This window comes from Cimex lectularius, unplaced genomic scaffold, assembly GCF_000648675.2.
Source record: "Cimex lectularius strain Harlan isolate CLEC.00 unplaced genomic scaffold, Clec_2.1 scaffold53, whole genome shotgun sequence".
In the NCBI taxonomy this organism is placed as follows: domain Eukaryota; kingdom Metazoa; phylum Arthropoda; class Insecta; order Hemiptera; family Cimicidae; genus Cimex; species Cimex lectularius.
Genome location: NW_019392659.1, coordinates 1,831,082 through 2,119,439, shown reverse-complemented (window position 1 = coordinate 2,119,439; position 288,358 = coordinate 1,831,082). Strand labels below are relative to the sequence as shown.

Here is a 288,358-nt window from a genome sequence, read left to right as displayed (position 1 = left end):
TAACATTGGCCCTTGCCTGTTAGATCGAGTAATGTTAACTAGCCGATTCTTACAATTTTACATTATCCTTTTCCTCGATCTAACAGGACCTAACAGATTTAACAGGGTTAACACAAAGATCGTGAATACCTCTACTAGCCACTAACGATCAAATTGTTGAAAATAGCGTCGGTGGCCAATAATTTTTTTGTGTAAGATCCTTACAAAATTTCTGTAATTTTTACTTATGCTCGTTTCACATTAGTATTGGTATCATTCCTGCAGAACTGTTCAACTATTCTTTTAATTTATTTAAACTATATCTCAATTCGTTAATACTTCAGTTAAATTTGTGTTTCGCAATATAGTAAGTGCTGTACAAGGTTAATTGGAATTGGCAAAGCCGTACATTTACACAATTTGGCGTGTAATCACATGTGTAAGGCATATCCCCTACCCAAATCAAACATATGTACACGTTGTAAAAAAGAAATTTCCTTGTAAAGTAGAATTTATACCACAGGCCCAAATCCGTCCGGGATAGACTTGTACCTGAGGGTAATTCGGATTTATGTGAGAGTTGAGAAATTGTTGAGATTTATGAGGGTTCCATGCACGTGGAACTGTTCTTTTTTCCGCCTCCCTGTTCATGTCGTCTCGTTACAGAAGCGAAAACATACTTGTATTTGCTTCGCAATTATCTCCAATCAATTAGACAATAAAGTATGCAAACCTTTTAAGAAATAGAAAAAAATATTTTGCCAAATAAAGTATTACATGTTACTGTCCATTTTGTCATTATTTTCACTTAACCTATCTCACATGAACCAAATTCTTTGCATATACAACTACTAACATACATAATTGAAACATATCTATTTTGGAAAATTAATTTATATACTTGTACTTAAACTTGCCAATAAGTTATGTTCTATCATTTTTCTTTTACCCTTTAGCAGGTCAGTTCTCATCAACACGTAAATTTTTGGGGTTTTAAAAAATTTATGCGAACTATTTCATTCGTATCTATTAATATTATTTTTTGTAAATTGATTTGTTTATTTACACCTGCGTCAATTACTTCGCGTTTAAGTAAAATTTATTAAAACACAATACAAAACAAAATGAACATGAAAATAGATATAAAACATACATAAATAAGCAACAAGAGTAACTACTCATTAGCAGTCACTCCTATGGTCGCGAGGGTAGTGATGCTTGGCGTCTGGGAGGATTACTTGGATGGGTGTGTGAATGTATAATTGTTTTGCACCACTTCAAAGACATTAAGGTTACTGTGAATTGTAAGATTGGATACATAGGAAGGAGCATTGACGATGGTTCATACGATTTTGGATTTTAGGCATGGGAAGCGTTGAAGGTTGGAACCTATAGCTGAACCCCAAAGTCGTAAAATGGTACTATAAATGAGTTGTTTGTTTTTTTGACTCAGTTCGAATCGTTGGTACAAAAAATCTTTTAAGAAGTATGAAAAGTCTGTGAAGTATGAATTATTGACTGAGACATGAGTGTGAGTTCAATGTAAGTAGTTTTTTGGTAGGAGGAGGATACTTCAAAGGTTTTACACGTTTATTGTCCACCACTGTTCAATGGATGAAACGTGGGTTTGCAGCTTTCTGGCTGAGATGAGAGGATCTTTTTGAAAACCAAAGATGGCCGGGTCATCTGCGTAGGTTAAGGGAATATCTTCGGTGTATACCGTATACAGAATGGGTCCCAAGATATTTCCTTGTTGTACCCCTGCATCTATGCGTTATCAGGTCGATAACATGAAAGTATCTGTTAGGTAGGATTCTGAGATCAGGTAGTAGATAAAAGGGAGGATTCTCTTAAGCTTCTAGAGCAGCCCAGAGTGCCCTACCAAACCAATGCCCCTAATGTTGATCTTTTTTTGGTGAGGTAGAATTCCCACGCGTAAAAATCAATCAGCATTTGGAGCACTACTGGTTAAACATTAATTTCTATTGCTTGGGACATGCAATTGCGGATTTTTATTTAAGAACTAATTGAGAAAGTTCCTTAGTTGACCTTTCGAGAAACTTAGACCATTCATCATGACTTTGAAACTACAATTGATAATTTTAACCTGAACGAACGTCTACATCCAATATTGAAGCATGTAGCTTCAGGCACAATGAAATTAAGAATTGAATTTTCAGTGAGCGAAAACAAAAACCAGTCCATTCTCTATTTCAATTATAACCTCCATTATTTTAAATACAATAAATACCAATAATCCCAGGACTTCTTCCTCAGATTTGTTTTAATCTCCCTAACCCTAATCTCTGATTTTATGAGCTGTTTTATGTTCCAACTTGCAGAATAAATGTGTCGCCGCCTAATGCGCCGTCAGGATAGCCGGTCTATTAAATAAATTTAAAAATTGTGATCCATTTAGCAATAGTCTTCAAGTTTTCAAAAGGAAAATTTATAAATATTTGAAAAGCTAAGGGAGAATGAGTTATTTTAATTTTTTTTCTTTTTAATTTTACAGTTTGATCTGCAATTTCTTATTACTTATTTTGTATTTTATTGTCTTCTTTATATGTATTTAGCTTTATTTTTTGATAATTGTAATTTAAAATCCATTTATGTTTTACTGGTCAATTGACCAAGTTACGTTTTTCAATTAATTATTCTTTTTATGTAAGGTCTTGGTTGAGATAAAAAATTCAGTGTCACGGGCGGAATTCGAACCCACGATCTTCGGCTAAATACGCCGCTGCTCTACCAGCTTAGCACTTATCGCTCACGTTTTAGCCGAAGGTCGTGGGTTCGAATCCCGCTCGTGACAGTGACTTTTTTATCTCATCCAAGAGCTCAAATGAAAAGTGTAATTTAAAATTTTAGGTAACAAAGCATTTTTTGGTAATTTTCTTAAGTGAATATGAATTATGTAATTGAGCCTCCTAGCCTCGAGTTTTGTCCCTGTTTGGCCTAATTCGATGGATAAATAAATAAAAGTAAATAAAATTATGATAAATTATTATTTCTAATGTTATAATAAAAATAAGATTAGAAATTTTCTAGATAAATTCTTCTACGTAACTTTTCGTTAATTGGATTTAAATCCACTACTTTGATGTGGAACATGATAAAATGAATATAACGTTGTTGTTTTTGTTTGAGTAGATAATCCTAGGTTTCGTTACAGTGGAAACCACATTGAGGAACAGAACCAACATTTGCCCGAATGCAGACGTCCGACTCCATTTTTTCCTTTCTTATCCAGGTGTACCGGATAGTTGATGCCCTTTTCCAAACCGTTTGACATTTACAGAAGCGCCTCGATTCCGGGAATGTCGGCGGCCATCTATTACACGGGGACTTCCTTTGTGCCACCGCCCCCGACTCGGACGGCAACTTGTTGTTAACTAGTTTCACTTTGATCAACGGCCGGTCCCTCTTCTCTCTTAATTAACGGTTAGCCGTGGTCAGTTGTTTGTAGCCCGATTTGTGTCAGTAATGGGCCTCTGATGTAAATATCTGTATGTACCTTCCTAATTCGCTGTCATCAATAAAAGACAATTTTAAGTACTGTAAGTCCATTATCATCTGTGTTCGGTTCATTACAGAACGACTGAATCGTTTTACATCACATAATCCACGTTATTCCAGCTATTAAGTTGTGGTTAATATAGAAGACTTAATGTCCTGTGTTGCACTTATTATATAAGATTAATATTTATATTGTAGGAAAAGAAAAACATTCCAATTTATTTTTTCTTGTGAAGTTTCATTTTCTACTCTTTCCTAGTGTTGACTATTTTTGATGAATACACTATTGTTTTTTTCTTATATATTCTTCTAAAATTTTTATTGAAACCTAAATTATAAAAGCTGTAAAATGATATGTTCATATAGTTAATTTGAGCAAGTAGAACGGCGAAATAAAAATATTAAAAAATTGATAATTTCTACCTTCAAAATTTTTTTTGGAGAAAACAGGGCTTACTCACAAGAAGTGGCGGATATTTTGACAGCGTAGAATTGCCAGAAAATGTTTGGTCGTTCCCTTCTTACATTCGATGGATAGTTTGTGTGATTTCAATATAAGTTAGATCCTCAACTGAGTCAAATTTATAACTTATTTCAATTAATTAATCTGTATGGAAGGTCAATACCTATTGACACAATCAATAGGTATTGGTCGAAATGAAAAAGTTTGAAGAGAGATCTTCACAAAAGCTCTCCGTGGCCCTTTCATTTGTCGCTGAGAATTGAATCCTGATACCACATTAGAAAAATGGCAAAAAGGAGGAAAAATTCGAAAGGTAGGTTGAAATAGGAAGTTGGTGTCCGAGTGGATCGAAGACACGATAGCTCAGGTGGTAGAGCAGCGGCGTATTTAGCGAAGGTCGTGGGTTCGAATCCCGCTCGTGAGACTGTCTTTTTTATATCAGCGAATACCTTACATAAAGACTAATTAATTGAAAGAAATTATTTGGTCATCGGACCACAAAATATAATGGATTTATAACTTATATTTATTTCTAGTTAACGTTGATAGATCTACGTAGTATCCAATACAACATCAGTTTATATTTATTTATTCCTGAGCATACAACACAGTTGAGTTGAGAAAAGTTGACCCTATCAATTCTCGCTGTCCATCGGCAATTCCAGTATTTGTGGTTTATAATAAATTACCGGCAAGCCTCGAGAATCACCCACCTTCAAGTGTTGCCGGACAGTCCGGGGTTATATTGCATGTACAGTTTTTATTTGCAGACGTGTGAGTTGTATAAATTGCCAGGCCAATTTATTTCCAATATTAGGGGTATTAACGATCTTTGTGTTAACCTCCTAAGTCTTAATTCTAGAAAAACGATGACGTATATTTGTAAGAATCGGCCAGTTAACATTGTTCGATCTAACATGCCCGAGCCAATGTTAGCTGTCAAGTCAAGTAGTCCCATTGCTATCCGTTAGGGCGTAGGTAACCAACATGGCAGCCATCAATTTAACAGCTGTTTTTAGTTTACACGTTTTTTATTCTTCGTTTTATTATTCTTAAATACGCATTAATTAAATCAGACCAATACATTTCCTTTGTTAATTTCTGACCTGTCCTAATACTCTCATTCATTTCGGCACGAATTGAAGCGTGTTATTTGTTAATACTTTCGAGTGAATAGATATTTTGAATGAAAGAGTTGATTAATGTTCCTTTTTTATTAACTTCTGTCTTCTTACAATTTAACATAAAAAAGCGCAAGAAAACCGTAAGCAAAACAAACAACAACAAGCCTTCAAGGACAGTTATAGCTTTATTTTGGTTCTACTAGTCGCCACGCGAAGCATTGCGGAAAAATAAACGTTTAACATGCTAAGAAAAGAAGGGGGCATTCACGATCTTACTGGACATTTCTCTATTCGAGTTAACACGAGTTAACATGAGTTAACATCTTACAAACATCGTGACCGTATTGTATAAGTTGTAGTAAAATCAAAACCAGTAGAGTAACTTTGAAGCTGTACACAAGGTCTGATTTTAAATGTCTACCGAAGTGTTTTTTTCCCGAGCATGTTCACGTGATTTTCATTCTAAAGAATCACGAAAGAACGTCGACTTTCATTCTTCAAGAAAACAAATAGCCAGGATTGCTAAGAATTTTCTTATTACAACCAGCCGAGTAATTGAATTAATATTCAAAACGGCCCGTGTTGTTCGTAACGCTGTTTTACAAAGCCTGCGACCCCTCGGAGGATTCCTGATATTGCCTGCGAGTAAAGGGGCTCTATTGCATTCCGACAAAGCGAGAAATGACAGCGTCTCATAACCTGTATTTAGGCTCAAGAGCATGATTAATAATATCTCCATTGGGCCTTAATAACACGGACGACCATGAGAAGGATGAGCATAGTAAGCATACATCATAAAGCCCTTTGCCCTTTGGTCCTTATTTGTCCTACTCAATAATAACAATGTTTAACATTTAGGAAACAGCGTGCGAACCCAAGTATGTTTGTAGATAAATTGCAACGGATATGTTGTCAAAAAAAACGTCACCTATTAAAATTAATTTGAAAATAGTATCATAATTTCAATTCATGGCAACTTATAAAAATTTACAATGTATTTTATTTAGTAATTCAGATATCGTGAGATGCGGTCGACTAATCTCTACACGTATTTTATTTATTTTTTTAATTTTATAAAATGTTCAAATCGTTTATTCGGAGATCGCGAGATTCGGTCTGGTGTGACGTAGGTTTTAGAAAAACATTTTCTTTATCGTGCTAACGTTTCGATCTTTATTGAGATCATCTTCAGGGCCTGGGATTTATGAACATTGTTTAAATATTACAATTACATGTAGAATGTGAAATAAAGAATATATACAATGATAAAAGATTTTAGATTAAAAAAATAATGAATTTATACAATGCTAGACAAATATATAGATAAAAAAAATAAATTTATACAATGCTAGAAAAAAATTTGAGTTTAAAAAAGTGAATTTATACAATGATAAAAATTTTTAGTTTTAAAAGAATGGATTTATGCAGTGCTAGAAAAAAATTTAGATTAAAAAAAGTGAATTTATACAATGATAGAAAATTTTTAGATTTAAAAGAATGGATTTATACAATGATAACAAATTTTACTTTTAAAATAATGGATTTATGCAATGATAGAAAATTTTGTAGATTAAAAAAAGTTAATTTAGGCTGAAAATAATGGATTTACACAATGCTAGAAAATTTAAGATTCAATGAAAGTATTTATACTCACACAAAGTGTTGTGAGTACAAATACTTTGGCTGGATCTAACATTTTCTATCATTGTATAAATTCACTTTTTTATTCTAAAAAAATTCTCTAGCATTGTATAAATTAATTCTTTTCTATCATTGCATAAATCCATTCTTTTAAAACTAAATTTTTTTATCATTGTATAAATTCACTTTTTTAATCTACAATTTTTTTCTAGCATTGTATAAAATTATTTTTTTTAATCTAAATATTTGTCTAGCATTGTATAAATTCATTCTTTTTTTAATCTACAATGTGTTATCATTGTATAGATTCTTTTTTTCATATTCTTTTCATTTTCATTTTTTTCGCACATCCTACTAATTGTAAAATTTAAACAATGTTTATATATATATCTCAGGCCCTGAAGATGATCTCAATAAAGTTCGAAACGTTGGCACGATAAAATTTTTTTTTTCTAAAACCTACGTCACACGAGATCGCAACTCACGATTTCTGAATAATCAGTGCCTAACTGTCACTAACCACCATCATTGCATAAATCCATTATTTTAAAAGCAAAATTTGTTATCATTGTATAAATCCATTCTTTTAAATCTAAAAGTTTTCTATCATTGTATAAATTCACTTTTTTAATCTAAATTTTTTTCTAGCATTGCATAAATCCATTCTTTTAAAACTAAATTTTTTTAAAATTGTATAAATTCACTTTTTTGATCTACAATTTTTTTCTAGCATTGTATAAAATCATTTTTTTAAATCTAAATATTTGTCTAGCATTGTATAAATTCATTCTTTTTTTAATCTACAATTTTTTATCATTGTATATATTCTTTTTTTCACATTCTATTCATTTTCATTTTTTTCGCACATCCTACTAATTGTAAAATTTAAACAATGTTTATATATATCTCAGGCCCTGAAGATGATCTCAATAAAGGTCGAAACGTTGGCACGATAAAAAAAATTTTTCTAAAACCTACGTCACACGAGATCGCAACTCACGATTTCCGAATAATCAGTGACTAACTGTCACTAACCACCACACAGTTCACATCATTTTTATAGCTTAGAGAAATTAACATTAGCAAGGCAAAATCACATATGGTCGTCAAATAGACTCGGATAAAACACATTCATGTTTCGAAATGTTTTCATGGAATAAATATTTATTTTACTGGCTCGCTTAATCAGTTTTATCTATTAAGCGCCCTAACTCAATAGTAGAAGTGGACTTTACATAGCGATCGGTAACAAACCGAAAACAACTCTAAAGAGAATAATGTCGCCGCAGCGAAAACCCCAAACCGCTAACACGCTGGAAACAGGGGTACAAATTAAATTAAGAGGAAACGAGTAAAATATGATTTAATTCCTTTGAGAGTCCCCTGTGCAAATAAGGTCGGGGGTTTGTTGGATCGTTATGTAATGTCAACATCGGCCCCGGGTAAATGAAGTAATTGTGGTCGGGGGTCTCCCGGTCACTGAATAATACAAGAGATCCGCGCACCCCTACGTGAGCTAAGTTTATTCCTAAATCATAATTAATAAGGTCATGGAGAAATTCATAGGATGGGGGATCCCAGAGGCAAGGGGGCTGATCATTGTGCCGTTTTCAAAATAAAAGCTGCCTTCAAGGAATAAAATTAAACTGAAAACAAAGCATCGAACAATAAATGCAATTAACATAAGAACGTAGGAGTAATAGGACGTATAAATGTAATGTGTTAAAGCAAACAGTGCTAATAATATTAATTACAGAAATGACAATCAAGCCAGAAGGTTGCAGTGCTTGACCACCTGCATACTATCCTCCTCCTCTTCCTCATCATTTCATCATCACAAAAAAGAAAAATTATTAGCTATATGGCAAAGGTGTTCAAAGTATGATCTGTGGATTTGCCCAATGTCAACTCAACAAAAAAATAAACAAACAAACTATCGACATGTGTAATTTTTAGTGACCATTATGTACCAACATGTAAAACATATTTTTCTAAACATACATTAGACCAGACGCATCTCACGATCTCTAAATTAGCAAAACTGTTGACCCTTGGTGCCTGGGCATCGCCATATCACATACCAGGTAAAAAAATGGGATTTGTGCTGAAAGTACCTGCTGTAAAGAAGTTGCGAAAGTCAACTCAACAAAACAATTAGCATAAACAAATTGTTCATAAATGTTGGCTAGAGAATATGTGGACACTGCCATATCACATAACCGGTTTAAAAAAATGGGATTCGGTGAATGTGTCTGCTGTCACAAATTTGCCAAAATTAGTATTATCAAACTAGATAAATTGAATTGGTGGATTAGATAAATGGAAAACGTCATGTCACACACCAGGTAAAAAAATGGTAGTTGAAAGAAAGTACCTGCTGTTAAGAACTTGCAAATGTGAACTCAACAAAAAAATTAATATAAACAAAGTGTTGATTATATTGTTGGCTAGAGAATATCTGGAAATTGCCTTATCACATGCCAGGATAAGAAAAATGGGATTTTGCTGAATTTTCCTCCTGCCAAAAATTTGCCAAAATCAACTCGACAAAAAAATTAGCATTAACTAACATTAACAAATTATTGACATTTTTTCGCTGGAGGATGACTGAACATTGCCTTACCACATACCAGGTTAAGAAAAATGGGATTTGTTCAGAAAGTACCAGCAGTCAAGAATTTTCGAAAGTCAATCCTAGAAAAAATTAATATAAACAAACGGTTAATATTGTTGGCTCGAGAATATCTGGAAATTGTCTTATCACATGCCGGCATAAGAAACATGGGATTCTGCTGAATTTTCCTCCTGCCAAAAATTTGCCAAAATCAACTCAACAAAAAAATTTACATAAACAAATGGTGGCTGGAGGATTACTGGACATAGCCGTATCACATACCAGTTGAAGAAAAATGGGATTTGTACAGACAGTTCCAGCAGTCAAGAATTTGCGAATGTTAAGTCGAACAAAAATCAACTCAACAAAAAAGTTACATAAACAAATGGTGGCTGGAAGATGACTGGACATTACCATATCACTTACCAGGTTAAGAAAGATGGGATTTGTATAGAAAGTACAACCAGTCAAGAATTTGGGAAAGTCTAGTCCACAAAAAATTAACCAAAACAAATTGTTGACATTTTGGTGGCTGGAGGTTGACTGAACATTGCCATATGACATACCAGATGAAGAAAAATGGCATTTGTGCAGAAAATATCAGCAGCCAAGAATTTGCGAAAGTCAAGTCGACAAAAAATTAATATAAACAACCTGTTGACATTAGGTGGTTAGAGCTTGACTGAACATTGCCATATCACACACACCAGGTTAAGAAAAATGGGGTTTATAGAGAAAGTACCAGCAGTCAGTAATTTGCGAAAGTCAAGTCGACAAAAAATTCACATAAACAAACTGTTGACATTTTGTGGCTGGAGAATGACTGGGCACTACCATATCACATACCAGGTTAAGAAAGATGGGATTTATACAGAAAGTACCAGCAGTCAAGAATTTGCAAGTCAAGTCGACAAAAAATTAACATAAAGACATGGTTGACAATTTGGTGGCTGGAGGATGACTGAAAATTACCTTATCACATACTAGGTGAAGAAATGGCATTTGCATTGAAAGAACTGCTATCCAAAATTTTCAAAAATCGACTCAACAATTGCGCTGGTTTTGTGCAGAAACGGATAATGAAGGAAAAAGTATTATATTAATGATAATTGCTGTCATCAATGTTTGCCTAGGACGTTATTCGCTTGATGAAGTGTTTGCCAGTTCGGGTAGATAGAAGATATCAGAGGTACATAATACAAGATCGGTTGTTTCGAAACGCATTCCTTGTAAATAAGGTGAAAGAGGATGCTAAGTCGATGTTTAGTTAAGATATTAAGAAGTCAATATAAATCGTTTGAGACAAGACGGCCCAATGGAAATTAAAGGGCTGAAACTGTCTGACCGGAGGCGGATTTTCGGATTGTTGGCCATGTTTTAGTAGTAAGATAAGGAGGATTAACGATTGGGCTCGTTCGACGGCCAATATTGGACAGTTTTCTACGTGCGAGAGAGCGTCGTAATCTGAAGCCACTATCTCAGACTACTGTGCTTTATCCAGCGAGGATCTTTAGACGTAAAATATTCACCAGGACAATATCCGGCGAAATCCGCTGAATTTAAACAAGTATACAAGGCGGTTTTCTAGGCACAGGAAATTAAGGGTGTGCCCAAAGGGTTTAGCCGCTTTGCCATTAGCCTAATGCCACATCTGACATTTATGAACGTGGATTAGTGGCACCGGCTTCCCAGAATTTAAAACTGCTCTCTTATTATTCCTATGGGAAGGGAAAAATAAAAACATGTTTAATAAAAATCTGTAAAGGTAGAGATCTAAGCATATTGAGAAATTCCGTGAAAGGAAAATAAAATGGAGAGCGAGGGTATGATATATATTGTACTTTTAGAACAGAATATGTGATTTGCGACAATTTCCGGATTTTATACCTTCATAAAATCTTCTGCGAGAACCGATTGGAAAAATTGTAGATTTTGAGGGTCTTTTGGAGATAGCAGATGTCGAAGCAAGAAAATGCTGACTTTTAAATATAAAATCTTTCAGTTTCTTGAGGGGGAGCGTAAAATAAGAACCGTTTTTCGAACTGATCTTATCTTCATAATTGATTCAGTTCTAAAGAGCGCCCCCTCGATTCTTTACAAAAGGAATTAATTGAAACGGATAAGTTTTGAGCCGCCGCCAGCTTCGAATATAAATTGAGTTAAGTTTGTTCTTTTTGTTTCTTCCGGTCTGGTACTAAAACATGAATGAAAACGGTAAAGGTTTGAGGAAAAATACTTAACCTGTAATGTTCTTCTGTTTGTACAATTCTCTGATATCCAAATGTATTCTGTACCTTTTTTCATATTTAGAATAATTCATGAGCTTTTCGCTTGAGGTCTGGGTGTGCTGATTTTTTTATCGTTAAGGATTTTTGGTCTTCATATCCTCGCTGCTATAAGATAGATAGAAAGATATAGAGAAACAGATAGAGGGATAGACAGACAGAAAGATAAGGAGAGAGTAAGGGTGAATGGAAAAATAGAGAGATACGGGAGAGAAAAAAGAGAGAGACAGTGAGTGAATGAGAGGGTGATGAGAAGGAGGGATAGATGTACAGGGTGTTACAGGGTTAAATATCAATACTTTGGATTCTTTAAATAAAACGTAGTTCAGTGCTCTCTTTTCTTCTCTGTGAATTCAGTCTAAAATATTTAGTTAATTAAGGTCAGATTTTTTATTTTAAATTCACTAAAGTTGAAAAATTACGATTTTATATTAAAAAAACTTTTGGTTTTACTTTAAAATCACAAATAGGTTAATATCTTAGGCAAGGGTCTAAATAGAAACATCGCTCTGGTGGCACTGATCTACGTTTTATTTTGTGAATGGCTCGCACCATGGCAATAATCACATTTAACGCTGTAACACTCTGTATAGATAAACAGAGTGAGAAGGAAGGAGGTAGTGGGAGAGTGATAGGTGGGGAGAGAGACAGCCAGACAAAGGGAAGCGGAGAGGGGGAGGAAGAAAGAGAGAGATATGGGATGGAGGAATAGATAGATACTGGGAGTGAAAAAGAAAGAAAAAAGAGAGAGAGAGAGGGAGATAGGGGGAGAGGGAGAGAGGGGATAGATACAGAGAGAGAGAGGGAGGAAGGGAGATGGGGGAGAGAGAGGGGGAGAGCGATGAGAGAGAGAGAGAGAGAAGAGAGAGAGAGAGAGAGAGAGAGAGAGAGAGAGAAAGGGAGGGAGGGAGTGAGAATGATAGGTAGGGAAAGAGAGACAACCAAACAAAGGGAAGCAGAGAGGGAGAGAAAGAAAGCGAGAGATATAGTATGGAGGAATATATGGATACCGAAAGAGAAAAAGAAAGGAAGCAAGAAAGAAAGAAAGAAAAAGAAAGAAAGAAAAAAGAAGGAAAGAAAGAGAGGGAGAAAGAGAGTGAGAGAGAGAGAGAAAAAGAGAGGGATGGAGGGACTGAGAGTGTGGGGGGAGAGAGAGAATGCGAGTGAAATTCATAAGATTTCCGCCTGAGGTCTGCGATGTGCTGATTTTATTTATTTTTGTTTTCGTTACCGATCATTTTTCGTCGGCATATCTTCCCTGGGTTGGTATGTGAGATGAGTTTCGGCATTTCGCCATCTTCAGTATGACTGAGTAGTTTCATTGAAACCAAGTCTTTTTAAAATCGTGAGGGTTGAGATTCGTGTTATCTTTGATTGTCGCTAGTAAGGAATTGAAGGAACTGCCTCCAGCCGACTCTGCATTCGCGCTCTGTATAAACCGAATGTTTTTAGTCCACTCGACTTCTTGGATTTCTTCAGCATCCAGCCTCGGACGGATGTCATTCGTTCAGCGAATCTCACCAGTTTCAGAAACTGTAATTTTTCTTGTATGTGTCTGAGATGATGACTGAAGAAGGCGAGTGGACAAAAAACACTAGGCTTATTATATAAGGCGCTAATGCGCAGTCAGCATAGAGGCAGTTCCTTCAAGGAATCGTTGTGAGACTAGTTTAAGAAATACTTAAAGAGACAGACTTAAAAAGATTGAGTGTTTAAGAATGTTAATATATAAAACTAATTTATCTATTTATAATATACTCACGTCCCCGCATTTATACGTCAACCGACAGATATTTGGTTCCGTATGAATTTATTGTTATGAAAGTAATACAACTAGTGACTTACCGAAGACGGTTAGAAGAGCTGGATCACTGATGCGCCTAGCGGCGAGGTTTTCCGCAACGCAGGTGTAGTTCGCCGTGTCCTGGAGGCGTGCCTGGCTGACGAGCAAGTGTCCTTCCGACGAGACGATAATGTTTGTGTCCGGCTCGAGGGGTGCACCGTTTTTTAACCAGTAGACACGTGGCGGCGGCACCCCCAGCGGGGGGTGGCATCTGATCTCTATCTGCCGATCCAGTTCCACCGACTGCGAGTACGGCGGCGATTCGAAAGATTTTTTCAGATCTGCGAACAAATAAAAAATTTCGTTATTCTTTATAAATCAAAACATATATTCACACTAATTACTGGACATTAATGGTAAATGGTACAAATATTGTAAAACCAAATGAAAAATTGAGCCGAACTACCCTAATACAATAGAAAATACAAACCAAAAAAAAATTGTTAATCCTCATTTTTAATAATGGTTTTACTTAGGGATAGTAAACAAGAAGATTCTCTACTCTTTTTGTAATCAAACACCTTTTTTCCATTTAAATCCAGCTGTATTCTTCTTGACTGTAGAAAGACCTCATCTTAAACCAGAAGTTCGAAATATTATCGTGAGAATGAGTGATCGAGGTTACCGGCAAATGCATATCGCGGAGGCAGTTTCTACCATCGTCGTCTCCCGGGCTTTACCTAGATTCGTAGGAAATGGAAGACCAATAGGAGGCTTGGTAATGCTGTTAGCGGTGCCATGTTATATTTACCGATGAATCGCAATTTTTTCTGTATAGTGATAATAAAAGAAACTGGAAGTATTCCAACTAGTGTTTTTTTTTTTTTGCTAGACGTTCGCTGCACCATATTCTTGTGAGTTTCTGGTGGCGGGCTGTTCCAGCAGGTCGTCTCAAAAGGGCGAGCGAGGCCAACTGCCCACAGACGATTTCAAATCGTTTGTGCTGATTTGCGGCAATGACAAAATTTCTGTCCTTCCTTAGCGCCGTAATGCACAGATATCCACTACCAGATCCCCTATTGGCACTTCCTGTCTCTCGGAATCAGGCTAAAGCCTGGGAGACGGTGCTTTGCGAAACGCCAACTCTGCGATAACCACTTCCCGGTGACATCGATGACTCATTCTCACAATAATATTGCGAACTTCTAGTTGAAGATGATAGGGGTATTCACGATGTTTATAAGATGTTAACTCGAGTTAACTCCAATAGGGAAATATCCAGCAAGATCGTGAACGCCCCTTTCTTTTCTTAGCATGTTAAACATTAATTTTTCCGGAATGCTGCGCGTGGCGGCTGGTAGAACAAAAAATAAAGCTATAGCAGTGATTGAAGGTGGTTGTTGTTTGTTTTTGTTATAAATTGCCAGAAATTAATAAAAAAGGAAAATTAAACAACCCTTTCATTCAAAATGCTAGCTACGCACTCGAAAAGTACTAACAAATGACACGCTTCAATTCGTGCCGACATATCTAACTTGTATCCTAAGGTCTAACAGCCTACAACTTTATAGGACAAGGGATGTATTTTTTATGAATGAGAGTTTAAGGACAGGTCAGAAATTAACAAAGGAAATGTACTGGTGTGATTTAATTAATGCGTATTTAAGAATAAAAATCCGTGTAAACAAAAAACAGCTGTTAAATTCATGGCTGCCATGTTGGTTAACTACGCCCTAACGGATAGCAATGTGACTACATTTTCAACCTAACATCTAACATTGGCTCTGGCCTGTTAGATCGAGAAATGATAACTAGCCGATTCTTACTACGTCATTTTTCTCGATCTTACAGGACCTAACAGTATTAACAGGGTTAACACGAAGATCGTGAATACCCCTAAGACTAACAAAAAGTGTTAACAATGAACACAGTGAAAACAAAAATAGAAGGGCCTTTTGCCCAAATTGTTCGTAATCGAAATCTAAAAATTATACAGTATCGTTGCACAAATTATTAAAAACGATTTTTGGTAATCGACCTTAAGTCAATTTATTTGCCGAAACAATGTCAATGGGCCAGTCAGAGTCCAACAATACCTATTCTGTGTAAGTGAAGCAGCAAAATCAATGGGAACACCCATGAACAGTGTGAGCAAACCGCTAAAAAATAGTGAGGACTTAGTAAGAAATTCCTGGAATGGATGAATAGGGTGGTTTCGAAGGACTTGACGTGAAATTTGATTCTCGGTAGGCTACAAAAGGCCCAGATGCCCCATTGAGGGCGGTTCAGGGTTGGAAAAAAGCAAAGGATCTGAAAAGGTTTTAAACGGCACTCGACATTGTTCGCATCATTAAGTACAAGCACTCGAGCAAGCTTTGTGTAAACCACTCGTCTTCGTCACGTAATAGAGTTCCAGCCCCGATGAAAGGGTAATCACTTTAGAATCCCTTTATTGTTGCGTGCGGTTCGATACAGGGATAATTAGAAACATTATTGTAAACACGGGGCAAAGCTTTCCATACCCTCACGCACTGGGATCAATCACGATTTGTGCCTATTGCTCAGGCGGTTCGACAGTAGCCATGGATACCAGATCCAAATGCAATTTTACTTCGTATTTCTTCATTTAACGCGTCCAGATAAGAAATCTAAGCTATTAATTGTTCACTAACAGATTAGAAAAACTAAAGGCCCGAGTAATGATTTCTGAACACCTATCGATCGATTTTAAATTACAAAAAACCTTTTTATTGTCATCCCCGAAACCTGGAAGTTTAAATAAAATAAAATTCCTCTCTACAGCCTGACTATGTCGTCATTCCCCTTTTTAAACCTTGCATTAGGGACACGATCTGAACAAATAGAAGGTTTTTGTGATCAGAAGGTACAAGGTATATTTGTCCTGTGCCAAGGATTAACAGATTCAAATAGAATAAAACCTCGTTCAGGTTACTCATACACAAGTTTAACACGGGCTCTAAATTCAGATAAGTCGTAATATTCTATTGACTGCTTTCTGCTTTCATGCAAGTTATGGTACCGTCTTCCAGAATCCACAGCATCTGAGTCAGCAAACTTCACTTCCATATAAATAGGGCTCAGGCGCTAGGGCCGACAGTCTTCCGTTAGTCTTCTATTAAGTCTTACTCTTAGTCTTATGCTAGACGCAGTGTTATGCTAGTTGTTGGCCGGTATACTTGTTGTATAAAATTGTATTCGTTATTATAAATAAAGTTTTTTTTTTTACTTTTATTATAACGGATTACATAACTTGCATATAACTTAACATGAACTAACTTAACATTTCTTTTCAAAAGAATAGAACTTAGACAGAGTATAAACTACCCAAAATCCTAATTGACAGCAGATGAAAACAACCAAAGAAACGCTTCATTCACTACAAAAAACAATCTTGACTGCAGAAATAAAATGTGCGGTTCAATCAAGCATTCTAGTTTCGTAAAAATCCACTGACTCCAATCTTTGCCATGCTCACAGAATTCACGTAAGAAGTGACATCCACAGACGCATCCATTAAACCCTAGAACTCATCCCAATCCTCTTGGGACATATTTCTTTCAGGTTCCTCCCTGGCAATCTTCTAAGACGCTCGCGATTTCGTCTCATTTGGGTAGAACAAAGTGTTGGTTTTGAACAGTAATTAAAGGATTTCGTTATCACTCTTATAACATAAAATTCAAAAAATACATACAAAAAAGTTGTGAGTAGTAGCAGTGCAATTGTAACGTAATACGTAACAACCAAATATGAATATTTATATTTATATAGGAATAATGTATTAAATTGTAAATACTAGGAAATAGCACATTGCAATTATTTTTTTACGGTTTTGAGGATATTATGCGTATTCACGATCTTTGTGTTAATCCTGTTAACTCTGTTAGGTCCTGTTAAATCGAAAAAAATGACGTAGTAAGAATCGGCTAGTTAACATTTCTCGATCTAACAGGCTAGAGCCAATGTTAGATGTTAGGTCGAAAATGTAGTTATATTGCTATCCGTAAGGCCATAGGTAACCAATATGGTAGCCATGAATTTAACAGGTGTTTTTTGTTTACACGGATTTTTATTCTTAAATACGCGTTAATTAAACCAGACCAATACATTTCCTTTGTTAATTTCTGACTTTCCTTAAACTCTCATTCATAAAAGACACATCCCCTGTCCTATAAAGTTGTAGGTAGTTAGACGTTGGGATACAAGTTAGTTATGTCGGCACGAATTGAAGCCGGTCATTTATTAGTAATTTTCGAGTACATAGATAGGCATTTTGAATGAAAGAGTTGTTTAATTTTCCTTTTTTATTAACTTCTGACAATTTATAACAAAAGAAAACAAAAACAAACACCAACAACCTTCAAAGACTGATATAACTTTATTTTTGGTTCTACCAATCGCCACGCGCAGCATTGCGGAAAAATTAACGTTTAACGTGATAAGAAAAGAAGGGGGCTCTGACGGTCTTATTGGTCATTTCTCTATTCCAGTTAACACGAGTTAACATCTTACAAACATCGTGAATACCCCAAATGCATAATGAAATAGCATAAATAACAAATAAGATTCACATTGGAGTAAATATCATCTTTAAATTCTCAATATACTTATTTGCTGTGAGCAATATACTGACAATCCGAACGTAAAACACCCCTATCTGAAGAAGAGACGAAAATAGTAAGTAATTTGTCAATATAAATTGTGAGATATGGTAACATTTGCGGAGGAAGATTGTGAATTGTCGGATTGGATTATTGATAGAGGCAGTTAGGGAGAAGGGGGGAAGATGGAAGATATCGATTCAGCCGTCATAAAATATGAAAGGAGAAGAATAGTGGTATGAGCTATTAATAACAACCGCTATCACAGGATAAAAGGTGTGGTGATCAATCGTGCGTAACCGACACAAGTCTGTCCCAACACACTTCGCACCTTGGTGCGCCCCGGGCGGCATAACCGAAGCGCCATGACTGAAACGAGGTACTTCGCCTTGGTTTAATATTTGCCCTCGACCTACTAGGAATTTCAAGTTCCCGGGTTTAATTGCAGTAAGAGGAGGCCTGGAGGGGTCTTCGGCAATTAGGATGTAACTCCCGATCAATCTGGACGGGGTTAATTAGATTAAAAGGCTGCGGGAAATAGGATTAAAAAGTTCAACGGTTCTCAACGCCCAGGGAAGAGGAAACATCGACTTCACCTGAGTAACTATTCTTGTTACTCAAGCACTTAGAAATTCTGTGCCGTTTAAAGAAGTGCCCACCACCACGACCAAATTTGTTTGATTGTGTAATAATTGGATTATATGCATTGAAAAGTAGATTTTGATGAAAATTTGTTTAGAAAAAAGTAAAGCAATTTGGCCATTTCTTACGTCGAGTCATAAAAAACAAAAAAAGAGGCTACCCAAGTTATGTAAATTATCAAAACTAATATTAAATGTATACTCGAAACATGAAAAGAAAAAGGAGGGAAGAAAGAGCTCGGTATACAGATAGATAGACAGATAGATAGGTAGAAAGAGAGTTAGTGAGTGAGNGAGAGAGAGAGAGAGAGAGAGAGAGAGAGAGAGAGAGAGAGAGAGAAAGAGAAAGAGAAAGGGAGAGAGAGAGAATGAGAGAGAGAGGGAGTGAGAGAGAGAGAGGGAGAGCGAAGGAGTTTGAACGAGAGTAGAAGGGAGGGTGTAAAAGAGAAAAGATGTATTAAAAAATATACTCTGCAGAAAATTTTCAAACGTTGCAATTTACGTGCTTTTATGTCCATTTAATAATTAGAAGAGACCAAGAGAGTGCTGAAATTTACAATTTATGAAAGGAAATTAGTAGCAAAACAGATAAGAGAAATAAATAAAACTATAAATATATAAATAGTGAAAGAAAGAAGAGACCCCGTTTTTTCACACCAATGAGAAATCACACAAAAATAGTTTACCAGCAGTACATAAAAATAATAATTTAGTAGGTCTACTTTTCATTTTCTGGATTAAAACTTGGTGACACTCGTGTGGGTTTTTACCTTTATCTTTATTATCCTCATAAATATAGGGAAAAAAATAATGTGCGCTCCATGAAACATCCAGTATGTAGTTCATTAGCTATAAATAATTGTCCAGTTTTAAAAACGTCACTCGTTGATGTACACGGTTTCTTATTGCCTATCAATTGTACGATGCTCGTATTGAATATAAATTATTACTTTATGTGGGGACTTGCTGCAAGGACGTAAAAGACGGGCAAGTTTAGTTCATTAACTCGTGCATTAATAATCCGACCCGTAAGGGACGACAACGCGGCCGATGTGAAAATTGATGCGCATAAAACTTGCCCCAGAACGGCATGAAAAGCGCGGAATTACTGTGACGCCCTCTCCAAAACGAGGTGGGCTCGTTAAAACAGATGGACCAGCCGTCCATCGGTTCTCACGGAAACGGCGCCTGATCGTAATAGAGCATAATTGATTTAACCATCCTCAATCCGAATCGTCACGGATTAGCTTACGCAGCTGTCAACTTAACATTGGCTCGTTTATCATAACAAGGCCTACATCGATTGAAATTGAATGTATTTTTTTAAAACTAACGCATAATGTCATACCATATTGTCTGCTTCGTGACCAACTCTTTCAACAATGCCTCTTTCATCCACTACTTACATTCAGGAGGTAAATGATTTATGGACTTGTGGTAATAGTCTCGAATTTCCTGATATAGAATATTTTAAATAATAAAGAAATGGCTGTAAGAGCTTTTAGGCCGAAGGTCGCATACATATCCATCTGGCATGTCGAGGCGTTGCTCGATGAATCGTATAAAAAACGTCAATCCTTGGCATCATATAGAGAGCGTGTAAGAATGAGTTTGAGCAGAGCAGAAATTATTTGAAGTACTTTTCCGATTTTTGTCGGAAACTAGGTCCCTCTTCTGTATATAGTCCGATCCCTTATCTCTTAAATCTGTTGTGACATTGAGCGTATTTATTAGCGTGAATTTGAAGGTGAGAAGGTCAATTACAGAATCCATACGGACAGACACCGATGTTGGAATACTTCAAACGACTTTTTTCCTGAATGGTATATATGACAAAAAGATTCAGAAAGCGAGCGTCTCAATGTTTATAGAAACAACAGATACGTTGTTGACCTGGCTTGCTGTCGATAACCCCGGAAACTTAACTTCGGTGGTCAGGACGACCGAGATCGGACTGCTAACGCCTGAGTAGATGATTTTCACAGTTCGCCGATTTCAGTAATAATATAATGATGTTATGCTACTTCTAACAAGGTTGTTTACGATTCTTGTTGTCAAGGGCATCTATGAGAGTTACTTTTCGTTTATTGCCATCGTCATCGATTGGCGTGTAGATTGATTTTCCTTTTTAAGGACAGCCTCTTCAATTTAAGGATTTAAACACCTCTCTAATAACGAAGGTTGTCCAACTTGGCGGTCAACAAATCGTAAATTAAAGATTTCATCGACGCAATAAAAGGAAATTGATACATCGCAAAGATGTGTCGAACCTCCTGTTGTTTGACAGAAATCTTTGTGTTATTGAAAAACATTTAGGGAAACTTATTTGCAAATGAATTACTTGTTGTGTCTACAAACATCTGGTGGGCTGTTTTATGAATGTATGGTATTTAGTGACCGTTAATTAATGATTACTTGGAGATAGTGAGATGCGGTCTGGTGTGCCGTAAGTTTGAAGAAACATGTTCTGTATCGTGCCAACGTTTCGAACTTTATTGAGATCTTCAGGGCCTGGGATTTACAAACATTGTTTAAATTATACAAATACATGTAAGAAGTGAAAAAATGAATTTTGTACAATGATAGAAATTTTAGCCGCAATCAAAGTATTTGTGCTCACTCAAAGTGGTTGTTTTTGTGTAGATGTGTCATTAATCACCTCTTCAAAATCCAACGAATATAAACATAAAACATCAGTAACTGGTACTCTCAACACGATACACTGTAATGACACATCTACACAGAAAACAAACAGTTTGAGCCCTGAAGATGATCTCCGTAAAGTTCGAAACGTCGCAGGATAAAGGAAATGTTTTTTAAAGCTACGTCACACCAGACCGCATCTCACGATCTCCAAATAATTAGTACGACTTGGTGTGTTGATTATTCAGAAAACGTGAGATGCGGTCTGGTGTGATTTAGGTTTCAGAAAAACATTTTCTTTATCGTGCCAACGTTTCGATTTTTATTGAGATCTTCAGGGCCTGGGATTTATAAACATTGTTTACATTTAACAAATACTTTTAGGATGTGGAAAAGTGAATTTATACAATTCGACACAATTCGTGGGTTCGATTCCCACCGTCGCCTCTGGCCCTTTTTTCCCGATAACCCCAAATTTGAACACACAAGAATTCGTACCATGGCTAATATGCAAGATCATAAGGAAAAAAACAAAAAACAATCAAAGTATTTCTACTCACTCAAAGTGTTTGTCTTCTGTGTAATTGTGCCATACTTGCGTGTCGTGTTACAAAAACTTATACAAAAATGTCTTTGTTCTATACCGACTTCCTTCCCCACCCCTTCAAAATCCAACGTATATAAACATAAAACAGCAAAATCTCACTGGCACTCTCAACACGACACGCAAGAATTGCACAATTACACAGAAGACAAAATGGCAAAAAAGAGGGAAAATTCAAAAGGTGCGGTTGAGATGGGAAGTTGGTGTCCGAGTGGATCGAGTTCACGATAGCTCAGGTGGTAGAGCAGCGGCGTATCTAGCCGAAGGTCGTGGGTTCGAATCCCTCTCGTGCCATTAACTTTTTTTCATCTCAACTAAAAACCTTATTTAATTGCAATGATTTAATTGGTCAAGCGGACAACGAAATTAGTGAATTTGTCAATTAACTTCAGTGTATAGCATTAGTTACATGAAAAGGATCATACGCATAAGTACGACAAAAATTTATTTTTGTATAAATATATTTATATACTTACGCCAAAATATGTTCTCTGTCTAGAATCAAATGGGACACCATGAGTTTTCACGATTTTTGTGTTAACCCTCTTAGGACTATTAGGTCCTGTTAGATCGAGAAAAATGATGACATAGACTTGCAAGAATCGGCTAGTTAGATTGCTCGAACCAACTGGTCTGGTCCAATGTTAGAAATGTCGAAAATTTAGGTCGCATTACTATCCGCTAGGGCTAAGGTAACCAACATGGCACCCATGAATTTAACAGCTGTTTTTTGTTTACATGTATTTTTATTCTCAAATACGCATTAATTAAAACAGACCGATACATTTCTTTTGTTAATTTCTGATCTGTTCTTATACTCTCATTCATAATGTATACATCCCATATCCTATAAAGTTAGGTATGTTGTACAAGGTACGAATCGAAGCTTGTCATTTGTTAGTACTTTTCGTGTGCATAGACAGAATATTGAATGAAAGAGTTGAGTTTTTCTTTTGTATTAACTTCTGGCATCTTAAAATTTAACAGAAAAGAAAAACAAACTACAACAAGCCTACAAGGACTGTTATAACTTTATTTTTGGTTCTACCATCACCACGCACAGCGGTTTGCGTAAAAATTAACGTTTGACATGCTTAGGGGCTTTCACGATATTACTGGACATTTCTCTATTCGAGTTAACTCGAGTTAAAATCTTACAAACATCGTGAATACCCCTAGTGAAAACGGCAAAATGCCGAAATGTGTCAGGAAGACCAAAATTATCCATAACAGGTCCATAACCTCATAGGCCGCACAGTGAAATCTTTAAATTTTTCATAATATTGAAATCATATATATTGACATTTGCCGTCTAGGTTTAGAATCAAACTTAGAAAAGAATTCACGATTGCCACACTAAACTAAGTTCGAACTAAACATTTTCAGTTTTGCTTTCAATAGCTTAGTTAGTTTGATAATTTTGTAAATGAGCACTCTACTTTCGCGAATTTATTAAGTTCTATTAGTCATCATTTGTTGAATGATACAGGGATCTGAATCGATGCTGGGATCCCTACCGGGCAGGGGAGTGAGCGATGGCCAAAGTTCGCTCTTCATGATTCCTCCTTCTTTTTTAATGACTATGCAAATCCTTTCGACGGCTTTGTTTTGCACGACACAGCCACCCCTTTATATTGTATTTAATTAATTTGGAGGAAACCGGGCAGAATTATAGTTTTATCAGGAAACGGCATTGTGATGCAGATCCGGCCCTCTACACCGTTATGAATACAGGTAACCGAATCCGGGAATGTTTTATGACCGGCTCTTTTAATTTTAACCAGAGTTCACCCTCCTGGGGTGTGGCCCTCCCGCAACATAATAAATACACCGTCTAAAGAAAAACGGCCTACAATACGGCTGCGTCATAAACAAACCCTCTTAAGGAAAAGCGGTTCATCTTAATTTCTAGCCTCATTATAAATGCAATGGATATGGACGGAAAAAAAAGAACTTTAAATTTCCTGGATCGAGCCAGCTAATAAAGATAAAAACGGCCAGGTGCAAACTGTTTCTGTACTACTGAAGATTTATATTATTTTTGCACGAAGAATTTTCATTATGGTAGAATTTTTCCCAAGTAAGCATTTTGACCAGTGAAATTTTAGAAAGAGACCATTTGAATGGATTAATGTGGTATTTATAAAAATAATGGTTATCCCTTCTATTATTTTTTTAATACTACTTGTATTTTATTTTTTATCTCATCGTTAGCTTTTATTACACCACATAATTAATTACAATATAAATTTGAGTACATAAAGTTGAAGTGTATTCCTCAGCGATAATAGATGTATTATTCAGTGGATTACTTTATAATCCTTTAAAAAAAATCGATGACTATAGAATAAGCCTAAAGCCCTTGACGCTAAAAATGCAATAAAAAGCATTATTAAAATAAAATGTCTTTATGCCGGATAAGCATAGAAATTTTCAAGTGTCAAAAGCACTATTGATAGGTGGCCCACGGAGGACCTGATTCGATGAAGACGGTTTATCCTCGATTAGGAATAGGCCATACGAGTTTTACACGCAGACGCTTACTTTTGGGCTTATGTGTCTGAGCGCGTAAGAATACTACCCGATATGAGATTTGTGCTTGAGCAGGGTTGCGAATATCAGGGTCCCCTCATCCGATCCTTGGAGAAAACAGGTTATTTTATTGTATATAGTAATGATAGTTTTGTGTTCCTAGTGTGGGTTAAGGGTAAATGTATTTATTGTCGTGAATGTGTAGTGAGATGGGGCTCATGGCGGAATTTTAGTACCCCATCTACGATCAATTAGTTTGTATATAATAAATGCGCCTGATCCACCAACCCAGCTAAGGTAATAATAAATATCAATAATAAATAATAAAATATTACAATTAATTGGTCAAGCGGACCACGAAATTAGTGAATTTAATTATTTAAAATGAAGTATACTTCACTAATGCTCTCCGTGGCCATTTCATTTGTCGCCGAGAATCCAATCCGATTACACGACATTTGAAAAATGGCAAAAAGGAGGGAAAATTCAAAAAGGTAAGGTTGAGGTGGAAAGTTGGTATCCGAGTGGATCAAGGTCGTAGAGCAGCGGCGTATCAAGACGAAGATCGTGGGTTCGAATCCCTCTCGTGCCATTGACTTTTTTATCTCAACTAAAAACCTTAATTAATTGTAATATATTAATTAGTCAAGCGGACCACGAAATTAGTGAATTTAATAATATGATAATAATAATAATATCTAATACGTTGATCATCGACAACGATCAAATTACTTGAATTTAAACTTTACTTCAAATTTAGGTCCTTCAAAATTGTACAATTAATCCGAGCTTCCTTCCAAGAATCTTCAGAATACTCGATAAAGACGTGAATACAGTAGTCTGTTAATGACCCCTTTAAGTTCTGATGTAAAGTAAGAGTAGGCCAGGCCCCATCGCAGAACCTTGCGGTACACCCAAATGTATTTAATGCATTCCATAATACTCATATCAATACATTTCCTTGTATGTATCGCATATTCTTATAAGAAAAAATCTATTTCACTGGTCACCCCCTAATTCCTGAGTCCATTAGTTAGTTTCGTTTTTTTATCAGGATTTTGTTGATCTAGTACATCAAAAACCATCATTGTTGGAACAAAAATCTTGTTATAACAAGAAATAAGCCTGGTAAGTATTTTTTATTATTTAAATCAGTCTATTTTCTTGTGATGAAGTTCATTGTGCGTTTTTGAAGCATGAAAACAAAAATGATACGATTTTTTGACTTGATTCTTTGAGAAATAGTCTACATGTCTCGTTTTAATTGGCTTGTTGCACATTTGGACTAGAGAACTATCCGTCTCAATTCTCTAGGCAAATGCAAATTCACCATTGCCGATTGGTCTGTAAATCATATTTTATAAGAGAAATACCATCATGCTCATTTATGGTGCTCCCTTTAGGGAAAACAGTTTTATAGTCTTGTTAAGTCAGAACACAAAAGCGTCATAGGCTCTTAATAACCTCTTTCTCACCGTCCTCTTTTATCTCTTTTGACGCGGTTTTTTCCATAGAAGATTTCCATTTAGTAGGAGGATGTTGTTCGTTAAGTCTGTTTTTAGTAAAAAGATGACGGACAGGAAAATGTTAATTTACCGCCCTACGATGGAAAAAACCCTATTTAAACATTCGAGCGAAAAAAGTTTTATTTACACAAAGTTTTGTTCGTAAAAAAACTTTTGATATGCATACTTTTTTCATGAAATTCATATCAGTCAGGTTGATGTATCATGGGGGCTTTCCTTTTCGTGACGTTTCCCTTTGTTTTCTTGAACCGTTATTTATGTACGTTGTTGTGATATGTTTATTGTTGACCGAATTCTAGAAGGTTTAGAAATTTGCACAATGCCCTCAGTGAAGCTTATCCTCCTCTTTTTGTAACAGTAATTTGATAAATATACATGGATGTTGGCGATTGCTTATAGGATTCGATAATGATTTTGTTGGATATTATAGAGGAAAATCAGCAATATAAACGACAGGCTGGTATAAATTCCTGATTTGTAACGATCTTTGTTTTGTGAGATGTTTCGACCGGCAATAAAAAAACAACAGACATTTACAGTTAATTTTACCTTCTGTACTTGAGAAATTTGTATACAAAAATTGTCATTAATCGCATTACGTTAAAAATGCTTCCTTTTTTGAATAGAGGACGTTTGTATGTAAACCTGATGTTAGTACATAAAACTGACGTTAGTAGTCGAGGCCATCTTCGTTTAAGGTTAGATTGGACTTGGTTGATATGGAGTGTGGTGGTTCTGGAGTGGGGTTAGTAACATAGCTTGGTTGATATGGAGTGTGGTGGTTCTGGAGTGGGGTTAGTAACATAGTAAAGAGTTTTCACAATTTTTCTGAAAACTTGATTGGAAGCATTTGACGAGCTGTATACTGGACATCGCGAAACAACATTCATTCCGTATGTTCAAAGTGATCACTGTGATGTCCTGTATAGTGATATTTGAGGTTTGATAAAAAACTAAAAATGTTCGAATTTGTACATGTATTCTGTTTTTGTCTTTTAAGTCTTATTTGTGAATTCCATTATGGTCTGCTTCCTACTTATATCCCTAAGTATTTGACTTGAGTGGAAGATAGTTCGTAGTTGTTTATATGTAGTAGAAGACTCTTTTATGAATACTGAATAACCTTTCTCCTCATAACGAATAATATAATTTTTTTTCTTTATGGTCCATCGGTTCTGATTAAGGAGCGAGTATGCCTCGAGATCATCATCAGTTATGGCAACATATCGCTGTATCGGGATGAGAAAGCGTCGGGAAGTGTTGGGCAATAGGGTTAGATATAATGGCCGTTTTGAATAGTGTGTTTATCGCAGTGGTAACTAGCTTTCGAAAATTTATCTGAGAATTTTGAAAGGATTGAATTTGCTGGGTATTGGAACAGCACAGTTCATTAAGTTGATGGTCAAAACAGAGTCCAGTCATAAAAGTCAAGTTGCCACCTCTTTTGTTTTGTATGGTATCTCCTGTCTAGGTGTAATCCTAAGTAGTTGATTTAAGAGGAAATCTTTTATTTTGTGCAGTGGAGCACAAAACTGTTCAATGTAAACGTGTATATTTTTCCTCAGGTTTTTCCTTATCTTTCTGCACCAGTCTTTAATAAGTGTACTTGGATGTTGGAGATTGCTTACTTAGAATTCGGTAATGATTATGTTGGAATATACAGCAATCAACGGTACAAAACGGCAGGCTGTTATAAATTTCTAACGCTAAGCTTTCTGAGAATGAAATTTTTTTTAGGTTAATAGAGGTATTCACGATCTTTGTGTTAACCCTGTTAACTCTGTTAAGTCCTGTTAGATCGAGAAAAAGGATATTGTAAAATTGTAAGAAAAGGCTATTAACATTTCCCGATGTAACAGGTTAGGTCCAATGTTAGATGTTCGGTCGAAAATGTAGTCACATTGCTATCCGTTAGGGCGTAGGTAACCAACATGGCAGCCATGAATTGAACAGCTGTTTTTTGTTTACACGTATTTTTATTCTTAAATACGCATTAATGAAATCTTACCAATACTTTCTCTTGTTAATTTCTGACCTGTCATACTCTCATTCATAATGATACATCCCCTATCCTATAAAGTTGTACGCAGTTAGCATAAAAGTTGAGATGTTGTACAAGGCAGGAATTGAAGCGTGTCATTTGTTAGTACTTTTCAAGTGTATAGATAGCATTTTGAATGAAAGAATTGATTAATTTTCATTTTTATTAACATCTGGCTTCTTACAATTTAACACAAAAGAAAACCAAAACAAACAACAACAAGCCTTCAAAGACTGTTATATATTTATTTTTGGTTCTACCAATCGCCACGCGCAGCATTGCGGAAAAATGAACGTTTAACCTGCTAAGAAAAGAAGGAGGCGTTCACGATCTTATAGGACATTTCTCTATGCGAGTTAACACGAGTTAACATGTTACAAACATCGTGAATAATCCTAATAACACCTTCCTATTAATTGGCAAGTATAGTATTGTAAATCACTATTTTTGGTTGATTTTACACGTTTAGGGCGCGGTCTTTTGCAAAAGTGGCCAATAATACTCATTAAAATTTGTTGTAAATTATGGATTTTAAAAAGAGTTATCTGGATTTAAGATAAGTAGAAATAATATAGCTCTTGGTCTATAACAGGTATTCCGATGTAAAAGCCCACGTGGTTGGGACAGATCTTATCTCCATAACCGGAAGTAGCGTTAATGGAATATATATTGCTACCAGACTCCTAATGAAATTAATGTGTCGGACCGGAATAATCTCGAAATCGAGGAAGGGTTGAGGGTGTAAATCCGTCGTTTCTAGGGTGCGTTATCTTGGCGGTCGAGGAGGGCCTAAGTGAGTTCTTGGTCGGAGGTCACAACTACGTGCCTTGTATACACCCGTCACAATTTACTGCAAATGGAATTCGGCGTAGCCCTTTTTCCGGCTAATACCGGTCGGGCCGGAGGAATCATACTGCTTGTTCTGACAAGGCAAAAGACGAGAAAAATTCTTAAAATATGTCCAGGTGGACAAGAGCAATAAGCAAAATGGCATTACATTACAAGTGGTAACCTACATATTGCAACTTTCTTTGCCAGTTTGATCATTTCCGATCATTTTGGTTTGCCACAAAAGATTTATTTTCTACATTGCTATATGAAGCATTAAACATACTAAAATTATTATAAATATGTGAAATAATTAAGCGGCGATGTAGTACAGTTAATAAATAGCTTAACTCGCTTTCCGCTGACAGGCCAATTCCAAATATGAATGTTTCCATGAGTGGGACGGTGCTTAAACAGTTTAGTGCCTGTGGGCTATTAACCAGGGGATGGATGTGGCCAATATCCAGCGAGCTTACCTTCGCCCCGCTAAAAATAGCCCCGCGGATAAATTGGCGTAGCAGCTGAGGGGGATGCAACCCGCATATGTAACAGCACAACACGTGCCGCACTTAAACAAGGGACCCGCTGTTTATTTTTACTTCCCGCTTCCTCCGCTTTCACCCCGACCGACGGCCACAACTAATTGGTGCATTCTGGATAGTTGAGCCGGAAAATAATTTAGTGAGATACGGACAATTTTATTTTACTCATGAATTCTTCCGATTCTATGCTTCCTGGATAGCCTGTTCTGATAATGATACCGCTTTCAGAAAATTTGTAGTGCATCAAGAGCGAAAGAAAATGTGCATGCGCCGCACGTGCTGTTAATCAATTATTAACTATTTTAATAATTTATTTTAGATAATCGTGAGTATATAAACATCTGATGATTATTGTTAAAAAATTTGACTTTAGTCGTTACCCAGTGATAGGTTGTGTGGCTAACTTGGATGATAATAGTCCTATAAGATGGGTTTCGACATTTAACCATTTTGTGTGTTGGGAGAATGAAAGAGAAGAGAAAGGTCTGATTGATCGATTAAACGTTTTATTGAACCACGCAAAATTAGGTCTAGTGGATCTTTTTTTCACTTAACGTTGGAAAGAGAGGGAGAGAGAGAGAGAGAGAGAGAGAGAGAGAGAGAGAGAGAGAGAGAGAGAGAGAGAGAGAGAGAGAGAGAGAGAGAGAGAGAGAGAGAGAGAGAGAGAGAGAGAGAGAGAGAGAGAGAGAGAGAGAGAGAGAGAGAGAGAGAGAGAGAGAGAGAGAGAGAGAGAGAGAGAGAGAGAGAGAGAGAGAGAGAGAGAGAGAGAGAGAGAGAGAGAGAGAGAGAGAGAGAGAGAGAGAGAGAGAGAGAGAGAGAGAGAGAGAGAGAGAGAGAGAGAGAGAGAGAGAGAGAGAGAGAGAGAGAGAGAGAGAGAGAGAGAGAGAGAGAGAGAGAGAGAGAGAGAGAGAGAGAGAGAGAGAGAGAGAGAGAGAGAGAGAGAGAGAGAGAGAGAGAGAGAGAGAGAGAGAGAGAGAGAGAGAGAGAGAGAGAGAGAGAGAGAGAGAGAGAGAGAGAGAGAGAGAGAGAGAGAGAGAGAGAGAGAGAGAGAGAGAGAGAGAGAGAGAGAGAGAGAGAGAGAGAGAGAGAGAGAGAGAGAGAGAGAGAGAGAGAGAGAGAGAGAGAGAGAGAGAGAGAGAGAGAGAGAGAGAGAGAGAGAGAGAGAGAGAGAGAGAGAGAGAGAGAGAGAGNCCTTCCCCACCCCTTCAAAATCCAACGTATATAAACATAAAACAGCAAAATCTCACTGGCACTCTCAACACGACACGCAAGAATGGCACAATTACACAGAAGACAAAATGGCAAAAAAGAGGGAAAATTCAAAAGGTGCGGTTGAGATGGGAAGTTGGTGTCCGAGTGGATCGAGTTCACGATAGCTCAAGTGGTTGAGCAGCGGCGTATCAAGCCGAAGATCGTGGGTTCGAATCCCGCTCGTGCCATTGACTATTTTATCTCAACTAAAAACCTTAATTAATTAAAAGATCGAAACATTGGCACTATAAAGAAAATGTTTTTTTGAAACCTACATCACACCAGACCGCATCTTACGATTTCTGAATAATTATTTATTTTCCCTTGATTTATACTTAATTAAGGTTAGATCGAAATACAATTAATAATTAATTAAATCCATTATGTTTAGTGGTGTGATTGAAGTCACGATAGCTCAACTGGTTAGAGCAGCGGATTATTTAACCGAAGTTCATGGGTTCGAATCCCGCTCGTGCCACTAACTTTTTTAGTTCAACCATGACCTTTTAAAATCGTTTTGTTTTGTTTCCTTTCCTCTATGATTTTTATTAACATCTAAGCGCTCACGGACTCACGGAATCACATCCATGTCGTACATATTGGTTATGGAAGAATGAGAGGGAAAATTGTAAATAAAGTATTGTCTATCTATCTATCAGTTAGAAGAAAATAAAATTTTATGCCTATCATTTCTTACCGCGTATGAGCCCGCATCTGTGCTGAACATAAAACGATGCAACTTAGTATTTCTACGCGCTAAACGTGGCATGGTGAATACGATAGCATTTGACCCTCGCGACCCATTCGACATAAACAACAGCTGTGATATTTTATTAAAAATTGCCGGTCGTCGTTTCAGCGAGAATCCAAAACCATAGACTACTCACGTTTTTCTCAATATAAAAACTTACTTTTGTAACTTCTCCTCCTTATAGTATCGTACGAAACATATCTATATATTTTTTATACAGCTATTTATTTAAAAAAAAAAATGTTATGGGTTTGTTTTGGGTTTTTTATTTAAAAGGATTTTATAACGGATTTTTTATCTCAATCTTCTTTGCAAAAAAATGAAATATATTAAAAACTGGTTAAGATAACCAGTTTATTAGTTATATGAAAGCTGAAACCCTGGTAAATTGCGCTATTAATCTTTTCTTTCTAGGAGAAAAAATTTAATGTTGAATAAATAACTAAACGCATTTTATGTAAAATATTTTAATTAATGTTGTAAGTAATTTGAAATTGTAATTATTAGATACGTATTATTATAATTTTATTCATCAGAAGTGAACCAAATCATTTAGGATACCGCCATGGTGTACCTAATTAAGCAACAAAGTACAGGTTTTTCCCCCCGCAGACCGCATGAAGAACTTGTAGGTCAGGGCCAACCTGAAAATCTAGATAGTTCGACAGAAACTCAATAACCGTATAACTACATCATTCAGTTCTGCATACATGAACAGTTTTACTAATGGGAAGGCGGGGTATATTGCGCTCAAGATAGGAAGAAGCCCAAAGGAGCTTATTTATAAATTCGTGTTTCTTTATATACTTAAATAAGCCCATTGTGATCGTAGTTAACTTCTTTCTCGGTTCAAAAATGAAATTTTCCAGCATAATATTCCACGGATGAAAGCTGAAACTCCGGTAAATTGCTCTATTAATCTTTTCTTTCTAGGAGAAAAAAAATTAGTGTTGAATTATTGAAACAGGGAATTTTAACGGTGCATTTTTCAGGTAAACCTTAAAGGAGCTAATTGGTAGGGGGTTTAGGAAAATTCTACTTAAAGCGGAAGGGGCGTTTCTAATGCGAAAATACAAAATGCATGAGAAGGCGTCTGGGGGACGGCCGCGGCCTGGAAAACGGAATTTTTGATTAACCCCCAATTAAAGGGGCGCAGGTGAGCCAGCGCCAGGTCCGAGTAGGGGGACATGCGAAATCCGAGTTTTAATTAAATCTGGTGTTAACGGGCTGGCGTTAACCGGATTTGCATAAAAGCTCTCCCCCCCGCCAACCTGAAAGCTTATTGTTGTTAACTATGCACCTAGCGCCGAATAGCTTTGACGTACTTCAAAAGTGTTCGCTGTTGCATTTTCAAATGCTTTTATTTATCATGCCCAGTTTTATGATTCATTAGTGCTTCTTTGCACACGGTCCATTGAAACTTAACTTAAAATATATTTGAATTGGCGGAAGAATGAGACATAATCATCATAATCCGTAATCTTAGGTCACACGTATGAATCTTTAATTCTGAATTTTATAGATTTCTTCTTTAGCTATGGCTTCTACATAAAGTGCATGTTAGAATCGCAGTCAGAATTGGGAGAAATGTGATTTTACTCATTTTCAAAAAGAAAATAAAAAAAAATAAGTTGGTCGTTATCGATCTGGTCTACCTACCCCCCTAGGCGTTACGCTTTTCAGCTTCTTGCCATCTTAAGTGCAAAATTCCCCATCACCCATAAATATAACACAATAGGGGTTTTCACGACTTTTGTGTTAACCCTGTTAACTCTGTTAAGTCCTGCTAGATCGAGAAAAATGATGACGTAGACTTGTAAGAATCGGCTAATTAACCTTGCTCGATCTAACAGTCCAGGGGCAATGTTAGGTGTTAGGTCGAAAATGTAGTAACTTTGCTAGGGGTATTCACGATCTTTGTGTTAACCCGGTTAACTCTGTTATGTGATGACGTAGACTTGTAATAATCGGCTTTTTGTTGTTTGTTCGATCTAACAGGCCAGGGCCAATGTTAGATGTTACGTCGAAAATGTAGTAACTTTGCTATCCGTTAGGGCGTAGGTAATCAACATGGCCATAAATGTAACTTGAAGGACATGAATTTAATTAACTTTTATAAATTTATTAGTCTTAATTAATAAATCATAATGAAGTAAGGGGTGTCCAGCAATTTTCACGTTAAAAAGTCACTTAACATTTTTTGATGAAACTAAGTCTGAATTTTATAGGTTTTCTTCTTTAGCTATGGCTTGGGTGTAAAGTGCGTATGTTAAAATCGCAGTCAGAATTGGCAAAAATGTTATTTTACTCATTTTCCCATCTCAGAATGAAAATAAAAAAAATAATTTGGTCGTTATCGATCTGGACTACCTACCCCTTTGGGTCAGTCCGACAGACGCTTTTGAGCTTCTTGCCGTATTAAGCGCAAAATTCCCCATCACCCATAAATATAACACAATAGGGGTATCACGATCTTTGTGTTAACCCTGTTAAATCTGTTAGGTACTGTTAGATCGAGAAAAATGATGACGTAGACTTGTAAGAATCGGCTAGTTAACATTGCTCAATCTAACAGGCTAAGGCCAATGTTAGATGTTAGGTCGAAAATGTAGTCATATTGCTATCCGTTAGGGCGTAGTTAACCAACATGGCAGCCATGAATTTAACAGCTGTTTTTTCTTTACACGTACTTTTATTCTTAAATATGCATTAATTAAATCAGACCAATACATTTCTTTTGTTAATTTCTGATTTGTCCTTATACTCACATTCATAGTAGATACATCCCATATCCTATAATTTAGTAGTCTGTTCAACGTTAGGATACAAGTTATTCAGATATCGTGAGATGCGGTCGGGTGTGATGTAGGTTTCAGAAAAACATTTTCTTTATCGTGCCAACGTTTCGATCTATTATTGAGATCATCTTCAGGGCTCAAAGTGTTGTCAGTTAAACAGTGTGTCTTCTGTTTAATTGTGCCATCCTTGCGTGTCGTGTTGAGAGTGCCAAAAAAAAAAGTTAGGATACAAGTTTAGGTATGTCGTCATTTGCACAGTTGATTATTTTTTCTTTTTTGTTAACTTCTTGCATCTTACAATTTAACAGAAAAGAAAACCAAAATAAACAACAACAAGCCTTCAAGGACTGTTATAGCTTTATTTTTAGTTCTATCAATCGCCACGCGCAGCATTGCGGCAAAATTAACGTTTAACATGCTAAGATAAGAAGGGGGGGTTCACGTTCTTACTGGACGTTTCTCTATTCAAGTTAACACGAGTTAACATCTTACAAACATTTTGAATACCCCTAATGATGTAGTTAGATGTTTATTGAATATTTGCTGAATTAAACTGATCTTCAATGTTGGGTCATATTCTCCAGTGGTAGGGAAGCTGATGAAGCGGGATCACATTTAACACCCAGATGGCGCAATGCCGGAACTTGTCTGACAAGAAATAAAGCTTGGGGGTTGCGAGCAAAATAAATAAATATATATATATTTTTTTTTTGCTACAAAAGAGATATTTTGTGCGGTTTACTGAAATCGAAAACAATTTGATTTTTCCTACACAGTGACACATAAAAAATAATAGCAGTTAGTTTAATTTTCATAAAAATAATTGGGTTAATCGACATATAAAAATAAATCATTTGGATTTAAAAAAAAATTCGATCATGCTTTCCTATGGGTACTCGCGACGTCTGAATTACATGAACGACTAGTCGGCCTCACCTCGTAGGTGCGGTATAACAATCGCCAACGACCTCCTGTGACTTTCATCTTGGTTAAATTAAAAACAAACCAGCTTACGGTGACATTCACACCCAAAATATTAAATGCAATTTACAACCCGGCTTAATTAAAAAAAATAAAAAAAACACGAAGTAACACGTGTAAATCGAAAATTAGCTTCTTGAGAGCCATAATCCTCTGTTTGGTAATGTAATTTGCCAGGGGATAATCTTGTTCTCGTTTATTTAAAACAGGACTTCTAAAGGTGAGTCTAAAATTCAACCCTACACCTCGGCTTTAATTTTAATTCATCTACTTTGCATTCTGTTTTTATCCTACTTGCAAAGAAATTTCCCTTAGGATAAGTTTAATATTCTCTCAAGATTTTTATTAGATTTATATTTCAGGAAAGTGTCATAACTTAGAAAGATTATTGTAACATAATCGGAGGGGAGTTTCTTTGGCCTCTAGCGAGCACTAGATACTTCCTAGTAAATCCCGTCTCACCTTGACTGGTTAGTCGTCTTGGTACACTACTGTTGTATTTAGCGACGAATTACACCGGGCATAATTTCAAATCCCAACTTAACTTTAGTCATTAATTGAACATAAATCGATTTTGAAAAGACCTGATATCCATTCGTGAGCATTTTGAGAAAACTTCAGTAATTAGTGCGCATAGTGCATGGCAGCTGAATGGTAAACAGGCACCTGCCCGTGGCCCATTTTATTTACAGCGCCTGTTTACATTTTGAATAACACTGGATGACGTTTTGTTGCCGATGATTTATTTGTTGAGAGCATAATGGGGTCGTTGATGACCGGGAGAAATTGATAAGTAGACGTGCTATTAGGTTAGAAATTTATGTGGAAAAAACTTTCCCCTTAGGGTTCTTTCATAAATATTTAACTTACGGAATATCAAAGGTTTTTTTGTATTATTTAAAGTACGCAGGATGTTAGGTTCAACATTACCTTAATTTGATTAAACAACTATGTGACGCCCTCATACATGAGACCGTTTAATTTATCTGACGCATTTTGTCTACTACTCTCAAATACGAAAATTCCAGCACTTTCTCTGATAAAATCGTTAATTGACACAATAATCTAAAGTGTGAAGTGGTCCCCATAGTTAAGTAATTTTATGTTAACTCGGAGATGTTCAGATTTATTAGGAAAGATGGGAGCTTTGAAAATTTGAAAAGGACAGTATTGTGTAAGGAAAGGGAAACAATTAAGGCCTTAAATTTTCAAGCCCTTTCATCAAGATTCTATAATTTATTTGTCAGCCGGTTGAGTTTCTTGTTACAATAATGTTATGGCGTTGAAAGAAAAGATTATTTCCTCAGGAAGGAAATTCGCTTACATTGTTAGCAAGAATTTATATCTCAGCTTGTGGAATGAAAAGGAAATTAACGGAGAAGTGCAAGTAAGGGCAAAAATTAATTACCTATGTCAGGAGCAGTTTGGAGATAAAGATGTCAGGAGGTGCATCGTTAGTGCATCATTAGATAGATGCATCCATCAGGGGGTAGTCAGTATCAAAGGGCAGATAAGCAATAATTAATCAACTTCACATCCATTCAGTCTGTATTTTCGCATTGACTTATAAAGGGTTATTTCCCCTGGATCCTCCCGGCAGTGTGGAAAATTGTATGTTTCTTTGCTGAATTTATCCTTGAGGTGTGTAGGAGTTATGAAATTTGGACATTTCCGATCTTGTCTAGTCTGCAGTGAGATTAGTCAGAAAGATTGATCGCAAACGACTAAACTGTTTCGATATTTATCTCACGAAGAGACCAAAATATCGTTGAGGAATATGAAATAACATACAAATAACTAGATGCACATGGTGGAAATGGTCCATCACATTTTTATGTGGTTTCGTTGATAGCTTTTTCATCCAACCTACGTGAAAAAAAAAAACAATATAAAATAGAAAAACTTGATTTCTAATTCATTATATTCCGATTGACCAAATAACTTCTTTATGTAAGGTATTGGTGGAAAAATGGCAAAAAGGAGGGAAAATTCAAAAGGTAGGTTAAAACCGGGAACACACTTACCCGATGCTACGCCATGCGACGCAACCCGATGTTACCCGACGCCTTACCACGTTTTGGGGTGTGCACATCTATCCGACGCAAGAACACGTCGCGTACAATCCACAGCGTTTATCACAATAATCACTATCACAATCGCAACGCATCTTTTGTTCTTAATGCACTATTGTTTTAAATAAAGTTACTCCTAACCATCATAATAAACAATGTTTATAAAAACTTATGAATTTTTGATCTCGTTTAATTTGGTTTACATTAAAATAACATGTTGTAATTAATAAAACGACAAAATTACATGTACTTAGTTTGAAATAAACTACAAAAAATATGAGTGACCTGTTCTGATGCTACCCGACATTACAAAATGGTTATTTGTAATTTTACGAGCAAAACTATGAAATAAATTGTTAATTAAATTTTATGAGAAAAAAAGTGTAATAAATTGTTCAATTTTAGTATATGTACCGACGAAGCGAGTGCAATAAATTGTTAGTTAAATTCAATATATATCAACAAATGGTATTCCTGTGTTTTGATCAATTTTCCACCAAACCATTTAAAAAACAATTAATAAAAACTAATGAATTTTGATCTCGGTTAATTTGCTTTCTATTAAAATAAGTATGTTGTAATTAATATAACGACAATAATACATGTAGTTTGAATAAAAATATGAGTGTCCGGTTCTTTTGTATTCGACTGGACTCGATGCGACCCGACAAAAATCTGGACAGTGGGGATCGCAGAGCGTCGGGTAGGTTAGCGTGGGTAATGCAACCTTATGGAAAATCGGAGTTTGGATTTGCGTCGGGTAGCATCGGGTAGATGTGCACGGGGGTAATGCAACCTTATGGAAAATCGGAGTTTGGATTTGCGTCGAGTAGCATCGGGTAGCGTCGCATGGCGTAGCATCGGGTAAGTGTGTTTCTGGATTAAGATGGGGAGTTGGTGTCCGAGTTGATCGAAGTCATAATAGCTCAAGTGGTAGAGCAGCGGTGATTTAGCCGAAGATCGCGGGTTCGAATCACGCTCGTGACACTTGCTTTTTCATTTCAACCAATACCTTACATAAAAGATTAATTTATTTCCAATTTTTATTTTCCAGCGTCTAGAACAATCAGGTCAGCGTTTTTTTATTAAAAAAAATTACTTAGGACAATTAATATTACTTTTGTTAAGATCGCTGAATATGGCAGGAGCGATTGATAAAGACATGTTCAGTCGACGCTTTGTTATGTATATGTATGTCATTGGCCCCGATTTTGTTTTCTCAAGATGGAATTGCCCCGGAGATTGATGGCATCAACGGTGATTTTCTTGCAGCTCTTGAATCTTTATAAATTTCTGAAGATTGCTGAACCAACGGCTGGAGATATTCGCGCCAGTGTCTGTTCGGACAAAATACACCGATTAAGGGTAGTTGGTCTCCGGAGCTGAACGGGCGTTTCCTGAAAAGGTGAGTTTGTGAGACTTTAGGGACTGCCGTGCCCGCAGCTTGGCGGGATGGCTGTCTCATGGAGGATCTCAATGAGATGCCGCAGAAGAGAGGCTGATCATTCCCGCCGCAAGCGCATCTCGAAAAATTTTTCGCTTTTTTCTCAATCCAATTTCTGTGACTGTGCATTGAGTGCTCCTAGAAGACTCTAGCAGACCCTTCCCAACTCTTGGTTGCAATGGGGGGGTTTTCAGGAACAAAATAATGGTGCCGCTTTAGGGATGGTTAGGGATACAAATTAGAGATGACTCGCGAGCTGGTGCTCGAACAACCAAGCTGAACTCATTGCTATCCTGAAGACTCTTCAATGGCTCGCACAGCAGAATGTTGGGGAAGTGAACAAAAACGCGATAGTGATAACAGACAGCCGCATATCCATCGATACAATTCAAAATTACAAAGCACGAAGCCTGATGGTATCCGACATCAGAAATAAGATAAAATCGTTGCGTGATAATGGCTGGAATATCAGTATAGAAAAGGTACCAGCGCACACAGGGATCCAAGGAAGCCGACGCAGCAGCAAAGGAAGCTACAGAAAACTCTGAACTAGAAACAACAATCACAGTAGTGCCGAAAAGTTACGTCATCTCCATGGCCTCAAAAATGACATTGGCCCAATGGGAAGAACGTTGGAGACGTACTGCTAAAGGTCTTCAAACTAAAAAGTTCTTCCCAACGGTAGACTCAAGGATGGCAGTAAAACTGAAACACCACTATATGCTTACCCATGGACGAAATCGAGAATATCTGTATGGATTCCACATAACACGGGATTCGGAATGCGACTGTCCAGGGAGACCTCAACAAACATGGGACCATATCTTATTCGACTGCCCCATTCAAAAACCACGCCGAAAATCTCTAATAAGGGACGTTGTGTATAAAGGTGGACAATGGCCACACCTGACTATCACAGTTTGATTAGAGACCATATTGAAACCTTAAATAATTTTGTTAGTAAAATTGTATTAACTTAATTGTAAATAATAATTGTATATTGTTATGAATACCTGAAATCACTATCAGGTACTAAATAAATAAATTTTAAAAAAATGGTGCAGCTTTGAGAACGTGACACACTCTCTTAAGCACAAGCTGGCTTCTGTTTCCTGGCGCGCATGGTCGCTTTAAGCAGTCTCTGCATGCATTTGGGCGATAGAACCAAGGAAGCGTATAGCTTCGCTTGCTCAGCGACGGACATTGGGTTACCAATGCGTTACCCAAATCTTTCTTTCAAAGCTCTCGGCTGAGGCTGCTTTATTCAATTTATACTGTTTTATTCGTGTTCACTATAAAAAAGAAACAAACGAATCGACGCGGAACCATCCTCGACGCCAACCCTCGGGCACATGACGCGAACTCATGGTCGTTTCAGCGAGCTGACCATATAAGCTAATTAATGACACAAATTACATCTCGGGGGCTTATATTTAGAAAGTTATTAAGGTATGTAGAAATCCGGTACAGGATTTCTATAGTGATTTTTCCAAACGTTTCACGTCAAAAACTGTCAAGTAGGGATTATTGCGTTGCGAGTTCATAAATAAACAGTTTGATAATTGCAGTTCACATCGATGCGGATTAACCAGCTCTTATCGCGCTCGTTTGTAAAGCCGCGAATATGAGGAAAGTTGAAGCCAGGGCGAGAAGTTTAACCGCCGGGTCTCATATTCCACGGGAAGTGGGACAAAGGGTAATGAGCTATCTGAGAGGGCCGGAATTATTTGGAAACGGGTTAAAGACGTAGTCGTCATGCTGTTGGGGCATAAGCCAATTAGGGAAGAATCTAATCGGGGAACACATAACGAGATCTCGCCAACCTTTGAACTGCATTGGCAGAACAACAAGATACTGATGATGGGGGCTGTCTTCTGACTCGATTACCTGACGGTTCATTCGAAGGGTCAAACCCTTTTTATGCTCTTCCAGGGGATTATTTGCCTCCCCATCATTTGATTACTGAGAGACCGAGAAGAAAAATTAAACTGAATCATGAAACAACATAGCAATTCTTTGTCTTGTTTGATTAGCAAATTCCTATGTACTTTGGGCATCCAAGATTGGTCGTTAACACCGTTCTTAAAATATTGTCCCATAAATTATAATTTATTTTAAAATATTATCTTCCTTTCAGAAAGAGTAAGTATAGTAAGTTTATATATATATATATATATATATATNTATATATATAGAGAGAGAGAGAGAGAGAGAGAGAGAGAGAGAAAGCTATTGAGAAAATTCGGCATTTTGTGTGTACATTTGTTCCTCGCTACAGGATGCAACAATACCGAAGGCAAGAAGTGGGATTCGGAGAAGTAAGAAAAAACAGGACGCCTATTGGTGTCAATATGGACAATCGTATATGACGGACGCCAGTTATCAACGGGCATGAAAGAAAGGAAGTAATAAAAGATCTCTCTCCCGATCAGCGTTATCAATATAACTAAACAGAAAATCGGTAAAAGAAATAATTTTGAAAATTCTCGTTTCTTCTGGTGGACGCAAATTGGCGAACTCCTGTACGGAGTTCCGGTTGATAGTAAGATATATATATATATATATATATATATGGGTAGAAAATAGGGATTTAGTTTTAGTTTTAAAGAGGCACCACCGCATAAAATGTACCGGTTGTCTTTAAATACGAAGATGAGATCCACGTGGCTTCTTTTAATATTTATGAGACGTAAAATAGGAATGACGTCAGGGCTTGACACCCGCCATATGTCTCCGTACCCATCCACCCTCGCTGTTTACCTAGGGGTTGCACATTTAATTGATTCACACCCTCACCCAGGAAAAGGAAAAAATTTTCCGAGGGAGCGGCGGAGTGTTCGAGAGCTATTTCTATTATTCACGGGAGAGGGAGGGAAATCACGTCAGTCCCTTTTGTTATTATTTTAAAGGAAGAGGAAACGCACAAGAGTCTGTTTGCTGGCAAATAAAACGTTCTCGAGATCTGAGGCATTCTTAACGAGACGTCAGAGAAAAGCTGACAAAGCCAAATGAAGTGCCTTTTGCCCGGATGGCATGACGCAATTACTTAAAACAAGGGATAGCAAGGGCACGTTACAATTTTTGCATAATTTCCCAGGACAAACAACGTGCTTTCCTCCAAGGAAGTCCGTCCCCTCCGCACTCGCAACTGGAAATAATAGGACTTTTTTATCTGATGAAAATACCTTGTTAAAAGTTTGAAGCGCTAAGTCGACTTTGGGAAAGGGCAATGAGTAAGAAAGTAAGTTTTTTGGTTTGTGTTAATAAAAACAGAACAAAAATGAATTCGCCGGTCTGAATTTCATGTCCAGGGGATTAAGCATTTAATGATATTCTCAAACATATTTGACTACCCCAGGCTATGAAATTGACTGATATTTTCAGGTTGTACATATCTCGACCCTTTTCCCCAAAGTATAATCCTTTAGGGACTCGTCGGATTGCACTTCTAGGATATTATTACGGGAGGGAATTGAAAATGTCCAAATCCCGATTTAATCAAGAGGATTGCTAAAGATTTTGCTTTCCTTCCAAACTAATTGAATTTCAGTTGACTTTCAGATTGGATCGATTTGATTCGATATCGGATCAAACTTACAGTGTGAAAATTATTTAGGATATTAAAAATTATTCTTGTTTCATTCCGCAATTGGGTTTGCAACTTTGGCGTGTACAAATTAGAGTAACACGAACTATAATAAACTAGAGGCTTGAGTCCATTAATGGATTAGAAGATGTGGTGTGGGAGCGATCCTGAATATGGTCTCGACCCCTTCGAAAATAAGTTTCTTCGATGGAAATTACCATTTTTGCTATTCAAACAACTAAGCTGTTTCATGATTCCCTTAAATTACCATGTGCCTGATCATTGATTATTAAAGATATCATCCGATAACACCCACCGCCTTCATCATATTGCCAATATTGACATGCACTGAATAATGGCTGAGAGCAGTTGCTTAACAACTCAATAGCTGCCAAGGTAGGGAAAGGCTTCCAGCATATCAAACACCTCGCTCTGCACAAACATTTACACAACCGCTAATTCAGTATTGAATTTTGTCGCACTGTAATGTAGTAACCACCGTCAGTATCCTCAAGATGGGTCACAGTAAAGGGAAGTATGAGGACTATTACAAAATATACTCTGAATTCGGAAGAATTTCTGGTTTAGGCAATTACGATCTGTAAATGTGAAGGTTCCGTAAACTTCATGCTCTCCATAACCAGTGCCAAATTTTTACCCTTCCACCATAAATATAACAAGGAAAAGAGTGATAATAGGTGTAATCAAGATCTTTGTGTTAACCCTGTTAACTTTGTTAAGTCCGGCTAGATCGAGAAAAATGATGACGTAGAATTGTAGGAATCGGCTGGTTAACCTCTCTCGATCTAACAAGCCAGGGCCAATGTTATAGCAGGGCCAATTTTTGGTTCTACTAATCGCCACGCGCAGCATTGCGGAAAAATTAACATTTAACCTGCTAAGAAAAGAAGGTGGCGTTCACGATCTTACTGGACATTTCTCTATTCGAGTTAACACGAGTTAACATCTTACAAACATCGTGAATATCCCTATTATAAACAACAAGTTGAGTACAATTACGATAGAAGAGCATCCAAAAAGATAACAAAATTATGTGATCAGCATTACTTATGTATCTTTGATATATTTGATGCTAGCTTGCCCAATATTTATTTTATTATATATTAAATTTTAAAGTTTTCTTTTTAGGAGTCTTCCACTTTTTAGAATTATAATTCTAAGAGCTTTGATCATCTGCGTTTTACATTTTGATGTAACTTTGACGGTAAATCAAATATTGTGGCTGTCTTATATCTTTTTGGCAAATATTTGAAACACTGTATATTTATAAACTCAAAACGGTTTTAAATTAAGGAGGCAGCTAATAGTTCAATTCTGTTTGACAGGCACCGTCGTGTTTTCATTTCCTCTGTGTAAACGAAAGACTGAAAGTTAACGCTCCACGGGGGAGTACAGAAGGGCAAATAAATCCGAAACTATTTCCAGAAATAAGCTGTCATTGATCTTAATTTAATGGGGGGCCCGTTGTAAACACTCAAGGAAAGAAATAACAGGCCATATTTCCGCGGGAAAGGTATACAGTGTGTTACTCGAACGCACACAAACCACTTATCAGACCCTGGTGTTATAACAGGGTTAAAGGGGACGATCTCATCCATCACCTCGCACTCACCCGGGGAATAGGACGAGGCTCCGTTTCAAAACAAGAGGAAACAAAATTTGATGTGAACAAAGTAATGCTGGGGAAGGGCGCCATAATTTGGTGAAAGTTGTTTGGGCGGACCCTGACTGTCCATAGTTACAGGAAAGGAAACAGTAATCCGACACTGCTGACACTATGTCTACTGATAACTAATCTAAAACCCCTTCCCTTCCTACAAGTTTATTATTGTAATTTTAATCACTCTCTGCTGTAAGCCCCGTCTGAACAGTTGTAGCTCTTACAATAAAATTCTTTTTAAAAAGTAGTTTTTATTTGGAGTCCATTTAATTGGCGCCCGAACAGGGACCGGCGAAAGTTCTTTCGAAAAGACCAATTGTCTTTAACTCGCGTGATTAATCCCGCGGAAAAGCAACTTGAGTTTTTACTCTTAATTCGCCGCGTTCATCAACAGAGGACACCAGAGCAACTCGTGGTCTTTCACCCCAACAACAGACTGGCTAGCCGGAATCGCCTAAGGTTCAAACCTTACAACAGAAGATCTGCAACTTCACCATCATCTTCATCATCATCAGCATCGGAAGAAGACTCCCAGCCTCCAGTAAGTTACTCCTATTTACATAGTAAGAGAACAAATATTACCACCTTAATCATGGCTGATAATGAACTATCAAAACCTTTGCCCACCGAAATCCTTAAATACATCCCAAGTTATGATGGTGCGACGTACAAATTACCCAATTTCATTGGCACAATACAAGAAATCTATTCTGCCTATTGTGCGAATGAAATTATCGAAAAAGATTCAAATCACTGGCTTCTATTCAGAGCTGCAATGTGCCGCTTAGATGGTCCTGCAGAAGCAGTAGTCTTGAATAACAATGTCACCCATATTACGNGAGGAGTTACAGGAAAGGAAACAGTAATCCGACACTGCTGACACTATGTCTACTGATAACTAATCTAAAACCCCTTCCCTTCCTACAAGTTTATTATTGTAATTTTAATCACTCTCTGCTGTAAGCCCCGTCTGAACAGTTGTAGCTCTTACAATAAAATTCTTTTTAAAAAGTAGTTTTTATTTGGAGTCCATTTAATTCATGACAGCTGGGGGCCCTGACAAACTTCTTGTCCTGACATCTTAAGTGAAAGAAAATGTTGCTACAACTTCTAGCCATTACTCCCAAAGGAAAGCATGGTAAATGGAAAGTCTAAATGGAAATTATATATTATACAAGCCTCAAAAAATTATATATTTTGTGGTCAAATTAAAGAACCGCAACAAGTCTATCATAAACATCATAAGTGCGTATTTTTTCCTTTTTCATTAGTTGATATTAAATTCGTAAAAGAACTATATTATATAAAGTAATAGTGATGAACAATTAAATTCAAATTGCCATAAAATATTATTGTGACCAACATTATCGATATGTGAGGTGCAATGTACAGACACTTATCTTTTCAAAAATAGTTCCTTCACACTTTGTTATTTTTAACGATCTGGATTTCGAGAATTAATCGTTCATCATCACATTGAAAGAGTTCAAGCACGTCTCCGACATGTATGACGTTTCAATGAGAAATTGGTTTTCAATGAACTTTGAATTTGAAAAAACGAGAATCACAACACAACTAAATATGATAATAAATATGGTACGAAAATAATCTTTAATTAGTGATTAATTTTTCAAATATTATTTGTCTACATGTTTAGAATAGGAGGTACATCAAAGTATATTATATTATTTATGCATTTATCTCTATGTTTAATTTTACATTTTTTATTTCAAATTTTTAAAACCAATCTTGTGCTGTTCTAGCAATCTAGAATGACCGGAAACTGAACAGTGTTGGATTGGCAATAGCTTGTAGAATCTCATATGCTGTGTCGTATTTGAGTTGCCCAAAAAAAGGGGTATTCACGACGTTTGTAAGATATTAACTCGTGTTAAATCGAATAGAGAAATGTCCAGTTAGATCGTGAACGCCCCCTTCTTTTCTTAGCAAGTTAAACGTCAATTTTCCTGCAATGCTGCGCGTGGTAATTGGTAGAACCAAAAGTAAAGCTATAACAGACCTTAAAGGCTTGTTGTTTGTTTTGGTTTTCTTTTGTGCTAAAGATTCTTACAAGTCCACGTCATCATTTTTCTCGATCAAACAGTACTAACAGATTTAACAGGGTTAACACAAAGATCGTGATACCCCTATTGTGTTATATTTATGGGTGAGGTGGTAAAGGGGTAGGTAGTCCAGATCGATAACGACCAAAAAAAATTTTTTTTTTCATTCTGAGATGGGAAAATGAGTATAATAACATTTCTGCCAATTCTGACTGCGATTTTAACATATGCACATTACACCCAAGCCATAGCTAAAGAAGAAAACCTTTAAAATTCAGACTTAGTTTCATAAAAAAATGTTAAGTGAGTTTTTAACGTGAAAATTGCTGGACACCCCTTACTTCATTACGATTTATTAATTAAGACTAATAAATTTATAAACGTTAATAAAATTCATGTCCTTCAAGTTATATTCATGGCTGCCATGTTGATTACCTACGCCGGATAGCAAAGTGACTACATTTTCGACCTAACATCTAACATTGGCCCTGGCCTGTTAGATCTAGCAATGTTAACTAGCCGATTCTTACAAATCTACGTCTTCATTTTTCTCGATCTAACAGGACTTAACAGACTTAACAGCGTTAACACAAAGATCGTGAATACACGTATTGTCTCATTTGTTCAGACAAATTGTAAGCAAGTACAATTTGTTAAATATTAAGTTATTTATATGTCACATCCTTTTGCAGGCCACCTTACAGTCGCATTGCTCAGTATTGTTCTCGGCAGAAAAAGCAGGCGGCCTGATTGAAAATATCAGAGACACTGCCCCGAATCAATCTCACTGTTATCACTTCCAATTCACCGGTGTGGGTGTGTTTTAGCTCAGAGCTTTCATTTCCGCTGGAAACAATCGCGCCTGTCCGGGCCCGATTCGGTTCCAGTAGCTATTATTTATGGCATTTTATACCGGTCGACTCGGAGAGATTTTGTCAAGCCGGTAATAACGGGATAGGGCCGGATGTGTGAAGAGGATTGATTCGAGTAATTCAATCGGGCGGGGGCAAATAGGGTCGAGTGCAGGGGACACCTGAGTGTGATATATAGTCCATTAGAGGTCTAGGTGAGTGGAGCATCGCTGGATTAGCTCTTCCCATTAGATACCCTCATCATCATCATCACTATTTATCTCTCGTCTTACCCAAGGGCCGTCTCCATTATGCATGATGGGACCCGGATTGCTCTGGCTTCTCATTTACAAACCATGTAAATATTTGTTATTTTTTTAAGGCTCTTTCCGTAATGCAAAGCCTCACCATTGATATAAATGGGGAGTTAAGTTATAGAGGTCAGCAGGGATTTGGCTGTCACTGCTAAAATTTATTGGCCTAATTAACAGATTAACAGTTAAAGCAAACGTGTTTATCATTAGTTAGCATCAAAATATTTTTTTTAATCGAAGCTATGAATGTTCAATGAGAAAACTACTGATCAAAAGTATTTAATTTATTCTTAGATTTGAGTCTGCCGTTTTTAATTTTTTTATTTTAGGGCCGGCAAACTACATTGATCAACGCCAGCCCTCGCTTTCTTTGCTTTTCTTTTTCCGCCTTTCTCATGTTTTAATTTTACTAATTTATTTTCCTGTTTCTTCATTCAAGTAAGTAACAGACTAATTACTAGGCAATAACCGACTCTATCATTTTTTTCACCTATTGCTAGCCTCACAATGTCCCAGAGTCTCGTCAATTGTGGATAAAATGACACAAATAACAATCAGAAACACAGATAAAACATGATATTCTGGTTCACACTAGCCCGGAGTATATTCTTCAGAGTAATTTGGGATAAGCCGCTCCATTAAGCTTATAAATTACATTCACATGCCTCAATTCAATCACACTACACAACACTCGATACTCCTCGGGATAATTTGGGATATGCCCCGCCATTCACGCTAATAAATTACATTCACACATCATGATTCAATCACACTATGCCAGAGCACTCGATACTCCTCGGGGTAATCGTTGATAGCCCCGCCATTCACGCTAATAAATTATACGCACTTTTTTTCTTGTGGTGGACAGTAGGAACAAAAGGAGTTCACGCTGAGCACTGGAGGTCTATATAGCTTATTGTAATCCTTCCTGGCTTTTTTGGGAGTTCGCAACACGTGTGCGAATAAAGCCCCCGGTGTATGCCGTGTTCTTCCATCGAAGAAACTTATTTTAGAAGAGGGTCGGGACCGTATTCAGGGTAGCTGAGAATCGATCCGCACAAGATTTTTTAATGATAGTCAATTTTCATTGCACTCCTCTAACTCGTCAGGAGAAAAATCCAGAAGGGACGGTGGGAATCGAAACCACGACCGCGGGATCTACTAGCCGAAAATCTGACGCCTTAACCCTGGGGCTACCGCGGTTTTCTATGCACACATTCGTTCACACTACCCCACAGTGCTCAACTATGCAATAGTTAGGGAAGGTTTTAACAACAACCTTGGCAACTACGCCCACAGCATAATGAAAAAAGAAAGACTGGTATATATAGAACGTAATGGATATTTCGCCACCGAATCCTGACCAAACTCCCTGAGGACCACCCCGGACACGCTCCATGCGTGACAAAGTTTCGCGAGGGCAGAGATTAAAAAAAAGCCTTTTAATGAAAAGGAATCATCAGTGGGGATGATTGAGGTGAACCCTTCCATTCACGCTAATAAGTACATTCTTTCCCAAAAATTATAAATATTCCATGCGGAACTCTGCATTTACAACCCATATAAGAGATCTTAGATAATAATTATTAAGTTTGTATAGTACATCCTTTATTTTTTTTATTGAATTCAATGTCAGTAGTGTTAGAAAATGGAGCAGATTAGGTCGAAAAGATTTCAGTAAACAAATTAAACTATCATAATTATCATTCCTATCTTAATAATTGTGCCATTGTGTATTTGAGATAGACTTTTTTTACAATCATGCATAAAAATTTATTACAAGTTTAGAGAAGATATCACATGGTGCTGTTCTGTGTACCCCATTTTTAAATCAAATATACAGTGCAGGTTGTATGAAAACTATTCTGCAATTTTCAATAATTTCAAGTTTTTGTGTAAATAGTCAAAATTTAACATACATGCATGAACCTCGCGGCTTTGACTTGTGGAATCATGAAAGTTTAATGGCCGAATGTCCCCGATTTTTCAGTACACCACGATGGAGGGATATCGGTCCGTATGGAAATGTTCGCGTAACAAGACCATCCGACAACGCAAACATGTTGATTTAGTATAATTAGAGTTTTCAAACCGAATATCGACGTTTCCCGAATTAATTTTCCGGAATCTCTCATCAACTCAGGAATATCTGCTGACCCGTATATTGATGGAACACATTGTACAAAGATTGCAGAAAAGACTCCTTTTGGTTGGAGAGATTTCATTTCTGGTGTAATATAAAAACGGAACCTACCAAAGAATAATTAAAGCTATTCTCGGTTTTCCAGCAGTATTCCAGTATGTATTTATAATGTCCTCAACCCCTTAATAATTTATAGTAAGAAAGAATGGTCGATTGTTTCAAGAGATGTAATTTATACAAATATTTAATTAGGCAGTATATTAGCAACGAGTTACATAACTTGGATGGGAAAGGTTGAATTGTGACCGCTCATTGTTCCACGATTGTCTGCTGGGTCCTCTTACCCATAAAACATTAAGCGCCGCCCAGCGGATTAATTAATTTTAAAATATACAAACGCATGTGATTTTCATTTTTTATAATGAAAATTATATTCTAGTTAGCCCATGATCAAGTGAAATGTTACAAACAAATTAATCTTAATAATTGTGCCTTTGTGTATTTGAGATAGACTTTTTTATAATAAGCATAAAAATTTATTACAAGTTTAGAGAAGATATCACATGGTGCTGTTCTGTGTACCCCATTTTTAAATCAAATATACAGTGCAGGTTGTATGAAAACTATTCTGCAATTTTCAATCGTTTCAAGTTGAGATAAAAAGTCAGTGTCACGAGGGGGATTCGAACCCACGACCTTTGGCTAGATACGCCGCTACTCTACCACTTGAGCTATCGTGACCTCGACCTACTCGGACACTAACTTCCCATCTCAGCCCCACCTTTTTGAATTTGCTCTCCTTTTTGCCATTTTTCGAATGTGTAATCTATTTGATTCTCAGCGACAAATGAAATGGCCACAGAGAGCTTTAGAGAAGGTATACTTCATTTTAACTTATTAAAGTCACTAGTTTTCGTGGTCCGCAAAAATGGCAAAGAGGAGGGAAAATTGAAAAGGGTGGGGTTGAGATAGGAAGTTAGTGTCCAAGTGGATCGAGGTCGGCATAGCTCAAGTGGTAGAATATCGGCGTATCTAGCCGAAGGTCGTGGGTTTGAATCCCGCTCGTGACACTGACCTTTTAATCTCAACTAAAAACCTTAATTAATTGAAAGATATTGACCAAGCGGACCACGAAAACTAGTGAATTTAATAAGTTACAAACAAAATTTGATATTTAAGGACTGATTGTTAGAGGAAAAGGAGTTTTAATTTCCATCCCAATCAAGCCGCGCTTTACGATCCTTACATTACATCATCCTTCTAATCAGCAATCGAACCTTACGCGCCCAGTGATATATACGATATATATTTACAGTGATATATACGATATACGATGTAGATAACGAAAAATAAACAGTTTCGTGAGATAGGGAAAGATAGTAGGCATTCAAGCAAATAAAAAAGAACCAAGCCGTATATTTATCTATAGATTTTGTTTAATTTCAAATGGATAACTAGCCACAAAAAAAATTCTCATAATAATTACAGATGTGGGATGTTTAGATTTGGACAGTTTAAACATTTAAAAACATTAATCTTTTTGTAAGGTGTGTCTGGTGTTCAGTGACCGTTAGTTAATGATTATTTGGAGATTGTGATATGCGGTCTGGTATGGCGTAAGTTTTAGAAAAACGTTTTCTTTGTGGTGCCAACGTTTCGATGTTTATTGAGATAATCTTCAGAGCCTGGGATTTATTAAAAAATTCTTTAAATTATGAAAATACATGTAGGATGTGGAAAAAAATGAGTTTATATAATGTTAGAAATTTTAGACTCAATGAAAGTATCTGTGCACACTCAATGTTTGTTTTCTGTGTAGATGTGTCATTATTGTGTGTGGTGTTGTGTGTGCCAGTGAGATATTGATGTTTTGTGTTTATATACTTCGATTTTGTCGGGAAGGGAGTAGGGATAGAAATTTATGTGAGGTATTGTTTGAAATGAAAAAGTAAGTGTCACGAGCGGGATTCGAACCCACGGCCTTCGGCTCAATACGCCGCTGCTCTAACCACTTGAGCTAAAGTAACTTCTATCCATTCGGACACCAACTCTCCATCTCAATCTGCCTTTCGTATTTTCCCTCAATTTTGCCATTTTTCAAATGTCGTGTAATTACGATTCGACTTTCGGCGACAAATGAAATGGCCAAGGAGAGCTTTAGAGAAGATATACTTCATTTTACTTATTAAATCCATTATATTTCGTGATCCGATTGACCAAATAACTTCTTTCAATTAATCTTTATGTAAAGTATTGGTTAAAATGAAAATGTTAGTTGAAAAAGGGCTCTATATGCACACTGGTCAGTGTTTCATCCGTGCAGTGGACTTGAGTGGTCAAAAGGGCATGTTTCTGATGATGCACTTGATCATTGGATGAAGAAGAGGAACCACAAGCGACAAAAGTAAGTGGGAACATCAAGCATAGAACCAGAGAGTGGTGAAAGACGAACACGACAGAATTTACATTTATAGAGAGGTAACGTAACGACAGGCGAATTTCATGTAGGAAAAAATATTCACTAATTATTTCAATTCTGTTGCTAGAATTCTCCCGTATTTATTAAATACCCAACAACCTTAAAACAATTTCTAATCGTAGTCCACAATTTGTTATACCCTGTTGCTATTCATAATGTAAGTACTTCAGAAACATATTCGTTCTTTACTCACCATCTATTGTAATTTCTGCTGCTATTTTCCTCCAGAGAGTATTGAAATTTGAGTCCATGTATTAGCCTTATCAAACAGCACAGGATTATTTCGCACCATCTCAATGAGTTTTTCGCTATTCATGTACAGCCGTGAAAACTGTATGTAAAATATGGTCAACAAGAAATCGACCATCACTGTCCGGTGTCGACGGCAGCACGGCACGACCACGATCGCGCGCCGGGCGAGTGTAAGCAAAGCCATTCGTTTCCAAAGATAATATTTATGTGAGAGGTGTTTGGTGACCGTTACTTTATGATTATTTGGAGGGCGTGAGATGCGGTCGGATGTGACGTAGGTTTTACAAAAACAGTGCCGCACACTCAACACGACAGCCAAGAATGACACACCTACAAGGAAAACAAACACTTTGAGCCCTGAAGATGATCTTAATAATCGAAACGTTGGCACTATAAAAGAAATTTTTTTATAAAACCTACGACAATCAGACCACATCTCACGACCTCCAAATAATCAAAGAGAATATTTTCAAACTCGCCGGTGTAACAAAATTTCGGTCACGACACTGTCACGTCACTGATGAGTATGAATCGACCTTTAATCGTTGTGGCACCGACGCCCTGTGTAAAACTTATTAAAAGTTAACTACATACACCATGCTATTCCTGTGTTAAAACATATAATATTTCATAATGCACATGTAAAAGATAAAGTAATTCTTGTTATACAGAAGGGCTTAACGTCCAACTACTAGTTAGATGTCGCGGACGAGGCTTAAAAACCACTTTTTTAAGAATCTCTCAAATAAATTTCCAAGTGCTTAGAAGAACCTAGAACCACTTGTGTGCCAAATTCGTCCCTAACCACTCGGTCAATGCAAAAGTAATTTATAAAAATTATATGGTGTTAAACGAGGTAGCAATTTATTTATTTTTTGAAACGGGGGTCTTCGATAATTCGCCGTTTGCAAAAAAAAGAAATTAAATCATAATTTTTTCTATTCGTAATATGTTGACGAGGTATTATTAGCATACATCACAGGGAAGTTAATAAACTACTCTTGGCTATTGAAATTTACTTGTTATGACGGAAATGATCAGGGTGGTCCGCGGCTCTTTTGTCCTCGGCTTCGTAAAAGCAATTATGCTTGTCCGCGGGGCATATAGGCATAAATCAAGAGCCCTTGTTTATGGTTTTATCGGCCGTTCGATTGAAACGAACTTACAAAGCGACAGGCCGAATTCGTCCACTGTAAATCACAGAGAACCCCTCTCGTTTTTTTCGGCCGCTTCCTGTTGTAATAATATAATTGAAAGTAGCAAAAGCCGTGTAGAACCTGTACATGTCACAGTTAGTGTTTTTGCAAACACGCCTGGTTGGATAAAAAAATAAATAATAAAAGACAAAAGCAAACATGATGCAGTTATGCGAAACAAATAAATTTCGCTTCGAACCTGTATGACGGTAATTTTTCCTTGCATACCACCCTAATACATAAATCACTAGCATAAAAATAGGCAATGTATTTTAATATTAGTATAGTTTGTAACGAAATAGACTTATGACTGAATCTCGAGAAATAAGAAATAATGTTTTCTGTAAAGATGATCCTTCAGCTTCCGATGTGAAATGTTACTACATACGTTGTTAGTTATACATCGTACATTTTTTATTTATACGTTAGCCACCAGGAGTATCAATCGCTACGTCTCCCATGAGAGGTTCTCGGGATGGGACAGTGTAGAGAGGTTGATGGAACTTTTGGAAGCTAGTTCGGAGCTGGTTTGGGAGATCTTATGTATTATGTGTAGAATTAGTTTTTGTTTCAGCAGAAACTGTTTCTGAACATTTCAACCAAGAAAACAAAAGTATTTAGATTATATAATGGCTACTGCACATTATCTCGTTAAATATACCTCGTTTAATTATCCCCTTAAAAGTTATAAAAATGAGACAGAAACCATAGATCAGCGGAAACTTCGGCATATACTGGCAATCTTGCATGAACCTTGATACTTAACACACATCCGAAAGTATGCTAAAAAAATTAACTGAACGCCTGGGTGGAGAAAGACATGCCTACATACTCCATGAATTTATAAGGTACAAAACAGTCAAAAAGGTTTCTGAGCATCTCAACTATGAAAACAAAAATAATTAATCTATATCGCCACTAATTAATTATCATTTAAAAAATGGGAAAATTGAGAGAGAGATCGGCCGATTTTACTATGTATCAGCAGGGACATCAGAATCTTAAAGTCGGGAACACACTTACCTGATGCAACGCTATTCGACGCAAATCCACAGTCCAATTTTCCATAAGATTTTATTACCCCCGTGTACATCTGCACGATGCCACGCAACGCTACCCTACTCTATGCTAGGGTCCACTAACCAGATTTTCGTCGGGTAGCATCAAGTACAGTCGAAGACAAAAGAACCGTACACTCATATTTTTATTCAAACTACAAGTATTATTGTCGTTATATTAATTACAACATACTTATTTTAATCTAAACCAAATTAACCGAGATCAAAAATTCATTAGTTTTTATTATAAAAAAATTAATTGTAATGGTTTTGTAGAAAATTAATCAAAACACCGGAATACAATTTTTTGATATAATGAATTTACCTAACAATTTATTACACGGTTTCGCTCATAAAATTTAACTAACAATTTATTTCATGATTTTTCTCATAAAATTACACCGTTTTCGTCGAGTAGCGTCAGAACAGGACACTCAAATTTTTTGTAGTTTATTTCAAACTAAGTATGTGTAATTTGGTCGTTATATTAATTATAACATTTCTATTTTAATTAACTAAATTAAACGAAATCAAAATTTCATAAGTCTTTAAAAATTAGTTAATTATGATGGTTATGAAAAAAAATTATTAAAAAAAAACAATTAAGTTTAGCAAACAACTTATTACATGGTTGTGCTCATAAAATTTAATTAACAATTTATTACATGTTTTTGCTCAAAATAAAGCAATAAGAACAAAAGGGGCGTTGTGATTGTGATACTGATTTGTGATACACGCTGTGGGACTGTACGTGGCGTGCGCTTGACGTCGCGTAGATGTGCACACCCTACCAAAACGTAACAAGGCGTCGGGTAGCGTTGCATCCGTTAGGTGTGTTCTCCGCTTTACGACTGCGAAGCGTTAGCCCGAAAACGGTGACGTAACTTCGGAAACATTAGCGCCTAGGGAAATAAGCAAAGAGACAGTCCAGAAAGTGTTCACCTTATGAATATTGCACTTTCTTTCTTATGGAAATATAATAGTCAGTTTCACAATAGATCATTAGGTCGCAGGAAGAAATGAAGACCACAGTCATTATTGTCCTCAGAAGACAACCTTATTGTCCGATAATGAATTGAAAACCGAATTGTTAAATTTTTTTCAGGGGGAGAGAGAGACCAAATTATCAATATTCCTGTCAATGTTGTCATAATGTCGGTTTCAATTGGCGATTCGTGACGGCGGCGATGTATGCGTACGTCGATCCTCTGTCTTGTAACTTTACACATTTTAGACACGGCCTCTTTCAGTACGTGCATATTTTATTATCTATTCCTGTAGGCGATCCTGTATTATGGCCTCTTCGGACGGCTAGGGCCCGTTCTATTATTTACAACGGTCTGTTTTGCACTATTCACACCTTTATTACTCCCGCTTGTGGGGTTGTTCTTCCGAGATAACAATTCCCCTTCCTTTTAAATTGCCCCATAGGAGACGGGGTAGTACACAATCTGGCCATAGCAATCTTTTCTCGGAAATAAAAGTTTTCACTGGGTGAAACACGAGGATAGAATGGATATTTTTCGTATTCTGAGATTAAAGATTTTTATCAAGCCAAAGAGTAAACTAAGTATTAATTATCCCCTGATGTAATTAGGACGACCACAAACCATCAAATGTAACCAACCATATACCACCATCATTTCAACGTAACAATAGAGAAGGATGCAGATCTGTTTATCTAATCTGTGGTTTGATAGAGTTTTGCTAGATTTCAGTACGAGGTTAGCTACGTGAGCAAAATGACTTGTAAATTTATACCATGTATCTAGTAGTTGCTCATCGACTAGTCAATAATTAACATCTAGATATGAGGACCGTTTGGACAGTCTTGAAACCATCGTCCAAACATTTTCTATGTATTTAACATCTCTATTTAGGGTGCACTGTAAACGAAGGAGAACATTACTCTCTATCTACTTATTATCTTTAGCCAAACAGAAAACCTTCGGGGTTAATATGGTTCTGACTCGACAAAGATTGTCTTTTTTAGAAAGAACATAACTAATTGGTACAAAGAGTTTGGGAGACCTGGTGTAGGAATAAAAGAGGTGACCTTCTGCCCATCGACCTGAGTAGATCTATTGTGCTCCTCTAATTTTTATAAATCACTGCCTAGGTTCAGGTTGTTAAGGTTGTTATAGCCTTGCCGGAGGTCCGTTAGTGTAGAATCATGCTTGCGGTTTTTCCTCTCCTAGCTGCAAGAATCTACACGTACTTAAAATCTCACTGAAACGTAAAACTTTAAACCAGTTAGAAACGTAAGGAGAGCCACCACTTTTCTTACTCTCAACTTTATTGTTATCCAGATTAAAAGAGATTTATCATTTATGAATTTTTTTTTTTCAAGATCACCCACGGACACTTCATGTTTTTTTAGCGAGTTCTTCCATTCCTGCTCCTCTCTGGAGTGATTTATGTAAACGGGATTAGTGACGTCCCGTAAACATGATTAAATGTGGTAGTCTTCCACAAGAAGCAACTTTCGGTGGATTCTCGGCCGAAAAAGTGTACAAAAGTGATGTGTATTAAGTGAAGTTCGAGTGAGTGCTAGTTGGACTGGTCTTCGGTATAACAAGCGTCTTCATCATGCCATGCGCAACCTTGCCCAATTTGGTCACTTTGGAATGGAAACAATATTCCGCGACTTGTCTCTCAGCATGGTCACGAGAGACCATCGAAAATCGACCTAATCAGTATATGCACAATCTCTAGAACAGTTCTCAAGACCAAAATACCCTGTATACCAGTGTGTACTAGCCTTTAGGCCGCACTGCCCTGCCAGGATTTTTCGGTTGCGGCGGTTACCCTCCAGTAATACCGTCTTGCAGATGGCCCTTCTATGAATTCCTTTGCGTGACTTATGCCTGGATTGTGTAAAGGTATTAGCTGATAAATTAATTTATAAAAATTAATTATAATTATAAAAAAAGAGGAAAATATTCAAACGATCGTAAAGTCATTGAAAGCATACATCTAAACCCACATGGCACATGTAATAACCCATACGTATACCTACCAGATTGCTGTGTGTTATTGTGAAATAAAAATCTCTTTTTCGAAGACATCTCCCGAAAGTACAAAAACTAGTCACACCAGGACTGTCTCTTAGCAAAAAGAAGACTGTCTCTTTCACTGATGTACTACTTTCCCAAATTAATCGGAAATGCCTTTCGTTCGTCGTACACGTTTTTGTGTACTCTGCATTGTCTCTGGGTTAATTTACCTCTCTAGAGGCAAGTAATTTTGTCTGTTTTTGTTTTATTCATCACTAATCTAAGTGTAAATGTAATTTTGGCAGAACAGAAAGGGCTCTTCGGTTTGTACATATGCGTGGGTCAAATCGTTCATCGTAATTAAATACATGTCTAACAAATAAACACCCGTACAAAAACCTTACTTCGAGACAATATATAGACGCTTTTTACATCCGTTGTATGAAAAATCGAAGGAAAAAACCCCGATCTCCCCTTTCGGTCGGTATAAATCAGATATATCCTGAATAAATCGTTCGTGTTTTTTCCTGTCGCAGGCCGCAATCCGACGGACCGCATCCGCGTTTTTCGCCTAGGTTCTTGGCATGGCCGGATGAAACCGGGGAATTTGTTGCCTTTGGGAATTAGCATGGTACAAGACGGATGCACTGACGGACTTCCTTTTGCCAGAGGACAAAAGCCACCCTTCCCTTTTATTATATCTCGCCCCCTCTTCTCAGTACCCTTGTGAAATCCGATGGAAATACAATGGGTGTCAGTTCCATGCAGAGATATTAAACTACCACAAGCCAAAAAAAAAAAAAAAGACACCGGGTATTCGAAAAGCAATGATCTTAACTGTAATAAGATACTACTACACCATACAAGAACAAAAAATGCAGTTGTAGGGGTTGGTGTTAATTAAACTCAGGAATAAAGCCACGAAAAATGCTTTAATATTTCACAATTAGCATAGAAATGTTGTGCTAAATTTGTTTTGATATCAGTTTCATAGAAAAGTCCTATATTCGCAAACCCCCAATCAGAAAATCCCCCAGATACGATCTCATAACTACCACTGTCCTCACGCAGAAAACCATTGTTTGGCTAATTGTTATTTACAATTGAATCTTATGAACATCTTCCCTACGCTATGGAAATATTCTATAATCATTAACCTTACAACGTACTACCTATAAATTCTTCACGTGCGAAAGACTCCTTTTAAAACGCTTATTACCCATCTTGGATGAAACCTTCCTTCTCTCTGTTCAATTTCACCTCTCATAACTTCGATATTCATCTTCAAGTCAGTAGGCAATATTTTCCCTCTGCTTTAGATAACAGAGAATACTGCTGGTGATAGGACTAAGCTTTTGGCATGATATGGTTTGGTGGGGGGTTATGTCAAACGTAAGCAGTTCAATACTCCAAGGAAAAGTGCGGAAATGAATTCTTAAAGGCATGGCCGATCCAAGCAGGCGTACCACAAGGGTTACTGGTCCAGTCATATATTTCTACCGTATTTCACCCATGTTACCTTCACGTTAAATAAACACTTCTTCAACGTTAGCTGCAAGGACCTACTAATACCTACACATAAGACTATAATTAGCATATAGACATGGCATTTCTCATAAGAGTCCACAGACGGCTTAGACAACTTCTAGGACCGAAATTAGACTAGAGTGTAATGAATAAACTTACACTTTACTTATTCAGAAATCGTGAGATGCGGTCTGGTGTGATGTAGGTTTCAGAAAAACATTTTCTTTATCGTGCCAACGTTTCGATCTTTATTGAGATCATCTTCAGGGCTCAAAGTACCGCACTCTCAACACGTCACGCAAGAATGGTACAATTACACAGAAGACAAACATTTTGAGCTCCGAAGATGATCTCAATAAAGATCGAAACATTGGCACGATAAAGAAAATGTTTTTCTGAAACCTACATTACACCAGACCGCATCTCACGATTTCTGAATAATTATCTATTAACGGTCACTAATCACCACACATTCTTACACTTTACAAAATTCGGAGCTGTGGGGGATCAGCAAGTCATATAATATCCAGCTACCCTAAGCATTCCAGTCAAAAGTCGTCAGAAGAATTCTGCAAGCTCGTTTCGACAACACACATCTCATTACCCATTTTTAACATTCGATCGGTAAATAATCGATCTCCCTTCATCAGGTTTCGCAATTATCTTTGAATCCTACTACTCAAACCCTCTCTACTAACTCCATCATAAATACTCACCACGTCGCCCCAAACTAATGACCTCGAGATCTCGTCACCCTTAATCCGATAACAGATTAAGTGAATCATTGTTGCCGTTGGAGTAAGTTGCAACCTTCGCAGCTAGCTCTACTAATCCGTAAAGACTGTTTTTTTAAACACTTCTTCTGTTCTTTTAATTAAGCGTTTTTATTAGGTTGATTTGCTAATTAACTTTGCACGTTTTCTTTGTTTAAGTAAACGGAGGATGGTCTTCATGGTCTCAATGGTCAGAGTGCAGCGCACGATGTGGACACGGAGTACAGAAAAGGACAAGGACCTGTTCCAACCCGTCACCTTTCAATGGTGGAAGAGCATGTTCCGGAGCTTCGGTCCAAAAAGACGAGTGCACTTCTGGATGTCCAGGTCAGTACATCAAAACTGAATTCTTTTGTCAAAAATCTGTAATCCCTTTGGTAAAAAAAAATTAATAACCGAGCTGACGGTAATCCTAGGTTGATGGATCGCCCGTGTATCCACCAACGTTTCCGGGGCAATAACTCGCTTGGACAATACGTAAGCCACATTATTAACTGGAGCCACAGTCGTACTCAGATTACGACACCTTTCACCAATGACTGATGATCTCGATTTCGATTTACCTACTGGCTTGTCCTAGTGGACTAACTTAATCACTTTTCATTGCTTCCGTGGACGATGCATTTACTTTTGGTCTGGCTTAGACTCCCCATTGTGTCTTCCATATTTCAGGAAATGAGAAGATTTAGAAAAAAAGAAATGTATGAAATTTTTGAAGGTGATTTGCGTTGTTCAGATATTTTAATTAGTTGCCATCTCATTAGCAATTAAAAAACTTCAACCACCTTGTTACAACGGTTAAAGGTTTCTGCCTATATAGCTTGTTTAGGTTTTTTCACTGAAGCTTTTTTGGCGTAACTTACATCTGTGTAGTCTTAGTATGAAAACGTCTTTTCAGTCTCTAATAATCTCTGTTCTTATTTGTCTTTTTTGTGTATTTACACCATATTTTCCTAGTTTTGGTGCAAGATATTTGTGATTTGGTGTCATCTTCAATTGATCTCAAATATTAACTTTTGATAAATATTCTTGACGTGATAGATCTAGCTCAACCCCCCCCCCAACCTTTACGAGTTGGAAAAACATAAATCAAGTTGAACGTTATTATTGAAAACCTTGTGATGTACAGAGCTTAAACTAGTAAGATGGTAATAAAAAATAGACAAAAAAAGGATATTGTGAACCAGTTCAATTTTTACAGCAAAACCAGGTAACATTGTTCAATGTATCTATAGATTGGTGTTTACTCTCGTTCCTTTTACAGTGTTCTCGTTTTGATTGGTAAAATGAATAAAACGCCCAACTTGGCCTTATGAGTTTGGCCAAGGTACATATTAACGGAAGGTTGAATTGCTGCGTTGGAATATGAGGGTGCATACGGGATCGCCGTTGTGTTCTGACCCTTACCAATCAAGCCTATGTTTGATGAAACTCGTTTGAAAGGTTTTACAATTTTTTTGTTGAAGTCTGTCTCGTTATGATGAGTCTCGTAATAATTACAAGGTTAGCAAATATGAACATCTATTTACAAAATTTAGACTAATGATGACAATCAGTTTTTTTTATCAAAAATGCAAACTTTTTGGGCTTTAAGAAACGCAATCCAAAACGGTACGTATAACGTTGGATGCTAATTGAATGGGAAACATTTGAGGTAATTTGCAATTCAATAGTTTTCGTGGTCCGCTTGACCAAATAATATCTTACAATTAATTACGGTTTTCAGTTGAGATAAAAAAGTCAATGGCACGAGCGGGATTCGAACCCACGATCTTCAGCTGGATACGCCGCTGCTCGACCACTTGAGCTATCGTGACCTCGATCCACTCGGACACTAACTTTCTATCTCAACCCCACTTTTTTTAATTTTCCCTCCTTTTTGCCATTTTTCAAATGTCCTGTATTCCATTTGATTCTCGGCGACAAATGAATTGAATCCCTCTCGTGACACTGACTTTTTTATCTCAATTAAAACCTTAATTAATTGAAAGTAATTTGCAATGTTCCAGGAGTTTGTAGTTTTAACAGTTTCGAATCAAACATTTTCAAAAAATTCTAAATTTTAACATTTATAGTTTTTCTGAATTTTTCGTGCAGAATTTTTTCAACAATTTTGCAAGGTAAATCCGTTTTCTTATAGAAAATTTGACATCCTTTCGATAGTATAAACTACATTTTTTTTACAACCTGTAATTCTGAAGTTATAACCAATTTAGTGGATCTAAATCGAAAAAAAACAACCGAAAACCTGAAATTATATCCTTACCGTTGAGATTATGTCAGGGGTTCAAAGGGTATTTTTTGTGAGTAGAATCACCTGACATTTCGACACTTATTGCCGGTCACCCTGCATAATAGAAAATTCAAAAGATAAAAATTAAGATAGGGAACTAATGTGTGTTATTTAGTGCCCGTTTGTTAATGATTATTTGGAGATCGTGAGATGCGGTCTGGTGTGGCCTAGGTTTTAGAAAAACATTTTCTTTATCGTGCCACGTTTCGACCTTCATGGAGATCATCTTCAGGGCTCAACGTATTTTTGTGTAGATGTGTCATTCTTGTTTGTCGGGTTGAGAGTGCCTATACCTAATTGTGGGCACTCCCAACACGGAACACAAAAACAAACTCTTTGAACCCTGAAGATGATCTCAATAAAGATCGAAACGTTGGCACAATAAAGAAAATGTTTTTCTAAAACCGTCGTACCACCCGGCATCTCAAGATCTCAAAATAATCATAGGAACGAAGTTCATATGGTATAAAAATTAATTTTGCAGCTCATAAATTGTTTAGTAATTTTGAGATTTCTCTGTGTGGTCTGCATGGAGATCAACTATAATTTGGTCGTTACGTATCATCTACCTTCCTCGCTGGGTGGTCTGTCACGTGCGACTCGGCTTTTCGCCATCTTCACCGTTGAGTCTAGATAATTTTTGTCAATTCGTTAGAAATTATCGTAGATTTTTTAATCATCTTCAATCATAGCTAATTGTGATGGATTGGAATGCTAGAGCTGAAAGTTCTAGGGCCCCAGAGGAATTTGAGAACCTTACTACATTAAGGACTAAGTGCATATCACAATTCAAAAGACAAAGTTATGTACAGAAACGGCCAGGTTCTCGTAGAGATGTATGAAAGTCTGAATATTATCATTTTATATATTAAAACAATTGTTGAGCAATCAGGGAATATTTTGGAAGTACTCGTAAGACATTAAATAATGTGTATCATATGAACTTATGATCTGGTCAAATAAATTATTAAAATATTCGGAACATAGTCCGAATGTGATAATTCTGAATCTAAATATATACGTAAACCTGAACGGCCATTCTAATTCTATGATGGTTAAAATATTCTAAGCACGACCGTGGTTGATACAATTAATTTAAATTTGGAAAGAAATTTAAGGAATAAAAGAATCAACCTCCCTCAGGAAGACAGGTCATCATACGAGGACACAATTACCCTCTGATTCACGATATAAGACCAAAATTGGATGGCCTGGTCATAATCTTTGCTCCCTTGCACTTATACCAAAAAATTGATCTGGTAATTTTAACATGTATGTATGAAGTGAGCAACACGTGTTTTCAAAAACTACATAAAAAATAAACAGCTAGATTATTATAAACGACAGAGGTAGCAGTTTAGTTAAGGTCTATAAAATATTTGGTTAAAGCCATTTCATGATTTTATGTACTTTTTCGTTTTGGTAAAATTATATAATCATGAAAATGATATCATTTTCAATAGGTTAGATTGTTACCTAAGTACTGTATGTATGTATGATATCAAGGGCTTTTTATTACAACAGGCCGGAATGACTGCTTAAAACGAATTTTCCACCATCGTGATGTCATTGTGGTACCGTTACGCTCGTTAATTTAACCGGTGACAATTCGACCCAGGCGATTGCCCATCATTTAATTTTCAATTGCATTACAACGACTCCAAGCCCATGTTTAGCATAACAAACAAAAACGTACCCACAAAATTGATTGAGTTTAGTAACTTTGCTAGTACTTAGGAAAACTGCTTAAGAGGAAGTAAAATGTGTGTCAATCAAGTTAAATTTTTGAACTTAGCCTATTGATAACCCAAATTATTAGTAAATTAATAAATATATATACACTTACAGGCAAAAAATTCCACACAACTGATTTTTTTTTTTTTAATTTTCTCGATGAATGAAAATTCTGACGTTAATTTGTCTAACTGTTTTTATCAGTAAATATTTGTTTATGCTATGTTTTAAATTGGGAATATCAATTAGACGTAAACCCACTTCATCCTTAATCCAAAACAAGGATAAAGGATTTTTCAATGTTTAATTTTTATGAAATTTAAAATGTTCATTCAGTCTCATTTGAATTCTGAAGCAACAAACTGTTTAGTTGACGAATTTGTATCCTTAATTTCAATTTTAAACTTAAAAGTGCCGCTTAGTGCTGAGGATGTTGCGCATGGTGTGGCACGTATTGATGATGGACGTACCAGCAGGTATGCGGCTATTGCCTTCTGAGTTCCCTACGAAACACCGCAAGATGCCGTTAACCGATTTGGAGAAACTGGATCTTACCATAGATGGCCAGGTTCTGGACGTCCTAGGGTAACAGAACGACAGGACGACCGTTTTTCGACTTTGAGAATTTTGCGAAACCGGCACCTTACTGTTCAAGCGATTTATCAGCTCCAGGAACTTCGAGGTTCCAAATTTCTGAACGCACTGGTCGAAGAAGATTAAATCAGTATAGAATGATGGCTTTTTGCCCCTAAAAGGACCAAAATTGACCAGAGCACACGGAGTTGCACGGCTCGCATCTGCTAGAGAACACAGCCATTCGTATTTTCACGATAGGTCTGCTGTATGTTTTACGGATCAGTGTAGATTTGCGTTACGATCCCCAGATGGGCGTGAAAGAGCGTGGAGAACGCAAAATGAACGGTATGGGGCTTGTAATTTTTCCCAGAGCCAACATTTTCAACGTATTACAATTAATTAAGGTTTTTAGTTGAGATAAAAAAATCAATGGCACGAGCGGGATTCGAACCCACGATCTTCGGCTTGATAGGCCGCTGCTCTGCCACTTGAGCTATCGTGACCTCGACCCACTCGATACTTCATTTTAACTTATTAAATTCACTAGTTTTCGTGGTCCGCAAAAATGGCAAAAACGAGGGAAAATTCAAAAGGTGGGGTTGAGATGGGAAGTTAGTGTCGAGTGGGTCGAGGTCTCGATAGCTCAAGTGGTAGAGCAGCGGCATATCAGGCCGAAGATCGTGGGTTCGAATCCCGCTCGTGCCATTGATTTATCTATCTCAACTAAAAACCTTAATTAATTGTAATATATTAATTGGTCAAGCGGACCCCGAAATTAGTGAATTTAATGACTTTTCAACGTAGTTCAGTGATGGTGTGGGAATATCAATGGAGAGTCGCACAGAGTGGGTTGTTCGGGGAGGGTCTTTGACGGCCAGTCGCTATGTGGATGAAATTTTGAAACATCAAGCCTTGCCTATTTTCGATAAAATCAGCGTCCATCATATTTTAATGCATGATAATGCCCGTCCACATGTCGCTCGCATAATGCAAACGTACCTTCCACAGCATAACATCATGGACTTAGCCTGGGCAGCACGTTCCCCGTTCTCCAGACTTGAACCCAATCGAACTTTTATGCGATAACCTCAAAAGACAAAGCACGTCCATCACTTCCTGATACATGCCATGATCTTGAAAGGACTCTTCGTAAAGAATGGGCTTACCTCCTGCAAAGGGACATTTGCAAACTGGTAGAAAGTATGTCGAGGCGTCTTCGAGATGTAATTAAGGCAAAAGGAGAAAATACACAATATTGAAATGTTAATTAATTTACCATTTTCCTTAGCAATTTACTTTTTTAGACAAAGACTCAATTATTAAACGTTAAAAAAATGAAACTTTGATTAATATAAACGTATGGACAAATCAAGTTATATTACAAGTGCGCGGAATTTTTTGCCTGTCAGTGTGTTTATTAATTTACAGTAGAAGTGTGGAGAAGGTAGAAAATGTAATCTCGATTCGCCCCATGAAGCCCTAAAAGTTATAGGTGGGGATATAGACTTACGTGACGTTGGAGTTGGTTAAAACCCGGTGAGTTAATTTTTTTAGAAAATATTAAGTATGTATTCTAATGTCTACGTTCGGCAGCAACTGTGCCATTTAAAATTTTCACGTAGTTGCGTAAGAAATCTATATTTTTTTAAATTCATAACGTGTAAGTTCATTTAAAATGTTAGGTGAAGGTTGAAGTTATAAATAATTTGTCTTTGGAAACTAATAATAATTTAAAATTGTACATATCTTATTTCCTTTGGTATAAGGATAAGGTGTAGAAACTACGAGGAGCTTTGCCGTCATTAAAGAGGTCTAGGATTGGTTATAGCCGTTACGAAGGGTTTCCTCCAATTACGCGAGCCCTTGACGACGTACGACACCATTTTCAATTATATCCAGGGTTTTAATCAACGCCCAACCTCAGCTCGTTAGAGGATTATAGTTCGAAAGGGGCGGCATCATTTGCGGTTCTCCTTTATGAATTGTACTAATATTGGTGCAGGTTGTAACTACCTTCATGATGGTTAATATCCCTAGCTTTTGGAATTTGCCAACCGAGCTACTTTTCGTCGTTACTACAAATAATTACGGTAAGCCTTCGTGGGTTGTCTGCACTTCGTTATTCAATTACATTCACATGACATGCTCGACAAGTATGCACTATGATGAAATCAAAAAAATAATCATTAACACATATTTTATGAGATTGTTATAGGTATTTTTATTCCTTAGTTTGAGTTAAGTTTCATATTATATTGTATTTCCATATAAAAATTGTTCTATATTGTCTGCAGAGTGTTGAATCTGCAGTTTGTAAGTTATACCCAATACTGAAGATGGTGAAATGACGGTGTCTGACAGTCCATTCTATTTCAAAGTTAAGACGAAAAATTGTTGGCTAGATTAAACGATTTAAAGTCAGTTTTTCTATCTTCGGTGAGGCCTGTAAATCTATCTTTCCTTTGAAACGGAATAATTGAAAATCTTCGAAAGATAAATCATAAAGATGGATGACCTATCAAAGGCATCGACGATTCCGAGTGTAAATAATGCAGGAGTAAAAACTAATTTTCTCCTTGCGCTTCTTTAACTGGCCGTGTTTTGCTTCATCAGTGGTTAGGGGGTGTCAAAGGCAGGCCGCAAATAAATTGTCCTGATTAAACTCACGGGCTGGGGCGCGATCGGCTCTCACTCGGTACCCCTGTCGCATCGGCTGGGGATGAAAAATTCATACGTCCTTTCACATAAATCCGTTAAGCCGGAAATAAAAGGAGACAAAGGGTGTCGTCCCGTCCCGAATTGAGTTTGTTATACAGGCGGACCGATGAGAATGAAGGGGAAAACTAATGAGTCAAAGCTACGATGTCGAGAAAGTACTATTATTTTTGGTCAGGAGGATGTATTTCCTAAAATTTTATACATCAAGGGTATTCACGATGATTGTAAGATGTTAACTCGTGTTAACTCGAATTGAGAAATGTTCAGTAAGATCATGGACGCCCCCTTTTTCTTCTTAGCTTGTTAAATGTTAATTTTTCCGCAATGCTGCGCGTGGCGATTGGTAGAACAAAAATAAAGCTATAACAGTAGGTTTATTGTTTGTTTTGGTTTTCTTTTGTGTAAAATTGTAAGATGCCAGAAGTTATTAAAAAAGGAAAATTAAACAACTCTTTCATTCAAAATGCTATCTATGCACTCGAAAAGTACTAACAAATGACACGCTTCTATTCGTGCCGACATACCTAACCTGTATCTTAAGGTCTAACAGCATACAACTTTATAGGATATGGGATGTATGAGAACGATAAGATGTAATGAGAATATAAGGACAGGTCAGATTTTAACAAAAGAAATGTAGTGGTCTGATTTAACTAATGCGTATTTAAGAATAAAAATACGAGTAAACAAAAAACAGCTGTTAAATTCATGGCTGCCATGTTGGTTACCTACGCCCTAACGGATAGCAATGTGACTACATTTTCGACCTGACATCTAACATTGGCCCTTGCCTGTTAGATCGAGCAATGTTAATTCGCCGATTCTTACAAGTCACGTCATCATTTTTCTCGATCTAACAGGACCTAATAGAGTTAACAGGGTTAACACAAAGATCGTGAAAACTCCTAGTGTGTCCCATTTTATTCTAGACAGAGAATATATTTATAGAAAAATAGATGTTAACTTGTGTTAACTCGAATAGAGAAATGTCCAGTAAGATCCTGGACGCCCCCTTTTTCTTCTTAGCTTGTTAAATGTAAATTTTTCCGCAATACTGCGCGTGGCGATTGGTAGAACCAAAAATAAAGCTATAACAGTCTTTGAAGTTTTATTGTTTTTTTTGGTATTCTTTTGTGTAAAATTGTAAGATGCCAAAAGTTATTAAAAAAAAAAAATTAAACAATTCTTTCATTCCAAATACTATCTGTGCACTCGAAAAGTACTAACAAATGACACGCTTCGATTCGTGCCGACATACCTAACTTTTATCCTAACGTCTAACAGCCTACAGTTTTATAGGATAGGGGATGTACCTATTATGAATGAAAGTATAAGGACAAGTCAGAAATTAACAAAAGGAATGTATTGGTCTGATTTAATTAATGCGTACTTAAGAACAAAAATACATGTAAACAAAAAACAGCTGTTAAATTCATGGCTGACATGTTGGTTACCTACGACCTAACGGATAGCAATGTGACTACATTTTCGACCTAACATCTAACATTGGCCCTGGCCTGTTAGATCGAACAATATTATTAACTAGCCGATTCTTACAAGTCATAATTTTTCTCGATCTAACAAGACCTTATGGTTAACTCAAAGATCGCCAATACCTCTGTCGTTTATTGACATGTCACAAAATTATTCGTACCTATTTTTATCTACATAAACATTTATTTTACATCTGAATAATAATTTGGATAGAAAAGTAGCCGTTAACAAAACAAGTGTGATAAACTTGTGAAAAACAACTAAGGAAAAAATACAATTTCTTCTTCTTTTACATACTCTTTGATTGCCCATTTTTATTTACATTTGCAAAGAAAATATTATCATCTCGTTGCAGAGTGAGATGTGATACATTAAGTCAAGTTCTTTACTTGTAGTGCACCAGAGAACCACACCTAGTCCATCAAGAGATTTGATTAAAAGTCCGGGTTTTTTGGTTGAATTTCTTTTTAACTTATTTTTGAAGTTTTTACAATAAGTTAAAACAATTTCCTTTGATGCTGTTAACTTATCGTCATGTGTCAGCTTAGTCGGGGATCTACGGAAAGACATCATGCCAAATGCCTGCCGTTTCGCCGGATTCACACGAGGAAAACTGACGGATCCGTTGAACATTTAGGGATCTTTTAGAGCATGCATTAGTCTGTTCGATGTTTCATTTCTCTCAGCGTATTTCCTGAATGTCGGATCTTTCTGAAAATAATTTCCTATATAGTATAAATCGGTAATAATGAACTTCAATTGGCCATAAAATTTTGTACCTTATAAGCTGCATTCACTTCAGTATAAAGCTTCTAGTGAACGGTTACATCTGAACATTTCATCCAATTGAAAAGCATGTACGTTTATAGCAGAAAGGTTTTCATTATAATTAATAGTAATTATATAATTTATCCAGGTTTATGAGGAAGAACAAAAAACATACCAGCATGGTAAAGTAATTTATTTACATAAATGTTTTTAAAACATTAATACATATGTGTTACAAATGTGGAAGCAGTTATTGGAATACGGTATCATTGTAATATGTAATCTGTTATCTGTTTTAACTTCAAGGCACTTCATAAATTGTTTGATTTGATCACTTGCGACTTGCCAGACTCTCGGACAATTTCTCGAATCGATCGAACAAATTATTGCAAATTTCCCTTCAACAGAAGTGACTAAGGTCGTGATTTTTTTCTAGTTAGAGGTTTTTAAAGACATTTATAGTTTAAAAAAGGGAGAGTTAAGAATAGAATAGAATAAATTTTTATATGTACATGTGCACAACAATATATACAGTAATTTTAGAATATATGGAAAATAGAATTTTAATGTTTTAGAGCACAAAATAATTGTTTAACTTTTATAAGAAATTTCACAAGTTGTGAATTTTGGGTTTTTGATTTTGGAAATTAAGATGTCAACACTATGACAGGTTTGTCAATTATTTTTTAATAAAGTTGGTATACAACTTGTAACACTCAGTGACAACTTTTATTTTTAGTTTTTTTTGTAATAAAAATATCTTTGATTTTATTTTATTAATAAATAATTGACTTAAGTACAAGCTTAATGAACAAATGTTTAAGGAACTTAAGGTATTTCATTCAAAATAGTTTCATTTCTTTTATTAAAAAATGATTGAAGTATTACAATCATATATGAAAGAATTTGCTGAATATATGGTGGATAAAGATATTGATTTTCTATAAAAAACAATCCAAGGTCTAACAATTAATTATTTCTGAACAATTAAATCACTTTTGAAAGTGACATTTCACTATGGCTTCCTACTATTTACATTATATACAAATAGGTAAGAGAAATTCCATAATTGTTTGTGGAAAAAATTTATGTTAAATAAACCACAAGCAGAGGGATTAAGTCTATATATAGAATTAAATAAATACATTTAAAATGTGTTGATGAGAAGTAAATAAATAATTAAATACATAAATAGGTGCATAAATATTCTTATAACTATGAATTTGATAACTATGACAAATTTATAAGCCAGGTACATTGTGTTTGATCCTCTTACGTTTACAATTTGCATTTGTTGGATGTGCACCTATGGATCTGCAAATGGGATTTGAGGAGACACTCATACGCCTGAAGAATTTGCCAACCTCATCATATATTTCCTCCTCTACCTATTTCATGTTAGTTCGCTCGTGTAGGTCTGTCTATCTGTAATCTCTGGGAGAGGCAGTGAATTACATATAAGTTATTAAGATTTTTTTTACAGATAAAATCCATGCTGGGCATGCATATAGCAACATTGGTTTAATAAATACTTTATAAATTAGTAGTTTATTGTGTTGGCTCATGCCAGACTCCTTTCTGACCAATGTGAAAAGAGGGGAGAATTTCCTATAAGCATTTAGCAGCTGGGGTTACTTTTGCATGCTATCCTCCATAGCCGATAGTTCGTTATAAACAATTCCTATGTTTTTTCCTTATGACATTTTATGGGACCGAAGATTTTGTACGTTATAACCGGTCGTTATAGACAATCTCTGCAGTATATTTTTTAAATAAACAAGGACTGATATAGTAATGTCTGTTTTCCCAAGTCTTGTGATATATTGTGTGTCATATATTTTTCATCCAATTGCATGTCTTCGTAAGGAGTTTTTATATTTATGGCCAGGATTGACGTATAAGCATGTCATATCATGATTTCATCTAAGTACGGCAAGGTAAAACTAAATTTTTACGAAAACAAACTGTGGATGGAAAATTGATTTTCTCGAAAGACTCTAACTCGGATTACTTCGTCTATGAAAATTCCTGTTTTCCCCCTGGAATTCACAGGAGTTAGGTTCTAGTTGCATTAAAAATATTAAATTTGCTAAGGTGGAATGCCGGCAAAGGCGGCGCATGGAATGTAAATTGAGAATAATATGTAAAAAGAATTTTATAGACCGTTGGCCACTTGTCCATTACGCCCTCTTGTAATACACGAATTACATTTTTTTAAATCATATAACTATATTTAAATATATACTCTTCATGAATTTAATAGTTGGATAAAAATAACAACTATAGACAAGAATTCTTCTTTCAAGGGATTCTGCCATTCAAAAATCACTGGTGAGCACCTCATGGCTGGAAAACCACCGTGTATGTGCTCGTTTTGAAAGAATAAAATTTCAGTTGAGCACATTTTCGATTGTTTAGGTCTTGACAAGTACAGTCAATATTTTAATATATCGTCGCCCTGTGCGTAATCTTGGGGCACGGACGGGGGATTAATTAATTGGAATGAATGTAATTTATTAGCGTTGGTGGAGACAAATGACCACTTGAAGATTAATTTGATGTATTATCAGCAGTATCTTCATTAACGTGGAGAAACGATTTTCAGGTGTAATCACCTAATCACATGTGCTTCTCAACCTTATAGTTGAGGTTTCTTCTTTGGTTAAAGATTTCAACTGTGTAAAAATTCTAAGAGATAGATTTACGTCAATGTTCTTTAACCGAAGAAATCTTTCTCAGCTTATAAAAATTTGTACAATTTAAAAATTTAACTACAAATTACAAAAAAAATTAAAACAATATAGTAAGTAGTTAATGACTGAAATTGGTTTGTGTGCGCTGGTCGCAATAAATAAAATAAGATAAAACAAAAATAAAATAAAGTACTAACTTCTCAACATTCGTGAAATTTTTCAATAACCATGGTGGAGAGCAGTTTAATAGCTAAAACCTGTAATAACTTTGGCCAAAGGTGAATTAAAAATTCTTCTTGAAAATAAGAAAAATAAGAAGTAATATAACTGTTGGAGGCTAATTAACTAGTGGACTGTATAGAAGCGATTCGAAAGCGAACAGGACAGGAAGCAGGACTAGACAAAACAAGAAGGATTGGGTTTGATTGTTGTTTTTTGTAAAAACTGTTATTTGTTGTTAATTTGTTTGAAAAATCCTAGGCCTTGTGATGACCTAGGAGCCTAGGTCGAAAGTTTGGCAAATTTGTAATTTTAGGCTCCCCCTTGACCATACTACTGATGATACATCAAATTTATTCGTGTGAAATGACGGATATGCTTGACCCCTCATCAAGGAACATTGATTACTCTGGGGTGAGTGTGTGAGGTCTGGAGAGTGAAGTGAGTTATTCACGAACTTTGTGTTAACCCTGTTAAATCTGTTAGGTCCTGTTAGGTCGAGAAAAATGATAACGTAGACTTGTAAGAATCTGCTACTTAAATTGCTCGATTTATGATAGGGCCAATGTTAGATGTTAGGTCGAAAATGTAGTCACATTGCTATCCGTTAGGGCGAAGGTAACCAACATGGCAGCCATGAATTTAACAGCTGTTTTTTGTTTACATGTATTTTTGTTCTTAAGTACGCATTAATTAAATCAGACCACTACATTCCTTTTGTTAATTTCTGACTTGTCCTTACTTTCATTCATAATAGGTACATCCCCAATCCTATAAAATTGTAGGCTGTTAGACGTTAGGATACAAGTTAGGTATGTCGGCACGAATTGAAGTGTGTCATTTGTTAGTACTTTTCGAGTGCATAGATACCATTTTGAATGAAGGAGTTGATTAATTTTCCCTTTTTATGAACTTCTGGCATCTAACAATTTAACACAAAATTATAATGGACAAATTTGGAATAATACGTGGTAGTGACCGTTAATTAATGATTATAATAGTTAATTGTTTAAAGTTGTTTAATTGTAATGATGTGGAAGAGGTACCGACGAGGTGTATTATTTTTTTGGCGGTAAGTCAGATTACGTGTGCTTTTTAGCATTGTATGTAAAGATTTTTTATTGTTCAACTACTGGAAAATCGGTCGAAGCATTTCTGTAAAACCGATTTATACGATTGACTGGCACTATTTTCTGCAGGCTTGTGTGAATATGTTAGGATCGAATTTTCCTAAAGCTATAACTTTTCCGACATTATATTTATTTCCCTGTCATGACTCTTAACGGAAAAGATAATTTATAGCTTTCGGAATTCATTAGGGAAGAAGAATCCGGCCCTGCTCGGAGTGGTGTTGTGAAAAAGTTCTTTTTTAAGATGTTATAGGTCAACTTTTAAGTGGATCCTCTGGCGTTTGCGAAAGTCATTCGAAAAAAATTAAAGAACCTTCTCAGTACTTAAAGTTCAAAAAGTTCCACTGAGAATTTTTGAAGTAAAAAGCGGCCCGAGATTGATCGAGCTGAGTGCCGGTCGTATTTGAGTGTGCTTAGGAAAGAAATGTAATTAGGGAGGGTGAAAACCCATGTCTTGTTTATCTTTGTGCATTTCCAAGTCCATCGACAAGAAGATATATCACGTCCGGTTTAAAACAGCCGCACGTATTTTAATAGGCGCCTCTGAAAAATGTTTGTATTCGCCTGTTTGTGTATTTCTGTAGGCTTATTCTGGACGGACCGTTCCGGAACCCTTTCACGTTTTGTAGACATTGTTTACAGTCCTTCTGATCTCGGCCAAATATTTTGGCGGATGTCCATGGGGGAAAACCGGATGGAAATTTAGGAAATAAACAATAGTGATGACTCTTCATCTTCAAAATTATTGAGACGTTATGTAACTGTTTTTAATCCCAAACATCTACTGACTTACTCTGTTGAACGGCAAATAAATTACTTGGAAGTAAAAAAAAGTATAAAAATGTTTGATGACAACATAGAAAACATACTGTTTGGGAGATGACTTACCAAGTCCACTGGCTCGCCTTCCTACACGATCTTACTATTATACTACTAAAAGGTCGTGTATTAGTTATGAACTTGGTCGTCATGCATGTGGAACAATAAGCCTGTATGACATGAATTACTTTCTTTAATTCCAAATATCTACCAACTTACTCTGTTGAACCACAAATAAATTACTTGGAAGTAAAAAAAGTATAAATCATATTTGATAACACTTTTTCTTTATGTTTGCTAATTGTTTTCCTCATTTGAGAATTATATGGCTTTTTATTTAATTAGTGTATAATATTTCTTTCTAACTATAAACAGCAACAGAATTGTGGGATTTCTAAGGACTACGAGGTGATGAAGCTGTAATGTTTACATTACAGATCATTTTTGTGTCCCTATGCGATTGGGTTGGTATGTCAGAAGCATTTCAGAATTTCGCCATATTCAATAGTATATGTGATTTCTGTAAAGTCAGATATTTTCTTTAAGACCGTGAAGGGTGAATTTCGATTATCGGTGTTATCCAGTAATGCCAGATCTTTAAACAAACACAACAAAAAATATGTTTATAAACAAGTTGAGTTAAATTGATAATGGCTCGATTACATTGGGCGAGTTACTAGGTGTTAGCCTTAAGTCGGAAACACACTTGCCCGATGCAACGCTATGCGACGCTACCCGATGCTACCCGACGCCTTGTCCCGTTTGGTAGGGTGTGCACTACTACGCTACGTCAAGCGCACGCCACGTACAGTCACACAGCGTGTATCACAATAACCACTATCACCATTGCAACGCCTCTTTTGTTCTTAATGCCTTATTTTGAACAAAACCGTGTAATAAATTGTTAGTTAAATTTAATTGTTTTAAATGTAGTTATTTCGGTGTTTCGATACATTTTCTGCCTAACCATCATAATCAAATAATTTTTATAAAAACTCATGAATTTTTGATCTCGTTTAATTTGGTTTTTATTAATATAAAAATGTCGTAATTAATATAACGACAAAATTACATATACATAGTTTGAAATAAACTACAAAAAATATGAGTGCCCTGTTCTGAAGCTACTCGACGAAAATGGTGTAATTTTATGAGCAAAATCGTGAAATAAATTGTTAGTTAAATTTTATGAGCAAAATCGTGTAATAAATTGTTAGTTAAATTTTATGAGCAAAATTGTGTAATAAATTGTTAGTTACATTCATTATATCAAAAAATGGTATCGACGGTGCTCTTGATACGTTGGAGCGTCACAGGCTGGATCGAAGTGTTTAAAGTTGGAGGTTAATAATTTTTGAAAATATTTATATTTTGTATTAGACTTCAAACAGTTTTAATTTGTTTTTCTCCTAAAATAATTTCTGATAGGAATCATATAAATATTCTAGAAATTAAATCTCAACATTTGGATTTTCCAGCTAGGAGTTGTTTATACCATCATTACCCTTACACAGATTTATATCAGTGGAGCTTGGCAGTAAAATTAAGCGACTTCCGTTCAAATTTCAACAAGCGGACATATTTATTAGTACCGTTATTAACGGCGAATGGGGGGTATTATATTTATACAGCGGGCGCGCCCTTGTGCCGGCCCAGCGCCGGCTGTTAACAGCCTTTGAAATATTTCCGGATAATCTCTGACCCGTTACAAAAATCTATTTTCACTTAGCGATGTATTTATATATTGTTGACATTCAATGAAACAATTTATTAGAATTTTGAACGTGATAACATTCATTAACCAAACAGAAAACGAGAAATGGACGAAAAATTCAAAAGGTGGGGTTGAGATGAGAAGTTAGTGTCCGAGCAGCGGCGTATTTAGCCGAAGATCGTGGGTTCGAATCCCGCTTTTGACACTGATTTTTTTATCTCAACTAAAAACCTTAATTAATTGAAAGATATTAATTGGTCAAGCGGACCACTAGTGAATTGTTTATAGTAACGTATTTCAGAAGAGAATTTATACAATTTGACTTCTGAACGTAGTCTAAATTTTGACGTCTAAAATAGATCTCCGTAATCTATCTGCTAAAGTCCAGGCCAACTCATCAATGATCAGATCTGGCAGAATCGGTAACGACCAATTACTGGTATCCCACTCTGCAGACAGGGACAGTGAAATTTCAAAATTAATATATTAATCGAACCATATATGCATTTAGCAGTCGTAATTGATCATATTAATTTTACTTTTACATTAATGTATACTTTAAAATTACTTGCACCAAGACCTTAAATTAAAAGTACAATTAAAATGTTCAAAATTAAATTCAATTAGGTCTATCTTGAAGCGGTTCGGTATTGGATGAACTTTTTGAACACTCGTTTGCATTAATTATTCAATTTGACTCTTTTAATTTAGAATAGTAACATCATTTTGTTGTTTTAATATTATGTTACTACATCGGTAAATCATTGCAAGCTAGTTCGTTTTCTTTCGCAATTTTATATTTTAACATTCTTAAAGACATAAAAATAAGAAGTAATCTATTCCTATGACTTCACAATTCACAAAGGGCAAATAGCTTTTGGAAAAATTTAGAAAGGTTTCGGGAGGAGGGGTGGTTGAGGGTCTAGGGTTATATAGGCGACAGTAAGGACTTCTTACGGTTTCAATTAGGGTTTGGAAGTCAGTGTGGAGAGTAACATTGGATATTAATTGGGAATCTTTGGCAATGGTTGCTTGAAGGTTTTTGGACTGGAATGACTAGATCATTTGGAAGTTAGGACGATTGGTTTAATCCAACAGTTTAAGTCGGTGTGTGTAGCTGTTTCAATAGTATAATGGTATGAACATAGTCTTTTTTCTTGTAGTGAGATAGTGATCTATTGAAAATTACTCTTTCCAGTAGTTTGTCATATGTTCAGTTCTATTCCTTTGAGCAGAGTGAGAAGTTCCAAGTCTGATTGGAGAAAAGATGACAAGGCAAAGGTTGACGGTTATATTATAAATATATATTTTTTTAAGTTGCAACGGTGCTAGAGTTTGTGTTTTATTAATTTCGTATTATAACATTATAAGATTAGATATGTAAACCATTAATTACACTCCTACCATAACGCTCATAACTTTCCTCACTTGAAATGAAATAGAGTGGTCTTTGGCGATTCAGTCGTCTTAGAAAATTGTCTGAAAGAGTTCAGGCTGTCCCAATAGGGATTGGGTTGAGGTTCTAGGTTTATATGTAGCTATCTGTAAAAACTTCTTGCGGTTTTGTGGGAAAATGGCATTTGAGGGTTTGTGTGGATTGGTTACGAAGAAGGTAGCTTGCGCAAGGGTTCGGAGGTTTTTGAATTGGAGTGAATGGATTTTTTTAGTTGTTGGAACATTGATTGAACCCTGCAGTTCGATTCTTTACGTCAAGATTGTAGTAGGGATACATAAATGAAGATTTGTCCAGCTCTTGTTCCTTACCTTTACATTTTTTTATTATTCTCGAGTATTAATACTACTAATTTCGTTTTCTGTTTCTCCAACTGGGTTTTGATATTTTACGATCAACTCTCTTCTTTCTTTGTCCTACAGCTAGCCTCTTTGTACCTGACGGCCTGGTCAGTTGTGGATAAAATAATACAAATACACAGAAACAAGATAAAAACATGATAGTCTGGTTAGCATTCACACTACTCCAGAGTACTCGATATTCCTCGAGCTAATTGGTTATAAACCCTACCATTCACGCTAAAAAATTACATTCACGCACCACACTATGATCACACTAACCCGAATACTCGATATTCCTAGGGGTAATTGGGAATAAACCCTCCCATTCACGTTAATAAATTACATGTACAGAACACAAATCATTCATCACATCCCGAGAGTACTCGATATTGGGCGTGGTATTTGGGGGATAAACGCCTCCATTCACGCAAATAAATACATTCATGCCAATAATAACATATGGCATAAATGAAGAAGCAATGATCCTATATGCAATTAAAAATATTAATATCCCTGAGATATTGGAACGGCGATCTGTATATGTGCTGCCGTGCCTAAAGCCAGAAACACACTTACCCGATGCTACGCCATGCGACGCTACCCGATGCTACCCGACGCAAATCCAAACTCCGATTTTCCATAAGGTTGGATTCCCCTCGTGCACATCTACCCGATGCCACGCTAAGCTACCCGACGCTCTGCGATCCCCACAGTCCAGATTTTTGTCGGGTCGCATGGAGTACAGTCGAAGACAAAAGAACCGGAAACTCATATTTTTATCCAAACTACATGTATTATTGTCGTTATATTAATTACAACATACTTATTTTAATATAAACCAAATTAACTGTGATTAAAAATTAATTAGTTTTTATTTAAAAAATTAATTTTAATGGTTTGGTAGAAAATTAATCAAAACACCGGAATACGATTTTTTGATATAATGAATTTAACTAACAATTTATTGTACTCGCTTCGGCGGTACATATACTAAAATTGGAACAATTTATTACACGGTTTTGCTCATAAAATTTAATTAACAATTTATTTCATAGTTTTGCTCGTAAAATTACACCATTTTGTAATGTCGGGTAGCATCAGAACAGGACACTCATATTTTTTGTAGTTTATTTCAAACTAAGTACATGTAATTTTGTCGTTATATTAATTACAACATGTTATTTTAATGTAAACCAAATTAAACGAGATCAAAAATGCATAAGTTTTTATAAACATTGTTTAATTATGATGGTTAGGAGTAACTTTATTTAAAACAATTAAGTTTAACAAACAATTTATTAGATGGTTGTGCTCATAAAATTTAACTAACAATTTATTACAAGGTTTTGCTCAAAATAGTGCATTAAGAACAAAAGATGCGTTGCGATTGTGATAGTGATTATTGTGATAAACGCTGTGGACTGTACGCGACGTGTGCTTGCGTCGGATAGATGTGCACACCCCACCAAAACGTGGCAAGGCGTCGGGTAGCATCGGGTAGCGTCGCATGGCGTAGCATCGGGTAAGTGTGTTCCTGGCTTAAAGGCCGCGCATAGGTCATTCGGGATGTCCTATTTCTTTGTTGATTATGTTCTTTGCAATCCGCAATTATGTGCTCTCCTCCCCTTCTCCCAGCGGACACCTACGTGGTCTCACCCACATTACAAGGTGTCCGTGTGTAATCTTAGTTGACCTACGCGCAACCTGGTAAGTATGACCTTTTCCCTTTTGGACCTTTTCTATCTGTTGACAAGCAGTCTTTTGATTTATATCTTCTGTTCAGTTCTATTATTTTGATTCAAGTGTGAGGTTCCGAGTATGTTTTTTGTATATGTAAAGTGCCAAACAGTAGACGACATTGGCTGCTGGGAGATGATTAGAGCTGAAATACATTAATCATGGCAAACGGCAAAGAGTGAAAGTTATTTATTCGGATCTTGTCTCGTTGCATCTGATCCTTCTTGAACCATTCTTCCAATTGGTACGAGTGCTGATCATGTAGCATTTGAAACCACTGCTAGTTCCAAGTTTGCTGATAGTATGGTGGTATTCGGATAATGGGAGTTCCTGTAGTTTAAACGTAATAGATAACATAACCAAATATGATTCTTCAACATGATGAGGTGTGATATAATGTCAATTTAACTAGACATCGACATCAACATCTTTTTTTATGCTTCTTAGTTAAAGATTTGGTATTACTGTAGAATTTATTCATTTTTTCCAACGAATTTTTATTAAGATTGGATTGAAATTCATATTCTTCTTCCTGCAACTTGAACAAGTCTGAGTTTTTCTATTCTCGGCTTGTGAATTTCCGCATAATTATCGTTTCATACTGGCAAGCCTGTGGTTTTAACGACTTAATTTACACCCGAATCATAATAATTCACGAGTTAAGAAAGGGCAGAATAGGACACACCTAGGGCATTGTTCGTGGGTTGTGAACCGTGCCGAGTGCCCTTATATGCGACGGGGCTCTCATCGGCCCCATCAATTTAAATAATAAGCTATTAGCCATGGCCATGGTTCATCAAACTATAGACTTCATTATCCCCATTATAAGCTCTATACAGACCGAGCCTTCAAATTATCTCGTTCATCTAATAATTCGAGCAATTTTCCTCCTTACATTCCACAATGTAAACAGAGGATATTCCGTTTTAATCGTATTAATAACAATAAACGGCCCACCCGGGACTAATCGATAAAGAACCGACGAATTGTATCTAATGATTTAGTTGCCGTAGATTCTGAGTCTTATTTTGGTCCCATTGCTAGAAAATTTAAAATTGTAAAAGTAACTTTCATACTTACATTTTAAGCTCGAATAATAATTCAGAGTAGAATAGATATTATGTATTAAGAAAAAAATTGTAGTCAATCTTAGCAAAGAGTAGTACAATGAAATAACCAAACTAAAAAGTTTATTAGATGAAAAACCTGTACCGCTTTTATTTAAATGAATGTTGGAAAGAATTATTATATTGTGTGGCTGTAAGATAAACTAAACAGCAATAATCGTAACGCTTAATTGGTTCTCCGTCAGAAAGATTAGATAAGTCAAATTATTAGTAGGGGCAATAAATTAACAAGTAGCTTTGACACGCCTAAAAACAACTCCAAACGGCGTGGGCATCGTCGGTGTATACTTCCTGTTGAAGAAAATGTAGAAGGTAGAACTTTCACTTAAAAGAAGTACGCATTTACTCTCGTATTTGAGTCGATGCTTTAGGGGCGTGCTTCTTCACAAGTAACCCCCTTATTGCTCTATGTTTGACGTGGCAGATGATCATACATCATAAGGTGCCAACAATAGCAAACGCAATAACTCGGCGTCCATGACGGCAGAGGTTTTGATTTACCGATAGAAATACCTCAACGATGTCAGAACGCGCATGCAGAGCGGCCGACCTTCATTCATCTCCTGCGTACCTTTCGCATTTCGTGATGGGATGATGAATTAGACCTCATTGCTCCGTTTAGACAAAGCACTGAATGTGTCGCCATAAATTTTAAGGAAGAGTGATAATTACTAACATTTCAAATGGTCTATCTCACGTGCTTTTCAATTAACAGAGTCAACTGCGGACATTAGGGGTATTCACGATTTTTGTGTTAACCCTGTTAACTCTGTTAGGTCCTGTTAAATCGAGATGATTACGTAAACTTGTAAGAATCGGTTAGTTATATTGCTTGATCTTACAGACCAGGGCCAATGTTATGTCGAAAATGTAGTCACATTAAATTCACTAATTACGTGGTCCGCTTGACCAATTAATATCTTACAATTAATTAAGGTTTTCAGTTGAGATAAAAAAGTCAATGGCACGAGCGGGATTCGAACCCACGATCTTCGGCTTGATACGCCGCAGCTCTACCACTTGAGCTATCGTGACCTCGATCGACTCGGACACTAACTTCGTGCCTTGTCCTCTCGTGAATTGACTTTTTTATCTCAACTGAAAACCTTAATTAATTGTAGTCACATTGCTATCCGTTAGGGCGTAGGTAACCAATATGGCAGCCATGGAATTAACAGCTGTTTTTTTTGTTTATATGTATTTTTATTCTTAAATATGCATTAATTAAACCAGACCAATACATTTCTTTTGTTAATTTCTGACCTGATCTTATATTCTCATTCATAGTGGATATATCGCCTATCCTATAAAGTTACAAGCTGTTAGACGTTAGGGTACAAGTTAAGTATGTCGGCACGAATTGAAGGGTGTCTTTATTAGTACTTTTCAAGTGCATAGATAGCATTTTGAATGACAGAGTTGATTACTTTTCCTTTCTTTAAGTTCTGGCATCTTACAATTTAACACAAAAGAAAGCCATAATAAACAACAAGACTGTTATTTTTGGTTCTACCGATCGCCACGCGCAGCATTGCGGGAAAATTAACGTTTAACATGCTAAGAAAAGAAGGGGGCATTCGAGTTAACACGAGTTAAGCCATAAACACACTTACCCGATGCTATGCCATGCGACGCTACCCGATGCTACCCGACGCCTTGCCACGTTTTGGTGGGGTGTGTACATCTATCCGACGCAAGCACACGTCGCGTACAGTCCACAGCGTTTATCAATCTTTTGTTCTTAATGCACTATTTTGAGCAAAACCTTGTAATAAATTGTTAGTTAAATTTTATGAGCACAACCATCTAATAAATTGTTTGTGAAACTTAATTATTTTAAATAAAGTTACTCTTAACCATCATAATTAAACAATGTTTAGAAAAAGTTATGCATTTTTTATCTCGTTTAATTTGGTTTACATTAAAGTAACATGTTGTAATTAATATAACGACAAAATTACTTGTACTTAGTTGGAAATAAACTACAAAAAATATGAGTGTCCTGTTCTGATCCTACCCGACATTACAAAATGGTGTAATTTTACGAGCAAAACTATGAAATAAATTGTTAATTAAATTTTATGAGAAAAAAAGTGTAATAAATTGTTCAATTTTACTATATGTACCGACGAAGCGAGTGCAATAAATTGTTAGTTAAATTCAATATATATCAACAAATGGTATTCCTGTGTTTTGATAAATTTTCCACCAAACCATTTAAAAAACAATTAATAAAAACTAATGAATTTTGATCTCGGTTAATTTGCTAAATAAATTGATAATTAAATTTTATGAGCAAAACCATGTAATAAATTGTTCCAATTTTAGTATATGTACCGCCGAAGCGAGTACAATAAATTGTTAGTTAAATTCATTATATCAAAAAATCGTATTCCAGTGTTTTGATTAATTTTCTACCAAACCATTAAAATTAATTTTTTCAATAAAAACTAATTAATTTTTAATCTCAGTTAATTTGGTTTATATTAAAATAAGTATGTTGTAATTAATGTAACGACAATAATACATGTAGTTTGAATAAAAATATGAGTGTCCGGTTATTTTGTCGTCGACTGTACTCGATGCGACCCGACGAAAATCTGGACAGTGGAGATCGCAGAGCGTAGATGTGCACAGGGGTAATGCAACGTTATGGAAAATCGGAGTTTGGATTTGCGTCGGGTAGCATCGGGTAGCGCCGCATGGCGTAGCATCGGGTAAGGGCGTTTCTGGCTTTAACATCTTACAAAAATCATGAATACCCCTATTATTTCTCTTTTCATTACTCCTCGTAGAGTATGGTCAGATCTGACAAAATCCTGCATTTCTAACTTCTAACTCTGGCTAAATGTAACAAACTTAATTATTATACTGTGTTCTTCGTTAAATTAACTTAAACCTATTTTACAATGTATAACAGGCCTTGCTGCTATATAGCAGGCATAGAAGGTTAATACAACCACTTTACTTTTTTCATATTTTATCCCCTAGATTATGTCTCCATTGAGTTGTTGCTTCTCATTCGTAGAAAACACAGTAGTTATTTCTTCTTCCTCTTCCATAACCTACAAATTGAAGTCATAATTGAACCCCTGTTGTGTAGGTGTTTTGTCAGATACCACTGGTATATAGCTATCGAATTCTCCTGAGATTTTCTTGGTCTAATTGTAACAATGTGTTTGCCAGTTTTGGTAAAGGATAGTTAATTATGAGTTATGAGTTATCCGGGGTTCGTACACTCTGCTTTAGATTTTTCGGATTCAGTTTTAAGAGTCAAGATCCTTGGGCCCCTAAAGAACACAATAGTGAATTGCCGAGTTCAGAGTTTTCGAAGGAAAATAGTAAACTACAATAAAACTGCTGCTTTTATAAACGAGGTGGTATAATTAATGATTGTTGAAACATTATATGTGTACGTTAAACGTAAAACGTTTAAGAAGGAATTACATCCATCAAACTCCTAGACTTCAATGAAGCAATTTGTTTACAAAATTGTCATAGGAACGGTAGTAATAGTTCTAAAGGGGATTGCAATTAAATCTGTGAGAATGGGACAGCCCAATGCAGTAAACGGCGCGTTTCCACGTTGTAAAGCTTCATCGGGGCATAAGCACATAAATTCAAGGGTAATTTCCAAGGGTGTGTACGGAAAGGGGCACAGGGCTATCCATGATTTATCCAAATGGATTTTCGCCTCTACGGGTCACCAATAGTGGATCAAATTTTGACGATGTGGCTTTACAGCTTTCTAACGATCAGATCATCTTCCATCTGATTTCTTTTTATGCGATATGACGGGGGATTCCACCCCTTGGCGACTTGAAAGTTTAGTGCAACAAACAAGGACGGAAACAAAAGAAGCGCCCTTTTGTTAGGGAGTATAAATCCTAAAGGGGCTGGAGCTATTCCCTGTCAAATATCCTTCCTTAGCGCTAATATATTGCATTATTAATACAAAGGTCCAACTAAATTTAAATTAATTAGAAGAGTAGTTTAATATCAAAGCAAAACATCGAAATTTGTTATTTTCTTAATTTAGAAAGAAGAATCCATTTCATAATCATTAAAAACTTTATGAGCAAGATCGAAATCGTTTCTTTAAGCCCTGCTCGTCGTTTAAGACACTCTTCCTTTTATTTTATTACATGCTTGCGAACGGGTATCAGCAATAAATGAGACCCGTTCCTGGTGAAGAAGACCAGGTGGCCCATTACATTTGCCGTCCTCCGTCGAGCAAGACCGGGCAATAATGAGGTTGTAAAACCCTTCCTCACAAGGACTACTCATGGAAGGGCAACCTTGTTAGGGTACCGCCGGTGCTTTAAGAAGGCTTTTCGAGTTGGAAAATAACGTGGACTTCCCTTGTGGGAGGGCTTTCATCGAAATAGGTGTTCCATAACAGGCCAACAGATTTCGTTAGGTAAAACACGTTAGTCCCCTTGCCATAAGGCAGAAGCAATAGTTCTCATAATTGCTTCAATTCAGCATGATTTTAGTTTTACAATGCCGTTAAACCAATAATAAAGAATAGTGGGATGACTTGATGAATAATAAATTTCTTAACAGAATCAATGAGTTCTTTTTTTTTAATTTCGATGAATTTTAATTATATACATGTATATCTATATATCTAACTACCAAAATGTTTGCTAGAGAGAGAGAGATAGATAGATAGATAGAGAGAGAGAGAGAGAGAGAGAGAGAGAGAGAGAGAGAGAGAAAGAGCGAGAGAGAGAATGAGAGTGAGAGAGAAAAGAAGAGAAAGAGTGTGTTCAAGGATATTATATTTTGTATATATATTGTATATTTTTTTTAAAACTTAATTCGTTCGATCTTGTACAATTATAATTAATTTGGAACATCGCACAGTGATTGGATTGTAATTAATTTAGTAGGATTGTGGGCTGGTAAGAGTTTATCAATTGTAAGGATTGAATTTTTTCCATTTTCATTACATGTGGGGTGTTGGTAGACTACAATCTGGAAAAATTATATTTAACGGATTCTAGAAAAATTTAGAATTCGGAGAAAGAGGGATTACCCTCAATTGAATTGGGTCTCTCTTTCATTCACATTTATTGGTCCTCCGGGCCGGATGACCAATAAATGTGCGAGAAAGTGTGACCCAACTCAATTTAGGGCAATCCCTAATAATAATTGCATGTATCTTATACTAATTATTTTTAAACAAAACATGTACAAAATATAATATACTTGAACAGGGTGAGTGATGAACTATTATGGCTTTCTGTAATTAGGTTGTCATTATTCGTTATTGTAATTATTCTTTACCCATTAGGCTTATACGATATAGAATCATTGCTGTGAATGGTTTTTTTTATACTGGAATTAACCTACGGAAAATGTACTGAATTTCTTGGATTGAGAAAGCTACGATAAAAGCTTTTGGTTTCTTCATTTGAGATTATAGAAGTACTTAAACATGACGTAGTGATATCCAATGTTTTTGCTATTATCGGCCTTCTAAATAAATACACCTTGTAAAGAAAAAAAGGTTTTCGTTCACATTGAGCCACCTTATTCTACAAAGTTAGAAACTGGGAAATTTTATTTTTACTGGCAAATAATTAGTGATCAGGAAAGTTTGGTTTGTTACACAACAAGAATCAGTGCACAGGTCGTTGTTTTTCAGCAGGGGTCTTATTGCTTTTTTATTCCCACCAGGCCAAAGTTTCCCTTTATTCGGAGGAAAGTTGTGGTCGGTTTCGGTAATGGATGCGCATATCGAGGACGGGATCGGTAATTCAGGACCGTGGAATCGAATATATTTTCGGTTTGGGACAATGTGGCTCCAGGAAGGGTAAACAAGTACAAGTATTCTGTGAATCGTAGGGTTAATTATGTCGGCATTCATCAATATATATGGCTGAAATCTTCCAGCATCTTAATTGTTGTTCAACTTCGCTACCGTCATTATCAGTGATTAGTGTTCAACGTCCTTATTTTTCATAGACAAAGTTCGACAATTTTCTAAGAATTTACTAAATTACTGATGCATTTCCTTGCTTCATTTCTTCATTTTTGGTTTATCTACTAAATTAACAATTTTAATGACTCCATGGTATTTGGTGGTCTATTGACCAAATAACCTTTTTCAATTAATTAATCTTTTTATGTAAGGTTTTGATTGAAATAAAAAAGTTAGTTTCACGAGCGGGATTCGAACCCACGACCTTAGACTCAATACGCTGCTGCTCTATCGTGACTTCGATCCACTCGGAGTCGAAGGTCGTGCGTTCGAATCCCGCTCGTGATACTAACTTTTTCATTTCAACCAAAATTAACTATTTTTTAATGACCTTATTTCTCAATATTTGCCCAATAGATTAATTGTATTATTAATTACAACGAAAACCTTATATAAAAAGATTAATTAATTTTTAATTACCTTATTTCTCAATATTCGCTCAATAGATTAATAAAATAATTAATAATACAATTAATCTATTGGGCAAATATCTAGAAATAAGGTCATTATAAAATAATTAATCGTTTTCGTTGAAATGAAAAAGTTGGTGTTTCGAGCGGGGTTCGAACCCACGACCTTAGGCTCAATACGCTGCTGCTCTATCGTGACTTCGATCCACTCGGAGTCGAAGGTCTTGGTTTCGAATCCCGCTCATTACACTACCTTTTTCAATTCAACCAAAACCTTACATAAAAAAATTAATTAATTTTTAATGGCCTTATTTCCCAATATTTGTCCAATAGATGAATTATATTACTAATTTTGGAGGAAGGGGTGCATGAAAAAATACCAGGGACTACGGTGGGAATTGATCCCACGACGTCGGTATATACGAGCCGAGAGTCTGACAAGTTTACCAGAATCACCCATATTAAAATTAAAAATCAAGAATAAGACAAATTTAAATGAAAACACTCACATAGGGAGGCTACTAACTAAGGTGCCCCAAATTTTGATGAAACTTTTTGGGTGGCTAGTTCGAAAAATATGGGACACGTGTCCGATCGTTGTTGTCAATGAAGAAGTGAATAAACTAGGAAAATGTGGATTTGTACTAGGGCACAACAGAAAAATATTGATAAACATTTTTTTAATAAATCCGATACCTTAATTTTTTAAATGAGGAATATAAAAAATTAAAGTGCAAATAGTTACAAGAGATTGTTTGGTTCAATTAAGCAGAGGGTTAATTTTTCTCTCGGTTAACCTATCATTTTCTTTTTCTTGTAAGAAGGAATTTTCCTCTTCGAGGATAAGACCAGCTGGAATCTATCAAGAGTGATCAATAGCGGAGTTTCTGGGTCATTACTAATGGTGCTGCCAATATGAGTTACGAGAGCCGTTCCAGCCACTTCATCCATTATTGCCCTTGCCATTACAGGAAAAAAATTACTTTCGTCCTGGGCTCATCTCTGCTGACAATTCGCACCTTTCTGAGAGAAGAGAACACGAACGTATCTATTTCTTCTGACATAACAGGTTTCACTTTTTTGAAAAATACTCATTGACACCTTGTGTACTACTGTACCGATGAGACAACCTAATACATCGAATACACAGATTATAAATAAGCAATACTCTGTTTAAGTTACGAGGTTCAATTATGTTTTTTTAAGTAAAAACAACAGTTTAATTCCGCAAAACTGAAAAATCTATTTGTAAAATAAAATATGCAATTTTGCTAACAGTACAGTTCTTATATATAATAATATTAATTGATTTCCAGGCTTGACACGAACAAAAATAATCCGACTTTTACAATCTAAACCTTTATTACAGATCGAATCCACATTGCACAGGGTTATCCTTTTTCTCTCTTCATATTAGTGTTATTCAATTTCAACTGTTATGTGTTAACATAAAAATAAAATCAAAGTGCGTAAACAGTTTTATTGCAGCAAGGCTGCTCGAATTAAAAAGAATGTGTGGTGATTATTGACCGTTAATCGATATTTATTTAGTGAGATGCGGTCTGGTGTGATGTAGGTTTCAGAAAAACATTTTCTTTATCGTGCCAACGTTTCGATCTTTATTGAGATCATCTTCAGGGCCTAGGATTTACAAACATTGTTTACAAATAACAATTATATTTTGGATGTGGAAAAGTGAATTTATACAATGCAAAATATATTTTTTATGTATTCATTCAAAGTATTTCTACTCACTCAAACTGTTTGTCTTCTATGTAATTGTACCATTCTTGCGTGTCGTGTCGAGAGTGACATTGAGATTTTGCTATTTTGTGTTTATATACGTTGGATATAATCCTGAAAGGATAATCGTTGGCCGAACCATTATCAACACATTTTTTCCCTTCGTCCGCTCTTTTCACCTCAAAGAAGCCGACGTCTTATACAAAAATGTCGTTTCTATACCGACATCCTTCACCACCCCTTCTGTTTTTCTGTTGATGAAGAAAATGTTTTTCTGAAACCTACATCACACCAGACCGCATCTCACGATTTCTAAATAAATATTAAAAAGAATATTGGTAAAACTGGTTTCTTCAACCCTTTTTTTTGGTTTTAGCTTATTCCACGAGAAAAAAGAATGGGTGGTCTTTACAACAAATTTTAGCCCTGGTTTTTAGAAAATTTATATGCATAATATAAAGGTGTAATATAGTCAGCCAAATTGTAGCGAGGAAACAGGAAATAATGGTTATATCATGACAATAAGGAAATAATGATAAAAAGACAAATGTTCAATTTATGCAAATAAATATTATATAAATAAATTTAAATAAAAACAGTTCGTTCTCGTATCACATCATCGGCGCTCTGATAAGGTTCTTAAAGCATCCTTAAACTTAAATATTCTTTCGGGCTGTAAATCATGTAATATAAATAGTGAATTTGGTAACTACTTAAGTAGTAATTTGGTTGTACTAGAAGAAGAAAAGCTCTATTGAAAATATGTGTGTCAAGGGTTTTTTAATAAAATTTAATGCAGTAATTGAATTTGGAAAATTGGATAATAATCGAAAGTTACTCATTAGATAAATAAAAAGAACTTGAGGAAAGAGTACAAACCAGTAAAAATAGAGACACTTTTGTTAAATTAATATCATCTAATTAAGTTCTCGATTGACAGGTGTGATCAATCATGAGCACTGCCATTTTCGTAGAATTCTTAATAAAATGGTTTAACCTGCCCCGTTTATTAGAAAAATAATCTGGTGCTTAACGCGGACTTTCTTGTGGATCGATTTCAATATTTAAGGAATGATCGTTACCGGAAAATTATTGCGGTGTAGAAAACTGTATTATCATGTGATCATAATAGAGGCATTCACGATCTTTGTGTTAACCCTGTTAAGTCTGTTAGATCGTGTTAGATCGAGACAAATGATAACGTAGACTTGTAAGAATTGGCTAGTTAACATTGCTCGATCTAATAGCCAAGGCCAGGGCCAATGTTAGATGTCGAAAATGTAGTCACATTGCTATCCGTTAGGCCGTAGGTAACCAACATGTCAGCCATGAATATAACATTTTTAGTTTACACGTATTTTTATTCTCAAATACGCATTAATTAAATCTGACCAATAATTTCTATTGTTAATTTCTGACCTGTCCTTGTACTCTCATTCATAATTATAATAATAATACATCTCCTATCCTATGAAGTTGTAGGAAGTTAGACGTTAGGATGCAAGTTGGATATCTCGGCAAGAATTGAAGCGCGTCATTTGTTAGTACTTTGAGAATACATAAAATAAAGACTAATAATAGATAAAGAGATAAATTTTGAATAAAATAGTTGATTAATTTATCTTTTTATTAACTTCTGGCATCATACAAATTAACACAAAACAATACCAAAACAAACAACAACAAGCCTTCTAGGAATGTTATAGCATTATTTTTGGTTCTACCAATCTCCACGCGTAGCATTACGGAAAAATTAACGTTTAACATGCTAAGAAAAGAATGGGGCGTTCACGATATTAGTGGACATTACTCTATTCGAGTTAACACTAGTTAAGATCTTACAAAAGTCGTGAATACCCCTAATATTGTTGTTGTTATTTTATTCTGTAGGTTGTTGATAAAATTTATTTTTTATCTTGATCCCCTCTATTCCATAGACGTAGACAACCAAAAAAAAATTCCAGATAAAAAATTGTTTCCGTGTATTTATTGTTGAAAGTACTATAGTTTAAGTGTATCGATTAATTTACCACAGCAAAATCTTGCCTTTAATGTTTTATCACAACCTGTTTGCTTTTGTATGCATAATAGGGCAAAAAGTTAATGAACATGTCATGCATAGTATGTACGTACATTTTTTTAATCATTATTGTTTATTTTTTTAGATTATAGTTTGTTCAAATATGACAAAGATGTCTGTAATGTTACCAAGAACCTGTAGGCATTGTTGGAATATCGTAGAAACTTAACGCTCTCCCTATAACTAATAACCAAACCTCACTCCCTTTTCTGGTGCAGCGGTCTCACCCGTTCAGCAAATTATGCGCATCACTTTGCTTAACGCTTACCAATTAGGACAACACAGTTGCATCTACAACCCTCACCCGTAATTATCATGGTAGAATAACTGTTAATATGCACTTGTGTTGTCCGTGACAGGGGCTTGTTTTCCATAGATACCCCTCACGCCTCGACTCTTTACCCACCGATTCTTTGATTTATACATGTGTGTTTATTATTGCCCACAAGGGCTGACTAATTCATAGAGAGACAATTTATAGCGGCTTATTTGCATACTGGTATTGTTTCATTCTTTGACGTGTGACCTAGGGCAATCACAGCTGCTACAAATCTAGTGAACAACAAATCATTTAACAACTCATGGGAAAGACGAATTGGTCAACATTTTACACGCGGTTATCAAAACGTGTCACATTTACATTTTACCTTAAGGTTAAAAGTCGTTTGCCTCTTTACGACTTGCGCACCGCGACCAGTATTGGTCTATGCTATATTGCATATTTAAACCTATATTTCTTCAGCAACGGCTTCTGTTAAGTTCTGTCAGAAGTTAAAGTTCTGTGAAAGCTTTCCGTGTATTCATCATGCCTTGGCATTTTAGCAAGTATCTCAGACTGCATACGTCTACCAACAATCAACTTGTTGTTCCTTGCGATATATGGACATGTTTGTTTCTAGTTTCTCTTATGTTATCGTTATCCAGCCTTACTACCGTTCCAATCAAAGCGCGTCATTCGCTTAGTAATTGTGCCTTTTGTTTGTGAAATGACAATTAAATCAATATTTTCGCATGCCTCTGTCCTAGAATATCATTGACCTAAGGGCATTTTTAACCCATTGTCTGTTAGGTCTACATTTGTTGAAATGTTGTAGGCCAAGGTCCATTTTGCGGCAAGCCAAATCAGGGTGGTAACACAATGTCTTACACAACATTGGTACAATCCCACATTTACAGTTTGCATAAGCCAGCATAAACCAATGCACCACTAAGGGACTTGGGTCTTCGTTTTGGGAAATTTGTTTTTAAAAAAAAGGGTTCAGGAACATGACTTTCCTGATTGAACATTTCTTGGACAATTTATCGGCCTCCTCGTTGCTCTGGAGTCTTGGGTTCGAAGAAAAGTATGTGTGTGGTGATTAGTTACCTTTAGTCGATGATTATTCAGAAATCGTGAAATGCGATCTCGTGTGATGTAGGATTCATCAAAACATTTTCATCGTGCCAACGTTTCGATTTTTGTTGAAATCATCTTCAGGGCTCAGGGCAATTACACAGAAAACACACTTTGAGCCCTGAAGACGATCTCAATAAAGATCGAAACAATTAATTAAGTTTTTAGTTGAGATGAAAAAAAGTTAATGGCACGAGCGGGATTCGAACCCACGATCTTCGGCTAGATACCTCGCTGCTCTACCACTTGAGCTATCGTGACCCCACTCGGACATCAACTTCCTATCTCAACCCCACCTTATGTGATTTCCCTCCTTTTTGCCATTTTTCAAATGAAATGCCCACGGAGAGCTTTAGTGAAGTGTACTTCATTTTAATTCATTAAATTCACTAATTTTGTGGTCCGCTTGACCAATTAATACATTACAATTAATTAAGGTTTTTAGTTGAGATGAAAAAAAATTAATGGCACGAGGTCACGATAGCTCAGCGGCGTATCTAGCCGAAGGTCGTGGGTTAGAATCCTGCTCGTGCCATTAACTTTTTTTCATCTCAACTACAAACCTTAATTAATTTTAATGTATTAATTGGTCAAGCGGACCACGAAATTAGTGAATTTAAAGATCGAAACGTTGGCACGATAAAGAAAATGTTTTTCTGAAACCTACATCACACCAGACCGCATCTCACGATTTCTGAATAGACAAGTATAAGTTTGTCGTTGTATAAAATGTCTGATTTAATTGGGGAGGGGCATTGATTTAATCCAACACTTACAATTAGCAAAAGGCAGTACTGGACCTTGGCAGCAACAGAGGACTTTTTCCTCTGTTTCTTCTTCTTGCTGACAAAATTTTCTCAGGCTTGTTTTTACTGCATACGATGGACACGCACGGTGGTGATAAGTCTATTATTTTGGACCTAACACTAGTAGCTCTTAAATTTCGTAATTATGCCGTTTTTCTAAGGACTAAGGAATTCTCCGATGGCCCTCTGATGAACTTTTTCTCAAGACACTGTCTAGGGATTCGCACTAAACAAACGGTTTATTTTAAAACCTTGTCTGACGGATCTATATTTTTGACAAGAATGTTGAAACAATGACCGACTATTATTTTTTTGTCAATACCAAACCTTTTAATCTCCCTGGCAGTGTAGAATTTTCAGTCTAACCTGAAAGATGGTGACATATGGCCCAATAATATATGAATTGATTATCTATACAAATTCCAGTTGCTGACCCATTTTCATTCTTCGTGTCATATATGTCCAAATATTATCTTCCAGTCTCTTCTATCAGTTTAAGTTCTATCTGTCCTAGTTGTTATTCCAAATGATTGACAGGCCGTTGATTCAGTCAAGCATTTACAGGTTGCAAAATATACTGCGTTGGGTAGTGACGTTGATCTTTCATGACGTTGTTTCTGACAAACGATAGATTTTCAAACCTACGAGAGATAACCTACCAAAAAGACCATTTTTTTAATGGTGGAAAACAACACTACGGACCCAAAGGAAAGTCTCTCAACTTTCTACTTACTTTTCAATTAATTAATTTTTAATTAAGGTTTTGGTCGAGATAAAAAGTCAGTGTCACGTGAGGATTCGAACCCACGACCTTCGGCTAAATACGCCGCTGCTCTACCACTTGACCACTTGAGCTATCGTGACCTCGATCCTCTCGGACACTAACTTCTCATCTCAACCCCACCTTTTTTTTAATTTTCCCTCCTTTTTGACATTTTTCAAAATTCGTGGCACTGACTTTTTTATCTCAACCAAAACCTTAAATAAAGATGAATTATTTGAAAAGAAATTATTTGGTCAATCAGACCACAAACCTACTAGATTTTTGCTTTCTTTACGTTGATCCACTAGATGATCATCATAGGCAAAGTAAAATATTTGCTTAAATTTCTAGTCAGTAAGATGACGATAATTAAACACCTCAAACATTACACCAACTAAACTTAAGGCAAAATTTCATTCACTCACAAATTCCTAACTACATCATCTGAAAAAAATCTATAATTTGCGAAGGCTGAGAAATTATCAAAAGAAAGGTTATTCATTGCCAAATAATGGAAACCTAATAATCTAAAGTGGTTCTCATTCACTCGTAGATCACTTATAATTAGCAGATAAAAACTTACCAGAGATTAATACCATCAAGAAGAGCAGAGGAGATTAAGGGATATTCAGTCCGATTCGATGAGATATAAATTTATTTACAGCCAGACTAACCATAAAAACATTTCATGCGATTTTAGGTAAAAATATAAAAGAACAAAAAATTTGGATAAGAATAGTGACACTTCAATAAGTTATCTTGTCTGTAGATTATATATTGCCTTGTGGAATGTATCGCGAGAAAAGCACCACCAATAAATAAAAATTTGTTACCTGTTTAAGCTTAAAACAAACATCAATTACCTCATCGACGTCTTTTTGTTGGACGATTTTTGTTTATTGAATCGAAATAAAAGTGTGTGAAACAAGGCGTCTTCCATTCATGAACTTTGCCTCAAGTTAAACTAATTGAGCCGGAACCAGGTTCTATCCTTTGATAAGATATCCCGACTAAATTACTGGAATTAACATTGGAAGAGATAAGGATGATATATATTTTATAGCTTGGCTTTAAACATTGGGATTCTCGTGCTGATTGATGTGGGCAAGTGGAGTGATATCAGTTAATGAACCCATGGTATTTTTCATTTTACCAACCTCTATCTTGTCCTATTCACACTGTATACTCAACACGTTTTATATTGTGTGTATATTATTCGAGAAAAAATTACGGAATTTTAACCCTAATTGGACAGGAATATTGTCTGACAAAAATCGAATCCGGACTTCTTTTAAAATCGGAACGTCATTATTTCTTCAAAAGTGATCATTCATATTCAAAGGATAAAAAATAAGCATTATGTGACCCTTATACCCTGTATAGTCAACATCCTAATTTACCTTTTTCCATCTAATGTCTAATTTGTTTGTTTTTCTTTGTTTGCTTACACAAGACGGAGCTTTTGATGACGTCAGCGGTAAGTATATTGCACAAAATGTCGTTATGTTTTTGACACGCATGACCTGTCATCCATCCAGCAATCTTCCTTCCCCGGTTTGCACACCTTCATCGCGGGCTACGCCCATTTTTTAATGGGACTCTTTTTGTTGAAGGGAGATTTTTTATCTACTGAAAAGACGGATTAGCCTTTTTATCGCTTTTTTCTTATCTTGATCCAATGCCGACCAACTTATCTTTTATTCCGAAAAGTTTCTTTTTACTTCGGGAGAAAACCTTTTCTTTATTGTGTGCCACCATAATAAGAGAACCATATTGAAGATCATCGTTAATATCAGCTTTCAATTCCAGAAACTTTCTTCGCACCCTCAACTTCACACAACATTTATCAAAAGAAAAATGTCCGCATGATATTATTAACTTTTATTGTTAAAAGTGTGAATTTTGTGTAATTATTTTTGTACTACTTTTAAGTGATAATATTCGTGTTTTTTTTTCAACCTACTATAAAGGGGAAACAATAGTTATGCTGCAAAGAAAACGAGAGCATAGGGCGTTATATAAACACTCTACATCATCCAACTGTCAACTGAAAAGCTAACATCATCCCAAACAGTCATTAAAAAATGAGGACACATTAAACAGCCCAAATTGTCCTTCCAGTATTCAAACTGATAAAAGGCAAGACTTGAAATGTTACAATACATTGCGCTAACACTTATCATAGACATTATCAAAAGAACGCATAAACTCTATTACAATAAAGTAAGGGTCACCTCAATTCAAATTAAATTTCACCTCCGAGGTTTTTACTTCTTCATGAGGTTAAACACCGCGACCCAATCTTCTTCTATTGGGCAAACTCTTCCTTAAGTTTAAGGCTTTTTAGCTCTAAGAGAGTAAGTACCTTTAGGTTGGTTCATGCCGATTTAAATCTATCTATACACATGCCTCTGAAGTCTGCAGGGTCATATTAACGGCCTACTATCATCGCAGTTCTAGAACGTCCTAGGCTTACCATCTTAGTGAACCTTTTCACATGCCTATGGAATACTCATTTAACCAAGGACTTTTAACCAATTGTCTTTGGAGCTTCATTTTTGGCAGTTTGATGTCCCCCAAAGGAGTTCTTGAAAAATACTGGTCGAACTTTCCTTGGTCCATTTATCGGCATCCTCGTTACCCTGTATTCCCTGGTAGCCAATCAAGAATCTTGTTGTATATCAGACAGGTCACTGATCAATCTCACATACAAACAGTTGTGCTGACACAACAAAAGCCTTCTACCGCATATGTCCTGGAGTCTGGAGAGTCCAAGAAGTGTACCATCAGTTAACCTCAGTGTTTAGCTGCTCTGCTGTTAATTCCTGCGATAGTCTTTTGATAAACATAACACCTCTGCCTTGTGATTCGACCCCTTCAAGCTAAGGATATGTTTTAATCAATTGTCTGACGGATCTACGGCAATTTGGTATCCCCCTAATGGGTTCAGGTCCTGAAAGCTTTGTTAACAGCCCTTTGTGCCCAGGCACCAAACCTATACGGATTTTGATATTTCTGATATCTGACAGAGCCTTAATGCCAAAGGTCGCACGGCTTGAATACCGAATGATGTAGCAGCCTTTAGCTGTTGAGTTTCACCAAGATGACTGTTCTTTCATTGGGAACTCCAAGCTTTTTGACCTACCAGGCGGTGTTCAATTTACACCTAGCGCCTTAAAATGGTGTACGTCCCAAGGCGTGTATGAATTCTTTGATTTATTTCTTTAGATAACAGTTAAACAGTTACTGACTCATCCTCAGCCTTGGAGTCATCTCTGAAACAGATCTCCCTTTTCCAGTCAATTTTATCGGGTATTTGATGAAATTTCTTAGGTCCATATCTGCCCCATGATCAATCAGAAGTTTTAATTGCTTCTTTTTATGCATGCAGACTATTGCAGTGTATTCATTAGTTAGACATAATAAAAGTTACGTTAAGCGATTCAATGAAACACATCTTTGCAAATAACACAAAACAATGACAAAGCCAGAAGAAAAGGCAGACCAGACTAACAAAATGCTATTAAAACGCTATTAAAAGTATTGATATTTTGAAGATTTACATAAAACTCCTGACAAATGTACGCGCTTATTTTTTTTATTAAATCAATCACTATTTACTGGTATGAGAATTAATGAGTGTATCTGTTTTTATCAACAGTAGATTTGTTTAAACAAATTTAAATTTTTTATGGAATTATGAAACGATTGCAACCCGAACAATGTGAAGATTGCACAAAGGGCGGGCTGCCTAAACGGGCGAAATTAGAATGGAATTTTACAGGAATGTAACATTGTATGGGGGCCGTTATGGATAAATAAAGTGGCATTCCCGGTGCCCAGGGTGTGTATCGGATTTTTCTCATCGGGGGTAACAAAACGCGACAAATCTTACCCCGAGGGCACTAGGAGGGGAGGAGTGCCAGGATTATAACACATTTGCAGTTATGGATACAATGGTAGGTAGGGGTCTTATCCAGGGTTCACGGACGATTACACGTGTGGGGGTGAAACACCCTCCGATACCTCTAATAACTCACCCTCTCCCTTCGTCGTAAGCCCTTTATTTCCCTGCAAAATACCGGCCGGCTCGACCGGACAGCGCGCAATGATAAAAATCTCTTCCCCACGTACTAGAGGCGTGCTTGCCTAATTATTTTACGGCGCGACAGGGGGTCTTGTAAGAGAATCAAATTGATAACTAAGAAAACAACTATAATCAATCGTACATTCGTTTTTTCCTGGCGGACTACCGAATGAACACTCAAGGTAAAAAATATAATGTATTTGGTCATTAAAAATAAATGAAAAACAGCAAATCATCAATGATATAATTGAATCCATGACATTTATATTCCTTCTCACAATAAATCACTTTCCGACAGTCATGAATTGAGTTGATTTATATCATACAAGATAAACAGCTATCTATTGATTTTTTTTTACATTTCGCTATAACATAATCGTTGTAATTGTAACCCTAATTCGTTCACCATAAATATTAATTTCTAGTATATTATTACGTACTAATTTTTCAACTTACTAAGAATATATCAAGAAACATAATTTTAAACAGCTTCACAAGAACGGTACGTCTTGTACATTTCGTTTATTTAACATCTAGCAAATTTGTCAATTAAGTTAATAGGCATTTAGTTACACGATAAGGATCATACGCATAAGTACGACAAAAATTTATTTTTTTATAAATATGTTCTCTGTCTAGAATAAAATGGGACACACTAGGAGTTTTCACGATCTTTGTGTTAACCCTGTTAACTCTATTAGGTCCTGTTAGATCGAGAAAAATGATGAAGTAGACTTGTAAGAATCGGCTAGTTAACATTGCTCGATCTAAAAAGCAACAAGTTAGATGTTAGGTCGAAAATGTAGTCACATTGCTATCCGTTAGGGCGTAGGTAACCAACATGGCAGCCATGATTTTAACAGCTGTTTTTTGTTTACACGTATTTTTATTCTTAAATACGCATTAATCAAATCAGACCAATATATTTATTTTGTTAATTTCTGTTATGTCCTTATACTCTCATTCATAATAGATACATCACCTCTCCTATAAAGTTGTAGGCTGTTAGACGTTAGGATACAAGTTAGGTATGTCGGCACGAATTAAAGCGTGTCATTTGTTAGTATTTTTCGAGTGCATAAATAACGTTTAATCCTTTTTTAAAAAGATAGTTCCTACGCACAGTAAGTTGTTTTGCAACTATCCGGATTTCGAGCCTTTTAGCTCATCATCAGGTTGAAGGACTTCTATAACCACGTCTCTCGACATGAATTGCCAAAGTGAACCCGCTGATACCTCCGCCAACGCGGTGTTCCAATTAGCATGTGATTTTTTTAATGGCGCTCAATTTGAACGTGCGAACCGCGGAAATTGTAGCACAAATAAATATTATACCAGTAAATACTTAATATTATTAAATTACTATAATAATAATAACAATTAAAATAATTAGTTTAATTATTTGGATGTTTGATATTATTTATGTACATATTTAAAATGGAGGTAGATCAAAATCTGTTATATTATTAATGCATTATCACCATGTTCAATTTTACATTTTTTAATTTGAAATTTCTCAAACCAATTTACTCTTTCCGTTTGTTGAAACTATGTAACACACTTGTGTTTAGATTTGAATTGAAATTATGTTTTGTTTCTTTTAGATGGTCGTTAAATTCCGAAAATTTGCTCGATTTAGGCAACTGTTCTTTTACTCTTGTTTTTATTTCTCTACCGCTTTTTCCTATATATTTAAAATCACAATCATTACAATTGAGTAGGTAAACCCCGATTTTTGCCAAGTTGTCTTCTTTGTCTTTAGGTTTTGAGAGGATCTTTTTACGTGAACCCGTACTTATCATTTCTATAAATAACGTTTTGAATGAAAGATTTGATTAATTTTCATTTTTTATTAACTTCTGGCATTTTACACTTTAACACAAAACAAAACCAAAACAAACAACAACAAGCCTTCAAGGACTGTTACAGCTTTATTTTTGTTATTTTTGGTTCTACCAATCGCCACGCGCAGCATTGCAGAAAAATTAACGTTATCATGCCAAGAAAAGAAGGGGGCGTTCACAATCTTCTGGATATTTCTCTATTCCAGTTAATACGAGTTAACATCTTACAAACATCGTGAATACCCCCTGGAATAACATTTACTCCTTTGGGATCCCCAAGAAGATTTGTTTCCAGTTCTTATCATGTTGAACCCCCCCCCCACAATGCCACAAATAGGTTTCTACTCGATTTTTATATAACAAAATATACTAAAATATTTTTATGACCTATGATCGAATCAAGTCGAGTCAATCAAGTCATTATATGATAATTTGGCTAGTCCCTTGCATATTTAAATTCTATATGTCCGGAATATTTCTATAAATTACGATTTTTTATATTTCATTTCTCATCCCTGTGGGAAGTAGTAGATCCATAAACTGTGAGTTTTTAACGTATATCAAAAAGAGTATATACATATAAATGCGTTATGGAATGTTCGGAATTATTTTTCTAGAATGAAGATGCTTGCACACTTTCTGTTTGATGTCGATGACGAAAACCTTCAACCTCGACTCTTTTGTGAAATTTCTCCATGTAGCCTGAGGGGTGATGAACCTGAAATTTGGTCGTTAACGATGATTTCGTTCTGCCTACCCTCCCACCTTTAGACTATCAGACGTATTTCAGTATTTCTCCATCTTCAGTGTTGGATCTAGGCTGATTGGTGATTTTTTTTTTCTGGTGGGTCTTTATGATAGTCAGGCCGTTTAATGCTTTGATTGGTTAAAAAGTTGTTTGTGAACTGTTGATAATCTGAGGGTTTATGTATTTTTAATTATGCTTATGTATTTCTGAATCATCGAGTATGCGATACAATGCAATAAATTTTTTTTAGATTCAATCAAAGTATTCGTATTCACTCAAAGTGTTTGTTTTCCGTGTTAAATGTTTTCTAAAACCTATGTCACACCAGACCGCATCTCACGATATCCCAATAATCGTAGTCATTTGTAAAGGTTTTTAGTTGAGATAAAAAAGCCAATGGCTCGAGCGGGATTCGAACCCACGATCTTCGGCTTGATACACCACTGCTCTACCACTTGAGCTATGATGACCTCGATCCACTCGGACACTAACTTCCCATTTCAACCCCACCTTTTGAATTTTCCCTCCTTTTTGCCATTTTTCAAATATCGTGTAATCGGGTTGGATTCTCGACGACCAAAAAAGGAGGAAAAATTTTGGGGAAAATTGAAAAATTGGAAAAAATGAAAAATGGCAAAAAGGAGGGAAAATTCAAAAGGCGCTGTTGAGATGGTAAGTTGGTGTCCGAGTGGATCGAGGTCACAATAGCTCAAGTGGTAGAGCAGCGGTGTATAAGCCGAAGATCGTGGGTTCGAATCCCGCTCGAGCCATTGACTTTTTTATCTCAACCGAAAATCTTAATTAATTGTAATATATTAATTGGTCAAGCGGACCACGAAATTAGTGAATTTAATTGGAAGTAGTCATTTGTGTTAAATTAATAGTCTCAATTTTTTAGGATCCAAATTTTAAACAAACGGTAACGCCCGATTATTTCTTGGTTCAACATAACGCATATTTTATATTAAAAAAAAAAAAAAACGAAAAAAAGCAAATATCCATAAAGGTAATTTGCTATAGCTTTATTTAATGAACGACACTCACTTTAAAATTTATTGAAATATTATTTATATAAAAGTTAAGTAAAAAAAATATTTATAGTCCAATACTCGGGTTTCTCGGACGAGGCATCAAACCATTTCATAATACTTTTTTATTATGATTTGATGATCAATTAAAATTCCGGGATTGGAACCCTGAACTTCTAGCATTTTAAATATGAGTAGGGCTCCCACCATTCTGCCACCGGGGTCCCCTTTACTCTTTCTGTATGACTGACTTGCATTGATTTTCCATGGCTTTATCGAACGGCAGAATGTGGCAACGAATATCTCTTGATTTAGATCGAGTAAGATAATATGGCGTATATAAGTTTGTTGTATTTGAGAGCTATTTACCCTAAGATGGCCAACGAACTTCTCTTCTTATTGCAAAGATTCTTTAATGAGGCTGGAAAATATGAAAGACTAACATTACCGGAAATTTGTTTATTGGGACAAAACGCTGTGCTATTAGTTTAGCAAATTTAGCCACTAAAGATCCTGAATAAATTCAACTCGGTTTGTCGAACCGGTAGGACCGCGTATTCCGTGCATTTAGGCGCTAAATTGGTGCAATTCTCTAATTGCACTCCTCTTCCCTTCGGGGGTGCCTCTTGGAGTACGACTTGTAATGAAAGGGTGGGCTAATGTTGTTGAATAAGTAATAGAGGTAACTTAGGTGTCCATGAGCCGAAGTGGAAGTGAAACCGACCCCGGGCCCTTCAATATTCCATGGCTTATTTGAATCGAGGAGGAAGGAGAATTTAGAACCTTAATGGAAATGCTCCGTCTATAAGCAATCTAATCAAATGCCATCATGCGGCGATTAAGCTCGAGTGATAATCTCTTTTTAACTTTATTACTTAAAGAAAACGTTTAAGAAATTATTAAGAAAGAAAACAGGTAACCGACTTAACCCAAACTTTTAAAAATCTTTAAGCTATAAACCTTAAAGACTTAAGATGCTCGGTTCACATTGCAATCTTGAATACCCAAAAGAAAACTGGCAGCAATCCAGTTAAGTGGATTAAGTAAGGCATAACAAAATAATGTGAACTTCTAATAAATATAGTCAATATAAGAACATTTCTTGTAAGCATTGTCAATTTATGAAACAACTAAAAGTAATGTAATTATGCCCACATATGCACTTGTGTACACGGATGTGTAGAACCGAGTCCTTGTCTTATTCGTACCAATGTTGAAGTTAAGCTGAAAGGGCTATCGTCAATAAAGTTATATCATATATATACGACGGAAAAGTGTTACCGCCGCAGCATTGGTGTAGTCCCGGCCCCTAAAGGTCAGTAGCCACGCTCTCCGCTTGTCCACTCCGAATGGTCGGGCCCGCATTGTGCGTCGGGTCGTACGCCGCACGCGAGGGGCTAACGGGCCGAAATACATCAGCCCTTCCCCCCCTCGCGTACTCCCTAGATAGAGAAGGCAACTCTATCTCTCTGAGTGTAGAGGCTTCTCCAGCGTAGAAACTTCCGGGAACGCCCCGACAACGGTTTCGGATTATAGTGGGATTGCTACCCACCCCCTAGATGAGCACTGTCTACGGTAAAAGGTCTCTTATCGAGCTCAGCCTACACCTGCTGCACGTAATCGAGGGACGCCATAGGTCTAGCCTAGGTGGTCCGATCCTTCGCTTCTCTGAGGGTACCACGCCGGTCATACGCACAACAATGCAAAGCATACTCGAGTCAAAGACCGCCGATACACTACCCTTTTTACATTGTGCCAATATTTCTATCTTTTTTTTTACTTTTAACTTCATAGAACTTCCTTTATTTTCCTTTCCTTTATTTCATGTAAATTATTCTTAGGGGACAGCAGTCCCAGAATAAAGTTATTTTTCTTCTTCTTCTTAAACAGTTAAAACATATTTTGCGAATTTAGCACATATACAACAATAGGGTTATCGTCAATAAAGAAAAGATCTTTATATACAGAATTACGCAAGTTTCCTCGAGAAATTGGAATAAACCCAAAGTTTCACTGCCACTCTCGCGCACATTTGTTATAACTAGCGGCACTCATTCGGCATTCTTACATTCTCCTTATATGGTGCCAAGGAATGACACCGTTTCATTATGTGGGATACAATGAGCAATCTTTCTCTGCATGCCGGGCACATATCGCCTTAGATTTTGGTCCAAAAGTAACTGTCAACCGCGTATGGCCAATTCTAAGCCTGGTTGGGATGATCGTTCTTCAACGGTTAACTTCTCCGAGGGGACCAATCTTGACGCTCTAATCCTTCTCGGACGGCCCAGTCGACGTTGCCACCATATCTTTACCACATTGCTATATTATTTGTGTGTTATTACGTTTTTGTGAAACAGGGTGATGATTAACGCAAAATTCTATAGTAAATAATAAAAAAGTATTACTATATGTATATTTTCAATATGTATGATAGTCGTGAGATGTTTTATGGCCCACTCTTTTTGAAGCGATCGTTAGGGTATTACAACTCCAATTAGAAAGAAAGTGTTTTGGTTTCCAACATATAAAATTGGGTTTTACGAGTTACACAGGGGGAGTGTAAAGTCTTCAGTTGAGTTGTAAACATGTAATTTCGACTTTTAAGAGGTATCGTCCTTCTATTGTATTATGCCGTGCCAGATTGATTACCAGGGGCGATTTTATGTCTTCGCCCTTTTCGGAATGAACGCTTTAACAGAGGGCGATGTTAAACTCGTCTGTAAAAGTTTTTCGCATTGAATTTTCCCGTTTTTATTTTCGTAAAAGAAAAGCATTAAATTTATTGAGATTCTGTGGAACCCGTAGGATCCAACCTATTATTTGTTAGTGTTATTTGAAGATATATGTTGGATTCGATAGATGGAATGCAGGTAAGAGAAGTGAAAATGTAGTATGGAGTATATACCGGGAAGAGGTTTGTTTGTACGACGGGAGATGTTTGTTGAAGGATATTTGAACAGAGGGATAGAGTTCATGTCTATGCAGCAGGATGGGCCGGGGTCAAGCCTCAAGTCCGTCTCATTTGCCTCTCGGAGACATGTACTAATGCCGTTTCCGAGGAGAAGATGGGCCCTGTTCTATTGACACGGACCCTCAACCGCAAACATCACCGTTAATTAAAACAGATCGCTCTCTCGCCCAGGCGTGCACACGTGTGCTATCAATCGATACTTGACTTAAGGCCGAACTTGCCGTCGTCTACATTTCACTAATATGCCCCGAGGGGGATGAGGCTTGGCTCAGCTTTACGTAGAGTTTACATTACAAACGGAATCCTTCAATCGTGAAATGCGTTCAAATAGTCAGGATTTTACATATTAGAAGCAAACAAAGGGGTTGAAATAGCTTGAAAACTTGTGGAAAAACAATTCATCTTCGCTTTGCGCAAGATATTATGGAAGTAATAATTCTTCATGCAATAAATATCATTACGTTTATTTTTTGGTGTAATAATAATGAAATACAATATGCAGTTTCACTTACCTCACAAATATCAAAATTTCATCCCAGTAAAGAGTTTGAAAAGTTTATTATTTAATCTTAAAATTTTGATTTATTATTTAATATTGTGATTGAAGAAAATTGAATAAGTAAGCAAAAGCACTTACTGTTAGTTTGTTTGCCTCGTTACGGAAAATTCAGGCGCTTGGTTGGAGATCAGATAGGTTTTTGTGCCTCAACGACTCCAGATACTTTATGTTAGATGACACACAATGGCGAAAATAATATACCGAAGGATAGGAAGACTAAAGCGGGGAACACACTTGCCCGATGCAACGCTATGCGACGCCACCCGATGCTACCCGACGCCTTGTCACGTTTTGGTAGGGTGTGCACATCTATGCTACGTCAAGCGAACGCCACGTACAGTCACACAGCGTGTATCACAAATCAGTGTCACAATCGCAACACCTCTTTTGTTCTTAAGAGTTCTTGTTGTTGCTTTATTTTGAGCAAAATCATGTAATAAATTGTTAGTTAAATTTTATGAGCACAACCATGTTATAAATTGTTAGTTAAATTTAATTGTCTTAATTAAAGTTATTCCGGTCTTTCGATAAATTTTCTTCCTAATTATTGAGAAATCGTGAGATGCGGTCTGTTGTGACGTAGGTTTCAGAAAAATATTTTATTCATCGTGCCAACGTTTCTATCTTTATTGAGATCATCTTCAGGGCCGGGGATTTCCAAACATTGTTTACATTTAACAAATACATGTAGGATGTGGAAAAAAAGTGAATTTATACAATGCAAAATATATTTTTTTATATTCAATCAAAGTATTTCTACTCACTCTTCCTAATCATTAAAATTAAATAATTTTTAAAAACTTATGAAATTTTGATTTCGTTTAATTTGGTTAATTAAATTGAAATGTTGTAATTTATATAACGACAAAATTACATATACTTAGTTTGAAATAAACTACAAAAAATATGAGTGACCAGTGAGAAAATGTGACTGACGCTACTCGACGAAAATGGTGTAATTTTATGATCAAAACCATGAAATAAATTGTCAGTTAAATTTTATGAGCAAACCCGTCTAATAAATTGTAAGTTAAATTCATTATATCAAAAATTGGTATTCCGGTGTTTTGAACAATTTTTTTACCAAACCGTTAAAAAAAAATTTTTTAAATAAAAACTAATGAATTTTTGATCTCGGTTAATTTGGTTTATATTAAAATAAATATATTGTAATTAATATAACGACAATAATACATGTAGTTTCAATAAAAATACAAGTATCCGGTTCTTTTGTCTTCGACTGTACTCGATGCTACCCGACGACAATGTAGACCGTGGGGATCGCAGAACGTAGAGTAGGGTAGCATTACATATCATCGGGCAGATATGCACGGGGGTAATACAATCTTACGGAAAATTGGACTTCGGGTTTGCGTCGGCAATTCGTACCACTTGGCATGGGGCATGTATAGGGATGATTCAGAACCCCTGGGCTAACGGAGTCTGTGTTTGTATGAATCCCAATTATATAAATTCTAGTATTTCACAGAATGGTCTTCACCCCGACGAACATCGAGTACTCTGGGATGAGAGAGTCTCGTCTGAAGAATGGAACTGACGATTGAGTCTTACTTACCCTAAAGTCCGTTTAATCTGAAAATATTTCGGCCGGCAGAAAGAAATTTGAATATTTTGATTGACTAGTGGCATTCCCCATTCCAAAATGTTCTGTAGATTTTTCGCTGCACTTCCAACCAAAAACTTAAGTCTGCAAGGCGTTTGTATCTGAACTTTTTGGGCTCGCAGGTTAGTTTCGCTCGTTGCCATAATCAGTTCTGGGTATTATTAAAAATGAAGTTGGCGAGAAGCAGAAATCCGTCCGTTAGAACGAAATAGAAAACAAGCAGTTTAATATGAACAGAAGCGCTTCGTTCTCAAATTGAAGTTTTTGGACTAATCCGAATTTTAGCTAATCCGACCGTGCTCTTTCCCAATTCGTTCGATCTAGCGGGATTCTACTGTATTTTTAAGACTGAAAGGGGTTTTAAATCCGCCCCTAGGATTATGGGGTACTTTGGGAGAGCAAATGTGACCATATTTGCTTCGAGTTGGTTGGTGAACAATGTTGTGGTTTTGAACCATGGGAGAAAACGTTGTTTATCTGTTTCTTGTTGTTGTTTCTTCTTGTTCTTTTGTTTGACAACCAGAACAACGCGTGATTAGCTAGTTACAAAAAACAGCAGAATACATTTAAGAGTGTCAGTACGAAAGGCGTGAACGTAAGAAAGAAAAACGTAGAATTTTCGGTTTTATATGTAGGATGGGGATGACATCTCGAAATTTTTCGAGCTATAACTTTTATACATGTACTACAGTGCAAAATGCTGAAAGTTTCTGTCTGGTAAAGACATCGAGGAAAGGCATACCAAAAAGATCGAGAGTGACCAAATAACTTGTTAATCACCCACATACCACATGGAGCAATCTCAAAATTTTATATATATACACACACACACACGATTAATTAAAGTTGTAACAAACACACCTTTAAAGTTAATGTGGTGATTGTTAGTCTGTCAGTTGGTGCACACGTGTTGACTGATAGATACTGGATCATTTCAGAGTGCCTACTATCGACACCTGACAAATATTTATTCGAACATAACAAAACTTTCTAAATAAAAAATGGGGACTGGTAGAAGTATTTTTGTTTTTTTAACGAATACATTTTCTGTGGTAGATCTTATTTTGTGGACGAGTTGGGCATGAATTTATACATAAACCCTTGGCTAATTGAATTCTAACCCTGTTGAACTTCGCATCCTGCTATCTCACTGATAATGGCTTAACGATTTTCCTTTTTTCTTTCCAGCCGTTGATGGAAGATGGTCAGGCTGGTCCGGTTGGTCAGCGTGCGGCCCTGACTGCAAGCAGCACAGAAGACGCTCATGCACTAATCCGTCACCGTCGAATGGAGGGAAATTCTGCTTCGGAAAAGATACCGTCAGCACCAACTGCACTGGAGGACTTTGCGGGCGTAAGGGCATTTTTATTTATATGTTTTATCTGTGATATATTTCCTTTTCCTAAATCTATTCGGCTCTATTCTTTACCAAGCTTGTACTAAAACTCGATTATTCTCTTGAAAAACTGCTTAAACGATCTGTCACATAGATTTCGTAAGATGACTTCTATAGTTTAAAAAAAATTTACCAATACAATCTTTGTGTTAACCATGTTAACTCTGTTAAGTCCAATTAGATCGAGGAAAATGATGACGTAGACTTGTATCAATCGGCTAGTTAACATTGCTCGATCTAACAGACCAAGGCCAATGTTAAATGTTACGTCGAAAATTTAGTCACATTACAATCCGTTAGGGCATAGGTAACCAACATGGCAGCCATGAATTTAAGTTGTTTTTTGTTTACACGTATTTTTATTCTTGAGTACGCATTAAATAAATCATACCAGTATATTTATTTTGTTAATTTCTGACCGGTGCTGTTCCTATAAAAATCAATTGTTTTATATTTTGCAAATTTTATAAACGTATACAATTAGATTTTTAAAAAACTGATTGTAGGTACTGAAACGAATATAATTTTCCCAATGGATAACACTATTGACAACTTTCTGTCTAAACCATCTCAACAAATACACAACCAACTTTGCCATTTATTTTACTCCCGTCAGTGAAAATATGAATATTAACTGTCAAGGTTACATCATTTTTGTTCGTTGTTGTCACAATCTTTGTGTTAACCATGTTAAGTCTGTTAGGTCCTGCTAGATCGAGAAAAATGATGAAGTAGATTGTAAAAATCGGCTGGTTAACATTGCTCGATTTAACGGACCAAGGCCATGTTTGGGGTTAGGTCGAAAATGTAGTCACATTCCTAGCCGTTAGGGCGTAGGTAACTAACATGGCAGCCATGAAATTAACAGCTGTTTTTTATTTACACGTATTTTTCTTATTAAATATATTTCTTTTGTTAATTTCTGACCTGAAATTAACGTTTAACACGCTGAGAAAAGAAGGGGGCGTTCAGGATCGTATTGGACATTTCTCTATTCGAGTTAACATGTTACAACATCGTGAATACTCTTTGTATCTTTTCTTTGCATTGTTTTCTTTGCAATATAAATATAATACTAATAATAATCCTATTTAAAAACCTAATTAATCCTGTTATAAGACTGTCGAGTACTAATATCTTTCTATATTTTTTTGATGGTAATAGATTTCATGAAACTTGTGAATTATATAAAAAGGCCCTTAATAATAATCAAACTATTTTCCCATCAACTCCTGACCTAGAAAAGTAAAAGAATGTCAAACTTATTCACTCAAAGAGGCAACATTGCAGAAATAATTTCCAATATTGTTTTTACCCTTGAAGTGAGAAGTTCTCGCATTATACGATTAGTAGTGCGACCCCCGGAGGTATAAAGCACCCTTCTCTCGCTAAACTGTGCCTGGTCCTGACTTCCATCCGTAATATACCGTTTTTACGTACATTTTATTCCGAGTCCTCAGGGATATCTGCAATAGTCCGAGTGCCATTTGTCAAACGTGGGGGTTAGCGCCGTCCCCTTAAATCAGCCTTCCCCATTGTCCGTGAATTATCCCTTGTCACTACGATTACCATTGCATATCGGTAGCCTTGTTGGTTGATTTATTGCTTTGTGACAATATACTTGTAAACTGTCATTACCTGTCTGGTCACCCTACGGCGAATGGCGATTAATCAAATTTTGTTATGTTCCAGTCATAAAAGAAGACGGGATGGACGGTTCCCATCTCACCGAGGAAGGTAAGAAGATTCAGAAATTATAATCGATTATATCCTATACTATTTCAAAAACGATTCTAATATTATTACACAAAAAAGTAAACTGGAAACAAGGCTCCTTCTATTTTATTGGAACATGAATCTTGCAAACTATTCAAGTTTTAATGATTAGGAAAGCTGTCTTTAATGATTTCCACAAGTGGTGTTTCTCCAAATGTGCAAAAACCCTCCCCCGATCGACAACCCTAAGTTTCAAGCGGGTAACTTTTTAACTCGCATTACCCGCACTAAATCGGCTTTAACTGGAAGGGGGAATATTATTGTAGAATGCAAAATGTTTTAAGTGCACTTTTCTTTATTTTAAAGGAGAACGGCCTGAATAATATATGTTTTATCCGTTTATATTTATGTTTAGAGCTTTTAACCAGTTTGTATTTGGATATTTTTATATAAATATTTTTTATATTTTTCGTAGGTAAAGGTAAGTCTCTCTCCCTCAGACACACATTCTCTCTCTCTCTCTCTCTCTCTCTCTCTCTCTCTCTAAAACAATAAAACCCGAGCCCTCGTAGTTAGCCCTTCTATTTCGTGGTCCGATTGACCAAATAACTTCTTTCAGTTAATTAAACAATTAAAAAGCAAGTGGCACGAGCGGGATTCGAACACACGACCTACCGCTACTTACGGCGCTGCTCTACCAATTGAGCTATCGTGACGTCGATCCACTCGGACAACTTCCAAATCTCAACCTACCTTTCGAATTTAAGAAGAACGAATTTTGGGTTAGGTTAAATTCCAAACAATGGGAATTGAACGAGAATGATTTGTTGATTTTTGAGCATGAAAGTCTTAATTTATAATAAACATTTAAGAGTTCTTATTTGCTGGCTGATTTTAAGTAAGGTAGAATTATTAATCCATTCCTGCTTTGAATAGCAAATGTATAGAAATAATAAATGGTGGAGTGAGTGTCTTTTTAAAAGATAGAAGTTTCTGAACTTTCCGAGCTCTTTCAAAACTAAGTGTAGCATTCAGTTCATTCATTGTGCTTTCAACGTCGCTCAAGGAGTAAATTCTGTAAACCATTTATTTATTTAATTATTATTAAAAATTAGTGGATAAACTTGCTAAATCGATTTGTACAAAATAAAGAACTCATAAGGTCTCCCAAAATGAGAGTTGAAAATATTCAGCAATATTATCCAGGGATGATATTTGTAGTTATATTGAGATGCGGTCGATTGTTTGGAATTGTGTAGAACGAGGGCAAACAACAAAAAACCTTTGATGTACCGAACGAACGATCGTGACTAAAAATGTCCACACCGGGCGAGCCTAGCATTCGCGAATATCTTAAATAAACAGTTTTAACACAATAACAAAACATTACTAAAAGCAGCATTACTCAAAAACGAGGGAACATTCGAAAGCTGAGGTTGAGATGGAAAGTTAGTGTCCGAATGGATCGAGGTCGCCATAGCTCAAGTGGTAGAGTATCGGCGTATCTAGCCGAAGGTCGTGGACTCGAATCCCGCTCGTTACACTGACTTTTTTTATTAAAGACTTAAAAAACCTTAATTAATTAAAAGATTAATTGGTCAAGTGGACCACGAAAACTAGTGAATTACTAAAAGCGTTTGATATTGATTCCCATAGAACTCATAAAAACGCAAGCTTAAGGTTTACTTGGATGCTTGAAATGGCTCGAAAGATACATAAGCCGCGTTCTCAAGTTTGACTTTTTGTTGTCCAAAAGCGGGTAAAATCTGTTTTTGTTAACGGGGTGAACAAAAAGTGATAAACAATTATTGGCTAATTGAAACATGACGTCCAAAGTGGCTGTACGCAAATTTGTAACAGTTGTTTCAGTTAAAAAACTAAAAAGTGATATGAACAATTTTATAAAATTGAGGAAAAATCGTTAAAATGTTTGATTTCGGTAAAGCAGTGGATTTTAAGTAGAAATCTGTTGAGATTATAACTAGTTTCATGAGTTATTGTTGATCTGTTTTAACTAGATTAAAGTGAAGACTTGAAGGTAGAATATTAACAATAGCGGTATTCACGATCTTTGTGGTAACCCTGTTAACTCCGTTAGGTGCTGTTAGATCGACAAAAATGATGACGTAGACTTGTTAGAATCGGCTGGTTAACATTGCTCGATCTAACAGACCATGGTCAATGTTAGAGGTTAGGTCGATAATATAGCCACTTTGCTATCCGTTAGGGATTAGGTAACCAGCATGGCAGCCATGAATTTAACAGCTGTTTCTTGTTTACACGTAGTTTTATTCTCAAATACGGATTTAAGTGCATTAAAGCTTCTATAGCTTTAGTTTTGGTTCTACCAATCGCCACGCGCAGCATTGCAGAAACCTTAACGTTTAACATGATAAGAAAAGAAGGGGGCATTCACGGTCTTACTGGACATTTCTGTATTGGAGTTAAAATCTACAGGTGTGCAGTATTTCAAGCTCTGTCGATTCATGGAAAGAATAATGTGATGATAGGTATTATGAATATCGCCAAACCAGTAGCCTTGTACCGATGTAAAGCAAAACAATACAATAATAGCCCGTACCACTTTAGTAAGTCCTTGTATATGGACTCCATGTATCACAATAGTCTTAAAACCACACGTAGAATGTGAAAAAAAAGTATTAATACAATGTTGGAAATGTTAGACACAATCAAAGTATTTGTACTCACTCAAAGTGTTTGTTTCCTTTTTAGATGTGTCATTATTCACCCCTTCATAATACACCTAATAAACATAAAACATCATCTCACTAGCACTCTCAACACGACACACTATAATGACACATCTATACAGAAAACAAATACTTTGATTGTGTCTAAAATTCCTACCATCATCTAAATTCATTTTTTCACATCCTACATGTATTTGTATAATTTAAACAATGTTTTTAAATCCTAGGCCCTGAATATGATCTCAATAAAGATCGAAACGTTGGCATGGTAAAGAAAATGTTTTTCTAAAACCTACGACTCACCAAACCGCATCTCAAGACCTTCAGGTAATCATTAACTAACGGTCACCAAACTCCACACATGAGAGATAGATAGATAGATAGAGAGAGGATAGATAGATAGATAGATAGATAGATAGATAGAGAGAGAGAGAGAGAGAGAGAGAGAGAGTGAGAGAGAGAGAGAGAGAGAGAGAGAGAGAGAGAGAGAGAGAGAGAGAGAGAGAGAGAATTTGAAGAGGAGAGAGGAAAAACGAAAGAATATATTATAAATTGTTTTAAAGCTATGTTGATTATTCTTCCAAGATGATTTTTAAACGGTTTGTAGAAATCTGATGGTGCAGGGTGCCAATGATTATTATCCCGTGCTAGGATTAGGATTAAATCAATAATAACAAACCAATAATCAATAGATTTTCTCCGGACCGGTTTCGACTAATCTATAGTCATCTTCGGGTAAATTTTCTAATTTAATTTAAAAAAATTCAATTACAATAAATTAATTCAACAAAATAATTTTACAAGCCAATTAGTGTCGAATTAAAGCCACTTTAAACCAAGTGATACCAGGTTTTAATTCATGAGTAATGGACTTGTAAAATTATTTTTTTGAATTAATGTATTGTAACTGTGATTATTGAAGGACTTTTGTGAGTGTGCTAAAAACCGTTTGGTTTATTTTTTCATCTAGGTCGTGAAGTTTTTAACGAATTGTGATTAACTTAATTGTAAACAAAACCTACTAAATACTTTTATTTATGAAATATAATTTGTATAGCTTTCGGCTACAATTTCAGTGGCTACAAAGAGAAATAAATTTACGAGCTATTAACATTTTCCATCGGGAGACTCTGCTTGCCTCCTTGAAAAACAAATGGCTCTTGCGGTCGTGGGGGATTGGAACAAAGGACAAATCGTGAAGTGGCATTCAAAACCGTGCGGGCATAAATTTAATTAAGGCTTCACCCTTTATACATCCGAAGGTGTGTGAAAAGGATCCAAGGTGTAAACATTACACGGATCTATTTCAAGTCGTCCTGGAGAAAGACAATTGTTTCACGGGAGGCGGCACGGCAGAAACACAAAGCTGGGTAATCTCCAGCTATTCCCATATCAAATTACTGGAACCTCAGTTCGTCGGCGGGCGGCATTGTTCACCGTCCCATGGGAGGACTGTTTCCCAGTTAGTCATTGTTTAGGAGGCTGTTCCTCCTCCTCCAATACATCAAGAGACTCCTCTTCTTCCTTTGTTCCTCCGTACAACTCGGAAACTATCTTCTGAAACTATTTTCCCAATCCTCGCCACCCTCTAAATTCCCGGGAAATTCCAAGGGAGCAAATTGGGTTAGCGCAGCAGGAATATATTTCATTAGGTTATAATTACACACATCCTTTCCGTCATCCTAACAATCTTTCCTTGTAAACTGCTTGAAAGTTAATGAAAAAAGTATTTTCACCGTAAACCGACCGTTATTCCATAATTATTCTGAAATCTTGAGATGCAGTCTGGTGTGATGTAGGGTTCAGAAAAATATTTTCTTTATCGTGCCAAAGTTTCGATCTTTATTGAGATCATATTCAGGGCCTGGGATTTACAAACATTATTTTAATTTAACAAATACATGTGGGATATGGAAAAAAGTGAATTTATACAATGCAAAAAAATATATTTTTTATATTCAATCAAAGTGTTTCTACTCACTCAAAGTGTTTGTTTTCTGCGTGCGTAAGTGTGCCATTCTTGCGTGTTGTGTTGAGAGTGCCAGTTTATAAACATAAAACAGCAATATCTCACTGGCACTCTCAACACGACACACAAGACTAGCACACTTACGCAGAAAACAAACACTTTAAGTGAGTAGAACACTTTGATTGAATATAAAAAATATATCTTTTTGCATTGTACAAATTCACTTTTTTCCACATCCTACATGTATTTCTGAAATTTAAACAATGTTTGTAATTCCCAGGCCCTGAAGATGATCTCAATAAAGATCGAAACGTTGGCACGATAACGCAAATATTTTTCTGAAACCTACATCTCACGATTTCTGAATAATTTTTTACAATATTTAAATACAAATAATTTTGCACTTAGAGATGGTCATTAATGAGGTACTGCAATGGTTTATCATCCATCACAATCATACATTACGTGAACTAGATATTACATACATCCAGAAGCCTGTCTGTTATAAGATAATAAGAACCTGAAACTTTACATACATTTGGCTTTTATATCAAATATAATTAAGTATAGAAATTATGACGTTAAATATGTCGTACTTTAACAAAATATTGACTTTTAAAAATAAATCATTCAAAATATGACCTTTTCATTAATATCCAATCCAATCCAATAAATAGAGATAAATTTCTTAGGTTTTCCTGTTTTCAGATGATTCTGTGCTTAAATACAAAACATATACACGGTGTTCGGTTACTCGTGTTGCAAACTTAGCCAGTAGATACTACATTCAAAAATGAACCAAAAAGTCCTAATTATCTATGTTCCGAATCTCAACAGTTTCGTAGTTATTCCACTTTGTCTCATTTTTTCAAATTTCATGACCTTGCTTCAAATAAACAATGGTAACTCCAAAACTCAAAGGTTTTGGACAAATCCGTTGGTACCATTAAAAACTACGTTAAATTTCCCATAAGATGTAATCAATACTAAACTTGTAAACGTTCGTAAAATAGGCGTTTTAGTAGCGAGATTTTTGAAAAAAAAATTTTAGATAAACTTACTATGGCGATCCTAAACTACTATTTCCAAACCTAGAGACCAGCAAATTTGAAAAAACGTACTACATTTAATATTTTTTTAGTGGTGTAATTTCTTTTTTAATTACTTTTACTTTAAAATATCAATAATAACTCCAGAACTAAGAGGGTTTGGACAAATCCGTTGATACCACTGAAAACTACGTTAAATTTCCAATAAAATGTGATCAATACTAAACTTGTAAAAGTTCCTGAAATAATCGTTTTGTTAGTGAGAATGTTGAAAAAATATGTAAAGTTGAAAAACTTACTATGGTGATTCTAAACTAGTATTTCCACACCTAGAGGCGAAAAACCTACTCCATTTATTATCCTTTTTGGTGGTGTAATTTCTTTTTTAAAAGATGAAGAAATTAATGCAGGGAATGAAAAAACATTTGGTAAGGTACGAATCCTTTAAGCAAGGTTTTTTCTTTTCCTTCGTCAATTTCTTCAACTTTGAAAAGTAATTTAAAAAAAAATTACACCACTAAAAAGAATATTAAATGGCGTCGTTTTTTGAAATTTGCTGATCTCTAGGTTTGGAAATAATTGTTTAGAATCACCATAGTAAGTTTCTCTGCTTCGAAAAAAAAACTTGATCAAAGTTATCACTAACAAAACACAGATTTCACGAAAGTTTACAAGTTTAGTGTTGATCACTTCTTATGGGAAATTTAACGTAGTTTTCAATGGTTTAAACGGATTTGTCCAAAAACTTTGAGTTTTCGAGTTATCATAGTTTATTTGAAGCAAGGTCGTGAAATCTTAAAAAATCAGAAAAAGTAGACTAACTCCTGAATAAACTGGTGAAATTCGGATCATAGTAAATTAGGACCTTTTGGTTCCCTTTTGAATGGAGAATCTACAGAAAAAGTTTTAAACACGAGTAGCCGAACACCTAGTATAAGTCACATGCATTAACTAACATATAATGAGAATATATACTTATTACATAAATAGATTATTTTATTAATTAATTCTAACCATTAAAGTTATTAATTATTACCAAATGGATTATTTTTAAGCTGCATGTTACATATGCTTGATAAATATTTTTATTTCAATTGTTTTGAACTGAGGAATTGCATTCACCCCCATCAACTGCATTCATAATACTAATTATTTCTTTAATTGCTGGCAGTAAAAATACTTTCCTTGAAAATTAATTACTAGAGATTTATCTTTTCATAAAATTCGTGCATTTACGCATTCACTCGTAGTCATAGCAGCCCGTGGTTAAATTTAATTGTTCCTTTATTGCTATAAGGCCCCCAGCGATTTGGCAGTTCTGGCATGACGGGATACAGCTCTTGAAGGGTGGTGACGTGAATGAAATACCGCTCCAGAAAAGGGAACCCATTCCGATGCGTATTCGATTAAGTGCAAATCAGAACTGAGGATGTGTAGATTCGCCCTTTGTCGGCCCACCTTCAATAACTTTTAACCTCGTGTAAAAGGCAAAGGGCTTTTATTTGTGTCACCCCTGAGATCCCCTTAAAGGAATTTCGTTGGCTAATCCTTTGAGTGGCTGCCTCCTTCGTGAGCTTTAATTGAACTTTCCTTTAGGTTAAGACCATAAAGGGATTTTTTTTCTCCTCCAAGTTATAATTACAATTTGCTATCTACATTACAGAAACTTAATATAATTTTTAAATAACATAATTTTAATCGCAATAAAAAAATTGATTTTTCCCATTATAAATAATGTAATGTTTAATATACAATAGACCACAAATAGCTGATTATATAGCCGAGCACAGGTTAATCATGTTCAGATCACTTGTTTTATATTTTACCAATTTTATCAATATATACAATTAGATTTTTTTAAACTGATTGTAGGAACTGAAACTAGAATAATTTTCTTAATGGATCACACTGTGGCCAACTTTGTATCCTACCATCTCAACAAATACACAATCAACTTTGCCATTTATTTTACTCCCGTCAGTGAAAATATGAATATCACCTTTGGAGGTTAGATCATTTTTGTTAACAATAGGGGTATTCACGATCTTTGTGTTAACCCTGTTAACTCTGTTGGGTCCTGTTAGAACGAGAAAAATGATAACGTAGACTTCTAAGAATCGGCTAGTTAACATTGGTCGATCTAACGGGCCAGGGCCAATGTTAGATGTTAGATCGAAATTGTAGTCACATTGCTATCCGTTAGGGCGTAGGTAACAAACATGGCAGCCATGAATTTAACAGCTGTTTTTTCTTTACACGTATTTTTATTCTTAAATATGCATTAATTAAATGAGACCAATACATTTCTTTTGTTAATTTCTGATCTGTCCTTATACTCTCATTCATAGTAGATACATCCCTTATCCTATAAAGTTGTAGGCTGTTAGAGGTTAGGGTAGAAGTTAGGTGAACGAATTGAAGCGTGTAATTTGTTATTACTTTTCGAGTGCATAGATATTTTGAATAAAGAGTTGATTAATTTTCCTTTCTTATTAACTTCTGGCATCTTACAATTTAATACAGAAGAAAACCAAAACAAACAACAAGCCTTCAAGGACTGTTATTGCTTTCTTTTTGGTTCTACCAGTCGCCTTTTTATATAGCATTGCGGCAAAATTAACGTTTAACATGGTAGGTAAAGAAGGTGGCATTCACGGACATTTCTCTATTCGAGTTCTCTACTGCAGGATGTGACCAATTATCTACTGGAAAATTTTTGTGTACTTCAAAGATTGCCTCCCCCCATGTGTGGTTGATCGTTTTACTATTTTTATTTGGTCGACTACTTCTTGAATGTATATGTCGATAGGCAGAACGCCCGTTAGTACGTTTGAGGCTTGGAATGTAATTGTCCTGAAACCTTTTATTGCCCTCAGTGCCATTTTACGTTTTACTCTCTTATTTTTATGACGTTGTTCTCGATTTTGTAATGCCTTGATGTAAACCGGGAGCGCGTAAGAGTGAAATAGAAGAAACGTTCCTTCGTAAATAATTTCGAGGACGTAACTCTCCAATCCCCAATACACCTTGGATGATCTTCTAAGTAGATTAATTAGCTGGGAGACTGTTCGCATATGTAGTCTATAGTAAGTTCTATATAAACTCAAAGTATTTCATCTCATTCACTACGTTTAGGCAGATACCGGATAAATACACCCTAAAAGGTTCGACATTTCTCAGTTCGATGACATATAATATTTGTGATTTTTCTGGATTAATTTAATCTTATTTAGTTGTACCCATTTGTCTATTATAACTATACTGATTAATAGAACGCGGTTCCAACCATACATACAAAATAAAATATACAAAGAGGTCCTGAAGCCTATCTGGACATGGCATTCTACTATGGGGTTTTACCAAAAACAGCAATATTATCAATATACAAACCCTCCGAAATAAAATCTTACGTAACAAGATTAATTTACAACACAGCAATGACGGTAGCAAAAATTAATGGAATACCTGTAGCAAATAGATGCATATAGTCGCCTTTAATGGTTTTTCCACGCGTGGGTTTTTGTACCTTCCTGCAGTGAGTGTATTTATTGGCAGGAATGTGTGTATGAAGGGTTGGGTAGTTCAGTAATATCGAGCACCCCACAGACCCACTGAACTAGGTTAATTTTCTCGTTTTATGTAAAATGAATGTATTTATTAGCACGAAAGTGAGTGCGAATGGGTGGGTAGTGCAGGAATATCGAGTACACCACAGACCCACCGATTTAGGTTAGCATGAGGCTAGGTGTTTCTTGTAGAGTGAGTGGGCGGAGGCACTCTCGTAATATAAAATGCGCCCGTGGCTCCGCATTCTTAGCTGTACATATAGAATGAGTAATCACCGCTTGAATGAATGTATTTATTAGCGTGATAGTAGTGTAGGGGTTGATGGGTCTTTGGTGGAAAATCAATTACACCATAAACCCACCAATCTAGGTTAGTATATTAGACTCATTGTGCAAATGTAAATTTTAATAAAGTACGAATGTATTTATTAGCGTGAATGAGAGCGGGTTTCAGCGGAATATCGAGTACTCTGAAACCCGCTCATTAGGCTAGGCAATGATTGAAGGTTTGGGAGAGAGTTTTAAATCCTTTTCACCACGCACGTAGGGGCTTAAAATGTGGAAATAATGTCCCAGAAACGTTACCAGAAAGACCGCCAGTCTTCCTACAGGAGAGCTTTTTTATATTTGTAAACAAAAAATTTTTTCTTTTTAAACGTGAGGTGGAAAAAGAAATGCGATGTGCCGGCAATAGCCCAGGCAGCTAGCCGACCGAATGCACCTTGGTACGTAAGGAATAAGGTCGTACACAGTCCTGATAGGTCACGGCGGATAGCCAGCATAAGGCATTACCTACATAATCGGTACACCGTCCCAAGACTAAAAAACCTAATCAGTGCAGTTCAAAAAATTGTGAATAGTGAAGTGTAAATCTGATTGTACCAATGAGTTTATAATGGCATTTATTTATTCTGTATGGGTCATTGTAAACTACACGTGTCAAAAGGTTGGTCTAATAAGACCGATTTTAATAAATTAATTAAATTAAAGGCAAAGATGCAAAATTGGTTTATTATTTAGTCTTGATCGTCTATTTTGCCGTTATTCTGATAATAACACGAAGAGATTAATTAAAAGTCTATACCTTGTTGTCTAGGGTACACTGAACTTTTAACGAGCGACGCGCCGTTTCGCTGAGCCTATCGATAACAGGCTTTTGAAAGGCGATGGCATGGTAATTGTTTGTCACTTTGACCGACATATGTGAAAATTGATACCTTGCTTTAATTACGTCACCCTTGTATCCACATCGATTTTCACTCTTATGTCGTCGCCAGGCGGAAGTTACCCCATGTTGAAAAAATAAAATTCGAACTATCAAAAGTTGAACTCTTTGGAACTTTAGAACTCTAGCTTTCGAGAAAAGAAAACTGCAAATTCTTTATATTAGAAATATTTGAGGTGTGTTATTCTACACAGGACAAGTTGCTTGTAAAATTTCATATGGACGCCTAGGAGAATGAAATATGAAGATCATCTATTAATTTGAATAAACTTTATGTCTTATTATTTAGATTATTAATCATTATTTGTGTTTATCGGCCATATTTGGGAGATCGAGTTGCTAAAGGAATAGGAATTACAAGGCAACCCTTAATTATGAGAATAATATAACATATAATAAAATTTTGCTTTCCTTTCCATCGCTTATACTATTCTTATAATATATATTTTTACATATCTGTCCAAATGTCGCTTTATTATATTGTTTAGAGAATACATTCTTATTCATATAAGAAAATTTAAAGTATTTCGAAAGTAAACCTGAGAATGACTTAGAATTTCCATTTTTCTCCACTCAACAACCATAAATTCCTTTTTATTAGGAATGCTATTTTTTCTAAGCATAAAAAATGTCCTTAATTTATTTTCGCACAATACATGAATCATATAGCTGAAATGTTTAAAACTCTCAACTACAGGGGCCAAGTGCTTCCGTCATATTGACATATTTGCTAAAGCTGGGAAAAATAATAGATTTTTTAAATTGAATTAGCCATGAACTGTGATTTTAAGGTAAATTTTGAAACATTCGGATGTATTCTAGTCTGTATTTTTTCTTTCAGTTGAAATACCAACGGATTTAATTCAATAAAAAAATTTACACCAGCAATTATTTTGAACAAATAATGTCGTGCACAGTAGTAGGTATAGTTAATATACTGTTTATTCAGTCTACTTCAAGGGCATTTTAATATTTAATAATAACATTTTCTATTTTATTAACGTCACTAAAAGTATTGATATAAAGTTTCAGTATTAAAACTTATCGACTGTCTTTTAAATTAATTATACAAAAGAGAATATATGATTTCAACCGGAAAAGATTTAGGGTGGACGGCTCTGGCGTAAGGCACCCGCGGTCGTTGGTTCGATTCCTACCGTCACCCATGGAATTTTTCGCAAACGCCCCTTCCCCTAAAAAAAAAAAATTATCTTCATAATTCGTTTCTGGCTAATATCTAATGATAAACAAGCAAAGTTAAATGACCTGCTCCATCGACGAAGAAGTTTTTAATAGTATATAACAATAAAATATAGCGATAGAGGTGTGGATGTAATTTTATATTAAATAATCAGCAGAAAGCCAATTGAAAACACAAAAACAAAAACACTTTCTTCATCGAACTTTCGACGAATCTACGATTATTCGTTACGATTTTTGAAACTATAATTAAAAAGTTACAAAGTACAAATGCTTTCATTTATGTGTATAAATATAATTTCATTGATTAACCTTCTGCCAATATCCGTCACGAGCCAGAGCTTTTACATTACCCCTTGACATGTCCGACGACGCGGTCAAACCCCCGTCTGTATTTCTAGAGACCGATTTGTGTCCAAAGATTCTATTTTAACTAGACACTTGTCATGTGTTGACAATTGTTATGGACTTAAATTTATGAATGTTTTTCAGTTAATTAAGTTTTTAGTTGAGATAAAAAAGTCAGTGTGAGCGGGATTCGAACCCACGACCTTCGGCTAGATCAGCCGCTACTCTGCACCTGAGCTATCGTGACATGTTGCTATGCTGACATGCTGACAAATGGTGTCAGTATTGTTTATGGCTTGGGCACACCAAGCACTTAATGCCAAAATCATTCAGACATCCTCAATAAATACTCTATGTGGTCTGGCATTATCCTGCATTAGAAAGAATCTCTCACCGATGTGGGGACAAATGGCACTACATTTTCTTCGATTATGTCTAGTAAATACCTCTGTGCAGAGATCTTCCTCGCACAAGAATCAATTTGGTGCGGGTGTCCAAAGAAATGCTACCCCAAAACATCAATGACCCACCGAGGGATGCCACATGAAGAACCAAACAGCAAGAGGCGTACCTTTCTCCTAAGCTTCTTTATATGAAATTACGCCCATCTGAATATTTGAGGCCCACTCTCAACTCATCTGTATGGCGAACTCGTACCAAATCTTCCATGTTCCCTTGCGAATTGAAGTCTAGCTATTTTCTGAGCTCTGGTAAGAAGAGGTCCACGAGCCGTGAAGGCCCTGAGTCATTGAGCCTTCTTACAATCCTGATGGAAATGGAAACATTTCGCATAAGTATAATCAGATTTCTTATATCATTTCCAGTAATGATGTGGTTTCGTAGAGCCTGATGACTGATGAATCATGTAGACCCTGTATTGGCCCTCTAGTATGAAGCCCTGGTTCTATGAAGCGCCGAAGGACCCTTCCTATTTTACTTGTTTACAGTCAGTATAGTCAATATCCTAGCGACTTCGCGCTGGCTGTATCCTTCCTCTAATGGACACTCAAACGGAGCCATTGAAAATGGTTAACTGAAAGCGATTAGTTAAGCGTAGCAGAATGAAACGGCAGAATGCCACTTTTTGTTCAAATGGATTAATCAGTACAAAAATAAACAAAGGAAATAACCAAGCATTATATACTGTACATTTTCAGTAGCTACTAATTACCTGTAACTAATTTGGAAAGAGGATGTATTTATTTATAAACAAATAAATTGTGTGGTGAGCTAAAGTTAGCCATCAGTCACGAATTAAACATTAACATAACTTATGACAGTATTAAAAGCGGATACTAATTTTTTTTTCAATAAGAATTTTATCTTAAGATAAAAATCCGCTTCTCGATACATATCTTATCTGGTGCGAACCCGTACTAAGTCACGTAATAGTCAACAGGCCGTGGGTTGATTTCTAAATACTTGGATTTTTTGTAGGCCAGATGCACATCACCTTCAGAGATGAGTCTGCGTGAAGTTGACGGAAATAGGCAGAGCAGAAAAATTTAACCTACAGAGCCACACCCATAACTATTATTAAAGATCAGTGTTAACGCGTTTTTAAAGAAAGTAAAACATTCAGAAACAACTGAAAATATAATTATGTAGTGATGTGTGATGTTTAGTGTCCGTTAGCCAATGATTATTTGGAAATCGTGAGATGCGGTCTGGTGTGACTTGGTTTTAGAAAAACATTTTCTTTATCGTGCCAACGTTTCGATGTTTATTGAGATCATCTTCAGGGCTCAAAGTGTTTATTTACCTTGTAGAAGTGTCATTCTTCTGTGTCGTGTTGAGAGTGCCCCACGACACACAAGAATGACACATGTTCACAGAAAACAAAAATTTTGAACTCTGAAGATGATCTCAATAAAGATCGAAACGTTGGCACGATAAAGAAAATGTTTTTCTAAAACCTACGTCACACCAGACCGCATCTCACGATCTCTGAATAATCATTGACTAACAGTCACTAAACACCACAAATGATTTTTATGTTTTGCATAGAAAGTTGCAGATTCGCAAGTTAAATGTTATTTGATTTATTAATTTATTTTTTTGTGAACTGGTTTATTTCATGGTTTATGGTTTTTTTGTGTAGATGTGTCATTCTTGTTTGTCCTGTTGAGAGTGCATCAGCCAATTTGTGGGCACTCTCAACACGGAACACAAAAACAAACACTTTGAGCCCTGAAGATGATCTGAATAAAGATCGAAACGTTGGCACGATAAAGAAAATATTTTTTTAAAACCCACGTCACACTAGACCGCACCTCACGATCTCCAAATAATCACTGTATAGTGAAGAGATATACAGTTTTTAAAAGATAAATTGATTGGAAATGACACCAATTTTTTTAAAAATTCTCCGTATAATTCGCGCAGTTTTTCTTTCTCATGTTATTATTGTAGCATACTTCGAGGACTGATTTGAAATGAGCAGAATTTACTGCACATTTTAATTAGCATTGTTAATTTCATCTTCAGAATTCGAGTCTGTTCAGAAAATAAATTGAAAGCATGTTTGTGTCTAACACTATACAATCAAAACCTATCAGTTAGGTTATCTTTCTACTCTCAATAAATGACGAGTGGCTCACCCGTCATTACTGTTTGTTCTTTGACTATCCATCCAATTATCATGTAATCTTTTATAAATTAAAATAAGAAGGCGCGTTAACATCCGACCAACTTAATTACAATTAGAATTGAGAAAGTTTCGTTTCCTTCAATTATTAAAATCACTAATAACGAGTTCGTTTTCAAGTGTTCAACCTTGTTAGCCGGATAATTTAATAATTATCCTCTAATAAAACGGCGAGGTTGAGGAAATTTTCAAGATAAACAGAGAGAAGATCCCGAACACAATTAAAAGTTCATCATAATTTCTGACAGACTAAAGACCTTTTAGTAAATTGGGGATTTATCGTTTTACGCACTTTCAATCGACTGATTTCCTTTCCTCCTTTTTGCTCTGATAGCCCGGATTACTCTTGTATTTTATGATATTCAGTTTTTACCCGCCGGAGGTGTCAAAAGAATTAAACCTAGTGCTCTCTGGAAACCACTGGAAAATCCCTTCAATTAAAGTGAACAAGTTTTTGCCAAGTGTCCTTCCCAATTAACTCTCTGCTGTATTAGCAGTAGTGGTTCTTGTACAAAAGGGAGTGACACGAGTAAAAAGCATCCTAAGTTCAATTTCATTAAAGCGTACAAAAACGTAAAACTTTGTACTTAGTAGTCAAACTTTCCTGTTTTGCCTGTACGTCACTAGTGTGGTTTATAATGTTGTTAAATATTGGTTTTTTTTTCGTCCCTATATGTCTTCACCATAAAAACCTGTTTATTTCGTCGCGTAAGTGTATATCGTCCGTGGAAAATTAATTATGCTTCGGGGAATCCGTACGTACCGGCGGAATGTTGTATAAAGAGCCACCATAAATTGTCAACCGTTAAAATATAAACGCCGTTATTATGCAAATACGTCTGGAAGAGGGGACGGACAGAAGGAAGACGCGAGGGATGCGGCAGAATTGCCCATACCGGAAGGGAACCCCACTTAACGACTTCTTCCCATTAACTTGCCACAACCTCATCCGCTATTGATTCCGTGCCCCTGTCGCCACATTCTAGAATTCTCTAACATTAATTTCTTTCCGAGGAATGCTAATGTCTTCTTCCACCCTCGGCACCCGGTAAATGCGGGGACCACTTTACCCCTCAGAGGAAAACTGGGGTGGTTCCGGTATTTAAGCATAAGACATTTTTTTAACCTCCTCAGTATGCTCGAAAAATTAAAGAGGATTCCGCTTTTTACGACTAAACCACTTAATACGTTTTATACATCTTATGTTGAATAATGTTGCAAGAATGAAATTTGTTCTTTTGTTGTTTATAGCGTATATTTGCCCGTTTTTTTCTTAGATCTATTAATTTTGAAATATCTATTACCTCACAAAGTGTTTGAACAAATGGGGAGAACACCACTGCAGGACAAAATATTTAAAACAAACCTTAATGGTGGATGAAGTTTCTTTCTATAGAAAATGTCAGACTGCCAAAATTATCAAAGTCAAATGATTTGATTTTTCACAAGAAAATGCCTTACAATTGGTGTAATTATTTGTTTAATAGTTTGACCAAGATAGAGGCCCAGAGATTTTAGCAAGAAGTTGAAGAATTGACAAAACACAAACATACATTGATGGGGGTATTCACTATTTTTGTGTTAACCCTGTTAACTCTGTTAGGTCCTGTTAGATCGTGAAAAATAATGACGTAGAATTGTAAGAATCGGCTAATTAACATTACTGGATCTAACAGGCCAGGGCCAATGTTAGATGTCAGGTCGAAAATGTAGTCACATTGCTATCCGTTAGGGCGTAGGTAACCAACATGGCAGCCATGAATTAAACAGCTGTTTTTTGTTTACACGTATTTTTATTCTTAAATCCGACATATACATTTCTTTTGTATAATAAAACACATTTATCTTTTGTAAATCATTTGTAAAAATGAACTATACCCTGGTCCCCCTTTGTCTTGTCTGTATCGAAAGTCATGAAGATTCGATTACCCTTATTAATTTCTACTGTAAATCCTACAATTTATTTACAAAACAACTCTTTGCAAAATTATACATTCCTGAAGAGTTAAAATAGTGTTTATTTGTTCACGGTTTCCCAATAACAAATGAATACAATAAAAGCATTAATGTTATAACTGCACATAAAATTAGAAATATTTATAATAATAATTCAGATATCGTGAGATGCGGTCGGGTGTATCTGCATCTCACGATATCTGATTACTATCGATTAACGGTCACTAATCTCAACACATTTATAATAATAAAAACAATGAAACAAATAAACAATTTAGAACGAATTGAAACAATTTGAAACACGTATTAAAACTATATAATTATCAATTATTAATTATACTCAAATTCAATGTTAATTATATTTATGAAACAATAATTAATTTTCCAATAACAAATTTGCTTAAACTGACATCAACTATATCTATATTTTCCAGTTTAACAAATTTGTTCTTCTTGGTATAAAACTGAATTTGGCGTAATTAGTTCTATGGCAATCGGTAGAGAATGTTTTGACTTCTGGAATGATAAGATGGAACACGAAAGTTAATTCGGTTAAGGAATGTAATAATTTATGCAATAATATAGAATCAAATATCGTAATTCCCTTTTGTACAGACAAGTCGTCAATTTCAAATCCGTCATTAACGATGAAAATGGTGTACCTCTGTATTCTCCGATTGTTCTGGAAAGTATCGGGCGTAAAAAAAAACTTTTTAAAGCCGCTTCTGTGCGACTGATATGGGTGGATTGAAAGGGAGCCCAAAGCGTTGAACAGTAATCCAATATTGGTCTTGCATTGGATGTATATAAAATTTTATGGAAATGTTTGGTATGCCGTGTAATAAATCCTCAAGTTTTATTTGCTTTAGCAATAGTTTTTTAATGCGTGTGTGAAAATTTGACTGTCAATAATGATGTAAAGGTGTTGCAAGTGTGTTGTGTGTGTAAATTTAGACTATTTACGAGGGAGTCTGACATAGCGCAGTTAAATTTAAGAGGATATTTTGTTTTATAGAAAGTCAAAAACTGAACATTCGTCAAAATTTCAAAAGAATATTGTTAGTTCAACACCAATTATTAACGTTTACTAATGCATGCTGAACATGTAAGCAGTCAGAAACAGAATTTTGCCATTTTTCAAATGTGTAATCTATTTGATTCTCGGCGACAATTGAAATGGCCACGGAGAGCTTTAGTGAAGCTCATTCTTCAACTTCATTTTAACTTATTCAGTTCACTAACTATGTGAATTGAAGTTAGTGTCCGAGTGGATCAAATTGGTAGAGTAGCGGCGTATCCGCCGAAGATCGTGGGTTCGAATCCCGCTCGTAACACTAACTTTTTTATCTCAACTAAAAACCTTAATTAACCGAAAGATATTAATTGATCAAGCGGACCACAAAAACTAGTGAATGGAATATCAAAAGCTTTTGAAAAGTCAGTCTAAATACAATCAACTTGTAGTCCTTTGAAAAAAGGTTGTAATATATAATCTTGAAATATAAGTAAGTTTGTAAATGTAGATCTTTGATTTGGAATAATAAAGTTTTTAAATATTGGATTTAACAAATTTAATAGGGAACTTCCAAAAACTTTGCCTATAACAGGTTGAATACATATTGGTCCAAAATTACAAATATTTATTTAGAAATCGTGAGATGCTGTCTGGTGTGATGTAGGTTTCAGAAAAACATTTCTTTATCGTGCCAACGTTTCCATTTTTATTCCATTAACATTAATTAAAAATTATAATTCAACTTTAATTTAGGTTATTCTCTACAAATTTTGCCTGTGAAATAGTTTTTCTTTTGCTTTTAGCATTTATAAAATCTCACTGGCACACTCGACACGACACGCAAGAATGGCACAATTACCCAGAAAACAAACACTTTGAGCCCTGAAGATGATCTCAATAAAGATCGAAATGTTGGCACGATAAAGAAAATGTTTTTCTGAAACCTACATCACGCCAGACCGCATCTCACGATTTCTAAATAAATATCGATTAACGGTCACTAATCACCACACGTTACAAATATTACTTTTATTACCACTTTTAAAAACCTAAAAACCTATATAACTACTTTTAAGTACATAAGGACAAATTCCTGTAGATTGGGATTTATTAAAAAGTGAAACTAAAATGGTGCTATAGCAAGTATGTACCCCATGCGGTCCTGTCCCTTTATTTACCATTAGATGAGTCAATGAAATACCATTTATTAATTAAATACTAGGGCTTTTTGACTGTTAAATATAAAAGTGTAATTTATATTACAAAACAGGACGAAGAAACAACATTTATTAAAAATTCTAATTCAACTTTACTTTAGGTTATTCTCTATAAATTTTGCCTGTGAAATTGATTTTCTTTTGCTTTTAGCATTTATAAAAACAATACACATAAATAAGAGATCGTTTCTATAAAGCATAATATATTATACGTATGTAAATTCTACACGTTAAATTGCTATTTCGTGAAATAATTATTATAATATCAATCAAAGTATTATTCTCTCTCTTTCTCTTCCCCTTCTCTATGTACAGTTCGCTTTCTTTTTCTCATTCTTTCCCTCTTTCTCTCTCTCTCTCTCTTTCTCTCACACTCTCTCTCTCTCTCTCTCTCTCTCTTCCCCTTCTCTATGTATAGTTCACTTTGTTTTTCTCATTCTCATTCTCTCTCTCTCTCTCTCTCTCTCTCTCTCTCTCTCTCTCTTCCCCTTCTCTATGTATAGTTCGCTTTGTTTTTCTCATTCTCTCTCTCACTCTCTCTCTATCTATCTATCTATCTATCTATCTTTATCTATGTATCTTTTTCTTCTCTCTCACTATCTTTCTTTAAAGTGTTTAACTATCTGAATAGGAAAATCAATTACAGATTAGATGTGCTCCAAATATTTTCTCCGAGAGGTGTGCCTGCTTTGTAGAAATCGTTCATTCAGACCCACGCGAGTCGATTAACTTTCTTAATACATCATCAAATAAAAATTTAAATTTACTACTTACGAGGACCTATTTGTTACTGTCTATTAAATCATAGTTCACACTGGTCCTTCAGAACGTATACATTTTTTACAATGTTGATCAACCTAAGCCTTCAATTTTTCCTGAATAACCTTTAAGGATTTTAGGAGTGGGCTTTTCAATCTAAGGGCGACCTATAGTAAGCAGGCGGAAATAGATTGGCTCGGACGAAAGCATTGACGATAAATCCTTTTTCCCTATTGACATTTTCAATAACTTCCTTGGGGGTTCGGCCGTGCCGGAGGTCAGTTGTAAATCTTGCGCCCAGTCGTTAAGTTCCATTATTGGCTCATGCGGTGAATGTTAGCATTGAAGTCCCCTCAGAGGAATGGATTGCTTCATCAAGTCCCTTTGAGGGCCGCCCTCGCGGTACCGCGCTAAATGAACCGAAGCGTAGAACCTTTAAGATCCTTTACCACCCGATAAAGTCCTTTAATGGTTACTTTATCGAATATCGCGAAGAGCGAAGAAACAATATAGGGAATACGGCCCGTAATAAATACCGTGCTCAGCCGAGTCGAACTGTTTATGCATAACGGCGTGGTTGTATCGATTTCAATTTGGCTGTACCCCAGTGGCATCTTACTTTGTTAACACCGCTTTCTCGGCTTCTTCAGATTTATAACTTATGAATAAAACCGACTTTCTTAGCATTTATGAAACATCTAAGTTTATTTCACCCTACTCCATCCAAACCTGCCGTTTGCATAAACATTTTCTACTGGAAAATTTCATTTGTTTTTTATACTGAGCCAGCTCACCCATTTACACGTATATGAAACTTCAAGATTGCGCTTTGGAACATGTTTTTTAGAATTTCAAATATATTTCATTTCCAGCCGCACGATTGTACAGGTTGTATAAAATGACCATTCCAAGCTCTATACCTATTCCATTTTATACTTCCAGTTACATATATAATACAATGCTAATACAAATTTAACATTAGTCTTACGTTTCGACATTTATTGTTGTAACATATAATTAGCATCCAAATATAAATGACCTGATTCACAGCTATTATTACTATTGATATACCACTTCATCATCTTCTCCCTCTCAAAACCATTCGTCTGAAATTATGTACTACATACACAAATCCCAAAACAGAAAGAAACCCTGTACATGACTTAATGTCCTAATTTATTATATTTGGAAACCTTCCTCATAAGGCCATTGTCTTATAATAAAATGGTGGTATCAGGACAGTTGTTTTAGACCTTGTGAGAAGAAATAAAAAATAAACCACAGCAAAAAAATACCAAGAAAAATTTTCTATTTTGTTAAATAAAAATGAATAATGTGTAGAGGTTAGTGACCGTTAATCGATAGTTATTTAGATATCGTGGGATGCAGTCGGGTGTGATGTAGGTTTCAGAAAAACATTTTCTTTATCGTGCCAACGTTTCGATCTTTTATTGAGCCCTGAAGATGTTCTCAATAAAAGATCGAAACGTTGGCACGATAAAGAAAATGTTTTTCTGAAACCTACATCACACCCGACCGCATCTCACGATATCTGAATAAAATGAATAATACAGAATAAATTCCTTTTTTAAATTAAAAATAAATAATACAAAATAAATACTTTTTCTATATCTAAAAGAATAATACCGATTAAAACCTTTTTTAAAAATTAAAAATTAAAAACACTAAAACAATACTTTTTCTTCAATTAAAATTAATGACATTGAGCCGGCAATAATAAAGAAAACCAATTGACAGAAATAAAATAATAAAATAAAATGTTCTTGGGACAAGTGATTACCCTACAGCTCGATGAAGGTCGAAGGTAAATAGTTGTCGAACTCAATCGAAGCCGGTTGCCCAGTCCGATGTGCCAGAAAGATCTCTGTCCAGAAAAAAGGCCGTTGAATCCAGAAATATATATATTTTGTCGTCCCCGGGGAAAAAGGCGAGAGCGCAAAACCGCAAAGGCGAGAAGCCACCTCTCAGGACGCCACACGTTCCTCGTCTGCCGGAGCCGCCGCGCATCAAGCGAATTCTGGTGCACTCGCGCTCCAATTTGAAAGCTGTTATAGTCTTATTAAACATAATGCCATATATAAGTATTCCGTCGTCATTCTTATTCCTAAAGCCCAGAAACTTTCCAACCACTTATCCTCCTATAAACCCATCAATCTTTTTCCTGTCATATTCAAAATCTTCGAAAGTATCCTTTTAATTCTCTTAACACCCATTGTACGTTCATAAAAGCATTCCTTCTATCCAATTCGGCTTAGGTCCCGATTATTCCAAGATCCAGCAGGGTTTCAGAGTCGTTGGCATTTCCTGCGCTCTAGAAAACCTGTAAGTCAGAAACACACCTACCCGATCCTACGCCATGCGACGCTACCCGATGCTACCCGACGCCTTGCCACGTTTTGGTGGGGTGTGCACATCTATCCGACGCAAGCACACGTCGAGTACAGTCCACAGCGTTTATCAAAATAATCACTATCACAATCGCAACGCATCTTTTGTTCTTAATGCACTATTTTGAGCAAAACCTTGTAATAAATTGTTCGTTAAATTTTATGAGCACAACCATCTAATAAATTGTTTGTTAAACTTAATTGTTTTAAATCACCTAACCATCATAATTAAACAATGTTTATAAAAACTTATGCATTTTTTTATCTCGTTTAATTTGGTTTACATTAAAATAACATGTTGTAATTAATGTAACGGCAAAATTGCATGTACTTAGTTTGAAATAAACTACAAAAAATATGACTGTCCTGTTCTGATGCTACCCGACATTACAAAATGGTGTTTAAATTTTATTAGTAAAACCGTGTAATAAATTGTTTCAATTTTAGTATATGTACCGCCGAAGCGAGTACAATAAATTGTTAGTTAAATTCATTATACCAAAATATTGTATTCCGGTGTTTTGATTAATTTTCTACCAAACCGTTAAATTTTTTTTTTTTAAATAACATTAATGAATTTTTGATCTCGATTAATTTGGTTTATATTAAAAATAAGTATGTTGTAATTAATATAACGACAATAATACATGTAGTTTGAATAAAAATATGGGTGTCCGGTTCTTTTGTCTTCGACTGTACTCGATGCGACCCGACAAAAATTTGGACAATGGGGATCGCAGAGCGTCGGGTAGGTTAGCGTGGCATAGCATCGGGTAGATGTGCACGGGGGTAATTCAACCTTATGGAAAATCGTCGGGTAGCATCGGGTAGCGTCGCATGGCGTAGCATCGGGTAAGTGTGTTTCTGGCTATAGCTTGGCATACGGCCTAGTATTTCGATTTTCTTAAACGCTTCCTCTTTCGCTTATACTCTATCTTGGAGTTCTATTTAAATTGCCCGCTGCTTCAGAGTGAGATGCGATAATGATAATCAGTTATAAAATCGATAAAACCCGGCTCCCACAAGGGAGCATTCTTGGTACCATCCTATGTGCCATTTACACACCAATAACAACGAACTACCTACTTTCGCTCAACCGAACCGCACCGTCAACCCTATACTAAGCTTATATTTACTCATATGCATACTACACTATATGTACTTTATACTTACTGAGACCAGTACGGGGGTTCCGCCAGGTAATCCAATATCCCGTGCTCCAACTCTTCCAATCGGCAGACCAATTGGTAAAATTTTCTACTTCAATGACCTCTCTATTCACGACGACCTCAACATTCCTTTAGTTAAAAAAACTGTTTCGATCCCGTTTCCGAATTTTTCACACCAAGCTCTCAATCCATCCTAGCCCTCAGCCAATAAAAACCTCCAGACTTGCCCTGAAAACTCGCATCACCCCTCAATCGTTTATATTGAGTTTATGTGTCCTCCGAGTGCACTTCTGGTCATAGGCCCAGAACATTTTGGGTTTATTAGCTTTGTGGATTTGATTTGGTCATCGTAGTCAAGTAAAAGACCTATCTTTGAAATAAACTATAGTAGCTCGTCATTCTGACAACATTTCAAATCAAGAATTAAGAGTTGAACAAAATTAAAGATTTTCACAAGCATATTTGTAAAAATCACAAGACAACGAAGGCTGCGCTTTTTAAGACGCAAACACGATACACGTAAAACGAAAGTATGTAATCCAGGGATAGCATCCATTTTCACATGATTATATGTTCGTAATTGTGTTAAATCAAATACAACCAGGATCGCTTTTGTAAAGTTGTTATTACCACGGTTTGTCGGAACACCGAGGCTATAAAATCAAAATTTTTTTTGTTAGGAATCATATCGGAGCTTAATAACGTTCCGGCGCTCTGTAATATCCATTTTTTCCATGGCGAAGAAAACCATCCGTGTACGGAGGCATTACGATAGTGCAAGAAGGTTAACAAGTACTATTTTACAAAATCCTTTCCTAAGGTGTCAATAGCAACATGAGAACATATATGAATACGGAAAATATACAATATCTCAAATAGAAAAAAAAGTTTAGGATATATAGTTAAAATTTATATAGTACTCAAAGGGTTCTAAAAATGATCACATGGTAAAAAAGGAGGTATCCAAAAATCAACGAATCTGGTAGAAGACGAGTGAAGATAGACATCCCAAACACTTATTTCGAAATTGAAAATGTCTTCTTGAAAATGAAAATCTTCATTAACATAATTTCGTTTGGCAACTAGAATATACTATAATACAAAATTTCTTTGTTTAGAAGGTGACCGGACAAAAAAGCTCATTTTTTTCAACAAAACTTAACTTATAAACTTGTTCACAACATACAAGCATCGTTTTTCTTGAATTTATTCTCTCTGAGGAATAAACTTTCTATTTAACGTGAGTAAGACAATAGATAATGCGTCCCACCGGGTGAAGTATGAACTGTAATATCCTGGGATTAAGACGAGTTGATCCCTGTTGAGCAGTGTCCCAAGCATCTGTCCCCCCCAAAAGAGAAAGACGAGAGGGTGAGAACCTGCCCGGAAAATTGAGTAAGATTAGAGGCTTTTTCCACCTATCTTCTTCCGATTGTCCTGTCCGGGCTGTGACACCCAAACGGACAGGATAAGTAGACGTCAACCTTATCGCGCCCATCTAATAGTAGACTGCATTTACGTTAAACAATTCTATTGTTTACATTGTATTGTATTAGTCTATGTGAACGGAACTGCTGTAATTAGCTTCTGCCAGTAGATAAAACAAACTTTGGACGTTTTTCTTATGAAACTACCAGTTCCAGACAATGTTGTCAGCACATGAGCGGACAGAATTGTGATTGTTAAAATAAGGCTTGCCTAAAAGTAAAGCTTGGAAATGACCATATAAAATCAAGACAGAATAAAATCATTCCTTTTTAAAAAGATGGTTCCTACTCACATTGAGTAGGAACCATCATTTAAAAAAGATTGAACTCCTCACCCACTCCTCATTTATAATTTCGAATAAAATCATTTCTAGATTTCTTTATTTCTGTTTATACCATTCTAAATCAACATTCAAAACAACCAGGTCAACTTTGAATCAAAATCGTTAACTGATAAAATATTCTCTTATTGCTCTAATTTTGTATAACACGTATACAAACAAACCAATTTTCCAAGAGTTTTAACCCACAACGATTTTGGGGTGATATTGAGTTAACGATTCAATGTTGGCCGGAAAAGTAAACATAGGACAATAGTTCACATCTAAACCATACTCTTCTCGTCTTTTCTGTTTCTTTGTCAAGCAAAAAGGTGCTTGGATCATATGACGGAGTATTCACAATATTTGTAAGATGTTAACTCATAGAGAAATGTCCAGTAAGATCGTGAACGCCCCCTTCTTTTCTTAGCATGTTAAACGTTAATTTTTCCACAATGCTGCGCGTGGCGATTTGTAGAACCAAAAATAAAGCTATAACAGTCCTTGAAGGCTTGTTGTTGTTTGTTTTTCTTTTGTGTTAAATTGTAAAATGCCAGAAGTTAATAAAAACGTAAAATTAATGAACTATTTCATTCAAAATGCTATCTATGCACTCGAAAAGTACTAACAAATGACACTTCAATTCGTTCACCTAACTTCTATCCTAACCTCTACCAGCCTACAACTTTATAGCACAGGGGCTGTATCTATTATGAATGAGAGTATAAGGGAAGGTAAGAAATTAAAAAAAGAAATGTACTGGTCTGATTTAATTAATGCGTATTTAATAATAGAAATGCATGTAAACAACAAACAATTGTTAAATTCATGGCTGCCATGTTGGTTACCTACAGCCTAACGGATAGCAAAGCGATTACATTTTCGACCTAACCTCTAACATTGGCCCTGGCCTGTTAGATCGAGCAATGATAACTATTCGATTCTTACAAGTCTACGTCATCATTTTTCTCGATCTAACAGGATCTAACAGAGTTAACAGGGTTAACACAAAGATCGTGAATACCTGTAATATCTCTGCGAAGTATAGAACAAAATGTAATATGTGGCACATAAATAGAACATTTTCATCGGTAAACGTATTCAACTGCAAATGTTGGTAGAAATGATCTTGGTGTTATTGACACCAGCTTTCAAGGCCTTATAACTCAGCAACCTCAGTTGAAAAACTGCGGCAAAAGGGAGAAAATGCTTGTCAATTTATCACCATGACAATATCACTCTGAGCACCGGTAAATAGTGGTTAAACAGAGTAAATCTTCCCATCTTTACACCGGTAGGCATTTCGAACATGAAATGTGATTAATAAATAGCAAACCAAATGATTTTTGTTTTCACTTTGGGCCATAACGTTGCCTTTTTTTAACCAATTCCAATTCTCTCTGCATCATGGTTTTCAGCGTAAAAATGTTTTAAAATGATGTCAGGACGAATAGTATCGTATTTGAAATTTTGAAGTTGAACTGAGTCCGAGGTACCCTGCATAATTCTCCAAAAGGTAAAATTTTGAAACTAGACTAAAAAATATTAAACAGTTATTGTTTGTTTTTTGATCGTGTCATTATTTGGAGAAATCCAGTCGGGACACCCTGTATAGTAAAAAACTTAACGGCCAATAACTTTCCGTATTGAACAAAGGAACCAGGGTTGCATTATTTTATAGATGTTTTTAGGCGAATGCTGACAATTGTATTTCTCTGAGCATAATCGCAATATAAAGGCTTGTAAATTAAACCTATGACAGCCCCTCGGCTGCATTATGAGTCCGGCCGTAGCTCATCTTGCGAATTACGACGAGGAGAAACATTAGGAGGGCCCCCCGAACTTGGTCTTGCGGTGGTTCACGGCGGTAATCTATCTAAATCAGGGGACGGAGCTAGGGTGGGTCGGGACCATCCGGGAGAATTGAAATTAAACTGTCGTTACAAACTCGGGGGAACGGAGGAGCTTCTTCTCCCGAGGGAACTCATTATAATTTTAATCGCAGAAAACGGGCGATTTACCGACGACAGTTCAGCCCCTTATCCTCGACACTTAGGACCTCCGTGGCAGATCCTAGATTAAACCACATAGACTTGTAAAGTTGACCCACCCTACAGGCATTTTTGGGGTTTTTTTTCATCTCTATTTGCATTGAATTGTTATATGACATGAAACAAATGTTCCATGCCGGTTGACGATGATTTTAAGAGAGTGAATCATAAAAAATGACCGTTTTTCTGTGTTAATTTAAAAATAATATGTGGTGATTAGTGACCGTTAATCGATAATTATTCAGAAATCGAAAGATGCGGTCTGGTGTGATTTAAGTTTTAGAAAAACATTTTCTTTATCGTGCCAACGTTTCGATCTTTATTGAGATCATCTTCAGGGCTCAAAGTGTATTTCTGAAACATACATCACGCCAGACCGCATCTCACGATTTCTGAATATTTAAAAATAATTTTTATTTTGACATAAGTTTTTTTGATCTTCAAAGTATATACCGTTGTGTTGTATGATTCGTCGCTAACTCGAGGCCAGGTGTTGGATTCCTTCAAAATACCACTCGTTGGGTTTTATACGGAAGAATTCTGCAACACCTGTGAGAGGGGGCCTCGGTGGCCGCATGGGTGGTGGTTTAGTCTTTGACACGGCGCTCATCACTGTAAGGTAAAGGTCCCGGGTTCGAATCCAGCGGCCCTGCATTCGAACCCGACATAAAGCTCAATTCCATCCTTACGTAATTTTTTGTTTAGTGTCTTCCTGAAATGATACCCGATTTCGATTTACTAATCCTAGCTAACGCTGCGTGAATACATAAAAAAATAAGTACAATACTCACAATAAAGTGTTGAATCAAATGGTTCGACCTTCTAGAATGAATTCGAACTTAATTATACCTTCGTAATTACAGAATAAAGAGAGCATTGCCTTTTTGTCGAATTGCCCTTGTTTGGTGCTGGTAGAGCAGACTGACTGCAGGCTAACGATTGTTTCTTGGTCTTGGGGTTTCTCAAATAAATCCACTTTTCATAGGAAGTACCTTCTTTTGATGAACGGAAGGTAATTAGGGGTTTTCAAAAGATGATGACAATTTTATACTCGGCGTCATGCCTGCTCAATGGCCAATTCATGAGTAACCACTCTTAATGAATGATTCACTTTCCACAAGTTATGCAGTCGAAGATTTATGTTGGGTTGGGAAACTGCAACCTCTCTTCCCTATTCCTGATAATTTTCGATGGGTCTGCCTCAACAGAGACTTATTAATTTTAAAAAGAGTTCTTTGGTAACGAAAGGAGGCTTTCCGATATAAGGTTGCAATACTGTTACAGTCCTTGGCAATGTTGGGATTGAAGCGGTCTTCAAGGAAATTTGAACAACTATGTTTTTCCTATGAATTTAATTTAGAACCTGATGATGACCTTAAAGTAGCTAAGTAAGCTTGACATTAACAACTAATTTTCTTTCTTCTTCTTCAAAACCATACCGTTGAGCCAAAATTTTCAACAGAGTCAAGCAGACATGATGATGATTTTTGTACAGAATTCACTAATTTCGTGGTCCGCTTGACCAATTAATATATTTCAATTAATTAAGGTTTTTAGTTGAGATAAAAAAGTCAATGGCACGAGCGGGATTCGAACCCACGATCTTCGGCTAGATACGCCACTGCTCTACCACTTGAGCTGTCGTGACCTCGATCCATTCGTACACTAACTTCCCATCTCAACCCCACCTTTTGAATTTTCCCCCTTTTTGCCATTTTTCAAATGTCGTGTAATCGGATTGGATTCTCGCCGACAAATGAAATGGCCACGGAGAGCTTTAGTGAAGTATACTTCATTTTAATTCATTAAATTCACTAATTTCGTGGTCCGCTTGACCAATTAATACATTATAATTAATTAAGGTTTTTATCTCAACTAAAAACTTTAATTATTTGTACAGAATCCTCTTTTTTCTCGAATCTGATGTCACCGGCTTCAAATTTCTGGAACCGTCAGCACACTGTCCTCTTCTTCAAATTGTTTTTTTTTTGGGCGGCGGAAAACTTAGGTTAACAATAATGGTGTAATATTACCAAACTTTTACCCAAACTCTAAAACAAACCAGATTGCAAGACGAGATCATTTTTTCACATATTCGTTTAGTATAAGCTACGGAATAAAGTGGTATCAAACCTAATTAGATCTAATAAAGCCTATAGAGGATTACAATACCCAAGAAAATGAAATCGGTAAGTTTTTATGACTCACTCAATTAGAATTTCCTTTTTTTTTGTTATAAAATTCATATTAAAAAAGTAACTTCTACTGGCCGCATGTGTTAGATTATTTAATTTGCATATACGCGTCTGGCTTTCAGAAAGATATTGCAACGGTTCCACCTAGTTTATGTTCTGTTTTAGTGTTTCAGCGGTTCGTAATTGGGGTTGGGCCGGTGGGTTAATAGAATTTGCCAGGAGATACAATTTGGGGATCAAGCTATTATTAGAAGGACGAGGAGATACACTGGGCAATAAAGAGTGGAGGCTTTTGGCAAAGGAAGAGAACCAATCAAAGCCTGAGAGTCTCCATTAATCTATCAATCCAGCAATAACGTCATTGGATCTGTTTCATTACGAACCGAGTTAACGAGAAAGTAGGGAAACGATCTGATATGAAGGGAAAAGATCAGACTCCGACGAGACGGTGCGGACTTATTTATTGGAAACTTTCAAACTTGAGCAAGTCGTCGAACTGTCGCGCTAAGTTACAAATTAATTTCTGACCCGATATCGAATCTCAGGAGGGCGTTGAACTAAAAGGCTTCCAATACAAGTTCGTCAACAGACACTTCTTCCGATGAGCATTTCCACGACATTAATTAATTTTTAAACTGCTCAAAAACAAATAGGGAAATTTGTAATTTATTATTATTCTATTAATTTTAATTAAATTAACCGATATATTGTCTTAGTTGGATAAAACAAAATAGAAAATACCAACTTTTTGTAAACAAACACCGAAGAGTCTACTGAGAACAGGAAATGACATTAGGGGTATTCACGATCTTTGTGTTAACTCGGTTAGCTCCTGTTAGATCGAGAAAAATGATGACCTTGTAAGAATCGGCTAGATAACATTGCTCGATCTAACAGGCCAGGGACAATGTTAAATGTTAGGTCAAAAATGTAGTCACATTGCTATCCGTCAGGGCATAGGTAACCAATATAGCAGCCATGAATTTAACAGCTGTTTTTGTTTACATGAATTTTTATTCTTTAATACGCAGTAATTAAATCAGACCAATACATTTCTTTGGTAATTTCTGACCTGTCCTTATACTCTCATTCATAATACAAGCATCCCCTATCTTATAAAGCTGTAGGCTGTTAGAGGTTAGGATAGAAGTTAGATGAACGAATTGAAGCGTATCATTTGTTAGTACTTTCCGAGTGCTTTTTGAATGAAAGAGTTGATTAATTTTCCTTTTTTCTTAACTTCTGGCATCTTACAATTTAACACAAAATAAAACCGTAAAAAAACAACAACAAGCCTTCAAGGACTGTTATACCTTTATTTTGGTTCTACTAGTCGCCACGCGAAGCATTGCGGTAAAATAAACGTTTAACATGCTAAGAAAAGAAGGGGGCATTCACGATCTTACTGGACATTTCTCTATTCGAGTTAACACGAGTTAACAAATAGCAAACCCCTAATAACATTTCTTTTTCTTTATCGATTTTTTTTTCGGAAGCTATTTTTTTTACTTAAATTGCAATTTTGAGCATGCAGTTTATTGCCCTGCAATTCGTATTTTTTTCTATTTCATTTTTCCGTTCCGGTAGCCTCAAAAATTCCCAATCCTGAATACAGGTTTCTAGGGAGGATCAGTCCCTTCACTTCCCAATAGGGAATCTGAGCTACAAACTAACATCCAGCAGACTTGTCTAATCGTCAAAATACTTAACTGAAATAATTGAACTCACCTCACCAAAAAACACTTCAAAAACATTAGACTGACGAAGGAACGTCCTCCCTACCACAACACACCACTATCATACACTTATTGCATCAATATACCTCAAAACTTCGGTTTTTTCCGGAACGGAAATTCTATCTTGTTTCACGTTTTATAGTCAGTTGATCTCTTACGCAGTATTAATTTTTAAAATAATTAATATGTCCAATAAACAAAATTATGGTACTAAAATCTCTTTATTTTGTTATTTTTCAAATCCTTTAAATAAATTTTTCATTTTACAATTTCAAAATAAATTCAAAAGATTCAGTAAAAATCAAATAATGATTTTACACATAACGATTAATTAAATTATTATGATTGTGGTGTGGTGTTTAGCGACAGTTCCTTAATGATTATTTGCAAGTCATGAGATGCGGTCTCGTGTGACGTAGGTTTTAGAAAAACATATTCTTTATCGTGCTAACGTTTCGATCTTTATTGAGCCCTTCGATACTTTGAGCCCTGAAGATGATCTCAATAAAGATCGAAACGTTGGCACGATAAAGAAAATGATTTTCTAAAACCTAAGTCACACCAGACCGCATCTCACGACCTCCAAATAATCATTAAGGAACTGTCGCTAAACACCACACTAAAATCATAATAATTTCTAATAAATTTTAATGCAATGTATAATAAAAATGCTAGGGAAAGTAAATATTACAGAATTGGCAATAATCTATTTATTTTTGAGCGGTTTAGCTGTGTTGGATCCTATTTTTTCAATAGTACCTTCTTCGTTTTCTGTAAAACTGTGTAATTTATGGCAAAAGTGGTTCTTTAAAGCTTATTGATTTTGTTCCCTTTATCGGAGTAAAAGGAATAAAAAGCAAGGGTCATTTTCCTCATTAAAATAAATCGTGATCCGTGTGTTGGGCTGAAATCGGGGGGATGGGATTGATTGATTTGAATTGATTCAGTTTCGGTGGCCGTTCCAATTACAGGTCGTGCCGTCCGGGGGAAGAGCATTGTGGACTGGGCAGTGACGTCCAACCATTTCTCACCCCCGTCAGGCCATTCAAGACTAAACAATGACCACTCTACCCTTCACACGTCACTCCCTGCGAATGGCCCGGGGGAGTGCCCTGGAAAGACTTTTTCCCCCCTTTGAACACCCGCCATGCGACAACTTGCCTCGTTTATCACTTCCGGTGGAAAAGTTGATTCTGATATTAAATTAAGGCCGGAAAGAAAAATACCGTCGCCCTTAGGAATCGTAAACCAATTTTTTTTCTCAGACGAACGCCTTGTGTGAAAGAGCCGGCGTTGTTAACGTGTCTTCAAACAGCAGACTTGATTCATTACTTTTCCATCTGTAAAAGGATTCACCGTCAAAAACCTCAACTTGAACAATAAATCAAATACTAGTTTCTTCTATAACCCCATTGTCAAGAAATTCGTTTGTTACACGCCGCTGATAGATAGGTTTTGGAGTTTTATTTAAAGCACACCAATCGTGTATTAATTAAGTGTTTTAATATACTATGGTAGTAACGTAGAGAATTAAAGAGTAATTCGTTTGATTTGCAATTTAGTTTTTGTATGCACTATGCTGTTTAGGTTTATCCGAAGTGTTTCAATAGTAATTCTCCGTACACAGAATGTTTTATGTAACATAAACTGCTCAAAAATGTCAACTTTGTAGTATTTACTTTCTCAAGCATCTTTATTTTATTTTTATTATAAATTGCTTTAAGATTTATCAGAAGGTATTATGATTTTTATTGAAGCAACTTTTAATTAAGGGATTCTGAAAAATAACAAAATAAAAGCTTTACTTCCATAATTTTGTTTATTGGACACAATATTTTTTTAAACACTTAATTCCGTATATAATAGGGTTATTCCCGATCTTTGTGCTAACCATGTTAACTCTGTTAGGTCCTGTTAGAGCGAGAAATATGATGACGTAGACTTGTAAGAATCGGCTTGTTAACATTGCTCGATTTAACAGGCCAGGGCCAATGTTAGATGTCAGGTCGAAAATGTAGTCACATTGCTATCCGTTAGGGCGTAGGTAACCAACATGGCAGCAATGAATTTAACAGTTGTTTTTTGTTTACACGTATATTTCTTCTTAAATATGCGTTAATTTTATCAGAACAATACATTTGTTTCGTTAATTTCTGACCTTTCCTTATACTCTCATTCATAATAGATACATCCCCTAGCCTATAAAGTTGTAAGATGTTAGACGTTAGGATACAAGTTAGGTATGTCGACACGAATTGAAGCGAGTCATTGTTGGTACTTTTCGAGTGAATAGATAACATTTTGAATGAAAGAATTGTAACCGGGTAATTAAGTCGTGGCCCGGAGTTTGTGTGGATGTTGTTGGCTCGCACGCTTTGAACTTTGGCCGGAACCGGAGCGGGAGGAGAGGAAGCCACATCAGCACGGTCAGGATTCCTACGAGCGTGTTCGAAGATTTTTCATCTACCGGACTATCGTTTTCTTTCTCGTCATCGGATACCGTCTCCTGTCTGTCTCGGAGAAGATAAAGAGTGAGTGCTCACTTCAGACATTTTATTGTATGTTAAAGGCCTAAATGTTATGTATATAGTTTAAGTTTAGTTAGGATAAGTACCTTAATTTCATTTTGTTATGTGTAAATATATTTAGTTAACCATCACACTTTTATTTTTTTGTTTTTCTTTAATTTCTTCACTTAACAGTCAGGTCCATTGCGAACCCTCCCGTCTCACGCGGAGCTATCTCCTGGCAGCCAACATTTGTTCCCCCCCCCCTTGATAGTTAAAAGACTATCTGGCGCCCGTATAAAATTTTCTTTTAGTCTGGACAAACCAGACCGGGAGTTACAGAGTTTGTTAATTTTCCTTTTTTTATTAACTTCCGGCACCTTAGAATTTAACATAAAATGAAACCAAAACAAAACTCAACAAGCCTTCAAGGATAAAAGTCCTTTATTTTTGATTCTACCAATCACCATGTGCAGCATTGCGAAAAAATTAACGTTTAACATGCTAAGAAAAGAAGGGGGCGTTCACGATCTTACTGGACATTTCTCTATTCGAGTTAATACGAGTTAACATCTTACAAACATCGTAAATACCTAATGTCTTCTTTTAGGTAAAACCTCTGAGCACCTGTTAGGCATAATGTTTAGTAAGGTTATCCCTAATTTCCAGTCACTAATGAGGCATTGTCATTCAGAAATCGATAATCCCTGCAAATGAGATCTCTGGTTTTAGGTATGTATTCCTCGATAATTTCTTGGACATAAAGGACTCCGGTGAGGTTACCATCAACAATATGGAGTCCAGTTTGTCATCCAGTGTATCAATGTACGCCTATTCTCGGTAGACTCTTCTCCGCCTGTTATAACTATACTGACAGAAACTCGAATTACCAGTCTGCATAATAGCATTCCAATTGGTGTTCTTTTCGAGGCGCTCGATGTACGATATTCTCCTGAGTTGTTCACATCACGATTATTTTAATCCTCAGTACTGCTTTTTCAAGTGTGAAATAAACCAGATACGAAAATTAGACCATTTGTTATTGATTTGTCTAGCAAACTTGGTTCCACGTAACTATTTCGTACGTTTATAAAGTCTCTTGATGAAAGGAAAATAAATTGAAAGTGGTAGCTGTCTGTCGGAACTATGATTGTCGGCCTGGCAGTATAAATTATCCGTGAAATCTGGTAATCTACGTCGCTTTTACTGCGTTTCACCCCCCAATCAAACTAATTCCTGGTCTAAAAAATTCATATTCAAATTGCTCATCACGTTAAGCAGGACTTTATAAATGTACTCGTTTAAATTACTTTATGCAACGCTCAAAGTTGCCAATGGGTTTTGAAAGTATTTTTCGAGAGTGCCAATAAACCGAAATCTCAGGAGTAGAAATCACATAATTCAAGAATGAATTAAATAAATGTGATATAGCTGGAGAAAATGGGTAGAAATTACAAACAGCGATCTTTGGAATAAAGGCAACCGCAAGTTTTAGGAAGGGTCTTAATATTGCTGGTCTCTGATGGATCCGAGATAGAACAGGGTACTAACTGCTTTGCAAACTGGGGTCCATGCATTCCAAATCTGTGCAAAGGTGTTTTAAAGAAAAAAATCAAAGGTGCACGAAAACGTTTGACCACTCAGGCAGTTGTAAAGTCACTAAATGCTATGGTTTTAGCACCAAACAAGTCTGGAAATGCATAAATTACCTAACGGCACGAGAAAAGCAAAACTGAGTTTCGGATATGAAGGTTCAGAAGGATACAAATAGATTGACCAATTACCCAAAGAAGGAGCAGCCCTCTGACCTATGGACTAATACAATCAGGCGCACAAGACCCTATGCGCAAGAGTGGACAAAAAGGTGCACAAATAAACATATTCTCAGCCAGCCCAGCAGCACTAAAAGCCTTAGCATCCACCTTCAACTGAAAGCTAGTCTGGGAATGCTTAAAAAATAGGGGTGGTGATATTGAAGGCTGATAAACTAATAAAAGTCTGCCCAGTGTAACAGTTTTAACCATCACAGAAATTTGGCACTCTCCAAAGTAAACTGAAAGTGTAATTGACCAATTGAAAGGAAGAAGAAAGAAAAGAGACTGGATTAATGATAGGTCTCTACACCGGCCACTGCTATCTTAACGTCCACCTAAAGAAGATGAAATAGAAACATGCTCATTTTTTCGAGAGAAATCACAGATATCGGCACATATCCTTTGTGAATGTGACACACATGCCCCTTATAGTGTACGTGTAAGGTATTTGTAAAACCGAGAGAAATACGCAAAGAGCCACTGAGGAAGTATTTAGATATGTAGGAAAAAAGCGAACTTGTTAGTTTTCATCCATGAGTCTTAATCACAAGGAATATTTACGAGAAATGGGAAGTGTTTAAAATGGCTGTAACACCTCAGACCGGTATATAAAAAATATTGAGAGGCGTTAACTCAAATTCGGACAATTCAGTTTAATTCTTGATGTAGTTAACTAAAGTCTCGACCTCGAGTAATAAATTGTTTCCATCGAGGAGAGAGATGTGGAGGTAAAACTTAAAGGCCTTACCAAGGGGGATAAATAAGGGTAAGACATTAGACGAGGGTATTGGAACCCCGCTGACTACCGAAGAGCAATAAAAGAGTTGGCAGGTCGAGGGCCTGTAAAACCCATCCAACAGGTTTATTGTCCTTTAGTAATACTAAGTATGTCCCAAATGTTCGCTTCGCCATATTTTAAAAAATATAAATATTTACATTTGAAGGGTGTGATAGGTAATAAATTTAATCCTTTATTGCAAAAAAATCTATGAAATATTTGTATTTAGTATATGGTTAAAAGGAAACCAAAAAATTGATGGTCAGTCCATAAAATCTCAAAAACACTTTCGTGATCATTAAAAGATATATCGCTAATTATAAACTAAAGTTATCGTTTTAAACAAACATCGACTAGAATATTACTCATAGTTAGTTGTGCAAAACCAAACCATGGGTCATTTGTCTAATCTAATTTTGGTTTTCTCTTGTATGTCTATAAATGTGTGTGTTTGTGTGTGTGTGTGTGTTTGTGTGTGTGTGTGTGTGTGTGTGTGTGTGTGTGTGTGTGTGTGTGTGTGCGTGCGTGCGTGCGTGTGAAGAAATTAGTTTTTAGCCCAGCATATTAGTAGATAAAAGTCAGTACATTCCTATAGATTCCTACCAATGTTTTCCTATGAATGCTATTATTGGGTTGTCCGGAAAATAATGCAGGATTTTGGTATTAAACAAAAAAAAAAAGAAACTAGTTACTTTAAAGCAATGTTCTTTAATCAAAATAATTTCCCATACTCTCAATACATTTCTCCCAACGTGTTGGTAACTTATTAAAAGTCAATAAATGCATTTTCCAGTTCCGTTTGATTTTTGAATATTATGTGTTGTAAGTAGTGGTCCAGGTGTCTAAAAAAATGGTAGTCAGTAGGCGAGAGGTCCGGAGAGTAGGGTGGGTGAGGCAAAGTTTCATAGCCAAGCTCCAATAATTTTTGTGACGTTACACGTGACACATGTGGTCGAGCGTTGTCATGCAACAAAATGGGCCCTTTCCGATTGACCAAAGAGGGCTTCATTACTGCCAATTTCTGATGCATGGTATTAATTTGGTTACAGTATGATTCAGCATTGATGGTTTCGCCAGGATTTAAGAAGCTGTAGTGTATTAAACCAAATGAAGCCCACCATACCGTAACCATTACCTTTTTTTGATGAGTTGGGGGCTTTGGAAAATGTATTGGAGCTTCTCCTTTGTCGAGCCACTGTCCAGAATCCACTTTTCGTCACATGTAACAATTCTGGCCAGAAATGGGTCATTTTTGTTTCGACAAAGAAGTGATGCACAAACATCAAAGCGCTGATTTTTTTGGCGATCGTTTAATGAGTGTGGAACCCAATTTTCGAGTTTTTTCACTTTTCCAATCGCCTTGAGGTGGTCAGCGACGGTCGTTTTACTGACTTTGAGTTGCTCTGCAAGTTCTCGAACAGTTGTTTTGGGGTTTTCTTCCACCACTGATCGCAGAACATCATCATTAAGAGAGGAAGGCCTTCCACGACCTTCTTCATCTTCAAGGCTGAAATCTCCCTCCCGAAATTTTTTAAACCACCTTTGCACAGTGCACTCATTAACACAACCCTCGCCCCAGACTTGGTTAATGTTTCTAGCCGTTTGGGCTCCGCTTCGGCCGAGTTTAAACTCGTAAAAGAAAATCGTACGAAATTCTCGCTTTGACATTATAAGGATGACTGAATTATTTCCAAGTAGCGGAATGCTACAGAGGTAAACAAACAATATCATTTGGAAGAGGATTAATAAGTGTTGACATTCATACAAATGAGTAATCCTGTAAACGTAAACAGAATATTTTATATAGATTTTTTTTAATGAAAACTTAAAATCCTGCATTATTTTCCGGACAACCCGATACTATACCATTGTATTATGAAAATACATACATACATATATATACATATAGACATATACACATATATACATATACACACATATACATATACACACATATACATATACACACATATGTATATACACACATATACATATACACATATATATACATATGTACATATTACATATATAGTATATACATATATACGTACATACATATATACATATATACGTATATATATATATTACATGCATAACATATATACTTACATATGCGTATGTATATAAGCGTGCGAGGCATGAATATCCGAGGAAATCCCGTCACACCTTCACATCGGCACCTCATTTGCCTCCAAGGATTGTTGCATTCTTGAGAAGAAATTATGTATTAAAGGATTGTGAAGGTTATCTAATTTGGAGTGAAATGTCCACTATCGAGATCCGGCTACTTCTTTGATGAACGGGTTATTAAGAATGGAGTGGATTGTAAGTGGACATGGGAGCGTTAACTATTGTTCTGTTTTGGATTGCCTGGATACGATTAGAGTCGTTACAACTAGGTCTGTGTATAATTATTTCGTGTGTAATTATTTTTTGTAAGTCAAGTGTGACGTCCGAAACTAGGTTCATATTTGTGATAAGAATATCGTGAATTTGGATATTTTTTAGTTTAGAGTAAAGCCTATGTGTTTGGATTTTTGTTCGTTTACCTTAATTCTCCACCTCTTGTGCCGTGGTTCAAGGGTAAGGATTTAATTTTATAGTGACGGATTGTTATGACTGTATCATAAGAAAACAGGATTGCTGCTTTTTGAGCGGAGAAGTGCGGGATTGTTTTAGTGAATTTAGCATATTGTTTACTGGATTAGCAAGTATGTTCCCTTGTAGGATTTTAATTGTTGTACCATCAATGCTTGTAGATCACAAATCAAATAATCCATAAAGACCTTGAAATCCCATTCCTGAAAGAACGTTTCCTCAATTTCCACTTCAAACTAACCCTCCATCTTAACTAATTAGGTCAAATTATTTCCTCAACGTTCCACATTAATAATCCTCCATGCTGTTTAAAACGACTATGGCGGTCTCGATACCTACTATCTTAGCCTTCCCAATCAAAATAAGTTCCAGCTGTTTTCTCACGCCACTGCCTCCTGGTTAGACATATCTGTAAGTAACTATACTATTTGCTCAATGAATTTTTATTTTTTACTGATAGCAATAAATAAAATAAATTTTAAAAACTTGTCAATGTTGGTAATTGCTTTGTTTGTAAAATATAAATATACCATATGTTATTATTTTTAGTTAATTTTTATTTATTTAATAAAAATTTACATCACTAGAATATTCGTTAGTTGTTATTGGCTTTTTGCGTTTTGATTTACAACACTGTCGTGATTTTATCAAACTGTTAGAATAATTTAATCTAAATGGTTTCTAGATTCTACACGTTTATTTCGATCGCTGTAGCGATATTTTAGCGAAGCTTTCTTTCTTCCAGTACTACTTTTGTGAGTTGCTAAGTGCCATGTTCTGAGATGTTTTCCTTAATGTTGTTATATTATATAAGTCACTATAATTAAATCAATTATTTAGGTGTTAGAGGTTGACTGAAATATTTTATTAAATGATGAATCTTCATTTTAATTGATGGCTGTATTGTACTTGCGTTTCTGCGAGTATCCGCGAGTTAAAAGGGCCGTTAACACTTCTCTTTGCAAACACAGCATTTACAAATCCCATCCTGTGTAGTGTAGACGAGCCGTTTACACAAGCAAAAGGGCTTTATTAATTCATTTTTGCTTGGACACGCAAACATGACAGCCAGCAGTTTTAATTGGATCAACTTTTCATTGGTCTTGCCGAGTAAGTGGTCTAGATTACAAGCCCTCTCACCCTAAGCTTAAATCAAAATATACAACTGTGGGTATCGTCAGTCGTTTCAATATTGAATGTTAGTATAAGTATGAAACCTTATAACAATGTACGAAATATGTATGTATATATTTTACTTCTCGCGTTATGATTTTTGTATTTATTATGCAGATGCGTAATAAAATATGTAAAAAATAGAAATACTTAAAAACTAGACAAGCTGTCTAATCAATATCATGGTATACAGATGGTTAACAAATAAGGAATGGTAAGAGTACGGGCATAAAGGAGGATATTGGAACACATTTGGCTCTCGGCCATATCTTTCAAATCGAACTTTAGCCATAGGATATGCATACATCAAAAAATATTTAAGGTGATACAATAAAAATAATTTCAAATAACCAGACAGCTCTTAAAGGCTCTCCAAGCCGATCAATTTAACACTAGTTTTAAACTGCCTAATGCCCTAAAAAATGGGATCTACAGATTCCATGGGTACCAAAAATACCACACCAAATCCAGGTTATGAGAGAATTGCAGGAAACGAGGCAGCAGATATACAGAAATTAGCCTCGGCGCTAGTCATATATAAACATTCATTTTGTGGTATAAACTGAAGCCACATTAAAAGAGAACTTGGTAAAATAAATGGCACAACAAATACTTAACCGTAACGTAACCAGTCATGGGCAAGCAAAATGGCTACAGGGTTGCAAAAACAATCCAACAGGAGAGAGAGAGAGAGAGAGTCCTGCTAAACAGAAAATTAAAATCTCTAACTGGTATATTTAAAAGGCAAGTTAAAAAGCTCGAATTATCAACAAATGACCTATGTCGATTTTATTTAGAAGATACTAGGCGAAAGAACAAATCCTGTACAACTGCCATGCAACATTTATGAAAAGATCAATGCTCCTGAAAAGAATTTTCTATCAAAAATGTCCCAGATAATCTATTAAGAGTGATGGATATAACACAGGATGTAAAGTTATTGTTAAATGCAGAAATCGTTAAGTCCAACAAAAAGAATCTTCTGACGTCTAAAATTTTGGTCAGGTCCTTTTAATAATTCCGGCCTAGTTTCTTTTTATTCCTTGTGATTTCTCTATCTTTCCTACAATAGATAGATTAGCAATAACATGAACTATTACCTACTATGAAAACAATAGCAAGAATTCGCCTTACTAAATTACAGTTATAACCAGCCAACAACTAACTTAAGTTTAAGGACTGTGATTGAATGTGGTAAAGAACGGGATAGGGTTCTGCCGTTTCGTAGCAGTTGGTACAAGCTCGGCTGACAAGACACATTTTTTGTATGTTTCTAAACTAACGAGAGAGAAAGGGAACAGCTGAAGATTTTAAACAAATTTGACATCTCTCAAGGAACATCCCCCTACCCTTATGTCAGGTTAGAATGTGAAAGGGTATAACAGAATGTTTGGGTGGAGGTGCAGGGGACCATCACTTCACCAACGTTGATTAATAATAACCGATGATAGTTAAAATTGAAAGAAAAGAATAAAAAAAATCAGTATATACTATTATCGTTCTCTATTTAGCTTCATTTGAACTAATTGCACACCTTCTACTAGCTAACAAAAGATTTTGCCGACTTTATTTTAACAGACAGAAAATCGATTCAATTTAGATACAATATGCTTTTTATGCAGCTCTCGGGTTCCTAATGACTTATTAGACTTTTTTTATTAATTGCCTAGTTTTATTTCATTCAGATCGAAGTATCTCTTGCATTCCATACTTCAAAATCAGACGCTTGCGATTATTTGATTTTAACTCTGCTGACTTTAAAAAACAAAATAAATTATGTTTACGATGATAAATGACTTTTATTATTCCGAAATCGTGAGATACGGTCAGGTGTGACATAGGTTTTAGAAAAACATTTTCTTTATCGTGCCAACGTTTCGAACTTTATTGAGATCATCTTCAGAGCTCAAAGTGTTTATTTTCCATATAAAATTGTCATTCTTCTGTGTCGTGTTGAGAGTGCCTACAAACACTTTAAGCCCTGAAGATGATCTCAATAAAGATCGAAATTGGCCCGATAAAGGAAATGTTTTTCTGAAACCTACATCACAACAGACCGCATCTCACGATTTCTGAATGATTATCGATTAACGGTCACTAATCACCACACATTATTTTTAAATTAATTTAAATTTTCAGGTGTGACGTAGGTTTTAGAAAAAATTTTCTTTATCGTGCCAACGTTTCGATGTTTATTGCGATCATCTTCAGGGCTCAAAGTGTTTATTTTCCGTGTAGAAGTGTCATTCTTCTGTGTCGTGTTGAGAGTGCCCCACGACACACAAGAATGACACATGTTCACAGAAAACAAAAATTTTGAACTCTGAAGATGATCCCAATAAAGATCGAAACGTTGGCACGATAAAGAAAATGTTTTTCTAAAACCTACGTCACACCAGATCGCATCTCACGATCTCCGAATAATCATTGACCAACGGTCACTAAAAACCACAAATGATTTTTATGTTTTGCATAGAAAGTTGCAGATTCGCAAGTTAAATGATATTTGATTTATTAATGTATTTTTATTTTGTGAACTAATTTTATGCATAATATACATTTAATAGAATTAAATTTCACGCACATTTCACGATCAATTGCTTGCAATTTTGATCTTTTATGTTGCTTTTATTTGTTCCGTTTATTTTTGCTTTATATACATAATATTAATACGTTATAGCCAACCTTCTCCATATGCCCTAATTGGCTATGAAAGAGCAAGCATAAATAAATCATAATTAAATATTTGCCAGACGTTGCCATAACTTGGATGATGTTGGATTAACTTGAAGTTATAGGTTACTAAAAACATCATTGTGTTTCAAACAGGACAAAAAAATCCTTAAAGTGTTAATTGTTATACTATGGGAAACATCAAGTATGCGGTCTCCCGCTGTTTTACGATACACAGTCGTTAAGCTTCCTTGACGTCCGGTCTTACAAAATTTACATAAATCCGAACAATGGTCTACCGGATTTACGAGGGCTTTTAAACTGGCATAACAATCAGAAACGCATAAAACGTTTTTACTCCGGGGTCCCCCAAGATAACACTCGATGCGTTGTTGACGATATGACGTCTCACGGAAGGAAGCCTGCGACAAAAGGTAGCTCCCTGCAAGTATCCCTCCCATTCATAACAATACCCCCACGTTTATGATGTGAAAAACTGTTTATAGCCGACTATTTTAATTAAATGGAAACAGAATAATGATACCCTTGGCACCCTTAAATCCTACCTCGGGGAATTTTAATGCGGCTGGGGAATATCACGATTTCTTGCAAATTGTTTGATGCTTATACTGCTTTACATTCTTATAGGAAGGCACCTGTTCACAAAATATGCCCACTTTTTCTGTATAAGAACGTTTTCCTTAAAACTCTCCAACCTTAACACATATTTCAATAAATTATTTTTTTATGTAAGGTATTGGTTAAGAAGAAAAAGCTAGTGTAACTCGATTCGAACCCACGATCTTCGGCTCAAAACGCCTCTGCTCTAATCATTTAAGGTATCGTGATTTCGATCCACTCGGACACTAACTGCTCTTCGCAACTTACAACCTTTCGAATTTTCCCTCTTCTTGCAATTTTTCAAATGCCGTTTCATGAAGATTCGATTCTCAGCGACTTATGAAGTGGCCATGGGGACTGTTAGTGCAGTGATTACTTCTTTACTTTTTATGTATTAATCCATTTATGCTTATGTTATTTACTGGGCACAATGCATGCATTCTATGTATGATCTATCTAATCCTTCTCTATCTTCTTTGTGTTCACATTTTATTCACAATCATGAATTGCAACTTGAACAAACAAAATAATAATAGGGTTATTCATGATATTTATAAGATGTTAACTCGTGGTAACTCGAATAGAGAAATGTCCACTAAAATCGTGAACGCCCCCTTCTTTTCTTAGCATGTTAAACGTTAATTTTTCCGCAATGCTGCGCGTGGCGATTGGTATAACTAAAAATAAAGCTATAACCTTGAAAGCTTGTTGTTGTTTGTTTTGGCTTTCATTTGTGTTAAATTGTAAGATGCCAGAAATAAAAAAGGAAAATTGATCAAATCTTTCATTCAAATTGCTATCGGGGGCCGCGGTAGCCGATTGGTTAAGGCGTCAGACTCTAGGCTAGTAGATCCCGCGGTCGTGGGTTCGATCCCCACCGTCGCCTCTGGACTTTTTCTGATGCCTAAGAGGACCGGTGGCCGCAATTGAAAGACATTGACACGGTACTCATCAATGGAAAGGGCGGTATCTGATCTCAGCGACCCTGAATTTGCTCCCAACCCCCCTTCAAAAATGAGTTTCTTCGATGGAAGAACACCGGTACAACGGGGGCTCAAGTTCACATTTGTGTTGCGAGCCCTCTCCCAAAATATGGAGCCAGGGATAAAGTACAATAAGCTGTACAGCTCAGCTGCAGTGCTCAGGAGGGAACTCCTCCAGTCCCTGGTATAAAAAAAAACCTGCTATCTATCCACTCGAAAAGTACTAACAAATGACACGCTTCAATTCATGCCGACATATATAACTTGTATCCTAAGGTCTAACAGCCTACGACTTTATAGGATATGGGATGTATCTATTATGAATGAGAGTATAAGGACAGGTTAGAAATAAACAAAAGAAAATATGTATTAGTCTGATTTAATTAATGCGTTTTTGAGAATAAAAATACGTGTAAACAAAACAGCTGTAAAATTCATGGCTGCCATGTTGGTTATCTACGCTCTAACGGATAGCAATGTCACTACATTTTCGACCTAACTTCTAGCATTGGCCCCAAGAGCACTAAAGTGTTTAAAAAAAATTCTGGGAAAATATTTTTTAAAGACTTTTCTCACAATTGTACTGAATAGCATGTTTCCGCAATCGTTTTTAATTGAAATTTTAATGACAATAATGGGAAAAGTTTGAAGAGTTCATCATATTTTTCATATAAAATCTTATAATTCTGACAATCAACTTTTGTCATGACGCTATGACACCGAAATTGAAAAAACTCGGTAATGTTAATTCATGGATTCATGTGTGTAAATACCAAATATTTATTTAATAAATCTGTGAGTGCGAATGGTGAGCCATGAAAAAGAGCTGATTGTTTTCACTGTGTGAGCGGTTTTGATACAATCCTTAAAAAAAGAAAGGTTTTCCAATCTTTAGTACTAAGCATCTAGGAAGTGGGAACTAGAGTTGTCAGGTTGAAAGGCGCCAAGCTTGACAACTCCGATGTGACCTCGGCCCTCTTACTTATACACTGTTCCTCCGAAGTTTAAAATACTATAGTACGCAACTATCTTGGTCTGGAATTTGCCAAAAATATATTCATAAAACGGTATCTAAGTTTTTGACGATCACGATTTAAAAAAAACGCTGGCTGGGGCTACATTTTCGGCAGCGGCAATGTAAGGCAATAATAAATTCTGTATCGTGTGTTTTTCTGTTCTTTAGTATAATAACTTTCATGAACAATGTGGGAGGTTTCGCCACGAAATAATTTTCAAAGGGGGCGCACCCTAATTTCAATGTTTTTTGCATTCGCGTATTCCCACTTGTCTTCACGTTTGTTATTCAGAAATGAGAACAGTAAACAAAGAAAAACCCTGATAATTTTGCGAAATCCCTGTTCATCGTTAAATGAAATGTGGGAGAGTATATATTGAACGTTTAAGACGTCCCCGTCGATAAATCAAACCCTCGTCATGAGTAAATCACGGGGACAATTATCCATGGGGGAACAGGTCCTCAGATGCGCCCGGATTACATCACAAAAGAAAGCCCATAAATATAAGCCGGTCCGGGTCGGGCTAAAAATGAAATCCTAGGAGTTTAATGGGCAATAAATTCGCGGTGGCTCATCTGGCGAAGGTTTACTCCCAAGTTTAACATGTTTTAATCAACAACTGCCGTCAAAGAATAACAATAAGTTTGGATTCGAAGTCGATTATACATTAAAATATTACCACAGCCATCTGCGGACCCACCCCAAACTCAGAAGTCATAATTTGTCGTCAAAGTTTAAATAAACGGTCGGGTTTGTCTTAGTCATAATAATTTTATTGTTCAACAAAAAAATGTTCAGCTTCCGAGGCAAAGGTTCACCTAAGTAATATTCAAATAAAACTGTTCCTTCATACAACTTTATTTTTATTTTAAAGAATTTCATCATTGAATGACAAAAGATATTCACAAAATACTACATACGATTTTAAATTGTAAAATTTCAAATAATGAAAATTAAAAAAACAAATCAACATTCCTTTACAAATTAACATTTAAGACAATAGGCGTATTCACGATCTTTGTGTTAACCCTTTTAAGTCTGTTAGGTCCTGTTAGATCGAGAAAAATGATGACGGAGACTTGTAAGAATCGGCTAGTTAACATTGCTCGATCTAACAGGCCAGAGCAAATGATAAATGTTAGGTCGACAATTGCTATCCGTTAGGGCGTAGGTAACCAACATGGCAGACATGAATGTAACAGCTGTTTTTGTAATTTGCATTTTTGATGTAAACACCAATTGAAGTTTGACACATCATTGGTAACACGATAATAACTTGTAACTTTCATTTGTTTATTAATGACCCAAATTTTCCTAGTCTAATAGTGTTAATCCAGATCCTACAACAACAAAAGCATTAATCCGATGCAAGTTTTACAATTGACCATCTTCCATAATTTATTACATGATATCCGCTATTTATGTGTTTCTGGTTTGCAATGAATGTATTTGACAAAAAAAATACAGCATTAAAGCATCTTATTTCTCTAAACTAAGGACGTTAGTTTAAACTGCAGTTTTTATTTTTGGTCAGAGTTAGCTATGTTTATTAATTTATGTCTAATACATTTATTAGGGTTCGTGGTCCGCTTGATCAAATAAATTCTTTGCAATTAATTAATCTTTAATTAAGATTTTGGTTGAGATAAAAAAGTTAGTGTCACGAGCGGGATTCGAACCCACGACCTTCGGCTAGATACGCCGGTAACTCTTGTCAAACATTCCTCTTTTTGTCCTCTGCTGTTAAAAAACTCACCTCGCCTTACAGTTCGAGGTCGCCAGTTTTGTTCATCAAAAGAATCAGATTTAGCTATAAAAGTTATAAAAACCCCTCACTTTTCTAGACAATGGCATCGTGTTCTAACATCGCAAAATATTTATATATTAGGTTCTTCTTTCGTATCTTCTTTTCTAATTTGCCGAACACCTGATCAGCTGGCAGAAATAAGTACCGAACCATTGGGAAAACGACTTTCCCTTCTGCAGTTTGACTCGGTGCAACAATGAGAAGCCAAAAGTCAAATATGATCACAAACGCATAACTTTTATTTTGGCCTCTACATCCAATCAACACAAAAGAATCTCACTTTAGTTGCGTCAGGAGGAATTTTTGCAAAATTAACAACAAAACGAACACAGCAGACATTATTTATTTTAACTTCACTAGTTTTCGTGGTCCGCTTGACTAATTAACATCTTTCAATTAATTAAGGTTTTTAGTTGAGATAAAAAAGTAAGTGTCACGAGCGGGATTCGAACCCACTACCTGCGGCTAAATACGCCGCTGCTCTACCACTTGAGCTATCGTGACCTCGATCAACTCGGACACTAACTTCCCATCTCAACCCCACCTTTTGAATTTTCCCTCCCTTTTGCCATTTTTCAAATGTCGTGTAATCGAATTGGATTCTCGGCGACAAATGAAATGGCCATGGAGAGCTTTAGTGAAGTATACTTCATTTTAATTTATTAAATTCACTAGTTTTCGTGGTCCGCTTGACCAATTAATATCATTCAATTAATTAAGGATTTTTAGTTGAGATAAAAAAGGCACTGTTACGAGCGGGATTCGAACCCACGACCTTCGGCTTGATACGCCGCTGCTCTACCATTTGTGCTATCGTGACTTCGATCCACTCAGGCACTGACTTCCCAACTCAACCCCACCTTTTGAATTTTCCCTCCTTTTTGCCATTTGTCAAATGTCGTGTAATCGGTTTGGATTCTCGACGACAAATGAAATGGCCACGGAGAGCTTTTGTGGAGTACACTTCTTTTTGCTTATTACATTTATTAGGTTTCGTGATCAGCTTGACGAAATAATTGATTTTCAATTAATTATTCTTTAATTAAAGTTTTAGTTGAGATAAAAGTTAAAATGTAAAAATTTATGTTTGATTATTATTATTAGTTGATTATATTTATATTTAACTTTTTTAAAATCCTTTCTGTAACGTTGGAGGTTTTTGTTTATTTGTGATATTTTTCCACGTGGTCTGCGAAGTGATGAATTTTTAATTTAGTCGTTACCAGTCCCGGCCTGACTATCTCCTGGTTGGTCTGTCAGACGCTTTTCTCCAGTGGTGCGTTACCCCAACTACATCCCACTTGTTAATCACCCAGAAAACCACATGGATAATCCCACAAAGAGAAAATTGACAAACATTTAAAAAATGATCATTCCTGGGTTAATATTTCATTCGTTTTAGATTCAAGTCTTTTAAAGACAATGAAAACACCCTAAACCAACAAAATTATTAATAAGTTATTGTTAGCTAATTGTCGAATAACCTTCAAATTTTCATTCACTACGTTGGGCAGAAATTGAATATTTATAAAATAAGAATAAATTAAATAATACGGCGTATATAAAAACTTCAAAAATGTTTACGGATGAATTTTGAAACGGGCACTTAATTAAAATTTCGTATTTAGAAAGAAAGGGGAGTCGTTATCGTCAGTGGTGTTAGCGAAAGACGGCTGTTTCGAATTTAACTACCCCATAATGGAAATAACACGCTTATGGAAGTTGGAGAAGCAATTAAAACGCCCTTTGATTGGTTCGAAATCAAAGTGGAAAGTTGACAAAAGGAAAATGAAGCCCCTTCCCCCGAGGCCAGCTTTCAAATGTAACGCTTATCAAAGCAAATAGGCACATTAGTGAGGGCGACGTGTCGGACTAGATCCAAACCGCGATAATTCAGCGTTGGCGTATTTAAAAAATCCCAATGTTAGTTTGAATGACTGGCAATTGTTATTGGCAAGAATGAGCAAGTTTTGAGTGGGCCAGGAGTGAAACCCAGCCTGGTAATTAACAACTCAATCTCCGAGTTAAGAGCGGTCTCTTATGTGTGACAGCTACATTATGATATATCAACAATGGTCTATTAGAACGTATGATTGAAGCCGTAGTTAAGCGAGTTTGAACATTGGAATGAAGGGCTCTTAACGATCTAAACTTCTCGCTCGGTTGGAGCTTCGAGGCTCCGTTAATTCAAAACGCGCATAACTGACTTAATTGATATTAGTAAACGTCAAGATTTTGGAAAACGTTAAGTTAATGACGAGCACCTGAGGAGAAGAAATGATTTTTACATTGGCATTCATTTGAACAGATAACATATTAAAGCGTGTACATATGAGCGGCCATCCTGTGATGAAAGCCGTTAGTTCTTCAACATGATGAGTTCATCCTATGAAGGCTAAGGATGTCACGGGGCCACTGCAGGTCCAAATGGTAAGATAGTTGATGACAGGTTTTTGACAAGGGGATTAGGATGATAAGGTTTAGAAACCGTTAATCGATAATTATTCAGAAATCGTGAGATGCGGTCTGGTGTGATGTAGGTTTCAGAAAAACATTTTCTTTATCGTGCCAACGTTTCGATCTTTATTGAGATCATCTTCAGGGCCTGGGATTTACAAACATTGTTTACATATTACAATTACATTTTGGATGTGGAAAAGTGAATTTATACAATATATATTAAAATATATATTAAAAAAAGAAAAAGTAGGAAAAATTGTTGCACTCTTAGTCAGAATTAAAAAGAGTTTTTTCGTGTTGCCACCGTAGTTTTTTTCTAATTTCCTTGATTCTGAGTTTTTACTATTCCATTTTGTTTTTTAAAGTAAATACATGTTCTATGGAGGATAGACCACTAAAGCTAACTGGATTTGCAGCCATATTAAGAACTTTATATATGAAAACGAATGGCTTTAGTATTTAGTAAATTATAGTATTTATTTTGGGTCAAAACTTTCAAAGCTGTATGTTTAATTTTTATAGGTTGAGAATAGTTAAAGTTTTCTTATCCTTTCTGTGTGCCAGGGCGCAGGTTTTTGTTTATTGTTTAACAAGTTTAAAACAGCCTGTCATTTAGTCGCTACGGTTTGGTCTGCCTATCTTCCCTCCTGTGTTGATATATAAGATCACCGTTTTCTGTGTTTAAGACTACATGGAGAAATCTCACACAGAAAAAATAATATAAAAAAACCTTACCAAATATTTAAGAAAAATTAATCCTATTATTCGGCTTAATAAACAAAATCCTTCTAGTTTCAGACTTTTATGAAAAAGAAAATAATCTCATTTTTATATAAAAATATTTTCTTACTAGAGAAATATAAACAAAATTATTAGTTTATAAGGAATCAGAAAAAGTTACTTTTTAAAACTAAACATTACCCTCAAAGTTGTACCTTCGTGTACGATAATGTTGTTAAAAAATAATAAAAAGTGATTTTCTGAATCATTTTTCCCACGTATAACAACCTAGAGAGCATCTAGTGATTCGTTACTTTCGAAGGATCCAAATAAGGGCGAAGAAAATTTGTTATAATTATTCTTCACTGCCAGACATGCCAGACTAGCTTTCATAAATCTTTCAACTCGGGGAAAAAAGTACAAACAAAACGCTGGCCACACGTGTTTGCTACATATTTACATAATTGTCCCTTATTTATCAGCGTTTTTGTACACAACGATGGGTCGGGAATGGCCGTTTCTTGGAAACATCTGAACTCAAGGAACAATTGTGTTGATAAGCAAGGAAGTCCTGATGAACCCGATATAAAAATGATAAGATGTTTAATTAAGATAGTAATAACTTAAATTCTCACGTAGGTGCCTGAAAGGTGCGTTTGTTTGGGAGAAAGGTGAAGCGAGAGTGTAGATAAGTGGCAGCTATGAGGAACTGAAACTTACCACGCCACTCGATATCTCACGCCATCTCTAACGAGTGTAACTCCGTCGCCGCGATGACAACTTTATATCCTGACGTGATGACATCGAATCGAACACGCTTTGTCCACTTAATCCAAAGCATGACAGTCTAGACGAAAGCCTCGATCGAATAACGAAGCCAATTTTCGCTCGGACGCGTAACGTCAGAAAATTTCTGTCTCGTTACGGCTCCCCTTGGAGGGGGAGTTGTTTAGCGCATTAGCCGCTATGATTAAATAGACGTTACGCACATCGGTTATCATTCATGTATAGAAGAATATACACATGTATATTTTTTGTATTTGATATACCATGACTCCACAGGCTGAGAAAACGACTACATTTTATTTCCTTTTGAAAGAATATAAAAAAGAGTATTGCTACATGAATAAATTGGGAAGGCCCAAAAATAGAATATAGAAGCATGAACTGCCCTGTAATTGACTAAAAAATGATAGCATTCCTCACTGAAGATGCAATGCCGAAAGGCGTTGGAGTAGTTCCACAAACCGTTGAGTGAGACGGACCCAATAAGTGACCGAAGCAGTATTGTGCTAACAGCGGTATTCACGATCTTTGTGTTAACCATGTTAACTCTGTTAGGTCCTGTTCGATCGAGAAAAATGATGACGTAGAATTGTAAGAACCGGCTAGTTAACATTACTCGATCTAATAGGCCAGGGCCAATGTTAGATGTTAGGTCGAAAAGGTAGTCACTTTGCTATCCGTTAGGGCGTAGGTAACCAACATGGCAGCCATGAATTTAACAGCTATTTTTTGTTTACGCGTATTTTTGTTCTTAAGTACGCATTAATTAAATCAGACCAATATATTTCTTTTGTTAATTTCTGACCTGCCCTTATACTCTCATTCATAATAGATACATCCCATATCCTATAAAATTGTAGGCTGTTAGACGTTAGGATAGAAGTTACGTATGTCAGCACGAATTGAAGCGTGTCATTTGTTAGTACTTTTCGAGTACATTTTGAATGAAAGTGTCGATTGATTTTCCTTTTTTATTAACTTCTGGCATCTTACAATTTAACACAAACCAAAACCAAAACATACAACAACATGCGTTTAAGGACTGTTATAGCTTTATTTTTGGTTCTAATAAAATTATAAATTCATTAATCAAACAAATTGATAAATTGCAACTAAAATATTTACCAAAATGTCTCAATCCCAAAAACGAAATGAATTTTTGCCAAATTAGAAACAATATCTAATCAAAAACGATTGGTCTACTCCCCGTCATAATAAATAATAAATTAAAAGCCTTGATAGACTGAGGTCCAAATATCCCTATTTATTTTTGCGTAGCTCAAAATTAAAAACATTTATGGCCATGAAATATTGAAACAGCAATTTTCAAACCAATAATTTAAGAACATATAATTACACTTTAGGAAAGTTAAATTCATCTGTAGGGAAGACCAAAACGATGGTGTATTCAAAAAAGTCACTTTAGGTGTGTTACATTTGAGCAGTAAATTTGGGTTATATTCTTTGTGCGTTCCTCGGTCAGGTTTTCAGATATAAAAATATGCTTTAAGTGTAACAGAAAGTACTTCGACCAGTTTTAGAATTTAAAAATTAATAGCGGTATTCACGATCTTTGTGTTAACCATGTGTTAGGTCCTGTTAGATCGAGAAAAATGGTGATGTAAACTTGTAAGTATCGGCTAGTTAACATTGCTTGATCAAACAGGCCAGGGCCAATGTTAGATGTTAGGTCGAAAATCTAGTCACATTTCTATCCGTGTTAGGGCGTAGGTAACCAATATGGCAGCCATGAATTTTATAGCTGTTTTGTTTACACGTATTTTTATTCTCAAAAACGCATTAATTAAATCAGACTAATACATATTTCCTTTTGTTAATTTCTGACCTGTCCTTCTACTCTAATTCATAATAGATACATCCCATATCCTATAAAGTTGTAGACTGTTAGACGGTAGAATACAAGTTAGGTCGGCACGAATTGAAGCGTGTTATTTGTTAGTACTTTTCGAGTTCAAAGATAGCATTTTGAATGAAAGAGTTGATTAATATTTCTTTTTTACTTACTTGGTACTTACAATTTAACAGAAAAGAAAACCAAAACAAACAACAACAGCGTTATAGCTTTATTTTTGGTTCTGCTAATCACCACGCGCAGCATTGCGGAAAAATTAACGTTTAACGTGCTAAGAAAAGAAGGGGGTGTTCTCGATCTTGCTGGACATTTCTTTATTCGAGTTAACATTTTACACACATTGTTAATACCTCAAATTTATACTGTGCGCAAGTTACGCGTTATGCGACGACACAAATTCGAAGAATATGAGGCCCCTAAAATTATCTAAGTCCTGAGAAAATTATGGCAGATATATATTTCATGTATTTAAGAGATATTTTATGTTACATCAAATTCATTTTTTATGGGTTTTCTATCTTTTTATATCCTATTAAACGTGCAATAATACGATTTTCACTCGCCTTTAATTTGGTTTTTTAGGTCCGTTCCGACTGAAATGGGAACCGTAACGAATTTGACGAGAGTGAGGCGGCAGCCTTTTGAAGATGTTTATTACGCTTACAAAGCGAGCCAACATTTATTATTTTTCCCCTTTCGAATCACCCGGCCGAGAATTATTCCTCCTTTGAGAAATACACGGGGTCCTGTAACAAATTGTTTAAAAAAAACACACGATACACTTTAGTCGGGTTTTTTACACATAAATGAATTTATTTTATTAAAGTTAATTCTGTCCCATGCCAACGTCAAAGCTGATCGATACCGTTTTGTTACAGCCACCCGGGCCCAGGTGGAGACGGACGTCGCCCTGTACATCGGCCTTGCTGTCGCATGCACCGTCTTCGCCGTACTTTCAGCTCTCATCTTCAGGCTGTTCAGAAGGAAAGGGCGGGATCACAGCATGTACAACATGGCTGTTTCAGGTAAAGTATTCTTATTTATATTTTCTAAAAATAATTATAAACTTTTAAAATTAATTATACTTTTGATCTAACGTCTTTTTGAGATGAAAAAGCTACCGTCTTGAGCAGGGTTCGAACCCACACCTTCGACGGAATACGCTTTAATACTAACGCTTGAGCTATCCATCCGGACACCAATCCTCATCTCAACTGACAACCTTTAGAATTTTCCCTCTTTTTGACATATTTTCAAATGTGTGCCGAAGGTCTTGGGTTCGAATCCAGCTCGTGACACTTGCTTTTCAATTCAACTAAGACCTTAGATTAAAGGGATAATTAATCTTATCTCTCTTTTTGGGTATCTCTTTTTCAATATAAATTTAGGGACAACCTAACGATTTTTAATATACTTATAGTTGTCAAATGTGAGAGGGAACAGGTCCCGAAATATATACGCAAAAAGAAAAAAACAGATTTTTACATTTTACCAAAAAGAAACCCACATCCATTATTTAGACATTTCCTCTTATGTACGTAATAACAAATGAGATTTTAGAGATATTCCACCCAATTGTTTTAATGGTGTTAAAAACGAGTTTTCTGATGTAAGTTCAAGACTTCAGCTACAATCCGATAATGATAAAAAATTAATAGAAAATGAGGGCTTTCTTTTTCCAAAGCACTGAAGCCTTAACGTCAGTTCAACTGACTCAATCCTTTTCTTAAGAAGTAGTAATTCATGATTCCATTGAGAAGTTATATTTCATAATGAAATAATTGGCAGTTTATCTTCTTCAATGCATTGAGTTGAAATCGGGTCGAATAGGGTTGCTGGGCCGCCTGGGAAAAACCGTAGTAGTTGACTGGGTGGGTGTCTCGGGTCGGGTTGGAGGGCGACGAACGTGCAGACGAGGCGGCGAAAGCTGGGACGTCTCGCCTCCGACCTAGTTACCGCGATCCGGCCTGGTCAGGCTATACGAGCAGAAAAAACTGCTTAAAACAGCGTTGACAGCATCATTGCGCGGGGTCGTCCGAGGAGCTCCAGTGCACGATTGAACGTTGGCCTCCTGAGAGACTGAAACGAAAGGAAAGGGTAGTGTTAACTCGGCGAAGGATTGGCCATACACGGACACCTGCTTTTAGGTCAAAACCCGCTCAAGTGTCCCGTCTGTAGAGAAAGATTGTTCAGTGTATCACATCTGATCGAAGAGTGCCATGCTTTACCAAGTTACAGGGAGCGAGTGGGCATGAGCCCTACATACACCCGATGCAACGCTATGCGACGCTACCTGATGCTACCCGACGCCTTGCCACGTTTTGGTAGGATGTGCACATCTATGCAACGTCAAGCGCACGCCACGTACAGTCACATAGCGTGAAATACAAATCAGTATCACAATCGCAACTCCTCTTTTTTTCTTAATGCATTATAATTAATTAAGGTTTTTAGTTGAGATGAAAAAATGTTAATGGCACGAGAGGGATTCGAACCCACGACCTCCGCCTAGATACGCCGCTGCTCTACCACCTGAGCTATCGTGACCTCGATCCTCTCGGTCATCAACTCCCCATCTCAACCCCACCTTATGAGTTTTCCCTCCTTTTGCCATTTTTCAAATCCCTCTCGTGCCATTAACTTTTTTTCATCTCAACTAAAAACCTTAATTAATTGTAAATAATTAATTGGTCAAGCGGACCACGAAATTAGTGAATTTAATGCATTATTTTGAGCAAACATGTATTAAATTGTCAGTTAAATTTTATGAGCACAACCATTTAATAAATTGATAGTTAAATTTAATTGTTTTAAATAAAATTATTCCTGTGTTTTGCTACATTTTCTGTCTAGCCATCATAATTAAAATATTTTTATAAAAACTTATGAATTTTTCATCTTGTTTAATTTGGTTTATATTAAAATAGAAATGTTGTAATTAATATAATGACCAAATTACACATATTTAGTTTGAAATAAACTACAAAAATATGAGTGTCCTGTTCTGACGCTTCTCGACGAAAACGGTGTAATTTTATGAGCAAAACCATGAAATAAATTGTTAGGTAAATTCAATATATCAAAAAATGTTATTCCGGAGTTTTGATCAATTTTCTACCAAACCATTAGAATTCATTTTTTTAAAATAAAAATTAAATAATTTTTGATCTCGGTTAATTTGGTTTATATTAAAATAAGTATGTTGTAATTAATATAACAACAATAATACATGTAGTTTGAATAAAAACATGAGTGTCCGGTTCTTTTGTCTTCAACTGTACTCGATGCTACCCGACGAAAGTCTGGAGAGTGGGGATCGCATAGCGTAGCGTAGGGTAGGGTTGCGAGGCATCGGGCAGATGTGCACGGGGTTTAATACAATCTTATGGAAAGTTTGACTTTGGATTTGCGTCGGGTAGCGTCGCATAGCGTTTCATCAGGTAAGTATGTTACCGGCTTAAAGATGGTACTCGGGTGGGCAGATCGAATATTGGGTCCCCTGTTCCGTTGTTAAGAAAAAATGCAGTATTTACTTATTTTTACAAAAACAAAATTTATTTTATTTATCTGAAAATTACATTAATGGATGTTGACAGAAAATAACATTGAAAAAGGAAAAACCACTTTTATTCTTAAGTAGATTGCTTGATAAAAAGAACAAATTGGATTTTTCGACATAACAATAAAATACACTAGAAATGTTGGATATATCATTTTCTTATACCCAATAATATCGGCCAACCTTTCGACCAAGATTGATTCTCGTGTTCATATCATGTTTTCCTTTTCACCAGCCACGAATCCAATATAAAACGTCTTACATACAAAACAATGGGAAAACGATACGTCGCGGTTGAAAGGGGTTTCATATTCCGCTCGCTTAACCCGGCGGTGATAAGATTTCTGGAATTTTTTTTCTCTTCTCCTTCAAGAAACTCTCACGTTTCTTAATCGGATTATTCTGGATTTTTATAATAGACTTTTACCGATCCTGACTTAATAGACGAGCTTTACTTTCTTTTCTTCATTTCCCTATGGTAACCAAAACATTAAATTTTCACGACAAAAATGAAATAAATACATTCTTCGCGAAATATAATGCCGCAAGCCGTGAAACGCAATCGGGTTATTTATTTTCCCAAAAAAAGGCATTTCTCATCCCACAAGACCACCGCTAGTTCCGTGAGCGAGAAAACAAAAATCCCTTGGAGAACCACTTAAGATACAGCGCAACTGCTTTAAGGGAAAACGAATTACAAAAGACAAGATTTCCATAAAACGGTACAGCTGCTTCTAAAACACGTTTTTTACCCCTTTTCATCCTCCAGGAGAGTGATTCCAGAGGATTTATTGTGTCTGTCTATTTTAAAATTTAAATCCTCTTCAAGAACCCAGTCTCAGAATAGGAGCAATTGGAAATTTTCTTTCAAATCATCATTTATCTGTTGTGATTCGAATATAAACAAAAATAGAATGGTAGTATGTGTAACTACCCTATTTTCAGTCTCTAAGATCTATAATTTCGATAATTTCTAAATTTCTTAATTCACAAAACCTTTCCCCTTGTTTGGTCTTCCCTAGATTAAGAGATAAGGACTTACCATCATTTTCACTGTGCCAAATCTTCTCCTAGACCTCCCACTACATTATACAATAACATATTTTTCTTTCCTTTATTTACTTTGCAACTGCTTACCAAATACAACAAACAAAAATTATGTTATTTACAAGAATATACATACTCATATTGTAAACACACTTACATGACTAGCGTGATTGATTTGAATGGTCACCACTCATTGAAAGTTGCCCTAATTGGCCATTATGGCGTGGAGTTAACGGTAGACTCTAGAGTTGCCATTGTCCCGGGTCTTCTGTGAGGGTTGGAAGGAAGAGTTGAGCTGGACAGGTTGCAAATTTATGTTTGCCATGAGAGGTTAGTTTAGGGTGAATTTTATTGTAGCGGGACTGGGCTAGGCTCGGGACTTAGTATGTATGGCGATCGGAGTGGATAGTATGTAGAATAGAGCATCAACTATTTTAGATTTTGTTAAGATTGGCACGCTTGTCCTCTACAGCTCAAGTCTGTAGGTACAAATTTGGGCAATTACGGTAGTGGATAATAATTTTAGTTAAATAATGGCAGTTTAGATCTATGGTCAAGTATACTCGTCAGAATTTTTATGTCTAAGAAATAATTTTACTGTACGCCCTCATCCTTTCACTTTCCATGCAGTGTTTCGACCCAACACAACAGTTTTTACCACGTTGACTGAGTAATTTTCGATCGACTACCAGCCTCAAACTAACCTATTAGTGGTCATCATAAATATACAAGATATACTTTAGTTATCAAGCATCAACAATTGAAGAATCTGTTCGTTTTGAGAAAGTCAAAAAACGATTGCCACATAACATAAGATTGAAGCATTGGAGCTTTCTCGTAAAGGCGCAAGATCAAATGCTATAACAATTCGTCTTAAGATAATCGAAGAGGGTGAATTTTCTTTCTATAGAACACTTTCAGAAAAAAGACGAAAAGCCTGAAGAAAATTGTCAGGAGGGTTTTTCTTAACCCAGCAGTCAACTTTGCTCATGTTAATCAAATTATGGGAGTACCGCAGGGCTGTATGATCGAACCAATCCTTTATACTGCAGATCCCATTACACCTATCACCATCCTTGTATCTTCCGCTGTTGACAAAGTTGTACTTCCTTCTTACCCCGAAGCTGCGGTTGCTTCAGAACATCTTCAGAGACATATCATATGTATAGCAGTTTCATTCACAAAGAAAAATGAAGATATATGAACCATGTCATATTTACATTCCGAAGCAAATCTACTACAACAATGTCCGACTGCGTTATTTACTTTGGGTTCCACCTAGAATCGCGCATAACATGGAATCAGCTTACCCGTCAAAAGTCGCTATGGTCTACACTACAAACCTAAAGCACGACAAGCCAAGCTATCGACGAAAACCAAACTGACAGTACACAACGTTACTACAACGGGTTTGGATACACTGATAAAATTGTGTAGAACTGCTAAACCTTTTAATATTCAACTCCTCCAATCCTTTATATCCAAAGTATTTAGAACAATTATACATACTCCGTATTATTTCTCCTTAAACCGACTTAAAAAATTACATTTATCCAAAAGTTAATCTACAAAATTTACGAAGTTTTATAATAATCTGTCCCAACATCCGAATAGTCTTGCCCAAGATTTGGCCAACACACCGATCCCTACAATCCCATAAGGCGTCTTAAGAGCATATGGGACGGCAACCTTCTTTCTTCGGAGAAGGTACTTAAGTGTCATTGATGAAGTGAAATGATACAATAATTATTCTTTCTATGTAAGGTCTTGGTTGAGAAAAAAAATTTAATGTCACGAGCGGAATCCGAACCCACGACCTTCGGCTAAATACACCGCTGCTCTACCACTTGACCTATCATGACTTCGATCCTCCCAGACACCAACTCTCCATCTCAAACTACAACCGTTCCAAAGAAAGAATAATTAATTGACCACTAAAACGTAAATGGATTGATAAAGTAATATTGATTATTTGCTCCCATCTATGTAAATAGCCGTATATATGTATGTATGTGTACCCGCAAATTACATGTTGTAATTAAAAATTACAAATTGTTATTTAAAAAAATCAAATTCAATATTCAAAATTACGCAAAAAAGCAATATTATAACCTATATACAATTAAACAACTAGTATAATATCAACATAACAAGGGACGTTGAATGATAAAATTCAACCAACCGCAAAAAACCGGCCCCATAATCATTTATTTTAAAATAGAGCGCCGCAGAACCGCAGAAGCCGGAAACAAATGCGTTCTGTAAACAATTTAGTCGTAATCCTACTTAATAGGATAGTGAGATTAGGCAAAATAATGGCAGTGCACACAAGGGAGGATCCCTGTATCTCAGGCGTTAACCGTTTACTGGCTGGAGAAGAATGTTTTCATTCACCACGGTCTATTCTTTTATTTGAGGAAGCTATTACTTATTTGATTTATCGGGAATCGGAAACCTACGTACGATGCTTACAATTATTTTTTAAATCTATTAGAATTCGTGGTCCGATTGACCAAATAACTTCTTTCAATCAATTAATCTTTATGTAAGCTATTGGTTGAGATAAAAAAAGTCAGCGACACGAGCGGGATTCGAACCCACGATCTTCGGCTAAAGCTTCTTTTTTCTGTCAAGACCATACCGAGATCCAGATTATTTCTGGGTAAAAATTGGTCGATATATCTTAACAATTTAAACAAAAATAATAATCAATTAATATTTATGTAAGGTATTGGTTGAGATAAAAAAATAAGCGTCACCAGCAGGATTCGAACCCAAGAACTTCGGCTGAATACGCCGCTGCTCTACCACTTGAGCTATCATGACTTCGATCCACTCGGACACCAACTTCCCATCTCAACCAACCTTTCGAATTTTCCCTCCTTTTTGCCATTGTTTATCTCAACCTTACATAAAGATTAATTAATTGAAAGAATTTATTTGGTCAAGCGGACCTCGAAAACTAGTGAATTTAATAAGTAAAAATGATGTACATCTTCAATAAAGTCTCCGTGGCCATTTCACTTGTCGCCGAGAATCGAATCCTGATGAACATTTGAAAAATGGCAAAAAAGAGGGAAAATTTGGAATGTTGTAGGTTCAGAGAGTGGTAGAGCAGCGGCGTATTCAGCCGAAGTTCTTGGGTTCGAATCCTGCTGGTGACGCTAATTTTTTTTTATCTCAACCAATACCTTACATAAATATTAATTGATTATTATTTTTGTTTAAATTGTTAAGATATATCGACCAATTTTTTACCCAGGAATAATCTGGATCTCGGTATGGTCTTGACAGAAAAAAATTAAATTCTTACTGCAAAGCTTTCGACGTATTTTAAGGTCATCAGGGCAAAACAATGTTCAATATTTTTAAAAATTGATATAATTAAGTTTTTAATAGATGGTTTTCAAATTGCTTTGAAGATCGACTGTCTCAACGTTGTCCAGGATTTTTATTTAGAAATCGTGAGATGCGGTCTGGTGTGATGTAGGTTTCAGAAAAACATTTTCTTTATCGTGCCCACGTTTCGATCTTTATTGAGATCATCTTCAGGGCCTGGGATTTACAAACATTGTTTACAAAAGCAATTACATTTTGGATGTGGAAAAGTGAATTTATACAATGCAAAAAATGTACAAAATATATTTTGCATTGTAGAAATTCACTTTTCCACATCCTAAATGTAATTGTTGTATGTAAACAATGTTTGTAAATCCCAGGCCCTGAAGATGATCTCAATAAAGATCGAAACGTTGGCACGATAAAGAAAATGTTTTTCTGAAACCTACACCACGCCAGACCGATCTCACGATTTCTAAATAAATAACGATTAACGGTCACTAATCACCACACACACGTTGTTAAGGATTGTGAATTATTATTATTTTTATTTGTTATTTTTGACAAGTTTCTTTTCAAAGAAAGAGTTTAATAAGTATGCATTGAAAAATACACTCCATATAATTTGAACAATGTGAAGATTGTTTATGAACAGTTATATATACAGGATGAATATAACCAAATGCATACATTTTCCAACAAAATGTTCTCAGACTGGGTTGGATGAAAGGGAATCAAGTGTTACATTTAATATTGCACCGTAGAGAAAAGAGACAAGTGAATGTACTCAGAAGGAACAATACATGTAGTCTGAAGCAAATGAAAAATGGAAAACTGACACAGGTCGCTATTGAAGACGTCACATACTTTCCTTACAATCCTCAGCAAAAAGACCAAGTGACAGTTGTGATTTGCCATTTTAGGTTATTTAAAATTAATGTTACATGTACTTCTAGCTTTTTATTTTTATTAAAACTTTTAAAAAATTATTTTTTTTTAATACAGAAAGCATACAATTGTAAAAAATTTGCGTATAAATCAACCATTTCAAACATTTAAAATGGGATCGCCAGATTATTCTCGGCTTGAATAAAAATAATTGGACAACACTCACTACTGGTTCATTTTTAGTGCTTAGTCGACGACGAATCCAACGCCGAAAGCGTTTTTCGATCGGTCACCGTTTGGTAACGGGAAACGGTTAGGACTAATTGGTTTCGTTCCGTTTGCCGGGAGGGTAGTCGAGTAATTGTTATTTTTAACGAGGTCCACCCCTCGAAGAAAGAGTTGACGGCTGTATCGGGGGTGAGGACGCCGCCGGCGACGGGTACGACATATGTCAACCCTCTCATGAGTGACATCCTTCAACGGAATATCACTCTCGGTCCGATGACGGCACACTAAAACGAACAGAAATGTCAGCATCGTCAACGATTGACATCGTCGTGCACTCTAGCGTTAATTTTACTTTTAAACATTCTGATCATTTGAACTTCACTGCCTATCAAAAAGAACCGACCACCTGGGTTTTGCGAAAAAAATTGCACCCTTTGAAAATGCATAGTTCCCCAACCTTTGAAGTCTCAGACCTGCGCCAGTTCTCATGTTTAGCAAATTGTACGCTGTAAAAGATGGTTTTTTAAAAGTTTTCCTAGCTTCAGTCATTCCTCAGTAAATTCGGGAACATGGTAAGTTGTACACTTAGAAAACTTCCAATTCAGGTATGGAGGTAGGCCTACCTTGTACCAATTTATTGCCAACCCAATGTATAAAATTGCTATTGCACTTTCACCACCTGTCTTCCTTGGTGTACCTCGTGTCCTCATCCATGTCCCTTTCTCACTCGAGGTTCCTTCATTGTTTCCTGTGACCCCTCCCAACCCTTGTCTACAAGGGGGGTGACCGGGCGCAAAATAATGGTTTAGCCCTGAGGGATTGGTAACCTCCCTGAAGCTCAAGCTGCACTCGTGTCGGCATGGGGCGGCGAGTGCCTTATCAGAGGCACACGAGGGTTAGGGCACCAGATCCTGTCTACATAGACGGGGGAGGGTGCATAACCATCTGTACTACGGGGTAACAAAAATGTTCCAAGGTTCAGCCCCTTACAATGAGAATGGGCTCGTAGTTGGCCGTGGTGAGACCCCTGGCGGGTACTTAGAGAAGTGGCTGTCTTCTATTTGTGACTTTCGCACGAAACTTGCGTGACCATCGTTTTACACCCGGCCTCACGGGATACGGCGGATCGGACGGCAGCGTATAAGCGTTGAGGGCGCTATGATTATGCTGAAAAGTCCCTCGAATGCGTGAGTAGTGGCGGATGGGAACGGACAGTGAATCGGTTGCTCCTACTCGAGTATACTTTGCACGTAGGTGCAGGCTGAGCTCGATTGGAGGTTTTTACCGTAGGGGGTACTCCTCTAGGGGTTGGTTAGCAATTTCACTTTAAACAAAACCGCGGCCGGCGCGGATCCGGTAGTTTCTACGCTAGAGGAGCCCCAATACTCTGGGATATAGAGTGGCCTTCTCTATCCAAAAAGTGCGCGGGAGACCAGGCTGATGTATTTCGGCTTAGGTAGCCATTTGCGCGCGGCATACGATCTGATGCTTAATGCAGACCAGACCAATTGGAATGGGCAAGCGGGGAGAGAGGTTGTCTTGGGCCTTCGGGGCTGCAGCAGTAACATCATTCTGTCGTATGTGGAGGTGCGTCAGCCCTCATCTTGAGAATTAAAACGTCCGATAAAGCCGAATAGGATAGGTGCGGACGTTAAAGATCCTCATTGTCATTTTTAGGACGATCAAGTATACGGGAAAGCATGTCTTCCTTGGTCAATAACGAGCACGAAATTCCCCAACGGCAAATACCCATAAACTAGCCTAAGAAAATTTTGTTCAATGGGAAAATTAAAATTTTTCATAAGGAAAACAATAGATACAGATAAAATATAAAATTATAAAAATCGGAAAAAATGTATAACCTGGCTTTGTCAGGTACTATCGTCCGCAATTTTTTTGCAAATTTGTTCCAAGGTTTTATACGTAAAGTTTAGTGGTCGATATATTAGTTGTATGTGTAAGTTGATCTCTGGTAATAAAGACACAAGCCTTACCCAGAAATGCTTATTAGTGTCAAGCGCTGTCAAGAAGCTACCCTCGTGACATACTCCATTATTTTCAATAAGGGTTGAATCATAATCTTTTCCCTCGCTCCGGTAATTAGGGGTGGCTTTTTGTACAAATCCCCGGCGACGCTGTACCATGTGGGCTCGTTACGCTTGCGGGGTAGACCCACGTGTCATCTCTTTCGACGAACTTTATCACTTTTTAACACGCGTTTAACACATGACTACGTGGGACTTTGAAATCCGACGACTTAAACTTGAAAAATCGATTTTTGGTGATTTATAATGGTAGGAGCCCGGAGTTAGTTATTCGTCAGACGTGTCGAACCCGGTTGGGCCATGTGGTTCTAGTTAAGACTGTTGAAAAGTAAGGCACGATGTTTTCTAATTTTTTTAATTATTTTTCAGAATACCAAGCAGAATATTATCCCGAAGACGATAAGAAGAACCTGCATAACGGTCAGCAGCCCGACTTGACGAGAACGGTGGTCATCCCACTTTCTGTACCGGCCTGTTACGAGTATCCATATTCCGATGCGGCGGACAAATACGGCTTGCCTAGATCTTGCAGCGAGCACCATTATGATGTCCCTCATCTCAACTCACCCCCTGCTGCGTCGCCTTCCACATCAACATCGACGCATTCCATGGAATCGCACCGGACCGCGCCTAGAGATCAGCATTCGAGTTCTCACAGTCTAACGAGCTTTTCCTGTTCCTGTAAGTAAACTGTATTCTGTTTAGTTGATCCTGTTTTGTAATGTTTTACGTTTTAGCCCCGTCGAACGTAGATTCGAACTACGAAACCAAATCCGTACCGGTGAGGGGTCTGGACAGTGATTGCGTGGCCTGCAGCACTATGTCGTCCACTGGAGGGAGGCTCACTCTCCCCGAGTCCGGAATTTCCCTGACTGTCCCAGAAGGGGCGATACCGAGAGGTCACAAAGAAGACATCTACATAGCTGTTTTGAGAGATGACAGGCATCGCCCGAAACTAACAGGTATGCCGATTTAGTAAATATACTAGTGATATAAATTTTATATGAAATATTTGCTTGGTTCAACAGTTATTGTAGTTTGCTATCTTTTTATTTTCATTTCTGTTATTTCTGGACGATTTTTTTTTTTTAAACTTCCATGAGTTGTTTGGTTATTGGGTTGGAGAAGAATATGTTCTGCCAGGATGGTCCAATTTTATTGATGTTTAATTTTTTTCGCAATATTGCAGATCGCCAGACACAGCTAAGCCCTGTCGTCCTGTGCGGGCCGGCTGGCGTCGTGTTCAAGAAACCGGTAATCCTCAATTTCCACCATTGCGCCAGCCTGAAGCACGGCCAGTGGAGCGTTTCGGTCTGGTCCAGTGATTCGCCGCCAGAAGCAACCCCTGTCTGGCAGGTAGTTATAAATGTAATTATCTCTACTAACTTAATTATGTAGTGATTTTTGAAGACTAACCGCATGGGTTTTTAGGGTCTGACGAGAAATAATGTAGTAAGCAGTGAAAATAAAGTTCTGAGTTCAAAATTCTTTTCTACAGCTTTTAGATTGTATAGTCAGTACTTACAGTGCGTTCAAATTCATACACTTGACTTTTGGGAGTTTACTTCTTTAATTTATTTTTGAGACAAAAACTTTTTTCACAATAAAATAGACGATTCAACAATAAGCTGGAAGTAATTATTTGTAGAAAAATAATTAGGCTTTTCGTTGAAATACCAAAACTGACATTTTTGAATACCAACTTGAAATCAAATTTCTTTGGATTAAGTATATGATGTGGGCTTAGGTCTGCAAACTAGCTTTTATGGATGGATGTGGTCTTCGTGTTTTAAGGTCTTCCTAACCAACAAAAACAGCGATAAAAACTTATAAGATATAAACTAATAATTTATCGTTGTTTTTGTCAACTGTTGATTAGGAAGATCTTGAGAACGAGTTCAAAATAAGTCGAAAGCGAGCGGAAATACAGAAATGTACCAATGAATGCACATTTTTGCTGGCTTGAAACATCCTCCCAAAAATCAGCAATTAAAGCACATGAATTGATTCCAAAAAATCAAGCTTAAAAACATCCAGTAATATTAAGTGAACATGAATACTTAGAAGACAAATGCTTCAACTTTTGCTACAAAAATAACTCCGCAACGAGCTGTAATGAAGCGGGAATCAAAGGCAGAACGGCTATAATAAAATCTTTTATCAGTTATAACAATAGGGCCAAAAGGATCAATTTTGTTCGTGTACACGTCGATTCCTGGAAAAGTATACATTTTTCAGATAAAATTTCACTAATTTTGGATCTGACGGGCGCGTATTATTTAAGGGAGACTGTGAAGAACAGAGGAGGCATTGTTCATAATTATGTCTGGTTTTATGAGTGCTATGAAAGTCGGTGAATTAAAAGTCATTCAAGCTAAAAAGTACATACTTCGCCATGATTAAAAAAAAGCATACAAAGGTTGGGAATCCAAAACACAACAATACGGCCAAATCACACAGCCAGAATGACGAAAGAATGTCTCAATTACCATCCACAACTTTTACCTCCACCTCCACAGTAGCCATACATAAACTCAATTAAAAATTTATAGATCATGTTGGAGAAAAAAATTCAAACATTCCTCAAGGAGGAAACTTACAAGAACTTAAAAAAAGACATCGGAAATCACACCTGAAGAGCCATTAAATTTCGCAGAATGCATGTCAAGAAGGTAACAAGCCTCAATAAATCCAAACATTCCATGTTCATGTTTTAAAACAAATTGTGATTTTTTGTACTTTTTTGAGTGAATAATACATTTTTGGCATGCAAACACGTCATCTTTTGAATTTTAAAATAACGCCCAATTATTTTTTTGATGATGATCTGCGAGTCGGTGAACTCGTGCTGAACCCGCAAGGATCAGTATTGGGTCCGTCTTTATTCGCGGGTTTGTTGAATATTCAAAAGCGTTTCGGCCTTGCACCATCTTCAGTCAGGAACTGGTCACCTGTTGGGTCTGCCTTCACTCGCGGGTTTGTCGAAGTAACAAACGAGTTCCTCACTGAAGATTGAAGGATGTCGAAACTCATTTTCGAAATTCATCTATCCCGGCGAGTAAGGACGAACCCCCACAGCATCGTAAGTGACCGGTTCAGTATAATTATTTTTTTAACAAACAGAGAAAAGTATTGAATCGATTAGTTTATTGCCCAAAGACAATTTTGGTTCAAAATATATTTAAAGAAGAAAATGTGAAAAAACCGAGTGTATGGATAATTCTCACTGTATATTTAACATAACATTTTCCCATTAAACTATGCTAGATTGTGGTTGTTCTTAGTCTAAAAAAAAAAAACTAAACTTACTGTGATAATAAAGCAGTAAAATATAATAAAAGTAATTAATTTATTGTCCTAAGACCGGATGGCAGGTAATACGTGAATAAAATTTTTTTCGTCGGTTTCACTGCGGAAAGACTCTAAAGTTCACAGTAGTTAACAACCAAAGCATATTTTCCAGTGAAAGTAATAAAATCGTTTATTTCAATTTTCTTCCTGCAGAAAATCGTTACTCTGGGAGAAGAGACAATAAACACTCCAGTTTTCACCCAGTTGGATCAGAGCCAGGTGTACCTCGTGTCAGACCAATTGACGAGATTCGTACTTGTCGGCGAGGCTGCCAATCCCATGCTGCCAGTTACCAGGCCAGTCAAACTGCTTAGATTGGCCGTATTCGCACCGGCCCCAGCCCTCAATTCACAACACCTCGATTACAGCATAAGAGTGTACACACTGGAAGACACGGTCGCAGCTTTGGAGGTAAAAAAATGGTGTTGATACTTCCTGTTTAGGTACTATTTTAACAAATATTGTAAACTGTTACAGGGTGTTATACAGATGGAGAAGAAACTTGGAGGCTGCTTAGTAGACAAACCAAAGATATTGCTGTTCCAAGACGGCGGTGGCAACCTCTGCCTAAGTTTAGAGGATATTGGCCCCGGGTGGAGAAGCAAACCCCAAGCAGAGTATCAAGTAAGTTCAAAATGTTCCATTTTTTATGTTAGGCGCAAAATGTGTGTGAGAATGGATGTTTTGCCAGTTATTATAAATAGTTTTGTGTACTGCTGCACACAAAACTGACTTCTTCTGGGCCTCCAGATATCGAACAAAGTGGTAGGGCAATACAGGAAAAAGGGCATACGATGGGAACACCCAACGCCTCGATGCTTCATTCGATACAGTATACATCACAGTGGTATTCACAAAATGGATAGCTCTGAGGAAGAGTATTTATTTGCGATAACTAACGATAGCTCAAGTGGTTAGAGCAGAGGTGTATTGAGCCGAAGGTCGAGGATTCCAATCCCGCTCGTAGCACTAGCTTTTCCATCTCCACCAAGAGCTTAGATAAAAAGTATAATTAATTTAAGTAATTAAGACGGTCGATTATAACTAATGAATATATACATGGGTTATGATTAATATGAGGAAGACATGGAGTAACGGCAGCAGCAGAGATCTGCTTTCTTTCAATGGCGAACAGAAAAACGTGGGTTCATGCAGTGACCTCTCAAGGGGTGTATCTAGAGAATATCATACCTTGATTTCTGTAGGGTTGGTGCAAAATTAATGCAGGTTTTGAACATTTGTTTTATTTTCGCAGGCGATGTATACAAAGCTAAATCCTCAAATTAAATTAAATTATATTAAATACTTTGAACTGTTATCTTTTACCCAAAACATTTTAGTTTATACTGAATTTTATAAAGGTGAGGACATGCGAATTAATTATGTCCAAACTAGATTTTGTCAAATTTATTTGTACGAATTTAAGCTCGGGCGAAGTGCAGCCCAAACCGCGCGTAACGTCGATACAGTTTGGGGAGGTTAGCTAGCATTAGCAAATGCACGGTGCAGCAGATGGTTTCAGAAATTTCGTCTTGGAGATTTCGATCTCCAAGACAGGGAAGGGAGTGGTAGGCCTTCCGTTGTGACGACGACCTTATCGACGACCACTCAAACTGTTGTTCGCCACCTGGAGCAAATTGGTAAATCAAAGAAGCTCGACAATTGGGTACCGCACGACCGAAGTACAATGATTTCGCAGATCAACTCTCTGAAATTTGCACGTCATTTCTGTTGCGCCATCAAAATGAAACCAAATCTGCAAAAGGTTCTAGTGACTGTTTGGTTGTGTACTGCTGGGGTTGTACACTATAATTTCCTGAATTATGGTGAAACTATAATAGCAGAGAAAAATTGCCAAGAAATTTACAAAACGAGAAACTGCAACGTCTTTGTCCAGCATTAGTACACCGTAAGAGGCCGTCTTCACGATAACTACTACACTGCGGAAACTTAAGGACATAGGACATGAAAACCTTACCGCACCGTATATTTTCACCCGACCTCTTGCCTACAGACTTGACTTTTTTAGGCATTTTGTTTACTTCTTGAGGGAGAAAATTTTTAGACGCGGGGAAGCTGAAAACGCCTTTCAAGAGTATTGTGAATCCAAATATCGATATTTATGTCAGCGGAATAAAAACGCTTATGAATAGGTTGTGATGGAAAATATTTCGAATAAATTGTATTTATTTAATAAAAATTAAAAACAGTCTTGACTGCCTCTTCAAAACCTGCATTATTTTTGCACCAGCCCAATCTAGTTTGAACAGATTTAATTTCGCAGGTCCTCACTTTAAAATTCAATAAACTCAAATGTTTTTTATAAATGATAACAGTTAAAAGTATTTATTATAATTCATAAATTAGATTTGAGGATTTAGCTTTGTTTACATGGCAAGCACCTGCGAAAATAAAACAGATTTTCAAATCCTGCATTAATTTTGCACCAATCGAATAGTTTAATTTCTGTAATTCATCGAGCTTTGTAATGATGACTCACTGTCGTTGATCATAGTTGTTTTTTTTCTTTCCTGCTATCCAGATCGAGGATATATAGGGCCAGTAATTATGTTTGGTTGTGGTTGTGTGTGTGTGTGTGTGCATAATTTTTTAAATGTAATGATATTTATGTAACTTTTTAACTGGATTTCTTCCATTTAGGAAATACCATTCCAGCACGTTTGGAACTCGACTCAAACACACCTTCACTGTTCATTCACCTTGGAAAGAACTGATCGACTCCCTTCAAATGTTAATTTTAAAGTGCTGGCTTGCCAGAAAGGATGTCAAAACCACAGGCAGATATTCAGGGTCAACGCCGAGCTTAGACCAGAATCTTCTCTCTCATCATTGGTAATAAAACAAATTAAAAAATACATTTTTATATCGTAAATGACATTTTACCCATGTCATGCCCAACATCCAATGACCACATGTCCAAAATTCTCGGAAGATTCCTTTCAAAACAATATCCATCCTAGATTCAAATAAAATCATCTCTTCCCACTACGTTTAAATCGCCATCATTCTATTATCCACCAAGGTTTCAGTTTTAGACACCATTTCCTTCGTTCTAAGAATCAAGTTTCCTTCAGGTATAGATAGAGAACTTCTTAAAAATTGGAAAAATTTCAGTCAAAAAATCTATAAATTTAACTTCAAACAAAAATTTATAATTAGGGGTGCTGAAACGAAATTTCATATTAGTTTCATGAAACAAAGTCATTACCTAGTTTCCTTAAACATTTTTGGTATTTAGCAAGTTTTTGTTATTAATAAACTTTGATAGCTTTTAGTATATTTTTATTGCCATCTACATAAAAAATGCTGTAAAATGATACGTTTACATACTTGATTTTGAGGAAGAACAGCAAAATAAAATTATTAAAAAACAGTAAATTTCAACTTAACAAAATTTTTTTGGCGAAACCGGGGGCTGATCACAAGTGGCGGATACTTGTCCGATATTTTGGAGTGTAGAATCACCAAAAAAAAAGTTAGGTCCAAATCCATAGCACACAAACCAGGTCTTTTCCTTGTCTCAGTTATCAGACCAATACAAGCTGATATCTCGATGTCCCACAAGGGAATATTATTGGTCCCATCCTGTTTACCATTTATACTGCTGACTTTTCTATACACCAACCTATGTGAATGATACCGCAAATTTTCTTCTAACCCAAGTCCTATCAAAGCAACCTCCAACATCCAAGAAATCATTGTCCTTATCAGTAGCTCGTTCAAAAAATGGAAGTCGAGGCTGAATGAAGAAAAATTTACCCAGTGTACATGTACCAAACAATATTTCCATCCACTGCATATCAACTATAAGGATATACTGACTTCCATTTAGGTCGGATATTTAGGGTTGTATCTAGACAGTAGATTGATGGGGAATCCCAAAAAAGGATTTAATAACTTGACAACTACCATACGAAGACTTTTACAACCAAATCTCTTTTGAAGAGAATGGTTTTGACAATCAAAAATCATTTAACTCCATTACAGATATTATTGTGACCACTAAGGACATGTGGAACTGTTGGGTTCTGCAAGCCATCCGGCGTCCATTGCATCCTTCTAATGAAAAGTCTTCAGGCAATTGTCAAAGCTCCTCAGCGGCATTCTGTTGTCAACAAACTGATCCATTTCCGCTACTAAAAGTACTATGCCATTGATCCAACCTAACCCGACTGCCCAATCCCTCTTTTCACTTGTACTTTCCAAGAAACTGTCACATCATGTTAAACGAAGATGGATTTGAGACCTGATTATTTATCGTTCATATTGAGTGCCAGCAGTGGCTGTTTCCTCTTGTGTTTTCTGGGTGCAGACTGGCCATAGTGTCAGTGTGGTGACAGAAAAAACACACATATATTTGTAGCATGTATTACAAATAAATATTAAATAATGATAATAATAAAAAATTGCAGATCCCAGCAAGCCCTGCAATTGGAAAATGCAGAACAGTGACAAGTAGTAGTGGTTGCGGCTCAAGCATAACAACATGTGATCCCCCTTTTAGGTTTGTTACATTTTTGTAAATTTATCAATTATATTAATACTAATCGGTTTGTATTTGCAGATTTAGTAAGACTTTACGCAAACAGCTTTGCCAATGTCTTGATCCTCCAAATGCTAGAAGTAACGACTGGCGTATGCTTGCTCAAAGGCTTAATGTCGACAGGTACCATTTAATATAATTATAATTATTTTTATTTTATGATACATTTTTCATTTCATTTCAGGTACATAAACTATTTTGCAACAAAAGCCAGTCCAACAGACCACATACTGGACCTTTGGGAGGCGAGGCATCGGGAACCGTCAGCTGTGACTGACCTCTTGAACATTTTCCGCGTCATGGGACGAAGCGATGCCGTCGCTCTCATGGAAAAAGAGCTTGGCCCTTGGCTTTAGACAATTAAACAAGATTCCTATTTAATGGACTGTTACTATAAATACTAAATCATGTTATTTTTGTATATTCTCAGAGATAGACAAAAATCTCCCATGACTTTTATTTACACTTTAGTTTGTTCAATTGAATTATGTTTTATATATTATTTTGATGTTTTTATTTTATTTATTTCATAACTAGAAAAGAAACTAGCTTTTTAAAGAAACTGTTACTGGTAATTATCAACAATTTGTCCAATTTAGTGGCATAAGAATGTTTCTGGTACATGTTTTATAAGTATTTATATTAATTTACATCTGAAAAAAATTGAAATGATCATTCATTTTAAAGGAAAGGTTTAATTTAATTATCAAAAAAAAATTAAAAAAATATAAAAATCAAATTGTTATTGTTTTCCATTTTTTTTAATTAACATTTTAAATTCTTTGCATAAGAGATCTTGGTAAATGAGAAAAAAATGAAAATCGTACAAAATATTGAAATTTGTTAGGGGACCACAGAAATGGCAAATGTTGCCTGAAGACAGTGCTTCTTATTAATTCTGTTGGCTTTCATCCCGGGGTAAAATTTTTTGTAAATGTTTCGATCATATATTTTTGGATGTTATTTTGTTATATAAATTTGTTTTGATATTGTTTTATAATTGGGCATTTAGAAAAGAGGGTTTATGTGGAAATTTGAGTTTATTTTTGTGATAAGGTAAATTAATATAATGCATTAAAATATAAAAAAAGAAGAAAAAAAAGAAAGAACAAGAAAGAGATCTGTTTTTGTAATAAGCCTTAATTAAATGTAAATACAAACTATTTAAACACTATAGAGTAAAATTGTTAGCATTAAAAAATATACATTTTATAGATATGTATATTACATAATTATAAAATATTAATTGGGTAAAAAAATAGAAACAATTTTGTAGTGCTACTTGAATTTGGACTTGTGAATGAATAATGTAAATGTTTTTGAGTAGAGAAGGACTATTCAAAGGAAACAGAAATAGCTTGTGTCCAGATAAAAAAGGTCAAATGTTTGCAGTGGGATTGCAAAATAAAATTAAAATATAACAAAGAACAAAACTGCAAAAATTGTGTTATGCAAAACTATAAAGCTGTACACACAAGTTGTACATTTTTCAAATAGTTAGACTGATGCAATCGAATGAATTATGTAAATTAGTAGTGTGAATGTTTATATAGAAAGTTGTAAATAATATATTTAACAATAGCCAGAAGCATTTATATTGATTGTGAAAATAGTGTTTAGAAGATAGTTTGTTTAGCAATGTACAGTATGAAAAACATTTAAAAATGGAATTAAAGAGGATGAAATCTATTTAGGATGCGTATATTAACAAAATAAGAATATAAAAAAATCATAAGCTAGCATTTAAAAACTGCCATTTTTTGTAATTAATATTATTTTACTGTTTGATCAAATAGAAGATTAAATCAAATATTGTGATCAAATGAACAAAATACATAAATAAACAAGCAAATAAAACATTTTTGGAAAGTTTGTATTATGTATTTATTAAAACAAAACTTAAGTGAATGAATTGTAGTGTGTGAATGTTATTTATTAGCGTGAATGGAGGGCTAATCGATCACCAATTACCCCATGGCATATGAAATATTAACGAGACCATTATTTCATATCTTGTTTCTTTTTTATATATTTTTTTTTTAATGTTAATTTATCTACAATTGATGAGGCCCTGAGGTACCAGAAAGCCTAACAATAGGACAAATAAAAAAAAGAGAAGGCTTTAGAGAAGGTTACTTTTTTAATTAGTATGACCATAACTTGACTGGAGTCATAGGAAAGAAATTAGTAGAATTTACACACTGTCATTTACATAGTAATCCTGCTCGCTCTCTATACTGATCTTAGGCCACCTTTGATTATGTAAGACAAATCCTAAATCATTTTTATTTATTTAATGGAAGCCAGTAACTAGTAGACATATTACTATTTTCTAAGTGAGCATTAATTATATCTAAGGAATTTTAAACAGGAAAAATAATAGAAGTAGGTTTTTAAAAATTTACTCAAACAAAAATGTCTTTGGAACATCATCAATTTTATGAGACTCATTTACTTACAATAGTCCCCATTAAAATTTATTTTAAAAAAATAATATAACAGAATGTAATATTTAAAAAAAGTTTTTTTTAGATTACTAATCCTTTCTATTTAGTCATAGACTCTTTTCTTGACCAACGAACCCAGCTGAAAACAAAAAAACACAAAAATGTTACAATACATGTACCCATGCATAAGGGGTATTCACGATGTTTGTAAGATGTAAATTAGAATAAAGAAATGTTCAGAAAGATCGTGAATGCCCCCTTCTTTTCTTAGCATGCTAAACGTTAATTTTTCTGCAATGCTGCACGTGGCGATTGGTAGAACCAAAAATAAAGCTATAACAGTCCTTGAACGCTTGTTGTTGTTGTTTGTTTTGGTTTTCTTTTCTGTTAAATTGTAAGTGCCAAGTTCATAAAAAAGAAATATTAATCAACTCTTTTATTCAAAATGCTATCTTTGAACTCGAAAAGTACTAACAAATAACACGTTTCAATTCGTGCCGACATACCTAACGTCTAACAGCCTACAACTTTATAGGATATGGGATGTATCTATTATGAATGAGAGTATAAGGACAGGTCAGAAATAAACAAAAGAAAATATGTATTAGTCTGATTTAATTAATGCGTTTTTGAGAATAAAAATACGTGTAAACAAAACAGCTGTAAAATTCATGGCTGCCATGTTGGTTACCTATGCCCTAACGGATAGCAATGTGACTACATTTTCGACCTAACATCTAACATTGGCCCTGGCCTGTTAGATCGAGCAATGTTAACTAATCGATACTTACAAGTCTACGTCATCATTTTTCTCGATCTAACAGGACCTAACAGAGTTAACATGGTTAACACAAAGATCGTGAATACCGCTATTAATTTTTAAAATAAAAAACAGATCGAGTACTTTCTGTTACACTTATTACATATTTTTATATCTGAAAACCTGTCCGAGGAAAGCACAAATAATATAACCCAAATTTACTGCTCAATGAATCGCCTAAATGTAACACTATAAAGTGACTTTTTTGAATACATTATCGTTTTGGTCTTCCCTACAGATGAATTTAACTTTCTTAAAGTGTAATTATATGTTCTTAAATTATTGGTTTGAAAATTGCTGTTTCAATATTTCATGGCCATATATATTTTTAATTTTGAGCTGTGCAACAATGAATAGGAATATTTGGACCTCATTCTATCAAGGCTTTTAATTTATTATTTATTATGACGGGGAGTAGACCAATCGTTTTTGATGCGATATTGTTTCTAATTTGGCATAAATTCATTTCGTTTTTCGGATTGAGACATTTCGACAATATTTTAGTTGCAATTTATCAATTTGTTTTATTAATGAATTTATAATTTTAGTAGAACCAAAAATAAAGCTATAACAGTTATTGAAGGCTTGTTGTTTGTTTGTTTTGGTTTTCTTTTGTGTTAAATTGCAAGATGGCAAAAGTTCATTTAAAAAAAAAAAAAATAATAATAATCAACTCTTTCATTAAAAATGGTATGCACTCGAAAAGTACTAAGAAACGACACGCTTCAATTCATGCCAACATACCTTACAGCCTACAACTTTATGAAAGGGGATGTATCTTGAGTATTGAGCAATGTAAACTAGCCGATTCTTACAAGTCTATATCATCATTTTTTTAAATCTAACAGGACTTAACAGGGTTAACACAAAGATCGTGAATACCCCTATATTCTTGAAAACAACTTTTTTTGCATTTGCCAATGTTATATTCTTACTCTAATATCAAATGAAAATTGCACCATCGCATGCTTTTTATTCATGATCCATTATGAACACCATGGTCCATTGAAAAAAATTCAAGGAAATTTAGTTTGGGTTATTTATGGTCAAGGTGATAATTTCAGGGGTGTGGTCAGATGATAAATCGTCAATAATTTATACGAGCATGGATCGAGATGGAAGGTTAGAGAAAATGTCAAGGATAACCAAGATCTTTGGAAGTATATGAATACAAATAAACAAAACTGTTTCTTACCAAATCTGTAATTGCTGGAAGATTCATTGTCTGATCGTTTGCTCCAGTGTCAACTGCGGATTGATTAGAATGATTTGGAATATTGGCCGATTTGCCAGACCCTTTCATATTTCTGTGTTGGGGGAATGTTGGCATCATTTTTGGGTCACAAGCTGAAAATTGCAAATTTATTTTGCAATAATTATTTGGTCTTTTATTTCTATATTCTTCAGTCAATACATACGAAGAGGTGCTTCTTTGAAATATGAACTCTGCAAGCATTCATCTGCGGTTGCTCGCTTTTTAGGATCAAACATGAACAAAAAATTCAAAAGCCTTAGTCCTGCTGCAGAAAGCCAAGGAAAACGCTGTTTAAGGTTGTTATACGGTTGATGCTTAAGAGTAAAATTAGCAAGCGCTGGGAGACTAGAATATTCAGGCCAGATTGAATCCGAAGGGGTTCCTAGCAAATCGACAATAAGCTCAAGTTGGGCAAGCTCACTTCTTCCCGGCAGGAGAGGCCTGTGGCCTGAAAAAAAAAATAAGTTTCTTTAAAATCTGTTTTGTTAGTAATATATGAACAATTACCTAAAAGCTCTCCTAAAATACAACCAGCTGCCCACATATCAACAGCTGTAGTTTGCGTTTTAGCTTGAAGTAAAAGTTCAGGTGATCTGTACCATAGTGTGACCACTTGTGGAGTCATGGGTTGCACTGGCAAACCGTACCATCTTGCTAACCCAAAATCAGCTAAAATAAAAATGTATGAATGAATGAAAAAAAAAAGAAAAAAGCACTAATACTATGCAAAGAGGATGCGTATAAAGAGACCAGCCAACACTGGCTCTCAATATGAACAAAGAGCTGAGTAAGGTCTTGAGGCTATTTTAATTCCTGGGCAGTACAGTTAGGATGGATTGAGAGCTTACGGTTTAACTTTTGGAAGTGGGATTCTATCAGTTAATTTAAAAAGGACAATGTGAATATTGAAGTTAGTGATGTTAGGTAGGGTTCAGACCAGAGTGATAAGTTACGCATCTTTAGTTTGTAACTGAAGCTCATGTCTTATAGCAATGATATGAACCCCCTAATCTTAGGATAAAAAATGTGTTATCTAATGCTTCTGCGATAAATATCTTACCTCTCAGGTGTGAACCCAGCCTTATAGTGTAGATTTTTATTTTTATTATTTTTTTTAGGAACATTTGTGTCATAATCATGTATCTTTTAAAATTTTATTTAAAATAAATTTTGGCATAATTAAAAAACAACCTACAATTTTAAGGTTTAAGGCTTAATTTGACTAAGCGACTGAATGAGTAATACCTATTTTGACACATCCTTTGTCAGTCATCAATAAATTTGAAACCTTAAGATCTCGGTGGACGATAAAGTTGCTGTGGAGATACCTCAAACCTTTAAGTACTTGGATCATGATACATTTTACTTGAGCTTCTGTAAATGGGGCTTGCATATTGTCCAGCAGGCTCGCCAGGTCTTGTTCGCAGTACTCCATGACCAGGAATATGCTGCAAACTCGTGTGTTAGAACATCGGCCTATGTCTAGTGAAAATAACTGATACCTTTCTAGGCTACGCCCAACAACGACTTCTTTCAGCTGAACAATATTCTCGTGTGAACAGCTGAGCAGTACGGAAATTTCTCGGAGACCGCTCAAAGGTAGTCCGTCCCTCTCGTGCTCCATCCTTACTTTTTTCAATGCAACTATACTGTCATTTTTGGTATCTCTTGCGCGGTCTTTAAAGAACATAAAGTTTGCATTTAAAACTTGCACTTTTCAGACAATTTAGAAGAATCTTACAAACGATTCCATATGTTCCTTCACCGATTCTATTCAACTTTTCAAATTCTGAAACAGATCTGCACCGACCCATCTGAAAAAAAAAATAATATCACAACTTTCACATTCATATATTGGAAAAAAAAAATTTTTTTTAGGATAAAACTGAACTTAAAACATGTTTATTTTTATTTTTTTAAATAAAAAATAACTAAATTTAGTACAAATATGGCTTACAATATCTTTATCTGGAATTTCCATTGTCTCGCCAGTCACAAAAGACATCAAAATACCTTTCCTTTCCTTCGCCTCTTTCTTGTCTTTACCAGTTTTCAGCTTTTTGCTGTGGTGATGTGCTGGATTTGGCACTAAAATATAAAACAATTCCAATTTAACATCATACCTACACATAGTCTTTAGATTAGCCTAAATTATTTAGTATTTTATCAACAGCTTCATCATCCCCAATCATCTTAGTCTTATGAATTAAAATAAAATACAAATGTCCACCATGAAAATCTGAATAATTAATTTGTGAGTTTTCACATACAATATAATGAACTTATACTGTAGTGGCCTCAAAAATACAAACAGCCCCCAATAATTGGCACGGCAATAGCGAAGATGTAGCCATACACCACAATAGTGAAACCGATTTTAGAGTGAGGTACATCTGAGTGACCACCTTATTAATCTTGCCATATCATGCAACAGGAAGTGGTTCAAAGCAAACTTATGCATCTTTGGTACCGTAAAACTGGGGATTCCACTCTCATTGCCAGAAGACAACAGATCGACCTACTATCTTATTACAAATACTCCTCAACAGGATTGACTGCTAAGATTTATTATATGTTATATCTTCTTAATTTCATATAATAGAAAATGATTAAAAGAAAAAATGTATTATGATTAAATTTGTCTTGTGATAAAATTAAAGTGCACTTTGTAGGGGAGAAAAGAAATAGCTAGATTCTGTCATTGAGGACATATGAGTGTTGCGTTGGGTGTGATAGGACGATCAACATGCTCACTCTCAAAAGTTAAACTTCTGCACCAGAAACCATGTGTACTTTATAATAAGGCTGGCCAATTCTCACCGTTGGGAATATTCCAAAATTTCGTTATCCGATTTTCCAAATGATCAAAATCAGAATTCCCTGAGAACAGGCAGGGTCTTCTTTACACTAGTGTTGCATCTTGCACAGATATGTTGACTTTCATACTCCGTCACAGTTCAAGATGACAGAGACACTTTTCCATTTGAAAATTGTGAACTTGAAGAACATCTTATATGTAGGACGTAAAACAGGAGCAGATTTCAAGTTTAGGTGTTTGTAATTATGCTGGAAGGAGTTTTTATGGGGGGGGGGGTGAATAAAGATCAGTAATAACCATGCCTTGGAAAGAACACTTTTCCTATAAGACTAGGCACTTTCCTCGCTGCTTCTTTGCTCGCCTTGTTTGAATTTGCCTAACTGATGTACTGTATCCAAGCCAATGCTACACATTCACAAAGTATGTTGAAAATGATATGTACCGATCTATCTGGTTATTCTTGACAGAGTTGGCATATTTCTGTCTTCTTTACATGGTAGTTGAAAGGGCAATGGCTGGTATAGAGGCCAATAATTTTCTTCAAATCTGTCTATTATATCCTGGGAAAAGGTTCCCTAAAGGACAACAAAACAAAAACTGCAAATATATAAAATTGCTCTCTTAGCGATAGAACAATAAATTCTTTCGCCTTCCATTTTGAGACATCGATAAATCCAGATTGCCACATCTTTCTGTCTTTATCAGGCCATGTTGCCCAGTTTCAAAAAAAGAATGCACCCTGATGCACCTAGTTGTGATACTGGTCCTCTTGATGAAAGAGCTGCTCCTTTTTTTGGCTCATTGGTCAGCCTGTTATACCATTAGATAGACCGGCGGTTCCAAAACTTTTTTATTGACATTAAATAAATTTTTCCACAGTGCCCCAAGTCAAATCTGATCTATCTATCCATCTCTCCCTCTCACTCTACTCTCATTCTCTTACTTTGACTCTCAATAAATAGATAAATAAATCTTCCTCTATCCATCTTTCTCCTCTCTCTTTCCGTATAGTAGTAAGAACTATACTCTTCCTGCCTGTCAATCAATCAATAAATAAATCTTCCTCTCTCTCTGTCTCTCTCCTCTCTCTTTCTCTTACTATTACTCTGTCATCTGTCAATCAATCAATCAATCTTCCTCTCTCCCTGTCTCTCTTTCTCTTACTATCACTCTGTCTGTCTGACAATCACTAAATAAATTTTCCTCTATCTGTCTCTCTCCTCTCTCTTTCTCTTACTATCACTATGTCTGTCTGTCAATTGATCAATCAATCTTCCCCTATCTCTCTCTCTTTCTCTTACTATCACTCTGTCTGTCTGTCAATCAAGCTCTTCGTGTATCTGTCTCTCCTTTTTCCTTACTGTCACTCTGTCTCTCTCAACTATCTTTCTACTGCTCGCACTCTGTCTGCCTAGCAATCACTCTCTCATCCTCTGTCCGTCTGTCTTCTACCCTCTTTTTCCCTTATTCTTACTTTGTCTCTCTCACTCTCATTCTGTCTGGTTGGCTCTCTCTCCTTTCCCCTACACTCCACTCACTTTCATCTCTTTCGCTGGCAATCTTTCTTCCTTTCCTTTATGTGTTCTTATATCCTTCTTGTTGTTCTCAATTATTATTATTCATTATATAACGGTTCTTGGTACATTGTAACTGGGTAAATGAATGAATTCAATAATTCCATTAACAAAATGCAGGTATCCAGTTACAGCTATGTTTCTCTTAGAACAACCTATGTATGATTCTTACAATTTGTTGAATTTGTTTGGTTGAACATACATAAAATAATAACGTCGATTACTAAATTTCTGGATGAACTGACAAAAACTATGTTTCTTGTATATAAGGTATAAGACTTAGTATATATGAAAATATATAAAAGGTAACTTACGTCGTTCGATGTCCATGTTTCAGCCTTGTAGATGGAACCTAAACCTCAGGCGACAGCAAAGCAGTTTTAACAGCTACCCGGCGTTAAAAAGTAACAGTCTGCAGAGTGCAGTCCCTCTCAATGTTTATTGTTTTGTTGAGAAAAGGACGGCTAGGCTGCTGCTGCTGCTCCTTGACCCTAACTAAACGCGACTGAAGCGCCGCTCATGCTGACTTCCCTCTGCCTTTCGAAACTTCACACTTCGGAATCATAAGGCCATGTACACACTTATACACAAAGTGGAGCGATTTTGGTATATACACAGTGTCTATAAACAATCGACCTATTGTATATAGACAGTGGAGAGACGTTTCACACCTACAGACAAGCTTTTGATACAAAATCGCAGAACTTTTGACTCCTGTTTCAAATGGGAGACACGAGACAATTCTTATACAATGTCGGATGCTTGGTATAATGCTTTATACATACCTTCACGAATCACTTCAGAGATTGAACACTGACAGACAAAAATACCACCAATGGATTTCTGTTTTCATTTTCACTATACAAGAAAATTCTGCCCTTAACTTATCTCATTGTTTTTACCAATAAATATTGGTTTATGCTGTTTTAAATTGGGAATATTAATTAGAGGTAAAAATACTTAATCCTTAATCAAAAACAAGGATAAAGGATTTTTCACTGTTAACTTTCTAAGGAATTTAATATGTTTATTCAGTCTCGTTTGAATTTTGAAGCAATAAAATGTTTAGTTTTCATCTTTGTTTTCTTAATTTCAATTTTTAAAATTAAAAGTGCCACTTAGTGCTGAGGATCAGAGTTGGGCGAAATCTAACTAATTCAATCATGATTAAGAATTTTGATTGAAGTTTAATCATGATTGAATTAGACATGAGTAAATTAATCATTATATGATTTAGTCATGATTAATTCAATGATGAGGTATGACTAAATCATACGATGATTAATTGACTCATGAGTAAATTAATCATTATATGATTTAGTCATGATTAATTCAATCATGAGTTATGACTAAATCATACGATGATTAATTGACTCATGAGTAAATTAATCATTATATGATTTAGTCATGATTAATTTAATCATGAGGTATGACTACATCATACGATGATTAATTCTCATGACTAATTTAATCATGATTACACTTCAATCAACATTCTTAATCATGATTGAATTAGTTAGATTTTGCCCAATTCTGGCTACAATGGCCCACTTACCAAAATCCAACAGACTGCGGATAAAAATTTTGAGTGAGAGTCGTGCTCAAGGCCAACCTTCAAAAAGTGTTTTCATAAACGAAAACCAAAGTTATATAATTATTCTACATGTCTGTTTAATTACAATCAAGACCCCCTAGATGGTGTTTTTTCTAAATAATGTGAAATTTCTCCTTTCAAGTGGAATAAATTTTAATTCAACGAAATATTTTTTCCATTGATCGGTTATGTAAACATATTTACTTTTCAAAGTGTAGCTTGTTCTAGGATTTTTTTATTTTATTTTTTTAATTATCATTATTTTTTGGCTTTTTATAACGACGTAGTTTTACTTATAATTGGAAGATTGATTTTTGTTAAATAAGGTGTTGAAGGATTTTCATTTTGATGAATTAAATTTTTGTTAGAATTTTTTTTAAAAGTGATGAAGTTGCCTATTTTTCATTTTTTTGAGCACCCATTTAAAATGATTTATCGAAATTTAGTCATGACTAGTATTGTGCCTCGTATTTAATTACTAGTCATGACTAATTTAACCATCAATCACATATGGTGACTAATGACAAATTAGTCACTACCAATCTTGACTAACGTTCTATGTGATCAATCATTAATCATTAGTCATGACTAATTTTTGCCCAACACTGCTGAGGATGTTGCGCGTGGTTTGGTACTTATTGATGATGGACGTTCCATCAGGTATGCGGTTATTGCCATCGGAGTTCCCTACGAAACACTGCGAGATGCCATTAGACGTTTTCGACAAACTGGGTCCTACCATAGAAGGCCTGGTTCTTGATACTCTAGGGTAATAGAACCATAGGATGACCGTTTTTGACCTTGAGAATTTAGCAAAACCGACATCTTACTGTTGTTCAAGCGATTCAAAAGCTCCAGGAAGTTCGAGGTTTCCAAATTTCTAAACGCACAGCTCGAAGAAGATTAAAGCATTATAGACTGATGGCTTTTCGTCCCGTAAGAAGAGCAGAATTAACCAGGACACAGAGTTGCACGACTCGCATTTGCTCGAGACCCCAGCCGTTGGTCTTTGTACGACTGGTCTGCTGTACTTTTTACAGAAAAGTGGTGATTTGCTCAACGATCTCCAGATGGGGGTGAAAGAATGCGGAGAAGGCAAAATGAAAGATACGATGCCTGTAATTTTTCCCAGAGCCAACCTTTTCCACGTAGCTCAGTGATGGTGTGGGCGGGAATTCCAATGGAGAATGGCAAAGAGTTGGTTGTTGATCGTGGAGGGTCTCTGACGGCCATTCGCTATGTGGATGAAATTTTGGAAAATCATCTGTTGCCTATATCCTCGATGAAATCAGCGACAATCCTATTATAATCCACGATAATGCTCATCGACATGTCGCTCGCAGGTACTTGAACTTACCTTCAACAGCATAACATTAGGGTCTGAGCTTGACCAGCCCGTTCTCCAGATTTGAAACCCATCTTTCTTTTATGGGATAACCTCAAAAGCGGAGCACGTACATCACTTCCCGATATATATATTACACAGGGCGGGCGACCAGGACCCGAGGGGTTAAAAGCCTGAGTAGGCCCGTACCCCATCATCACTTCCCGATACACTCCACGATCTTGAAAGAACTCTTCGTGTAGAATGGGCAAACCTCCAGCAAAGGGATATTTCCAGATTGGTAGAAAGTATGCCGAGGCGTCTTCGAAATGTAATTAAGGCAAGAGAAGAAAATATTTGATATTGAAATTTTAAATTAAAAATGTGTGGTAATTAGTGACCGTTAATCGATAATTATTCAGAACTCGTGAGATGCGGTCTGGTGTGAAATAGGTTTCAGAAAAACATTTTCTTTATCGTGCCAACGTTTCGATCTTTATTGAGATCACCTTCAGGGTTCAAAGTGTTTGTCTTCTATGTAATTGTGCCATTCTTGCGTGTCGTGGGCACTCTCAACACGACACGCAAGAATGGCACAATTACAGAGAAGACAAACACTTTGAGCCCTGAAGATGATCTCAATAAAGATCGAAACGTTGGCACGATAAAGAAAATGTTTTTCTGAAACCTACATCACACCAGACCGCATCTCACGATTTCTGAATAATTAAATTAAAAACTTAAAAAACAAATTTTATCTGTATTTTCTGATTTTTCATTTTCCTTAGCAATTTACATTTTTTTAAAACTTTTGTAGGTAAAGACTTTAGGTTAATAAACGTGAAACTTTGGTTAATATATAAAGATATAGAAAAATCAAATTATATTACTGGTGGGTGGAATTTTTTACCTGTCAGTGTATAATGGCTTGACACGCTTCATGGACTATCAGTGATAGTTCGATACCCTAAAAGTGTACATAGGCTGGTGAACGATTCGCCACTTGCCAGATAACGCAGTGTTACTGCCAATTTCAGAGATGGTGGAATGATTTCTCTAAATCCATTTTATTTTTCCGCCTGAAAGCTGAAGCAATTCTTCAAAATCACTTGGGGTCAAACTGGTGAAGTTTCGGAAACCCATGCTCCCTTCTAATTGCGAAGTTGAAAGTAAGTTGAAACGGGGTCTGTTCGTAAAAAGTTCACGTTTCCATCAACGTCTCTTTCGCTTCTTTTCACCGTTTATGATTATCAATGGACAAGTGGCGATCCCAATAAGAAGCAACTTACTTTGAACAATCAAGTATGTGCAGATGACAATGTCTCTAGGTCTATATACAGTCCCTATACATGTTTACAGACAGTCCCTATACTTCTCTGCAATCGTTCGATTTTGTATTTTTGTATGCAAGTGTGTACAAGGCTTAAAAGGTTCAGATTTTTCTTCATAGTCTGAGGATAAAAACCAACCTTTTATACACTCAAAGGCAAATATCCGGTTACTTAAACTTATTTGTTCACTTTCCATCCACTTTCCACATTCAATACTTATAACTAGGTATACAGTTAAGCTAAAACGTAAACATAAAATTAATAACTCGCCTTTTTTTGTGAATAAGAACCATCATCCTTTCAAAAATTTGGAATGACATATTCACCCATCTCAATTATTTCTAATATTCGACGCTTATTGTAGTTTTTAATGATGATTTTTTGTTCACCAAAGGGCACCTAGAGCATTGCTAATCAGTTATGATGCCCTCCCTTTAGTTTTAAATATGTGTTCGTTCCAAGCTGGACTGTGGTAAAGGAACATTCTTAAATGTTTGATATACACATTTTCGGGGCTCCTATTTATCTTTATGGTATTTACTTTTAATCCCGGAGGGTTTGTGAGTTGACGCGCTATAAAAACTGTCTTCGCCTTTTCAATCATGAATTTCTCAAAGTCTAGAACGTAAATTTTAGTCTGGACATCTTTTTCTGCGGTACTTACGTCCCTGTCTATAACAGATATGGATTTGTCGTCGGCGAATGTTCCAATGTGCGTATTTTGGGGTGATCCCGGAATCCCGGACGCTGCTGGTTTTCTGTCGGATCGGTGATGATCGGATTCAAGAAGAACCTTAGGGCTAGAGATAGGGATAAAAGAGGCGGCCAAAAGGCCTCCGCACTCGACTCGAGTAGATCTATTGTGCTCCCCTGTTTTTTTATAAATCACTGGCCAGCTTCAGATAGTGAATCAACCTCCGTAGGTTTGCCAGCGGCTCCTTGGTGTAGGATCTTGCTTGTGGCTTTTCCTGTCCTAGTTGCACCTATACAGACTCACAAAAATAATAAAATGTATTCTGCGGTCGCCTTTTCTTCCTGGCAGTATCTGCACAGCGTTTCCTCTGTCTGTACTCGTATCCGATGTATGTGCGTTCTTAAGTGGCAGAGCCCTTTCAGGAGTCCAACCAAATTCCTGATTCGGTAGCTTTTGCCTTCCAGTAAATTTTGTGGATGGCCCTTGTATGAATTTCTTCGTGTGCCTGTGGTATTGTTCCAACAGGTTTTGGACTCATTAAGGATCTATTTTAAGATGTATACACTTTTGTGACAAGATGCTAAGTCACTAGTTTAGGATCTAGAAAGTTCATGTTGGCTCCCTCTTTGGCAAACATGTCAATCTTTTCGTTGCCAATATGCCCCGAGTGTCCATTGACCCATGCCAGGGTCCGGACAATAGTGTTGCTGGCTTCTGCCACGATCTCCAGGCCCTTCCAAATACCTCACAAGAAGCTAGGCTTTTAAGGTTATCTGAATGTCAGAGAAGATGACTATTTACCGGGAATGTATACCTAGCCTTTTTAATTCCTTGGCTCAGTGTTCAATCGCTATGATTTCAGACTGGAAGACTTTGACATACCTAGGTTTACGGTCAGTTCAATTTATGGATTCATTATGAAGACCCCCTGCCCCCGAACCCTTGTCGGTTTTGAAGCCGTCATTGTACCAGTAGGAGCAGCCCAAGGTTTCGTGGTGGTGCATGGTGACGCCCCTGGCGGGAACTTAGACAGAGGCTGCCTTCTATTTCTGACCTTCGTGAAGCTTGCGTATGGCCAACGTAAAACCCCCCGGCCTCACGGGAGATGTTGCGACCGGACGACAGCATGTATGAGGACATAATGATCATGCTACAGTCCCTCGAATGCGTAAGTAAGCGAATGGAGCGGGTAGTGGGTCGGTGTCTTAGACTCGAGTATGCTTTGCATTGTTGTGCGTATGACCGGCGTGGTACCCTTGGGGAAGCGAAGGATCGGACCACCTAGGCTGAGCCTATCGCGTCCCTCGAATGCGCGTAGCAGGTGTAGGCTGAGCTCGATAAGAGACTTTACCGTAGGCGGTGCTCATCTAGGGGGTGGGTAGCAATTCCACTTTAAACTAAAACCGCTGCCGGGGCGTTCCCGGAAGTTTCTACGCTGGGGGACCTCTATACTCAGAGACATAGAGTGGCCTTCTCTATCTAGGGAGTACGCAGGGGGGGGGGGTCGATGTATTTCGGCCTGTTAGCCTCTCGCGTGCGGCATACGACCCGATGCACAATGCGGGCCCGACCATTCGGAGTGGACAAGCGGAGAGCGTGGTTGTACTGGCCCTTATGGTCTGGGAAACCTCTACACCAATGCTGCGGCGGTAACACCATTCCGTCGTATGCAGAAGTGCGTCAGCTCTCAACTTGAGAATCAAAACATCCGATAAGGCCGAATAGGCTAGGTGCGGACGTTAAAGATCCTCTTGTCTTGTTGACGATGAGTACTCGGGAACACAATGTACCAGTAGAAGTTAGCCTTTAGCGGTGTTCATTTGGCCCATTCTTCCCCTTCTGGTATCGTCGTACTTTTTAGTAAAGTTGTATTTTGAAATAGTGGCCCTAAGCAATTCCAACATGTATTTCAGTCGGTCTGCTTTTTTCAGCTTAATTGACAAACACACGTGTCAGTCTTTGTCGAAAGTTGTTTGTGGTTTGCTGGGGATCAGGAAAAGTGACTATGGTAAGTTGTTTGGCAACCTCTTGACTATTTATACTACTGCCAATCTATACATTCGTTAGGACGTAATTTTCATGATAAACTACTAAATTTTACTGTAGAAAATAAAATATAAATGATTTAGAAAAGTTGTTTTAATTATAATTATTTATGTATGTTGGAAAAAAATGTTTCTTGGTAACCGGAAGTGGTTGAGTTATGTGAAAAAATTTAATTTAGTCTGTATCCAAGTATATAAAATGATAGATCAGAAAGTTAAAGAAAAAGGAATATACGAGCTTTTACTCAATATACAAGGAGGTGCAAGTGATGCTACAACTCAACCTTCTGAATATACCCAATGACCGAAGCTAATTGCCAAGAAGGTAAACCAATACCTTTGGTACGGTTGTCAACAATGGTTTATCGAGTCATATTTTGCGCCCATTGGCTAAAAAAATTCTACGCTACTAAAGAAAATTTACAACTAAAGGCACACGGTTGTGGTATGGTTGAATGCCCTTTTGGTATATTGTCAACAAGTTGTGGATTTTCTACAGACCTCGATATTAGCTTCGAATTCAGTTGTAAGACGATTAACTTCATAGGATGAAGATTGGCGACGGGCGACTGAATGTCTTTTCAATTTAAAAGGTCTTATCGTTTTCGTCTCTCGTCTCATGTCAACAACCTCGTGCCGCATGTCTCTATGTATCTTTGGGGTGTAAGCCTCCGAAGCCGATTTCTAGGAATGGGTTAAAAAAAGTGAGCAGTTTTAGATAAATAAATTTCTACGATTTTTTATTAGAGTTTAGTAGTTGCTTAAAGCACAATTTCCGAAATAAAGAAAAAACAGGGTAAACTATTAATAAAAATTTTCTCGTCAAATCATTAAAAGATGTCAATGAAAAGTAAGTGCCATCTAGAGAAATGCTAATAATTCTACCGAGAGTGCATTTTCTATTGGTTGGACCTGAAATAGGGTCGATACACAATAGATCTGGTTAGTGCGCAGTGAACAGAAAGGATTTTAAATTAATGGGAACCTCTAAACGAAAAAAAGAGAGCCTAACCCTTTAATCAGCAATTTGTTTCCATCTGTCCATCCCTTTTTATCCTTTCTGTTACTTTTCAATTTTTCTTCATTTTGTTTTAAAGTTACAAATAAATTATGTTTATATTTTTCAGTTAATTAAGGTTTTTAATTGAGGTAAAAAAGTCAGTGTCACGAGCGGGATTCGAACCCACGACTTTCGGCTAAATACGTCGCTGTTCTCTACCACTTGAACTATCGTGACTTCGATCCACTCGGACACCAACTTCCCATCTCAACCTAACCTTTGAATTTTCCCTCCTTTTTGCCATTTTTCAACTTTTTCCACTGACTTTTTTATCTCAACTAAAAACCTTAATTAATTGTAAGATATTAATTGGTCAAGCGGGCCACGAAAACTAGTGAATGTAATAGGTTTATATTATTGTCTACTATTCAGCGGGAGACTAAATCAGTCTAGATATTAGTCTGAATTATCGTTTTATTAATAAACAAATGCTTTTGTTTATGACGTTTGAGAAAAAGCAGTAATGTACGTATGAAAAGCTTCCAGATATAATCTGACTACTAAAGCTATTGTATCACAAATGAGATCATTGTGGGCCCTCCTAATTGTGATAGCAATTCCTTTTAAGGCATTAGTTTCTCTATAGCAAAGATAACAGACCTCATGTCAATATTATATTATAACCACCCATATAGGGTAATGATATTAAGATTTACCAAATGATGGTATTCCCCTGATACGGGAGATAATAATTTTACATGGACAGTTTATTATTTTTATTTTCGCAAAATTACCCTAAAGGGATATTCACTGTTTCTGGAGTTGTCAGGTGATAGATAAATGTTACGTGGTTTTCGATTAATTCCAATAAGACCGGAAAGGCTACGTGAGCTTAGTAAAAAGGTTTGCGGCTTACATCTATAAACTTCTATTTTTTACTCGGCTGTTTCTTCCTTCGTGGACAACAACTGTCTATCCCTTTAGCACCTTAGTCGATAGGTCACGTCCATCGTATTTTCCACCGATTTATCGTTGAACTTTCGGTCTGAGTTTTATTTTATACATGATTTTTTTAGATAAATATATTTATATTAATGTACGGCGCACTATGGTTTAGAAGCCAGACATTTTAAAACTTTTTTTTATATATAAGACTAGCCCTTCAATGCGGGACTCTGTTTTAATGCGGTGCAGAGTGCTAGTATAACTTTCTAATATAATACGGGTATTCACGATCTTTGTGTTAACCTGTAACTCTGTTATGTCCTCTTAGTTCGAGGAAAGTGATGACGTAGACTTATTAGAATTGGCTAGTTAACATTGCTCGATCTAACAGGCCAGAGCCAATGTTAGATGTTAGGTCGAAAATGTAGTCACTTTACTATCCGTTAGGGCGTAGGTAACCAACATGGCAGCCGTAAATTTAACAGCTGTTTTTTCTTTACACGTATTAATTAAATCAGACCAATACATTTCTCTTGTTAATTTCTGACCTGTTCTTATACTCTCGGACCTAATAGATACATCCTTTATCCTATATTGTTGTAGGCGTTAGGATACCAGTAGGTATGTCTGCACGAATTGAAGCGTGTCATTTGTTAGCACTTTTCGAGTGCATAGCATTTTGAATGAAAGAGTTGGTTAATTTTCCTTGTTTATTAACTTCTGTCATCTTACAACTTAACACAAAAGAAACCCAAAACAATCCACAACTAGACTTCAAGGACTGTTATAGTTTTATTTTTGGTTCTACCAATCGCCACGCCCAGCATTGCGGAAAAATTAACGTTTAACATGCTAAGAAAAGGAAGGTGGCGTCCACGATCTTACTGGACATTTCTCTATTCGAGTTAACACGTCTTAACATCTTACAAACATCGCGAATACCCCAGTCTCGTTTCTCGAATTCTCCTCTTTTTCTGTTCCCTGAAGTGTAAAACATGGTAAAAAATTGTCCTCGTAATCCCCTTCTGGATGGAATTTCAAAAAATTCTTTATTAGCGGTTAATAATATCATTATAAGAAAGAAGTGTCGACATTGCAGCCCTTTGGATCCAGCGGTTTGGTCTGTGCGTCGTGTGTTAATCAGTCATGGAGCTGTTTTATATANTATATATATATATAATACAGATTGGTGAATGGATCAGTAATTTTTCTGGTAAGATTTATATTAATTACTTAAGAATGGATTGATATGGTACCCTATGAATGGTGACTTTTTTATACGGTTCGTTGTTTAAATCCAAAACCATAGATAATCTGAATGAAGTTCTAACTTTCGCAAAAGCCGAAAGTTATGAAGGTTCTCAGTTCTATCTTTGGCGTAAGGATAGCTCGCAAACCAATCAAGGCACTAGAACCGGTATTGATGGGAGAAAATGAGGATCTTAAAGGCCAACTCCATCTGATTCAACGCACTGACGGCACTAGGATATAAACCGACGAGGAGAAAGATCCTGGCACATCACCTCTCCACACTATTTCCCCCTCAACCTGATATCCATAATCAACTGTAATGAAAAAATTACTAAAGAGTCGTTACGATCTTGTTAACTCCAATATCTTTTAAAAACCCTCCACAAAAGCAATATTACTTATTACTCTTTAGGTAAGGTATTGGATGAAATAAAAAAGTTAGTGACATGAGCGGGATTCGAACACGCGACCTTCGGCCCAATACGCCGCTGCTTTAACCACTTGAGCAATCGTGACTTGTGAACTTGAACACGATAGCTCAAGTGGTAGAGGAGCGGCGTATTGAGCCGAAGGTCGTGGGTTCGAATCCCGCTGGTGACACTAATTTTTTCATTTCAACCAATACCTTACATAAAGATTAATTAATTGAAAGAAGATATTTGGTCAATCGGACCACGAAATATAATGGATTACTTATTACCTATATTTGCAATGCTGCTAAACCTATAAAACCTACTCACCTCAATTTTTTCATATAGTTCTACCAACCTTCTCTCTATCCTCGTCAATGTAGTCTACAAACTTTTTCTGCTTCGCCTCATCAAATGCTTGAAATTATCTCTAATCACTATATGGATTCAGAGGCTACCAAATTACTTCACCAAGCCCACCGCCTTGTCGATATCATCACCTCGTCCGTTGAGCATAAACAATACGGCCCGGGAGTTTTCATTGTCATCTCCCAGGCCGTTGATCGGGTATGGAAACAGGTCTTGTGGAAACTAAAGGACATATTTCCTTCTATGTACCATTATCCTCAAATCCTGCCTCAAATCGATACTTCCATCTAACCAAAGGCCTCTTCTTCTATGTCCCGTTTTAAATGCAGTTTCTTAATGAAGCACGCTTGCTCTTTAGGCCTTCTTTGCAGCTGATCTCTCCTCATTCCAACACCTTTACCTGGAGATAAAGACTTATGTGGCATCCTCGTCCTCGACCAAAACGTCCTAACAACTGTAACCTCAGATATAGAATGCTAAAGAGACTACTTGGCAAAAGATCCAAACTAAAAATTGGGACCAACGGATTTCTACAGATCTGTATGAAACAAATAAACGTTACATCCTTAACGTAATCCAAAATCCTACACACCACCAATCATGATTGATTCCCATCTCAACATTCCCAACGTCCCAAAACTGCCATAGTCCTGCTACAATATATTTCACTACAAATTGTCCTCCCATTGCAATCCATTAAATCGCAATTTAGTTACCCTTCCTTCCTAGAATCCTAGATACTGAGGTGCAGGTGGTCGCGCGACTATCGGATTTTGTAACGTCGCCACTTCTGGTGGTCTGCTGTAGACTGCACGCCGTAATTATACTGCCAAAACTGGATGGTGGCCGTTCAAATCAATAACGACAGGCATGTACATGTGCATTTTGTGTGCATGTGTATGTGTATATTGTTGTAAATACCATATTTGCATTTTGTATGCATTTGCACTAGTAAAAAAAAATAAAGAAAATAATGCTAAATAAAATCTCTAATGAATGGACGACCACGAGCTTGGCAATACGATGCCCTAACCACTCGATCAACAAGATCCCAAATATAAAACACATCATACAATCAAAAATATTTGAAAACTCTTAAAATTTTGAGTCAAAAACGTTTTTGCTATTAAAAGTGCTAATTGTAAGCCAAACTGTTTTGATCTGATGCATTGTTCGGCCTCCTCGAAATTCATCCGACACGCCACTTCTTATCACATTAGGACATCGCATTCGAATAATTGCCTGACTTCAAGAACGGCAGGGTATTGTTTCGAATGCGCATAACTAATGGTAATTGTGTGAAGATTCCCTGTCCGATTGACACTGACATGCCACTCGGCTAAATTAAACTCCCAATTATCACCATCCATTCATCCCCGGAAAGGAAACGTTATTTTCCAATCTATTTTTCTCCATTCGGAAGATAACGAGAAGCTTCTTAATGGCCTTTGTTTCTTGGGATAGCGATTGTTCACCTTAAACTCGTGGCAATTATTTACAACGATAAATGTTTCTAATAAAAAATCATCACAAATGAAACAGCGTGAACATTATTTGACGAAAAGTGTTTTTTGGTTGCAAAGTTCGAACACAATAGAGTTATTCACGATCTTTGTGTTACAGTGTTAACTGTGTTAGGTCCCGTTAGATCGAGAAAGCTTGTAAGCAACATCGCTCGATCTAACAGGCCAGGGGCAATGTTAGATGTTGGGTCGAAAATGTAGTCACATTGCTATCCGTTAGGGCGTAGGTAACCAACATGGCAGCCATGTATTTAACAGCTGTATTTTCTTTACACGTATTTTTATTCTTAAGTACGCATTTATTAAATCAGACCAATACATTTCTTTTGTTAATTTCTGACCTATCCTTAAACTCTCATTGTTAACAGATACATCCCCTGTCTTATAAAGTTGTAGGCTGTTAGCCCTTACGATACAAGTTAGGTTTGTCGGCACAAATTGAAGCGTGTCATTTGTTAGTACTTTTTCGAGTGCATATCATTTTGAATGAAAGAGTTGTTAATTTTCTTTCTTTATTAACTTTTGTCATATTACAATTTAACACAAAAGAACACCAAAACAAACAACAACAAGCCTTCAAGGACGGTTATAGCTTTATTTTTGGTTCTACGAATCGCCACGCGCAGCATTGCGAAAAAATTAACGTTTAAGAAGAAAAATAACTTTATTCTGGGACTGGTGTCCCCTTAGAATAATTTACATGAGACAAAATATAATAACCTTCTATGAAGTAACATAATTTAAAAAAAAAAAAGGAAAAAAAAGATAGATAGAAATCGTGGCACAATGTATGCCAGTAAGGCGGGCCAGAAGAGAAAATTACGAGGTATATTAAACAAAGACAAAANCTGAATGAGGGTCCAGAGGGAGCGGTTATGGGGACAGGCCTTGATGAAGAAGAGTTGGGCGAGACAAAGTGGGAGTTTAATTCTTCAGGGGATACAGGATAGGAAGATGGTGAGTTGGGTGGACGACATAAGCCAATGTTACGAAGGAGCTTCCATTTTGCTCGAGGATCAGGAGTAGTGGAGAGTGCCTCTTGGTAATGAAGGGCTTTGGCCCGACGGATATAGGATTGGGTTTTATTGCGAAGGGCTCGGAAGGAAGAGTGGTCTTCAGGAAGTTTGGTTCGACGAAAGCGCCTTCTTGCAGCTTCCCGTCTTTTAATTAGGGCTCTAATTTCGTCGTTTAACCAAGGAGAAGGAGGACGACGGATAGTGTGGGATTTTAGGGGGGCATGTTTGTTAAGGATATTGAGGAGATTGGAGGTCAGGAAGCCGACCATGGAATCGATGGATGAGCCAAGATAAACGTTGGCCCATTCGATCGATTCCAGATCCGGCCTCAAAACCTCGAAAGAAAGGGTATTAAGTTGACGGAACCTTATGGTTTTGGGTGCGGGACGTGGGGTAGGAATATTATATGTGATTTGGATCAAGTCGTGGGAGGAGAGAAAGGGGATAGGGTGTTGGGAGGAGGATAGAACTTTATCGGCGGAATCCACAACCATAAGATCAAGCCAGGTGGATACAGAAGCAGTGTGATGTGTGGGATTAAATGGAATACATGAGAGATTAAGGGAGAACCATAGATTTTCAAGGAGTCTTTTGTTGTAGGAGGCAGAGGAATAATTTGCGTTGAAGTCACCTGTGATGATCACGTTGGTATATAGAATTAGAAATAAAAAATAGAATAGAAAAATTAACGTTTACCATGCTAAGAAAGAAAGGGGGCGTTCGTGAATACCCCTAATTTTATTTTAAGAGTTTATAAGGTAGTTTTGATAAAAGCCCCATCAAAGTTTAAGTTACGTCTACTTCCAATTTTTAATTCAACTTTCTAAATTTAGTATAAAAATCGATAGACGACTCCACCGTTTAATCTTATAATTTTGTTCCCATCCTTCCTTATGTCGGTTCCCGAGTTGGCATCATAAAATTTTCATCTTGTTCATCCCAAGTACACAAAAGTCGAAATTCAATAAACGAAGTTGTGTTAAATTACCTTGCGGTCAGTGGACAGAACTGGATTCGAACCAGGATTGGATGACACCGCAAATGTCCATTATTGTGATAGGATTTGACGGTTCAAGTTTGCGGTCTGCTTTTCGTTGTGAAATCTCATGCCAGTGGCACTGTCTCTTCTACAACATTCTAAACGTTTATTGGTTCCACCATTGTAAATTTTCAAATTTACAAATAATTTAATTAAATAAAGAAAAATATTTTTTCGCCAAAGTTGACCTGAAAAGTTTTAACACAAAATGAAATATTACATTTATAACGTTCTTGTGAAAGTTAATAAAAAAATAAATAAATAACTTGAATATTGTTTACCAAGCTTTTTTCTTTAGTAAGGCTGTTAATTTTTAATTACGCTATGATTTTTTTTTATCTTCATATATTATTAATTTTTGTATTTTAACTCTACAATGACTTGTCTGTACATATTTTATTTCTTTTTATCTAGCAATCATCGTCAGCACTTGGGTTTTTGAGATTGATATCTCTATAGTTTATCGTAAATAATGATCTGTGGCATGTGAATAAGTGACGATGAAGTTTAAGTGAAAGGATGTTCACGAGTAAAATGGATTTTCGCAAAATAGAAAATAACATGAATAATTAAAAGGACAGGAGGGTTAAAAGAATTATGGTATAAACGGTCTGCCTATTTAATTTTGATCTGCCCTTTGGTCACATACGTTTCAAATGCGTGCCTTTTCGTCCTGTCTTACACTTTTCTCTTTTCTCTGTTGAAATCAATATGTAATTTTACTTTATGTTTTAATTAGCGTCATTGTAATTGTCCTAATAAATAGGCTTATTGTTGTAGTTTACACATGTACAAATGGAATTATCGAAATGTTGACGTAACTTATCTAATGTTGAAAAAATCACATTGCGTTTAAAATGGAATGGTTTTCTTATTGACTTTATACACAGTCTGTCAAGCTTAAAGACTTACTGCAATAAGAAGATATCTCCCATCAAGATTCCCAGGATCATTTTCCAAAAACTTGACTTATTCAGTTTTTCTTGGAGGGTGCACAAGATCAAACTGCCGCACAAAAGGACAAACCACCGAATACGTCTTGTTAAATACTCATGATGATGATGGATACTAGGAAGTGCGGGTTATTGCTTCCCAATCAGACCAGCCTTCTGCCTTATTATACTTTCCTAGTTCTTAATCGGTCGAGGTCGTGCGAGAGGCTTTTGGCATCCATAGAACCATGGATGACCTTTTGTTTGATCTACCACTTGTCCATTATACATTCCGCAACTTCGGGGCAAAACAGGATCAGTCCAATTTTGAGAGAAATTAGATAAATGTATATTTTAGTCAACCTTTAGGCCTTTCAGACTGTGATTAATTGATTAAGTGGAAACCATTTCTTTTTAAACGCAATGTGCCTTTTTAGACAGTTCAAAACGTTTTGATCATTCTTTTTGTACTAAAGGTCTAAATTTTACACTAGCAATACTAAAAAGATTTGTGTTTTTTTTATTCACTTTTCCCCCAAGGTTGCAAAATTATGATCCTGATCATCGTGTTATATTTCTTGACAGCTTGACGAAGGATTTGAATGTTTTTCTTTCTTTCAAATACGCCTTATCCCTGATATTTTATATGCAATTATAATATTAAAGCTGATATATGATATCAATCACATTAAGATAATAACAATAATAATTCAATCCATATGATTATTGCAGTTGATATTAAAAGTTGACAAATTGTTATGTAAGACCAGATTAACGTTTTCTCTAATGATTATTTGGAGATAGTGATATAGATAGGTTTCAGAATAACATTTTCTTTATCGTGCCAACGTTTCGATCTTTATTGAGATCATCTTCAGAGCTCAAAGCATTTGTTTTCCGTGTAAATGAGTCATTCTTGGGTGCCGTGTGTAACTTCACAACCATCATTGTAACACGACACACAAGAATGACAAATCTACACAGAAAACAAACATTTTGATCCCTGAAGATGATCTCAATAAAGATCGAAACTTTGGCACGATAAAGAAAATGTTTTTCTAAAACCTACGTCACACCAGACCGCATCTCTCGATCTCCAAATAATCATTAACTAATGGTCACTAAACACCACACTTTTTTCTCTAATTTAAGAAACAAGAAACATTTTCTCGTGTCTATTTTTAACGTCGAAATACATTTTACGTGGACTAGTTGTCAAACAACTTTACAACTTTTCATATTATTTTCAATAAAAATATTTTCATGAGATATGCTGCTATTCGAACTGAGACCGGTGAATCGTCCGGACCACCAGCCAACACGGATGACAGTTCATTAGTGTTATATTAATGATGGTTTTATAAATAGGGTATTTTATATGTAGCCATATCTCCCTTTCGGCTTTGTATAGTAAAAATTGTAGTATTTAAAAAAGAAACATTAATTTCAAATGACTTTTTTGTACATTATTCATCAAAACTTGTCAATGTAAATTCCTGCATTGAATTATTCATGATTTTACGTTATGTACGTCAAGAATTGAGTTTAAGATTTTTTTCGAACGAAATAGAAACGGTCAAATCATACAGACAAAAATACTGGTGAGACGATTGCGAAGAAGTTAGCGATGATGTAATACTCACACGTATCTACTTTTATCGCGTATCGCGTAGCGAGGAGAATTCAATTTCGAAAGTGGACTCGGCCGATGGTCAACGGGCGATAAACTTTGAAAAGGGCCCGAAAGAAACAAAAGAGCGAGTTCATAAACGTCGAAGGCCGAGAAAGTTGCGAGAGAGTTGAATGGAGATCGATAAAAAAAGGGGAGGGCTACCGCCAGGCGGATCCATTGTGCCCTGGGTCCGAAATTCGATTTCGGCTTGCACAAGAAGAAACAGTAAAACAGAAAAAAAGAGGAATAAATTAAGCTAAGAAAGGAAACGCGGAGCGATCGCGGTTGGAGAGCATCCCGGTCATGGAGCTCCGTGTAAATGGGACGCGACCCAGCGGAAGGTCAAGTACACGGCCTCCTACGTTTAATTGCTTTCCCCGGCTGCTTACCCATTCCTATTCACCATCCCGTTCACACGTTACTTACCATACCTCCCAGGATTGTATCCGACCTTGGATAACATTTTTTATTTTATCACCTGGCCAACGGAAAGGAAGTCAATTGTCTGCCAAACATTTTTTCCTGGGTCGTGAAAAATCCTATCCTGGATCTCATTGTTCACTTAAAGAAGTCAGTAAACGATTTAGGATAAGTAAGACTAGTTGAGAATATTCCATATATTTTGTTGCGCGTATGTTGTACCTCTAGACTAATTTTTTAGTGATGAGTGCATTAATAAGTGGACATTTCTACTCTCTTCTTTTATGGTAGGTTTTTTGTTCACTTAGTATATATTTTCAAGGGGATCGCGGAGGTCGAGTGGTTAAGGGGTCCGACTCTTCATGTTAAGGGTTCTGGGTTCGAATCTCGTCAGATCCCCTGGCTTTTTAATTGATTGTAGTATGAAAAATGTAAAGTGAATAATGTACAAAAAAGTCATTTGAAATTAATGTTTCTTTTTTAAATGTTACAAGTTTCACTGTAGAACACCTAAAGGGGGATATGGCTATTTATAAAATACCCTATATATAAAATCAAAACCATCATTAATATAACAGTAATGAACTGTCGTTGGAACATGGAAATATTTTCATTGAGAACAATATGAAAAGTTGTAAAGTGGTTTGACCCCTAGTCCGCGACAAGTAAAATGTAATTGGACGTTAAAAATAGACACAAGAAAATGTTTCTTGTTTCTTAAATTAGAGAAAAAATGTGTGATGTTTAGTGACCGTTAGTTAATGATTATTTGGAGGTCGTGAGATGTGGTCTGGTGTGACGTAGGTTTTAGTAAAACATTTTCTTTATCATGCCAAAGTTTCGATCTTTATTGAGATCATCTTCAGGGCTCAAAGTGTTTGTTTTCCGTGTAGATGTGTTATTCTTGTGTGTCATGTTACAATGATGTTTTTGTTACGAAACACAAGAGTGGGTGTTACACACATGTACTCAGAAAACAAACACTTTGATCCCTGAAGATGATCTCAATAAAGATCGAAACGTTGGCACGATAAAGAAAATGTTTTTCTGAAACCTATGTCACACCAGAACGCATCTCACGATCTCCAAATAATCATTAGAGAAAACGTTATTCTGGTCTTAAATAACAATTTGTCAACTTTTAATAACAACTGCAATAATCGTATGGATTGAATTATTATTGTTATTTTATTAATGTGATTGATGTATATCAGCTTTAATATTATAATTGCATATAAAATATCAGGGATAAGGCGTACTTGAAAGAAAGAAAAACATTCAAATCCTTCGTCAACCTGTCAAGAAATATAACTCAGTCATCAGGATTATAATTTTGTAACCTTGAGGCAAAAGTGGATAAATAAAAAAAACGCAACTCTTTTTAGTATTGCTTGTGTAAAATTTAGACCTTTAGTACAAAAAGTATGATCAAAACGTTTTGAACTGCCTAAAAAGGCCCATTGCGTATAAAAGGAAAGGGTTTCTGCTTAATCAATTAATCACAGTCTGAAAGGCCTGAAGATTGACTAAAATATACACTTATCCATTTTGGCTCAAAATTGGACTGATCCTGGTTTGCCCCGAAGGTGCGGAATGTGTATAATGGACAAGTGGTAGATCAAGCAAAAGGTATTCCAGTTAAGGTACTACAGTTCGTTCTATGGATGCCAAAAGCCTCTCGCAAGACCTCGACCACTTAAGAACTAGAAAAGTATTAGCAGCATATCTCATGAAAATATTTTCATGGAGAATAATAGGAATAGTTCTAAATTGGTTTGACTTCTCGTCCGCGACACCCAACGGGTCATTGGACGTTTAGCCCTGCTGCTTCATAGGAATTAATTTACTATATATTTTCGTAATAAATGAACTTTCTGGGATAATTTTGAAATAAAAGTACCCAGTGACATATGATTTGATTTGGCGACTTGTTTGAACTCAGAGAGAGAAAAATGAACGTATGCCTGCCTCATAGACACACATAATTTCGACCAAGTGCCTATCCTATACTGAGAAGTGTCGATAAGACCCCTTATGCTTGTAAAAAAATTGGCATTGGCAAATATGGACGTTAATTCTGAAAAGTCGAAGGTGTTCCACATTACAAAAAGACAACTACAAGAAATTAGTGACATTTAATCCAAAAGGAATTATATAATAATAAGTGGAAAAAGTGAAATATCTAAGATTATTTTTTGAACAAATGCAGAATAGAATCCATATTCGAATATTTAAATAGAAGAGGTAGACTATCATCGTTAAATGTGTAGAGATTAGTGACCGTTAATCGATAGTTATTCAGATATCGTGAGGTGCGATCGGGTGTGATGTAGGTTTCAGAAAAACATTTTCTTTATCGTGCCCACGTTTCGATCTTTTATTGAGATCATATTCAGGGAAACATGTTTACATTTAACAATTACATTTAGGATGTGGAAAAGTGAATTTATACAATGCAAAATATATTTTATATTCAAACAAAGTATTTCTACACACTCAAAGTGTTTGTCTTCTGTGTAATTGTGCCATCCTAGCGTGTCGTTACGAATAGATACGAAAATCCAACCTTACCATTACTGACTAAGTAACTGATGGAAATGTTAAAAAAAGTGGGCCCTGTCGGACCTTTGTTTAACAGAAATTGTGGAAGAGGAATGCCAATTTATAAATACATTTTCAGAGCGTCCAGAAAGATACGTCCTAAATCAATCCAGGCAAACACCAGTACGCCAAAAGATTCAAATTTCCTAATTAATAAGTCATGGTTGACAAGATCTAAGCTCTTTCTTAGGTGAAGAAAAGTAGCTGCTACTAAAAGAGTTTTCATTTTGGAACTTATTATTTTCTAAAATAGGCAATTTTCTAGAGGACATAAATTTTTTAAAACCCAAATTAGAATTTTGAAAATAAATCAAACCTTTCAATGTAGTCTATTAGACGATCATACAACTTCTTAATGACTTTATTACAAATATATAACAAGGCAATAGGGGCTGCCACCTTTTTATGAATAAGCACCACCCTAGCTGTTTTTAGGTTATTAAGTGGACGGCAGATTGAAATATACAATTACATATAAACATTCAGGGGCTATTAAAATCATCTAGCCAGAAGGTAAACCAATCGAGATAAACACCACGTACACCAAAATATTCAAGTTTCATAATTAGTCATGGTTGATTGGTTTGATCGATTTTGTTAGGTCAAAAAAGGTACCTAACACTAATTTTTTTTCATTTCTGAACTTATTATTTTCTAAGATATGTAATAGAGACCATGCTAGGTGGATCGCAAATTTTTGAAGCCAAACTGGAATTTTGAAAATAAATGAAAATTTTCAATGTAGACTGTACATTGGGCGGTTATATATTAATTTCTCGATGACTTTATGAAAAATATTTAACAGGGCAATGGTCTTGTAATTATCCAATCTTGTTGCCACCCTTTTTACAAACAGGCGCCACCGTAGCTGGTTTTATGTTTAACGGGTGGGCGATTCGAATATACAACAACATATAAACTTTAGCAATTTAATCAAATATGGAGCACATTGTTTCGGGGAAAAGCTACTAAAATCATTTAAGCAATGACCTAAACTAATCCATGGAAACTCCATGCACGCCAACATATTTAAGTTTCGTAATTAATAAGGCATAGTTGACATGAACTAATATTTTGTTAATTCAAGAAAGGTACATAGGACTAAATGATTTTCATTTTTGAACTTATTAGCGGTATTCACGATTTTTGTGTTAACCCTGTTAACTTTGTTAGGTCCTGTTACATCGACAAAAATGAAGACGTAGTCTTGTAAGAATCGCTAGTTAACATTGCTCGATCTAACAGGCCAGGGCCAATGTTAGATGTTAGGTCGAAAATGTAGTTACATTGCTATCCGTTAGGGCGTAGATAACCAACATGGCAGTCATGAATTTAACAGCCGTTCTTTGTTTACACGTATTTTTATTCTAACATACGCATTAATTAAATCAGACAACACATTTATTTTATTAATGTTTGACCTGTCCTTATATAATAATAGATACATCACAATACAATCATAATAGATACATCTCATATCCTATAAAGTTGTAGGCTGTTAGACTTTAGGATACAAATTAGGTATATCGGCACGAATTGAAGCGTGTCATTTGTTAGTACTTTTCGAGCGAATAGACAGCATTTTGAATGAAAGCGTTGATTAATTTTCCTTTTTTTTAACTTCTGGCATCTTACAATTTAGCACAAAAGAAAACCAAAACAAACAACAACAAGTCTTCAAGGACTGTTATAGCTTTATTTTTGGTTCTACCAATCGCCACGCGCAGCATTGCGGAAAACTTAACGTTTAACATGCTAAGAAAAGAAGGGGGCGTTCACGATCTTACTGGACATTTCTCTATTCGAATTAGCACTAGTTCACATCTTACGAACATCGTGAGTACCCCTATTGTTTTCTCAGATGTCATAGAAGATTTCATAGAATAAACACTTGGGATAAATTTACCATAAATCAGGTCAACTAGATTATAAGTTTTGAAGTTAGGAAATCTAGCAAAGCCTGTTGCGGCCTAGGAAGCGAGGCTGTAAGAATGGTCAATTAAGAGGTACTGTTTTGCACCTTTATCGTCATACAGATTTTTATTTGTTAAAAAAAGTATTAAAATGTCAAAAATCATACCAATTTATTACTGGTTTAAATACATAAAATTAATATCGCAAATAAATTATGTAAAACAATGAAAATTATCCAGTAATCAGAAATAGAAACAGGACGACTCGACTGCCTCATTGCTGGGTTAGTATAGGGGGAAAATAGGAAAAAATTACACGCTAGTTCAATCCTGCTAGAGCGGAGCCGAGTGCATCTCCATAAATTTAAAGTACAACAGGATCCCGTTTGCCCTTGTGATGGTGTAACATGTCAGACAGGAGATCATATCTGTTTCAAGGTACATGGACTCTTTGATAGAGAAAGAACTCTTTACCCGAGATCTTACATCGAGAAGCGTTCGTTTGCCTCCGGACAAAAGTGACAATGAATGATGGTACACTGAGTACCTTTTTTTCAAAAACACTATTAACTTTTAAAAATGCATGGAAAAAAATCAACTGATATCATAAGGAATACTTCGTCAATTAGGTAAATTAGACAATACAAAAAGTAAAAAACAAGCATGACCGAACATATGAAGTATAATTTATTAAAATTGGCTGGGCATTACAATGCTGGATTACTAATCTCAAAAACATTTTTAAACCCACCTCTGCCCAGCGATTTGCCCTTGGTCGAAACCACAGTCTATTTATACCAATTTTTAAAAGAATGATTAACTTCAAGGTTCTGATCGGAGTTGTCTTTTTTATTCAGGTTGATCATCTTGTTTGTAGATTTCTTCATTTATTTTTTTCTTAGTTTTTTAATTGTGAATGTATTAATTAGAAAGTTAAATTGAGTTATTCTTATCCTGTTGAACATAAAACCCTTACATTCTTTAAAAATATATACGCAAAATTATATTTCATTATGCAATAATTTTCTTTTAAATTAAAACATTATAGAGGCAATTAATAAGATCAATTTATGGAAATAGTTTCAGTACTATATAAAAGTTAAAATCATAAACAACCAACCGTTAAAATCATAAAATTCACATTAACATAGGACAGGTCCGATGATCCTTTTTCAAAAATTAGATTAAAATTAATTTAAATAATTAACTACAATCAGTTCTTTTTCTACAACAATCGAAACAACTAATTTCAAAATTAAGGGCTCAATACACATTTTTTGAAAAACTTTTTTTGTTTATCGCAAGTTAACGTATTGCAACAACTAGCAGTGACTTTTCGATCAAAAGTGACTCAATCCAGGATAAAAATGCTTTCAGGCTCATGACAATAGTGGTTGGTCACTCCAAAAAGCCACGACTTTAAAAAATGTATTTATTTATCAATGGACTGAAGTTAAAATAAATCTCTCTTAATTAAAAAACTTAGTTAATTGAAAGATATTAATTGGTCAAGCGGACCATGAAAACTAGTGAATTTAATAAGTTAAAATGAAGTATACCTTCACTAAAGCTCTCCGTGGACATTTCATTTGTCGCCGAGAATCAAATAGATTACACGACATTTGAAAAATGGCAAAAAGGAGGGAAAATTCAAAAGGTGGGGTTGAGTTGGGAAGTCAGTGCCTGAGTGGATCGAAGTCACGATAGCACAAATGGTAGAGCAGCGGCGTATCAAGCCGAAGGTTGTGGGTTCGAATCCCGCTCGTAACACTGACTTTTATTATCTCAACTAAAAACCTTAATTCATTGAAAGATATTAACTGGTCAAGCGGATAACGAAAACTAGTGAAGTTAAAATAAATAATGTCTGCTGTGTACGTTTTGTTGTTAATTTTGCAAAAATTCCTCTTGACGCAACTAAAGTGAGATTCATTTTTGTTGATTGGTTGTAGAGGCCAAAATAAAAGTTATGCGGATGTGAGCATATTTGACTTTTGGCTTCTCATTGTTGCACCGAGTCAATTTGCAGAAGGGAAAGTCTTTTTCCAAATGGTTCGGTACTTATTTTTACCAGCTGATCGGGTGTTCGGCAAATTAGAAAATAAGTTACGAAAGAAGAACATAATATATTTTGCATGTTGAACATAATATTTTGTGATGTTAAACACGATACCATTTTCTAGCAAAGTGAGGGGTTTTATAACTTTTATAGCTAAATCTGATTATTTTGATGAAGAAAAATGTCGACCTCGAACTGTAAGGAGAGGTGAGTTTTTTAAAAACACAGGACAAAAAGAGGATTGTTTGACAAGTGTTGGAGACTTCCTGAGTTTGGGTTATTATTAAGGTTGTAATCATTAATAATAATACGAGACACCAATTTTGAACTGAAAATGGAGAGATGTGTAAAACCTCGATCCTCCGGAAATTGCTTTCGTTTAAATAAATAAATGTATTTTATTCAAAATCGATATTGCGTTTTGTGTAAAATTTGATTAACAGTATTACATATGGCCTTACAATTGATAAACGTTTTCACATTTTGTTTCGATGAAACTTTTATTTCCACTGTAATACTTAGAAATCAAAATATAATTTTGTTTTTATTGGAACTAGGTTTACGAATATAGGTAACCTGGAAATAATACAATATAAAAACAATACCTTAGATGTTTCGAGGTTTTCTTATTTTCCCATAAAAATTAATAAACAAATCTAAACCATAATGCACTAAAACGTTTTTCGTGTTTGCTGTAAAACATTTTAAAAATGGATTGAAAGACAATGATTTGCCGGCTTTGAAACTAATCGCCTCAAGTAATGATGATGTGATGACGTAGAATGATTTTAGAATTCCAATTTCAGCTTTTAACGCACAAGAATGCGATATTATTTTGTCGATCAACTGAGAATTGACTAAGACGAACTTCGGATGTAGTTCATGGTAAAGGTTTCTCCTTTATCTAATGCTCTCCAAATGCACAAGATTATCTTTTATGGGTGACGCTCCCCCTTAAGTCCGAGATAAGGCGAATATCGTCCTTCTCAAGTAGTTTAAGTTGGTCTTCTCTTGTTCTCGGTTTTCCGGGCATTATTCGACCTACAAAGAAAAGCTGCCTTCTCTAAAAGTACTAAATGTATAGACTACTCCTTGCATACTAGTTACATAAAAAAACGCGTGAAATTTAAACGACGGCGGAGCAGAAATATTAACATAAACTTTTTAATAAAAATAATGATAATATTTGGATAATTTGTTTGTTGTAAGATAACATTTTTTAACAAAAAAAAAGTTCTATACAGTTTAGAGAACAGAGCAAGTAAATAAATTAAAAATATAATTTAAATTGAAACATCCCAGCCTATCAGCCATCCCCTATTCGCTTTTGAATTAACATTTCAGAAATGAGCAGAAAAAAAATCACAAATACTTGATTTAAATACGAAGTTCGATTGAGTAACACAATAAATCATTGACAAACATAATGACAAATTAATTAAGGTTTTTAGTTGAAATAAAAAGTGAGCGTCACGAGCGGGATTCGAACCCACGACCTTCGGCTAGATATGCCGCTACTCTTCCATCTGAGCTATCGTGACCTCGATCCACTTGAAAAATGGCCAAAAGGAGGGTGGATCTACTTCTAAAGGTGTAGTTAGGTCCGAGTGGATCGAAGTCACGATAGTTCAAGTGGTAGAGTAGCGGCGTATCTAGCCGAAGGTCGTAGGTTCGAATCCCGCTCGTGACACTGACTTTTTATCTCAACTAAAAACCTTAATAAATTGAAAGATATTAATTAGTCAAGAGGACCACGAAAACTAGGGAATTATGCCAAATGTGTAAATAAATTTTTAGATATACAGGGTGTCGAACCTAATGTGCCCACCCATTTTTTTCTTTCGGTTCTAGATAGGAAAAAAATATGAATTGGGACTCCTCTTCATTTTTTATGTAATTTGTTCATGTAAGGTCGATTTATTTTTTTCGACCTCGATTCGACATAAATCTAATTCAGATTCTTAATTTTAAATGAAAACTCACATTTTCACGTTTTTCTTAGAAACTAGATTTTTTGTCGAGAATAAATGACCACTGAGTTATAAATTTCCAAAATTTAACCTTATTTAATAATCTAAATTTCCTGCCAAATCCCATAAATTTCGCGACCAAGGTATTTCGGGGAATGAGCCTTGGGTAGGATCCGGGATTGGTCGAGAAAACGATACAAAATGCGAAATTTATGGGATTTGGCAGGAAATTTAGAAAGCTCAGAGATTTCTCTCTACTTTGGCTGATTTTTCACTCCTCTTCAAAATATTTGCAGTAGAAGGCAAAATAAAGTGGTTTCGACCTAACGCACTAGAACAGCTATTTTCAAGAAATCATATCTCTGGTTCTATTGGACCGATTTTAATAACTCACTGCTCATTTTTCTTCATTAAGAATCTGAATTCGACTTATGTCGAATAGAGGTCGAAAAATTAATCGACCTTACATGAACTAACTACAAGAAAAATGAAGGGGAATGTCAATTCATACTTTTGTCCTATCTAGACCGCAAAGAAAAAAATTAGGTGGGCGCATCAGCTTGGACTCCCTGTTTATTTAAAAATTAATTATAAATAAAAATCGGGGGAACTGATGTCATATTGTAAGGATCCATGATCCTGAAATTGCGACGGAAAGTTAATTTCAGCGACGTCGGGAAAATGATCCAAATTAATTTGCATTTTGACAAGTGGTGTAGTACTATTGTCAGGAAGTTCCGACCTATAAAAAAGTCAATTAGATCCGGAGGGTATCCTTGCCCAGTGAAGTATATTGGCTCATGTGGAAATATTATTTTCAGGTCATATAATTAATTCCTCTTCCACTTGGTTTAGATTTGTTTGATCCCCACATAATATGTTTGCTTTTAAAATCATCTCTGAATATGTAGAACTCCTAGATGAGTAAAAGAGCTGTAAAGTTTTTTAAGTGAAGATTATTTTCTGGTGCAAAGCAAAAACTATTATCTGATATTTAATGTTGTTCAATGTAACTTTTATACAAGATATTTGGAGAAATATTTTTTTAATTGATGGTAGTTCGCCATATTCCGAAAACAATTGTTAAGGTTCAATAACATTACAGCAGAAGTGATGAAAATTAAAAATTCAATAACTTTACAGCAGAAGTGTTGATAACTAAAGTTCATATACTGACTGCAAAATGTACTAATTTATAGACTTTATTATACACATGTAGTGATTTTTAGACTGTTGGAACTATGCAACAATGTCCTTTCTTATCTCTAAATTATATCCATTTTGAGATCATCTGAATGGAGATAAGCTATGTGAGAAATTCACCTAACCATAGGATACAATGCTAATGCGGTTGATAAGCTGTAAAAACCGCGGAATTAAAATATTATCCATTTATGATATATTTTATTTATTTGATATTAATATCTTCATATCAACAGATTTTTTTCTATTGATATTTATTTATGCATCGTAATTAGAGCAGCAATAGCAACAATTTTATATTTAAAAGAAGGGCACTCTCAACACGACACACAAGAATGAGACATGTACACAGAAAATAAACACTTTGAGCTCTGAAGATGATCTCAATAAAGATCGAAACGTTGGCACGATAAAGAAAATGTTTTTCTAAAACCTACGACACACCAGACCGCATCTCACGACCTCCAAATTATCCTTACCTAACGGTTACTAAACACCGCACATTTAAAAGAAGGCCATTTTCTCTGGAAGAAAAGCAACACTTAATTTTGGTAGCGTAATATAAATATTTGAGAAACTGGTGTGTGAGTAAACATCGCGTAAATATTTTTGTCGATATGCTGGATTTGTCTGATAAAAACTAACATTCATAAACAAGTTCGGAGTAATATTTTTGGTCAGCAGCACAACTTGTGCGCTCATTTGGACCCAGTTTATGTTCATGCCGATCGTAAACAAGTTGTTAATAGGGAACTGGGGCCCATTTACATCTTATTCCGATTACGGCAAGTGATAAAAACTGCGATACATCACAAATGCCCATTTGTGAGATCGTTAAATCTCCGCGCTATGAATGGAGGCACGTTTTTCCTCCGGGGAGTTTTTCCCCTTGATTTTCACTAACGGACAATCTGTCAGAAAAGTTAGTTTTTTCGTCTTTTGAATGAGCTGTAAACAAAGTTATTAGGCGCTCTTCTTAATCAATTCTTCCACATAATTATAAGTTTTTTTGTAGAATAAAAATTTAAAATAAATATTCTATGATTTGTTTATTAATTATAAAGGATTACAAAAATGTGTCAACCACATTAAATGTATATTTTTGTGGGAAGGAAAATTTCCTCCTGACTCCTAACGATCTTATACACTTTTAAATAACAGCCCTGTTTTGACTTCTTTTCAGATCAACATATTTTTCGAAATATTTCTGGCATTGAGACTAAGAAAACGTAATATAACTACTAGGCTTAAATTTTGTAGAGTTGAAAAACAAAATAAATGACAAAGAGTATTCAGAAATCGTGAGATGCGGTCTGGTGAGATGTAAGTTTCAGAAAAACATTTTCTTTGTCGTCCCAACGTTCCGATCTTTATTGAGATCATCTTCAGGGCATGGGATTTACAAACATTGTTTAAATTTAACAAAAACAAGTAGGAAGTAGAAAAAAGTGAATTTATGCAATGCAAATAAATATTTTTTTATATTCAATAAATTGTACTCACATCGTGATAAAGAAAATGGATAAAGATCATGGACAAACAAATACATGACAAAGAAGTATCAACCAGATGTGGCTCTCTCTCTCTCTCTCTCTCTCTCTCTCTCTCTCTCTCTCTCTCTCTCTCTCTATATATATATATATATATATATATATATATATATATATATATATATATACACACACACGTATGATATGTATATCAGTGTTGGGCAAAAATTAATCATGTCTAATGATTAATGATTGATCACTCAGACCGTTAGCCATGATTGGTAGTAAGTGACTAATTTAGCCATTAGTCGCCATATGTGATTGATGGCGAAATTAGTCATGACTAGTAATTAAATACGAGGCATGACTAATTTAGTCACAATATAGTTAGTCATGATTAAATTTCGATAAATCATGTTTAAGTGGGTGCTCAAAAAACGTGTATTTTTTTGAATTTGTCATAAAATAGGCTTTGATGATGGCATTAAAGGTGCCGAAAGCTCGGTGAACCGAGCATTTAGTCTTCTTTTTTTCACCTGTCTAATGACCTCTACGAATATTTGAACCGTACATAGATTATTTGTAAATCGATCAACCAAACTCAACAAACAAAATTGTTTGCAACTGCTATGTTAAGGTACAACGAGATCTGGGATGCCGGAAAATAACCCGAACAGTTAAAGAGGTCATCGTAATACCGTTTGGTTGTTTTAGTAGATTCTGGGCCATATTCCATTGAAATTTTTGTAATGCTTTAATTGGTGTAAACGATATCTGTGAGTTATTATTATTATTATGTCAACCAATACCTCCACCACTTGAGCTATTTCATATTGGCCAGAGAATGTGAAATAATAATTAATTTAAAAGTGAAGGGCTAAGAAATTACTAAAATCAATTATTCTTAATTCTCGAAACTTTTCGATAAATCCTGTCTTTCCCACGCAGTGCCCGTCTATTATTTATTACTCATTAGTCATTACCATCAGCATCATAGTACGCTTATGTTGCATTTCTTGTTATAATTTTAGCTCAAAAAGGTCTGTTTTTAAAATGTATCTGTCGGAGGTTGAGGGGATAAGATGAGAGAGAGTGAGTGAGGGAGAGAGAGACGAATTCAAAATAAAATGAAAATCACAATAAAAGTCAGTGTCACGAGCGGGATTCGAACCTACTATCTACGGCTAGATACGAAGCTGCTCTACCACTTGACCTATCGTGACCTCGATCCACTCGGACACTAACTTCCCATCTCAACCTCATCTTTTGCATTTTCCCTCCTTTTTGCCATTTTTCAAAAGGTGGGGTTGAGATGGGAAGTTGGTGTCCGAGTGGATCGAGGTCACAATAGCTCAAGTGGTAGAGCAGCGGCGTATCTTGCCGAAGACCGTGGCTTCGACTCCCGCTTGTGACGCTGACTTTTTTATCTCAACAAAAAAACCTTATTTAATTGAAAGATATTAATTGGTCAAGCGCACCACGAAAACTAGTGAATTTAATAAAATTTATAATTCATCACTGCCCACATCACTGGGTCACTCAACTCCACTCAACTACTTATTAACCATTCCTTACTCCAGTTATCCACTGACTAACTACTGGAATTTTGGTAGCACCCATCTTTTAAAAACCTCCCTAGATGGTTCCACGTGTGTCTTTCGGTCCCGTGTCAGCTACTACCCTCTGGCTTCACCATTTTTTATTTTTTGAATTTTCCTTTGGGTAGAATTCTAGGATTCCAATCGTTTAATACATTTAATGCTACAATCTTCATACAATTAATTATTAATTCGTTACACAACTAATTAGCTACATAAAAATAGTAAAATAAACCGAAAATGTCGTATTGGCTATACACGGCAGTAATCATTAGAAACTCTGCTAAACCTAACTCCCTTGGAAATATTCATACAAGGAGAGGCTAAGAAAAGCTCACTTAGGCTCCAGAAACAATTAAATTGGAAAGGAACTAAACAATTCTGGCATACAACCATAATCAACAAAATCAGACACCCTTTATTATGGATTATATTATCCCGGAAACATTCTTCACAACTTCAACGAATTACAAAGAAGATGAAGAACCCAGGAGAACATCAGATACAATGTTGTGGTCTACAGATGGCTCCAAAACAAACGAAGGGACCGGATCAGTCTTTTTCTGTACAAGCCCAAAACATGAGCAATCAAACTCATTAGGGAAGTACACTTCGGTCTTTCAATCAGAAATACATGCCATCAATGCTTGTGACTTGGAAAATCTTAAAAGAGGTTACACTGGCAAAAAAACCCTCATAAGATCTGATATCCAAGCAGCCATTAAAGCATTAGTATGTAAAAGAATCACATCAAAATTAGTCAGTGAATGAATCCAAAATCTCCAAAACCTGGGGAAACACAACAACCTCATGATATCTTGAGTTCCAGGGCTCAGGAAAATTTTGAGTAACGACAAACCAGACAGTCTGGGCAGAGGAGGATCTGCAAGACCATACATAGGCCCTGAACCTATACATGGGATAACAAAAACAAATGTAGAATCCATCGCAGAATGGATCCAAACAAAGCAAAAGGAGAAGTGGAAAAACTCGAGCAGTGCTATACATGGTAAACTTATGGTGAAACTACCCTCACCAAGACTGGCAAGAGCAATGCTGCAATTGGAGAGGACCAAACTCAAAAGAGTGATAGGACTACTAACGGTCACTGGCATCTGAGAAAACATCTACACAACATGGGTTTATACAACGATGATCCCATTTGAAGATTATGTAATGAAGAGGAAGAAACAGCCATTCATATCATCGAATGTGAAGCAACAGCTCAATGGAGATTTAACTTAACATATGGAATAAACTTATGGAATCTAATTGCAGCAGCGACAGTCAATGCACTGATACTTCTAAGGAGAAGGATTGAGTATATTGCACTGAACTAAGGAACTAGGAAGGTACAATAAGCCAGAAGGGGGCTGGGGAGCGCAAACCCCGCTTTCTAGTATCCTTTTTTACCATTCCATACACAACTAATTAGCTGCATAAAAATAGTCTTATCAAAACGGTTTTAAATAACCAAACAATTATTGAACTATGTGTCGAAAAGTACTTCCAGAATAGTTTTTCTTTTTACAAAAAGGCTTTCAATGACATACATTTTTCTTTCGGTAACTTTTGTTCTTGCCTTTAGAATTGTGGTAACTAGTCGGCAAAATATATTAAACGTGAAAAAACATTATCTTAAATAATGTATTGAATAATGATTTATTTATTATTTAACTTATTTATTAATTAAATTGTTAAACTTCTATCTCTTGAACATGCTGTGTATGATCTATACTATTCAAAAGAGTTTGTTTATTCGTTCTAAACAGTGAAGAAACTAGGTACGGTTTTTTCAGATGAATTTAGCCAATCATCATAGTCCAATGGTTTCTAAGCTTTATTAACGTGGCCCACGACTGGATGCCTTTTCCGAAACCAATCGGAAGAAACCAGACCGCTGAGGCACAATGCGTTGAATTAAACCAGGTTAATGAATGGTATCTGTCAACCTGAACAGAATTCAATTACGGCCATAATAATGTTATTGTTAGAGCAACCAATTATTTTGACATAACAAAGCGATCTGACTATTTCTGTCAGTCCTGACGTTAAACAATTTACACGTTTACAATAATTGTTTTTAAATCATTTTACTGGTATATTCTGTAATTTTATTTAAGAAAAATGTTTATATTAGTACGTGTAGTTTGGAATTAGCCTTCTCACGGTGGCCTGAGAATCACCTGCTTTGCAATTGACGTTCAGGGGGAAGGGTCAGCGATTGGTTAGGTTCATTTATTTATTAAGTAATTATACATATTTTTTACTACTTTAAAAAAATTTAAATTAACTTAATTTTAAAAATTTAAAATTTTTAAATCCAGTATTGCACGTGAAAGTGCTGTGCTCAAAAAATCACAAACATCAGCTTGTTTTTTATTTGTTGCCAATGCAATATGTCCAGATTCCAGGTCTAACAATATTATCGATATGAATTAAACTACATACGTAGCTAATTATTATTCTAAATGCATAAAAAAAATAAATCTACTAGGAGCGAGGATCACAGTGAAAAGTTCACTAGTTACATTGCATGTATGGTCGTCACTTTATGACAGTAATGTATGTTCGTTAATATTTTTTTACTTCATTTATTATGTTATGGTCGATTACAAAAACTCCTTAAATAAATAAATTTGTTCACCGAATAATTTCCATATTTTATGTAATTTACATATCATTACAAAATAGACATTATAGTCGACTATTAATCCATTATATATAGTAGTCTATTGACCGTATTACTTCTTTCAATTAAGTATTATTCTTTTTATGTAAAATTATTTTGAGATCGTGAGATGCGATCTGGCGTGATGGGGAGTCGGTGTCGGAGTGGATCGAAGTCACGATAGCTCAAGTGGTAGAGCAGCGGCGTATTGAGCCGAAGGTCGTGGGTTCGAATCCCGCTCGTGACACTGACTTTTTTATCTCAACTTAAAACCTTAATTAATCGTATGATATTAATTGGTCAAGCGGACCACGAAAAATAGTGAAATTATAGTTAACATTGACCATTCGATTGTCAAAGTAGAATATGACGTATATACCTTAACGTAATTTGAAAAAATGAAAGTGTATATTTTTCCTCTAGTTATTTTATTTTTGTTGTAATAATTTCATTGTTCGTTAATATTTTTTTAACTTCATTTATTTTTATCTACGACCGTACATGTATCATATACAACCAACAGATTGGATTTCAATTTATGATTGTGGCTATAGAGAAAGCTATCCATTGCCAGCCGCTCTGGATTAATAAAATGATATTAATCATTTAAGAGATCTGTTATCATTCCTTTCAGTCCTTTACGTGATAATTATGGGGAATGGAGTAATTGTATTAATGTGATTTTGTCATTTACTATGAAAACATTCTGTAATACCATTATATTTTATGATCTGATTGACCAAATAACGTCTTTCAATTAATTAATCTTTATGAAAGGCACTGGTTGTAATGAAAAAGCTAGTGTCACGAGCAGAATCGAACCCACGACCTTCGGCTCAATATGCCGCTGCTCTAACCACTTGAGCCATCGTGACTTCGGTCCACTCGGACACCAACTCCCCATCTCAACCTACCTTTCCAATTTTCCCTCCTTTTTGCCATTTTTCAAATGTCGTGTAATCAGGATTTGATTCTCGGCGACAAGTGAAATGGCCACGCCACGGAGAGGTCTTAGTGAAGATATAATTCGTTTTATTAATTAAATTCATTATATTTCGTATTCCAATTGACTAAATAACTTCTTTCAATTCATTACCTTTATGTACGGTATTGGTTGAAATGAAAAAGCTAGTGTCACGAGCGGGATTCGAAACCACGACCTTCGGCTCGTGACAGTACCTTTTTCATTTCAACCAATACCTTACATGAAAATTAATTAACTGAAATTCTGTAATACGTGGTGATGGATGATAAAACTGTTGGCATGTGAAGATCTTTGTGAAGTGTGTTATTGTTTAAGTAAAAAAAGGCAGAAACAATTTGTTTTAAAAATATGGATTGAAAACTTTGGCCGATGCCGAAAGCTTGGCACCCTTACATCCACATAGGTTTGAGTAGGTACATGTATGACGGATGTTTTGATTTTAATGGTAATTTTGATGATTCAGAGAGTAGGTAATAAAGCATTTTATATAGTTTATTGAGTGTCTGTTTTTTAATCGTGTGTGTGGATCCAAATTTAGTCTTCTATTAAATGTAAATCGTAAGTATTAAGTTAGTCGGATTGATGAGCAGGTTCATTGTATAAGTATATGCTAAAACAAGTCTCATGACGGAGTGTAAGGGTGATATGCTGTGAATTTGACAAGGTTTCATAAAGTTTACTTTATTTTCCAAGGATTGCTCCAATTTCCAATTGTTCATATGTCTTGTAGCATAAGTGAAGCTTGTGTAGAAGATGGATGACTTTCAATATTGCGATGTCATCTGCGTATGTTGCAGTAAATGTATTTTTATTTGTGAGCATCAGCAGTAAAACTTGTGAACAACAGTGGAGCGAGTATTGACCCTTCTAGTACACCTGCAAGAACTTTTTTCATTTCACAAATCTCCGATCCATGGTTTACTGCGAAAATTCTCTCCTTAAAGTATAAATGTATCATCAGTTAATAGGTCTAGGGTAAAAATAAGTTTAATTTTAGGTTAATATAAATATAATAATAATGCCTCATGCCATACTTTCTCAAAGACCTGAGGAACATCCAGTCGCGAATACTTTCTGCTCGAGACATGAAGTAATGAAGTCTGTAACGCTGTGAAGTTGATGAGTAGTGGAATGATAGGTTCGAAAGCCAAATTGATGGTCTGGTAAGATGTATATTGGCTGTATACATCTCACTGGCATTCTCAACACTTCACACAAGGAGACACATCTACACGGAAAACAAACACTTGGAGCCCTGAAGATGGTCTCAATAAAGGTCGAAACGTTGGAAAATGTTTTTCTAAAACCTTAGTTACACCAGACCATCTCACGATCTCCGAATAATCTTTTTTTTTATTTTGGAGTATTTTAAATATTACTATTACATTAACACGAGGAACCTTTTCTCATCGAAGATGGCGTGAAGCAGGAACGAGTTTGAGAGTAACTGAAACGATGGTTTCAACATGATTGAAAGGTTTCATTGGTGAAGTAAAAAGTGAAATAGTCGTCACAAAAAAAGTGTGAAAGATAATTTCATTATGTGTAGTTTATTCTGTACGCCGTAAATAATTACAGCTAGGAAGTTAACTACACATGCTATTTAAAAGATGTCTCGCATAAAGTTTAAGCATTACTGTCGAGGGTTATGGGATGGGCGATTAATGTTCCACTTATTTCCATTCTCCCTTCTCATCCCATCTGTTTAACCCCCTTAAAAACGGACAAAAAGGCTGCGCCTCAGGAGATCCATTAGCGGTCTGGGGACAAGTTGAAACTTGGCGACCTTTGTCGCTTCAAAGGGAACTTCTTCCCCGCCCTTAATATGAATATAAAAGGATTCATGAGATTTTTAAAACATACGGCTAATTAATGGCGGTAGAAAAAAATTCTCGAGTGAATAAAACAGTGCTAGACGTATCTTACACAAGTTCTATCCCTAAAAGGAAAAAACGTATTATCATTCCTCTTTACTATGCAGGACGTGCTTCAACCGAACGCCTTCTATTTCTTCTTCAACAACTTTATCCCCATGTTTGCCAATAGGTTTCGTGTGCTTTTTAATATAGCATAGCTTTCGAAGAATCCCACGTCCAACAACCCCGGAAATCACTTAAAACCCAGTCAGTTATTTTAGCCTTATAATCAACGTTTATAAATGATGAACTTCTTCGTCTAAATTTTTTGCTAAATGTTTGCCAACTGTTAGTGTAAAAAATGAAACTACAAATTTATGCTAACAATTCACCGAGCTTTCGCGACATATAGTCGCATCGTCTGTATTGATCAAATACATAGACACATTAAAATTTGCAATTACAATTTTGAGGGCGTCGGTTGCCGCAATGGTTTAGGCGTTGACAGCGCTCATCACTGTAAGTTAAAGGTCCCGAGTTCGAATCCAGCGGCCTCGCATTCTTACCCGACATACTTACAAATTGGCTTTTTTTCAAAAACCCCGGCACCCTGAGGGTTGATATGACCTCTGCTGTTGCGAACCCTCGTTAAAAAATATTATTTTTATAAAAACAGTTAATTTTTTATTCAAGTTTACTTACTATGCTGCTCAATTGTCTGTTACATATTTGAGAAAGACGATATTTTTATCCATTTTCACAGAACATTTGAACCATTGTGTGCTTTTTTAACTAGATTTTACAAAAAACTAAAGAAAAAGAGAACTTGAGGTAAATTAACCTCTTTTGTGAAGAAACAAAGGAAAAACCCGGTGAGGGTATGTTTTAGGGTGTTTTTTTCTTTTACCTTTGATCGTAGTGGTGGTTTTTGTGATAATCAACTTCTGGAATAAAGTTGATTAGGTGAAATAAAATAATGTAAAATAGTCTGTCTCCGTCGAGGGCCCTCTGTCTACGAGCAAAAAATAAATAAAAGCTCTTAGAAAGAGGGTCCTCGATGCAAACCGACTATTTTCTTTTAAATTTCACGTAATCAACTTTAATTTAAAAGAACTAGCTCATTAACATAAAAACCACTACCACAATCGAATGTGAAAGAAAAAACACCTTAAAACATCACCCTCAAGGGTTTTTTCCTTTGTTCCTCACAGAAGAGGTTAATTTACCTCATGTTCACTTTATCTTTAATTTTTTTAGAATGTAGTTAAAAAAGCACACAAACAATGGTCCAAATGTTCTGTGAAATAGTCGTCTTTCTCAAGTATGTAACATACAATTCAGCAGCAATTGTAAGTAAACTTGAATAAAAAATTGTTATCTGTTTTTATGAAAATAATTTAATGTTGTTTTATTGTTTCATTAAATTAATTGAGATATTAATTGTTCAAGCGGACTACGAAAACTAGTGAATGTTTCATAAAAGTTTTATAAATTTGTTAAAAATTGTAATTTCCAAATTTATTGTATCGATGTTTTTGATCAATACAGGATCTGATGATGCGACTATATGTCGCAATAGTTCGGCGAATTATTGGCATAAATTTGTAGCTCAATTCAATTCCATATAACTGATCCTCCTTAATATTGACAAAAACTTTTCGATCCTTTTCATAACATTAAAAGAACTCTACAGGACATTTATTGCAATGAATTCAGCTTTTAATTAAATCAATTCAGATCTTTATAGTAAAACCCCAACATGCTGATTATGTTTTAATTGAGTAATAAGCCTTCCTGACGAAAGGATCGCTCATCTCATCACCCTGAGGAAATTAATAATTTGAATGCTCCAGTAACACCAGCCAGACGACGCCAAGGCCGCGGAGTAGGAAGAGTTCAACCAGCCAATTATACAATTAAAATGTATATTTCTAAACATAAAAAAAATTCTTTTAATATTTTCTGGAGCGAAAAATTCATTTGGGATGAGCTCTTTTTTTCTGAATAATTCGATGCTCATTTTTTTTTTGAGGAGGGACCACAACATACCGATTTGATTTATAAAATAACATATAAATAATATGTTGATATACAATCATCTTGTGAACACGTTCCAATATTGGCAGCTAGCCATTTTCTTCCAATGCTTCATTTTCAGTTTTGATGAATTTGATGCCCAGATGTTGCCCAACTCAATTGAATATTCATAAATCGCCATTTTCATTGAGATATGCCTAATATCGATAAATTATATACAGGGTGAATTGCTACTCGTGCTACAAACTTCTCCAGTAGATTCTTCACCCTAAAATGAACAAAAAAGTTCATATTGTCCATGGTCCGATTNAGAATCGGACCATGGACAATATGAACTTTTTTGTTCATTTTAGGGTGAAGAATCTACTGGAGAAGTTTGTAGCACGAGTAGCAATTCACCCTGTATAATCTAGTGATTGGATCTTGTCAAATAAACATGTTTTTAAACTAAAAATTCAAGAAAGTTGGCTTGATACAAAGTAATATTAATACTGCACTTTTGTAAAATATCGCAGAATAAAAATCACATTTTGTACTATTATCAAAAATTTTTTCCGTTCTAAATAATTTATTATATCTTGAAACTATATTAATATAGTAAATATTAAAAAATTGCTTGTTGACTTCATTGGGTCCGCCTACAATCACGATTTTTTTTACGTTGTAGAAACGACTTACGGATTCGAGCCATTTTCTGTGATTGAAGATTCTTGAGGCACCTGATGTTTATGTTGTTATTTATAATTGGAACACCCGGAAATAAGCACAATATGCTATCAATATCAAACCTTTATATAAAATGCTCTAGGTTGTAGGCTTAGATGGGGAGTTGGTATCAGAGAGGTATCGAAATCACAATAGATCAAGTGGTCGAGCAGCGCCGAATGTAGCCGAAGATTGTGGGATCGAATCCCGCTCGTGGCCCTAACTTTTTCATTTCAGCGAAAACCTCACATAAAAAGATTAATTAAAAGAAGTATCTGGTCAATAGGCCACTAAATGTAATGGAAAGTTATGTAAGTTGGTCCTTGTTATAGATTTTAAAATATTCTTTTAACAATTATTCAGAAATCGTGAGATGCGGTCTGCGGTACACCAGACCGCATCTCACGATTTCTGAATAATTATAGACTAACGGTCACTAATTACCATATATTTCTACACGATAAGAACGAAGAACATGGGATCCTTTTTAAAAAGATGGTTTCTACTGACAGCCCTGAAGATGATCTCAATAAAGATCGAAACGTTGGCATGATAAAGAAAATGTTGTTCTGAAACCTACATCACACTAGACCGCATCTGATGATTTCTGAATAATTATCGAATAACCGTCACTAATTATCGCAGATTATTTTAAGAAGATTTGTCAACATTTTGTTTTTGGTATGCTAACCCAAAATCCTTCATCGCAGAAAGGTTTCCAAAAAAGACAAATGGTGAAGTGGATAAACTCTAAGGGCGCAACACAACAAATTTATCCTAAAACAACACCAAGACTGGCAAACATACTGTTGCTCTTGGAGATGGCTAAACTCAGAATAATGATATATTTCAATGGACACTGTCATCTGAGGAAATAACGACATAACTAGAGAATATTCAATTCATGTTTAGAAGATGCAGATATGAACAATTACTCATATCATCTTCAAATGTGAAGGAACCGTTCAACACAGACAACTTGGGATATAAAGAAAACCCAGACAAAGAAATTCTATTAATAGCAGTCAATGACCTTAAAAGAAAGATCGAAACGGCAGTAAGCCAGAAAACTGCAGTTCTTGGTGAAAATAAACCCCCATTCCTAGTCGCCTTTCATCATCATCTAGTTATAGTAAAGGAACAATGTGGTTTTGAGAATAATGATTCTCTAAACATAAAAATAAAAATTATGTATAGCGTGATTTTCCGTCACTTAGAAAAAGGAGCAAAAAAATTCAGAAACTAAGTGTGCAAAGAATTGTCCTTCCATGGTTGAATAATCCCAGTCTATACCATCATTGAAAAGAGACTAGAGCAACCGGGAAGAAAAGAAAATTATATCAACCCATACTACCTCCTAATTAACAAAATCGTCAAAATATGAAATAACAATTAATGATCTAGCCTTTAAGCTGAGAAATTGTTTATCTCCTTGCGTAGTTAAGCAAAGACACGTTGCAGCAAAGAACATTCGTCTCGATAACATTAAATTTAAATTAGAACATAAAATCTGACCTCGATCTGTGACATTGTATTGACGAAATTTCTTAGTAGTTATGTAATGTGATATAACCGTGATTTCTACATGTATCGTATTTGTTATTATGTATCTCAATTATGCTATTAACGAAGTAACTATAAACACACTAACTCACAAACAACGAAGAGAATTTTTTAACTTAATATTACATATTTAATTTATTAGTTATTAAATTCTTATTTTGAGCTTTAAATTTTACATAAGGTCTTGGTTGAGATAAAAAAGTCAGTGTCACGAGCGGGATTCGAACTCACGACGTATAATCTATTCGACTCTCGGCAACAAATGAAATGGACTCGGAGAGCTTTAGTGAAGATATACTTCATTTTAATTATTAAATCCATTAGATTTCATGGTCCAATTGACCAAGTAACTTCTTTCAATTAATTATTCATTATGTGAGGTATTGGTAGAGATAAAAAAGTCAGTGTCACGATAGCTCAAGTGGTAGAGCAGCGGCGTATTTAGCCGAAGGTCGCCGGTTGGAATCCTGCGTGACACTGACTTTTTTTATCTCAACCAATACCTTACATAAAGATTAATTAATTGAAAGAAGTTATTTGGTCAATCGAACCACGAAATCTAATGGATTTAAATTTTACTTTTATTGTCCTATGAACCTTGAAACTTGTCTATTTATCTATCCGTCATATGCACAGATTCTTTTTTCTCTCGAGAGCAACTACGAGGTTATATGAACCGTCGAGTTTTTCCAAAAAAAGCACGTTCGTCAGTATGTCGGGTTAGAAACCAAGGCAGCTGGATTCGAACATGAGACTTTACCTGACCAGATTCCTTTTTGATTGACCATCAATTGGGATAAACCAATTATGGTATGAATTATTTTAAAATCAACATAAAGCATATTTATATGATCGTCCATGTAGTTAACTAATTGAGGACTGAGGTAGACGAGTGGTCATGAGTTCGATTCCCAACGTAGGCCCAGGAAATTTCTAGTCCTTCCCAAAATAATCACCCTATTAACAAACAACATACGTCGTGAATGTATTATGTTTTTGTTGTGTGTGAACTTTGGTTCGATCTAAATATCCCTTTTTTGTTGATTAAAACACCATCGAATGTTTGAAATACCGTTAAAGCTGTATAATCACGCAGTTTGGATAAACGAATTCGAAACAGATGACTCGTGATCTTGCTTTCATCGTATTGCTCTTCAAAAGAGAAAAAATAGTGCGATTCGATCTGTCAAACATCGGCCAAAGCGGTCCGGTCAACTTTGATTTTCTCCCGATCTATTATACGTCAATCAAATTGACAATAATTCAATCAAAGAGGAAATATCCGGTCATCGCTATAACATGGTAGCTTCATGATAATTGAACGGCTCAGTTAAATTTGCAAGACACAACCTCGGCGCAATCAAGATACTGATGAGAAAAGTCATTGTTTTCATTAAATTTTCCTTGTGGCCTTTCAGTTTAAAAATGGATATTTGAGAAACGTGCAGATTGTTTTGTGAAAGTTTCAAAGACAAAGTTTTCAACTACTACAGTGAAATAAAAATAAACTTTTCTTTTCTAGGTGAACTTTTGAAAGATTCATGGTTATGGAAGATTCATGGTTGGTGGAAAGACGTGTCATGTATGTGAATAGTTTATAAATAGTTTCATGTCAAATAAAACTAAAAAATTTAATTCTTATAAATTGTGTCGGTAAAATGTTCAAATATAAGATATATACTATAACAAAAATACACAAAACTAACGGCATTTTATTAAGAAAAGCAGAGTATCTAATAAATGAATTTTTTAATATATTACATATTTTAATTTCATTATATAATACACAATAATATAAAATAAATACAAAAACAAAATTCACTGAAAGCTAAAAATTCCACCCCATTTTTTTTTCATTTTCTAGATAAAAAAAAAAAATTCTCCCATTGTGTCATTAACAATAAATATTGTTTATGCTTTGTTCTAAATTGGGAATATCAATTATAGTTAAAAAAATTTAATTCTAAAAAACTGAATCGTTAAAATGTTCAAATATAACATATCTAGTATAACAAAAATAAATAAAAATTACTGCATCTCTCGCGGAAGAATATCAACTACACCAGTATTTTAATAAATGGCCGTTATTTATTACATAATATTATTTTAGCTTATATGATTTTGTGTAATTTTATTAAGAATGGAGGAATAACTAATTAATCAATTTAATGACAGGCAAAAAATTCCACTGAACTGATTTTTTTCATTTTCTCGATAAATGCAAATTCTGTCATTTACTCATTGTTTTTATCAATAAATATTTGTTTATGCTATGTTTTAAATTGGGAATATCAATTAGAGGTAAAAATACTTAATCCTTAATCAAAAACAAGGATAAAGGATTTTTCACTGTTTATTTTCTATGGAATTTGAAATGTTTATTCAGTCTCATTTGAATTCTGAAGCGATAAGCTGTTTAGTTTCATCTTTGTTTTCTTAATTTTAAATTTTAAAATTAAAAATGTTTCTTAGTGCTGAGGATGTTGCGTGTGGTGTCGCACTTATTGATGATGGACGTACCATCAGGTAGGGTTTAGTGCAGAAACGAAGCGAAAAGTATGACAGGTGCAAGAAATGGGATTGTCGCTTTTTTTAAAGCAAAAATTAATCACGAGATACTTACTTACCATTGTATTATTCATCAGGAAGCACTACGTGCGCAGACATTACCTGACGAAATTTGCTCAGTAGGTTCAAAGACTTTAGAAACAACAAAGCGACACTAGCCTTTGTTATAAAAAAACCTCTGAATGCCACGGTAACAGAAATTAATTTTTTGCCCTTTAATATTGATATTGGCAGCTTTGAAATCAGTTGCTGGATTTAAAAAGTAACGAATTTTGGAGCTGAAAATTCGAGCGTCTTTAAACCGATTTACAGCTATTGGAAAAAGATAAATGTGAATTAAGTTTACGTAAGTTATCTATTCATAAAAAATTAAAAAGTAACAACAACGTTGTTTTAAATGCCGATAAAGGAAATAGTATAGTTATCATTGAAAATCAAAATTACGTTTGTAAAGTTGAAGAATTCCTAAATATTGGGTTGTCCGGAAAATAATGCAGGATTTTGGTATTAAACAAAAAAAAAGAAACTAGTTACTTTAAAGCAATGTTCTTTAATCAAAATAATTTCCCATACTCTCAATACATTTCTCCCAACGTGTTGGTAACTTATTAATTCCGTCTGAGTAGAATTCAGAATTTTTAGAATTGATAAAGTCAATAAATGCATTTTCCAGTTCCGTTTGATTTTTGAATATTATGTGTTGTAAGTAGTTGTCCAGGTGTCTAAAAAAATGGTAGTCAGTAGGCGAGAGGTCCGGAGAGTAGGGTGGGTGAGGCAAAGTTTCATAGCCAAGCTCCAATAATTTTTGTGACGTTACACGTGACACATGTGGTCGAGCGTTGTCATGCAACAAAATGGGCCCTTTCCGATTGACCAAAGAGGGCTTCATTACTGCCAATTTCTGATGCATGGTATTAATTTGGTTACAGTATGATTCAGCATTGATGGTTTCGCCAGGATTTAAGAAGCTGTAGTGTATTAAACCAAATGAAGCCCACCATACCGTAACCATTACCTTTTTTTGATGAGTTGGGGGCTTTGGAGCTTCTCCTTTGTCGAGCCACTGTCCAGAACGTCTAGTGTTATCGTAGAGAATCCACTTTTCGTCACATGTAACAATTCTGGCCAGAAATGGGTCATTTTTGTTTCGACAAAGAAGTGATGCACAAACATCAAAGCGCTGATTTTTTGGCGATCGTTTAATGAGTGTGGAACCCAATTTTCGAGTTTTTTCACTTTTCCAATCGCCTTGAGGTGGTCAGCGACGGTCGTTTTACTGACTTTGAGTTGCTCTGCAAGTTCTCGAACAGTTGTTTTGGGGTTTTCTTCCACCACTGATCGCAGAACATCATCATTAAGAGAGGAAGGCCTTCCACGACCTTCTTCATCTTCAAGGCTGAAATCTCCCTCCCGAAATTTTTTAAACCACCTTTGCACAGTGCACTCATTAACACAACCCTCGCCCCAGACTTGGTTAATGTTTCTAGCCGTTTGGGCTCCGCTTCGGCCGAGTTTAAACTCGTAAAAGAAAATCGTACGAAATTCTCGCTTTGACATTATAAGGATGACTGAATTATTTCCAAGTAGCGGAATGCTACAGAGGTAAACAAACAATATCATTTGGAAGAGGATTAATAAGTGTTGACATTCATACAAATGAGTAATCCTGTAAACGTAAACAGAATATTTTATATAGATTTTTTTTAATGAAAACTTAAAATCCTGCATTATTTTCCGGACAACCCGATATATATCTAACCTTTTAAGATGTTTAAGATGTTCTTCGATGTTCATCAGTTGGGTTCTAAATTGCGTCTCTTCTTACAGCTGATCGGCCCCAAACTTACCTGCCATTTTTCCACAGCTTCCTAGATACTCCTGTATTATTGAGGAACATTCCCTTCAGACTCGGCCACTTTTATTTGAAGCACGTCGTCCCTTAACTTTCAGGATCCTTTCCCATATTTTAATTATTTCTAACGATTAATTAACGTTACATATTGTACAGACTTTGCTTTATATAGTGATTTTTGGATTAACTTTTTTTGTGGTTTAGTACATTTTGCAGACTTGTAATTTTCAAAGCTAAAACCGAAATAAAAACACTGGAAATAATACAAGACATATCTAAAAATAGACTATTTTAATAAAAAATAATAAAAGGATAAATCATTAAAATTAGCACTAATTAAGTTCACATTTGACCTACAAGATTATAGATTGTAAAAATTCAAAAAAATGTTAGAAAATATTTTGAAAACTACCCAATATCGCCAGTGATGCTGTGTCCCCGTTGTACCCATACTTATGGAAATAAAACACTGCCCCCCCCCCACAGTAGTTAACTTTTATTCATTCTCCCACTTGAATAAATTATAGAAAATAACTCACTGAAATCAGCAGATAATTGTAAATAACTAGGTCCCGTTATTGATTCATCTTTTATATTATTGTATTTTAGATTCATATAAGAAAATAAACAAAAAATTTAAAAACTAAACTCGTCCACTACCGTGGTATTTATTACATTTGTACTAGAACTAATAATTTAATTGTGCGCTGCTACATCAGTTTCAACTGAGTATGAGTAATGACTTAATTGCAGTACGTGACTATTTTGGCGAAGTCCTTTTCAATCTACGTCTTTCGTAGAGGATCAGATCATTTCTTACTAGCTTATAGCCGACTGTCCCAACGACCATCATCGGTGGTGCCTAAAAGATTATTTCACCCTCAATAAATTCCTTTTTGTCATGTCTGAACCAGATCGATCAACTTCCCTGACATGACGTGAGTCATGCCGGCTTAGTAACCGACGAAAGGGGGTAAGTGAATCGGCTTGAAAGCGTCATCGTGGGTGAAAGCCTTAACGTTTCCTCTAAGACGAGAACACGTCTTCTTCGGGGAGAATTCCACCGACCCACGACAGGCTGCACTAAATTTCGATGAGATATTATGGCTGGCCTAAACGATTTTTTTAATGTACTGCGAAATGAAACGTAACGTATTAAATATTTTTTTAAATATTAAAGAAAATGTGTGTATAATGTACAAGGTGTTCCACGGAAGATTCTTAAAAGGTTAGATATATACTTTAATATTGCATTTTTGATTATTATTTCTGTCTAAATCCTATTATCTTCCTTTTAAATGTAATTGTATTGTTTTGAGAATTCTTATATACTGAGAGGAAAAAAATTCCACCCACTTATAATGTAACTTGATTTTTATATATTAATCACGTTTTATAACGTTTCATAATAGAGGCTTTGCCTAAAAAAAATAAATTACTAAGGATAATTAAAAAAAGACAGATGAAAGTTGTTTTAATTTTTTTAAGATTTTTAATTAATATTTCAATATAGCGTATTTCCTTAATTACATCTCGAAGACGCCTCGGCATACTTTCTACCAATCTGGAAATATCTCTTTACTGGAGCTTAGACCAATTTTCACGAAGAGATTTTTCAAGATGGTGGAGTGAATCGGGAAGTCATGGACGTGCTCTTATTCGTTTTTTGAGGTTATCCCATAAATGTTGGATGGGGTTCAAGTCTGGAGGACGTGCTGGCCAGGCTAAGACCCTAATGTTTTGCTGTTGAAGGTACGTTTGTACTATGCGAGCGACGTGTCGACGGACATTATGATGTTTCAAAATTTCATCCACATTCTCAGTGCCTGTCAAAGACCCTCCACGAAAACAAGCAACTCTGTGCCTCCACATTGAAATGCTCGCCCATACCATCACTGAGGTACGTTGAAATGTTTGGTTCTGGAAAAAATTACAAGCTTCGTGCCTTTCATTTTGCCTTCTCCACACTCTTTTATCCCCATCTGGAGATAGTAGAGCAATTCTACACTCAACTGTAAAAAGTACTGCAGACCAATCTTCCAAAGACCAATGGCTGGTTTCTCGAGCAAATGCGAGTCGTGCAACTCTGTGTGATCAATTCTGGTCCACTTACGCCATCAGACCATACTGACTTAATCTTCTTCGAGCAGTGCGTTCAGAAAAATGGACACATCGAACTTCCTGGAGCTGTTGAATCGCTTGAACAACGGTAAGACGCCAGTTTTGCTTAATTCTCAAAGTCAAAAAACGGTCATCCTATGGTTCTATTACCCTAGAGTATCAAGAACCAGGCCTTCTATGGTAGGACCCAGTTTGTCGAAAACGTCTAATGGCATCTCGCAGTGTTTCGTAGGGAACTCCGATGGCAATAACCGCATACCTGATGGTACGTCCATCATCATAAGTGCCAAACCACGCGCAACATCCTCAGCACTAAGTGGCATTTTTAAGTTTAAAAATTGAAATTAAGTAAACAAAGATGACAACTAAACAGTTTATTGCTTCAGAATTCCAATGAGACTGAATAAACTTTTTAAATTCCGTAAAAAGTATAAAGTGAAAAATCCTTTATCCTTGTTTTGGATTAAAGATTAAGTGAGTTTATCTCTAATTGGTATACCCAATTGAAAACATAGCATAAAAAATATTTATTGATAAAAAACAATGAGACAATGTTTTTTCATTTTCTCGATAAATGAAAATTCTACCGTTGTCTCATTGTTTTTACCAACAAATATTTCAGTTCAATTGGGTGGAATTTTTTGTCTGTCAGTCTATGTGTTATTAAGCGCAAAAACCTTAATTGTTAGATAAATTTTAATTTATTTATTCCAATTTTTTTTTTCATTGATCCTGTTGCTAGATCAGCGGCGTATTGAGCCGAAGGTCGTGGACTTTTTCATCTCAACCAAAACCTTAGATAAAAAAAGAGAAGAAGAATTAAGTGAAATAAATTTTAATCCATCACAAAACGATTTTCTTTGGTTTTGGTGATTTTTCGTTCAAAACATTTTACAATAATGAAATGTTTTTTTTTATAGAAACTCATGAATTTCTTATCTCTTATATTAAAATAAATATGTTATAATTATTATAACAATAAAAATACATACATTTTGAAACGAACAATAAAATATGAGTGACCGGTTTTTGTCTTTCAGTGTAAATACAGGGTGAATTGCTACTCGTGCTACAAACTTCTCCAGTAGATTCTTCACCCTAAAATGAACAAAAAAGTTCATATTGTCCATGGTCCGATTCNGGTTGAGAATCGGACCATGGACAATATGAACTTTTTTGTTCATTTTAGGGTGAAGAATCTACTGGAGAAGTTTGTAGCACGAGTAGCAATTCACCCTGTATATGTTTGAATTTTATATACAAATGTACATATAAATGTAAATACTTTTAGAGAACATAACTCTGTACATAGCCTAAACAAGAGAAATAAATAAAAGTTTAAGGGAACTGAGACCTATCAAAACTGGAAGTCGAAATTATACAATCTGTTACCAGTAGAGTTCAAAGAAAAATTGTAAATAGTTTTAAATTGCCAGTTCCTAAATATTCAACAAATACATTAATGTACGTTATTACATACTATATAAAAAATTGACTGTTGTACAACCAGTAATTTTTTACTAGAAATCTCAGTATATGTTTATTCAAACAGAATTGTGGACTCTATTTCTAAGACACGTTAACACGGGAGCGGGACTTTAATTTACTTTGATTACATTTTTATTTCTCGTTGAATTCCAAATATTATAATAGATAAATATTGGGCGAAACGGCGAATTTAAGACGACAAATTCTGATTAACAAAATACGAATTTATTTAAAAAAAATTAAATGAATATATTATTCCATTTATGTTTTAGTGGTCAATTTACCAAGTTACATGTTTCAATTAATTATTCTTTTTATGCAAGGTTTTGGTTGAGGGAAAAAAGTCAGTGTCACGAGCGGTATTCGAACCCTCGACCTTCGGCTACATAAGACGCTGCTCTAACCACTTGGTGTCCGAGTGGATCGAAGTCATGATAGCTCAAGTGGTAGAGCAGCGGAGTATTTAGCCGAAGGTAGTGGGTTCGAATCCCGCATATGACACTGAATTTTTTATCTCCACCAAAACCTTAGATAAAAAACATGTAAATATTATGTATCTTTTTATGAATAAATGATTATATCTAAATAAAAAAGAAACAATTATAGTGTGTTATGACAGGTTGTTGTTTCAAACAAAACACAATTTTAACGGAGCACTCGCGGATTACTGAGCAATCTATTGATTGGCGATTATTTCCGTTAAATGGGCCTAACATGGTAGGTTTGATTTACGGCCATAATTACAACAAATGTCAGCCAACTACAGATGCGCAGTTATATTTCGTAAGCTTCCGCCTCTTGGAAATTAATGCTACAATACAGGCCGTCCGGCTATACGATTGGGCGGATTTGACAGTTATACCCTTATATTTTGACCAAATCAATACCGTTACCGGGACAAAACAGATTTCACGCGGTACAACATCTGTTGATGGTTGTTTACGAACAATAAATTCCAATCGCTCTAGCTAAAATCCAAACAAAAAAAAAAACAACCAAGGTATTTACAATCGAAACTTGCTTTTCGTAACATACAATTAATCAATGATTCTTAATTTAAGTGTTTGAAGTATCGACCACTCTTCTACTCAAAAAATATCTTGATCACTTGGATAAACTTTTATACCTATATTAAGGTCATCATCAGGGGAAAACAATTCAATTTTGATATATTACTTGACAATGTTGGGACTGAGTCAGTATTGAATGAAATTTTAAACTTAATTATGTCATTTTGTATTCATATGGAAGAATGTTTTGCCAATATGATGCCCAAATATAACTATGTCGAAAGCTTGGCAATATTTCTTTTGAATCAAGAAATAATTGATGATTGCTTTTCTTTTTAGACCCTTTTGACAATAAAAATGCTAAATAAATGTAGCAAGGCATTTAGTATGCAAATTAGGATGTTGCGAAAACGCAAATATAATTATTACTCTTATAATTATAATTTACGAAAGGTATTAGTTGAGATAAAAAAGTCATCGTCACGATCGGGATTCGACCCACGACCGAGCGGATCGAAGTCACGATAGCTCAAATGGTAGAGCAGTGGCGTATTTAGCCGAAGTCGTGGGTTCAAATCCCGCTCATGACACTGACTTTTTTATCTCAACCAATACCTCTCGTCAATGGCACCACTAGCTCTACCACTTGAGCTATCGTGACCTCGACCACTCGGACACTAACTTCCCATCTCAACCCCACCTTTTGAATTTTTCCTCTGTTTTTGCCATTTTTCAAATGTTGTGTAATCAGGATTGCATTCTCGACGACAAATGAAATGACCACGGAGAGCTTTAGTGAAGTATCGTGGGTTCAAATCACGCTCGTGCCATTGACTTTTTTAATCTCAACTAAAAACTTTAATTGTAATATATTAGTTGGTCAAGCGGGCCACGAAATTAGAGAATTTAATGAATTATATATATAGTTATATTTTTTACAACGGAATTTTTTTGTAATTATAAATTTTTTTCAATTGTCCAGTTTTGCTGAAATTCCGCATTTTACATAATTTTGTGGTTGTGGATTTACGTTCTCCACATCGAGTTCGTTTTTCTTTCGTTCCAAGGAAATGCCCAATTTTGTCGAATCAGGTCTCCGAGGAAATCCTGCCCATAACAGCTGATGTTGTTTTGTACCTTGTTCGTTTAGGTGCATTTCCGAATGTTTCAAGCAGTTCATTGTTCATTCGTCGCACTTCTCTTGAACTGCAAAAAATCCAGTGTCCTTCCAGGAGAAGCTCTGTAGAGCAACCAGGCATTTTGTACAGCCACGTATAAGGTCCAGATGGCATATCGATAAAATGTTTCTTTTAGGTGATTCAGTAATGGGTTTATTTTCCAAAGTCTGTAATCTCTATCGATGGATTGGTCACTATTATTGGCAAAATTGAATAACGCATAATATCAAAGCCGTTTCTGCGCATTGCTGATGACACTGCTGCGTTGTTTACGTCAGGCGATTCTTCCCAATACATTCGTCTTGGTACAGTAGCATAGCCACTAATCATCATGTTGCCTAAAAACGCTTTTAAATCGTCGATAGAAAGCTGGAAATGACGGCTTCCATTTTCACACTTTGCCTTATGTACTCTAAAATGTCATAAAAAAAAAATTGAAAAAGCAAAGGTGACAAAGGCTGCAAATTGTGAGGACCGTAGTAAGACTGTGTCTTGGATAAAGACAATTTGACGGAAGAATCGGGAAGGTTTTCTTTATTTATCCAAACATATTTTTTTCAGCATTTTTCTTTCTTGGCGCCGGTTTTTTCTGAGGTATTTTTCGATTTGTTCTTTGTCTAGATTGGGGTTCAGAAATTTCATAAATATGTGGACTTGTAGACGCATAAATAGAAGATACTAGGTTGATCTTATTTATTCTCAAAACTTATTCATTGTTAGAAGTAATGACAACCTCAGCTTCAGCAGATAATTGACGACTGTTGAGATTGTTTATCGTACCACTCTCATCGTGGTCACCAGTGTCTATGTCAGTATCACACTGAGCATTCTTGGCAGGAGTAATGAATAAGTCCAGGACTTGCTGCTTGATGAAGGCAGTATTTTCCTAATTCTTCCAAAATACACAATAGCTCGTGAGCAGTATAATACTTTCTAATAAAAAACAAAGGAGAGAATAAAATATCACTAGTTTATAAGATAAGATACTAAAATTTGACATGATAATAGGATAAGGTTCTGCTAGGTTCATTATTTACAAATTGTAAATCTATTATGGGCAACTATTTTTTTTCATACTAACTTTCAACAGTATGTGGTAGTTTATCATCTATTTCTAATAGCTAATCCATAATTTTAACAGAAAAGTAATGGTGGTAATTGTTCAATTAATTAAGGTTTGTAATTGAGATAAAAAAGTCAGTGTCACGAGCGGGATTCGAACCCACGACCTTTGGCTTGATACTTCACGAATGAAGTCACGATAGCTCAAGTGGTAGAGTAGCGGCGTATCAAGCCGAAGGTCGTGGGTTCGAATCCCGCTCGTGCCATTGACTTTTTTATCTCAACTAAAAAACCTTAATTGAATGATATAAATTGGCCAAGCGGATCACGAAAAATAGTGATGGTAGTAATAGTATCGAGTTTAGAGTATATACAATGATGACTTTTTTTTATACTAATTTTGATATTAAACGTGAGAAAGTTAGAAATTTCCTTAATGAAATGTAAAAATAACAATTCATTCTATCAATATCACAATCACTTGAATTACATTCACTTCTCTTGGAATTCAAGATTCATATTTGGTAAGTTAATCTGTAGATTTTAGTTACTTGTTTTAGTTGCGAGAAAGAGTTCCAAAAAATGTTATTGTTTTTTTGAGTACCAATATTTAAATTCAAAGAAAGATTGAGGATTGAGAAACACGAGGATCCTTCCATAAGAAAAAAGGACATTCTTTTGTGTGCAATCCAGGCGACCTTTGTTAAGAAAAATATAATGAGGTTTTGAAAACAATCCATTATTCCTGTCCTAATACTATCACGAGAAGGGCTTGTTTTCTTTGGGGAAAAAATGGGCTATCTTCTTATCGTTAATAGAATTTCATTATGTTTGCCATGCCTCTCTGAATTTTGCATACAAAGGCGTCGGGCGGAGGCGTCGACCTGCTAGAGCCGCGATTCCTCCTAGTGGGGAAACCGATGGAATCGCCCCAGGAGGCAGTAACCGTTGTCTATCTCTCGGAAAATCTTTCCATGGCTTTGGGAACGACCTTAGATGCTATTTAGTTAGCATTGTCCGATTCTAGGAAAACAATAAGTGCCCCTCCGGTCTCTTGAAGAAGAGGAGGGGGCACGGAGGATCTACCCTCGTATAAAACGTTAACACCCTGAGAATAATTAGCACAAATGTCCGTAGTGTACGTGTTTCCAGTCGTGTCTAGTGAATTCCTCTCCAATTGAATTAACTGTGGATTCTAGCATGTATTGGACTCTTTTCATAACTGTAAGTCAAATGCATTGTATATAACAAATATAGACATTTCAAAAGTTATGAAAAAAAATTTACTATAGTTTTCATCGAAAAATTGATAATAAAAAAATCCTCTAAATGATAATAATCATGGGCTGCCAATTTTTACGAAACTCTTATTAAACATTTATGAATATTAATATTATTATCTGCCTTTCTAAAATATGGTTTTCTGTTTTTGTTGTGTATATTCCAAAGAGATTGTAAATATATATTTATTTTTCGACATAGCATAAGAAATGATACGAAGGGTTATACTAAATGAAATTTAGATATATGAAAGTTAGAAACACCAAAAAGCAATTTCAGTAAAAACAAAAATTTTACAAATCGCAATAAAAAGTAGTCATTTCTTGGATTCACCTTTTAAAAATTCATAACACTTCAAACTTTTACCGAAATTTAACGTTACGTCTACCGTTGACAAGTTTAATTTCTCCTCTTTCAGGCTTTGTCAACAATGTTTTGATATTATGCCATTATAAATTAAAAAATGAAAGGGAAATTTAAAAAAACGCTTAAATGTTTTACGTTACATCTCCGATTCTAGTTTATGTGCGGACCCAAAGGTTATGCTTTTACGTGTACTTCGAATGCTAAAGTTACCTTCAATTTTTAGAATATGAATAATTTGATAGAAAAACATTATTCCACAAAATAACTGCAATTAAGAATTATACTAACAATAATTTAGTTACAAATTAATAACAACACAAAACATAAACGTATTCTAATCGAATTTTATCCGTCTTCTGGAAGGCTAGAGTATTGAGAAAACAAAACATTGTACTTAAAACATAAGATATTCATTTTATGTTGCAATACAAAACAAAAAGAAAAGAAGAAGGCAAAACGTATCAATTTATAGTAATTTAAAGGTCAAATTGGTCGATGAGCTCCCAGGAATTATTATAGGCATGAAAATTTTACTACTTGCAGACTTAGATCAATTAGAAAATAAAAGTTAGATTAGAAATAACTTTACTAACAACTAATTAATCTTTATGTAAGGTATTGGTTGAAATGAAAAAGCTTGTGTCACGAGCGGGATTCGAACTCACGACCTTAGACTAAATACTCCGCTGCTCTACGACTTGAGCTATCATGACTTCGATCACCTCGGACACCAACGTCCGATTTCAACCAACAACCCTTCGAATTTTTCCCTCCTTTTTGCCATTTTTGCAAATGTCGTGTAATCAGGATTCGATTCTCGGCGACAAATAAAATGGACACGGAGAGCTGTTAGTGAAGTTATATTTCGTTTTACTTATTAAATCCATAATATTGGTAGAAAAATTGTAAATAGTTTCGAATTGTCAGTTCCTAAATATTCAACAAGCGCATTTATGTAGGTTGCGTGGTGTTAGTGACCGTTAGTCGATAATTATTCAGAAATAGTGAGATGCGGTCTGGTGTGATATAGGTTTCAGAAAAACATTTTCTTTATCGTGCCAACGGTTCGATTTTTATTGAGACCATCTTCAGGGCCTGGGATTTACAAACATTAAATTATGTTAAATTTAAACAATGTTTGTAAATCCCAGGCCCTGAAGATGATCTCAATAAAGATCGAAACGTTGGCAAAATAAAGAAAATATTTTTCTGAAACCTACATCACTTCAGACCGCATCTCACGATTTCGGAATAATTTAGGTATGTTAATAATACTATATAAAAAAATTACTGTTGTACTACCAGTAGTTTTTTTACTACAAATCTAAGTCTATATCTATTCAAACAGAATTGTGAACTTTATTTAAAGACACCTTAACCCGCGGGCGGGACTTTAATTTACTTTTATTACATTTTTATTTCTCGTTGATTTCCAAATATTATAATAAATATATATTGGGCGAAACGACGAGATCGAGACTACACATTTTTATTAACAAAATACGAATTTATTTTACAAAAAATTAAATGAATATATCATTCCATTTATGTCTTAGTGATCAATTGACCAAGTTACTTCTTTCAATTAATTATTCTTTTCATGTAATGTTTTGGTTGAGATAAAAAAGTCAGTGCCACGAGCGGGATTCGAACCCACGACCTTCGGCTAAATACGCCGCTGCTCTACCACTCGACCTATCGTGACTTCGATCCTCTCGGACACCAAGTGTTTAGAGCAGCGGCGAATTTAGCCGATGGTCGTAGGTTCGAATCCCGCTCTTGTCATTAGGTTTTTCATTTCAACCAACACCTTACATAAATTAATTGAAAAAATTTATTTGGTCAATCGGACCATAAATAAAATGAATTGATTTACAATTTTACCGTTTATTATTATATATTAAATTTTATGGCATAATCGGTGCACAAAATGCAGTTAACCATAAGAAAAATAAATATCTAAATTTCCAAGAAATATCGTGTACTCTGAGGTAGTGAATGTGCGAATGTGATTTGTTAGTATGAATGAAGGGGCTCAGCCTCAATTACTCCAAGGAATGTCGAGTACCCACTGTGGGATAGTGAGAATGAATGATTGAATGTAATTTAATTTTGTGAATGTGTGAGCTTATCTCTACTAGGAATATTTTGGGCAGTGTGCTCGAAGTCTGGTGTGTGAAAGTAATTTATCAGTGCAAATGGAGGGACTGATGTCCAATTAATTGAAGGAATATTGAATACTCTAAGGTAGCGTTAATGTGATGACGGTGATGTTCGTAGATCGTGAGATGCGGTCTGGTATGTCTTCATGGCCTGGGATTTATTCACATTTTAAATTTTGATGGATTTGAATTTTTTTTATTGCCGAGACGTTTTACCCAAATTGCGTATTAAGTGACAGGAAGGTAGCTACAACGCCGAAAAGTTTTATTGAACTTCTATTTTTGGGATGAAAAACCGCTTTTCTATTTTATTTCTCGTCAAAGAAATTTTAAATCTTCGCTACTTTCGAAAATTGTATTTCAATAGAATCGAAATTGCTTCGTTTTTTGATGATATTGATTCTTTTCGAGTCATTACTTCTAAAGTATGTCAAAATGTTGTTGTTCACATAATCAATATGTGTTTAAAAAAGTTTTTAAAAACTTTTAAATAAATGTTTTTAGATTGATAAGTATATTTTACAATTTAAAAAATAAATAATGACACGCGGCTAGTCACCAGTAAATTTTACACGTCCCGTATTGTTTATTACGTAAAACTATTGTATCATTATCCATTTTCATATTACACACACTATTGCAACAACATTGAGAAAAGAGATTAACAATGGCGTATTTTTTTAACTTCACAATTGGCTATTTGGAGAATTTTACTCTGTTATCATAATCAGCAAGGAATTTTCACCTCCTGACGCTCTCCTTGTATCTTTGCATTTAGATTAAAATGAAGTTAAGATCGCAACATCCTAAGTTTAATAAACAAGAATGGATTAAGATTGGCGAAGTAGAAGTTTCCGAGATACGAAAACTTATATCACGTTGGCTAAAACCGAGGTCGCGGTCTCACGAAACGAAGATTTATTTTCACCAACGTACTATGTTTGAAGATTTTTCTTTATCATTTACCATATACGAAAAAAACAACAACAGCGGATTATAAAACATTATAAAACAATATACATATTTACAACATAACGGCCTTTGCATTAAAATCTATGAACATAAATTATAAATCTTTATGTAATGTATTGGTTGAAATAAAAACCTTGAGCTATCGTGACTTCTGAACTTGAACAGAAGAGCTCAAGTGGTTAGAGCAGCCGCGTATTGAGCCGAAGGTCGTGGGTTCGAATCCCGCTCGTGACGCTAACTTTTTATTTCAACCAATACCTTAAATTAAGATTAATTAATTGAAAGAAGTTATTTGTTCAATCGGACCACGAAATCTAATGGATTTAATAAGTAAAACGAAGTACCTTCACTAAAGCTCTCCGTGGCATTTTATTTGTCGCCGAGTATCGAATCCTGCTTACACAACATTTGAAAAATTATCTAAATTCGCTAATCTAAATTCGGGTTGACGTTATCGCACCACTCACACTAATAAATACACGCACTCAAACAATACACATAACTACGAACACTTAAAATAGATCTATATAAATAAACCGAATAAAAGGATTCCCAACTAAAACTTCAAAAATATACAACCCTTTTGCAATTTGGAATTACGGCTTGGGTGGGGTTGCATACTGTTGAGTTGTTTATATCCCACAAAAAAATTGATTTTATACATAATCCATTATATTTCGTGGTCCGATTGACCGTCTTTCAATTAATTAATCTTTATGTAAGGTATTGGTTGAAATGAAAAAGTTAGTGTCACGAGCGGGATTCGAACTCACGACCTTTGGCTAATAGGCCGCTGCTCTACCACTTGAGCTATCGTGACTTCGATCCACTCCGACACCAACTCACCATCTCAACCTACCTTTCGAATTTTTCCTCCTTTGTCGTCCGATTGGCCAAATAAAATTATGCCATTGAAAAATGGCAAAAAGGAGGGAGAAATCGAAAGGTAGGTTGAGATGGGAAGTAGGTGTCCGAGAGGATCGAAGTCACGATGGCTCAAGTGGTAGAGCAGCGGCGTATTAGCCAAAGGTCGTGGGTTCGAATCCCGCTCGTGACACTAACTTTTTTTATTTCAACCAATACCTTACATAAAGGTTATTCATAATAAAAATTGCATCAAAATGATTATTCGAGGAAACAGAAGTTTATAGCATATAAATCAATGTGTAGAGATTAGTGACCGTTAATCGATAGTAATTCAGATATCGTGAGATGCGGTCTGGTGTGATGTAGGTTTCAGAAAAACATTTTCTTTATCGTGCCAACGTTTCGATCTTTTATTGTGCCATCCTTGCATGTCGTGCACTCTCAACAGGAGAAAGAAAATATTTTTCTGAACCCTACATTTACACCCGACTGCATATCATGATATCTGAATAAATATAAATCTATGTGAAAACTGTATCTATATTATTATACAAAGAAAACAGTAAATTAAATCAGAATATATGTGTTACAAGAGAAATTGTATATAGACTCAAATTACCGATAATAAAAAGAAATGCATTAGCCAACATTCACCAAATTACCAAATTATATATCTAGTTAAACTATTCTGCAACAAAAACGTCCTTCTGAAAAACGTAAATTTAACCATCTATAGAAAAATAATTAACAAAATGAAGACAGAATCAAATCTGTTTCATTATGATTTCACTTCCTAACTACTTGTACACACACCTATAATTGTAAAATCAACGTATACAATAAAATAACTATTTCAAAATCCTGTATTAGATCAAAAATTTAAATATATAGATACTTCAGTATAATCTTTACTTAAAAAATGTTTTATTAACAATATAACAAAAATAATAAAAATATAGGTACACATTAGCCAACTAATTTTCGTGTCCGCTTGACCAATTCATATCGTCCAATTAATTAAGGTTTTTAGTTGAGATAAAAAGGCCAATGTCACAAGCGGGATTCGAACCCACGACCTTCGGCTAGATACGCCGCTCCTCGAACACTTGAGCTATCGTGACTTCGATCCACTTGGACACTAACTTCCCACCTCAACCCCACCTTTTGAATTTAATAAGATGAAATGAAGTATATCTTCATTAAAGCCATTTCATTTGTCGCCGAAATTTTTAGTAAAATAACATCATGCCTTACTTTTGGGAGACGACATGATTAGCTATGTTCGTCCGAATGATCGAAATCACGAGAGCTCAAGTGGTAAAGCGTATTTAGCCGAAGGTCGTGGGTTCAAATCCCGCTCGTGACAATGAATTTTTTATCTCAACTAAAAACCATAATTAACTAAAAATAAGAATGAAATGTATTAAATAATAAAGCAAAATATAAATCTGTCAGTATATTGTAGAATTTAAAACATTATTAAAAACAATGGACAATAAATAAGTCTTAATCTTAATATGTTAAAAAATCTCCACGTCTCCAAAATGCAGAACAGGGGATCCATAAACAACTGTACCCGGGAACGATCGTCAAATTCGTTGGCATGCTTATACGCTCTCTGTAAGGAGCCAAAGCATGACAAGCTTCCGCTATGTGAGACAAATTGAGAACCTTTCTATGCTTAAGGAGCAGTTATTTACGTTACTGATTATACTATCAGTGTAGTTAATATGCCTGGAATATATATCAAATGTTTTTTCTTATCGTCTAAAGCTCAAACGTTAAATATATGATGATAAAAAAACTAATCATAAAATCAATATTTTTGTAAATTGTATAAATTGTTCATATTTTTGTTTAAATAATTACACAAAAATATATTTTTATTAACCATTGATAAAACAACTTCAAATTCGTGTTTTGCTCACTAAGTCATGGTTTATCAGCGTATCTGGTGTTTTTGAGGTTTGAAAAATCAAGGTAAACCTGAAAGTATTATCATTTCCATAGCTAAATTGTTTCTCCTACTGCAAACTGTAAAGATTAATATATTCAAGTGGGTTTAATTCTGTAGATCATCTCTATCGAACTTCATTGTTCATTCATGGATGAACAATTTGTTTTTGCAATGGTCGTATAAACCCTCAGGGTGCTGGTGTTTTTTAAAAAATGTTATGTCGGGTTCGAATGTAGGGCCGCTGGATTCGAACCCGGGCCCTTTACCTTACAGTGATGAGCGCCGTGTCAACGCCTAAACCGTTGCGCCAACCGACGCCACAAATTTTATTTTGTTAAAACGCATTATAATTGGTGGCATATTATAGTTAATTATATACGTTTATGTATAAACGTGGATGTTTTCGTTACTTATTGATTATAAGAAAGTTTCTGGTGTGATTGTTGAGTTTACAGATTAAACAAGGATACTGCGGTGCTTAAATATCCCCCTCTATATTTAAATGTGTCAAGTTATATGAAAACTAAATTTTTATAAGAAAAATTCATTCTAATTTTAGTCAAGAGTATTCAAGTAACAAATTTGCTTAATTGTTAGTGTCATTTTCTCGGCCAATGTACGGCTTATTTGTCTTGTGATTTTTACAAATAGCCCAATTACCGAGGAAGGACAGACGCTAAAAAGCGTGAAAAACCGCGGCTAACAACAAACGTCTTGGCCTCGTAAAGTCGTGAGAATCCCTCCGCGGACAATTTATTTTAACTGGATCTAATGAGGACTGCACCCTTCACATTTTTTATGCAATAATGCGCCTCTTTTTCCGTCCTTTGTTGTATATTAAACATTAATATCCACGGAGGCATTGTTTGGATAATCGAATCGTTATTATTATTGATTTTTTTAAAGGTCATCCTTTGTTTTGTATAATTATTTTAGTTATTAAACTCAATTCTTTTTTTACGCTTCGGGATCACAACATAAAAAAACATGAAATGTTACAAAATATAATTTACTTATTTACGGGTCAGCAATTTCTTAAAAAATCATATACAAAAGTGAAGCAGAAAATTATTTAATTTTTAAAATAATAACTTGCCATTAATAAAGAATAAAACATCATACCATGCGTGGAAAAAATATAAATCAAAACGACATTAAAATCATACATCAAACAAAATAAAGATTTAATTAAGCACCCTTTGTACAATGGCTAGAAATTGTAGAAAAAATATATACATATGATATATGTATAATTGTATTTTATATACGATAAATTAATATAACTTTAACAATTGTTATGTATTGAGTTACTGATGTTTTAATGGGGGAACAGAAGTGTTAAGAAAATCAACAAAGTGTCTTATTTCAATTAATTCATCATTATTGAAGGTGTTGATTGAAATAAAAAAGCCATTGTCACGAGCGGGATTCGAACCCACGACATTCGGCTCAACACTCCGCTGCTCTAACCACTTGAGCTATCGTGACCTCGATCCACTCGGACACCAACTCCCCACCTCAACCCCACTTTTCGAATTTTCCCTCCTTTTTGCTATTTTATTTCAATATTCTATCATCCTGCGTTGCATCGGGAATAAAGAGAAAAAATTTGTTCCTTTATATTCAATAACAAATATTTTCTGATTTCTGAAGTAACAGGGAGGCAATTTAATTTGAAAATAAAAATAATCTCAAAATACATTCTTTTGCAGCGAAGATGAGGAATATTGAAGTATGATTTAGTTGGAGCACGAAAGGCTTTATCATTGTGACAAAAACTTGACAATGACTTGCAAATTTTCAACAAAAAATAAATTTAAAAACTGGTATTGGCTTTTCCTTATTTCGATTCTTTTAATTCTTTTAATTAATTAACCACCGTTTACTGTAAATAGATGTTACGTTTTAGAGCTAGCAAAACACCTCAAATAGAAAAGATATTTTTTTATTAGCAAATATTAGATGGTATTAGTTATGATAAATCCGTTCTGCATTCAATAGCAAGAAGTTTTTAAATTATGAGATAATAATAGCACATGGTAAAAACAAAATAATACTAATAACATTATGATAACCAAACAATCAGACATGAAAATAAAATTTATGCTTCAACTATAAGAGCGTGCTAATTACGATGACTTAGTTTCCCCTAATTTTCTATGTGCTTGCAACTTGCTTGTCCTACTCGAGCAAACTGCAAAATCGCAAGTTCTACAATTAACCGTGCAATGCTGAGTAGTCATCTCTTCTAGCTAGACGTCATTAGCTCAAATAGTTTTATTAAGCATGGATAATTAGGTTAAATAATTTAAATTTGATCTGTTTAAATTTTGGCCACATACTGGATTTACTGTTTGTATTGATTTCATATTCTTCGAGTTACCACGACTTATAATACTTAACTGATTGAGGTCCGCGGTAGCCTAGTAGTTCCGCCTCAAACTTTCGTCTTGTATTACCTGCGCGGTGGGTTAGATTCTCAACTTTCCCCGGGAATTTTTGTGACCTATTTTCTTCAACTAAAAAAAGATTTTCATCTATCAACGTATGTTAATAAGAAAAACATAAGCCAATAAAAAATATAGTTCTGTTAACATATAGCTATGTTTTTATCGATTCCGGTCATCACACAGCATCTACAGGACGCAGGTTAAGAATGAAACCAGTCTAAGCTGGCACTCAACGTGAAAGATTAAGTTGAAATGAGATTTCGAGACCTGGTGAAGGTTGTCAGGATAGGAACTTGTATAAAGAATTAGGGCAGATTTAGGATGGATCGGTAAAATTGTTGTGGAACTTTGGGAAGCGGGATCGAACCAGTCCGTTCACAGTAAGGAGCATTGACAATTTAGTTGAGGACATTTGATTGTAAGGACTGGATGCACTGGATTTTGGATGGATTGGAGGAACCCGAAATTTCTCATCCTAATATGAAAATTCTACAGTTATTTGTGTTTTGTCGTTCAAAATAGAATTTGGTCCTAAAAGTCTTCGTAGATTATCCAAGTCCTCTGTTAAGTAGTTGCTTGATAAGTTTTGTATGGGAAGTACCGTCAGTCCTCGGTCTACATGTAGTAGTATCAGACTTGAATTGAAGTGGTTCGTTATTGCTGATGAACAGTGGAAAGCAAGAACGTACAATGTAAATGTACACTAAGTATGGACTTCCAGTTTTCATCCTGTCCTTGATAAGCTTAGAGTTCATGGAATGGGGGAGTTCGCTTGGGTAGGATTCGGGTTAAAAAACAAAATTGCGGCCAATGGTACAAAATGCGGTGTTAGGTGGTAATGAAAGTTAGGATGCAAAGAAAAGTCAGCACTATAAATTGTTTACAGTAAGGGACGAAGAATGGTTTCTTATCGGATGCCAGATTTTCTTGCCTAAATATCGGAGTGCTTGTTGTCCCCCTAACTCTGAAGCAGTGTTTATTACGTTTATCGATATCTGGATACAAGACCCTATCAAACAGGGAAAACTCTACCTCTTATGTTATAATAAGATGCTTTTTGATTCGTAGTATCAACGTGATGATCTGGTAGATGTTCAAAGCGGGAAGGGAGAGAGGGATGGCTACTGCTGGTGATCCCGCTGGGATGGTGATCCGATCTAAGATCTGATCCCGCTCCTTCCATTGATAAGTGCCGTGTCAATTTCTTTCAATTGCGGCCAGACGCCAGAAAAAGTCCAGAGGCGACGGTGGGGATCGAACCCACGACCGCGGGATCTACTGCCCGAGAGTCTAACGCCTTAACCACTCGGCTACCGCGGCCCCCAAAAGAGACTCTTGCTGTGCCAGTAAAACTATTCAGATCTAAGTCGTTTTACTTTCCATCGGGTGATTTCCATTGTTGCCAATCACCAAATTTGTGTACTTGGTAGCAAAACCAGGCCGATCAGTTAGACATGGCTTGTGGCTGTAAAAACGAAAATGCAAACTTTGCATAATACTTTTATAGTGCAGGACGAATAGCTTTTATATGTTCCTTGGATTTCTAAATCCCAGCAGCATTCTCTTTCATCAATGACACTTCTATGTGCATGGCTAAAAATCTGACCGATTTAAGAAGGTTGACCTATTTTATGTTGTCTTTATTCTTTATCTTCATATATTGTTTCTTCTTAAAGAATATTAATAAAGAATATTATTTATCTATCCTTACAAGTTGATCAGTTGCTTTGCTAGTATTGTGGCATTCTCACATTTTTCTAATTCTAGTGTACAATCTTTGATTAGAAAAAAAACAATTTACCTATGGAAGTTATTTATCTATCTTCAGGTGTACAAATATCGAAATGTTTGTGTGATTTTTAAATGACCGCAAGTGGTTCTTCATAGGTCGGCTGCGGTGGTTTTTTTGCGCGATGCTGGTCGTAGAGCGTTTGCTTTGAGTTCCTAAGCCCGCTCACTTTTTGCCGCGAGATCTCAAGTGCTAGAAAAAAATAGGAAGGCTATAACGTACCTGTTAAGATTATTCGTCTCCCTTTCGGGATATCCTCGTCGAAACGTTTAATTGATCATGAAATGACCGTGAATAATCTAACAAAGGTCAGTTGGCATCAGGTCTGATTAATACATGGCTTGCGGTTTTCCTCTCCGGGAGACTGCTTTTTCGGCATGGTGCTTTGATTCTTCAGTTCATTCTAGGTCGCTGTAGCAGTTGGCCTATTAAATATTACGCCATAGTTATAGAGGCCAAGTGAATACCTGTCTGTTTTGTGCATGGTGTTTTGGTTATTTTGGTTTTAGAGCTTTTATTTGTTAATAAAAATTGGAATTGAAACGTAGGGATGTGGTTAGGCGTTGCGTCATCATCTAACGTCATATCGGCCGGCTGTTTAGTCGGTTGTTCATAGCCTGAAGTTTTAGTCATTCATTATGTACAATAACATTGCTGATGTAATAAAACTACAGAAAAGAATATTGATCTAAAGGAAAATACAATTGTTATCTAGAAGAAGATTGAATAAAAGAAAGTGTTTCATTTGTTTGTGACTTTCAGCCTGAAAACACCTTAACAGGTTGACATTGAAAAAAAATTCTTTAAATAATGTGTTGTTTATATTTGGAAATGATTAAATTTATTAAAAAATTAAAATGATTTCCCTTTAAACAGATTAAGTGGGTAACAGATTACCTTAAAAAAACCCACATCTTATGCTCCTCCATAAGGAAGCGTAGAAAATGAGATGAATGACCCGTCTGCCTCGAGAACGTAAATTAGAAGATCAGAATATTGATTTAACACAATTAATTGTAGGTCTGAAGTAAGGTTAAGTAAAAATTATTGTGCACGTATAATAAATCTCTCTGTAGGTTGATTGTGAATTAAATTTTTTTAATATGTCCGAATGTATAATGAACATCACCGACTGCATTCCAATTGGATATGTCGAGGATGTTATTCTTGACTTTCGTCCTTCTGCGGTTATTGTATTGTTCTTAATACATAAATTTAAAAAAAACCACAGCCTTGGCCAATGCACTTAAGCCTGAGTGGCAGTCGGTGGCTCTCCAGGATCAACATAAATGGCGGAACTCAGTTTGATCTCTCCACGGCCGTCGCACAAAGCCAAATGCAAATCAAAATGTTGATTTAATAACAATCGTTTGATCATTCACGGCGGTGTACGCCCGGTTTGGCTGTACCTAATCGCGTCAAAGAAAAAAAAGTACATTTGTAAGATTAACAATATTTTTTTTAAATTCAGAACCAACAAAATTCCACCGGAATATTTAATATTTTATTAGTTATTTTTTATTCATTCAAGCAGGACAAAAATAAAATGTATAGATAGCTAATTCTGGAAAAAAGTATCATTTTTCAATCCTGCATCCATCTCACATGAACCCAACATGTGTAGGAATTCAAGTAGGAATAACATAATAACAAAATGAATATTTTATAAAATACTCCTTGCTTTTGCAAAATTAATGTAAATGAAAATAAATTACTTCTATAACGAATTTACGATATATAGGGTATATACAACAAAACTAATAGAAAATAGAAATAATTAAGGTGGGGTGAGTATATCAATTCGCCTTTTGGAAAGGATGGTTCTACTCACAAATAGTGACGTAGTAGTACTCGATACAGGTATCGAAAGAAATATACTGTACCACTCAAATATCGACAAAAAATATTCGATACCAGTACTCGATACTAGTATCGAAAAAATATACGATGCTACTCATGTATCGACAGAAAATATCGATACAAGTACTCGATACTAGTATCGAAAAAATATACGATGCTACTCAAGTATCGACAGAAAATATTCGATACCAGTACTCGATACTGGTATCGAAAGAAATATACGATACTGGTATCGAAAGAAATATACGATACTGGTATCGAAAGAAATATACGATACTACTCAAGTATCGACAGAAAATATTCGATACAAGTACTCGATACTAGTATCGAAAAAATATACGATGCTACTCAAGTATCGACAGAAAATATTAGGTACTAACGAGTACTTACTCATATGAGTAGTTTTTCGTTTATTCAAAAATGATGAACTTACTATTGTGGACTTTGGGTAAAATACGCACATGCGTTAAAATAATCAAGAAATTGTAGGCTTTTTCCCTTTTTTAAGTATTTTTTCATACAGTGGGTGGTTAGATAAGAATAAGGAAAAGCTGCCAACACATTTCAACATAATTAATATTTCAATTTTATCGTTATCGAGTTTTGAGAAAATTGATCTTCGAGTGTTTGGTTTTCAAATGTTAGAAAAGTTAGACGTATTCACACTGTATTACACAGAGTTTACAAGATGCCGACGATTCAGTTTTTTTAGTAAAATAACCTCATGCCTTACTTTTGGGAGGAGACATGATTACCTATCTAACCTTCCACCGAGTGGATCGAAATCACATAGCTGAAGTGGGTAAGCAGCGGCGTATTTAGCCGAAGGTTCGAAACTCCCTCGTGACAATAGTTTTTTTTATTTCAACCATTACCCTATATAAAGATTAGTTAATTAAAAATATATATTTTAATTTTACATTTTTAAAACTCGATAAACTACGTCAAATGAAATCAACTTTGTCCCTGTAATAAAGCCGAAAAGTATGCATAAAATAAAACGTTTGCGGGGTTTTTGCTTATTTCATCCGTACTTTTTCCACTTATGATGATATTAGCTAAACGATGTTGACTGAGAAAAAATGTGGAAACATCCCGCTTTCCAACCCTTGCAATAACGTTGAATGTAATAAAATCCAAAGGGGTTATGAATTTTTAAGTGAAATACAATTGAAACGAAATTTCCGGAAGCAAATCGAGATCACAAATATCTATATTTTTGCTGGAAATTGGAATATAAAGAATTTAAAGGGTGCTTAAAAGATTCTGAATATTTAAAACAAATATTTTTTGTCTGATTTACTAGAACATTTTTTCATTTGTGTAACTTTTCATATATCTTAACGTAGGTATTTAATATAATCTTCCATGTTATTTTCTTTTTGGAATTCAAATAATATATCGACTGATATATAAAAACCTAAAAATAAAAGCAAAACAAAGACTGAAAACCATATTAAAAAAAGACAATTATTTAAAATATTTTTTCTTCAACTCCTAATGTTCATCGCTGTGAACACCAGTTAAAAACTAAATCCCCGGCTTAGGAGATCTATCGATGAAAGTAAATGCAAGTAAAGCATCGATATTTTTATCTGCCTATTAATTATAGGTTATAATTTTATGTACGTATATCTATTAATTCAGGCAACGATACTTTTATTGTGATGCCATGCAGGTTCGACAAAATATCACAATTACCTTGATGAGGACGCAATCCACGACTACTATTAATGTGTTTGGGATCTGGTTTCTGGTCAGGTAAAGAAAGAAGTAGACTCCTTGATCATTTGGCAAGCTTTCGGCCTTTATAAGACCATCATCAGGGCCTGAATAAATATTATAGCATTACAGTATTTTATTAATTACTAGTTTTTTGGTTTATTTTAACTTACAGTACCTATTACTCATATTAACTCATATTACTCATATTAACATTATAGAATGACGAAAAAACCCTGACGACCCAGCTACCGTGGATGGGCTGGGGGGTGAGTGCTGTCAACAGCCTGCTCAATTCAGCTCCCAACAAACCCATTCATACTAACGTTCATTCTGAAAGACATTTACTCCTTTTTACATACAATTCATTCACTCTCAATACATACTAGGTATTCACAATTATTATTACTACATACAATAGAACAACCCGGTATCTTCCAAGAATAGGACATAGGACCCAAATACTCGCTGCCGTGATCAAGCACAATTCGCAAATCGGGTCGCATACCTGTGCGTTCTCTGTATGGTACTTGCACCCCTCAATTAGCTTACATCAAGCAAACTTTCTTTGCAGCATTATTTTTTATTAATAATAATATATAAGGACAGATTATAAGACCATGAAGTTTCATTAAAATATTTTGCCAAAAATATTTACGTGCACTTATAAATATTTTATTGCTCTCCTCCTAGGGCACATTGACAAAAATGGGAATATGAGGGGATATTCACAATCTTTGTGTTAACCCTGTTAAGTCTGTTAAGTCCTGTCAGATCGAGAAATATGATGACGTAGACTTGTAAGAATCGGCTAGTTAACATTGCTCGATCTAACAGACCAGGGCCAATAGGGGTATTGACGATGTTTGTAAGATGTAAACTCGTGTTAACTAGAGTAGAGAAAAGTCCACTAAGATCGTGAACGCCCCATTCTTTTCATAGCATGTTAAACGTTAATTTTTCCGCAATGCTGCGCGTGGCGATAGGTAGAACCAAAAATAAAGCTATAAAAATCCTTGAAGGCTTGTTGTTATGTATTTTGGTTTTCTTTTGTGTTAAACTGTAAGATTCAAGAAATTAATAAAAAAGGGAAAATTAATCAACTCTTTCATTCAAAATGCTATCTATACACACGAAAAGTACTAACAAATGACACGCTTGAATTCGTGCAGACATACTTAACTTGTATCCGTACAACTTTATAGGATTGGGGATTTATATAGTATGAATGTGGATAAGGACATGTCAGAAATTAACAAAAGAAATGCATTGGTCTGATTTAATTAATGGGTACTTAAAAATAAAAATACGTGTGAACAAAAAACGGCTGTTATATTCATGGTTGCCATGTTGGTTACCTAAGGCCTAACGGATAACATTTCGACGGACATCTAACATTGACCCTATCCTGTTAGATCGAGCAATGTTAACTAGCCGATTCTTACAAGTCTACGTCATGATTCTTCTCGATGTGCGTAATAATCTTGTGTAAGTTTTCTTCCAGACAGTAGGAGTATTCAACATCTTTGTGTTAACGCTGTTAAGTCTGTTGGGTCCTGTTAGATCGAGAAAAATGATGACGTAGACTTGTAAGAATCGGCTAGTTAACATTGCTCGATCTAATTAACAGGCCAGGGCCAATGTTAGATGTTAGGTCGAAACTGTAGTCACATTACAATCCGTTAGGCCGTAGTTACATGGCAGTCATGAATTTAACAGCTGCTTTTTGTTTACAGTTGTATTTTTATTCTTAAATACGCATTAATTAAATCAGAACAATACATTTCTTTTGTTTATTTCTGACCTGTCCTTATACTCTTAATTCATAATAGATACATCCTCTATCTTATAAAGTAGTAGGCTGTTAGACGTCAGGATACACGTTAGATATGCAGCATGAATTGAAGCGTGTCATTTGTTAGTACTTTTCGATTGCATAGAAAGCATTTTGAATGAAAGAGTTGATTAATTTTCCTTTTTTTATTAACTTGTGGCATATTAAAATGTAACACAAAACAAATTCATAACAAACAACAAGAAACCTTCAAGAACTGTTATAGCCTTATTTCTGGTTCGACCAATCTCCACGCGCAGCATTGCGGAAAAATTAACGTTTAACATGCTAAGAAAAGAAAGGGGGAATCACGATCTTACCTGACATTTCTCTATTCGAGTTAACACGAATTAACATGGCACAAACATCGTAAATACCCCTACGGCCTAATATTGTTCGACCGTTTCCTTAAGTCTTCTTAAAATTGGTGTTCTCATGCCAGTATTTTCCGCTGCTTACTTTAGTATAAATTTTATAAAATTTGCACCATAATTTAAAATACATGTAGACGAGTTATTTAAAAGTTCTTGTGTTTACACAACAATTCAATAAGATTTAGAACTTTCCACATGACACTTATAGTGAAAACATGTATTTAAGAAACTTTTTTCATTCACATTAACCACGTTTCACGTTTTTAATTCAAATTTAAAAAAATAATTATTATAAATGACATAACAATTAATTTTTAATCAAATATTCACAGGTGTTTTTTAAATATCATTCTATGATTGTAAATAAAGCTCAATTGAATTTAAATTTCATCCAGAAGATAAATAACACGAAGCAAACGCTCGGGGCGACGAAGTCCTAGGTGTGATGTCGGTCATTAAACAGATTCTCCTCAGTCTCTTCTAAATATAGGCCTGTTTCAAATTATCTGACCGCTTCTGCCAACGGAATCACTTTTGTTGATGTCACCGCTTGTCTAAATGCCTAATTTAAATTCAGTGCCGAACCGTTTATTACACTTCGCCAACAACTTCCTGGTTTGCGGTACAAACCATTGGAAAGTATTTTATGCACGGTCAAAACTTAACATCGGCAAACTTGAAAAGTCATTATTGTAACGTTATAACTGAAAGATTTTTAAAGAAGACTTTCTTCAGTTCAAATAGCAGTTAAATAAACTAACATTAACTTTAACTATATACGTTTAAAAGTCCATAAAGCGCTTTAAACTTCCATTTACTATCAAAAAAGTGACGTGCATGGTTCTAAGGATAAAAGATACAATATAAATTATTACCATCCATATACATAATTTATTATTGTTCCTTTCATTATTCGTTCATTTTCATTAACTAAAAAAAGAAAAAAATTTCTCATCGAAAAAAAAAAAGAAACAAATTCTGTTGAGTTATGAATAATCCAGATTGCGAGATCAGTGCAAAGGTACTAACGGAATATGCCATACTTAATGTATTAAATAATCTATTGCATGTTAGATTTCTAATGATCCTAGCAAATTTTTGTCTTTGCACATAAAATTTAAAATCCTCCCTTGTCATTCCTAGTAATGTTCGTTATTTAAATGAATCTCGTTCTTCTGAAAGTTCTGTAGTTAATCTATTTGCTGATTTTTTTTCAACTGTTTATTTATTTGTAATATTAATAGCCCGAGTATTTTATCTTTGAACTATCTAAATCTTTCCTTATTTCTATTATCCTTGTCTAATGCTTTTATAAAAAAATAATAAATCTGTGGATCCAACTGGCTGTATCTGTCCTGACAAAATTTTTTTGTTCTTGTAAATAATGCTGAGACATTGACTTGCCCTTTATACCCTATTTTTTTAACAAATCTTTCATTTCCAGTATTTTTCCAGACTGGGAACTTCTTCTCATTTCTACCGGCTGTATCTACGGCATGTCTCCTCTCACTGGTGCGTCGGAGAGTTTTGTAATTCTATTTAATTCATTGTGCTTAATAGTTTATGTTCTACCTTTTTTACGATTTCATTTCCCCAGTGGATCCGTCAGAATCCCAGAACTTTGATAAGGGCATCTATTCTCTTATTTATTTATTTGTTCATGATTATCCATAGATATTCTAACGTCATACGAATGATTAGTTTTTTTTGTTGGTTATTTAACTAGCAAATAACTAACTAGTTAATAAATAAATGTATTCATAAATCATTAGATAAATAAATAAATATACATGCAATAAATTAGAAACAATTTCATAAATATGAATAAGTAAATATTTAACCATAGAAACATCAAATATTAACAAGAATTAATGACGGCGTCAGAATTACAACAACGGAAAATGGTCGTAAATAAATAGTGTATAGCCCGGCAAGGCAACACAGGGTGTCACCTTTCTTTTTTAAATTAATCTCCTTTGCCATTCAATTTTTTTTGGCTATTATTTTTAATAAAGTCTGAAAATAATTTATACATTAGTGGGCGTGCGATTATTTCTTTGAGATTTGCCTCCGTAATAATCTTGTCTAAGTTTTCTTCCAGACAGCAGGGGTATTCAAGATCTTTGTGTTACCCTGTTAAGTCTGTTAGATCCTGTTAGATCGAGAAAAATGATGACTTACACTTGGAAGTATCGGCTAGTTAACACTGCTCGGTCAAACAGACCAGAGCCAATGTTAGGTGTTAGGTCGAAAATGTAGTCACTTTGCTATCCGTTAGGGCGTAGGTAACCAACATGGCAGCCATGAATTTAACATATGTTTTTTGTTTACAATTGTATTTTTATTCTTAAGTACGCATTAATTAAAGCAGAACAATATATTTCTTTTGTTCATTTCTGACTTGTCCTTTTAATCTCATTCATAATAGATACATCCCATATCCTATAAAGTTGTAGGCTGTTAGACGTTATGATACAGGTTAGGTATGTCGGCCCGAATTGAAGCGTGTCATTTGTTAGTACTTTTCGAGTGCATATATAGCATTTTGTATGAAAGAGTTGATTAATCCTTTTTTATTAACTTCTGGCATCTTACAATTTAAAACAAAAAGAAACCAAAACATAAACAAGCCTTCAAGGACTGTTATAGCTTTATTTTTGGTTCTACCAATCGCCTACGCGCAACATTGCGGAAAAATTAACGTTTTACATGTTAAGAAAATAAGGGGGCATTCACTGTACATTTGTCTATTATAGTTAACAAGAGTTAACATGTTACAAACATCGTGAATACCACTATTTCTGTATAAGATGGACATTAAACGTACAAAACATCCATCCGATAGTATGTACGTTTTTTTTCTATGTGAACGATTTAATTTGAATACTATTAGTTTGTCTGAGTTTCATTTATAATTTGGTTGATTGTTTTGTCCTCATTACTACAGTTCAGGTTCAATTGTTTATCATATTTTCCTTTAGTAATTGTTTTAGCCAGTTATGTGCTTCAGTGTTACCATTTCGTGTCGGAGGAGATGGTTGATGAGTCGGATTTTATCATGTCAGTCTGTTTTAGTTTTCTGTATGTATCGCTCTGTACTTTGTCAGATTTTGTGATCGTTAATTATTAGACATTATACATTACACATTGTCATGGTCCATTTTCGCTCATTTAGAAATAATAAGCGTCACACCGAGTTGTCACCCAATTATGTAGCATTTAGCTTAATTGTAGTACCGACTAGACACGTGAGTGACTAATTGTGTTTTGATTGTGTCAACAGATTGATCTAATTACCGAGAGATCATCCTCTGTAATATATTTACAATAATTGAACAAATTTTTTTATTAATGAAGCGGCGTCTTTTAACAAAATATTATGTTATATAAAATCAATATACTTGTTAACTTTATTAGTGTATAATATTTAGAGACCTGAAGATGTGGTCTGGTAAGATGTATGTTTCGAAAAACATTTTCTTTAACATACCAACGTTTCGATGTTTATTGAGCTCATCTTCAGGGTCTGGAGTATATAATTATGGGTTTTATTACAACAAGCCTTCAAGGAATGTTATAGCTTTCTTTTTGGTTCTACCAATCGCCACGCGTAGCATTGCGAAAAAATTAAAGTTTAACATACTACGGAAAGAAGTGTATGCATCTGATGAACCGCATAGGCTTACTGGTGAGTATACACATTTGAATTTGTATAATTTGGCGGGAAATTTCCGTGCCCTGTTAAGTATTGGGACATTACATAGCCCGGCGTTGTTTCATCTTCCATCTGGCAATGACATCAGGAAAGTAAATCTTTGTGCTTGCTCCCTTCTCTGACGTGGGAAACTTGGTTAACCCAAATAGAAACTTCGTTACATTTAACCACTTCTAAAATCTTGCTGTCCATCTGAATTTACTAATTATCGTTCCATTTCCTATCAGGCTGTCTTTGCTAAACTTTTCAAATCTTTTGTCTATGATTTCATTGCCCCTCTCTGTAATAAATTTTTAACACACTAACAGCACGGTTTTCATCACAACAACCGAACAAATCCACCAACTAATCTCCTGTCTTCGAAAATTTTTTACTAAACGCTTTTTCGTACAATAAACTAGTGAGTGTAATTTATACGGACTTCAGTAAGGCATTTGATTTTGTATATTTTAATATTTTAATTTGCTTTTGTCCAAATTAAATGTTCTGGGCTTCCATGGGTTCATTTTGTTGTAGTTGCATTGTTATTTACATGGTACACAGCCTTAAATAAACAGTTAATTAATTTTTCTCTTTGCAAAAACATCGAGGGTTGATATAACCTTTGCTGTTGCGAACCCTTGTAAAGAAAAATAAATAAAAAAGAATTCTCTGAATTTATTGAGCAAAATCTGGAGTGCCGCAGGGCTTTCATTTAGGCCCTTTATTATTTCTGATTTTTTAAATTATGCTGCTGAATTTCTCCCTCAGAATATATATTACTTGCTCTTCGCTGACGATGTCAAACTGTATCCTTGCAATTAATAATGATAATGTCACAAAATACTTCAGTCTTTCCTAAATTTACTAATTGGTTCTCAAAAAATAGACTTAAATTTAATCAAAACAATTACTATTAATATAAAAGACTGAATAGTATTTACCTTGACATTTTTATAAATTTAGATTGGTTATGATGGTGTATAGGTTTCTTGCTCGTCTATATTATAAATAAATAACTGGTAATATCTTTAGATACTGACCAATCATGATTTCATACTGTTACAAACTATCTTGTACAATTACATTCAGAAAAACTAAACGATTTGCCATTCACAAAAAAAGTTAATAATTATAGTACAATAGTAAGCCCTAGCTATGTCACGTAATCTGAGGTAGTGAATGTGACCAGTGGAAATGTACTGTCGTAGAAATACACAATACATGGTGTCCTTTATAGATGGGCTGGCTGAATTCCTCTTGAACCAATGTTGCTATAAAAAAAGAAAAAAGGAAAATAAAGCCCGGAACACACCCGATGCTACGCCATGCGACGCTCCCCGACGCAAATCCAAAGTCTATTATTCCATAATAATATACCTCCGTGCACATCTCCAGATGCGACGCAACGCTACCCTACTCTACGCCACGCGATCCCCACTCTCCAGATTTTCGTCGGGTAGCATCGAGTACAGTCGAAGACAAAAGAACCGGACACTCATATTTTTATTCAATCTACATGTATTATTGTCGTTATATTAATTAAATTTTAATTATAACTTATTTTGATTCATAAGCTTTTATTAAAAAAAAATAATTTTAATGGTTTGGAAGAAAGTCACTCTAAGCACCAGAATATCATTTTTTGATATAATGAATTTAACTAACAATTTATTACACGGTTTTGCTCATAAAATGTAACTAACAATTTATTTCATTGTTTTGCTCATAAAATTACACCAGTTTCGTCGGGTAGTGTCAGAAGAGTGCAATCTTATTTTTTGTAGTTTATTTCAAAGTAAGTACATGTAATTTTGTCGTTATATTAATTACACCATGCTATTTTAATGTAAACCAATTTAAACGAGATCAAAAATTCATAAGTTTTTATAAACATTATCATATATAATTATTCAGATATCGTGAGATGCGGTCGGGAGTGATGTAGGTTTCAGAAAAACATTTCCTTTATCGTGCCAACGTTTTGATCTTTTATTGAGATCATCTTCAGGGCTCAAAGTGTTTGTCTTCTGTGTAATTGTGCCATCCTTGAGTGTCGTGTTGAGAGTGCCATTGACACACAAGGATGGCACAATTACACAGAAGACAAACACTTTGAGCCCTGAAGATGATCTCAATAAAAGATCGAAACGTTGGCACGATAAAGAAAATGTTTTTCTGAAACCTACATCACTCCCGACCGCATCTCACGATATCTGAATAACTATCGATTAACGGTCACTAATCTCTACACATTATCATATATGATGGTTAGTCGTTATTTAATATATTAGTCGTTAACTTTATTTAAAACAATTAAGTTTAACAAACAATTTTTAGATGGTTGTACTCATAAAATTTAACTAACAAGGTTTTGCTCAAAATTAAGAACACACGTTATTGTGATACATGCTGTGTGACTGTACGCTGCGTATGCTTGCGTCGAGCAGATGTGCACACCCTACCAAAACGTGGCAAGGCGTCGGGTCGCAATGGGTAGCGTTGCATGGCGTTTCATAGGGTTAGTGTGTTCCCGGCTTAAGTGTTTAATATTTTTAGTCTAGTTTCCAATTTTTACCTTTTGTTGGAAAAATGTATTACAGGATACCTCAGGACCAGTTCATCTTCAAAATTGCAAATACGGCCGTCATCCTGACACATCATTTGAAAGGATTTTTACGCTGAAAACTGCGCTGGTATTGCTCGTCGTGAAGTTGAGTTCACTCCCAGAATTTTCCTGATCGCTCATGAGTATATCACAAAACTTTTATTCGTGTTGCTCGGAATACGGGGATACGGTTCATTTGTAGTGTTCCATTACGAAAACCGGCAGCGTTCGACGAGGAGCTGAATATTTTACTGTATGTTCGCGAAAATCCGAATTCTTCTTTCCGCAATGTTGAATGAGTTTTAGGTTTTTCAAAAATTAAAATTCATGATGTACTCCGGACTTATAGTTTTTAACCGTAACGCTCTCATTTTGTCCAGGGACCTCGATAATCTGATTATAACAAGCGTCTAACGTTCCCTTCACAAATGACGATTTGGGAGGTTAAATACAACGTCCGTGCATCCTATGAACTGATTAATCCATGTTCACCTTTAATGGCATAATAAACTGTTGGAATTTTCGAACGTGGCCAGAAGAAAATCCAAGGATTTTATGGTTTAGTATCAATGTTTGGCGAGGACTTCTCGGAAATAAATTAATTGGGCTTATTTATACGATAATAATTTGAATAGTGCTCAGTTCCTCAATTTTTTGTGAAAGATTTTTCCTACACTACTAGATGATGCTCCTCTGCAGCAACTTCAATTCTCCAGCTTGATGTATGCCCCGCACATGATTCTTTGCTTCTTAGGTAAGATGTTATATGAATGGGTCATTTCCGCAGTGGTGGATAAGACTTCATGGTCCGATCTGTTGGATATTGATCGGTCACCTCGATTTAACTGCAATTTTGACTATTTTATGTGGGGCCATTTAAAAAACAGTGTCTGAAGTTGAAGAACTGCGATAAAGGATAGAAAATGCTTGTCAATCATCTATCGCTCAGAGCAGAGTATTCAAAAAGAGCAAATCTTTCCATCTTTACGCAAGACAGGCAGTTCAAACGTGAAATGTGATTAATAAATAGCAAACCAAATAATAGTTTTTTTTGCCATAACTTTGTCATTTTTTGACCAATTTAAGATTCGATTGCACCATTATTTTCAGCGTCAAAATTCCTTTAAAATGGTGTGTCAGGCTGTATAGGGCCGTATTTGAAATTTTGAAGTTAAACTGGGCTTGTATAATTTTTCTTCGAAAAAGGGATAAAAACTAGACTAAAAAATATTTTTTTTTTTTAATACCGATGCCGGGCTTAGGACTCAGACGTTTTGTGATGATGCCTCGCATGACGGCTGCTTTTTCCACTATGGCACGCTCGCAGTCTCAAAAAAAGCCCAGGTGATGCTGGGTGTCGCCTTGTCTCTCGGATTTCGATATGGCAGTGTTGGGCTCCTCTCGTCTGCGGTGCTTCAGTGGGCCGTCGAATGCGCATATCCTTTTCGTACATATTTGATAGTTGACAACTTGAGATACAAACAATAGTCTAAAATTTTAGGTTATTAACATACTGTATATATAAAAGCAGAAAGTAAGGAGCAAGATGGAGACGCTGGAAAGGCTGCAGTTTAAAAGAAAAATATGTGAATGACGGGAAAAATAAGTAAAACACTCAGAAGGCCGGCGATGACCATAGCCGTTTGTCAGCCCATAATTTTTCCACATTATATGTTGTATAATTTATTAAATATAGAAAATTGTATTAATTTTCATAGAAGGCCAATTATGCTTATAAAGATCGCAGGGCGAACAAACTGCATATTTTAATAAATATTTTAATTTTTTCAGTTTTTATTATGGAAAGGAGTGAGCAGTCAAAGTGGAGCCCAGGTTCCTCCTGTTGGAAGTGAATACAACGATCGGGCTAATGACGGCAGCTACAGATTTGGATTTCAAACTGGAGACCAAGGAGCACATTACCATGCAGCAGTTGCTTCGAGGGAAAATCAGGTTGCTGGGAGGTCTGTATTTTCTCAGTTGTAAAAATAAAACCAGAAAAATATGGATTTCTTTGTGTTTAAAGGTTTGGCTCTAGAGATCCTTCGACAGGAAATGTCGTGGAAACAAAATATACCGCTGGGAGAAGAGGTTTCCGGGCACGAGGACCTAATATAGCCAGGAAGATGGACCTCTCTCAAAACAAAGGCCCATACAATCCTCCGGTCAATCCGAATTCCCCGAATTACAATCCTACTTTGGACGGATACCACGACCCGAATGAAGACCCAAGCTATAGTTTTGGGTTTAAAACGCCGACATACGTCAGGAAAGAGAATTCCGATTCGCGAGGTCACGTAAACGGAGCATATTCGTTTATTGACGATGTTGGAGAAAGACACGATGTGAGTTACGAAGCTGGGGCGAAACTTGGTTTTAATGTTAAAACCCCTTTCCCAGATTCAAAACCTTTTAGTGGACTTTTCTATAGAGGTCCACCTTCCAAACCCGGTGGGAAAACGGTTAGAGGGAAAACGTCGATTCAGCAAAGGGGAGATGGGTCTTACCGGTTTGTTTCAGCTGGACCGGATCAGAGGAGAACCGAAGCCAGCGATTCACTGGGGAATGTAAGGGGTTCGTACACTTACATCGACGACAAGGGCCAACAGCGTACGGTACAATATATTGCTGGGCCAAATATCGGTTACAGAATTGTAAATAAAGGCACAGGGCCTAAATTCCCTCAGTTCATCCCTCCTGCAGGGCCGTTCCCGAACTTTCCGAGCGTTTTAGATCCACTGCGCCCAGATTTTCCGCCAGGACCTATATTTACAGGAAGTGATGACGATTTGGTCAACGGAGGCGGCGGCGGATCAAGTTCTTCCGGAGGAGGTGGTATTGGAGGAGGTAGTTCTGGCGGAGGTAGCTTTGGCGTAGGCGGATCTGGAGGAGGTGTATTTGGCGGAGGTAGTTCTGGCGGAGGTAGCTTCGGCGGAGGCAGTTCTGGAGGAGGCGGTTCTGGCGGAAGTGGTTCTAGCGGCAGACCTTTTGGAGGAGGAAATTCTGGAGTTGGCAGTAGTTCTGGGAGTGGGAGTGGAGGAGGAGGTGGTGGTAGTTTTGGTGAAGGAGGAAATACTGGCCAAAGCAATTCCGATGGAGATGTTTTTGGAGTAGGAGGTTCTGTACTTGGTGGGACCAATGGAGGTTCTTCAGGAGGGCATAATGAAGGTATAGATCTGTTTGGTGGCGACGGAGTATTCGGAAGTGGAAACGAGAACGGAATCGATGGAGGCAGTAGTTCGCAGCCTCCGGGTAGCAATTCATTTGGCTCAGGAAGTAGCACATTTGGACCGGATGGCAGTTTTGGAGGGTCAGGCAGTAGTACCTTCGGATCAGGCGGATCAGGGAGTACTACCATAAAGCCAGGCAGTACATTTACATCCGGGACAACATTCGGATCTGGCAGCACTTCTGGGTCGAATGATAACAACTTTGTTGGGAACTCCGGGGTCGGATCTTCAACAACGCAATTTCCCAATAGACCAAGTACAGGTGGTGGCTTATCAGGACAAAGTTTTCCCGGAGGGCCGACAACAACAGCCAGCACTCCATTTCAAGGATACCCAAGTGGCAGACCACCTGCAGGTTCGCCTCAATTTTCCATTCCTGGTGAACATCAAAACAACTGCTGCGGCGGCAAACGACCTTCCAGCACGACCTCTCGTCCGAGCACTCCGGGTCAGATGTACTTTCCTTCGTACGTGTTCCCAGAGGATGACCCTAATCGGCCTAAGAGACCGCTGATTCCTTTCGGCGAGGACTTCCTGGACAAGCCTTACTTTGCTCTTCCTCCAAAGAAACCTGGACAATACAAACCTCTTCGAAACTGGCAAACGCCCGAAGGCGGTTCCACCAAGAGCGACAGCACTTATCTAAGCTCAAACAGAAATTATTACGGCTTTCCCTCCGGGGTTGCAATTAGAGCACATGTGCAATCTCTTGACATTCGACCGTATGGATCTCGCATTCCTTCTCCCGGCTTCGCTTTGGAACATAATATATCCAATCACAAAAGAAAATAATCAATTTTCAATGTGAACGGTCATGAAATTTTTTTATCGATTTATGTCGATTTTAATTTTTTTTTCATTTTGTTATTAAGTTACCAATAAAAACTTCATAATATTTGTAAATAATTTTATATAATAAACAATATTTAAATGAATAGTTCTATATTATTACCGAGTTTTAGTGAATACATAGACATTAATTTAAAATTAAATCATATCACGCACACAACCTTAGTGTTGTACATTTTTATTAAGGGTGAGTAATAGTTGAGTAATATCAAATATTTTATTGCTCAGCTAAATGAGGAATTTCCATTTATAACTTGTAAACAAGTAGGAGTTGCGTCGACATCCGAAGGCTCCTATCCTTTCTAACGTGGGTAGAACAGACCACACATTATATGTAAGTATAATTCGAATAATAATAGATTTTGTTATGTAAAATACGAACGATTATGGTATTTAGTCACTAGGGGATTTCACGATCTCTATGTTATACCTGTTAAATCGTAAAAATGATGACTTAGAATGTAAGAATCGGCTAGTTAACATTGCTCGATCTAACATAGTAGGGCCGATGTTAGATGTTAGGTCAAAAATGTAGTCACAATGCTAGTTAGGGAGTAGGTAACCAACATGGCAGCCATAAATTTAACAGCTGTTTTTGTTTACACGTATTTTTATTCTCAAACACGTATTAATTAAATCAGACCAATAAATTTCTCTTGTTAATTTCTGACCTGTCCTTATACTCTCAGTCCTAATAGATACATCCTTTATCCTATATAGTTGTAGGCGTTATGATACCAGTAGGTATGTCGGCACGAATTGAAGCGTGTCATTTGTTAGCACTTTTCGAGTGCATAAATAACATTTTGAATGAAAGAGTTGATTAATTTTCGTTTTTTATTAACTTCTGGCATCTTAAAATTTAAAGCAAAAAGAAACCAAAACAAAAACAAGCCTTCAAGGACTGTTATAGCTTTATTTTTGGTTCTACCAATCGCCACGCGCAGCACTGCGGAAAAATTAACGTTTAACATGCTAAGAAAAGAGGGGGCGCTCACGATCTTTATGTTAACCCTGTTATATCCTGCTAAATCGTAAAAATGATGACGTAGACTTGCTTAGACGTAGAATTGCTCGATCTAAAAGGCCAGGGACAATGTTAGATGTTAGGTCGAAAATGTCACGAAAATGCAATGTAGTCACATTGCTATCCATTAGGGCGTAGGTAACCAACATGGCAGCAATGAATTTAACTGCTGTTTTTTGCTTACACGTATTTCTATTCTGGAATACGCATTAATTAAATCAGACAAATACATTTCTTTTCTTAATTTCTGACCTGTCGTTAAACTCAGAGTCATAATAAATATATCCCCTACCCTGTAAAGTTTTAGGCTGTTAGACGTTAGGATATGAGTTAGGTATGTCGACACGAATTGAAGCGTGTCATTTGTTAGCACTTTTCGAGTGCATAAATAGCATTTTGAATGAATGAGTTGATTAATTTTCGTTTTTTATTAGCTTCTGGCAACTTACAATTTAACACGAAAACGAAAACAATCAACAACAAGCCTTCAAGGACTGTTATAGTTAATTAAGGTTTTTAGTTGAGATAAAAAAGTCAATGGCACGAGCGGGATTCGAACCCACGACCTTCGGCTAGATACGCCGCTACTCTACCACTTGAGCTATTGTGACCTCGATCCACTCGGACACTAAATTCCCATCTCAACCCCACCTTTTGAATTTTCCTTCCTTTTTGCCATTTTTCAATTGGTCAAGCGGACCACGAAATTAGTGAATTTAATGACTGTTAAAGCTTCATTTGTGGTTCTACCAATCCCCACGCGCAGCATTGCGAAAAATTAACGTTTAACATGCAAAGAAAAGGAGGGCGCATTCACGATTTTTCTGGACAATTCTCTACTCGAGTTAATACGACTTAACATTTTACAAACATCGTGAATACCCGTACCGTTTGATTTTTAAGGCATACTCAAGCTTCCACTTTTTCTTTTATTACTTTTTATGCTTTCACTTAATTTTCCATTCAAAAAGTGGTAAAATGACAAACACTGACACTAATATTCGATATTAGCAGTTAGATTAGACCTCGACTTAAACATAATTCAGTTTATCATACAGAGAATTATCGACCAGCGATGATTAACAAGTGATGATTTGGATCAATTATGTTGTTAAATGAATTGAACCTAGTCACGGTTTCAATTTACTGTAAATAATATTTGTTAATTGGATTGTATATTGATTAAGTTGTTTATTTGTTAAACTGTAAAAATGTTATGCTTTACAAAGTATGGACAAATAAAGACCGAAGTGCCTGAACGTGCCAGTATCCATAAGTATCTATAAGTTCATTCCAAACTTTGTTTTATTGTGAGCCTACGCCATTAAAATAATTATGCCTATCCTTCTGTATAACCCCGAGGAAGGTTAATAAAAAAGGCGAAAGCTTCGCAGAAAAGATACGAATTCTTCATTTTGGACCAAATACGTGATCCCAATCATCAATTAAAATTTAGTTTACAGGAAAATTATTATAAGATTATTGAATAAATATTTTTATTGTTGCAATGCAAAATGTTTGCTACCAAAAATCAGACAAACAGATTTATACTCATACGTTTACCGTGTCACGCCTATATATTACTGCCTAGCATGGTAGGGAATGTAGTTTATAATCTTATGAAACTATTTACAGTTCCTCTTTAACTGTTTAAATAAGCAATTAGATTCATCTTTGTTGAAGCGAGAAATTTATACTTTTATAGCCATATTATAATCAAGCAGTGGTTTATGTAAAGTAATTTATGCCCTATATTATAAAAAAGGTCTTAGCCACATTCCTTCCATAAATATTCCATTTTCCGTTTCATTAGAAGAAAGAGATAGTTGAACAAGACATACTATTTCTGCGGCAAATAGATAACCGCTATATTCCTGGAAACAACAGACCATTTTCGTGGATAGATAAATCAAGTTTTATTATTAGTATCTGTCGTCTTGTTTAATTCATGGAAAATTGCGAAGAACGAGGGGAGAATTTATACGTCAATCTTTGATGGATCTGGTTGAACACACATTTATAATAGCCGACCTAACGGTACATCATTTATAAATTTAAAATGAATAATCGTTTTACCAAAATATGTCATCTCGTTAACATTAAATGAATGCTTCCCTATATCTGATCTGACCACGCAATCCGGCATTTGACGTAAAAAATGCAATAAAATTATTATTAAAAGAAATATCAGGGAGTGTTCCTTGATAAATTTTGGTGATAAATTGTGGTTTACTGTGAAAACTGAAGAGCATTTTATACATCACCTAGTACCTACTCCAGAAATCGTACCTGCCTGCCTGTAAGAATTTGAACAACCCTCATTTTTATTTATTAAAAGTAACCATACACCTTAATATTCTCTTTGTTCCAAAAGTTGCAAAAGACAATTAAAATAATACTTCCAATGTTTTCCGCATATCCCAATCTGTCAGCTCCAATGCCATCCCAGATAATCCGACTCGCCGATTGAAACCCCACGTAATGCCCTGTATACTGGCGACAGACAGTTGAACAGTAAAAAAAAAGTAAAGTTGTTTTCTGCACAAAAATATATACTAACATTTTGTTGGTAACGATCAATAATAGATCTGGCATGATGTTCGCTGATTGACATGCAGGTAATCTATGTAGGATTCCAATCTTCGTAGAGGTCATTAGACAGGTGAAAAAAGACTGAACCCAGCATTTAGTCTTCTTTTTTCATCTCACGAAGATTGACACCCTGCATAGATCTGGCAGTTAAAGAACGGAGGAGATCCCTCAGTTTCAGTGTGTTTCTGTTTGTCAATCATCAATGAGAACACATCGAATTTTCAGATGACCTTCTTGTACATAAGAAACCTCTCTGCTGTCTGCGTTGGTTCCAAATAACTCATGCTATTACTACACATAAATAACATCCTGGAATTCTGCCATTCATTTAGAAATATTATCCCGAGAGAATAGTAAAGAAGAATGGTTTCTCTCCGACAAGGAACTCTAGTGCTCATACCAATATGAAAAAAATTATATTGATAGTTTATTGTGGGTACTCAATGTGGATTTAGGCATATGAAGAGAGATTTCCGTATCTTTGGTCCAGTTCTTGTGTTTTTAAAGTTAAAGTTCCTTACCCTCGGAAGAGTAAAATTCATGTCCCATCCATCATGTCGAACTGCGTCCAAATCCTTTTCCTTATATTTTTGTTTGTAAGATATTCGTGTTAATTCGAATAAAGAAACGTTAATTTTTCCGCAATGCTGCGCGTGGCGATTGGTACAACCAAAAATAAAGCTATAACGGTATTTGAAGGCTTGTTGTTTGTTTTGGTTATCTTTTTGTTAAATTGTAAGATGCCAGAAGTTATTAAAAAAGGAAAATTAAACCATTCTTTCATTCCAAATACTATCTATGCACTCGAAAATTACTAACAAATGATACAATTTAATTCTTGGCGACATCCTAGCTTATATCCTAACGTCTAACAGCCTACAACTTTTAGGATAAAGGATGTATCTATTATGAATGAGAGTATAAGGACAGGCCAGAAATTAACAAAAGAAATATATTGTTCTGCTTTAATTAATGCGTAGTTAAGAATAAAAATATGTGTACACAAAAAACAGCTGTTAAATTCATGTCTGCCATGTTGGTTACCTACGCCCTTACGGATTGCAATGGGACTACATTTTCGACCTAACCTAACATTGGCTATGGCCGGTTAGATCAAGCAATGTTGCCTAGCCGATTCTTACAAGTATACGTCAACATTTTCTAGATCTAACAGGGCCTAACAGACTTAACAGGGTTAACGAAAAGATCGGGAATACCCCTACTATTTGTGAACAGACTACGAATGAAATATCCGTTACATTATCATATTGAACCAGACTCTATTTGAAATTTTCCAGTTGTTTTTTTAAGCCTTGAGTTGCTTCTCAGTAGGAAAATATTTCTCTCTTCTTTAAGTCAGTAGTCTAGGACTACTAAATTCCTCGTGAAAATGCCTCAAGCACAAGGCGCTTTTATTTGCGTCACGCAGAGTTCAAAGCGATAACCGTTTGCCTCTGGGCGCCCATTTGCATTGAAATATGACAGTCAAAATGTCCATGCATTTGTTGACGATCGCAGAAGTTTTTAGCAATCTGGTACTAGATAAAATTGAACCATCAAAATGTAAAGTGAAATAACGATTAAGCCAATGTTTTAACTCGAGTGTTTATTAATCGTGACCATAAAAGTAATTTGATTCTTGAAAACGAAACTTTAAAATATTTATCTTTGTGAATCAATTTTTAAGAGAAGTAGTATTCTAATTTGCTTTTACCCAATGTAATTAAGTACTTTAGAAGTAAAATTAAAAATCTGAGTGTAGAAATATGTGGTGTTTAGTGACAGTTAGTTAACGATTATTTCGAGATCGTGAGATGCGGTCTGGTGTGACATGTTTTAGAAGAACATTTTCTTTATCGTGCCAACGTTTTGATCTTTATTAAGATCATCTTCAGGGCCTCGGACTTATATTTTTTTTAAATTTTACAAATACATTAGGATGTGAAAAAAATGAATTTATACAATGCTACAAAATTTTAGATTAAAAAAATGCATTTTTACAATGCTATGTTAGATTAAAAAAATAAATAAAAAATAACAAAAAAATAATTTATACAATGCTGGAAAATTTTAGATTCGATCAAGCTTTGAAGATGATCTCAATAATGATCGAAACGTTGACACGATAAAGAAAATATTTTTCTAAAACTTGTCACACCAGACCGACCTCACGATCTCCGAATAAAAATCTGAGTGTTCACTTCTTTAGGAAAAAATTAAACTTAATTAGATTTTTCGTTCCTTAAAAAATAAAGCGGTCCCAATCTAAACAGTTAATCGAATTCTTGATTGCAGATTAGATATTTAAAATTCAACCAGATCTTTCTCATTTGAATATCGAATTATTATTACACTGAACACAACCCGGATTATGCTTCTTCTTAGTTCAGATAGAGGAAGAAGAACTACAATAATTTCTTGTCAAGGACGTGTCGAGTTCCAATTATTACACAACTGTTTTGCAACAATCAGGACAAGGTGAATTCCAACGTTCAAGCTATTCAGATCACTTTTTTTATATGCTTTGCAGTTCCTCGTTGCCGTTAAGCGGATCTATTTTTCTATTTTAACGAATTTAGGACTCCGTTGAGAAATGACAATTGATTTATTTCTTTATTGAAAGAAATGTTTCAATTTTTTTTATAAATATAGTAAATATTTTACTAAATATCCATGATTGGTATGATGGATGATAGTATTTTTTTACAGCATAATCTGGGGCTTGCGTGGGTGTTCTTCATCCTCGTATTTAATTTTTTGCCCGTTTCCAGGATTCCCGGCTCTGGCCCACATTCTTCAAACCATTATTCAAAATTGGCCATTAAGAAGCATTCTACACTAGTTTACACATATGCAACAAAACGGGAAAACATAGAAAGCCCCGTCCGCCCTTAAGCGAGGCTTAAACGAAAGAGCTCTTCATTCTTCTAAACCTGAACCCAACGAAATCATGTCAGTTTGTCGAACTAAATAAATTCTTTGTGAGGCCTTTTATATGATGTACAACTTAATCCATATCTGCGTTAATACCAGAAATAACGTCCTACGTTAATTGTCTCGGAATAGCGGCTTTGTAAACGGACGACGGTAGAGTCAATAAAGGATTGTTTTGCTGGAGATATTGTCCAACTTATAAAAAACATAACATCATATCTGGGAACCTTTTGTAGAATTATAATAAAATTATTAATTTTTTAGTCAACATTTTACAACTGAACCATTTCGTACTGCTTGGGCGTCAAGCAAGGGTGGTTCTTAAGTCGACTACGTTTTGCGCAAAGGTGGTTAACGATCTGCAAGGGTGGTTGAATGATAGGGTGTAGGAGATATGTAGATGATTCAGGCCTTTTGGCTTCAGACAAAATTTCTCTAAAAAAATGATTCTTCCTCAGAACCTTATTGCGATACGTAGAACTTGGAGGTAAATCTGAATAAGTTAAAAATTGTAGTTGTTGAAAATGGAGGATGAAGAGAGATGATTTTTCAAACAAGAATTATTACAAATAGTTAACAATATACTTGAGTTTCTTTAATCCCAACTTGGATTTAGGGCAACATTTTAAAGAAAAGATAGTGGCTGTTAAATTTGCTCTGCACTATTATAATAAAATAATATTAAATAATAAAATCCAAGTTTCTTCCAAGCTTACATTTATGATTCTTACAAGTCTACGTCATCATTTTTCTCTATATAACAGGACCTAACGGAGTTAACAGGGATAACAAAAATATCGTGAATACCGAATTATTATCTATTCCCTTATATAGACAACAATAGAATATTTATCACATTATACAAGACTTTGTCTGATACAAAATCATTTACCTTTATTTCTATGTATATTATCTACAGATTTTTATAATAATAATGATAATATTTTGAAACACTGTATAATAGAAAGTCAGGATACTTAGGCTTACCTTTAAATGACAAGTTAGATAAAAATGTCTGGTGATTAGTAACCGTTAGTCGATAATTATTCAGAAATCGTGAAATGCGGTCTGGTGTGATGCTGGTTTCAGAAAAATATATTCTTTATCGTGCCAATGTTTCGATCTTTATTGAAATCATCTTCAGTAATGCTTGTCATGGCCTTTCGACCGGTTAGATAGACAATCTACTGGAATTTACAATCATTGTTTAAATTTAACAAATACATGTAGGATGTAGAAAAAAGTGAATTTCTACAATGCAAATGTGTGTGTATATATTTTATTTTTCTTTTTAGGCACGATAAAGAAAATGTTTTTCTGAAACCTACATGACACCAGACCACATCTCACGATTTCTGAATAATTATATATAAAAATATAGGTACAAGTCGTGAAAAAACAAAATGCACAAAACGGGGCACTAACAATATTAAAAATTCATCAAGTTCATAAAATCATAATAATATCCATTAAGAAAACAAAAAAAAACGATCTATTATCATTTTTACCCCAGCCTTAAGTATTATTCCATTTCCTTGTCAGTTATTTTCAATCGCGCGTGATGTAATGTATTTATAAAACGTAACATTCGCTTAAAATGGGATGTACTATAAATGTGCGGTCGTCTGAATGCGCAAATATATTGGCATAGCTTTGCAAATTTAAATGAGTTATTAATTTATTTTCTTTAAGTATTATTTGAAGTGGTTTGCTGTATTTAGATTGGGATTTTCCGCAGAGAATAATTACAAGATGTTTTAAACTTGCAAATCAGATATTATCCAGGAATAGCAATTCCAGTTGAGAAAGCGTCTTAATGCAAAATTTACATAGTAATAAGATCAAAAAATATTATAACCCAACTCTACAATATAAAACCGCGAAAATATCCTGCAGCTAGCTCTCTTTGTTTTTTACGAATAATGAATATAAGGGATTTATTAATTTCATTATGTTTAGACGTCTATTGACCAAATGACTTTTTTCAATTAATTAACCTTTTTATGTAAGGTTTTGATCGAAATGAAAAATCTAGTACCACGACCTTCGGCTAAATTTTCCCTCGAGAATCGAATCCTGATTACACGACATTTAAAAAATGGAAAAAAGAAGGGAAGATTCGAAAGGTTGTAGGTGGAGTTGTGAAGTGGATCGAAGTCACGATAGGTCAATTGGTATAGCAGTGGCCAATTAGCCGAAGGTCGTGGGTTCGAATCCCGCTCGTGGCCTTAGCTTTTTCAGTTCAACCAAAACCTTACATAAAAAGATTAATTATTTGAAACAAGTCCTTTGGTCAATAGACCACTAAATTTAATGGATTTAATAAGTAAAACGAAGTATAACTTCACTAACAGCTCCCAGTGGCCACTTTAAATGTCGCCGAGAATCGAATCTTTCCACGACATTTGAAAAAATGGCAAAAAGGAGGGAAAATTCAAAAGGTCGTAGTTGTGATAGGGAGTGGTGTCCGAGGGTATCGAAGACTGGATAGCTTAGGTGGTAGAGCAGTGGCGTATTGAGCCGAAGGTCGTGGGTTCGAATCCCGGTCGTGACACTGACTTTTTTATCTCAACCAATACCTAAACCACTAAAACATAAATGGTATAATATATTCATTTAATTTTTTTTAAATAAATTCATATTTTGTTAATCAGAATTTGTCGTCTTGAACTCGCCGTTTCTCCCAATATATATTTATTATAATATTTGGAAATCAACAAGAAATAAAAATGTAATAAAAGTAAATTAAAGACAAACCAGTTAAGGTGTCTTTGAAAAAAAGTCCACAATTCTGTTTGAATAGACATAGACTTGGATTTCTAGGTTGTAGGTTGAAGTGGGAAAATGTGTCCTAGTGGATCGAAGTCACGACAATTCAAGTGGTTAGAGCAGCGGCGTATTGAGCCGAAGGTCGTGGGTTCGAAACCCGCTCTTGATACTAACTTTTTCATTTCAACCAAAACCTTACAGAAAAAGATTAATTATTGAAAGAAGTAATTTGGACAATAGACCACTAAACATAATGGGTATTTATTAGATTTAGTATTTTGAGTATATTTGGGTGAATTTATCGCGGCAAATTAAGTAACCCATAGACCGATTAAGTTAATATATTACAGGTTTATAAAGTGACTATATTTAATGAACATCAACTAAAAAAAGTTAATAGGAATGATGCGCAAAACATATATACTATACATAGAAATAGAAAAGTTAATATTGCAAAATTCTGTCTTCTTCCAGCTTCAAAATCATATTCGTTAATGTTAAACGAAAAAAGAAAAACGGAATAATGACGACCTTTATAGCTCAATAATCCGGATTCAATTAAAGGTTAAAGCGTTAATTCATTTAAAATTTACAAATGATGTATCGCTATGTCGGCTATTATAAATGGACGTTTAACGAGATCCATCAGGATATTGACATTTTATAAATTCGTTCCTCTTATGCCCAATTACTAATGAATAAAACATGGCGACCGATAATTAATAGTAAAAGTTGTCTTATCTATCAATGGACACGACCTCAGGTGTTTTTTCAGTAACATATTATGCGATTACGTTTTTCGACCGTTAAGTAATGCGAGTTCTTCACAGGTTGTAGCAGGATAAGTGATCACCACGGGAGGAAGCATAAATTGCATATTTATGACTAAAATCTGGTCGTAATTAGTTAGAAAATGTTCAGAAAAAGCAATTTGCAACAACATGAAAGAATATGTCAGCAAAATTAAAAAGAAAAAATATGATAATTTTATATTTTATACGTACGAAAGCTCTCAATAAAGAGAAACAAGTAATAATAATTAAGTTATAATTTAGAAATTATACAGCTAAATAAATTTTTTAGCCAAATTGAAAACATAAAAATTCATACAAATAAACGAGCTAAGTTTGGTGTGACTCAGCAAAATAGTCCACTGAGGTTCCCCTTTCGCACTAGTATATATATTAAACAAAAAAGGCCTCTTTCAATATGTGTAAGCTAAAAAAAATAGTTGGTAATAACCCAGGCATAGGGGGGCCGCGGTAGCCGAGTGGTTAAGGCGTCAGACTCTCAGGCTAAAAATGTTAGAATGCCACAATCCTAGCAAAGCAACTGATCAACTTGTAAGCAAAGATAAAGATAACATAAAATAGGTCAACCTTCTTAAATCGGTCAGATTTTAAGCCATGCTCATAGAAGTGTCATTGATGAAAGAGAATGCTGCTGGGATTTAGAAATCCAAGGAACATATAAAAGCTATTCGTCCTGCACTATAAAAGTATTATGCAAAGTTTGCATTTTCGTTTTTACAGCCACAAGCCATGTCTAACTGGTCGGCCTGGTTTTGCTACCAAGTACACAAATTTGGTGATTGGCAACACTGGAAATCATCCGGTGCAATGTAAAATGACTTAGATCTGAATTGTTTTACTGGCACAGCAAGAGTCTCTTTTGAGGGCCGCGGTAGCCGAGTGGTTAAGGCGTCAGACTCTCGGGCAGTAGATCCCGCGGTCGTGGGTTCGATCCCCACCGTCGCCTCTGGACTTTTTCTGGCGTCTAAGGAACAATAAGGAGGGGTCTTGGGCGTTTCAGAGAAATAGGGCTTCACACTAGAAAGCCTAGAGACCAGAGAGAGACGATAGATTCATTCGACATCAGGTCCTACGAAACAGTAGTATTGCAGGGAATGAAATAATAAATCTCATAAGAAAAGTACAACATGTTTCGATTTCCATCAAGACAGAAAAAGGAAATGCTCAATGAAAATAACCACTGGGCAACCAGCTCGTGGAACTCTTCTTACCACAGTTCAGAAACGGCCAGGTTTCATTCGCACGAGAACATTGGAAGATTGGGGATCTTTATCTCTTTATAGGGTGGTGAGATTGGCCATCTTTAGAATATTGGCGTAATTTCATATGTACACGCTCAAGGGAAAGGTACTCTCAATGCTGTATGTTTCCTCAGGTTGCATCCACGGTGCTCATTGATGTTTTGTGGTGGCATTTCTTTGGACACACTCAACGAATATGTTGTTCGGCGAGGAAGATCTTAAATCTCAGAGAGGTACTTACAAGACATAATCGAAGGACATCTAGTGCACTTGTCCACCCCCACAACAGTGAAAGATTCTTGTTACTGCAGGACACTGTCAGGCCCAATAGAGTTTGTATTGTGGATGACTACTAGAGCGAGTTTGGGTTGGAGTGCTTGGTGAGGCCTGCTCGAAGTCCAGATTTGAACACAAACTCATCTGGGACAACTTAAACTGAGTACGACGGCGAAACCCAGGTCTTAACACCCTAAAGAAGCGGGAAACCGCTTTTATTGATGAATAGGAAAGAATTATTCAGCATTTTAACAGAAATATTTTACAAAGAATGCAAATGCGTTTAACGATTCGGGCCAGAGGTGAAAATACTCGATATTAAAGAGCAACAAAATTTTTTTTAAACATTTTTAATCCTTGTTCAATTTCTTTTTTGTTCTTTACACAACATATTTTTTTATAATTACATAATACTTGTTTTCTCGTTTAATGTCTTATTTTTACAACTACACCTATTTTTGGTATGAAAAATGAAATAATAAACCTAAATACATTCAAATTTAATGGTGGTGCATTAATTTGTCTATGAGTGTATAATTGTGAATGATTCAATGATTAATCAAGCATGTTAAATCAACAATAGAAATATGAGGGGTATTCACGATCTTTGTTTTAACCCTGTTAAGTCTGTTAGGTCCTGTTCGATCGAGAAAAATGATGACGTAGACTTGTAAGAATCGGCTAGTTAACATTGCTCGATCTAACAGGACAGGGCCAATGTCAGATATTAGGTAGAAAATGTAGTCACATTGCTATCCGATAGCGCGTTGGCAACCAACATGGCAGCCATGAATTTAACAGCTGTTTTTTGTTTACACGTATTTTCATTTATTGAAGCGTGTCATTTGTTAATACTTTTCGAGGGCATAGATAGCATTTTGAATGAAAGAGTTGATTAATTTTTCTTTTTTTATGAACTTCTGGCATCTTACAATTTAACTGAAAAGAAAACCATAACAAACAACAACAAGCCTACAAGGACTGTAATAGCTTTATTTTTGGTTGTACCAGCCGCCACGCGCAGCATTGCGGAAAAATTAACATTTAACATGCTAAGAAAAGAAGATCATAGTGAACATTTCTCTATTCGAGTTAACACGAGTTAACATCTTACAAACATCGTGAATACCCCTAATGAATGAGACATGAGGGGTATTCACGATCTTTGTTTTGACCTGTTAACTCTGTTAAGTCCTGTCACATCGAGAAAAATGATGACTTAGACTTGTAAGAATCGTTAAGTAAACATTGCTCGATCTAACAAGCCATGGCCAATGTTAGATGTTACGTCGAAAATGTAATGACAATGCTATCTGTTAGGGCGTAGGTAACCAACATGGCAACCATGAATTTAACAGCTGGTTTTTGTTCACACATATTTTTATTTGTTGAAGCGTGCCATTTGTTAATATTTTTTGAGGGCATAGATAGCATTTTGAATGAAAGAGTCGAATAAATTTTCTTTTTTATGAACTTCTGGCATCTTACAATTTAACAAAAAAGAAAACAAAAACAAACAACAACAAGCCTTCCATGACTGTTATAGCTTTATTTTGGTTCTACCATCCACCACGCGGAGCATTGCGGAAAAATTAACTTTTAACATGCTAACAAAAGAAGATCTTAGTGAACATTTCTCTATTCGAGTTAACACGAGTTAACACGATCTTACAAACATCGTGAATACCCCTATTATTAAAATGATTACACAAAACAGCAATTAAACAAATTTCATAAATATAGATATTTCTTGTAAGTGGAAAAACGATTTTATACAGTAGCCAGCCTAATAGAAGAAAAAACAATAAAGCGGATACGACGAACGATGATCGACCAGTGGTTCAAAACATCTCTTCCAATTTGAAGCAGATCGGCTTTCCCTCCTAAGAAGAATAAATAATGTATTTTCCCTTTCTCAGAATGAAACAACATAGCACTCAGAACCAATAATGTTTTTGGCATGAACGAAAATTAAAATTTACGTCTCCACTTGCAGAAATAATTGTAAAAATCCTTCTGATGTATGCTTGAAAGAATAATGTCAAGATTATTAATTAAAATATAACAGCAACCTGTATGAAATGATAATTCTTATAAAGATGTAGTAAAGTAAGTCCTGTCAAGCCGGCTTAACATCTACCCGTTTTCTGTCGTGTAGGTCAGAACCATTTTACAGTACTTTTTTCAAATTAATCTTAATTAAAATGCCTTAGGTTGACCGGATTCAGACCCAGTTGTTCACAGAAATAGAGATGTCATTTATAAAAGATATGAAAGTAAGCACAAGGTTTGCTCGCGTTGAGCCTGTCTCTTCGTTGCAATATTGAATCGTTTCATGCGGGTAATACGTTCGATTTGTGGTTTGTTAATACTCTTATGGTAAACCGTATACACATGTTCAGTGTACCTCTGTACTATTGGGTTGTCCGGAAAATAATGCAGGATTTTGGTATTAAACAAAAAAAAAGAAACTAGTTACTTTAAAGCAATGTTCTTTAATCAAAATAATTTCCCATACTCTCAATACATTTCTCCCAACGTGTTGGTAACTTATTAATTCCGTCTGAGTAGAATTCAGAATTTTTAGAATTGATAAAGTCAATAAATGCATTTTCCAGTTCCGTTTGATTTTAGAATATTATGTGTTGTAAGTAGTGGTCCAGGTGTCTAAAAAAATGGTAGTCAGTAGGCGAGAGGTCCGGAGAGTAGGGTGGGTGAGGCAAAGTTTCATAGCCAAGCTCCAATAATTTTTGTGACGTTACACGTGACACATGTGGTCGAGCGTTGTCATGCAACAAAATGGGCCCTTTCCGATTGACCAAAGAAGGCTTCATTACTGCCAATTTCTGATGCATGGTATTAATTTGGTTACAGTATGATTCAGCATTGATGGTTTCGCCAGGATTTAAGAAGCTGTAGTGTATTAAACCAAATGAAGCCCACCATACCGTAACCATTACCTTTTTTTGATGAGTTGGGGGCTTTGGAAAATGTATTGGAGCTTCTCCTTTGTCGAGCCACTGTCCAGAATCCACTTTTCGTCACATGTAACAATTCTGGCCAGAAATGGGTCATTTTTGTTTCGACAAAGAAGTGATGCACAAACATCAAAGCGCTGATTTTTTTGGCGATCGTTTAATGAGTGTGGAACCGAATTTTCGAGTTTTTTCACTTTTCCAATCGCCTTGAGGTGGTCAGCGACGGTCGTTTTACTGACTTTGAGTTGCTCTGCAAGTTCTCGAACAGTTGTTTTGGGGTTTTCTTCCACCACTGATCGCAGAACATCATCATTAAGAGAGGAAGGCCTTCCACGACCTTCTTCATCTTCAAGGCTGAAATCTCCCTCCCGAAATTTTTTAAACCACCTTTGCACAGTGCACTCATTAACACAACCCTCGCCCCATACTTGGTTAATGTTTCTAGCCGTTTGGGCTCCGCTTCGGCCGAGTTTAAACTCGTAAAAGAAAATCGTACGAAATTCTCGCTTTGACATTATAAGGATGACTGAATTATTTCCAAGTAGCGGAATGCTACAGAGGTAAACAAACAATATCATTTGGAAGAGGATTAATAAATCCTGTAAACGTAAACAGAATATTTTATATAGATTTTTTTTAATGAAAACTTAAAATCCTGCATTATTTTCCGGACAACCCAATATTTATAGAATCCCGGTGAGGGTGAGCGCTAATATATGTATTTATTTATCATAACCCTAGATGGGTAGAATGGCGCCCAAAGTTGTAATGGAATAAATGTGAGTTGCAACCAATTAATTACATAACCCGTGACTCTCGGTATCGGCTAGTTAATTAGTTAATTCAGATCGTAATTATTAGTATAATTACTATTTCATATTTGGAGTTTTTGGAAAGAATAAAATACATAGAGGTAAATGGTGAGACGACGATAGCGTTTCACGATATTTATAAACTACTAAAATAAATAATTCAAGATAAAAGAAAATTACAGTTTTGATTAAAAAATTAGATTTCTATCACAAATGTTAAGTCTATTTATTAATTAATAAGAATATAATTAATCAGACAAAAAAATAAGAATTTTTGAATTTGCAGGTAACATGGATTAATATTGATTCGTTATTTTGGTTTATTTATTGTTACAAAAAAAGTTATTTGTTACTTAACTTCCTTAATATATTCTTTCTAAAATCAAGCAACTATTCTTATTGATGGAAAACCCTAAGAAATGTTAGGTAGGAACTTGATGGTAGCCTGTGAGGTTACATCTACGGAATCTACTGCAACTAACATTCTAATTTCGACTTAATAGGAGTATGCACGATGTTTGTAAAATGTTAACTCGTGTTAACTCGAATAGAGAAATGTCCAGTAAGATCGTGAACGCCCCCTTCTTTTCTGAGCATGTTAAACGTTAATTTTTCCGCAATGCTCTGCGTGGCGTTTGGCAGAACCAAAAATAAAGCTATAACAGTCCTTGAAGGCTTGTTGTTGTTTGTTTTTGTTTTCTTTTCTGTTAAATTGTAAGATGCCAGAAGTTCATAAAAAAGAAAAATTAATCAACTCTTTCATTCATAATGCTATCTATGCCTTCGAAAAGTATTAACAAATGACACGCTTCAACAAATAAAAATACATGTAAACAAAAAAAAAACAGCTGTTAAATTCATGGTTGCCATGTTGGTTGCCTACACCCTAACAGATAGCAATGTCATTACGTTTTCGACGTAACATCTAACATTGGCCATGTCTTGTTAGATCGAGCAATGTTAACTTACTGATTCTTACAAGTCTAAGTCATCATTTTTCTCGATCTGACGGGACTTAACAGAGTTAACAGGTCAAAACAAAGATCGTGAATACCCCTTATATCTCATATTGCAATGTTCGAGATTTAACCAGGTGGGGTGGTAACGTTCTTTTCCACTGATTATTTTTTAAATGTACAAAGATGAATGACGCTAGTCTTGGGATCTCGCACAACCAGTTGAAGAATAAGCCAACTGTTGGTTATTTTGTTTCTTGTTTACTAATCGATTAATCACTTTTTCTTTAACTTTCTTATCTGTAGGCAGAATCAGTTCCAACTCTTCTAGAATTAGTAGGTTGGCGACGATGTAGGAGGAAGAAAGGCAAAGGGTAACTCCTACATACCTGCCCTAGCGGCTCGAAATAATTGGCTTAATAAATTACCTCGTAAAATGTGCCAAAGAGTCTACAGAGAATTGACTGGTTACCTAACCGATAGAAAACAAATACGTTTGGGTCTGGCGTCTATTTCAGTTTAGAAAAGCTGAAGAGCAAGTAGGTCTGTGTATGGGTATAAAATATTTTATTAACTTAATCCGACTATCGAGTGAATTGTTTATTGAAGTGCGACAGAGAACGGGACTTTATGATCTCTATAATAGTTTTTATTTTACATTTTTACTGTTTACAAGGTTATAAATTACCCAGGAAAATGCAAAAACTGCTCGCTCCTTGTTTTACATAACTATACCTAGTTCATAATAAATTGTTGTTAAGTAGTTTAATCAATAATATAAATGTAAATATATGAATTATATGCACATATAAAATTAATTATAATGACAAATATTGTAAAATTATAAATATTTTAAAATTTAACAATAATAACGACCGAACCTACATTCTTAGTTGATTATATCTGGTATTTAATAAAAAATTGTTTTGATTCTTTCATGCTTCGATTGTACATGAATGATATTATGGTTTAGTGATCGGAAAATGGAATCTGTGGAATGTTTGCGTTAAATTAATTTGTTTTCAAGTTCACTATATCCCAAGTACAAGTACACTATTCTAAATGTGGCTCCAGAAATTGCCGCCGAATATTTGCAAGTATACGCACATGCGGGGTTTTGTACGACCACCCGGTTTCTGCGCAAACAGCTAGTACGTATTTGCCAATGCCGTCCTCAACGTACTACAATCGTGATGGACAGCAGTAAAACTATCATTGCTGCAGCTGCGGCTACAGTTTTGTGTAGTGGCTTCAAACTCATTCACAATTCAGTCTCAGAGTACTGTTATCTTATCTTGCTTTCGATCCAATTCCACGCATCGAAAACTTCATTCTGATGTTTGTGATTCGGAATGGAAGCGTTCCAAATTATTCGTTCAGCTTGGTACACTTCCAAATACTCGGTCGTCCTTAAAAGGACAATGAAGATCTTTAGCGTCCGTACATGGCTCGTGGCCTTACCGGGCATTTTGATTCTCAAGATGAGAGATGACGCACCTCTGCTCACGACTGAATGTGTGTTACAGCCGCAAGCGTTGGTGTAGAAGCCGGCCCAGCCCGAGGGACCAAGACAAACCTCCCCGCTTGCCCATTCCGAGTGGTCGGGTATGCATTGTGCATCAGACCGTTGCCGCGTGTAAAGGGCTACCCAAGGTGGCTGAAATGAATCAGCCTGGTCTCCCACGCACTCCCTGGATAGAGAAGGCGACTCTATCTCCCAGAGTAAGAACTTCCGGATCCACTCCGGCCGCTGTTTTGTTTAAAGTGGAATTGCTAACCACCCCCTAGAAGTGGCTGCCTCCGGTAAAGGACGCCAATGCCGGCACCACCTACCACTATCCGTTCCCATCTGCCGCTTCTCACACATTTGAGGAAGTCTGTCAGGGTAATCTGAGCGTCCTCAAGCTGTATACTTCGATGGTCCAATCCTTCGTATCCCGTGAGGAAAGGGTTGTAACAAACGTCATACGCCAGTGCTTGGGCGGAGGTCACAGATAGAAGTACAGCCTCTTCTCTAAGTTCCCAACAGGAGCAACGCCTCTAAGCCACTTCGAGTCCGTGCCCATTAGCAGGGCTGGACATTGGAACATTTCTCCTGTCCCG

At 35.7% G+C, this 288,358-nt stretch overlaps 3 protein-coding genes and 1 non-coding gene across 4 annotated transcripts; 2 read left to right on the top strand and 2 right to left on the bottom strand.

Annotated features, from left to right (window-relative positions):
- Positions 1 to 59,764: 59,764 nt before the first annotated feature.
- On the top strand, positions 59,765 to 182,637 carry LOC106669071 (netrin receptor UNC5B). Its single transcript, XM_024224831.1, has 14 exons — positions 59,765 to 59,927; positions 95,054 to 95,077; positions 107,653 to 107,817; positions 109,553 to 109,597; positions 163,292 to 163,438; positions 173,889 to 174,200; positions 174,257 to 174,481; positions 174,709 to 174,887; positions 177,024 to 177,281; positions 177,348 to 177,494; positions 179,532 to 179,723; positions 181,304 to 181,395; positions 181,456 to 181,557; positions 181,619 to 182,637. Exons 4-14 carry the CDS (start codon positions 109,570 to 109,572, stop codon positions 181,788 to 181,790), a joined length of 1,854 nt encoding a protein of 617 aa, XP_024080599.1. The 5' UTR covers positions 59,765 to 59,927; positions 95,054 to 95,077; positions 107,653 to 107,817; positions 109,553 to 109,569; the 3' UTR covers positions 181,791 to 182,637.
- A 1,213-nt stretch (positions 182,638 to 183,850) lies between these two features.
- LOC106669077 (cyclin-dependent kinase 10) lies at positions 183,851 to 190,808 on the bottom strand. Its single transcript, XM_014398339.2, has 9 exons — positions 190,663 to 190,808; positions 187,914 to 188,044; positions 187,698 to 187,770; positions 187,459 to 187,633; positions 187,202 to 187,404; positions 186,464 to 186,625; positions 186,120 to 186,404; positions 185,897 to 186,048; positions 183,851 to 184,020 (listed from the first exon to the last, which is right to left on the bottom strand). Exons 1-9 carry the CDS (start codon positions 190,676 to 190,678, stop codon positions 183,985 to 183,987), a joined length of 1,233 nt encoding a protein of 410 aa, XP_014253825.1. The 5' UTR covers positions 190,679 to 190,808; the 3' UTR covers positions 183,851 to 183,984.
- Positions 190,809 to 242,995: 52,187 nt separating this feature from the next.
- LOC106669046 (nuclear pore complex protein Nup98-Nup96-like) lies at positions 242,996 to 269,833 on the top strand. Its single transcript, XM_014398292.2, has 3 exons — positions 242,996 to 243,067; positions 267,571 to 267,743; positions 267,806 to 269,833. Exons 1-3 carry the CDS (start codon positions 243,044 to 243,046, stop codon positions 269,799 to 269,801), a joined length of 2,193 nt encoding a protein of 730 aa, XP_014253778.1. The 5' UTR covers positions 242,996 to 243,043; the 3' UTR covers positions 269,802 to 269,833.
- Positions 250,863 to 250,936, bottom strand: Trnan-guu. The gene has a single exon. It is a non-coding gene; the product is annotated as a tRNA-Asn (tRNA).
- Positions 269,834 to 288,358: the final 18,525 nt, after the last annotated feature.

Excerpts from the sequence above, each read along its gene's own strand:
- LOC106669046 (XM_014398292.2), top strand. The coding sequence starts at position 243,044 with ATGTATTGGACTCTTTTCATAACT. Across the intron at positions 243,068-267,570 it reads ATTGGACTCTTTTCATAACT|TTTTTATTATGGAAAGGAGT; the intron begins GTAAGTCAAATG and ends TAATTTTTTCAG. Across the intron at positions 267,744-267,805 it reads GAAAATCAGGTTGCTGGGAG|GTTTGGCTCTAGAGATCCTT; the intron begins GTCTGTATTTTC and ends TTGTGTTTAAAG.
- LOC106669077 (XM_014398339.2), bottom strand. Across the intron at positions 187,634-187,697 it reads AGGAACATATGGAATCGTTT|ACCGCGCAAGAGATACCAAA; the intron begins GTAAGATTCTTC and ends TGTTCTTTAAAG. Across the intron at positions 186,405-186,463 it reads TATTTTAGGAGAGCTTTTAG|GCCACAGGCCTCTCCTGCCG; the intron begins GTAATTGTTCAT and ends TTTTTTTTTCAG.
- LOC106669071 (XM_024224831.1), top strand. The coding sequence starts at position 109,570 with ATGGACGGTTCCCATCTCACCGAGGAAG. Across the intron at positions 109,598-163,291 it reads TTCCCATCTCACCGAGGAAG|CCACCCGGGCCCAGGTGGAG; the intron begins GTAAGAAGATTC and ends GTTTTGTTACAG. Across the intron at positions 177,495-179,531 it reads AACCCCAAGCAGAGTATCAA|GAAATACCATTCCAGCACGT; the intron begins GTAAGTTCAAAA and ends TCTTCCATTTAG.